The sequence below is a fragment of the Osmia bicornis genome, chromosome 15 (genome assembly GCF_907164935.1).
Source record: "Osmia bicornis bicornis chromosome 15, iOsmBic2.1, whole genome shotgun sequence".
Taxonomy (NCBI): domain Eukaryota; kingdom Metazoa; phylum Arthropoda; class Insecta; order Hymenoptera; family Megachilidae; genus Osmia; species Osmia bicornis.
The window spans coordinates 3,577,981-3,782,067 of NC_060230.1; the positions used below are offsets into that span (position 1 = coordinate 3,577,981).

Below are 204,087 nucleotides of genomic sequence, written 5' to 3' on the forward strand. Positions count from 1 at the left end.
GGTTAAACCTGAAAATCCTGATCTACAAACATGATTAGTACATAAACATCTAACGGGCTAATATTTCAATATTTTAATAAAAGTGACTCGACTTTGTAAATATAAATCTTTAAGAACAAATACTAAAAATTAAAATAGAGCAACTATGACGCAAACATGGTGCACTGCTAATATCAGCTGGCAACGAAGGGTTTCACGCCCCCTAGTCTTACGCCAGACGCTACATACCACCCACCCCGCCTGGACGTCGTAACGCCAGGACAGAGTGCACCCCTTCGCTAAGAGCGCTACCCGCCCGTCCAACACGTTGCATCCAACGGTGTCAGATTGACGGACGCCCATAGTATAGACAAAAGGACTACAATCTAGAATATGGTAACATATTTTCATATGTTCCGTATTCTAAAACTGCGCCTGCAAAGGCCTAGTAATGCATGGGTATATCTCCCAGAGATGGTGTTCACGGTCTCAGGCCGCGGAATCCTTGTAACTAATTTGATTAATTAAATAATACATTGGATTGAGTTTAAAAACCAAAAGGATTCCCACCGAATACTAGTCAGTGCATAGTCATATTTACTCCCGCGCTGGAAATTTTTCGCAACACTAATTTAAGAAATGCAAAACTCTAATAAAAAGGAATTTAATGTCAAAATTGAATTTGATATTTTATTAAAAGCAAAATGACTAATTAAAAATTCTTCACAATGAAAAAAGAATATATTGTGAAAATTAATAAGAAGTTAAAACATCCTCGGGCGATTCCCTCCTCAGAGTAAAATTTCAAGAATACGCAAAGTGTGTTGAAATAGATCACTCTGACTTGGAAATCTACCCGTCTCGAATTGTCTTCTTGCACATAAATTGTTCATTTTTTCATGAACGTTTAAATAAGTTAAACTTCTCTATTGAATGAATGAAATTTTACAAAATTCTCAAATTATATTTGAATTTATAATGTACAAAATGTAATTAAATTAATGTAATAGCATCATTAATATGTATATCCAGTATACATATTACATAATACTATCAATATTATATTACTTTGAACCATCGCAATAATTAAGTCAGACAGTATTTGAATTCTCTATTACAGACAAACTAAATAAAATTATTTCGGTATTAAAATATTCTAATTCCACATTTGAGAACATTTAAGAACATTTAAGAGCATACATATATTTCATAAATATCTATTAGAATATGTGGAATTGAAATGATATTAAAACGCGGAGTGCAAGAAGACCTAGCCTGAACTAAATGAAATGAAACAATAAAAATGTTACTACACATGGGTATAATCATACCCATGGTCACTATGCTTGCCAAGCATGTATACAACTAGTAGCCCGTGTCGATTCGGACCATTCGTCCTACGACATGATTGGGCACCAGAGGAACCATAAAACATGCGACTCACCGTTCGCAGATATACTCTTCTTCCGACAGTCAAGTAGGAGGATGGACAACACCAGGTAGGAGGCTGCCTTGTAGGAGAAGATTCATCTGTAACAAAAAAAGAAGAATTACGGTTAATTTTGAAAATTATCAATTTTTATTCTAATAAAATTATATATGAAATTGAATTTTATAAAATATTAGCAATTAAAAAGAAATCTCAATTATCAAGTGTTGAAATTGTAAATTATTCTATTTTAATAAAAAGCAATTAAGTGACGTACCAAGATGGAAGTCGTGAAGAAAGCCATCATCAGGATATCCAGGAACTCGGCAAAATCAACAAATTCATCTGTAACAAAACAAAAAAGAATTACGATTAATTTTGCAAATTATCAACTTTTATTCTAATAAAATTATATATGAAATTGAATTTTATAAAATATTAGCAATAGCAATTAAGAAGAACTCTCAATTATCAAGTATTGAAATTGTAAATTATTCTATTTCAATTAAAATTAATTAAATAAAGTAATAAGATACTTACACTCTTTCCTTATGGAGCAACGCCCAAGACTCCTCTTCAGTGGTGCTTTGACTCTAATTCCGGATATATCGAGCAATTAAAGAAAAAAATTAAAAATAAAAATAAAGATATGAAATACTAGTAACGCGACCGTGAATAATTTTCGGCGAACAATTGTAGTGACTCTACTTTCACGATGAAAAAGGAAAAAGCAGAGTCGCGATACTCTAGAAAATATTTTATAATACGCAGCAAACACTGACTCTACTTTCGCGTAATTCCTAATTGTACAAACGCAACTCTATTCAGGGCCAGTTCACCCTTGAAAATATCAAAACATTGGAAATATGTTCGTACAAACACTGACTCTACCGACCGCCTTGCGCGCGGCCACAACAATTCCTGGAAGAAAAGATTAGTGAGGTGGTTGGGGATGGGTGGAAATATACAAAACAAAACCAACATTCTTCTTATTGAGCATTCGTCAAGGAAATACTGTTATGTGTAGATGGAAATATCACAGAACACGAATATTATTGAAGTTGAATATTGATCCTAGATTATCTCGTAATAACGAAATGTATTAAATAATTGTTGATAATTATTCCAATGAATATTACAAGGATAAAACATCATTGTTAAATACATATAATAAACTATTTTATTAAAGCAGTGGATTTTTGTTGTTAAGATTGTAAGCATATTAAAAATTGTTGGAAATTCTATTACGTAGTAATTTATAAATTATCTAATTCTTTTCAATAAGCAAAATCCAATAATTAATCATGCTTAAACAGCATGTGATTTAAAAACGTGATTCTATTTTAATTTAAACTTGCATCGAAAACTGGATATTATAATATAATTACTACGATTTAACAAAAATAGATTGTTTAAAATAATTTATAATTGTAGAAGAGAAGCAATCATTTGCAGTAGAATACGAATTATTTCAATTTTGTTCTAGTTTAAAACAAATGTATTAAAATACTGGACGAAATTATTTAATAAAATGAAAAATTAATTATTCTTTTTCTATGAATTGGTTAAAGAAAAAAAATGTCTTTAATCTTTTCTTTCTTGACTTTGGTAGCAAGTGGTTATCAAATATGCTTACAATTAACAACGACTCAATAAAAAACAAGTAATAATAAATGTTAACAATTGATTAGAATAAATTAAAACAATAAATTTTTACGTCATGGCGTCCTTTCAATATCCATCAAATATCTGTAACAAATAAGAAATACGAATTTATGTAAATAAAATTTAATCAACAATAATAAAATTATTACTAATAAACGATCGAACTATAATTTATGCAAAATATTTTAATAGGTAGAATGCGCACCTACTACTTATACGGAAGGATGCTCTCAACACGTCTTGTCACTTTGACGTTCGCGAGAGAAATGACGAGACCTTCCTTCCTGCCGAAGACCGATCAGCACCGTTCGGTATTATTCGGTAATGTTCGTCCCCAGCCGAACCGAAGCCGGTAGACGAACAGATCTCATAATATTACGATGCTCAAGAAAGAACGTTATTAAATATCAAACAGTAAATTGTGTGAAAGAATATTAAAAACGATCAATATTGGTTAGGAAATTAACGATATAAAAGGAAAAGTAATTCAAATTCTGCTGTTCCAACCTCATTGTACAATCGCGACAAGAGCAAAAATTTTCAACTCTTGTATTTTTGAAGAAAATGCCGAATTAATGTCAAAGATCAAGAATCTAGACTTCTCTTCGATGGCTTTTTCTGTTTTTTGTACTTTTAACACCAGATCGGCAATTTAATTTAATATTTGAAGATAATTTAATCTTACCTGTTGCAGACACGTGCCAAACGGACGAAGCTTCGAAGAGGACTGTTGCACTCCACCTCACTCCGCGGATCGCACCCTACAACGATGAATCTGATTGGCCTAAATGGGAAGACGCCATAATGGAATGACCAATCACAGACGTTGGTAGAAACTTCGAATTACTTCGAAACTTTAACATTAAAAGAACGGAAAGATTCGTTGAAGATTATCAACGCCATATTGAAATAAGATCAAGATTACTTTTTTCAATTTATAGCAGCGAAATATAGGAAAAAAGATAGAAAAATACATAAGATATTAATGGTATTTAATAAATTATCATCATAAAAACATCATAAATGAGAAATATGTTATTTTAATTCGTATCTGTATGGTCAAAATAGAGTATAAATTTTCAGCTTACGCATTTCTGAAGACAATGTGGAAATGATGTCAGAAATTATGACTCCAGTCTTCTCTTCAACTTTGTCTTTTGTTTTTTGTATTTTTGATACCTAATACACAGTTTAATATAATATTTTAATACTATTTAAGGCGATGCCAGCGTCGAGGTCGCTTCACACACACGAGCTGCTAATACTCGTACGGTCGAGCGCATAGAACGAATGAACTGCGCCCTACAGAAAAAATGTAGAACTAAATTTGTGGTCTGTTTTACCTTTTTGACATCTTTCGCGAGCAAATAATGAACGAAATCGTAGTTCTATTTTTCTAAACGGAGGCTTGTACATTATCACCAGAGTACTCGTTTTGTTTTATCCGACCCAAAGAATGTTGGTCTGGTGTCTATTTAGACATATGATTCGTAAAAATGTTTATATTACGAATAAATTAACGCAGATGAGTCCGATCCGCCATTTTCCTGACCGTCGACAGACATCAATTTCAATATTTTATAACTTTTTGACGATTTGGGTAATATAAAGACCAGGCTAACATTTTTTAGGGCCTTCTGAACACGTCCCTCAAATTTCTTTGCAATCTGTTCAATCGGAACGACATAATTTGAGAACTCGTTTCTAGGGATTTTTCTAAAAACTGTCGGTAAAGTTTTCAACGCTTACATCTTTTCTATTGTAATCCAATTATTTATCTTTATGGAAAATATAGATTTATGCAAAATATAAATTTTGGAATAAAGTATTATTCTTTTTTGTATATAATATTATTACATATGAATATATAAATGTTCATGTCAAGATAGAAAACTAAGGAAAATGAAAAAGCATGTTTTTAGACAGAGTATTACTATTTGCCAATAAATTAAATAATATTATGACATGTACTTACCGGTATTTGAATCCATTAATGCTTCCAGGAAGGTAATCACTATTCGAAACACCGGAACAAACTAATGCAAGTTCCCCCATCACGAAGAACACGTGACTGTAACGATAAATTATCGTGTTGCATTTACTTAACTTTTTAATTACAATTTCTCTTATTTTAATCTTTACAAATCAAGATCACAAATTATTTAGAGATATACAGTAAACACCTACATGCATTTTTAAAAATTATACTTATATACTAATGAAAAATTGCCTGTTTATTATATTAAATCTGAAATTACCTTCCATTACCGGCTAATAGGTTTATTATCAATATAACACGAAACAGTGAATGACAACTCAATAAATGTCTTTAATAATGTGGATCATAGAGAAAAGCAGGATGTAAAAAAAAGTAGGCAAAATTAATTAACCCTTTGCTCGGTTGTTTACAAAATATCCGGTTCCTGACAGGTCGTCAGAGCCAACGAGTTCAGGCGAACAGGCGATGCTGCGCGCGCAGTAATAACACGGCGCCGACAGTGCCGTGTATTCATTTTATTTTTTATTTATTTTATTTTATTGACTTTGTAATAAATTACAAAAGATCAACATTACAATATTTTAAGGAATCGTATATATTTGAACATCACATAATTATAAAATTATAAATTAATTGTCCTCACGCTATGTTATACCATCAATTTAGAAATTATTTTACACAGTATTACTTTAATAATAATGACAGAAACTTTTGAAAAAATAAAATTGTGTAAATTGATATATCATGCATGTATCTTGACTGATATGTATTAGAAGACACTTTTTCTTCCTAGTTGTATGTCCCGAAAGATAGGATCTATAAAATAATAAATATTACAAATTATACGTATTACGTACTTGTATAAAAAACATCATTTTCCGTTTTGCATCATTCCGCACGTTTTATAGACAGTAAAAAATATCAAGAGAGAGAGCAGTGGGGACAAAGTTATTCCATACGAGGTTGAGAGTGCGAGCTGCGGGTCGTAAATGCACAGGCAGTTTCGATATAGAACTTGAGGCGCCCCTAGCAGTGGTTACGTGTAGAACCGGTAAGCAGTGATTATTTGGAAGTTTTTTAAAACAAGGAACTGCCAGGTCGATGTTTGACAGCTTTCTAAAGTTCCTGGGCAAGAGATTGTTGACGGACGTGTAAAAAGGCAGAAGTTAACGAAGCTTCTTTTCGTGTCTGATGAGCTCCTCCGTCGCACCGCTGGTGGTAAGATGGCTGTGCAGTTGGATGGAGGAGGGAAGGAGGACTTGAAAACACAGTTTGTCACGCGGGAAGGAACTTACAAACTGATGACTTTGTCCGAGTATTCAAGGCCAAATAGGGTCGGGTACACGAACAGTCAAGGAAGCGCATCCGTTAGGGTGTCCTTCGTAACTTTACCGGACCCAGCGGATCCTACGGGTACGCAAGGTCTCGGTGACCGAATGTGTTTCAATTTTGGCAAGGAACTCTATGTTTACGTGTATCGAGGAGTTAAGAAGGTAAAATGAATTTTTCCAAGATCTAATATATTTGTTACTGTATCTGTGCTTAATTGAGCATGGATTCATTCAAACCTAACCTCGAAAACGCATACGGAGACTCCATCTTTGCACTATCACCACACCTAACGTAGAGAATTCTTTTACTTTGTACGTTATTGCATATACAATTGCATTTGCTAAATTTATTTATAGCTAAATGTTCATTACTTATTTTCCGCGCATTAATAATTCGTTCTTTTGATATTATTTAAATTGTAATATGTATTGTCTTATTAGTGGTTAGACTTTTGCTTTTGAAAATAGCCTATGTTTTAAGTATATCATTTATTCATCAATAACATATTTGAAACATTTGTGTGACATTAAATGATATAAATATATATATATTTATTAATTATATTAAATACATACATAAATATTTTTTAATTTATACATATTCAATACATGTAAATATAATATTGTTTTATATTATCCAAATTTGTTTAACTTTTAATTGAAATCTATAATTAATTGATATAGCATTAACATATTTCAGGCTGTGGACTTAAATAAACCAGTGGACAAGAAATTATATAAAGGAACTAATCCAACTTGCCATAATTTTAATCAAACAACAGCAACTGCAGACAGTGCACCATTATTAGTGGGCTTTTCTACAGGGCAAATTCAATTAATAGATCCTATAAAAAAGGAACTTAGCAAATTATATAATGAAGATGTAGGTAACTTATTTAATAACTTTTATTGTTCTTTAATATGTAGAAAATATTGTTCAAAAGTGTGTTCTTTTTGCTTCTATGATAAATTATTTATTTGTTTTTCTAGAGGTTGATAGATAAAAGTAAAGTGACATGTATAAAGTGGGTTCCTGGATCAAACAACCTCTTTTTGGTATCGCACAGCTCTGGACAATTGTATTTATACAATGAAGAACTTCTTTGTGGTACAACAGCTCCTCATTATCAATCTTTTAAATCAGGAGATGGCTATGCCATATATACTTGTAAAACAAAATCTACAAGAAACCCTTTATATAGATGGGTAATAGGTGCAGAAGGATGTTGTATAAATGAATTTGCCTTTAGCCCATGTGGCTCCAACTTAGCAGTTGTCTCCCAAGATGGTTTCCTAAGAGTATTTCAATACAACACAATGGAGCTGGTGGGTTCAGCTAGAAGTTATTTTGGTGGATTTCTGTGTGTATGTTGGTCACCAGATGGAAGATATGTTGTTGTGGGGGGTGAAGATGATCTTGTGACAATTTGGAGCTTTCATGAAAAAAGAGTGGTAGCAAGGGGTCAGGGTCACCATAGTTGGGTAAGCGTTGTAGCGTTTGATCCTTATACAACGTCCTATGGAGATCATGATCCTGACTTCAGTGGTTCAGATGATGAAACATTACCACATAATAATCATAATCACTTCCACGAGAAGTCTAATCGTCTGTCGACGACTTCGCAAGGAGTTCATTCAAATAGAAACTCTTGTAGTTCAGAGTTGAGGGTATCGGGTGGTACATGCTACAGGCTAGGCAGTGTATCGCAAGATACTCAATTGTGTTTGTGGGATATCACAGAGGATGTGTTGAGACAACCAATGTGTGCAAAGCAAAGGCCGTCCGCGGCAGGTTCTAGTACTCTTTCTACATCAGGAACGGTCAACAGTGGAAATGGCTCAACGACGAATCATCACTTGAACAATTCTAAACATAATAATTTGAATAATGTTAATTACAAAGAAAACGCGAGTGGTAATAATGAAAGTAGTAATAATAGCACGAGTACAAATACAGCAGTATCAACTGTAAATTCATTGACACAAAGGTTAGCAGGCCTCGGTTTCGGTGAGCGTAAAGGTGATAACCATAAACGAAACTTTAGCCTCACTATGAGAGGTGCATCTAATAGCACAATAATGCAGAATAGTGGAGGCGAAAAGACTTCTACTACTAATTCAAATACAAGTAGTAATATGAACAGTGTCAGTGGAAGTTTAGTAGGTGCAAATAAAAAGGTTAGTTCCGTGATGGACGATCCTATGAGATTGATAGGAACTGCCTGGTGCCCTAGGTTCGATGAGTGTCCTGTGCTAGAACCATTGGTGTGCAAGAAGTTGGCGCATGAAAGATTGACTGAATTAGTGTTTAGGGAAGATTGCTTCGTAACAGCGTGTCAAGATGGATACGTCTATACGTGGGCAAGGCCTGGTCACATGGTAGGTCCTCTCACCATCAGCAGCACTCTGCACAGGCCACACCATCATAGCAATCCTTACACCAATATTAATTCCTTGCGATCTAACGATCTATGATGTAACCCATCTATAATCGTTATTGAAGTAGGGGTTTCTAGAGATGAATTCCAATTTGTACATAAATAGAAATAGAATTTAAAATCATTATTATTGAACGAGAAAATAGGAAATATGATAATGCTTTGGACAATTTTCCTATTGTCATTGTTAAATTGTATTAGATGGAAAATGCTGTTTTAGACAGATAACTTTATTAAACGTGAAGGACACAGAGGGGTAGTTTTATTATCTTTTGTCTTCTGTATTCTAATATATACGGTCCTTACGGCATCATATATGTTATACATATGCTGATTTTGAAGATTTTTATTTCAGAATAAATGTATTTTTCTCATATTTACAAATTTAAGCCTAGTTTACATCTTATCCAAAGCAGTATACATTATATTAAAAGGTGCCATTGGAATGCATTAAAGATCTAGCAATATCATTTAGTCTGTATTGTATATCAATTACAGAAATGTACGGACGGATAATACTATGAATGGATCAATATTTAAGGCATCAATTTATGCTATAAATTTTTTAAGAAACATATAAAATTAATACAATTTAGATCACTTATGTTGCATGCAATGTATAATATGTAATATAACATTATTTCGGTTCTAATTATGAAACAAAAGTTAAAAAATTTAAGCATAAGAAAAATATAAATTTCTCTAGTTATAATTTTTCGATTTAATCGCATAAAAGTACAAATAAATTAATTTAATAATAAACAATAATTCATTCATGGTATAAGCCTCCATTTATATTTGTGCCTAACGATCATCTGGTCAAAATATATTCAGTATGAAGAATATTGAAGGGATACATTAGTATGATTATAAATAGAATATATTTATGTTTGGTTTGCATCATTGAGAATAATGTTGTTTGCGCCCCATAAGATTTTGTAACAGGGCAGGCCCCTTAAACCCTTCTTTCTTTCCTGTAAAGTGTTACTAGCTTAGCTTAGCAAATGATAGAAAGTCAATGAATTACTTAGTCAAACTATTGCCCCAAATTATAATGTTGTGACATTTAATCCTTTGTTGAAGACAATGAATTGCCTTGTTGTACAATAAAGCAAAAATTTGAATGAAATATTGCTGCTTGCTTCCTGCTTGAATTTTATACAGAATGTAATGCATAAACTCCTGAGGAAACTTTGAATCATTCTTCTGTACATGTATACACATTGTATGTATATGTATTATTTTTGTTATAATTTACTGCAGTTTTATTAGTTGCAACTTTTAGCATGATTTTATAGTTACATATATATATATATATATATATCATACGATGTTGTTAGATTTAAAATATCAGATTCAGTTTCCTGGTGTTTTGCATAACGCATTTCTCTTATCAATATACCCTATGCTCCCTTATCTGTTATAGCGGTTTAACCAGTTACGATTTTTGTGATAATTTTCATATATAGTGTGCATTGCTTCTTTTATAGTGACAGTCTTATAATTTTATCGGAAGATGCTTGTGCTTGTTTCTTAAGCCGGTGGGGCATTAATTTTTTACTTTGATTGGAAAGATTAATGTCTTGTACCATGCTTTGGCTGATGCGAGAGAATCATGGATGAGACATCCCAGAGTGTATCGCATGGTACGTATAATTCATTGTTTCCTTGACTTGTTTATTGCTTCATTGAAACAAGTAGTACAGTATGTTATTATGTGCTCGTTTTAGTAGTAAATGCCTTGCTGAGGCATTTTTGAATATCAATGATATTTCTATTCTGCAATTGCACCATCTTTTAATGCACTTTGTAATTGAATCTGTGTTTAAAATGCTTTCAACATTTGCAGAATTTTTATAAAATCAAATAATATCTTTGGTAATGAATTTTCGCGCGTCTTTTAATTACAGCCAGGAATAGGACAAGTTGGAAATGCTCTACATGTTGTCAGTCCAGCAGAAAGTGGAGGTACCATAGTATAGCCAGAAGCAGATAATCTATCTTCAAAGCACGAAGAAGAATACGTCCCGTTAATGCGTACATTTCAATCTCCGGAAATGCGGTTTCAATCATATACTCATTATCGTCACTTGTATTATGTATGGCCAAGTGAAAATTATTCCAATATCATTTGAGGAAAGATAAACAAAGAATTGTCCCAAAGGCATCTAACAGCTTATTGCTTAAAGACACTTTTTTTTTTGTAAATTAATTTCGATGGGTATCAATTGCTATTGCTTTCTATTTTATTTTTATTTAAGTCAGAAAAGCGTTTAAATTTCATAGTATTATATAAATTTTGTAAAAAACCAGCGAAAGTAACAATTGTGTGTACATGTATATATGTATACATATGTATGGCTGATCTTACATACTGTACTAAATCATTCCAATAAGATCTTGTTAAGTAAAACAAATTAAGAATTGAATGATGTTAATACTAATACTTATACATATATATATATATAGTGAAAAACTTTCGTATCATTAATATTTGTTTAGAGAAATGATTTTAAATGATTTGCTTTTTGTGACATATATTAACAAGCAATGCAACTATTGTAATCAGTCAGAGCAATATGTAAATATGAAATATTTTACGCAGCATTATCATTTGCATACTTGTTACCGAGGGCTAATTGTTTTTATCTTGAAACATGTTGCGCACGAAAAAAAAAATCGAATTAGATAATTTTGTAGAATAGAAATTAATTGTAACAAAATATTATTTTTTTACGTTGTTAACTTTAAGAAATATATTGAAAGCGTACATGTGTTGCAACGTTCCTTCTTTGTGTATCAGTTTCTGTTAAGGTAATTCAAGTATATAGTCTGATCGTCGCTAACTAAATTGCCTTAATAAGATGTGTAAGTTAAACCAAGACAGATTTTTGTTTCATATTATAGTTACACGAATATGGTTCCGAGAAACTTGTTCGCTTTATTGAGAATCTATAACGAGTACATCATTGATGTACGATCAGTTGAGAACTTTTAATAATGAAAGATGACTTTATATCTGAGAACTACCAGAAATTGTTACATATTTTAATTAAAATTTTACACAAAAGGAGAAAACTTATAAGACACGATTGCTTTTTACAACCGTTTCATTTTAATTCTATTGTATATGGAACAATTAAATTGTATCTGTAACAAATTCAGTGTATTATCACGACATAACAATGAATGATTTCTACAACGAATGAGATGTATTTTTATACATAGTTCTCAGATACAAAAGTCTAATACAATGGGTATATGAATAACTATTGAATATTCTAACGATAGACAGTATTTAATATTGTATATTCCACACGGCGATGCTATTTATTACTTTATAAAAATAAATAAATGATTAATTATATATATATATATATATATATACGCGTTAAAATATTAACGTAAAAATGTAAAAACGGTTCGTATTGTTGTAATTTTTGAACAGTTTGAAAATGATGATACATTTTTTTATTCTTCATTATGGGCATTCTTTTCTTTTCTTTTTATCAAAATAGAATCATGAGATCGTAATAAAATGAGTTTATTTATTGCAATGAAACATGGTAATTAGTGAATTGTAAACCAGTGTTTCTTGGACAATAATACATTTGTATTTATATTTGTCATAGCATAAATATACTTTACAGTTATTAAACGCATAATAGGCTTAATTTATATTTGAATCATCGAGAATCACTGGTCATAACGATAATATAATTTTTTCGTAGAAATATTTAAATACGCAACAAAAAATATTTTTGCGTACATTTGTATTTTGTTTATAAATATCTTATAAGATATATATATATATATATACATGTTGTATATGTATTATCAAGTTCAGTTTTGATATATCACAAAATTAATAGACAAAAGAGAAGCAATTTTGTTAAAATTACGTTTTTATACGGTGTTTAGGAAGAAATCATAGTAGCTCCAACTTTATGTTCAGTTAGAAAATTGATAAATGTTACTTAGAAAAAGTAACAATAAATGAACTGATCACGCATTTTAATCATGGAGCTTTCGTTTTGAACATTATTTTACATATGGCATAATCTAGTTTTTGATAAACCAGTAAAAGTGTAACATTACTCTTTTCCGTGTAAACTCCTTGAAGTATACTGTGATATGTGTGTATGCTAACATTAACTAATTAACTAATTGTAAGTGATGAAAGTGAGAATTATGCTAACGCCGTCATGTTTATCGTGTGCTGAGACGAGTGGTTAACTTTCGCGCTGTATTTGTTGATTGGGCGTTTCCCATATCGAAACTTGAATTATTAAACCGATAGTAACTTAAAAAGCTGGCCTGTTAGATATCAAATCATATTTAATTTATCAAACTTGAGATTTATCATGTTCCTACATTGTAAGTCAAATCTACGAATCTATAATAAACGATGCGTTTTGTTTCATGATTGAATGCGACTGAGCCTTTATAAGTTGTAAAATCATAATTAATTTGTTATTTCAATTGAAACGTACTTCGTAAATTCAACAGGTGCATATTGAAACGTTTTTCTTTTCTATTTTGATCGAAAACCTTAATCCGTCGAAACATTAAACGTTTATTATTATCTTTTTCGTTCTGTAAAGCGAACAAGATTCCCTTAAGTCAAAATTTAAAGCAATAATTCCATTCGTATTAACACGTTATATTCTTTTATAGTTATATATTTATAATCGCGATTCATGTAACGCTATGAATAATTACAACGATATGAAGGGATATTTTGTTGCGAATTAGTAGACCAATCTGGCTGATTACATCAATGGAAATAAACGTAAAAATAATTCATCAATTTCCTACTTGGCGACTTTTTTACAAAACATTTTCAGATATACACACATACACATTCACAGAACGCTTTACGATATCGCATCAAGTTTCTACTTCTCTTCGCATTTCACTTCATTTGTTTATAAACTTGTACATTCTTTGTAATTGTAAATGAAAAACATTTAATTGTTGTTCTTGTGCACTTTTCTTTATAATACAATTACCTTTTTAAATCTTTTTACCGCTTCGGACATATGGATGAGGAGGGCCTGGTTGGTTTCCGTCGTTTTAATCGGAGCATGCGCAAAACTGCCACTGTAGAAAGTAGTGTCATGTTCCAGGAAATGGTTCAAAATCTTTTCGCATTGCATCAAACGTTTCCGAAAATCTAGAATTAACAATATCTGTAAATACTGTGCAAAACCATTTGCAGGAAATCGGTACATGCGTGATTTACTATTCTATTAAACGGCCCTTTTCAGGACTAAAACAACCTTCAAAGGCATCAAGTGGGCCACAAATATTTATACCGGAACAACTCTCATCATTGAACCAGTACTAGCTATTGCAATTAAAGAAGAAACACTTTTATTTATATATTTTCCCCATATCCCAATCTTCTCTTTCTTACTAGATATTTATTTACGTTATCTATTTCTCTATTACCTATTTTGTTTTATTAATAACGTACAATTAAGATATTTAACTATTAAATATTATAAAACAAATCAGAAGCAATTTTTTAACAAAAATCGAAATCCTGCGCCACAATCGTTTGAGTTGTGTGGCTGAGTGTATGTTTTCATACATACGTATGTACAGAATTCTGTATATATCAGTATATATAGTCAAAAATATTTTCGTTCCAAATATTAAAGTCATTCAACATTTATTGGACAGTTTTTCAGTTTTTAAAGAACCATGAAAAATATGTATCAACTGTAAATTACGTTGCAAATAGTTATTGTATCCGGAAATATTTTAAAGACGATACAAAAAAACCTAAATGACTTAATGTAATTATATACATAAAGCATACAGAAACAGTGATGTAAATAGATTATAAATTGTAAATATTGAGATATACAATCAAGATAAGTCATGCATGATTCTGAAGAAATTCGAGATCGCGCAAAAAGCGATCGAAATGATATCTTTTAAGCATCTTTCGCGTTAGCTGTCAAATAGACAGATATAACCTACAACGTGTGAATTTGAAAAATTTATCGAATCTATAAAAATGGACGTTGTAACAACAAGTCTCGAAGCTTTGATACGTAAGTTAAGATTTCATGTATTTGTCATAATCATAAAATAAAACCGGAACAACATATCCATTAAGCTCTAGTTAGTTCATTAATATTTGTGAACATCAATCAAACAATATGTTACTGTTTTTTCCTTTCTTTTTCTTTTACATAGAAAGGGTAACGAATCCGCAAAATCAGAAACCCGATATAGCGGCGACTGAAGCATTCTGTGTGATGGTTACTAAAGAACCAGAAGGCATTCAAATTGGTGCTAAATTGCTAGCACTGCACATCCAGTCGTCTAATGAGTTTGAAGCTCTTCAAGCCCTTAGTGTAAGTTTCTTATCAAGTTTTTAATAGATATTTAATGTTGAGTTTATCTAGTATAAAGAATAAATCCATAATTTATAATGTTAAAAAATTATTTTATTTGTAACAGTTATTGGATACATGTATGAAAAGATGCGGGCCATCTTTTCATGCTGAAATTGGTAAATTTCGTTTTTTAAACGAAATGATTCGTCTAGTTTCGCCAAAGTATCTAGGTGGTAAGACACCAGTTTTGGTACGTCAGAAAGTATTACAGTTGTTACACGTATGGACAAAAGAATATCCTCGAGAAATAAAAATTAAAGAAGCTTATGAAATGTTAAAAAAGCAGGGTGTTATTGAGGTCAGTTCTGCATACATTTAATTGAAATTCGTTCTGCCGATTTCAACACATAGTTAAACATATTTTCACATATATTTCTATTGTAATTAAAACATCCAAAGTAATATTACACTCCTTTAGGATGATACGATATTGTCAGCAAACGGTCAAGAAGATGCGTTAAAAATATCGAAAGCTAAGAATACAATATTCGACGACGAAGAAAAATCTAAACTACTGCAAAAATTACTTCAAAGTAAAAATCCTGATGATTTACAGGCTGCAAACAGATTAATTAAAACTATGGTGAAAGAGGTGAGTGAAGAATCTTTGATACAATGAAGAACTTTGTGGAATAAATTATTACTTTATAGGATGAAAGAAGGGTGCAACTAAATTCACGTAGAATAATGGAATTAGAATCTGTTCACAATAATGCAAAGTTATTATCCGAAATGTTAGACTCGTACAATTGCAGTGAGACTAGTAAAGAAGATCTTGAATTAATGAAAGAATTGCATCAAGCTTGCGAACGATTAAAACCAATTGTACTAAGATTAGCGAACGAAACCCATGATAACGAAGGGATGTTAGGTAAATACTTTTAAACAAACTCATCAAATACGCGACGTAACTCGTCAAATACAGGAGAATAATCTGTTTTAGGTGATGTGCTTGCCGCAAGTGACGAATTAGAACAAGTATTTGAGAAATATGCTGCAATTATTGTTCGCGGTGAATGCGTCAAATTTAAGACAGATACCAACATCAGTCCGTACTTATTAGATTTATCTTCTCCAATAGACAATATTTCTCATGAAAGCGGTGGTACGAATACAAATTGCGATGCTACCAGAATAAATAATCAATCAGATATGGAAGTCTTAGGAGATATCTTCAGTTCACTAGGAAAATCTGAAAACCCAGAAATCTCATCGATTTCTAATCCAAACTTATTAATGACCGATTCGATTATGCTGCCAATCAACGTTTTGGTCACGAGTAAGAAAGGTTTGTAAGTGTAAGATTTTTTTAACGTACATACTCTTACCAATTAAGTAACGCTGATACTTTGAAACGTTATTATTTCCAACAAATCTGATCGTATAGAACAAGGCGGTCAATGATTTCGTTTCATTTTCAGACGAATCGATCAACATCCCTGAAAAGAAAATAGACAGTAAAGCTAGGGCATTAGAAGAATTGAACGAATTGGGAGAATCTTTGCTTAAACAAAGTTTATCGGGCACGGCGTTAAACGTACGTTCAAATTCAGGAAGGTTGGTGAAACGCTTGTTAGACATAGTAAATTTCTAATCACATGTAACAGTTTTCCTGTTTATGATACTACTATATTTCGTTTTTCTTTGTTTTCTGTAGTATGCAAACTACAACTCGTACATCAAATACTGAACCTTCAACAAAACACGATTCGATAACTTTTTCACGCGGCAGTTCTTCGCGTTCGTCTGATTTATTGGAATCTACAAATGTAAAAAACAACAAAACGTCTAATATTCATTTGGAATCACTCAATAATCTATTATCTCATGATGTTGAAAATTCTCCAAATGTCATTGATTCTGACGTGAACGAAAAAATTAATACAAACGCATCCAATAATCGATTAATCGCGTGGAACAGAGTTTCGGCATCGTCGACAACAGAAAATACAGTCAGTACAACAGAACCTGAGATCAAATCATTAGCAGACATTAATATTAATCTTCAAGATATCAAACCAGGTAATCGTTACTCTTGTATTTATGATTTTATTAAAATTTAAAGAATACAATCTATTTACACCAACTGTACGTTTTATTATTATTTCAATAGGTATTAATCCACCTATGACCGTAATCGAAGAAAAGAACGGTATATCTGTCGTGCTTCATTTTGCTCAAGATAATCCAAGACCAGACGTATTTGTAATAGTAATTACAACAATGAGCAAAAATTCGAAACCACTTAGTAATTATTTATTTCAAGCAGTGGTGCCAAAAGTGAGTTGGAATTATGTATTATAATTGTTGCTCTGTCGTTTATTTTTAACCTTACATTCTGTACATTTTAATTTATAGAGATGTAAATGTAGACTTCAACCACCATCTGGAACTGAATTGCCCGGTCATAATCCATTTCTTCCTCCATCAGCAATTACTCAGATTATGCTAATTGCTAATCCTAATAAGGTAAAATAATACTTTTGTTTTAAATTTTAAACTTTATCCGATTCTTTGATTTAATATAAATTCAGTGTCGAATTGTCTTTGGCAGGAAACGGTATCGTTAAAGTTCATGTTAAGTTACACAATGGACGATGAAACCTTTACAGAAATGGGAGAAGTAGAAAAATTGCCTTTCTTTTAAAATGCTTTTGTCATCGAGTAGGTACTTAAAGAAAAAAAAAAGAAGTAAATAAATAAGAAAACAAATATCGCAGTTTAGTAGTTAAAAATGGAATACAATCAAATGAGTGAACGTACATGTCGATAGATAAAATTATTTTTCTTTTTGTTCATAACATAATTTTGAATGATCTGATATATATTGACTTGTTCAACGACAAAAATAACGTTATGTGAATATTTATAAATATACTATCCGATCTACACACACGCTTGAAAATGTGTGGAACTATTTTGAGACTGGAACTTAAACTTAATAGTATAGAAGAGAACACGTAATAAAATTGAAATAAAAATAACTTAAAAAATAGAAAAATCATATTTACAGAACAATATTTTACACTTGAATTGAAATATATGTACGTACAATTCGTCTAGGAAACGGAAAGTACTTCATCGCGAAATGCAAGAGCAGTAACTGCTTTTTGATGACCTTGATATTCTCGTTCCACAGTTCCTGTCGATACATTCCACAGTCTTGCTACGCCATCGGAAGAGGCTAAATTAAAAAAAGCACTTAAATAAACTATATATGGAATAACGCGAGGTACACGAAAGTACGTTATTATTACCAGTAAATATATATTGAGAATCTGCACTGAATGCAGCATCCCAGACCCATCGCTTCGCTTCATGCTGAAGCACCTGTATTTCAGAAAAATCTGTAGTTTTCCAAACTCGCGCGGTCTGATCAGCCGACGTGGTTACCAAGAGCCTGCACAAAATATATTATACAACTTTTAGACAATGGTTCGTATAATAATATTCGTTTGACAAAATTGATTACGTTTTGCTTACGTGGAGTCAGGACTAAATTTGCATCGAAGCGCATAACGTTTATGCGCTGAAAGCTTACGACGAGGATTAAGACGCGTAGGTTCCTCACCGACACCACCAGTAAGGGTCCATATGTAACAATGGCCTTTGTTACTCACTGCTGCCATATATGTACCATCTTGATCGATCGCAATGTCTTGCACGGATACTTCAGCGTCTGGTATCTGTTGAAAAATCAATTATCCATGTAAGTTCAATTGAGATTGAAACTGAATTATTCGCCGTGTTACCATTATAGATGAAACTAAATATTTTAGCTGCATTTGATAAGTTTACTTTTTATTATAAATTTTCTACCAGCTGTTCATTATGATCCGACCGTAGATCCCATAAGTGTATTACGCCGCTTTGATCACCCACAATAAGTTCAGCTTGATTAGGGTGTAAACATACACAATTTACAGGAGCTGATACTTGAAATATCCTTTGACATTGGAAACTATTCGTCCTAAAATATTACTCTGGTTATTGTAATACATAAACATATTTAACCACCAATTAGTTAATTCAATTCTAATCATCTATTTTAACCTCATGTCCCAAATACGGGCAGAACAGTCTTCACCTCCAGTATACATCCATTTACCCTCTTCCTAAACATAACAGGATGCAACATCTATTATAATAATAAATTTGATCATAAAGTTGATGGCAAACAGTAGATTGGTAAATTATAATAGCACCTGAAAACCCAAGCCTGTAATGTTCTTTGATACTCCTTCATAATTGGTAATTGGATTTGGATTGTTTGAAACTAGATCATACATTCTTATGTGTTGATATCCAGCAGCAGCTATCCGGTATTTGTCTGGAGTAATATCTAAAGCATTAACTTGCTAAAAATAAAAAAGTTTCAAACATCTTAGCAGTTGATACACATTCTAGTATTGGATATTGAAATAATACCGAATCTGTGTGCTCTGCAGTACGTTGACAAACCCCTGTATGAGGTTGCCATATTTTAATAGTATGATCATAGCCACCTGTTACAAGGATAACTTGTTCGGTACTATTTGTACCGTCCCCAGTCATCGTTGAAACCTAATGTTCAGAAACTAATTTTGTTTCTCCGTTTTTTTTTATAGCAATTTTCGCTTTTGTCTATCGCGTTATACCCTTTTATTTTGTTCCCTCTCGTTTTTATCGTTGTAATCTTGATACATTTATCCTTGAAATCTTTTAGGCAAAATTAATTACAAACGAGTTATTTTGTATAAAAGGTTATATTCTAATAAACAATTTCTACTACAGATCCAACAAGACTGGACATGCCTTTATTTTCGAGAAAACGAACGCCATCTGCTCTATTCTAAAATAAGATAATTCTCCCATGTGACTCGAGAACCCTAGGGAAAAAGAAACCCAGCCGGTAAGTTGCTGAGTAGTTTCCACCATTTTTGCATAGATGGTGCTAAGGTCGAATTTTAAAAATATTTTCTGGCGAGATTTTTAAAATACAGTCTCTACAAACATGCGATTCCAAGTTGACTGTTTGCTAAGAAAATAAAGGTTTTATATAAAAGTATTTCTAGCGATCGTTTATTTAAATTTAAAGGAAATAAACAAGCCCTAATTCGGAATCGATAAATATCAACATTTTTTTGTAAATTTACAATTACAAATGATATTAACTTTTTTTTCTCTTTTTGTTTTACTTTAACGATAATCAAACCCGAAAGAATTCCGATCGATTTTTTTTCGAAATGTTTGCAATGGCAGCACATATTACAACAGTATACATTATATTACAATATTTTAATGTTCATTACAACTAACTTATAGAAATATCTCGAGCGTATTGTTCATCAGCGAGCGTACAATGTATCTATCGATACCATGTAATATATATATATATATACTTACATAAAGAACCGAAGTAATTTCCTTCATGTTCGACCAACTATTTTCATTTTCTGTTTTTCCAATTTATCGAAACCAAAACCTATTATTAACTCAGAAAAACTATAATTAACGAAGGAAAAACATAAAAGATTGAATATAAGTTTTGAATTTAACGTGGTAAAAAAGCATGAAGGAAATCAAGATAATAATAGTTAGCTGATCTTGTTTTAAAACCCTGTTTTTCCATTTCACGAATTCCATTATCGTTCGTTCTGTTACTGAACCTTCTGTACTCTCTTTAATTGGCAATTACTGATTTATCCTGTTGTTGTAGGTACATAACTCTCGTAATTATATTAGCAACATATTTTTACAATACTTTGTTACAAACGTAAGATTAGAAACCAAATGAAAGTTCAGTAATTTCAGTGATCAGTAATTATGATAAACGGAGTTTACAAATGATGTATAATGTATAGCATGTACGTATGAACATACAATCAGATGTTGGCGCATGAGTGTATACATATTTATATGATAAAAAACGTTAAATGAAGAATGAAATGTTGCTTTTCCGAAAGGAGTAATATTTACAAATGATATACAAAGTATGTTACAGTCTTTTCTTTGGTAAAGATCCAAAAGCAGATATTACCGTTGCTTTGGTGCCAGTCGCAGACGAGGTCAAAGTGGTAAGAGTCGGCTGAGACAATAAAACGGTAGGCTTTACCGAAACAGTGGCTCCAGTTGCCACTTGATCCCATTTACTTTTCCTTTTCTTAGCGTCATCTTCACTCGTACTAGAACTATTTGGTCGCTTAGCTGTACCAGAAACAATTTCAATTTTTGTCTTCTCCTTCCTAGCTTTTTCAAGTTTATCCATTTCCGCTTTTTGTACCTTGGCCAGTTCCTCGTAATAAGAATCTTTACCCCATTTAAACGGATCAAACCTATCTGGTGGATAATTGGTGCCCAGCTCGTTGATGCTACAAAACTGAATAAGTTTTTCATAAATAGACGGATTTCTAAAATCCTTTCTTTGTTGTATAACTTTGTTCATGTCCAAACCGCCGCTCTCCATTTTCCTAAAAAGTTTTGTTATCTTCTCTTGTAATTCTGCAGGACACTGCCCCGGTGGCTCGGGTGGTATAGTGACGCCATATGGATCAACCTCATTATCTGAAACTAACTGTTCTCCTTGACAAGAGGGAGAGCGTTCCGTAATCGAGGAGGACCTTCCGTTTTCAAAAGGTTGTCCGTCGACCGGTATTTGCACCACTCCCTCCTCATCGGAGACTATTGTGTCATCAAAGTATGAAACCAATCTTTGCACCTTAGATGTTACATCTGTTACTAAGGTGGGCGCGTTCGACAAATCGTTACTAGACTTGCCACCGACGCTGGGAGCAACGACGGGACTATTTGAGGCTGATCTGCCAGATTTGGGACTGGTGAAAGCCTGGGGCTGACCGACTTGGGCATTATGCGGGGCGGCCCCCTGGGGAGTGTTCGAATTCTCCTGAAGGTCGTCTTCCACCCCGTCTTCGCCCTCCGAGTCGGTATAGGTGGCCGTGAGAGATGCCAGAGCAACACTTTGTACAGACATGGTTAGTTGGCTTTGAGTGTCCGCCGTACTACCAAGCAATATTTTGTGTTGGAACTCACCGGTCTAGCGTAGAGTCGTATGCCTTTTAGTTGTATGGCTTTTATGTTAATTGTGCCTTATAAATCAATGCTAACTATGTCCCAATGTTTGTGGAATGTCTTACTATACCGTATCTGAAATAATAACAATTAAAAAATGTACAATTTACCAACCAATTCTAATTGCACACTCTTAATTAGAATGTATTAAAAATACGTTCCGCAAACTTCTTCTCGTCTTATTTAACTTTCGTGAACAATTTATGTTTATGAACGTATATATCTTTTTAATCTCAAAAATACTAACTTTCTATGATATCCTCTTAAGACTGTCATAATAATTATGCCGACAGCAAATCTTTTTCTTTAAAAGATATATTACAAGATTTATGACCAACTGACAAGTATAGTAGGTTATGTCGGTAGTGTTCAAAACTTTGCGTCACAACCACTACTAACCTGTTTATTCGAACCTGCAATCCTTTCGATTACACTATACCTGATTTCCCGTTCATTGCGATTAACTTACAACATTATATTCATCGATCAATAACTGATTTCTAAATCAAAAATGTCGAACGCTATTAACGCGTTTCGTGGCGTATTCTAAGTTCCTGAATCTTTTAGGAAAATTACGCTAATACGCGTGCGCCACAGTAATGGAATGTATATGTGTGTTACTATTGAAATGTTTAAAAAAAAATTATTAAATCTTGAATGTAACTTGCATTCTTTTTTTGTTTTCTCGATTTCCTTTTACTATTCTTTTGTTTGCTATTGATAGCTTCTTGACTTCATACATTGAATGAAAATGTCAGTCGTATCGTGAAGTTACGATAATCGCATGTCGTATTACAATTGTGCACTCTGTTGATCAACAGTCGAATTAAATCACCTCAAAAAGGAGTTCTGTATTGTATACTTATGTTATATTTAACGTATGTAGGTACATACATATACCGCAGTTCACCAGAGTCCATAACTGCGAAAAGACCAGTTTTCGTTCTTCGCGCATCTCTAGTACGCATCTTCGCTCTGATTGGCGATACTCTCAAACGAAGTGGAAAGCGATTAGCAGAGAGCTCGCTGCGTTCCCCCACCATCTTCCAATCTGCGCGTCGCAGTTATGGACTCTGGTGAACTGCGGAGGTATATGTATATATTTTTATATATGTATATATACATATAGACCTTTCGTGTTTAATTGTATATAATCTCTTGCCTTAAATAAACAAATAAAATGTTTAATTTATAAACATGATAACTGAAAATTTTGTGGTTTGCGCGCGCGAACGTATGTATATACATACGTCACTCGTAAGTAGTATAGGTAACAGCCACTCAATAGCAGTGACTATAGATAATAGTAAGCGAACATAAGCGATGAGTTGGAGGATACATCTGCTGTTTTACTGATCTTTAAGAAGCCGAGAAATCCACGTGTACTTTGACGTAACTTTAAAAAAATTGTTTCGTGATTTTCACGTTGTTTTAATCATGGTATTAGACTTAGATCTTTTCCGAAAAGACAAAGGTTTCGATCCAGATAAAATACGAGAAAATCAAAAGAATCGTTTCAAGGAAGTTAGTTTAGTAGATACGGTGATTGAGAAAGATAAAAGCTGGCGGCAGCTGCGACACAAAGCTGATAATTTAAATAAGTTAAAAAATGTATGCAGTAAAGAAATTGGAGAAAAAATGAAAAAGAAGGAGGCAGTGAATGGCGATGATAACGTCCCAAAAGATGTTTTTGAAAATTTGGAAAATTTAGTTGCTAGCGATTTAAAATCATTAACAGTTCCACAAATCAAAACTATTCGGAGTTTTATCGACGATGTTATTCGAACAAACGATAAAAATTTAATCTCAACCGAGTTAGAGAGGAATCTTGCTCTCAAAGAAATAGGAAATATTTTACACGAGTCTGTACCAATTAGCAATGATGAAGAAGAGAATAAGGTATATAAGAAAGTACAATGGCCTTTTTGTGTTCAAATTATATAGGTTTATCCCTATTGATTCCAGGTTGAGAAAACTTATGGAGATTGCACTCAGAAGAAAAAATACTCTCATGTTGACTTAATACATATGATTGATGGTATAGATGGAGAACGTGGCACCAATATTTCTGGTGGACGTGGTTATTTTCTGATAGGTCCAGCAGTTTTCTTACAACATGCACTGATACAATTTGCTCTTCAGCGACTGTTTACAAAAGGTTACAAACCACTTTACACACCTTTCTTTATGCGTAAAGATGTTATGCAGGAAGTAGCACAGCTATCTCAATTTGACGAAGAATTATATAAGGTATAAAATTGATAATTATAAAATATAAATGTGTCAGTATTAAATGCCTTTATTCAATGGTTTTGTTAAATTAGGTAATCGGTAAAGGCAGTGAACAAAGCGACGATAAAGAAATTGAAGAGAAATATTTAATAGCTACGTCGGAACAGCCGATAGCTGCATTTCATAGAAACGAGTGGATTCCTGAAAATGCATTGCCAATTAAATACGCAGGATTATCTACATGTTTTAGGCAAGAAGTTGGATCTCATGGACGTGATACTAGAGGCATTTTTAGAGTTCATCAATTTGAAAAAGTAATTCTATATAACTCTACATTTTCGATTATTTTAAAGAATGTAACGTGAATTTATGCATAGATTAATTACAAACACGTATTAATCATAGGTAGAGCAATTTTGTTTGACATCGCCGTTCGATAATAAATCTTGGCAGATGATGGAAGAAATGATTTCAAATGCAGAAGAATTCTACAAAGCTTTGGAAATTCCTTATCGTATCGTGAACATCGTGTCAGGTGCGTTGAACAATGCTGCTTCAAAGAAATTAGACTTGGAAGCATGGTTCCCAGGATCAGGGGCTTTTCGTGAACTTGTGTCGTGCAGCAATTGCTTAGATTATCAAGCCAGACGTTTATTAGTCAGGTAAGAAATTATATAATCAATCTCAGTTTGAGATTTTAATTTTAATTTATTCCCGCTGTTAGGATAAAACACTATTATTTTAACATTTTGTAGATACGGTCAAACCAAAAAAATGAATGCCAGTACGGATTATGTTCACATGCTAAATGCCACAATGTGTGCAGTCACTCGTGTTATATGCGCGATCTTAGAAGTACATCAAACCGATACCGGTATCAAAATACCAGATGTTCTTACACAATTCATGCCAACAGAGTATAAAAATGATATTCCGTTTGTCAAACCAGCTCCAATCGATGAGACCGAAACGAAAAAACAAAAGAAACAAAAGGATATTATTCCTCATTAACAAAGTTGGATCATAAAATTAACATACATTCTACAGCAGACGAATCGTCAAATAAAATAAATGCTTCTCATATTTGACATTTATAATGTCATTATAATATTGTTTTTATTGACTGTAAAAAACATAGATTCGTAATTTATTGCTTGATCTGATGTCACAGATACAATACATGTACTTTAATACTTTCTATCTTCTGTTTGTACAATTACACATTTTAGACATTCGAATATCTAAAGGTGCATTCACGATGACGCAATAAATAAAGCTTGGAGAGAAATTGTTTATAATCAAGTACCTTCGCCCAAGTTCGATTTAACGAACGACCTTTTCTTTTCTTCGGCTCTTCTTAAATTATTTAATACGGTATGTTCGAATTCCGCATCAGACATACTTTGATTTACCTATTATGCAATATTCATATGTTAACAATCTAATTTAAAAAGTGGAATGAAAAATTACATCGTTTCGGACATACCTCGCTCTTCGTGAGATTAGCGATATTATTAACTGTTCGTTTGGGTGAGAAATTTGTTTGTTCCGATGTGTCCCATAACTTCTGAAGTTTCAATGGATTCTGTGTCAACCCAATTTCCATATTTAAAGCCATTTCCTGGTTAAAAAGAAAAAAGTAACAATTTCGTCGTATTTAAAAATGGTGCATTTTTAATAAGATGAAAACTAATACATACTGCATCATTTTTGTTTTGATACTCTACTAATGCTCTCCCTTTTTTAGTAGAGGAAATAACAAGAGCTGCTATATCTCCGTACTGAAAATAAACATATATTTATAAATAAATAGAACTGAATATGAATTATATAATATAGCAGTGATTCGTCATCACGATGACTGAATTTCGTGCCTTTGATAAAATTCGGTACAGCGTATCGTAGCTGTATTCATCGTTTTGATCGGTCTTCCATTTTATTTTTATTTTGTAGGAACCATTGACCTCACATTCTCTGCATAATCCTTTCGCTCGTTCCGCAATTTGTTTTTTCATGAGCGCTATCTCTTCCTCTACTTGTTTTGATCCTTCTTTCTGTAGGCGTTCTATTTCAGCCTACAACATGTAAAACTCTTGCGATTACAATGATAGTTTAAAAAATTATTGATAGTGGTAAAATTCTATGATGTAAGGTATAACCTGTAATTTAGCTTTATCATTTTTAATGTTGTAATCTGAATTTAAAGATCTTTTGTAAGCATCTTCTCGCGCTTCCAAGTCTTCCTTTAATTTTTTACGTTTTGCATCGAGCTCCTTAACGCGTAATTTTGCTTGATATTTGGCATTAATAACCTTGTCATATGCTGCCTTATGTTAAAAAAATAACACATTAATAAAAATGAATGGCAATAAAGCAAAAAAAGCGACAAGTGTTTAGTTCTATTTACCCGAGCAGATGTGTCGGTAAGAATTTCCAATGCCCGTGACAATTCATGAAATAATTCAGCTGCTTTTGGATTATTTGGATTTTTGTCAGGATGACAAGATAAAGCCTTTTTACGATATGCTTTTTTGATCTGAAATAACGTTTTAAATTAGAGAAATAATGCAAATATTTTTATTACATACACATTTTTCTCGTTAACCTGTATTGTGTAATATTTTAATTAATCCAATGTAAATATTCTATACCTCATGTGTCGAAGCTTTATTTGATGCACCGATTAATTCATATAAATCTGTTTCCATCCACGAATCCATTTTTAATCAGTATAATTTATTTTAAAGAAGTAAAAGCCAAAAAGAAATCCTTAGACGTTATTCTCTCAAAAATGTTAACTCTTTATCTCATGCCCGAAGAGCTCTATTTATTTGGCCAATCTATACAAAAACGGTAAAACTATTTGACAACTTACCGACCAATTTGACTAATGGCTGTATTAATTAAAAGCATTGTATGAAATGTTTGAATACTAATGAAGTCTTTATCATTTTTGTATAGTATATAAATATATTACATATAAAATTTTTTTTGATTTATTACACATCCTTCAACCAATTTAATAGTAAAGATATTCCCTCCATTAAATAATTTGTAATATAAACCTCTTTGGTTTTTGTACTTCCGTTTAAAAGAAATCATTCATTTTATATTGTTTTAAATAATAACAATATTTCAGAGGTGTATCGTCACAGTACAATATCAATAATTATGTGTTCCAGGTTGTTAGTTTTGTTATCATTATTATTGTTACCAAATATTTTCACCGGCGTAAAAAGCTGTTAAACATAATGGGAGGGTGGCATCATCAAATCTTGTAACACATTTAATTGCTCTTCTGTAAATGCTGTGTATGTTCTTTCATACGTCTCCATCCATCATGAGTTCTTTAAAATCGTCAAGAGTTTTTTTAATTGTCATCTGTAATTTAATAATATTTTGTACATTAATTTTATGAACCATAGTTATTTCAAATTTGTATATACTAACCGGTATAGGTTGTGGGTCAGCCATATGAGGACTAAGATGTTCAAAAATTGGAGGTATATATTTAGGTATGTCGTATGGGTGAGCTTGAATGAATGCACACATTCCTATTACAGCTGCATGGCGGATACGTATGGCATCAGTTTTAACATTATTTTTTGTACCTTCTTTATTAGAACCCAAATGTTCTTTTTTGCATAATTTAGTTTTTGCGTTCTTTTTAAATTCATTCTAAAAACACATAAAATTTACATCCATGGTCTTTAATTTATAAAGAATTTTAAAAATATTTCACTGTTAAACACTTACCAACAGACATTCTTGTTCTGGTATAAATGTACAATGCAACAGTCCCACTAAGGACTTTACCAGCAGTTTTTCTAACTTCTACTCGTTCATCTTCCAACAAATGTAGAACATGTCTTTGATACAATTAATCCATGTTGAATTACTTAACAGTGTACCCATATTATAAAATACCCATGCTTGAAGAAGTTCTAAGGCAAGCAGATCTTGTCCACCAAGATGTATGTTTCGACATTTTTTCTATGCTTCCAAACTATTGGTATATCACGTGGTAAGGTAAATATCTGAGCATATATCGCTAAAGCAGATTTACATGATTTTCTTAGTTCTTCATCTGTCGCACAATTTTCTAGTTGATATATAATTGGAAATATTGGTAAAACATCCGGTGGGCAGATAAAACCGCGAAAAAAATCCATATTTGTAATCCAATTACAAACTGTTTTAAGTAATCGAATTGTTCTTTGCTTCTCTTCTCACTTATTTTTGACTTGTTCGAATATTCGTTCAATTTAACGGTAGCTATTTGTACAGATAAGTCTCTACTTCCTTATTTGATTTCATTACATCATCGTTAAGAAGAAGTTGTAATTTTGGAATTATTTTATCTAAGAATCTTGTATTTTGTGGTAATTGATTACTTGAAGCATTTAAAAGACCTCAACCTTGCACTAAATACTGTTACTAGAACAGAACTTAGTCTTTCTCTCACATTTTCAAACGGATTTGCTAATAATCTATCTTCTATTGTGCTTTAATAATCGATGTAATAATTCCAAACACGCCACGGCTGTTTGATAAGAACTGCTTGTAAAGTATAGAGGACGTCCACATTCGATGAAAGACGACTCCGATTGGCCGAAACAAGCTTCTTCCATCAAACATTCCAATAACCAATGTTGTCTGTTCGGATCTCTACATTGCTGGGCTTTCGAAAAGCATAAAACCCAATCCATAATAGTTTCCGGAGTCAAATTAATTAAAGCATGCCTTATTATTGGTAACAGAGAATCCCACATTTCACAAACCATACTAAACGGCCAAGTTTTGAACCTTTTAATAATTCCAGCGATAATTTCGCTGCACATCTTGACTTACTTCTTGCTTATCTACCACTAATTCTTGTAAATGTGGTAGAAAGTGTTTTTAAAAACACTATTCCATGATTACGAAAAAGACCTTTGCAAAGAAGGTACTTGGAACATTAATTTGTCTTTGTCTTTTTTCGTTTCAAGGCTGTAGAATTTGATGAGTTTTTTAATATTTTCTGGATCGTTAAAAAAGAAATTGATTTCTTTCTCGTGATCCTTAATGTCGTAATCTGGATCTAAGCGATGGTTGTTTATTCGATGGTGCATAAACTTGTATTTCTTTTGGCCAGGTATAATACCCAATATAAGCTGATGAATAAATCTAGGTTCATCCCATTGTTCTGTAGTTAAAGGACGAGTTCATAATTATACTGAAGCCAAACATTATCTTGTCTTTGTCCTAATATAAACTTCTTAGATTGATTATTTTGTGATTCAATCCTTTTTCGACGACACTGGTAGATCAATAGTTATCTTAAAATTCAAAAATTTGTTTTTTAAGTTATATCAAAGTCCATTTGCAAAATAAACGTTTTACTAAAGTGCTTTACCTTTGGATGTTCTCTTTTTTGTTGTTGCAACATGCATGTAACTACTCGAAAAGCAATATTTCTTTCGCTTAACGAATCGTGTATTAATGTCCGACAAAGTAACGAACTACATCTGGTGGATATATTTGTGCTGGATGTACCAAATGTCGAATAAACTTAATGGCCATTAAACGATGTCTCCAGTGCAAATTTGTTTCCACAAGAGCACTTAACAGATCCGTTACTAAACCTTTGTAAGACGCCAAATTAGATTCGTTGAACGTTTGCATTATTTTTAAACCTTCGATGATTTCATCCTCGGTAGGTTGAGATAAGTTAGGTCGTGGATAAGTTTTCCATAAATCAGGCGCAATTTGTAAACATGTATTCGGCATTTCATATGTAATAGCAATCGTTGAAAACTGATTGTTTATAAATGTTACTAAGTCTTTCTTTAAGCGTATTATAGATAATTCTTCGGATGGTTTAGAAAGAACCAGTGCCGACCACGAAGGCTCTCAATGTATTCCAATCGTGTTTCATTAAGATAGGGGTTTCTTGTGAAATAAGTAAAATGTGTTAAAACACCCTATTAAAAAGAAAAGTATAAAGTATTAATGAATGTTATCGGTAAAAATTAGTTATCGTCATTGACATTGTTATTACTGTTGTTACCTTATACGCATCCTGATCTGTTTCGGATCCTCTTCCTCATATATCAGCAATTTTGGAGTAACAATTTTCCAGGAAAATGAGAAATATTGAAAGCACGAGAAAGAATGTATTGAGCTTGCCATTGTACACTAGCGTACCTACTAGTGGCCAGTGTAAAAAGTTGTAACATTATTTGCTTATGAGTTTCTGTTAAATTAACAATTTGTAGATATGAACGTGTTACATGCTGAGTTTCTGCACGCAACAATACACAAGCCCCTATCACTCCCTTTCTTTTTACTACTTATCCTCCATTACTCTACATTACTTTTGAGATCTTTGTACTTGACCTAGTCATATTAAACAAAGACCCTGTTCCAAATAACAGGCTAGCCCAAATCTAAATGAAAATTCTTAATTTGTAGAACTTATTTATTAATTGTTACCTAAAATGTTATATTAAAATAAATACCTTTATCAAACACGTAAACATTTCGTAATACCCTCTGGATTCTTAAGTATTACACTTTGTAATTTACTCATGAGCGTTGCAATATAACGTTTTACATTACTATTATCTGGCATTAATATTCTTCCTTTATGCCAAGCGTTGGTATAAAAGGTCGCCACTTTGAAGATGCCTTTACCAAACTCAATGGTTCTTCTTTCCATACAGGTAAAACAGAATCACAGCCTTGGATAATGTTGCACACGATATTTAAAACTGATCAGTAATTCTTCTCTAGAATTGTATATTTATTTATTGTTTGATCATAATTTCATTTTGCCTATCTTTAATAAATTTATAGAACATCATGAACGTTTCTAAAAACTCACCTTGTTAATTTACTGCAATCATTACAGTATTCCTCTAATTTATTTACTTCAGGCAATAAATATTTTAAGAATATTCGATTATTACAGTCATTTCTCTTTGCCAGGAACATACCACTTAACACTTAAACTATTAATGTCCAAAATTTGTCCCCAGTATCGAATTCTATCGGTAGATTTCGAACTGATACGGCGTCATGGTAGATAATGAGCGAAGAATAGTATTTAACAACATACAAGCTAAATCTCTTCCGTCCTTTGATTTTAAAATTAGTACATGATCAAGAACGGCCGTCATGTATCTATATATGTAGTAAATTGTTCCTGTGTATTAACAGTTGCAGATAACAGCAACATTGCGTGTAAAAGACGTTCGTCCCAAATTGTCTTCTGTAACAATATCTTTATTTTCTCTGTGATACTTAAAATGTTTCTGAAGTACAGGTAACAATACGCGCAAGGTTTCTTTGCCATTAACTCCGAGCGAATAATCGACATAAGCCACCAGCCAGCGTCCAGCAACGTTAATTTCAAGTATACGCTCAGTGATAAATTCACGTAATTTATATAAAGAACGTTCAAATATTGTATCCTTATCTGCATTAATAAAACCACGCACACATCGTAAAGTACATTTTCTGTGACTTCTCTAATTCTTTTTTTACTACCAGAGAATTTTCCAGTCTAACTGATTCTAAAGAACTGTAGTCTAAAAAGAGAATATTTGTCAAGAAACTGCAAAATAAATATTCAAATCCAGAGGCTACTCATAACTGAGTGTTTCTTCTTCGTCTGTTATGGTGGTCGCCTTAGAGGAATCCACAATAGGTATAAAGAAGCATAAACTAAAATAAGACGAAAAGTAAGAAAACACTTTTTGGATCATTTGGATCAATGTTATGTAATAATAAAGAAAGCAATGGCAATATGTGTGTTGGTCCTTCTAAGTACGTATAAATCTAAAACAAGGAAAGAAATTTATACGAATTTGCAAAGATTATATTAGGTAATTAATATAATGGAAATATAATTCACACCTTTGTTTACATTTTGAGAGCCTTCTGCCATTGGTCTTAGCTATAGCTTCATAAAATCAATGTTAGCAATCATCTTATATGATTCTGTTGTAGGGGAGTCTAGTGTAGAAGATATTCTATCCAGAACATGTGGAATAACCAAACCGGGCCTCATACTAGCAAGGTATTTGCAACGCTTTGACAAAGCCTCGTTAATACTTAACTTATTAAACATTAGCTGTCATTGTTACTGGCAATATACTTTTGACAATGCATCAATATCACTGTTCAATTAATTTGTATTTTCAGGAACAGGTGCTTTCCCCACGTTAGTTTTGCGTACTCGCTCTCTACAATACAAGTAACATACATTTAATACTTAAAAAGAAAAGATCTTAAAATACATCTAGAAATTGCATTGATTTTACCTGTTTAAACGTGTAATAAAATAAAATGAAAGTTTTAAAAAGAATTTCTTTAATGTTCCTAACCAACAACCATTATTTGCAGGATGAAAATATGTTTTCTATAGTTTTCAAGAACTTTTTCGAGATACGTTTGAGCACTTGAAATTATTCCCCTAAAATATTAGCTAGGACAAACAAAATAACTGATCAATTCTTTTGAGTACTTTTTCATTCATTATAAATCTTTACCAAAACTGCTATCTATCCATTTTGCTATAGAAGTTGACATCTATTTCAGTAATTATTGATATTTCTGTAATTTATTATACGATACCTGGGAAATTTTAAGCCTTTGCATCAATCTGGTGAAACATCATGGACTATATGGCTCCCACGAATATATCCAATGTTACAACTAGCTAATGATGCCATTTAAATCTATTATTCTAGTTTCCCATTCTGGGATAGTATGATAAACTTCCCATAATGTCATGAATTCATCAAACCCAACTGATATCCCATTGAATGGTATTTAGGTGGTAATTGTACTGGTAAAAAACCATTGTAATATTTGCAAACTTTTAGACATTGTTGAAACATCAAGAGGTGCATAGAGTTGGCCTTAACTCATCTAATATTTCCTGTGTTGCACGTTAACTATCATAGACAATTAATTTTAGATCCTTCATTAATTTATTTGAAGAGAAGTATTTACTTACAGGGAAAATAAACCTTTGCACAGTCTATAAGAGCTATTATTGCATACTTTATGAACAGAGCTAAAGCAATACAGTTCTGGACGACTTTCCTCCTGTTTCCATCATGTGAAGACTTATTTATAAAGTGGTTGCCATGGAAGTTCTAATTCACTGGGAGATATTAATTTCTTTCTCCTACAAATATTAAAAATAATAAACTTAGCTTTCACAATTTTAAATATAATTATATAAATTTATATATAGAAGTTGAATTATACTTACACTAATAATAAAATTAATGTATTAAGACATTTTAAAGTAGAAACTGATGGTATTTCTGGTACTGTAACCAGTTCAAACAGTAATTTTATGAACAAGATGTGATCTTCTTTACTAAATTTTAATCCATATAACTTTATGTAACTATAACAAACATAGAAATTCAAATTAATGATATACAGGATAATATCATTTTTTATAAGAAGTATTTTAATTCAAAATCCCTCATAAAATATTGATTTTTTTTACACTGTAACCAAATACTTTTTTACACAGAATATTTCAAAGAATCAATCTTTGCAAAACAACAGTATCACTCATTTGTTAAAGATTTGTTTTTTAATAATAATTAAGTAATATAAAGATTTATACTCACTGCCATAACTTATTAACCCATACGTAACAACCTGGCCATACTTCATGACACATAACAGCTCGTCCTAAATTTGCTTTAATCTCGGCTAATAAAGTTTCTGATTCTGTTTCTAAATCTTCTACATACGGCAGCAATTTATTGTATATAAATTTTTGAAAGTGAATACTTCCTAAATTTTTATAATTACAGATGTGGAAAAGATCTTGAACTTCGTCCATGGTTACTTAATGATTTATTATCAAAAGCACAGCGGATACAAGTAAATGTATGCTACGAAAGAGCGCACAGTACAATGCAAAATCATGTATGACAATGTATATTATTGAATCAACAACAACTTGCTTATTCTGCTTCTTCGTTTTTATTAAGTCATGTTTGGCATTTCACGAAGCCATATTTGACGTACCAATTTTACAAAGATGAAGCAAAAAGTTACTACTTTCTTATTTTTATCGCTATATATTTATAAAAAAAGGTCTTGTATCGATATAATAATTGTAGCAGGTAAAGTTAATGGTAATTAAATTTAACATCTTCTGTTTATTCTTTGATGTTTTAGAAACTATGTACATATATCATCACATATCATTATAACAAAATAAACGAAGCAGTAATGGAAACACTAATACTATAAATTACTAGCAATATAACAACACATTATCACATGTGTGTCTGAATGTACCACAGTACATCAGTCCATAACTACGAAAGACCAATTTTTGTTCTTTGCGCATCTCCAGTACGCATCTTCGCCCTGATTGGCGATACTCCCTGCGACGCGCAGGTTGGAAAATGGTGGGGGAACGCAGCGAGCTCTCTGCTAATCGCTTTCCACTTCGTTTGGGAGTATCGCCAATCAGGGCGAAGATGCGTACTGGAGATGCGTAAAGAACAAAAACTGGTCTTTTCGCAGTTATGGACTCTGGTGAACTGCGGTATATGTAATATATACATATGTATTTCATACAACAGTATTATTACTAGGAATATATATGTCATATATAAACATATGGCGGTAGTCGTAAAAGCTCGGTTACAGTTTTTAACAACTTAAAGACAATGAAATGGTTAATTCGTTATCTTTTATGAATCTATTTTATATGAATTAATATTATATTTCCTTAACTCATATTATTTAATTGTAAATAATGAAGTTTTTTAATGAAAGATTAGTGTATAATCTGTAAATTTGTATTTTATTCCAAAACTAAATATATTTTAGGTTTTTCATTTATCTTAAGTGTTATTAAACATTTTGTTTAATACTAAATAACGCTACGTTTTAACGTAGTAAATGTACAAACATGAGAACTAGGAAGACATTAGCAATTCTTGGTGCAGGTTTAATTCTTATCTGCTGCATTATGATGTATTTAATGATGGATCTAGCACTTTTTCCAACTGGGCAAGGATCTAAACTTTCAGTTAATGATGTAAGTTCATATATATATTCGTATATATATGTATATAATAAATAATGAAGGATGAACAAGTAAAATTATTGATAATCTGTTATTATATACTTTCAGAATCAGTGGTTACATTTTGAAAACAGACTTGCAAAGTTAGAAAAAGACATTAATAAACATCATGAAGTTATCAATGCTTTACAAGAAGTGCGGAAGCAAAAATTTTGTTCCTGTAGTTCACTCTATAAATCGTCGTAATCAATCTATATCCTCTAGTTCCTCTCATTTTGGAAAGGTACTTAAATGTAATTTTAATATACAAAAAGTACCAGAAGTAGATATACAAATGTTGGAGATGTACAGACAATTAGAATTTGACAATGTAGATGGTGGAGTTTGGAAACAAGGATGGGATATTACGTACGATGAAAAGCAGTGGCATCCAAATAGAAAATTAAAAGTTTTTGTAGTTCCACATTCTCATAATGATCCTGGTTGGCTCAGTACTTTTGAGAAATATTATACATTTCAAACTCGTAACATATTAAATAATATGGTAACAAAATTGGCAGAAGATAGAAGACGTAAATTTATTTGGGCTGAAATATCATTTTTCCAACTCTGGTGGGAAGATCAATCTAAAACAATTCAAAATTTGGTTCGACGTTTAATTCACGACGGTCAACTGGAAATTGTGACAGGAGGATGGGTTATGCCAGATGAATCTGTTTCTCATTGGTTTTCTCAACTTACACAACTTACAGAAGGTCATCAGTGGTTAAAATACAATATAGATTATACACCGAATTCAGGATGGGCTATTGACCCGTTTGGTCTTTCCCCGACTATGCCGTATCTTTTAAAAAATGCAGGATTGGAAAATGTACTGATACAAAGGGTTCATTATTCAGTTAAAAAAAAACTAGCCAGGCATAAGCAATTAGAATTTCGATGGAGACAGTTATGGGATAATGACGGATCAACAGAAATATTTACGCATGTAATGCCATTTTATAGTTACGACGTGCCGCATACTTGTGGGCCAGATCCAAAAATATGTTGTCAATTTGACTTTTATCGACTCCAAAGTTTTGGCTTAAGTTGCCCGTGGAAAATAGCTCCACGAGCTATAACTAAAGCTAATGTTGCAGAAAGAGCAACTCTTTTACTAGATCAATATCGTAAAAAAGCTCAACTTTTTAAGACAAATGTAGTGTTGGCACCGCTAGGAGATGATTTTAGATACACTCATTTTACTGAGTGGGATGCTCAGTATAATAATTATCAAAAACTGTTTGATTATATGAATCAAAATCAACAAATGAATGTACAAATTAAATTTGGAACATTAAGAGATTATTTTGATGCAATTAGAGAGAAACATAATTTAAACGAGTTTCCTACATTGTCAGGAGATTTTTTCACCTATTCTGATAGAGATGATCATTATTGGAGTGGATACTATACTTCAAGGTACATTTGAAAACAATCTAATAAAAGTGCATTACTTACAGATATTTATTAAGTATATTTTAGGCCTTTTCATAAACGATTAGATCGTGTATTGCTGAGTTTATTAAGAGCATCGGAAGTACTAACAACTATAGCTTGGACCAAGGGTAATGATAACTTAGTGGAAGGAACTCTCGCACAGCGTCTGAGTAAAGCAAGAATGTGGCATTCTTTATTCCAACATCACGATGGTATTACTGGAACTGCCAGAGATGAAGTGGTTATTGACTATGCTAAGAAAATGATAATGGCCTTAAATAATTCTGCTCATGTGCTTCAGCAGTCTGTGGTACATTTATTAAAAACCCCACAAGAATCTCCTATTGACACGGATGCTGTTTATATTTCACTGGATGAATCTAGGTGGAAGAGAAATTTTTCGTAAATTTCTAAAATCTGAAATTGTTATATGTATTGAAGCTAACAAATTTTCCTTTTGTCTTTTAGATTACGTCATACCAGTGCAGGAGATAAATACGTACTTACCTTAGGAGATGAAACTCCCATGAAAAAAGTTATTCTATATAATTCTATTCCAAGACAAAGAACGAAAGTACAAACATTAGTTGTATCTACTCCGTTTGTTAGAGTTACGGATCGCATGGGACAACCGGTACAATGTCAGATTTCTCCAATTTGGATCGGCCCAGCAGCATTAACTGTTGCCAGATATGAATTATCGTTTTTAGTTACCGTACCTGGATTTGGTATTACAACGTACATAATACATGCTCTGCCCACATCATCATTTCCACGGTACAATATTTTTCAATCTAAATATCGTTATATTTTGTGTTAGTTATTCAACATTTTATTCTCTGCTATACACAGGGAGGTTCATCTTGCAAATGTGACTGTTTTCAATACCGATATAATCCTTCCAAAAATACTAGGTTTCAATCAAATTCAAGTAATACCTAATGCACAAGAATTTTCGATCACGCAACGTCCAGAATTGTCTGCATCTTTTGGAAAATCAGGACTTTTAAAAGCTTTAAGAGTCAGTAATACGACTGTTCCTGTTCATTTAGAGTTTGTTAAATATAGTACCAGAGGTTCTGGTAAAGATAAAAGTGGAGCCTATTTATTTTTACCTGACAAACCAGAACCAGATTTGGTGTTTATGGACAACAAGTGTATCATACACTTAATAAGTGGACCTATCGTGTCCAAAGTATTTGTAGAATTAGCATATGTACGTCACACTTGTACATTATACAATTCACCTGGTAGCGATGGTCTTGGGTTACATATATTTAACGAAATTAATATATCGGAAACGCAAAATTATGAACTTGCTATGAGATTAAGTACAGATATAGCTTCAGGAGATCAATTTTATACAGATTTAAATGGGCTTAATGTAAGTAGCAACATGTGAAACATTATATGATCAATACTTTAAATAATAATTACTCCCTAGACAATTAAGCGCCAAAGATTTCCGAAACTTCCTACTCAAGGAAATTATTATCCAATGGCAGCAAGTGCTTACCATAAAGATGAAAAACTAGATTAATATACAGTAGTAACAGCACAACCATTAGGTGTAAGTTCCATGGCATCTGGACAAATTGAAGTATGTATTAGTATTTATTATAATTTCCCTGAAAATTAAATATACAAAAATTGTAATATTGAATATAGATTATGCAAGATCGGAGGTTACTTCAAGATGATAATAGAGGTTGGGTCAAGGTATAACCGACAACTTATTAACAAATCATTTATTCAACATTATTCTTGAAGAGAAAAACCTTTTGTACATCTTCGTTACCATCCAACAAATCACCAGCAGGATTATTATCGCTACATGGCCATTAGCATCAGAAGAACTATTACACCCAATAATTGCAATGCATCCACATAATTCTTTACCATTTCGACTTAAATGCTTATTTTTCGCCGCTCCGCTAATGATTTTCCTGCAGATTTAAACGTTGTCAGCTCCGAGTATTCCCCATTCCTGAAGGAGCAGGTAAGGTATTGGGATGGTATTACATCACGCAGCTGTTGATATGTGTTGGAATAACAACTTTTATTCACGCCATTTCAATATTTCTGAATCAGTAGAAGTTGATTTAACAAAGTTTCTCAATTATATAGATGACTGGATCATTAGTAAAGCTCCTCTCACATTTCATAATGTAGGACCATCTTTGAAATCTCCTATTGTCAATTTATGTCCACACCAAATATTACCAGTTTTATTCCATAAAACACAGTCTTAGGTTAAATAATCTAATATTTTGTTGAATTCATTTGGCTTCATTTTACAAATTTACTTAAAATAATGTAATGTGCTTCATCAGATATTGGTAGACTGGTCTTATCCAATTTGTAACTGTAACAGTATTAATTAATTGAAAAAAAAGAAACAATACATGTGATGTTGTGGACAACATAAGCATTTTATAAAATTAACAATATAAAACTATTTTTATTTATACAAACTACATTTAAGTCTAATTCACGATATGGCTATATACATATGCACTCTATACATTATACAGTAAACTAGCCTAGTCTTTTCATAATTTTTACTGCTTTATATTTTAATGGTACATATTTATAATCATAATTCTAAGTAGCTACATGATTCTCTTATAAGGATTAATCAAACATATTCTACATATTCTATTATAAATATTAAAAGTCCTGTACTAATGTTAAAAGTGTAAATAAGTTTCTTGTATGTTTCTATTATCTGTTAATTATGATTTATGTACATAGTCATTAACTTATAATTTTCTTATCATAGCTGCAAGGTAAATGTTATTACCCAAGAGAATAAAAAAACTGTACAGCCGATGGATTATGTTTAAATACAGTTAAAACTACTTTACGCATTTTGTTTTCCAATGCCATAGATTCAAGAGCTGACATCATGAAATGACCAAGCCCTTTTCTTCTTATTACAGATTCCAACTGTATCTCATAGCTGTATTAAAAAAAGAAATGTATATTTATTTTTTTATAAATTCTTAGACACATGTACATAAAATTCACATACCAATATAATACTTCTTCTCTATTGTCTGTATCAAATCGAAAATGAGAAAATCCAAGATATACATTATTAGAAGAAGCTATTAAATACCAAGCTGCTGGCTCTGTTAATTCTTTTTGTTTAGCAATTGGATCCCACCCCCAATCACACTGCTCATACAGAGATTTCATATTACGTTCCATAATATCAAATATCCAAGATTTGCATTCCGGAAGCGCATCTTTGGCTCTCATACAAGATAGTTCAATAATTTGATTATCTTTGGTTGTATATTTATGAAAATCATTTAAAGGGTCTAAAGGATTTGTCACTGAATTTGCTTTATCAACCAATTGTTTAGCAATAGCTTTTTTCTCTGACAAAAGTTGACGTCTCGTTTTTCTTTTCTACATAAAAATGAATAAATTATAATTTAAACATCCTAAAATAAGTACTACAGTAATAGTAATAATAAATTGCCTGATCATTTTCTATTACGATATAATATTTTCATCGCATAATAAATAAAGATAATACCTTCATGATAATTATAACGTTTCCGAAGATGCTCGTCTTTCAAGTTGTTTCAAGTCCCACAACCAATACACCGCTATGCAAGTTTACGCCAGTTTAGTTTATACTAAAATTACAGGAATAGTATATTTCCCGCGCAATTTAAGTAGTATGATTTTATAGAAGTTATCAATCAAATTGAATCATTTCAATATTTATAATAAATAATAACAAGTTAAAGTTTATATAATTAATCTTATATATTTACATATGTATATACACAGTAAACTATAATATTACAACAAATATAAAAATTTATCTACTACTATTTATATAATAAGTATGTATATAAATATATATAAAATACATACACATAAATAACATAAATTATAAAATAATATTTTGTAGAATCCTAAAATATAGGATATAACTTTGTGCAGTAAATGTTTGTGTGATTCTATACCCTGAAGGGCCAATGTGTTTCACATTGAGTCAATTTATTAACAGAATTAATCATATATATGCCGAAGACAACACTATAGATTGTGTGTATCGTTGCATGATTAAACATTATGTATGTATTAATATTTCGATTCTAAATACCTGAAAAAAAGAAAATTACGATTTAATTGATAAAATATCTTTATGTATATAAATACATATAATATATATATACATATCTCAAGTGTTCTTACAAATCACTTTCAAGAATCCAGACTTTGACATCACGGATTAATTTGAGACTATTTCGACGAGCTGTGGCAACAGATGTATTTTGAATTTTATTGTTAGTGTCTAAAATATGTTTTTACTACATGTATTACGTATTGATAATTATGTATAAGTTGTTTTCTTTTATTTCTGTTAATATAGGTTAAGTTCCATTATTATATATTGCGTATTTTTATTGCTGTTTATAAGCAGAATATTTTTAGTAAATGAATACACAACATGTACTGGATGAAGATTCATTTTGTAATGAACAACTGTTATAAATATTTTTGCTTGTTTAGTAAATGTTGCATAACTTATTTTATTACTTGACGTTTCAAACTGTTATATTCTGCTGTATTACACCAGTATATGTTTTACAATGAAAATAATATGTTTTAATAATTATTATCTTCATCTTATTTCAGATATTGTAATTAAACGTTGAGGAATGGCTGAAAATGTTACTGCATCAAATGCAGAGGAAAAAGCTATTTCCTCAGCTATGACACAATGTTATGAAAATTATATTATAGTTGATGTTGGTGCCAATCTAACGAATAAAAAATATAGCAGAGATTTAGATAGCGTAATTCAAAGAGCAAAGGATGCAGGGGTACAAAAGATTATGGTAACAGGTGCAAGTATTCGTTCTAGTAAAGAAGCATTACGGTTAACTAGGATATATCCTGGTACTCTGTATTCTACTGCTGGAGTACATCCTCATGATGCAAAATCATGGGAAAATCCTGATACTTTGCAAGAACTTGAAAGCATAGCTAACAATCCAGAATGCGTAGCAATAGGAGAATGTGGTTTAGACTATAGTCGTGATTTCTCTGATCCTGAGACACAGCGTGCTGTATTTCATAAACAAGTAGAACTTGCATGTCAGTTAACTAAGCCGCTTATAATACATGAAAGAGGTGCTCAAACAGATGTCTTAGAAGTATTGAATCATTATAAAAGTTGTTTACCACCAGTTTTAATCCATTCGTTTATTGGAACTGCAAAAGAAGCACAAATTTATTTAGATCATGGATTTTATTTAGGAATTACAGGATATTTATGTAAAGATAAATCTGATAGTGGAATAAGACAACTATTGGAAAGAAGACTTGCACCCTTAGAGAGAATATTAGTAGAAACAGACGCCCCATTTATGTATCCAAATACTAGAGCCAGTAAATTACCTGTACACGTTAAAGATGCTCTTACTGAACGATCCATGACGTTTCTTCACCGTTACTGTACTTTTCAACGTAACGAACCATGTGCCTTACCAGCAATAGTGGAAATGGTAGCAGCATTTATGCAAATTTCTCCAGAAGAAGTTGCCTTGGCTACTGCTTTTAATGCTTTAAAATTGTTTGGTTTAAATCAGTAATATTATAATCATTTGTTATTATAAAAATGGTGCTACTTGGTGCTATTTAATATTTTCATTATTTTGTTATTGATACATTATCTCCTGCCATATTCAAAAATTTACGTTATTTGTGAGTTTATTGAAATAGGTATACCTTTTATAATAATCATAACATCAATATATTTTACTGTCAAGGAAGAAAATGTGGAAAGAAAATGTAAAACTTGATTTATATATTAATAGATATTACCTATATGTGTTACTTATATACTATGTTTATAAAAATACTCACTGATATATTCAAATTAGTATATAAGGGATTTTACTTCTTATTATGTAATAAAAATTTTGTAGAAGTATGTATAAAATACATATAGTCCAGAATCATACAATTTTATTGTTGATGTTAAAAATATTTTCATATAAATAAATTGTTACGTGAACAATTCACTACAAATTTTTTAATATTGAAAATCCTAATTTTAGCGATATCAGTAATATTTTGGAATACCTGAAATATTACATTTTGATTTGATAGTTTGTTGTAGATATGATACTTTTTCATTGTTAGGCAAAACTTTCCATAAGTATGGATTTATAACAATAGTGTAAAATCCTTTTAATGTTTCAATTGCTTTCAATTCCATCTTTACTGTGCTTAACATATTTTGTTTATTAAAAGAATATGCTTTTTCCGGAAATGCCAAAAAAAGAATTCTGTAAAAAATTAATATATTACATACACATTACTATTATTATTATAATCATCATTACAGTAAAATATTCTTAAATTATATAAAAATGTCTTACTTGTAACATTCTGATAGTGATTCCAACTCTTCAACAAATCTGATATTAACATTGTAATTGCTAACATCCATAGGAAAACCATTTGGTTGTATGACAACAACACAATCTAAAATAACAAAAGTAACAAATCTAGGTTCAGATTTCTTGATATCAATGTTATATTATAATCGTTTTTTACTTATTTACTTCTCACCAATAAATTCACCAAATTTTGTTGTTAAACCACTCATTATGCAGTCAGCACCTCCTAATGCTTCTTTCAAATTTTCTAATAAGGAAGGAACTTCATCTCTCTTGTAGTTTATATTAATTTGGTCTAATACATTTTCATTTAGTGTAACTCCATTATATTCAGGGCAAAGTAGTTTAACACACCAATGTAATTTTAAAATAGTTAGTATAATTTGTTCATTCCTTAATGTCATTAAATGGGGTTGACATAAAGTAAAAGCTTTTTCAACCAATTCAGGGCAATAACAATTCAATGAAAGCAAACGAAAAGCAACAGATACTGAATTCTGTGCTGTATAATCGACATTTGTAACAAAATCGAGTAACATTGTTTGTATAATTTCCCAACTAGATGGTTTATAATCAGCTATGATAAGGCTTTTTATAAAATGATCTATGTCGAAAATGGTACACTGTTTTAAAAAATTTCTGCTCTCCACAAGTTTTGTTGCTAAATGGTCCAATAAAGAAATATTGCTATGCCGCATTTTATTTAAACACCTCAGAATAAGTATATTCTGGTGAAAAGTAACATCATGTTTTATTACGGCATTACATAATCCATCTACCATTTCTTCACAATAAAACTTCATTTCTCTGTAAAAAAGATTAAAAAATAGTAATGAAAAAGAATCAAATTAACTTGATCAAAGTACTTGCTACTTACTCATTTGCAACTTTTGTAGAAATATAATTGAGTAATAGCTGTATCTCATTGAATGTGAAAGATTGACAATTGATTCTTATTTTATATTTGATTTTAAACAGAAGATTCATAGAAGCTGAATTCATTTCAGGTAAAGTATACAATGCATAGAAAATATCTACAATATCTTCTAATGCTATATTCTTTTTACTTTTGTGCAAAATATTAATAATGTATAGTTTTGTTTTTAGATCGTTTATAGCGAAAGAAAATTTGAGAGCTTTAAATAAATTATTACTTTCTTCATCAAGTTCAAGCAGTGCTCTTTGTTTAAAAACATGTGGCAAAGCGATAAGTAATGATTTAATCAAAGGCAATTTTTCTAATCTATTTAATGTATTATATAAAATTATTATTTCCCTAATAGATAAATTATTCAAGGAGGCGGATATTAATTGAAGTAACGTTTGAATTAATACACTTTTAGGACTAACATTAAAAAATAATAGAATTCGTAAAATTCGTATCATATCATACATGTGTAAGGATCTTACATTTTTATGTATCACTTTACATACATGTACAAATTCTTCAGAATCTTTTATATTTATACAAGATAATTCTTTATCATTGTTAAATGTATTTTTTAAAATATCCAAAACTTTAATAGCTTCTTTTACATCCATATTTTTATCATTTTTTTGGATGTTTTTAATAATAGTTTTAAGACCATCATCTAAACTTAAAGGATTCAATTTCTTTATATCTTCCTTATGCTTTTCTAAACCTTTACATTCCAAAGTATCTACAAGAAACATAGTATTAAAAAGTTTAAATGAAAATTAAGAACATAATAAAATGTTTATTACCTTGTGAAGAATTTACATAGTTTTGTAATGTACTATAATTTGATAAAGTTGATAAATTACGTAGTTTTATTGAATCTATTAATAATTTTTGAATGATCTTTTTCATTGTACAATAAATTTATCACATTAATTCATTACAAAGATACGTCGAATATTATTCAATGCTTTGGTACAAAGCAAAAGCTATATAACTCGTGTATTATGGTGTATTTACATATATACTAATACATTTGTAGTCACTGCTACCATCGAATTTGTATAGAACTGAATAACCTACAATGCTATTCTTTTATAATTGATGAAAGTAACTGCATGATAGTTATTTAACACAAAAATTAAGTGGTAATTATTAATAATTAAAAGAGAATAACTGTTTGTATATATATATGCATATGCGTATATACGATGAATTAAATTTTATCAATCAACGACCAGTTTGTTATTCATCAAAATGTTGACGTATGGTTGAAACTTTATATATCGCTTTTTTTACGTTAAATAATACGTTTAAAAATGTCAGATGAAATAGAAATGTTAGAAATAAATAAATGTATCTTGTCGAAATTGTGGTATACATCTCTTGCTATTTACCAAGAAAATATTAAATGTAAATATCTCTTGCCTCAGTGTAATAATGATACTGTAGATTTTATTGAACCCAGAACCTTAATTACAAATTTAATGTAAGTATTTTAAAATTGTACATGCATTAAAGTAGATTACTGAATATAATTTATATGATAATTGAAATTGGTGTTGTTTAAAATTGTTTTTTATATGTACTATTACATATAGATATGATTTATTAAATGTTTTTTTAGTCATTCGCAGAGTGAAAATGAACATCAATGGATTATTTATACATTATTACAGAAACTTATTGATAATGCAACTTTAGATATTAAATATATAGAAAAACAGCAAAATTATATACAATGGTTACATGCTTTGTCTTTGTGTAAAAACTTGACAACACATTTGAAACAGGTATTTAATTTAATTTGATTATTACTCATATATTTCTTTTATTGTACAATGTATTGTACAAAGTATATTCATAGTTAATTTTGTTTTATATATTTCATAGGGGTTATTAATGTTATTAAAGAATGATTCAGAACAACAATGTTTAGAAGTCTTTGAGAAAATGCATCATGAATATTTTATATTTTTGAAGCAGAATATTCATAAAAATCCAACTATTACATGTTGGATTCTCAATGAATTATTATTACTCTATTGTAACGCATCAACCAACATTGTTTATTCTTTACAAGATTTATATTTTTCTCTTATGAAAGAATTATTAGAATTAAAATTATCTAAACAACAATTGATAAGTGAAAATTCTTTTGGATATGTGTTATGCATAATATCAAAAATGAACATAATTGAATTTGATACAGATACATTATCAAGATCACTCTTTCCCATGTTGTTGAAAACTTGTGAAATTCAAGATGTTGAATCTGCATTATATTCAAGAACAAGTAGAACATTTTTTAACAAATGGTGTATCTTCCTTAATGAAATTTATGCACATTCTGAAGCTGTTAACAATTTGAATGATGCATTGAAAATTCAAGAAGTATTGTTTCATTCTACTTCTTCTTTTTCTACTTCATTTGTAAATAAAAATAAACTGATAGAAAGAGTAGCTAATATGAAAATACATTGGGTCATAGATATTTTGGTAGGTATATACAAATTAATAAGTTAATATTAAGATTATATGTAAACCAATGCTTATACTTAATTTTTTTTCATTTAGGATATTTGCTACACTTTAATAACAAATGGGAAATATGATAATGTTTCATCAGTGCTATCCTGTAAATTATTGAAAACTTGTTGGCCTGTTTTATTGTTCAAAGTTCTAAATGAATATTCTCAAAAAGAAATCCCTTTTAATGAGGTTGAAGAAAATTACGACTGTATATTTAACTCAATTAATTTTTTAATATCGAAATACGATTTTGATGAATTATATGACCCCATGTTACACGAATTGAAAGTTACATTGAAAAAAGATATAACAATTTTAGAATATATTTTAAAGTGGACGAAAGAAAACAGTAAAATAAAAGATTATAATCAGCTTGAGGAAGTAACAAAATCAGTTGATTTTCAACAAAAGGGTTCTGTAAAGTGGGTATTCAACCTTTTACAGTATTTTAGTAGCCTTTCGGTGTTGAAGATGACAATAAATATACACGAAGATGATCACAATAAAATAAAGAATTTGTTGGAATATCTTTGTGAACCAAAAAATATCTTTTATGCATATTGCAGTATACTAAATGCTTTAAAAGCTATTCTGTTATGTGACAGTTATAATACAAAACATTATGCCATTGCAAAACACTTTTCTAATATGAGACATTATGTACAAACGTTATATCCACTCAGTTTGCGTATACAAGTTATAGAAAATATATTTTGTTTGCTGTTTTTACAACACGAAGATTTTGATCATATTCAAAAAACTTGTGATAAGAACAATATAAACACTTTTGCTGAGCAATCAAAATTTGAAAATAAATGGATAAGACAGCCTTCAATGGGCTTTGTTTGTAATAAATATGCAGTAAGAGATATACTATTTCATTTGGAGGATGTTATATCAGTTACAGAAATGGAATATACAAACTTGAAAAGTGAAAATGAATGTACAGAGGAAGTAGATCAAATTCAGAAACATATTTCTTTTATTAAGGAAGCAATAACTGATGCAAAGTGGAGATTAGCACTTTACACGAATTCACAGTTCACTGAAAATATTGATATTAAAGAGGCAGAGAACAGTTGTCTAGCTAAATCTAAAATTAAAATTCTAACAGATAGAAAATTAATTTCCAACCGTTCCAAAGAAAATATACTTTTCTATCAAGAAAACAGTATCCCGGATGAAATAAAAGTTAAATCTAATAGTAGTTCCGAGTCAGAAGCAGTACATAATAATACTAGATGGCGAAAACGCTCTAGACATATACCAGCAGCAAAAGAAGCTACAACAATAAAGGATATCACCCATAAGCCATCGTTTGTAAATTGTTTATTGGCATCTAAAGAAAGCCTGATTATACGATGTTTGTGGAAAAACGATTATGCAAGAGCTCAAGATATTATAGAGGTAGTTCCATTGATAGAGAAAACATTTTTATATATTTCTTATTGCAGCTTCAAATGTATTATATGCATCTTCTTCAAATTCAGTAGGTTCATACGTAATAAATTGTTTTTCTTCTTCTTTATTTAATGTACCTGGAGAATTAAGTGCATAATATTCCTTTGCAAAATGTATTCTTTTTCTTGGAAAACAAACGCCACAACGAAAACAGCAACAACACCACCCTACAGAGTAATACATTGCTCTTGTAAATTATGTCTGTCTGACAGTATGTTTGTATTATACATATATTTTACCTTTATGACACCAACAGGGAATTGCAAGACATATATAAATTAACAGCCACACTTTAATGATCAACCATATTTTTGATACTGTTTTTTTTACTATAGGTTTATCTTTTTCAAGTTCATAATTGTGAATGAAACAATCTATTGCCTTAATACCAAGTTTCTTTGATGTTTCTGTACAATTTGTAAAATTAAATAAGTTCTTTAGCGTTTCTTCAGCTAATTCATCTATTTTTTCTTTAGTATCATTGAATGTATTATTTTTATTATTTATATCTTCTACTATTTGTTCTTCATATTCTTTTTTGAACTTTTCATAATCATAGATTTCTTCATCTGGTTCTGTATTTTCGGTTAAACCATTTTCACCGCTAATTATATATCTTTTGAGAATGTTCTTAGGAAAGATTGATTCTTCTTCACCTTCATTAGTATTATCATTACTTATTTTCCAAGAGGAGGAATCATATTGCTCATTATTATATCTTACTCTATGGATATTTTTATCAATGTTTTGATTGCTCATCTTTTATAATCTGAAAGTAGATATTACCTGAGACTACATTTTTATTTGTGGATACAGTTTATTAATTAATTATTAGATACTTTATCTAAATCTTCTTTAAAACCTGCAATAAATGGTTTATCATTTTCTTCCATGTTAGAATTTTCCCATATATGTGGTTTTAACTGAATAAGTTCATTTATATGTTGCATTTTATTCACTATTTCATGTTTATTATAATTGTCCACATACGAATGTAAAGGTTTATATCTACTTTCATCTTCTACATAAAATTTCAAATCTGCTAAATCTACAGGTTGTATCATTTCATTTTCGTCCTGTTCATCATAATCTTTATTGTCAGATGAAATTTCAAATATTTTGTCATTCTGTAAATTAATTTTATATGAAATTGAAGAGTTGATAGTAATTGTAATGGTAATTAAGAAATTATGTCATTTGTAATACCCAACTTTATATAGTGGTAATGAAATAACAGAAGCACTTAATAATAACAACCATGTAAATGATATTTTTTGTAGAAACATATTTGACTTCATCTTTCTTTATTTTCTAGACATCCAATATTAAAAATACTCAATTAAATGGAGAAGTGGAGTTTTCAAAAGCATTACACATGTTTAAAAAGAACTTGTATAAACAGGACAATACATTGAACGATAAGAATCAATCCAGGGAAAACTTACAGTCATCTACATTAGAGGTATGCCACAAATATGATCTTATTTTCCCTATAAGAAAAATATTTCACTTGACAATTAATAATATGTTTATAGAATCTAAGATTAGTTACAAAAGAAGGTATACAGTCTTTTAGACAAACTAGCCAACTTGAAACTTTTTTGGCATCCCAGGAAATTAATTTACGAATGTTAACTATGGAAGTTCTTAACAGCAATGAAGTATTAACGATATGTGCATTAGATGTGGCTTTAACTATGAGCCAGATTTATCCTATTTCATACAATCTCTGTGAAGTTGCAATGAAATATTTAAAATTATGTAAAACATTTGACAATACAGAATATGCACATTTCTTTTTTACATTTTATCAATTACTATATGAAAACAAAGAAGTCTCTGTAGAAAATATATTGTGCGATGCAAAAATTGCATTGTCCAAAAAGGACTGCAAAGAGAAAGATGATTTCTGGAATGAAATTATGGTTAAACATCAGGAATTTAAAGAATCACAGGGAAACAAAAATATAATTAATAAAATTTTGAAAGATAGTAATTATTTACCAGGTTTAAAGGTACTTGGTAAAGTAGCTACTGTTTCTTGTGGAATTAAGAAATACATACAAAATGTAAGCTCCCATTTGCAACTTCTCCACTCAATCATTCCAGCAGAACATGCAATACTTACAATTTCTGATTTATTAAAAATTCCATTACATTATTACTTCGGTTATCAAATATTTGAACTGAAGGTTGAACCACATAAACTTGAACCAATTACTCATAGTTTACAAGTTAATTTAACTCACAGTATTCTTACAAATATTTATCCTAAATTCTTTTACGAAAAAGATATAAATTATGCTACCATTAGCAAAGAAAGTGGATGTATCATTTTAAATAAAGCTTTATTTAAATCGGTATGTATCACTTTTATAAATAATTTTATGCTGTGTTAGAAACATTATACAGAATATTTATAAAATAATCATTTTATTACAGGATATAAGTTATAGAATTCAAGGACCAAATCAATGTGTTTCAGAAATATTAATGGAATTGCTACAAATTTTGCATAATTTAAACATAGGTCACTCTCACTTGAGTCACGATATATGTAGGTCTATTTCTAAACATCCTGACGTTCAAGATGTATTAAAAAAAACATCTCGTCTCGTAAACTTAGACCTAAGTGAATTATCTGTGGGAGATGATACACTAACTTTCCTTTTAAATACATGGAATCTGATGTATTTACATGCTACTTTAACTATCTGGGCAAATTATCCTCCTTTCAATAGTTTGCAACATATTATCTCATTAATGTCTATTGGCTACTTAATTGGTGACTTAGGCCTAGTTACCCTTGCTGTACTTAGGTCAAAGTTATTAGATAATATGATGTTAGATAATACATTTTTTGTACAAGTTGAAGAGCTTAATGAACCAGCATGGCAAGATTTGGATATCACTTACAATCCAGCAGTGGTTTTTATGATGGCTAATGAGTTTTATGGAACCCCTTGCATCAGAGTAAGTTTTTTCTTTGTTCATTAGTATCTGTCTTACTACCAATAATTAATTTCACAGGTATGCAACGCAGAATCATTAAATAAAGATCTAATTATTGCTTTTCACGAATATCTTGATTATTATTCATTAAGATCTGAGAAATCTATCCAAAACATGGAAACTCAAACAATAATGTTATTACCTGAAATTATGGAACGATATCAAAAATCCATTTCTAAAAGTCAAAGAAGTGATTCACATAATGGTAGTAATAATGATAACTTGTTCTCAATAAATGACTATTACAGATCATTTGATAAACACATAGTTGTTCAATATATGCCATCTTCCTACTTGTATAGTATATTATTGAAATATTCAAATTGTCCTATTGTACATCATCAAAAGCAAACTAATCAGTATAAGACCGTTTGGAAAACTCATATTATAAGGTCAAGTTTATTACAATACCTAGAAAGTCAGAGTTGGGTTATTTCCTACCTTTTACAAAGGATACAAAATGAAAATCCAACTATCTTGGAAAATAATTGTGATCATTTGAAACGTATTGCGTGTCTTGAAAATCTCTTGAGTTCATCTTGGATTGAAGAAATGAAAACCTTATTTGAAAATAATCAAACTCTCGCCGCTATTTTTGAGATAATATCAATAAAAAGATTATGGTCACATTTTGAATCCATGTTGAATGAAAACGAATGGAACGCTTGTTTGAAACTTATAAATGCTTTGCCAAGTCATTTGGCTCTAAGCACAGAAGTGCAATATTTTAAAGATAAAGTTATCAGTTATATTGTTTCTAAAAAAGATAGCCTGTTAAATGTAGAAACTTTACAATGTTTATATCAAATTAAAGATGTGTATACATTAAATCAGACAGTACTGTATAATATCAATAAGTGGCACATATATGTCTGTGAACAGGCTTTACTCCATGCAGTGTATCATGTAGATAATGATAAATTACCTGTACACTGTAAATTTCAACTAAATGAAATTTTAAATAGAGTACTTATTTTTCACAAAATGCTTCCATATTGTGAAACTAAATCTAATGACAGTTGGTATGATATTGTTTACTGTACAGAAAAAATTGATCCATTGCAAATCATTAAGTCACTGATAGATGCAGATAAATTTGAATTATGCTTAGAATGGATGGAATGTCAAGCATTCTCTTTAGAAATACATCCTTCTATAAGAGAAGAGTTTCTAATTGGACTTTTAAAAAGTGAATCTCAAAATTTTAAGCAAACTTTGAAGGTAATTTAGAAAATATTACAAAATGAATGTATTATAAGATATAATATTAATTTATTTATTACTAATTTATATATATTCTTTTTTTTACAGTTTCTTCAAACATTACCTTTGGATCAATCAGTTAAACTGTGCAAGATTGTACTAAAGAAGTTAGAATCAATTGACTCGCTACAATTTATTTGTAATTATTTATTACAATATTGCAAAGCAACAGAAACTATAAAATATCGAAGAACCTTATTAGGAATTGATATTTTAAGTGCATTAGAAGTTCAAGAAAGGCCACTATATATTCATCTTATAAAGAAACCATTATTAATGTTAGAACAATTACTCATGAACTGTAAATTCGAAAATATTCAGAAAATATTAAATAAAATTCAAGATAAATTAGAACAAGTGGATATTTCAAGAAATAACTTTGATAAAATCATAAGATTTTATGCTAAAAAGTCATTGGATTGTCGCGTGTCTTTACAGTGTGACACAAGTGAAAACAAATCAAGAAATGTACAATATTCTGCTTCAGAATCTGAAAATGCTGAATTTGTTATGCCTCTGTTAGTTCCTACTAAAGAAGAATGGGTACCTAATGATAAGGTATGTATCATTGATATTGTAATATGTAAATATTTAAATATGTAAATAATTTAACTTTGTTTCTTTTTATGTAATAGGCTAGGAAATGCAGTTGTTGCAAAAACGTTATATTTTCGATGTTTAACAGAAGACACCACTGCCGTAGATGTGGTCGTGTTATTTGCGCAACATGCTCCCAACATCGTATGCAAGTTTCTGGATATCCACCCTCTGTACTTGTACGTGTTTGTGACGATTGTAAACGGCAAACTGTTCTACAAGCACATGTCCTCCAAGGAACATCATCCACTCCAAGTAGCGAAGTATTTGATTATTGGCGATTGACAAGAGATGAAAAACATAATGAAACTATCCGAGAAGAATTTTCATTTGAATATGCGCCAAATATTTCTTTGTGTTTGGCTATTCTTAACTTACATTCTGATCACAAAACGTACACTAGGTAATAATTTTACTTAAATATAATGTTTTTTAATAAGGTACTTTTTTAAAAGACTTAATAAAACATATTGTTACAGCTTTTTATTAGATTGTTGCGATGAGATGAGGCGTCTTTTACAACCCGTTAGTAATGGAAAAGTAAATCCTGAAGTGGATCATGTTGTAATTATTAAAATGATACGTTCCCTGTTGATTGCTGCAAAAGTTAAATGTGCCAAACTTGGTCTTAATACCGGATTAACACATTGTGATAGATTTTTGTCACAAGTAGATCTTATTGCAAATCTTGTCCAGTCCGATTGTTTGCATCTTATACCTTCTGATAATTTAGACGAAGATGAATTTAGATGTACATTAAGAAAATTAAGAGATGTTCTAATTGAAAAAGAACAATGGACTCTTGCTCTAGATATAAGTACTAAAGCAGGACTGGACACGCAAGGTGTTTGGGCAACGTGGGGTAAAGCGTGTTTGAAAATGGGATATTTTGATCAGGCACGAGACAAATTTTTCCACTGTTTGGATAAAGTCCAATTCGAAAATTTTGACGATTGGGTAATTTTATCATATCCGAAAGATTCTGAAACTACGACAAAAGGAGAAACCCAAAAATCAATAACTAAAACAAATAAAACTGACAAGGATGGAAATATTAAAATGGATGAGTCGAGCTTAAAGAAAACAGAATTCTCAAAAAATCGACCATTGAAAGATCCACCATTACTTACAGAAATTTTACAAATAATAGATAATTTAAATGTATACAAGCAATACGTGCACTATCCTCATCAGTATAAATCCAGTGCCTGTCAAGAAATATTAAATAATTTTGGAAACTATACAATGCCGAGTCATAGGCAATCAAATCTTAAAAATATATTCACAATTATGCAGAACGTTTATTATCATGAAAGCCTTTATTATTTATTAACTTATGGAAGTTATAATTCAATTTTAGAATTTTTTTTGAAACACGAAGAATTTAACAAGTGTCTTTCTTTTACTTTACAAAATAATTTAGAAGCTGATTTATTTTTCAATGCAGTTTATTTATATTGTTTAAGAAATGGAAGTGTTGAGAAACTCCAAGAAGCTATGATAAATAAAGATTCAAGTCTATTAATCTGGAAAAAGTATTTAATACATGTCTGTCACAGTTTAGAAAAGAAACAGTATTTAAATATCTTGTATCAGTTACAACTCTTTATGAAAGACTCTATAAGAGCTGCAATGACGTGTATTCGTTTTTACCTTAGCGAAATAAGTAGTTACACCGATTTATGTAGTAGAGCACATTTTTTACTCGATGCCCAAAGACATTTAGAATCTGAATTACAACTTGACAGCTTGAATCGGAAAAGAAAAAAAAGCACAAGTTCCATGCATAGCAATCAAGGAATCTTAACAATGGAAATGGATCCTTCAGAAGTAGATAAGCATATAAATACAATCTGTAGACAAATGGAAATCACGAAATTTTTAGGAAATTGTGAAAAAGAAGAAAGAGCTCCTCTTCAGTTTTTACACTTGTTCCCAGGCAAGGATCCTAACAGTTCTCAAGTTCTCGAATTACCGACATTATTTGGTAGTCAACAGCAGAAAATTGATTTAGCAGTTCTAGCCATTCTATGTGGACACAATATCGATGAAGGATTTGGGATAGCATTTAGAATAATGCAAGGTTTTTCAGTAATTTAAATATAACATAAATATTCGTTGGTATCGTTTATCTATTTATCTAAATGATACATATTATTTTAGATTATAATTTACCACAGCTAAAAGTATATTCTTTAGCCGGACACATCTTGACAGTGAAAAACAATGTTTCGGCGATCGAACAATTAATTAAATGCTGTTACACCTCTGGAATACCAAATTCACACATTATATCAGACTATGTATTGACACATTGTGTAAAACTGTTACTGAATCATTTACACAATGAACCAGAATCGGTTTTAAAAAATGATATTCATAATCTTATCAGATTAATAACTGACATAGAATTGAAAGTAAGATTTAATTTTATATAACAAGTTTTTCATTTGTACAATTGTTTTTTTAATTTTTTTGTTTTTAGATAAATGCATATATTGAATGCAAACAATTGAAGGCAGCATATCTATTAGCTGTTAAACATTCAAGAGCACAAGATGTAAGAAAAATTTTAAAAGAATCTGATAGACTTGGTCAAACTGCTATTAAAGCAATATGTATCAAGTGGCTTCAACAAGAACCAAAATTGTAATTTTAGAGAAAACTATAAATGTAAGTAAAAGTGCAATATATATACATTCCTCTCATCTCTTTTCCAGTGAAATTAAATGCTAACTTGTGTCGTACTAAATTTGAAGAATGTAATTAATGAAATTGAAATTTTTATAATTTTATAAGTGTTAAATGAAAATGTTGAAAAGTTAAGATTTCTATTTTTATTTTTATTTTTATTATTTATAAGCAGCTATTTACCTTAGTTTTAAGTGATATGAAATTAATAATATATTCTCAGAATCTACTGAAGTATGCTGCAATAAAAAATAGATACAATATTGGTCAAAAAGTTTATTTAAATCATTGATATGTATAATAATAAATAACAAGTAAATAATTTTAAAAAATATCTAATCTTATAACTTAAGATTCTACATCTTTTATACATGTATAATTACGTATTTGTTATTTTAATATAATTGTCAACAATATTACTTGTAATCTAAATACAGAAAAAAACTTGAAAATAAATGTTTGGTAATGTATGCATAAATCTTCATAAATCAATGTTATTAAGTATCAACAAAACATTTAAATACAAACCCTGAGTACAATATACTACTTTGAGCACACTTTTTAGACTTTTATATAGCTTATTTTGACATTATACGTTTTCACGCTCAAAATTTTGCCTTTTTATTGAAACATTTTCATATCAAATAAAAGTATCATTTTTTTTGTTTTTGTATTAATCTTATACAACATTAATTGTAATTAGGATATTTATTTATCATTTTTTTCTTCGTTTACTAAAGCTGACAATCTTCTTCATATTTTCTGCAAATAGAGGATCAATATTTTTAATTGATGAAAGCAAGGAATCCCTTTTCTTGCTGAATCCAATTATTGCCTCCATTACTCTAAAGAGTTTTACACGACATTGAAATAGACTTGGAGGTCTATACAGATTCATTTGTGTGACCTAATTTTCCATTTTGAAAACTAATCCATAAAACATCAGAGGTCCGCATTGTTCCCAAAAGGCACATCCAGCAAATCATTCCTTTGCATTTTGACCCTTCTTGAAACCATTACTCTTATATAACGTAATTGGACTTCATTTGACAGCCATTGTAGATCATGTTATATCTTCAATAAAAATGTACAACACCATTCATTATAATATATAAGTTCCAATAGTTTGTTAACAAGAGTAGACAGTAAGATAACAACAAATATATATAGATATTATACACCATAATGAATTAATATACCAAAAAATTTATATTTACCGGTCTGCTGTGTTTTTTATTAATATAATAGTTCATAATGATATTTCATTTATTTCGATGCTTTTAACCATCACAATTGTTCGAATACAGTTGTCAATAGTTCTCAATACAAGTAAATTTACTACATTATAAAATAATGGTACAACTATACATATAAAGTTGAAAATATAGTATTTAAATTATTAATTGGTCAATTTAGACTTCTTAGAGTTAATTTCAATCTCCTCTTCAAAATCCGACTCGTTTTCTGACGTTAGCCGATCTAAAATTTAAAAAAATCTATTACTTCTTATGGAATTTCCAATTAAACAGTTTTTACGTTTCTCATATAATATGTTGGATTTACTTTTAATATTCACCGAGCTATTTGTTTTTCCACAAGACTAGTTAAAAAATCATTAATTTCAATTTGTGTTCCTTCAAGCAAGAGAGATGAAGCCATTCAAATATTTGTATTTGTTGCAATGTTATTAATGTTAAGTGTATAAATACACTTGTCACTTTCACAAATTTTTATATGCAAACTCGTATTATTCATTATGATATTGTATTATTTTTCTTTCACGTAACAAAATATTTTCGTAAGCACATGTTTTGACTTTTATTTATATAAGTTTCATACTTTTTACAAACCGCAAATGTATTACATCCCTAAAATTTTAAGAAGGAAAATTATTTTGTAATACGTGGTGCTAGGGTTCCCTTTTTTTAAAATTACGAATAAAAATACATATTATGTTAAATAATTAATGAAATTTCATTAAATTGAATTGTATATACACCCATACAGCTTAAAAGCATTCGGTCGTTACATGTAGGTTCTCCATAAGGATTAGCTCGCACGTCATGGTGATTGTCATTTAGAATGATGATCAAGTACTGTTTGTATGATAGTACATCGACAAATTTTAAAACATATGTGTACTTAGCAAAATGGTTCTACTCGAAAATGATGCGGTATTTCTTATCTAACGAAAATATTGTTTCCAGGACTTATATTAATCTAAATTTTTAGTTTTAGTGGAGCTAACACGACTTTTCGACAAATCTCGAATTTCTGGTTCTGTTGTATTAACTATTAAAAGGTGTAAGTATTTGCAATGTTATAAATAGTATTCAAACAGAATATTTTATTGATAATTCACTTTTTTTAGTTAATGGACATAATAAACCAGTACCTAGAGAAGGAAAGTCTCCGTTACCAACACCAAGTGAATTTCTCTGTTTAGTGAGAGCCACCTTACGATCTAAGAAAATTTCTACTGTTGTATGTTGTTAATATATCTGCATATTATTTTATTTTTTATATTTTTACAATCGAATCTAACACAGATATTTTATATTTCAGATTCATTCTAAAGATGTAAATAAATTTCAACAAGCCTATTGGAATCTATTAAAATCAAATATTAATGGTCTTAAAAAGTTAAAAAAAGTTAAATCTGCAAAGCCTAAAGTTCATTGATATACCATTGACTGTTTAACATTTATATATTATATATTATTATTGAAGCTTTTGCATATATCTTTGTATAACACAAAACATAATTCCCTTAATGTCTATTACAATACTGCCTAAGAAATAAATCACATTTTATGTAAATAATGCCAACACAAATAAGTTGTTTAATTTTGTAAATTATGAATTCCATTAATTTACATGAAAAAAATATATGTATCAAATGTTTTATGTTATTTATAATTTCATTCATAACTTTAACAGAAGTTTTACTACGTAACTGTGGTTTTTGATCATATGATTTTTGTATACTCTATATAGAATAATTTTTTCAGTTAAAAAGCTGAATTAAATAAACTTGTATATGTTACCAAAACATATACACGCATTATGTAGATTCCATTTTATTCAAAGCGTATTTTAAAACAATTTACAAAGTATTACACACTAATAATTATTTACAATTAAATTATTCGTTTACCAAGTGATTAAATCTTTGTTTTTTATTAAAATAATGTACATAAATCAATGTAAAGTAACAATACTTGATTTATACGTTAGAATCATCTTTAACCTAAATTTACAAACATGTTGGGGAAACACGTTTAATTAAAAATATGGAAGGCGTACCCCTTGACGTAGGCCATTTGTTGTACGTTCAGGTTTACAGGGATTATTTCTTCAGGGGCACGTAGAAGTGACTAAGAAGTTAACAGATCGACAGTCACCGCAAGATTATCAATAATTTTCATTATATTCTTTTTCACTTTGAATATACTTTTTAATTACTATGATTAATTATTAAGTAATGAATATAGACGTTACCACAGTATTGTGATCTGTCGTGTCTATCTTTCTACCGCGAACTACGATCGTAAAAGTACATTTAATTTTTGAAAAACCCCAAGCATATTATACTGTGCTAATTTAAGAAACAAAAATAATGGAGGAAATAATGGGTCTTTACATTTTGATATTGAAAATATTATATTTTGTACGGTGTGTTTGTTATGTACGCATATGATACGCGTCATTTCTGTTTTAGAAAATTGTGAAAGTTGAGGATACAGTGTTAATGAAAATACACATTGGAAATTTATTTGGTAATCATAGTGTATCATCATGATGTACCTAAGCTTTTAATAACAGTTTTAATATCTCTGCTTGATTATTACAGATCCGGATAATTCACAAGAAACTATTATAATGTCTACAGAACATGATTCAAGTGATATGAAAGGTATCTACAGTCAACATAGCCTTCTACTTTGTGATCAAATTTCATTGTTTATGTTTACATACCTTTTCAAATTATCTTACAGTGATTATATTATTTCACACTATTTGCTTCTCTTTTTTGATTTATTATAGCACCTTTTAATATAATTTTTCAGTTATTGCTCAAGGTGGTCAAATTATACAAATTGTAACAGATTAGAATGTGTAACGTGTCATCGTGTTTTTCAGTCACAAGATGTAAGAATGTAACAAATTATTTAAGTTGTATTATTCTATAATTTATAGTAAATCAATGTTCATTATAATATATTTTAACAAAATCATTAATTGTAACAGATGCTAAAAGAACATTTAGATATGTGCAGAGAAGAAGATGATTCTGTGAATATATTGCAATTAAGTAATCTAGAGAGTTATGATTCAGAGGATGAAGAAACAAGATGATAATTCAGATTACATTATTAATTCTAATGCAGAAGGTATTTAATACATCATGTGTAAAGATTTTTTGTAATGTATCGTTATAGATTTAAAGATACAAACTACAAATTTTAGATTTGTTCCAGTGGTCAGAAAAACTAATAATGATAAACCAGTAATTATGCCTGTACCTGATACTCAATGCCATTGTTGTGCTGAAGATTTAAGCACAGCACACAATGGTGGTCAATATAAATGTCAAAATTGTGACCTTTCGTTCAAAAGAAATCGTCTTTAGAAAGACATACCTTCGTAATTCATTGGCCAATGCGATTCTTGTACTTGTAAGGAATGTGGAGAATCGTTTTCGTGATAAAAAATCGTTTGAACAAACATCGGTATACCACTCATTGTGGCCGAAAGGTTTATAGGTAAGTACATATATAATTATTTTTTATGCAAGAATTGTATTGAAAACTGTAGAAAAGATATAACTCAACGAATTTCAGGTGTGAGCCTGTGTGATACTTATTTCTCTCGAAGTTATCATTTAAATCGTCACATAATGCAATCAGTTGTCATGGGAACATCATGGAATACATTCAATTGTCAAGTGAGATTCTTTTTCGAAACATTTAAATTTGTTCTATTTTAAAATTAATTCAAAGTAATTCACTTTGCATTTTGATAGGTTTGTAAAAAGGTATTTACCCGTAAAGATAATTTACGGGAACATTTGCGCACTCATGCTGAACACCCCAAAGACAGAAAAAGCCTTGTAAATACTGTCCAAGGAATTCTTTACTAGCCAACAGCTAGTAATTCATGAACGCGTACCACACAGGAGAACGACCAGTTCAATGTGATTATGTCCTAAAACATTTTTATCATCTCTTGCCATTAAAAAAAACATAGACGAGTACACACAGGAGAAAAACCGTTTGAATGTAAATTTGTAAGTATTGATTTTCTAAATAAATAGTTGAACAATTTTGTACTTAGGAATGACTGCAGTAAAGAAAATGGAAAATAAATATACAGACTTGTAAATTTTCTTTTTCAAGTATATGATTTCGATTAGCATGTTTTAAATATAACGATTAATTTCATAATTAATTATTGCAAAGCTCCTACACAAACGATATAATCTAATTTTCATACTTAAATTGTCGCATTTTGCAATACTAATTTGTTTATATATTTTTATTACATGCAAGCATTATATACAGGAAAATTTATGTAAGTTTTTACTGGAATAAATAATATTTTAAACTTCATATTCAATTTATATCACAAATAATACGAGCTCAATTTAATATTTCATAAAATATACGTGTTTTATTAATTACTTTTTAAATTATTTTAGTGCCACAAGAAGTTTGCTGCCCGAGAAACTTTAAATCGACATCAGAGAACTCATACTGGTGAAAAACTTCACGTTTGTCAATACTGTGGAAAATCATTTATTCAGGCCGCTCACTAAGAGCACATATATTTCACCATACTGGTGAAAATGGTTTCTATTGTGATGTGTGTGGAACAAGCATTTAATCGAAAAGCCCGTTTAAATGTACACAAAAAAATTCGTCCACGAAGGAGCAACACCGTTCACGTGTGAAATTTTGTGAAAAAAGATTTATTAGAAGAGAGGGATCTTGTTAAACACGCATTGCTTCATACAGGAGTTAAACGTAAGATGAAATCACTTCAGTTTTAATATTTAAATTTTAACGAATTAAACTTTGAAATTGATTCGAAATTTTACTTTCATTTCAGCATTTAAATGTGATAAATGTGTAAAAGCTTTTTCTACAAAGTCATCTTTGCAAGCTCATTTAAATACTCATAGACGAGAACCACCGCAATCGTGCGTTGAATGTAATAAAGTTTTCATTCGACAAGATTGTTTAATGAGACATATCAAAGCAAAACATCGGGAACTATTAGAGGATGTAATGAACGAAGTTGAGAAAAAGCATTTGCAAACACAGTTATATAACATTGCCACAATTGCTGCAGAAAAACAACAAGAATGGAAAATCCAGAAGACTTTCCACCGATGAACTATTAAAGCTATTTCGGATCTTTTAAAGATATTAATCGATGATGAAACACTTCAGGTATGATATAATGATAATATTAAATTCTAACAACTACACAAGGTGGAATAATATTCAGTATATTTTATATCTTGTAGCTGTTTGGTTGGCCTGATGCTTCTATTCAAGATATTCTAGAAGCTGTAATTAGAAGATGCGGCCATCAGCCATTGACGTCTGAAAGTGAATTACTTTTTACCGAACGATTAAGAGAAAACATCAAACTTTTGTTCACAGTTGTCATAGAAGATGATACGGTAAAATCACTCTTAACAACAAAAACAGTGGATGATGTTATTATACACGTTTTAGAACTTTCTAAGGAATGTACATCAAATTCGTAGTTGTACAACAAAAAAAAAAGTTAAATAATTTTCTATTTATACATATACATAGTGTTCAGTTTCTTTTTCTTTATTGATATTAAGGATTTTAAGTTGAATTGCGCAGACAATGAATATTTAAACTAATTACAATTAGCATGCGCAGAACAAACGAAAACTCGTCGTATGAAAGGTCTTTCGTTGAACGAATAATATACATGAATGTATTTGATTCGTAAGACATTGTGAAGCGCCATCTTTTGGGCTGTTTTAATTATAAATTGAGGTTACAGAACCTAACCTAATGTAACTACTGTGACTAAATATGTTGTATACGCATAATAACTGAAATATTATATTAAATATACGTTTTTCGTTCGACAGAGAGATGAAAAGTTATTTTTGAAAAACGTCAACTTCATATTATGTATTTAGTTTCGTATGTATGTACAGGTTATGTTTTATTTACATCTATTATTATTATATTATTGGTTTTTTCACACTTATTTAAACAAGTTTTTAATATTATACACACTGTGCGATATTTTTCAGATTTTTCAACATTGTACAGAAACTACTTTATGAACGTGATTATCCGTTTTGCAACAGAGTTATTTATCTTTTTACATAATTTCTAACTGCTTAAAAATGGTTGAATTAAATAGTTCAATAAATATTGGAAAACTACAAAAAAAGTCACAAGGTGATTATTACAATATATGGTTTAGTATTATAAACTTTTCTATATGAAAATTTTTGTTTTACTTAACAAATATTATTGCAGTAAGTTTTAAAGAAGAAAGCAGCGATGATAATGAATCTGATACCATTGCATATAAAACCGAGGGAAATCCTGGTTGGGCAGATGCTATGCACAAGATTTTGCAAACAAGAAAGCCAAAACGTAAAAAAACAATAGTTTTGTCTAAGGCAAAAAAGTTATTCGACGTGAAGAAAAAAGAAAATGAAGAAAATGTGTCATTTGAAATTGAAAAAGTAAAGGAAGAAGTAGAAACGTTTAAAGAAGAAGTTGAAAATAAGGATGAAAAATCAGTTACACAATCAAAAGAAAGAAGAAAAAATAATTTGGGTATTAGGGTAAAACCAAGTATAATAGATAGAGAACGGGAAAGAATGTTACAAAAAATAGCTACAAAGTAATTGAATTATTTCAAGAACATAAATGATATTTTTCTTATATAATCAAAATATTGAAACATATATTATTACAGAGGTGTAGTACAATTATTCAACGCGGTAAAACAACAACAAGGTGAAATTAATCAAAAACTATCAAAAGCTGGCCCGTTAGAACGAAAACGGGAACGGGTATTAAAGAACATTGATAAATGTGCATTCTTAGATGTTCTTATGGGTGGAAGTAAAAGCATTCCAATAGATAACAATGTTAAGGACGAAACGGAAGAAAATAAAAGTCGTAAACAAAAGGTACAATATGTTGTTTCAAATAAGCAATATTCTTTCCTACCAGAAAATACTAGTATTAAGAAATAAAATATTTTTAATAAAAGGACAAGGAAACTTGGAGCGTGCTGAGAGAAGATTTTGTTATGGGAACAAAGTTGAAAGATTGGGATCGAAAAAGTAAAGAAGATGAAGATGATTCTTCAGCCCCCAGAAGATATGGATAGCGACGATTAAATTACAGAAAGGTGTAAAATAGTTTTACGCTTTTAAAAATTGATTGAAAGGTATGTTGTCAACATTTGTTAGTAATGTAATGTTACAATTTTTCAGTTATTTAGTCTGTATCTTTACTACTTTTGTCTTTCTAAAGCATACAGAAAAGCACAAAATATTACTTTCTTAGTAAATATCTTATTTTATTAATAATTTATATTTTGATATTTTTTTATCTATGCAACAACAATGATAATGCATACAACGTATCATTTCTTTATATAATTTATCGTACGTTTATAACACGAACATGATTCTGTCTAAAATTCATTTTTGTTTTTATTGTATTTAAATCGCATAAATATGCCATAATATTTTATTATAAAATGATACTATACTTTTGTTTGTATATTTAAGCCGCAATTTGTTTTAGGGACGAATTACACATAATTGATGAACTGTATTAATAACATAATCTTCGCATAGAATTTTGATGCATTCAACAGTTACCCTATGCACATTTTATTTGTATATACTTCGTTTTCATCATTTTTTCATGGTACGTACAAATATTAAGCCTTTTCTACTAAACTTGCATATCGGAAATCGTTAAGTATTTTACAGTAAAACAATGTAAAAAGCAAATGCATAATAAATAGTCTGTACCATGGATTGCTAACAACAGGTAAAAAATGTTTAAATCGATTTATAGCAATTATTTTCTTAACATTTACCGAACCTAATACGTAATTAACTCTTGGACGGACTGAACTAACTTTGTTTTATCTTTTTTCTTCTATTATTATTTACCACAATTAAATTGATTGTTCCTTCTGTTTATATCAAATTATATTTCGAACTTTAATTTTTATTAATTCTTCCTCTTGGTTTTGGATAGTATAACTTTTAAATTGTCTATACACGTTTATTTTATTGTTCTTTATTATTCTGTGTACAAACAAATCTGAAGTCTATTGTAATATCTGTTAGAAGAAAGAGAAAAAAGAAAAAACAAATAAACCCGACTGTCAATTTTCAGTATAAACTTCTGTTGTATTATAAAATTAATTACAAAAAAGAAAAAAAAAATTAAGATTATAATAAAAACTAATTCAGTTCGCGAGATAATAGTATGTTTCTATTTGAGTGATAACTTTTCTTTTTACAGGATGCAAGTATCAACATTCGTTTGGTCAAAAAGTTTTCCGGTAATCATTTGCTCGTAACATATTTTCAAAGTATTTTTGAGGACCAAATGTGCTTTGTGAACGTAGAGGTTTAATGTTATACTCGGCTTTCACGAATATCAGCAAGAGCCCCGAAATTACTGGTCTCTTCGTCCGAGTAATTAGATTCAGTTTCCAATCGTTGGGATCTTCCAACATTTTCGTCGATACTTTGGCTTCTAATATAATATTCTATCGGATTTGATTCCGTGTTGCGATTAGTTTCATCCGCTCGAGGATTTTCCGAATGTACATTTCTCAAATTCGATTGATCATCTTGATTGATTTGCGTTCTCGATCTATCGTTCTCGTTTGCAACGGAATACCAATTATGAGAACCGTGACCATTATTGCGATCCTCGGAACGAGATAATCGAACAAAGATTACTCCATTCTCTTGATTTTCTTTTTGAGAATTCTCCAGGTTGTTTCTGCTTTCTTGGCTGATCCTCGACAAGCTACGAACAAGATTCCTCGTGTTCATCAGATCATTTCCCGTCGTTATATTTCGTGATATCTCATCGGTATTATTCCCTTGCATTCTTTCGTTGTTTCGAACGGTATTATCCGAAACACAATGATTTCCATTCTCCGACACTAATTCGTTCCGCATTTGATGTTCGTTACTGTTCTCTGTGTGAAACGAAGTTTCGTCCTGATAAGTTCTAAGGGCTTCAAAATTCGCATTGCTAAACACTCGAGGTACGATGCCCTGGCTCATCCTGTACAATTCTAATTCATTATCCACGAAATAACTGTCGAGAGGATTGCTGATGATCGATGGATTTCTCGAGACGTTTCTTCGTGGAAAACTTTGACTCGAAAAATTTGCTATCGTCGCGTAAGGGTACGGTATTGTATTCATAGGATTACCTAGTATATGCGGATAACCATCTAGGCTCTGCATCTCAATCTCCTCTTTACCGTCGTGACAAAAACCGTGCATGTCTATCTCGTGAGGAAGATTGGCGAACCTAGGAAATTGGTCAATGTTTTAAAGAATCAAAACGATTAGACGAGAATAATTTCCATTTCGTTAAATTTTACCTATGCAATAAAATATCAGAATACGACGGTGGCATGTCTGACTCTTCTTTTCCGTAGATACTTTCGTAAGTTGGAGGTGGGAAACACCCAACGGATCCTAAGCTGTCTTTACTGGGCGTTTCAGCGTCCATCTCTAAGATGCTACCTTGGCTATTCTGTAGCTGATGTCGATTTATGCTTCGTGGATTTCTTTGAGCTCGTAACACGCTATCGCCGAGTTCCACCAAGTCTAAACCTGTTTCGAAGGGAGCATCTATTAGTGAAACCATCATCTATCAATCATAGACAAGCTAATAAATTCGTTTCTCGTTAGGGATATTTTCAACAACAATGGAATCGTACCGGTCGGATCGGTTTGGAACTGGGTGAAGATTGTACCGTCGACAACAAGCATTCTACCGTGTGGTAAGAGAATGATGGTCGGTGTTGCTACCATCGCTTGATCGTTATTGCTAAACCGTGAATCTGGTTCAGGATCTTCTAACCGGCAGCAACAATGTCTTCTACATAGAGACCTGCAGAACGGTGCACCCCAACAGCAATAGGCGAAAATAAAGCATAAGACGGCAAGCATCACTAGGAGAGCAGCTACCCCTTGGCTTTGCTGAGCGGCTGCGAGGGTTGGACCACCGGCGACGCCGACGCCAAATCCTAACCCACCGCTGCTGCTCATCTCGCCTAAAACATTCAGTTCTTTTATTGTAAAATAATAATAATAATTAGAATACCATTTCGTAGGACACGTTACGAAATAACAATTCGATGTGTTACTCGTAAACACAAGAAACGTATTTAAATCCGCAATGCGGAGCAAAGAGCGATACTAATATACGCGTTCTTGGCAAAATTCCAGTCTTACCCGACAAATTTTCATATAATTTCAATTTCAAGTGGCTACTTGCGATCAAATCGTAGCGACATGGATATTACTTATCGATCCTTCGATGCTTTCATCTTATTGTCAGATTAACTCGTTACTTTTCTTTTTCATTCACATCCTGTGGATGGGCGTTCAAGAATAATCGCAAGATTTATCATTGAAAAGCTTATTTCGTTGGTTATCATACGAGCAGAAGCGTAATTTTGGGCATCGGAATCGCTCTCTCTTATGCTAACAGAATAAATTACGTTATCTTGGAGGGAAGTATAGCAAGGTGAAAGTGAGAAGAGTGCGGTAATCCTGGACGTATAGCAGCCGGCGCCAGTAGGTCGATCGTGTTCTAACGTTTGGAAAAGTTTATAGTGTCCGCTCGTTTCGTAAGCAAAACTTCGAATAAGGGGCAATAAAATTATCGTAAAATTGTCAAGTTACGTATAACTTGAATTTCAAAATTATGTAACGAAGATCTCCTTCAATTTTCAAAATTATAATTACCTTGGGTAGTGATGTTATACAGCCAAGTCGTCCCCGTGGTGGTTGTTGATTCCGTGATTTTCCACGATCTGTCCACCATGAAAAAGATTTTTTATATCTCACCAGAAAATATCCTCTCTTTTTTTCCCTTCAGTAATATTTAAACGTAAGACAGCCAGGTACACGGTTGTTGTTGCTCGTAACACGTTGCATCGTGCGATTCAAATTAGAGTTTATTTCACTCGAACTAACTGAACAGAGTTAATTAAGTAATCGTACTAACAAGTAGTGCGCTTAATAATTGTAACAGTCGACGATCTCATTTCTCTTTGTTCAACGGATTTTGAATTCTCCCGCGTAGTGACGTCACGACTGCACGATTATTGTGTATCGAATAAGCTTCGATCCAATCGCATCGTTAACGAGATTGCAAACGAGAACGATATTTGTATCGCGATATTAACGATTCATGTGACAAGTTCGCGGGATAATCTCTTCACAAAGGCATCGAGCGTGATGTCGAACAACGTACACTGTCATCGAGGAGATACTCTTGACCCATTTTAATATCTCCCCACTTAATATCAACCTGCTGCTTTTCGCCTCTGATACTTCTGTTTCCCAATCAGGGAACGTCCTCGTCAGCTAGTTCGGTAGATTCCTTTTTTATCACTTATAACGTATCATTTCATCTTCGTATTAAGAAAATAAATTTGGTAAGTTCTCTTTAAAATTCTATTGTCAAATTATGAACTTTCACATCGATGAAATATTCATTTTAATCATAATCTTGTACATTAATATATGTTTATGTATTCGTAATTGCCGTGCTTGTTTTTCACTAATAGGTTAGGCTTACATTTAAATTGTGTTGCAATCGAACTGTACCTGCGATCGAAAATTCAAATTTCCCGCGAACAGTGTACTGATCGATTTGATTAGACGCAGTGCGGTTTTCAAACAATCAAAATCAAAATATTGATTCGGATTATTAATTATTATTCAATTGTCGCACGATGATAAACTTTGCGAAACGCATGACATTAACATTTTAATTATTGTTATAATATATAGGATATTTCGTTATGGTTCACCATATTATATATGACGATAATTTTTATTCGTCACTTTTTTAACGAAAACTTTTCTTTCAAATTTCAATCCAGCACACACATCCTGTTCAATTGTGAAATTGCATTGTTAATGTCCCCTTCGTTTTGTGACTTTGACGTCATTGACTGCAGATGAAGGCGCGCCATATTATTTACTTTCGATGCATTGTGCATTTATGCGATATTTTCTAAATTATTATCCTCTTCTTCATGGTATTCAATTCTCTTGCAATAATTGGATATATCGTTTTCATTTTTTCAAATGAAAATTATCTACAGCAGAATAATTTGGTTTAACGTTGTTGTAATGTAATCTTTTCAACACCGAAACCGATTAATCTGATTAGCGTATCTCAATAATTCCATATGCATAATTCACACGCATGATTGTCACACACGGAAACCGAATTCACAAGAGTATGTGTTTATTAAGAAAAATTAAGTTACCGGGGTAGATTACACCTTTGTCGTGTTTCGTTTTAAATAGTAGTTTCATTTAATCAGAATTTGTAAATATTGATTTACAAGAAGCAGTATGTACACTGTTAACTTCAACTTTTCTTCCGTTTTCAAATCCTTGTTCCGTTACAAAAATAATGCTGACAAGAGACCGAAACGTCTATTCGTTGTACGTTCGTTAATATGTGGGTTAGATTGAGTATACGAGGCCAGTGTGTCGGATACGTTACTACCCTCGAATTTCTTCGTAGCTTGTGGGGCGCAGCACCTTCTTACAGCCCCTCGAGACACTGGCCAACGATTCGTCGGTGGTCTCCTCGGTGGCGCTTGTTTGCTTTCCCACCCCTTGTCTGTAGGGTAGGAGCAATTATCATTCTACTTATTTCACTTTATAGATTATACTTTCTTCATTTATTTATATTTTACTATATGTTATTGAAAAGAAAATAACATAAAATTTTATTTACATATATATGTCGGGTTATTAAATATTACACGAAAAAGATGTTCATGTATGCTTGATTAAAATTCATTTATTTAACAAAAATATTTATTACAATATTTTACATCTATTACCAGAAATTTTCAATTTTCTGGTAAAATGTTTAACAGCCATTCCTTAAAGGATTTTATTTCAGTCGCATCTAATTCGTGATCTACATTATTTAATGGCACAAATTGAACATTTACTCCAAATTCTTTTAAATTGTTGGAAGTTTCTTCTCCCCATTTTATTGGAATGAATGCATCAGCATTGCCATGGAATTGTAGAAGCGGTGTATGTATTTTTGGACTCTCTTTCAAATGCTACATTATATATACAAATGAACATAAGTATTAAATATCTTAATTTTAAATAAAAGGATTATCATCGCGTGTTTACCTTGTATACCATGGAATTTTTATTAATGAAACTAGACATGGCACAACAACCAGCCAAAGATGATATGTATTTATATGATAAATATAATGATAGTCCTCCACCCATTGAAAAACCAGCAACAGCAATTCTATCATGTGGAATTCCATTAGAAACTTCTTTATTAATTAACTCCTGTATAGTTTTACACATAGAATCCACTGATTCTACCATTTCAGGAGCATTGATAGATATATTTGCACGATCATACCATACATTGCTAAGCTGAAATGGTAATTACTTTACATAAATTACTGTTAATCTATACTTTTTGTATTGTTTCAAATTAACAGATGGAAGTAATACCGTTCCATTATTAGGTGTATAAGGTTGAGCAGGTGCAGTAGGATAAATAATTTTGATGTGTGGAAAATTTAGTTCTCCCTTGTTCAATGTATCAATCCATTTTTTTATATCATCCCCAGAAGATCCTGTAACAGATATATAAAAATTACATGACAAGAAGTTATTTCAATCATATTAAATAATTTACCTGAACCATGAAAAAAAAATAATGTGCCACTATGTCTTCTAGTAGCTTTTACTACATTTATTGCAGTAATATGATTCATTGCTTCCCCGTAAACTATTAAATAAAAGCAAATAAAAGTATGGATATAATTTTTATACATATTGTTCTTATCGATAAGCAGTGACTACAGATAAGCAAAATGTGGCAAAATCGTCGTCATTGCGATAAGCAAAATGTCCAACCTTTACAAATTACAGGTTCCTATATGAATATCGTCTCCCGGCTGTTATCTAAAGATGATTCCGAAGCATTAATATTCTTATGAAGAATAAAAGGTATATAAATATCTAGAGCTATTATAATTATTTATATCATTGTCAAAAGTCATAGCGCAACTGGGTAACATAACCACATTTCTGCGCACGCATGTCTCGATTTTCATTCGACTTTCTTCGAGATGATTTGAAAACGCATGCCAGAGAGACAGTACGGCTGGGTTAAGTCACTAATGCTTGGTCGTGTTGACAGGGTATTGGTGTCGGCGTCAATGGATACGCCGGTGGTATTCTGCTAAAATTCTTATCGTGCTGTTCGACTAGTCGAGTTATGTTTAATGAATCGTAACGACCTGGCGGAACAATGCAGAGAAGTGGTAAGTCAGAAAATTTTATTCGGTATAGAAGAAAGATGGAAATTCGATGGTTCGTACGGACAACCATTTTGAGGGCGCCAAATTTTTGCGTCAATACACAGCGCCGTAACTGCCCGGTCAATACGGCAGCCGACCTAACCTACCAACTATTCTATGAAACAGTCTCGTTCGTTTTAATTTAATAAGTTAAATCGTTTGAACTCCATTTTTGATTTACCTATATGCCCTTGAATAATCAGACTTACACGAGTCTTGTCATCTTTCAATATATGTATTATTCATGGAAAATTTCTGTCACTTTTTGTTTGGTCGTACGCTTTGTATTATTCACCCACGACCTGTCAAGCATGATTTCATGAAAACATTCTACGAAATTCGATACACCGTAACGTTTATCTACAAATCGTACGACAGCAAATGATTTCATGTTACTGCAAATAGTTAGATAAGGATATTGTGACAATGATTTAATCCTGATTTCGAGCATATATGTATACATATAAGTAAGTACATAAGTAGATATTACGTTATCTGTTAAAGTTCAAACTACTTCCGGACTTTTTATTTTCTTAGGGAGGTCGACGATTTTCCATAATTTTACTATGACTTTTGTTGTACGATATCGTATACATGCCACTCGTACGGCGCAGCTTGAAAAGTTATGTTTCCTCTCGCTTAGCACCACCACTTATTCAGACGTATACAAGTGGCCTAAATAGCACGGTGTAAATTGTCATTACGAGTTAAACCGGAAAAAATCAGAACAAACATTTTTCGAGGGTTGATGTAGATACTTTATTTCCATCCGTGCATACATTCAGTGCAAACATGAACATACATATGTATATATTATTCATCATTTTAATAACACGATGTTCTCAACCGGCTCGTTTTCTTTACTCGTGTAATAGTAAACTATTATTCTACACGGGTCGGTGAAATCATATCTGTCACGTATACACTGATCTTACGAGTAACGCAATAACGAGTACCATCATCCCAGATTGTCTTCTTTCCTACCAAAGAGGTGTGATCGTTTATTTTCTAACATCGTACAATTTAAAGATAGGAAAGATTTAAATATTTATCTCGATTCGCGTAAGTAGGTAAAACGATCGCGGAACTAGCGAAAAAGAAGAGAAAAGAAAGAAAATAATGGCCACTTGTTCGCTCGTGGCGCATTCCAAACTTGCTTTATCGTGCAATCATTTAACCTCCGAGCTAAACGTACAATTAAACGAACAGTTACATTGTACAATTTAAAAGTGTCTCAACTTTTCTTTGTCTCCGAATCGAATAATCGAACGCGTGTCTCTGTAGATAAAAACAATCGATAAGTTCGAGCAATTTGAATCGAAACGATCGATAGCTCGATAGTACTGCATCGTCGAGTCACGAGTGCGATGAAACGAGATTTCATTCGATTTGAATTTTGAAAATTAGTACAGTTTCGCCTCGATTGGGTAGCGATCGACTAGCAAAAAGGAATAATCATCGAGTAGAATCGAATTTCAGTGCGCGTTGCGTGTCGTACTGAAAGTTCGATGACTGATTGACGGGGCAAGAGCCAGGGCATCTTAGAAACGGTGCACAGGCCATAAAATAGAAAGAAGGAAAGAAAGGAAAAAAAGAAAGAAAGAAAGAAAGGAAGAAAGAAAGAAAGGGGGGAGCAGAGGCCGTAGTGTTTAACATTATAATTGTCTCGCGCTCGGAACAGTCGAGCACTTCTTCGTCGGCATGTGAAACACGCGGCAGGCTCGAGAGTCGATCGTGAACCGTGAGCGAGTCTCGTCAACATTTTAGTACACTTTCTGTATTCGACGTGTAAACCACGCCAAGTTATCGACCGATCGCCGATCGTTTCCCCGCACCAAAAATTTATCGCATTCCTCTCTTTCCTGCGATTCGTTCAGTTTTCTTCGTACGGTGGATACTCGAGTGCATTGTGCAGTTCTTCGGAGACGAGTGCGTCTGGAACTGACGTGGCAAACGAATGCAGGGTCGTTTTAACCCGTAACTGAAACGTTATTACGTGTATACGTACTGATTCGAAGGGTGAATCGGAGGATTTAATGAGTCGCGGATCGTTGATCTTGTAAAAGTTTAACCCGATCACTTTCTTCAAACTCGGACCTTCAAATTGGTGTAACACCCGTGCTATTTCGTGATACCTTTATGTCATGTTTTCACGTTGAAAATCGGTTAAGCGACATGCAACAACCTAACGAATCGATCGCGTATTCGATACGAACTCTGCTCGTTCTCTGATTCGGCGAACGATCGAATAAATTGATAGGTCGAAAGGAAAAATAAAAACTCTTTTCCAAGGTATTCCTCATGGAACTCGTCATTTGATCGGCAAAGCTGGAATTTCCAGAGGTTTTCATTCCAGCCGGCTGGCCAGAAAACGCGATCAACGAACAGCCAGCCTCTTCTTCGTAATCCAATTTCAAGTTTTCCGCCGCTTTTGTTGCACTGAGAAACCTTAGGAATCTTGGTTCTCTATCGCGGTCATCTCACCGCTACTCGATCTGTCGATTAAGGTGAAAAACATCCGATATACCGATACCTCTGCGGCTTATTATAATAACACCGATCGATCCGATCAATCACGATTTTACCTCTTTTTCAAAATAATGCGAAAACTTGTTGCAGATACACAGTATTTCATTTCGAATTTCAGTTTGTTGCTTTTAATCGATTTTAATTGTAATTAACACCTTATAATTAACAATAACTAAAGATTCAAAGGTGCAACCTTTCTTTTCAATTTCCTCTTAATTGAAGTATATCCAGCTTTCACTATTTCAACTGGGTTATCCGTGAATTTATAATAATCGAAAGATTATCGATTGGTTTCTCTTCAACAGCCAATACTGTCGAAAAGCTTATTAATAGGCCTCCGGTAGATAAAGTGTTAATTGTTTTCGATTAATCGAATAATTCTTTGGTATCCCAACGAGTACGAAGGGAATTCAACGATACCTAAGATCCGACAGAGGAATTTTCGCGGTTCTCTACTTTTTGCGATATCTATTTTCGGTCCTGGCTTTGCTCTCGTCTCGCGGTTCTCGCGATTCCAACGAACGTTCGACCAACCGAAGAAAAAGTTTGATAGCGATACCTAGTGTTCATGATCGAAATGGAAACGTCCACCGTGGTATTTATCCCACAGAATGCACGTAAGCGACCTCCTTAACATTTATTTATGAATACTCTTTCTCATCGTCTTTGATTCCGTTCATTCGATTCATACATAATTTAATTTTTTTTTCGTTTGAGACGCGTTTTTTAATTGGTTCGTTAACGTTTCATTATAATCAGATGGAACAATTGTGCTAACGTTCCAATTTGCCGAGGCGTTGATTAACATAATTAGAGAATCAACCTAATCGAATGACCTCGTTACCCAATAAGCTGTCCGTACGTAATATAATAGTTTCCTCGCTATACCAATGGCTATGCTGTGTAATTATAATTTTCGGTGATTTTTTAACATCTTGGTTTAACACTAGAACCACCGACGTTGGTTTCTAAATAAGTAAAGGATGAAACATAATTTAATAATTCATTCGTTAGCTCGATAACAGCCAGCAAACGTTTGAACAAAAATACCTCGATAAAATGTATAATTTAAAATGAGAAACTGGAAACCAGTGATTTTGATCAGTTCGGTAGTTTTAGTGTTAAATAAACTAAAACGAAATGTCTGATAGTGAAGTAACAAAAATGATCCCCTATCTTCCATCTGTATCCTTGCTCCTTTTTCTTATCTCCTTTAACCGTGTCCCAACCTTCTCTCGCCTCTCGTTCTTCTGTTTCCGGTTTTACGCGGATGTTGGACGACCGCATGTTCCACGATAAACGTTACTACCATAACGATGACGATGTCCGTTGCAACAACGCTGTCGGTGACTACGACGACGACTACGACGACGACGACGACGACGACGACGACGACGAGAACGTCACAACCACCACGGTCACTTCGGGCATCACGGCAGCGGTAAGTTTTCTGATAAGGCTAGTCACATTCCGATTGTCGTGTGACACGCGTGGAAGCGCGGACCGTGTTCGCAATACTTAAATATATCGTGAACGTGCGTTGATTCGTCGCTTCGAAGGCATGTGGATCAGCTTACACACAACCGAGGCTTATTTTCTCATTTTCATTCCCTTCGTTGTGCCGTGATTTCGTTCGATCGGTAATTTCGACGGTAATTTCAACAGGAAATACGACGAAAACTCGTACCATCCTCCGGTGGGCGTACCACGGCTCCGCGACACCGGAACTACCGTTCTCTTCCGTTATCCTAAACGATATTTTTTACGTGATTTATTATATATCATAAGTTCGTTAGAAATAACGCGCACGGAACTATCCACTTTTTTAAACAATTTATTATAACCACGAGTCTTTTCCAACACAAGTGGAGGTGCTTCCGAGTATACTTTCTTTGATATCTCGGAGACGCCGCTACTTAAATAATATATTTGTACACCTACGCGATACACGACATTTTTCTCCTGTCTAATAGCGTTCGAAGAAAAATTGCGATACTTGGATTAACGTTGAATGATACACGATGATTCATTTCGCATCGTGATCGATATTGTTGTCCGACTGAAGTGTAAGAAACACACGAGGTGTACGGTTTAATAACACAATCGATGCGATAAGATCCTTAGAATCAAGAGATTCGCGATAACGACCGATAACCGAGCGTAGTAAAAATTTTCGCACGATAAAGATCCACCCGTGTATCTGAAAGTTTAACTATCTTTGCAATGAAAACAAATAACGTACTGATTATTCGAAGAAGATAGTTTTCGTGATGGTCCCGTTGGACGATTAAACGTGATCCGATTAAATATCGATTGGAATTAGCGAGTGGAACGTGTACCGGTCTGTTTAAACGTCGATATCAATACTTTACGAAGCGGTAGCCGAAAACGTAACTGACGTCAAACAAGGTGGCGGGACTTGATCGATGATCGAGGATCGTGTCGCGAGTGCGAGTTCTGAACACTGGTGTGATTAATAAAATAAACGTAGGATCGTTAAAATGTCAACCCCGGCAGCGTCGCGACGTCGCCTGAACCCAGCGGTTCTTGCCAGATATAATAGCCAGCTGGCCAATTCCTCTCAACAGGTAGTTATGTTATCTAAATATATTTTTCTGCGTTCACTTTAATTCTCTAATAGAGAATATCTACTTGCTTCTGTTCAACTATGGGGTTAAATGTTGTACCGTCTCGCGTTGATTAATTAAGATAAAAAGAAAAGTTCCGTCTAGTGTTATGTGGCAAGAATGATCTACATCTTGTTGTGCAACTTGATTTTTTTTACGGTGTCAATGATCGCGTTCTCTTCCCCCTGGTGTCGTGCTTGGTATTCTATCGCGACACTAGGAAGTACGTAGCAGAATACTTGGAGTATCATTGTGGCCTTAATTGGACTCCGAGCTAATAAGAGCATCGAACTATTAAGCTTACGTGTATCGTTGCATTTGCAAACGCCACCTGCATTAACGCACATTCCATTTTGCCTGGAAAATCGCATCTTCTTGTCAAGAATATTTCTGTTATTTTTTCATACAAAATTGATCGTGTACCTAATGTTGAAATTATGAAAGAAAGTAACGCGTAATTTAATTCGTGAAAAGTAAAATATTCATTGAAACGCGTATCTATTGTTCTTTTAATTTCAAAATATATTTCCGCGCATTTTTCGAGGGATAATTTTATATTAAACACGTAGCGCCACCACGGCTGAAAATCATCTCTCGGTAGGTAAATAAGAGTAGTGACACTTAGCGGTTGTTTCAATTATTGTTAAAAAAAAAGGACATTTTTAATGTTTTCCTTATCATGAAATTTATTTATTATACCAAAGTGCTCGAAGAGAATTAAAAATCGTCCATATTATTTTACGTTTATTTCAAAAAGTTATTCCAGGACAAAATTAACGATCAAATATAATAACAAAGCAGTTGCATTCGTGCGTGCAGCACGCTGTACATGTTCGTTTGAAATGTAGAGAAAAGTAGTTTTGAACAATACGATTCGTCGGCTTCGTTGAAACACTGACCGAACTGTATACCGAGAACAATATGTTCGCTCATCCGCCAAGATGCTCGTACGGCGGCTTCCGATTGGTCGACGCTATTCCGTGAAACACATGCGCAGATAAGAGAGGCAACCTCGTTGGTTATCCGTCGAGCACGAGCGGTAGCGTAGTAGATTTTCCCCCCACTCCTGGCGGTAGCTGCGCCAGGCGTGGTCGTTGGTTCGGGCACCGCAGTATATCCGAGTCGTCCGTAGGGTTCGCGTCGGTCCGTCGTCGCTCGTCAACCTTTGTTAGCGAAGCTTGTGTGTGCGTAGAAGTCGCGCGTGCGGGCGTGGGTGCATAGTGTGCGTGTTTGGCCAGAGGTCGTTTAACTTTTTTCCCCTCTCATTGTTTTCTTTTCTGTTAACTCGGCGATCGGCGGAACGAAGAATAACGTCGTGTTCAGTTTTTTTTCCTCCAGTTTCGTACAGAGGTCCAGTCGATAATGAAACAATGCAGAGAAAAGTGAGAGTGAACGTGGCCACGTTCGGCCGGTTTGCCGACAGCGTGAATCACCAACAGAACCGGCGTTCATGAGCCCACGCAGTGCTAACCGATGCACGATTTCTCTCTTTCTCTTCCCTCTTTTGCTCATTTTTCTTACCCTCTCTTCGTGATATATATCCCCTTCTTACACGAAAGTGCTGTTATACACACGGATACGGAAATTTTTTCCACGGACTCTGACAGATATATCGCGTAAAGCGTAGTGAGTACTCATTGTTTTCTTCCGAGCAATTAATCCTTTAACGCGTGCATGTGCTTTTGCGCGAACGAATTGTGCGTTCATTCGTAAACCCTATCATCGGTGTCTATGACCGTGATATGGTTTCTGTTGATCCTGTGTAACGAAGGCGTTTCCAAGGGCAAATCATGGCTTTCGCGTACAAACCAAACAACACCGTTGCGTCTCAAGAGATTTTAGTTTACGTGCTAAATCCATTGTTTTCGTATGCTTTCTTTTTTTTTTTTGTATAGCTGTGATTGTTTCGTTCAAACAATCTGGTCCTTGGTAATTAAATAGCATTTAATTCTTCGAGTTTATTAACACAGTTCACCGTTACTTTCTGTAAAGTCGTAGCCGCATAAAGCTTTGTTCTTTCTTCGATGCGTCTCGAGTTAATATCTCAAAGTTCGAATACAGAGCAACAGTTTCCTCGGGGTCGCAGAAACCGATAATCGAACCATAAAGGTAACTGCATGACATATTTTTGTCTGTTACAAACGAAAGAACGCCTTGTACGGTAGACACGCCCGTTCTTTTTTCTTACATCGAACCTCTTGTTTGCTTTCGCGTATTAATTACAACTGTTACGTTTACATGAATTATTCACGATGTACCGAAGAAAAGCGCGTTGCATCGCTTTCGTTTACTCCATTCGTTAAACCTAACAACTACTTGTTTGAAAAAATAAAAATAAAAAAGGAAGAAAACATGATATCAATTTACTTGACGATAGACAGGATCAAGATACGTAGAAGCTGAAGGGAAGGGAAGAGAGGAGAAGAGAATTGGTGGCAAGGAAGAATCAGGCGACATCGTGGAAATGTCGACTGAAAACCAAAACGGTTCCGCCGGCACACAGAGTAACGGCATAAAGACTTCGATCAGCGTCTCCTCGTCCGCTAGGACCGTATCGAACAATTCGTCGTTTTTGTACAGCAGTAATTCGATGTTGAACCGTGAGAAACCGCGTCAAGTGCCACCACCAACGTTGCCGAAATACACGTCCAGCTTTAACGCCGGCTCCAATGGCAGCGGCACGACCGACCGATTGAATAGAGATCGCGAAGTCGGAGGTAGTTACAGACTGGCGAGCCTCGATAGAATTGCCCTCAGGCAGAGGATACTGGACGGGGAAAAGGCGAACGGCGATGCTACGTCGGTAAGCCTGTGAATTTTTCCTTTTTCGCCGAGTGATGATTCATTAGGTTACCGTAAATATTCTGGTACGAATTAGCAGGCAATTTCAATTTCTATGGGATACATTCAAAAATTATTTCTATCGATCTACTTAACCCGATACGTTTAACGAGCCCGGTCGTAGAACTTCTAACCTCAGGTGTCGTCGAGGAGCTTCCCGGTAAATCTAAAATCGATAACTCTATAAAAGCGACAAACGAATAAGGTTTAATTACGGGAAGATCGATGAACCGTAAACTCGGAAACTGTAACAACGAGAGGATTTATTATTTTATATTGATCGAAGTAACATGATTTTTATTCCATGTAACCATCTTCCTATTTTCACCTTCCCTGTATCTCGTGACTCGGTAATTCAATCCTTACTCTCGAAGAATCAAATTTTATACTCGTGACACACTGGAGGTCGCTCGTCTCGACACTCGAGGAGCCCGCATAAAGAACCACGTGATCGTTCCGTTTACTTCGTTCTCGTGGCTCCGTGAGAAAGCTGCCGATGACTCACGAGGGGGATCGAGTCTGCTCCAATCATGGCGGTCCAGAAAAACAACAAATTCTAATCGGACCGATATCGTCTACTAATTACTCTTACGAAACGTACTCTTACAAAAAACTATACTATTAGGTGTACAAATTAATTCGTTGCCTTTTCTTTATTTTAATTAAAGATTTATTTTTAAAGAGCTATAATAATTCCAATTATTGAAATAATTTTTATTGTTACTATGTTGTCTTGTCACTTTTCAAATGTTCAAAACCGCGAGAAAATATTCAAATTAAAAATATTAATTAAGAATTAATTTGTACATCTAATAATTTACAAATTTTATTCGGTATAGATAACTTTTAAAAAAATCTATACGGGTAAAGTTTTATTTACCCAAGTATTGTCACATTAAACGCGTTGATTCAGTAATTGTACACATTTACTAGTGAATTTATATGGGCATTTATTAGCGAAAGTGTCCATTTAAATCTATGTTTTCGCGGATGAGAATCTCTGTCGTAAACACATGGTGAGTTCACCCTCTGTCAGTCTCTCTGTCAGTGCGTATGAAAGAATGAGAGGATTTGTTAGCGAGATGCACAGCAGAGAGCGATGGAGGAACATATGGCAGGGTTCTTATCTTCGTTTCCATGGGCTTTCGCGCGAGACTCAGCTTTTAATTCTCTCGTCAGCTCTCTTTTACGTTGAGTATACGCGGCTTTCAATTCTTCAAACCACCACAACCTTACGTTATTTTAGTTCTCAACAGTTGTTGTTTTCTGTTTTGAAGAATTCAATTTTCTGCCCGGAACGAAGGGAACCGATGATCGTACGAATTTGAGAATCACTGAGAGTGCACATGGTCACCCCCCGTATATATAGTATGTTTCGTCGAAAAGCTTGCCTCGTGTAACTACGGGGTGGTTCCGTTCGAGGGTCCTACCCTCGTTATAGATAGAAAAATACACAGCAATCCGTGACTCACCGAATAACCAAGAGATACATATTCGAACAGGGTTTTAATCGAACGCGTCACCCTTATCGTTCGACTTTAAACGATCGAGCGTACGGTTTTTAGATACTCGTCGCTTACGTTTCGATGTTATCAAATAGATAATCTTTTTTCTTTTAATTCAACTCATTATGATGATAATTTTCGATATACTTCTCATTCGTCGGTCAAATACAAAGAATTCGACTCTGGTTCCAAGAAAAACGAACGAGTTACTCCGGCTGCGTTCGATAAAATTGAAATTTATGACTTCCGTGAGCACGACCGATCTTAAATGAGATCACTGTTCTGTCTTTGATCAATGCGACCCGTTAAAGAAGTTTTATCGAACTTGTTATTTTCTACCTCAGAATATGAACCGAATCGCGAGTTGCTTATTTCGAGGCAATACTGTAATATTTGATAACGAACACTGAAGTTTAAAATTCTTGTATTTCAGCTGACCAAGATGTAGATGTTGGCTAGGTTCGTTGAAAGAATGAAACTGGTAGAGATCGAGCATGGTCATTACTCGATTTTTATTCAATGAACACCTGGTGGAACGGGTTTAGGTTTCGTTAAAGAAACACGAGGACGAACCTTAGCGTGTAAATGCATACGAATGACCCTGGTGCGATTCCGTGGAACTGAAGGGGAAACCCGCCCACCCAACGCAACAAAGTACCCTTTCAGAAAAGCAGGCCGCGTCCCACTTTTTTCACCCTGTTTTTTTCCAAACAACATTCGCGTTCCACCGTTCTGTGGTGTTTTCTACCCCTTCAGCCAAATACGTGGTATGTGTGTACATAACTGCTTAAAAAGCGTTTCAACCTACTCGTATGCCGTTTTACAATAGCAACGAGCGGCAACTTGAATGAAACGAACGAAAGGGGAAAGATGGAGATACGGGGGGGAGAAAAACTCCGGAAAAATATGATCGGTTATAACCGTTCAATTTTTTCCTCGAATCGTCAGGATACTCGATTTCGCTGCTTGACTCGTTTAGAGCGTTCGACTCTTGGGTAGTCGGCGTTAATTGAAGATAATTAACCGAGACGTTGTGCTGGCACGTGCGAGACACAGCGTCTTGATGGTAGAATTTCACTAAGGCGTTTCGCCCTTACGAAACAACCTTAATTACGGAGATGTGTCCGGGTCGAGGACACGCGAACACGATCCTCTGCAAGATGCAGCCTTTACCGAGGCGAGTTTCGCGCGAATTGGGTTACGCGTCGAGTCGCTGTTCGAGGAACAACGATATTTTCACATTTGTTTCAAGCAATATAACGATATTTTTCATTTTCTTTCAAGTAACTGCTGAAACCATCTGAACAATCGAAGAGAATTAACGTTTCATATTTAACCCTTTCGTGCACGAATTTTTGTATAAGGGATTTTTGGAGTAAAAATTCAAAATGGCAGATTAAAGATATAGAAAATATCGCTAATGCTGTGAAATTTTGAGTATAAAAATATTTCAGAGCTAAAAAGCGGAAGAGCGAAAGGTGATACGTATATGTGTCTCCGTGGAGGAAAGGGTTAATACGAATAAATGGGAATATTCCACGAAAACATACATTTTATAAGTTGGATCGAAACGCATGGGAGTTGAAGGAACTCCCGAAGGATTCATTAGAACTACCGTACAGGGGAAAAGATCAATAGATGGAAGTGCCAGGGTCATTTCCACTTCAGCTTCGTATTTTTATTCGATAGAATAATCCTGTTACTATTAGACACGAGTAAAAATGTGAACCTTACCATTGAAATCGGCGATGCGTGTAATTAGCGAGTGTTCTTTATCAGTAAGACGCGAATTGTCCAAGTTGTTAAGAGTTGATGCTCGTAAATCTTAATGTCACGCGTATGTACAGAGTGTCGCGTGTAATTACCACTTTTATTGTTACCACTTTTACCTTGCCTTACCTTCAGTGCCCCAGATTTATAGCGTTATGCGCCGACTCTATGGTATAGAGTATACGGCGGCTGCCGTTTAATTCGCGGTGAATTCTTACCGTACGATGAATTCTGAATTACCTCTGCCTCGGTATTGAAGTTCACGCGAAACCAGTTGCGACAGCTGTGGAACGGCTGTCGTTGCCACAGATACATAAATTCCCGTCGGTCGCTTTTAAATTTCCTAGTTGAATCGATCCTACCCTTTTGGCGAGTTCTTGATGCACGTTTATCGTGGCGTCGAATAAATTTCCATGCCTCCCGTCGTCGTGGAAACGTCAAGTATTTCTTCCCCTCCACCTATTACACGACTTTCAATTAGTTCGTTATTTTCCCTTGGTTGTTAATTAAATTTCGCCCTCTACACTACCGGACGTTATCTCTTTCGATGAAATTACTATTGGATTTCATTGCTGCCAGTTGTATCTTCGTTCGGTAAAGAATACTTTCTTTCGTGGATTGTTAACAAAACAGCAGCTTTAAAATAGATCAAAGTCGAGTCTGCCACGTGGTAGACGGTTTAAGTAGTTATTTATGTTCTTTTCGCGTACAATGTACACACCTTAAAAGTTTCATTCCCTGGAGAAGTATATTTCGTTTTCGCCAACCCCTTTTTCCCGGTCTTTAATTATTTTTTAAGCTTACGTGATTTTCATTTATGTTTGTGTCATTTTAAATGACATCATTTATAAATAGGCTGAAATTAATCGCGGTTACACGGAAGGATGATGACAAATTTATAACGTATCTAATCTGTCTTATGCATAATATGTACGCGTTACAACACTCGTTGTTGCATACCAACGACGCTAATGGAATCGTTGAGTCGATCATAAGGCCGGGATTTTTTCACGCGAACGCATTATCGAATACGTTACGCATAGAGTTCTAGCACGGAGAGTGCTAGTGTCTCTTTTGTCTCGTTTACGAATGCGTGACGTGCATGAAGCTTTTAGAATACAATGCCGTATCGGTATAATAGAAACATTCTTCTCTTCTTGTGACTTAAGACTCGAGACTTGAGTGAACGATGCTACGTTGTCCATGCTCCGTGAAACGGCTCGGAAAGAGACGTAAAATTATTTATCTTTTCGCTAATTTTCGTTCCGGGGCAATCCTAACGCAGACGCACTTAAAAAATAAAAATAACAAAATAGAAATTAAATACAAGAAATCGGCAACCATAGAGATAACAATGTAATAATATTCTGCTGGAGTAAATTATTTTATGATCGATATAAATATTAATAATCCCAGATTGATTAGAATAAAAAATAGATGAAAATCTATTGGGTGATTACAGTCACCGTTAGTAACGAGAAGGTTAAGCAGCTGATAACTTGTTACACATGTTTTGGAGCTTGTTGCAGAAGCGACATGCTGCATGAATTTTATCAACAAATTATGCAGCTGTTTCTGATAACCGGCAATCGACTATCTCTCTGTTTAAACAAGCATCGGCGCAAGGTCCTTTGCCCCGCTCACCTGTGCCGAATAATCAGGAAAGAACTAGGCGATCGATATCGCGCACTCGAATTCCGAGTTCTTTTCTATGAACCAGCGGTTTTTTTTCATTCCAGGGGAAAAATAACGCCAGTTTTCCCCCAGGGAAATCAACGGAATAGTTGGAATATTATCATGTTCCGGGATACGATCCCTCTTTGCTCCTTTTAATAACGTTCGAACTCTAGCGATATTAATCTCGTTATCGAAATTAATGATAATTCGAATAAATTATCTGTAATGCTTCTAACCATTCTAAATGGTTAGTTAACATGTGTCTTAACACGGTGAACATCTGTTTCAGAGAAAAAATCGTTAGCGTCGGTTGATTTAATGCCGTTCTTCTGCTATCTGCACCTTTGTAAAAGAATACGACAGGTGTTCTGTGATCACGGAAGCCATCTGCACTCCCATTCAGACGGCCTTTAAGGTTTCATTGCGTCTACGATATCAGTTCTCGGCTTTGCATTTTCAATGGAATCTCAGGAGAGGAAAGAACGAAATGGAAATGGTCGCTGTGCGCGCGTACAATTAATTCGAGCAACGCTTAATTATCGTTTTAACACGATGATTATTATGTTTGTATCTCTTTCTTTTTTTAATTTAACTCGGGTTTGTTCTTCGGTTTTAGTTCGTTCTTTCTCTCATTTTTGTACCGTATTTTTCTCCGCTGTTACGTGTCGCGGTAACTTCTTCCATATACACGCGAAGATCTGTATTACAAATTACGAGATTCGAAAAAATGCGTTTCAACCGCAGCAACCGCTAAAAATAACGTCGACGGATATTCGAAACTTCTGCGGAGGATCGTTCTGGCGTCTCGCGTTTACTACAGGCGTACAGGATAAATAATTGTCGTCTTGTGCAACGAGCACCAGATCTTTTCCGCCCTCTCTCATACTCCGTACTTGTATTTAAAGCTGAAAAGCTATGAAAGTTGCGTTTAAAAAGTTTCACGGCGTTTACCCTCTTTGTTGTTACAATATATTCCGGGGATAAATCAAAAGGTTGTATGTAAAACTAAGGGATAAATCTGATAAAATGCAATTCCCCTCGAGGCTAAGCTGCTTTCAGCTGACGATGCATGCTAGTTAGAAATTTAAGTGCAAAAGACAACTCACTCGAGGTGATCTCGTCTCAGCGATGCTGCTCGCTCATTATAAAGCGCTTTTTTTCCGCTCGAAAATTTCTTTCATAGGTATATATGTATACTCAAGTAAAAATCAGGGCATTAGTAGTATTGTGAAATTTTAACCCTTTCGCTACTAACAACGTTTTTAGCTTTGGTAGAGCAGAATATTGTTACATTGTTATTTCTATAGTTGCCAATTTCTATTTTATTTTATATTACGAGATTATTATTTTGTTATTTTTATTTTTTAACCATGCGTTAGACAGCGCATTCGCGAGCAAGTCCGCCTAAGCGAAAGGGTTAATAACATATTAACAACGCGCACGATCCGAAGTCGAATTGGAGCATGCTTCAATAGTTTTCACAATAATCATGGAATAATCGATTCGGTCGATTCCCCTAGAAAGGAGTACAAACCGTTTCTTTCTCCCCTTCCGAGTCCTTTTGTTCCGAACCTCTTCAGTACGAGTGGCTTCTGGCTTTTATACAGCCTCTGAAATTCTCGCATAAAAGGCAGTTGGTAAACTCTTAATTAATGGCAAACTTATGTACAAACTTCTCAACGTTGTCCTGGAACCCAGGATATTATTAGTCCTTTCGTACAATACTATTTAACTGCCCCCCTAAAGTTGCAAAATTTCATCCTCGGGTTTGCCAGATTTTCGATTTCGGTTCACTCGAAAGTTCATCATCCTCGTTAATGGACATAACAGAGAAAAGAGGCAGAGTAGCATGTTGGAAGATTCTTACATGCCGAGAGGCTTCTTTGATTTTCCATTGTTCCGTGTTTCTAGCCAAGGAGTCTGGAGATTTTATGAGAGGAAGTCAGTCGCACGGGTAAATTGTCACGATGCGTCCACCGTATATACCTCTTCCTTTTTAGATCTCTCAAGGGACTTCGAAACGAGGCTGTGTCTCGCTATGCAATCTTACGTGCACTGGACCGGTTTCTGTTCCACGATGGTGAACTCGGTTCGACCGAGTCTCTTTGCTTCTCGGATTCGCCCGATGCAATGTATGCGCTGTTGGATTGTACCGTAAATAAAAGACGGTTTCCATAATCAACGTTCCCACGAAATTTTTATTCCTTCAAAATCATTCTCTCGGATATATCCAACATCCACTCTTCGCTCAACGTATACCAAACTAGTTTGACCATGCTGTATATTTTTAGCTTCCACCAAATACCCGTGTCTGATATTTTCTTGTTTGCTTTGTGGATTTTATAGAATAACCCTACAAAGCTTGCAAGGTTTCTGCTTTCATTTTATCGAGTCGAGAAACGTAGCGTTAACTTCTAACGAATTTTCTCTCTCTCTTTCACTCGTGTACCTTTTCCCTCGTACTTTCCAAAAAAGTACATTTCAAACTACGGATAATATATAGGTTAGTTCATTTTTAGCAGGATACGGTTGCGTACAGTTTCACGTTGTCGTTGACACCGGGTACGTGTAAAACACCTTTAAAGTGCAATCGTTCGTTCGTTGACTCTGCGCCGCTTCTGTAAGCAAAGCATTTCAACCGAAACTGTTTCCGCGCGACACTTTCGAGGTTAGAAAGCTTCTCTCCCGACGCGCTTGGTAAATCGAGAAACTGCGAGCTCCTTTAACGAGCAACCAATGTTACGCGATATTACGCGACGCGTGTAAACGACACGAACGTGTAAATATGTAAGCGCATATTATCGATCGATTGGTAATAGGAAATGAAACTCGATATAGAAAATCTCTGGCCTGTTGTACGTTTCCGCCTTGACCTTACGCGCGTATCATCGCTCCCTAATGAGATCGAACCAGCTATTCAATTTATATTCAACGCCACAATGACCACGATACCATTGGATTGTAACGGAATACCGTAGCGCATTATGATTCTCTGTACGTGTTCTTTCACTATATTCAGACATTAAACCGTGGACTAGAAAATTTTTTCTTCCCCCTTTAATTTTTTTTCCTTTTTTTTTTTTTAAGTCGTCTAGCTACCAGAGTGCCTCTCTTTGACGCCGCGGAATACGGCAAGATCGTAAAAAGCTTCGCGCTTCAAACGAAAACTGTTACGAACGAGTTCTTTTCAGTACCGTTCGCGAAACTCCGCTAGACGAAATGTAACAATTCTTTTTTTTTTCGTAAGCGAGTGTTTTTTACATGATTTAACGTGATATTGAGATTAATAGGCTGAAAATAGGGATAAAATCTTGTGCTTCAAACTACAAAAGGAAGCGTAGGGAAAGAAATGCCACTACGCTCTCCCAAGTATCTCCCTAGATCTCTGTAAGTTCCCCCAGGGTTCTTCGAAGAGCAAAGGCAAATGGCGGGTAACTCCTCCTTTGGTCCATCTGTTGCTAATCCCGTATTTCATGTAGGTTATGTTCTTCGAGTTGTCAACGATACCGTGATCTGTATTTACTAGTTTGGACAGCGACCACTTCCGGCCGGAAGTTCGTAAGACACTGCGCCATTCGAAGCTGACCATAGCCCGTTGCCGGTGTTATATGTAAAACCATATCGATCGTAAGGAAAGCAAACCGTTGCTCCGCGATGCGGCGTTATCTTTTACCTTCCTTGTGTTTCTGTACGTATTTATTCACCTCTTCAGGCTACACGTTTCTCTTAGGTACAAAATAAAAAGAAAAAAAAAGTACATGACAATCACTGCAGTTGCGTTAAAACGGGTAGCTTTTCCTATTTACGATTCAATTAAAAACAAAAGGAGGCCAATGGGGTAAAGAAAGAGAAGATCGGATCGATTGCATTTACATATCTCCAGCACAGATCTAGGGATATTTTTGCACGCTAAACGGTTAGTTATTGACATGGATTGAATATTTCTCGTTGGTTAGAGAATTTTCTCGTTCCCGAACCAGAGGATATTTTCCGACACGTACTTATCCATAACGGCATTCAGGTGGAAATTTCTGATGTTGCAAATTATAATCATCTCAGTGATTTAACCGTAATTGCGCGGCGACGATATCGGTTCTTTTTCTTTTTCTTTCTTTTTTTTTCGACATTACGTTGACAAAAATTATACAACATGTATACATATACGTGTGTTATTTTCAGATACAGGCGAAGCGCGAGCTGTTCTTCAAAGGCGACAATACTGGAATAATATCATCGCCGTCTGTACCGTCGGTACCACCGCCTCAACCACCGTCACAGGTTCCACCGTCGGTGAGCACGTCATCAACGACAGCCACGACGACCACGACTCTCGCCTCGCCTAATACAGCACCGCCAGCCTCTTCGACCGTGTACACCAGTGTCACATCGACGGCGCCTACCTCGAAGCCACGATTATATCCGTCCACGGGGATTTTGAATCAAAACGATGCATCGGAGGACAGCAATAAACGGGAGTCGAACAGGAGCGATAACAACAAAGAGGCTACTGTCCTCCATCATCCACGATCAACGCCATTGACTAAACCAAAAGAACTCGATGGATACGTAGGATTCGCGAATCTACCAAATCAAGTCTATAGAAAGGCCGTTAAGAAGGGCTTTGATTTTACTCTAATGGTCGTCGGTTAGTTAGTTTCATCGCTATTCGCTACTCTATTCCAACTGCTTTACCGTTCAAATTCGTGTTCACTTTACCGTTCTTTGTTCAAAATCAATTGACCGCTCAGGGCTACTTCTCCCCCGCTATAAAGATAACAGATAAACTGACATAGTAGTTAAACGGTTTATGGCAGAGGGTTTTGTTCCTCGTTGGCCTCGAGCGATCAATTGATTTAGAACAGGTTACATTCAATTTATCTAGTTTCTATTCCCTCTAAATATTTGATAGTTGCTTCCTAGTGGTATTTTTTCTGATTTTCCCTAAATACACAAAAGTAGATTTAATGTCCGTTATAATAATCAGAGAAACGGTACTCTATTCACCCTGAAACGAATTTATTTTCGCAAATGGGGCATAAAAAATGCATGCCACGACCTTTTATGTCTCCCTTTATTAACGTCCATTGTACAAATGAACGTACAATAGCCGTTTGTCCTGTTCTCCAGATAGAGAGACAAAGAGATTCGTTTCTTTGCTTGATATTTCAATTTCGTCAAGGATATTGCCTTATGAACCTCCATCTGCTTAACACGTGCACAACGCTCTTTCACCCGACTGGATCAGGGTTGTTTTCAAGTAGCAGCGGTTGTCATTTTTCCTTTGCTCTCGATAAACTTAATATTACTCAGTTTTTAACATTAACGTATTGTATAATCGTTTATCGATGATTATTCTGTAATAAGAAAATTTCAATCGGTATGGAAAACTGTCGGCGACATAACTGCATGGTCGAAACGAAAGCTTGAAATTCAAAAGTACAGAAGGGGTGATACTATTATTAGTACTGGTATAAACAGAGTCATTTGTCCGTAAATAGAGCAATTGAAACGCTTGTCCTTGAGAGTGAAAAGGCGCGGCACTTTAGCCAGTTCAAGGTACGCGAACCAAAAGGTCAGGGTACTGTTTGGTATTTGGTAGTTCCTCGGCAAAGACGCGCAGCTAAGCCTGAAAATCTTCTATTAATCTTCTTTAACTGTTCGCTTCTTAATTATCAGTGTATTTATTCTCTTCTATTTTATATGTTTGTTTAGGTGAGTCAGGATTAGGAAAATCAACTTTAATCAATTCAATGTTCCTCTCCGATATATACAGTGCCGAGTATCCTGGTCCTAGTCTTAGGGTTAAAAAAACCGTAGCCGTAGAGACTAGCAAAGTATTATTGAAAGAGAACGGCGTCAATCTGACGTTGACGGTCGTTGATACACCTGGATTTGGTGATGCAGTCGACAACAGCAATTGGTAATTTATTCGTTATACTTTCTCAGGATTATTATAATCTATTATACACCGTATACATATTTTAATTAGACGAGTGTCTTTATTTTAGCTGGGTACCAGTGATCGAGTATATCGAATCAAAATACGAGGAGTTCCTTAACGCCGAGTCTCGTGTAGTGAGACGGCAGATCTCAGACAGTCGAGTACACTGTTGTCTCTACTTCGTTGCACCCTCGGGTCATGGTTTGAAGCCGTTGGACGTCGAGTTCATGCAACGTCTTCATGACAAAGTAAACATCATACCCGTAATCGCGAAGGCTGACACAATGACGCCAGACGAATGTGCTCATTTTAAAAAACAGGTACATGTTCATAAGTTAAAACGCAAGAAATGATCGATAAGAAGCATACAATATGATGCTACATGTCTCTGGACTATTTTCTTTATAGATACTGAATGAGATAGCGCAACATAAGATTGAAATTTACAAATTCCCAGAAGCGAAAGATGAAGAGGAAAATAATTTGCATAAAGTTCTTAGAGATAGAGTACCGTTTGCGGTGGTGGGCGCAAATACCGTGGTCGAACAAGATGGAAGGAAAGTACGTGGAAGAAAATATCCATGGGGCATCGCTGAAGGTGCGGATTTCTTATAATTCGATAATCTGATATCACTTTAGGTATTGATTTTTGTGTCAAATTTTGGAGGAAATCAATGCTTCTTTTTATTTTCAATTGTTTAGTGGAGAATTTGGAACATTGCGATTTCATAGCCCTACGAAATATGGTGATTAGAACGCATTTGCAAGATTTGAAAGACGTTACAAATAATGTACATTATGAGAATTTCCGATGTCGCACATTGGCGGGCGTTGGAGTAGATGGAAAGCCAACAAAAGTTTCCAATAAGTAAGTGTATTTTGTTAGTTAAATACAAAAAAAAACATATACCTTAATTGTCTTTATGTAAGACTATTAAAAAATGAGTATTTTATTAATTTCAAGTTAGGAATCAAAAGAGAATAAGAGACAAAACGATCTAACGTACTACAATACATAAACGTCCCATAAAGCAGGAAAATTATATCGATTTTCTTTTCCATTTTTCTTTTTTTCTTCAATGCAAATATAAATGCTTGTAGATTACTGATTTATTTTCATTATAAAAAATGTTAAAAAAGCTTGTGCATGCAAACTATTAAAGGTAAAGATTACCTTTTATAGGTCATATTTTAAAATTAAATAAAATCAGCAAAGTTGTTAAGACGTGTTATAGTTTAAATTAATACTAGTATAGAAGCAAAAGTGATTCTGAAAATACAATTTTTTAATAGTACATTCTTAACTTGAATTTTAATGCTAATTTCTTATTGGTTAGTTTGTGCCCCCCAGGAGTGATGAACAGTTTCATGACGGTGTGGTAAGTCTTTTAATAAGGCCGGGATCGTGTAAATATAGTTTTGTGTGCACAAGCCTTGTTCAGTTTCTATTTACTGAGCATTAGTTTTAGATGCATTTCTTGTTTTCTTTTTTTAGTTAAAAGGGGGGTTCACTTCGCTAATAAATCAAACATACTTAAACTATTCAAATTCAGTAGGATACACAAAGACAACATTATAGTAATTTAATTTGCGTAGGAAAAGCATTACACTGTATAATCTAAGTATATTAATCGCATAACATTTGTTTAAGTATTAATAGTGAACCCTCTGATAATCTTCTAATTGAATATTTCGTTTGTGTAAGTAGATTGCATTACATTTTTTGAAAAATATTTTTGCTAATTGTTTTAGTATTATTAGATACGTTATATAAATCTGCTTGCTTTTAGTATACACTTCATACTAATGTCTCTCTCATTGAATATTTCTCCCACTGTTAGCCTCAACAATATATTATTTCCCTATTAAATCCACAGTCAGAACAAAAATTGTATTTTCATTTTAGAATTATCCATATATGTAAATAGAGCATCCCTCCAAAAACGCAGTGTAAAATGTAGTAACAAAAATTTGTACAAGGTGTTTATCTTTGCGTATTGTGATTATTTAGATTCTGAACAATTTTTACGTATTTTATAGGAATCCGCTGGCTCAGTTAGAAGAAGAGAAGAGAGAACATGATAATAAAATGAAGAAAATGGAAATCGATATGGAACAAGTATTTGAAATGAAAGTCAGAGAAAAGAAACAAAAGCTTAAAGATTCGGAAGCAGACGTGAGCACTATTGCTATGCGTAGATATGAATTTACTTAAGTGTAGAAATTATTTTAATAGAAAATAAACTTTGTTTATAGTTGCAAAGAAGGCATGAACAGATGCGGCGTTCTTTGGAGCAGCAGGTGCGTGAATTAGAAGACAAGAGGCGAGCGTTTGAAGCTGAAAAGTTGGCATGGGAACAACAGACTGGACACAGTATCGAAGAATTACGTAGGCGCAGTCTAGAAGCGAATTCAAAAGAGTAAGTATCATTTAAGTAATAAAAGATCTGTTTTTCATTGTTTATATCTTATAATTATGGTTTTATACATTTCTCTTTATGTAAAAGGATATACACATATATATATATACATATATATCAAAAAATAAAACTGCTTCTTGCACGATTAGAAAGGTATTTTAAAAATTTAAGGATTTAAGGAAATAGACGTATTGCTTCAATAAACTGTATATAGATTAATTTGTTATTTATTTGTTACAAATAATTTCAAAATGCTTAAATCCTTGCTTTAAAAAATCGTTTTAGCTAAAGAAGCGCGATAAAGGCGTTTGTACTTCAGCTTATAACATAATTGTATTTTATTACAATTTAATGCTACTAATATTTTGATGATCATTAAGTAGTACAAGTTTTGAAAAATGAAACAAAATTGCGTAGAAGCTGTTTCATGTAGTTTAGTCTAATAGCAGGAAATTACTAATAATTATTAATAAGCATGTTCAGCGTAATTATTCTTCTGAACTTAATTGACGTTAATTCAACATTTATTCGTTGAATATTAATTCAGTGTGATTCAGTAAACAATATGATAATTTCATCTTATTTAAAGTTAATTAATTAACAGTTTTATTTTTTTTTTTCCAAAAATACGAACCCCGAGTCTGTATACAAATGTAATGTTCTAAAATATTCCTGCTGTATCCTTTGAGTTCTCGTTACGAATGTATTTCCATATCTCTCGTTTCATTTTAAATGATCATTCGGAGCATTTAAGTACTTTAAATGTTATGTCATTTTTGTTAAATGTGCACCACATTTACGTAAAGCTAAAATCATAAAACATCTCACAAAAATGTTTTTTTTTTCTTTTTCGAACGTTTAGCTAAAATTAGCACCGAATGTTATGCAATGTGAGAAGTGCACAAGTATTATTATTATTTAAGAAAGCTTTACGGACGAATGTAATGTCATGCTTGCGCTTGTTTGTTTGTTGTGTGTATACCATATCGGGGTGTCCTTAATTTAGGACGGGATCAGTGTCTTCCGAGGGATCTGGCGGTGGCGGGGGTACATTGAGGGGGTCCCGAGGGATAGGAAGTCTCCTACGCCGTCACACCAGTTTCAAATCACCTCAAGACAGCCCTACACAGATACAGCTTGTCATACAACATCCCGAGCATCCTTAGTAGATTGTAGAATCTATCTACATTTACTTACAAATGTTTCTACGTCGCTGTGTCCAAGGACTAAATTTTCCAATCTTAACATCGATCTCATTTTTATTCATTTGATGCGTGATTTTTTTTTTTTTTTTTATCACCGATTTAACATACGACTATGCTACGTACTCGTTAACTGAAAAAGATATTATTACACATCGTTTTGTGTATCTTTACTGTTAGTTTTTTCTTTTTGTTTCTCTCTTTTTTGATTACTTATGTTCAACAATTACAAACGCCTATTAAGATAGTAGCTACACCATTTTCGATTGTTTGTGAAAAGTATTAGATATTTCGGTTATTGTGTAAGTAGCAGATATTCTCGTTACATACTTATATTTCATTTCGTTTCCGTGGTTCGCCGATGAAAAAGATGAATAATTCTTAAACAGTAGTTAAGATCATACGTCGTCAGTGATGAAGTAAAGAGCTACCGTTAGTTCGAAACCGATTATTAATATTCACAATTATCATTATTGCAATTACTGCTTATTCATTTATTGAACAAAACAAAAAGTTGCATATCAAACCGACTATCGTTTAATAGGCAATGATTCCTAATTTAAAAATGAAAAAAAAGAGTAGAGTGTATGTTGTAAGAGAATCTATGCTTTAGATTAAAGAATAAAAAGAGAGATATTGATATCAAAAAAAAGAATTTCAATAGTGACGTTACATTAGCCCTATATAAATGTATTTTAGAGGGGCATATTTTTGGCACAAAATTTGATAAACTTTATGTAAAGATAGAAAACGCAAGAACTCTTTATATTCCTATATCACTGTTTTTTATATTTACTAGAACATATGTTACACTCACATATTTACTGCAACAAGCGTTACACTCATACATAATCCCTTGTATGAACTCAAGTAACAATCACACTTGGTAAAGTATTATGGAAAGCTATTGTAAACTCTGAGCAAGCTGTCCGTTTCTTTTTCCTTTTTATTTCATTGAAACATTCCAGTTCGTACGTCTTGACATTCCCTTTACATTGTAAATTTAGCATCTCTTTTCTAGACATGATTCTTGGGAACAAGTTGAGTTGAGAGTTTGTGAGACAGCTTGATAAGGGGTAATATTATACACGACCAGTAATAATTATTCACAAATAATATTGTTAATTTCATCATTAAATTTTGTTCGCAAATAAATGTAATGCTTTTCTACAACATTTACTAACCATTTTCGTCGCCTTCATTTTTTAGCCTGTTTACGAATATATGCGTGTTAAGAAATATCGATAAATGTTAGAAAAATACCGTTCGTTTATTTTAATATACATATAGGAAGCTTTAAACCATACAACGCAACACGAACGTAATTTTTCATTAGCATTTTTTCAACGTTACGCTTTTTCTTTGTATATTATACGTCATTACACTTATTTTTATAAATTTTGTATATATATATATCTAACATGGTCATCAGAATTGTATGTACATCATAATAGAAATTACTGTTTTTTTGTATCAAATGTTTCAGTACTAAAAATATACAATATCGCTTTAATTTACTTTCTGCAACAAATAGTTATTACAGATATAACAATTGTGTATAGATATTTGTCAAAAACAAAGAGAAAATCTTAAGATATTCTGAAATTCTGTACAACAAATATAGAACACATTAACACCGAAAAAGCATGCGGCTTGATGGTCGTGGCTCATGAAAGTATATTTCTGAAAGCATGAATTCTGGCATGACTTGATTTTTTACATAGTTATATTTATTCAACAGTTACAAATGGATGTACACATTATTCTTCATGTTTTACATAGTAAAATTGATAAAATCTTAAACGTTATATAATAACATTTAATGCATACATATGATTAACAAAGAAATAAGTGTATTTAATGAAATTGTATAGTTAGTTGTAATGCATTTGTACTTTGAATAACCAGATGGTAGCGTATGGGATATCATCAATAATTCTTTATTAAAAGGTTGCAAAATCTAAGGCAATAAATAATTACAACTTGTAAATCATTCACACTGTAAGTTATGCTGCCATCTAATAATTGTAATACAGCGATTTTTTCTACTGACACTATCATTCTTTTCAGGACCGTTGATGGTAAGGATAAGAAGAATAAGAAGAAAGGACTCTTCTAACTCGACTCCAGAACGACGACATGAAGAGTAAACATTTCTTGATGCAGTAAGCAACGATTCTTCTTAAAAATGATCATATCAGACGTGTGATCGTTTTAAGAAAAATTGAAAAGAAATTAATGAAAAGTATTTGCATTTAATAAATTTACTAGTAATCTCCTGAACTACTCCAAATCTAATTTTTCTACTTTAATAATTTAACATTGATTTATATCGATATCATTATGACTGATATGTACAGTACTCGATGAAATATATTTTATGATTTTTGAATTTCATAATAATACGCTTTTGTAATCATTTAAAGATTAAGAGTGTAGTTCAGGCGATCGGTTAATGAATCAAAAGACAAGAAATGAATATGTGTTGCTTAAATTACGCGGTTGATGTGTATACTGTGTATATCGCTCCACGTTTGTACGACTTCCTCATTTGACAATGCATAAACCTCACAGTTTCATGAGTGAGGTGAAAGAGTGTTTCTTCAATCGTGTTCTCGCCTGTGCTTCTTTGCGCTTCCTATTATTAATATACAAGAAAATTATACTAGCATAATTTGACTTAATCTTGTAAAATTATGTGTGCTGTAAATTTGAGCACTGTTGCGGGATCGCATTATAAAGAATAAGAACCTCTTTCTACGAAAATTGTACACATAAAAATGAAACATGCGATACATTTATCGACCTAATTAGGCGAGAAGAATCTCTGTGTCTAGAGATAGCAATAAATTTTATCAATGTTTAAATATTCTTTCGTATCGCGTTCGAGGCGTCGTTAAATAAGCGATTAAAGATTAGTGCACTTAATTATAAAATTATGTCTGAAAACAAAAAAAAATTGTACAAAAATTTTTTTTTTACATCAATCATGTTTTCTTTTCGTTATTCGCTTAACGCGGGTAACGTAATAATGAATCAATTAGAAGACACGAGGAAAAACAATACCGAAAATATATTATTTGTAATTGATTTTTCGTTCAACAACTCAATACGTCATTTTATGAGGGGTGGTTGGATGTGATTTTAAATGAAGCAGTGGCCATATATATATATACATATAAATATATATTTATGTATAAATAAAATCGAGGAGATTTTAAGGATAAGTCCAATTCGTGTAAATTTAAGTTGTACCGATAGTAACGCAAATTCGACTACGAGTAAGAATAATTTGTATAAATAAATGTGTTGGATCGTTGTGATTCGAGACAGTGCGCCACAATGTCGTTTCCTTCGCTATGAAATCGTAATCTATAAATCTTCTATTAACAATAGGTTAATTATTAGTGAAATCATGCGTGAACTCAAGAATAACGTAACTTGAATAATGCATAATTATAAAAAAGAAAGAAAAAAAAAATGCTAAACGCATCGTCTCGAATCCGCCCAAGTATACGTTGTTATTAGCAAACAAGAATGGGCAAGCGCTCCAAATAATCGGTTCCTTGAACTTTATTTGTTTTCCTTTTCCGGCTGCCTATTTTAATACCGAATCCCACGCACGAGGATTTTTCTGTTAGATTTAAGATCTTTGGAAGGGAGATACGTTTGCCCAGTCTTGGAACCCTTATTTCTAAGGTAATTGTGTGCCAAGTCCAGAGAAATAAGCATTTTATATAATACGCTAATACGTGATTCTCGATTACTGTAAAATAAGAAAATTCGTACGGTTTCTTTGAAACACGAGTCGAGGGAAAGGAACTTGGTGTTAAGTTGTCGAGAAGAACCACGTGTTACATTCCTATTTTATACGCATTTTTCTAGGTGAAACCATCGGCGTAGTTAGGCGGGGGCCATGGTGGCTCCTAATTACGCCAATGGGTAAACGCATCAGCACGATCTTTGCCATCACCGATAATTCATTGTAAAGCTCAAGCTAATCCCGTCAGTGATTCGGAAAGTGTGCTTAAAAAAAAATAAGAAAAAAGCTATGATATACATATAGAACAATTTATACTCGAAAATCAATGAAAAAAAGCAGCAAACTTTTCGAAGTATCGACGCGTTTGAGTAAATCGTTCGAATTGGAACATTTCGAACTCGAGCTTTCGATGCCGGACAGTAACGAGTACCTTTCAGGGACCGGACAACTATAGCGAGGATCGAACGTTTCGCATTTCTCTGCACTGATACTATTAAGCTCAATTATTAAAGGTGGTATAACATTCATCTGGGCTACGATATTTTAGTCTAAAGAACAGCAAGGAGACAGAATGCTACTCGCATATTTTAAAACAAGTTTCTCCCCGTATAAATTGAGTTCACAGAAGAAAGTCTTAGGTTAACTGATCCAAGGCTCTCGGTTTTTTTTATAAATATCCTATTGGAAGATGTCGAGACGCATACATCTGAAGTACAAAGGTATTATAGCAAAGATCATCTTCGAGGAATAAATATGCATTCAAAGTCATATTAACGCGGGAATCTTTGCAACGGTATGCAAAGACAAAGGAAATCGATGTGGTCGTTGACGTTCGTGTACTTAAATTCAATATTTGGTCTCACGATCAATATTAGCCAGTTACGAATGGGATTGAAATGAACGCGATTAAACGGATGAAACGTTCAAGAACAGGTTAGTCAGAAAGCTGAAGATTTTTACAGGAATCCGAATACTAAGATTGTAACGAGTTGAAACGTTTGAAGGCACTTCGTAAGATTGTGTCATAGAAGGAATCACATTCACGATTTCTCAACTTAAATATCTTTCAGTGACGACAAAAAAGAGAAGGAAAGGAATAGTTTATCTCTGATTGTTGTAACAATTTTATCTGATTGTGAATGTAAAGAGAAGAAGAAAAAGAATGAGAAACCCATATACGAATTATGCTTAGTTTACAGAATGAAACTGTTTGTACGTTTCAGTGTTATATCGTGTAGCTGTGTAAGATATGGAAAATCGTCGAAACAGAAGTGTATCGATTACTGTATGTATGTATGTGTACTTTAACCAGCGATGCTTACGATATTACAATAGTTATTAATTGTCATAGATTGCGTGAAATGAGATGTATCAGTGTGTCAAAGAAGGAAAACAAGAACAAAAAAAAAAGAAAGAAAAAGGTAAGGCGAGAATAGAATAAAAATAAAAATAAAAAACAGACGAAAACAAAAAATTATATTTTGCCGTGCCAGACGAAAACAAAGCTGCCGCCGCTAACTTGTAGAACACATTGTAATAATAATAATAATATTCACGAAATCACAATTAGTACATTATTATTATTCTTATTATTATACTTTAAAATGATGTATTCAGTAAATTATATACAAAACGAACATAACTTTTACTCCGTTTTGACCCCCAGTCTTTTATATTTAAATTTTTGAATAAGCGCGCCGCGGCATGAACCGCATGACATACAAAAAGAAACTTTGAACTACTTTGAATTTAACGGTTTGAAAAGTGAACAAGAAATAGACGTAAAAATTATTTTATCGTGTTGCAAAGTCGACAAAAATTTATCATCTTAATGTCAGTTTAAATAAAAATGAAAACGTGAATAATTAGAGATATCGTACGTTCTTCATATTTTACTTATTGGGTAGATAACAAATTTCGTAGCAACACGTGATTTCATATTCAAAAAGCATTTAAATCCGAGATAATATACAATTCACACAGTGGTATATCGACATATTTAAATTTGTTTTCGACGATTTAAATGTAAAAACGAAACGTCAAAGGGTCACCTTGCTGTATTTTACATTTTACATTTTTACTTGAAATGTCTCAATCAGTACTTTACTAATAACTTCTCTTAAATTTTGTTAAACCAACGTAAAATTCAACTGGTAAGCTTACCGTATATTATTATAAATAAAAAAGAAACCCCGAACTTATTCAAAACATGCATAGGTATGTGTATGTTTAAGATCATTATAAAAATTTTAATGCAGGTTAGTAGAAAGGTCTTAGTCGTAAGAATTTATTAACTACAGAGGAGAATTGTGTCATTCCTTTTTTATTTATTTTTTTTAAGTTACATAAGTATTCGCGTTCGTATAGAACTAATTAGAATGTACCAGAGAAAAGTAAAATTTCTTGAAATCATTTAACAATAGATTTTATCCAAGTGGTATACATTCACTTCTTTCGAAGGTACCGTTCGCTTTCACGAAAATTCATTCCACACGTTGCTTATTTTCATTTGTACCGTTATATTACGTCAAACGTGAGCGGTCTAACTTAGCTATACGATATGTAATGATTTCAAAGTTATCCTTGAAATAGTATAACCATAGATCAAAATTTCTTTTTTCTAACAATAATATGGATTCTAATAATAATTAGATTAGGTAAAAAATGTTACCAAAATGTGGAAGGCATTTAAAAAAAGAAAAAAATGAATATCTTCAAAATATTTTTAAATGCCTCGTTAATTCTTTTTTATATTAATGTAAAATCTTTAAGTCTATAATAAGCATTTAAAAAAGATATATTTGTAAAATGAAACATTGAATTAATTGGCGGACATATGTTATACATTTATTCATAAAGAGAATCAAATGAATCTGTTATCCCCACCAAATGGTGGTCACAACCAGTTGAATAAGCGGCGGCAGCTCGACGAGCAGCATTTGCTCGTGGAATGTTAGTTTGTAAGTTTGATTTCTTTGAGAAGACTGATTAGTTAGACAACTCAGCAAGTGTAAAGAACGATCAAGCAAGCTTGAAAGCACGTGATAGGAAGTTATTCGCTGACCGTAATTTTCACTCGATGAGTTTCACTTCTAACCTGAATTAGTCGTCCAGCTAGCTTCTAGCAGTAGCAACGTATTCGTCTTCGAAGTACACATTTTCTTCGCTTAAAGACACATATTCGAGGAAGGAAAAATCGTAAAGTATTGAAAATTAAAAAGATACCAGTCATATCTTTATAAAATTGTCATCAGCATCAATTGTCAAGAAAATATATTACACGAATGGCATAATATTTGAGGGGCACTGTTTGATACAGAATCAGTGATCGACCGGTATCCACGTGTGTTTTCAAGTATAATAGAAGTATTTTTTTTTATCCTTACATTTATGTAACAACGAAAAAATAATTACGATACACGACGAAATCGTTTTAAATTTGAACATCATGTGGCCAAAAGATGTTGGTATCAAAGCAATGGAAGTGTATTTTCCTGCTCAGTATGTTGAGCAAACTGAGCTTGAACGATTTGATGGTGTATCTGAAGGAAAATATACCGTTGGTCTAGGTCAATGTAGAATGGGATTTTGCAATGACCGTGAAGATATTAATTCTTTGTGTTTAACAGTGGTACATCGATTAATGGATAGGTATGACATAAAACCACAAGACATAGGGAGATTAGAAGTTGGAACAGAAACTGTAATAGACAAAAGTAAATCAGTGAAATCTGTTCTTATGCAACTGTTTGAACCTGATGGTTGTACGGATATAGAAGGTGCTGATACAACCAATGCATGCTATGGAGGTACTGCTGCTGTATTGAACGCCGTATCTTGGGTAGAAAGCAGTGCTTGGGATGGTAGATTAGCTTTAGTTGTGGCTGCTGATAATGCCGTATATTCTACTGGAGCTGCTAGACCAACTGGTGGTGCTGGAGCCATTGCAATGATAATTGGATCAAATGCACCTATAGTAATTGATCGTGGAATAAGATCATCGTGCATGAAACATGCATATGATTTTTACAAACCAAATTTAAAATCAGAATATCCGGTTGTAGATGGACAATTATCAATTGAATGTTATCTCAGTGCATTGGATAATTGTTATCAGACATATTGTAAGAAGGTAAAAAATAAGTTTAACGAATTTGTAACTTTAAATAATTTTCATTCATTTTTGTTCCATTCTCCGTACTGTAAATTAGTACAAAAGTCTTATGCTAGATTAGCTTTTAACGATTTCTTAAATGCATCCAAAGAAGAAGTACTTAAAAAGTATCCAGAACTAGAAAAATTTCACGATGTTAAACTTGAAAATAGTTATTTTGATAGAGATATTGAAAAGGCATTTATGAATTTGAGCAAAGCAGATTTTAATCGAAAAACGAAACCTTCTTTGTTAATAGCAAGTCAAGTAGGAAATATGTACACTCCGTCTGTATATTCTGGATTAGCTTCTTTACTTATTAGTAAACCTATAGAAGAATTAGCAGGTGCCAAAATTGGCGTATTTTCCTATGGTTCAGGATTTTGTTCCACTATGTATTCATTAACGATAACGAAATATTCGAAGGATGGGTCGGATTTAATGAAAATTATTACGGCCTTGTCGTACATTAATCATGAATTAGAGTCTCGCAAAAAAGTTTCCCCATCAGATTATACAAAGATATTGGAATGGCGTGAACAAAATTGTCACACTGTACCATTTACTCCTCAAAGTAGCATTGCTAATATGTTTCCTGGAACATATTATCTTGTACAAGTGGATGAAAAATATAGAAGGATCTATAAGCGGGTATGAAACTTACGATAGTTTTATACGCTTAGTCTTTTTTATCTAGTTATTCTGTTTGGTACTATAACAAAGAAATAATTGGGAGTTTTATTAATTACCGAATAAAAATTTTCATAATGCACAAACATCTGTGTAATTTAAAAATTAACTGCTTAACGATTAGAACTTAAACATTTAACACTAAACCTTAGTGCCAATAAAATTTCATTAATATGCACTAAGCTTAATGTATAAAAAGTGTGCCTTATACATACATTAGAATGCAAACCAAAAGATAAGTCAGCTCAGTATTTTTATTTCACGTCCTGAGTACGTAAACTAACTTATATTTTAACTGTAATCAAATATTTAAATAGTTTTAATTGTTTTGTTAAAATAAATAAAGTATATATAAAGTACAAGATGTGATTTGCAAGCAAATTATTTTTGTTTTGCAAAACTTGTACGATGTTAATAAATGATTATTTTCTCAAACAGATATAATAAATTTATACGAAATATTAAAGTATAGAAAAATATATAATTGTATTTATATTTTATTTGAATCATTTCAATGTTACAACATTACAAAATAGTATAGTACTAAAATATTCTTCTAAAAAAATATATTAATATATTATTTCTGTATTCTGAGATTCTCTTCATTATAAATAAATATGAGCATTCACAACTACTACGTTTCTGAACCGCTGAAGTACATAATTGTCACGAAATACGTAAAGACTAAGAGTTTATATTTACAACTGTATAAATTACAAAACCCGACTACCAGTCGTAAGTCTCCGATAAAATTGTAAATACAATTGCAAGTTTTCTAATTAATGTAAAACGAGTAGTAAACTCTTATTTTGATATTAATTGGACAGTGATAGAAAATACTGGCTCAATACCATGAATATCAACAATATAGTGATTCAATTTTGTCTTAATATCACATGATTTGAATCATTATAAAAATATAAGACACTGTTTCTTCGTTTTGTATAAAAATTTCAATTTGAACAAGATATGTATACGCAGTTTACTAGAGTCCATAACTGCGACGCGCAGGTTGGAAGATGGTGGGGAAACGCAGCGAGCTCTCTGCTAATCGCTTGCCACTTCGTTTGAGAGTATCGCCAATCAGGGCGAAGGTGCGCACTGGAGATGCGCGAAGAACGAAAATTGGTCTTTTCGCAGTTATGGACTCTTGTGAACTGCGGTATGTACTATTTGTTTACCCTTTCCCTCGCCATTTAAAATATTTTATATGAACAATTTGAGCAGGAAGACAATTTTCGTCCTGCGCCAAGTCTAACAACTTCATCCTGATTAGCATTAATTTGGCGATTTTCGTGTCGCCTCTAAAAACAAATTAACGTATTTGTTTTTAGGATATTTTATCAAGTATTTTTCTATATAAATCATATGCTTACTTTGAGCTCTGATGCCAGGTAAAAAAATATAGAATCTATATTGGTATTTTCTTTGGCTGATGTTTCTACTACTTGTAACACTTCAGGAAGATATTGACAAAGAGCTTCTGCTTCTTCTTTTTCAACTTCTCTTAAATCTTGTAGATCACATTTATTACCTGCAGATGTTAAATTTGATAATATATAATATTTATGTTAAGATTTAATAGGATGTATAAATGTATCTTACCAACTAAAACTAACAAAACATGTGAAGAAGTGTATTTTCGTACTTCTTCAACCCAATGTTGTAAACTTAAGAATGTAGATCTCTTTGTAATATCATAAACTGAAACATGCTTGAGTTATTACAATGGTAAATAATTAAGTAAAAAATTGTTTAATTTTACACACCAACAATAACACCATTAGCTGATCTGTAATAACTCTGTGTTATTGTACGAAATCTTTCTTGACCAGCTGTATCCCATATTTGTAACTGTAAAAATAATAAAACACTTTGTATCTGGGCAAAATCGTTATAGTAGGTCGCTGGTGACATACTTTATACATACAATATAAAAATCTTTTCAACATAAAACGTCTCATATCGAACATTTATGGTTACAACGAAATTTATAATTTTTCTCAAAAAAATCTTATTATAAAAAGTTTAGGGATTAGTAAAAAGTTTCTACGCAGATAACTTGTAGGTTAATCTGTAATAAAATTGAAAAAAATTAATTAGCTCAATAAGCGAAGACCAAATAAACGTACCTTAATTTTTTTGTCATCAATTAATACAGTTTTCATAGAAAAATCTACACCAATTGTATTTCCATGTCTTTCGATAAATGTACCAGATCGAAATCTTTGAACAACACAGGTCTTTCCTGTACCACAATCTCCGATAAGCACGATCTTGAACAAGTAGTCGAAATTCTCGTCGTTTGTCGCCATCAAATTGTCCGGGTCCCGGTTCGACATTTCTTTTTTTGATGGTCGAAATAGTTAATTAAATCGACGAGAATTTTTGCAACCCGTTCATTCAGACTTGCTGGTTACCTACGCCATTGTTTCATCACTTTTTAGCACAGTTGGCAAATATGAAGTACTTATTTACATATCAGAATTTTTAACAAACAATATACATTATAAAAAAGAGGTGATTAAGGAACATTCGAAGGGTAATTAAGAATTTAAAAAGATTCAAGTATAATATTTTATTAACAAATACTAACAGCACTAACAATAGGGATGTTACAAGTTGTGTTTATTTTTTAATAGAACTGCTTAACAAAATGCATGCAACGAATTGTTACATATATTTATTATAAAGATATTCTTACACAAATAATCTATACCTAAATGATTATAAATACAGTAGGAATTAAAATTAAGGAATAACTAATTTTTAGATGTGAATTTTGAAAGACCTTCCAGCAAACTAACATACGCGGTATGCTCGTAGCTCGTACTAAGTTCAATTAATTTTTCCGCAAACTCGTTCGAAACACCTTTTTCTTCGAGGTAATTCATAAGCAAGTCATAGAGATACTGAAAACGAGATATTATGTAAATGTACGCATATTTAATTTGCAAACTACGAGTGTTTATAGAAAATAATGTTTCATTCTCTTGTTATAATGATTTCATATATCAAATCATCCTATAAGAGAATGTTTTGCTTTTCCAAAGATTAATGTTCAGAATGGCTAATTAATAGACCGATCTGTACTCAACTCTTTGGTTAGTGTAAAATTCATGATATTTTTTATTAAAAATTTAAGCATCACGGCTAGTATTACTTACACCATCAATGATTTCACCCTCTGCAACGTATATATTATCAGTACCTTCTCCTTCGTACAAACTAATTTCGTCTATGCAAAAGATATCGTCTGAAATTAAAATATATACATACATATATAAGAAACATATCCATTTAACTAAATTGAGTTCAATTAAATCAATTTAATAAAGTTTAATTTAATAGTTACTGTAATTGTCATTAGCACCTGATGCGCCAGGTTCGCTATTAAAATTGCAGGAAAATTCAAGAGTTTGATTTCCTCTTACTATATCTATCGTAAACTGTGGTTTACTCTTTATATCTCCAATATCTGGATTATCACTCGACATTTCGATGTCAGGTTGAGGATCGGTACTAACCGAATGATTTATATCGAACGAAATTTTAATTCTGTAAAAAAAAAGAAACAATTACTTAAGTGAAATATATGTTTTAATCGTAATTTATACTTATAGTCGAAAATAATCTATAGTTGAGCAGTTTCTTACGTTTCGTCGCTTTTTTTTTTCTCTAAAGTAACGAACGATCCGTTAAGTGATACTTTGAATCCATCTAATTCGGTGGGAATAGTTTTTAATTTCTGAGCTTTCTTTTCCGCTATAATCTCTTCCGCTAGAAATTCTACTAGCTCCTTCTCGGCTATCAGAAAAGTTGAAAGATGGAAAATTATTTACTTTAACAAAGATTTTTCGATTACCATTTTATTAAGTATCGAAGATAGATATGCTTGACAATAAATGTTATTAACTATATGTTGCATGTTTTGACGACTGTACATTGTAATATATAGATATGTATGTATTTAAAAATGTAGTCGGTGAAATCAATGAAATATTTATATCATACATTTTATTAATATCAAATTAATTTTAGGTGGGTGAATTGTTAAGAAAACAAAGAATCTACGATGCGACAAATCTACCTTTTGTGTGGGCACCTCTACAACAACCGCATTTACAGAGATTATTTCCGTGTTGAAACGATTTTACCGAAAGGAGAGGTACAGCTTGGATTTGTCGAGAAACATTCCATAATGATCTTAACTGATTATTTGTAATTCCTATGCTCGAAGTCGAGGAAAACAAATTTCTGATCACTGACGAACGCAAAGTATTTCTTATTATTCCGTTCATTTTAATTTTTACAATGAATAAACCTCCAAACTTTCCAACCGGTATGCTTCCAAAATGGCTTTACACAGAAGAGACAAGCACGAGGTAAATCGTAATATCATAGAGTAACAATGTACTTAGTTCATCGTTTGCTTGCTTTTAGGGAAACAGCTTCGCAGTTATTTCTAGTAATTTCTGTTCGAGACGATGATTGGAGCCGACAATTGAACGTTTTTTCAGTTCTTATCGTTTTACCGACTCTCTTGGTTACGCTCCGTATGATGGAGCAAGTATCGGAAAGATGACGTTTTACTGCTCTACTGTTTTCACGCTATAAGGTTGCATAGTATTTTTCACGAGAGAATAGTATCATTTCGCGCAGCTCGATTGATTGTGAGCTTAGAAAGTTTCCCCACCATGATTTACTTCCCATTGCATGCGCCATATACACGGTGGACAGAATATACTAATATAGGAACGGCTTATTATAGGACAGAGGTAGTGAATCGTAATTCATAAGCTTATGACCACCAGATATACTTTCTGCCCAGCGCGGCTTACGCATATAGCCGTACGGCGCATGCGCGTGGCAGAACCAATCAGAGCCAAGATGCGCAAACAAAACCAAAATTCGTTCATCCGATGGTACTATTCTCTCGTGAAAAATACTATACATATGTTGTATACACGTGGGTTTGTATCTTAACCTTTTTATATATATTGCTGTCAATTGTTGTTTAAAGAAAAAGAAGGATTGCGGCAACAAACTTAAAAGATCAGAGAAAAGAAGAAGAAATGTTATACGTAATTGGCTTGGGTCTTGGCGATGCCACTGACATTACTGTGAAAGGTCTTGAAATTATTCGAAAATGCAATCGCGTGTATTTGGAATCGTACACGTCGATACTTGCCGTTGGTTTGAAAAATTTGGTACGTATATAAATTAAAATGATAGACAACGATTATTGGAATATGGATAAAACATAGAATAATTTGACGAAGCGTTAGCCGTGTGTCAAGTCTTTCGAAACTCATACGATGACAGAAAACCAATGATGGGATGTTTCATTGAAATAGGAAGAATTTTATGGACGTTCAATATTAGAAGCCGATAGGGAATTGGTTGAGAGCAATTCGGATGAAATGCTGCCGGAAAACGAGGAAGAAGATGTTGCTTTTCTGGTGATCGGCGATCCGTTTGGCGCTACGACGCATTCAGATTTGATATTGCGAGCTCGAGAAAAAAATATCAAGGTAAACGTAGAAAGATAAGAAAGGAAAACAAGAGAAACAGTTTGATGTTTGTTAACAAAAGTTATTGTTATTTTATGCAGGTAAAAGTTATTCACAATTCTTCCATTTTAACTGCAGTAGGATGCTGTGGTTTGCAGTTGTATCGTTTTGGAGAAACTGTTTCCATTCCTTATTGGAGCAAGGATTGGAGACCTAATAGTTTCTATGAAAAAATTGTATCCAACAGGCAAAGAGACTTACATACTCTTTGTTTATTGGACATCAAAGTGAAAGAGCCTACTCTAGAAAGCATAGTTAAGAAGAAAAAGGAATATATGCCGCCACGATTTATGACCGTTTCAGAGGCCGCTACTCAGCTGATCGAAATAGTGGAGGAAAAGAACGATAAAATCGAGGAGGAGGGAGGTAAAGAACGAACAGGATATTAATCGTTTGCTAATTTTTATAACGTATGTACGAGGTTTATTGTTTTTTTAGCCGTTTATAAATCGAGCATTGTAGTGGGTTTAGCTCGAGTGGGCTGGGACGACCAACGGATAATTGCTTGTTCCCTTGAAAAAATGACTTCCATCGATCTGGGATCGCCTCTTCATTGTTTAATTATTCCCGGGCCAACGTTGCATCCTCTCGAATTGGAGTTTATGGCGTTGTACACTTTAAACTCCAATAACGGATGACCGAATGTGTGAAAATAAAAACATTTTATAGTAAAAATATCGTTTTGTTTTGTATAAAATTTTATCGCATTTTGTAAATCATTTGAAACCATTATCGTAAGCCTTAGAAAATTTAAACGCTAATGTTACAATGATACACGAGGGAAATGTATAGCAAGCAGGTGAAGCACGACGGAATAACGTGGCTGCGATCGATTAAAGGAAGTTGAGTGGCGGCAGCGGCGGTGGCAGGGGTGCAGCTATGTTTCCCGTTCAGGTTACCAGGGTATTTCGTCTGCTCGTAGCCGAGAATTCAGAAACAAAGAATAGTAGTAAGTTAATTTCGAGGATACGTGACGATCGAGTAACTTTATTTGTAATAAAATGACGACGATGTTGATGAAAACATAGATGCGTGGCATACGACAGAAATATATTGTAAAACGTTCGATCGATTTTACGCATCTGTAATAAGCAGGTAGTAAGGACGATCCGGTGGTAAATAATGAATGTAACTGGTGACAGGTAGTAGAAAGAAGTGTACGAAGAAACAGTAAAAGAGAAGAAGAACGAGTTTGACAATGTCGGTGTCAGGATATGTAATTGGTCCACAAATACCTCAAGGTTTAGCCGTGGTGGTTGAAGGTCTTGCACGGGAAATCTTACGTAACCAGCCCGCGGATATTTACGCGTTCGCGGCTCATCATTTCGAAGAATTGCTGAAATTAAGAGAAAAAGGACGTCTGGTCGAGATCGTTCCACAGGTATTCAATGACAAATCATCTAACAAACTCGATCGCGATGACAGATTTAAATATCCTCGTTTATCGATTACTGCTGATTCTTTTCTTTTCCTTTCGTTCGTTCTCAAGGTTTCTGCTTTGCTCGATGAAACGGCAACGGTAAGGAAGTTAACGGCACCGTGTCTGACAAGAAAATTAGCGAGAAAACAGAGGGAGACAACGAATGGGTGCGGATGGTCCATAAATCGAACCGTTAAGGTATTTAAGAAGCATGGATATAAAAGGGACGATAAAAACAAGGAAGCGGAGAGAAAGATTTCCGATGACTATCCGGAGATCCGTTCAGCAGGATTTTCAAAGAAAACGATTCGCGGTCGATTTGTTCGATCGTCCTCGGTCGGAGATCTGCTTGGAAAACACGTTAGAGCCGAGGTTGGTGAAGCGTCGGATAACATTCGCGATAGGTTTGCCTCGAAGCAACGCGAGTACCAGAAACGCTTGAAACGGCAAAAGAGTGCTGGTCAGATCGAAAGAAGCGAAGAGTTTGGAAGGACGGAGAAAGATAACGGGTACGCGATCGATCGAGAAAGGAGTAAGTCGGTCGCGAACGATAGAGGGAAATGGAACGAGTCCGATGTGGAGGAGAGAACGCGATGGTACCGTGCAAGAACCGGAAGCGAAGAGGGCACGTTTGGAAGGTGCCGAAGCGAACGAGAGCAACGAAAAAGCAAGTCGGCTGGTAGTCAACGAAGAGAGAGAAAGAAATTGGAGGAAAAGTTTCGAGACGCGGAAGAAACGAAAGTGAAAATATTAAAGTTGCGCTCCGAAAAGAACCGAGAAGAATCGAATGACAATCGCGTAACAGAAAAAGAAGTAGAAGAAGGTGGAGGTGAAGGTAAAAATCTATTATCGCGAATCGATGCTTCGGAGAGTCTGGTTACCCTTCCATCAGTCGTCACGAGACAATGTTCTAGCAGATGTTCAACGATCGAGATACAGGAGTCCGACGAACCAGCCGATCAAAGCAGTTTAGTTCTACCGCCGATTTCGAACGATTCCGCGAAACTGCTTAAAAGAGAAAGCAGTTTAACGTTACCGTCTCTATCGAACGGACGAACTACGAATACGTCCGTTTCCGGTGATCGTCGGGATTCGAACATTCGCAACGGAGAGGAAATACGAGTCGCAGACGATCGCAAAGACGAACACGTAAACGACATCGTCTCTAGGAAGAATTCCTGGTTTAATGAAAATAATGAAAATAATGAAAATCAGGAGGAAGACGAGGCGACGAGGGTTTTGAAAGAAATAGAAAATATTGAATACTCGAATTCCCGAGAAACAGACGTCGAGGAAGTCTTCAAAGATAGTTTAAACGTCACCCCCGATTCGATTGAATTATCTCCGAGGCCAGATTCGTTGGAACATCTGCAAGAGGAGGACGCATCGAAGGTAGTCGAGGGGGATGAGGAAACAGATAGGCAGGAAAGGGAGAACGATGAGGAAGGTGAGAAAGGAGAGAATCAAGAGCAACAGAATCAATCGAACGAACTGAAACAAAAGTTGCTCGAGATAGAAATGGTGGAGAAAAGTATCGAGAACACCCTTTCCTCCGAGACAGCCGTTACTTCTGATAATTTACTCGAAAAAGGATTCTTAATTGAATCTCAGGCTGACTCAAATAGAGAAACGTGCGAAAATGGTACGCGCGAAAACGATACGATTTCCATAACCGAGACGAGGAAGGAGGAGGAAGAGGAGGAGGAGAAGGAGGTAAACTCGAAGAAAGAATCGACAGGGGATGACAAAGACAATGGTAAGGATGATCACGAAATTGATACGTGCAAAGGTGAAACTGTAACCGGAAAAAACTCGAATGCTTCTTCGAATATTTCCTCCGCCAAAGGTATCGATACCGATCGGTCAGACGTCTCGGAGCCAGTTCCGGTCCCGCTGTCGCTTTCGCTCTCGGAAAACTCTTTGATAAAGATCGACCCTTCTTGTTACATTCTTACGGAGGGCTCTCCTTGCGAAATACCGGAATCGGTAACGACCGTCATTATACCGGAGAAAAATTTTCCAAACGACGAGATCATCGAGTTAGCCAGCGATCCCTGTTTCGAGAGTACAGATTCACCTTGGAATCCTGATGAAGAAAAATTTCAATCCGACAAAGATCCGTTTGGAGATCGCGTATGTCCAGAAGCCTTTCAATGCTCGACGAGTATCAACGGTGATTTTCTACTCGGAATAAATAATGCTGTTGATCGAACCGCTGCTTGCCAAGACCTTGGAAAGATTAAGGAGGAGGAGGAGGAAAGCGAACGCGATCACGGTCAACGCGATGTGTCGTGTGTAAAATTATCCGAAGATGTTACGAGCAGCACTTCCGATAATTTAGAAAAGCGTTTCGAAACGATCGAAGACAAGAACGATAGCGATTGTGCCGTCGAGGGGGTGAACGGCGGCGTTAAGAGTGAAAACGAGAAATGTTTGAAGGAAGACGACGAAAGTAGACCGTACGTACCAGAACTGAATTTAGATTCTCTTCGAGATGTAACGATCTCTTCTTTCGCAACATCTGGATCGAAAGATGTCGAAGATCCGTGGATAAAGGAAAAGATAAACGAAGAGAAAAACGAGGATGTTAGTTTCTGCGAAGGAGAAAACACTTTGTCTTCCTTCGATACTTTGCCCTCGGAAGAGAAAACGATGCTAGACGAAGGGATTCTCCCTTCGAAAAACGAACTTCTTCGGGAAGAAATTTCTGTCGATCGTAAAAATGAACAGATTAACCCTGCCGATCGAATGGACAATTGTACCGATTCGCGAGATGATCTACTCGTTCCCCCGAAACGCGGAGACGATTCGTCCGACACAGAGGAGGAAATTGCAAGAGAGTTGATAAAGAATTTGATTTTGGAAATGCCTATCGTTCAAGAGAGTACCGGAATAGATACCAACGATTCATCAGCTTCGCTCGATAGAAAGCGAGAAGAAACGGACGTCGACGAAGTTAAGAAGGAAGAAACGGAGGGAGAAGAAGAAAGGGAGGAAAACGAGGATGAAAAGAATATTGTTAAATGTTATTCGACACCGACAGCGACGATAGGTAAGTAAATGTTCTAAATAAGTATGTACTACTCAACTGACAATGAGTCGCTGGCTCTTTCTAATCCTTTTCAGGATCCCTTATCTTGAGGTGTAGAAACGTAGAGGGATACATTTAACTTTACTATATAAACATGCAACTTTTTCTGGGCAGTAATGGATTTTTTATAATACTTGTACTTGACAATAATTTTTATTATGCAAAATTTATGGAAAACTTTATCTCATTCCGTTTCAATGTTTGTCCTTTACCCCTCTGCCGTCCCGCTGGTCATGTTTCTGTCTCTCCACAGTAGTAATTATAGCACTAATCGTACATGTATCTTTTCAGGGACGGCGCTGTGTTTGCCGCAGCAAGGATTTCAAAGCGGAAGCGGTTTATGGCACACCGGTGAATTTCACGATTCCTTACCGTTACCAATACTCGAAGCTCCGAACATCGTTTCTAGTAAGAATTTTAAGACTGCGAACGTTACACAGAAAACAACGAGGACGACGGATCCGTGGCTTGCCGTCGAGCCCGATCGTATCGGACATCAGGGATTCACCGTCGATCCTGATACGGGGATCCGTTTCGTAGCCGAATCGTCAACACAGCGACCGACTGTTGTTTATGCGATCGAAACTAAATTACCGTTCATTACTCCCTCTTTTAGTTTCCTACCTTGCCTCGTTCGAGTTGGATCAGTGGTGGACGATCCGAGGAACGCGAATATCACCCTCGTTTCACCTACAGAAAATACCCGCGATCTCGATAACGATGATCTCGTTCGCGAACCATTGGCGCTCGACGATGACGAACCAAAGCCATCGATCGTTATAGAAGAAATTTTAGTTGACGACGAGAAGGAGGAGCAAACATCTCATTGTCAAACGCCAATTGATGAAAGAAACGATCGATCGTCCATCGACGATAATCAACCATCGATAAATTCGTCGGTAAAATTAATTGATCGTGATGACATCGCGAATGGCGGGAGAAAAGAAGAAGAAGAAGAAGAAAAAAGAGAAGATAATAACGAAGGTATTTCGCATAGCGACTAAAACAGCGACAAATAGATCTTACAAGAGCGTCTATTTGAACAAGGTATCACTGTGTATCGTGTGTAAGAAAAGAAAGAAGGAAGAGACGAAGCAGGATACGGTCGTAGATAGATCGTTGTTCGATCAGTGGGAGAGTTGTCGAAGGAGACGCATGCGCGAACGAGAGTAACCGAGTAACCAGAGGGTTACGTATTTTCGATGAACGAGTTACGCGATTGCTATGCGCGCTACTGAACGCACGTTTGTGTTTGCGTTTCCATTTGCGTTTACGTTTATATTTGCGTTTTCCTCTGCGACTGCGTTGGCGTTCACATTTCGCATTTCCACTCGGATTCGCGTTCGCGCACGTTCCAAGTTTGAACGCCAGCTTCCGCGGTACTTTGGTCAGTCTATCTTTCGTTATACGATGCGTTAGGTGTAAGTTTTTTTTTTTTTTTTAATTACGGAGGAACAAACATTTTATCGTTTTGTTATAATATTATCGTCTCGCTGCACTTGGAATCACGGTAAAATGTATGAAACATTTGCAAGTTTAGAATACGTTTATTCATTCGTGTGATTTGTGTTCCGTTTCCGATCGTTCACCGCTAAGAAAAGCGAACCGTCATCTTCGAAGAATGACATCGAATCGATCGGGATAGCAGCGTCGAAGAATACCGAGCCGTCCAGTTAAATGTATTTTTGAATTCATTATGCTGCAAGCTTCTACGAAGGAAGACGCAACGAAAGCGTCCATAGCGGCGACGAAAATTCAAGCCAACTTTCGAGGCTACCGCGTACGAAAGCGATTGAAAGAATCGCGTAACGGAGAATCCGAAACGCGCAATGGAGAGGACGAACGATACCGAGAAGAAAGTTCGGAAGGGAAACTAGAAGGAGGATCGTCGAGCTTGAAGAAATCGAACGGTGGACAAGAATCATTGGAAGAGAAGTCGGCGATTAAAATTCAAGCCCGAGTGCGTGGATTCTTAGTACGAAAGAAGCAGCAAACAGCTCGATTGGCTGCGACTAAAATCCAAGCGGGCTTTCGGGGCTTTCAAATCAGAAAGCTGTTGAAGCAAACCGAACAATAATCTCTTTCGCCTTTCCTTCTTTCCATTTACCTTCTCACAATTATTTCTACGCATCGCTCTTCTCTAAAAGAAGTACATCTGTTTCGAATCGCTTTCGTGAGACTATGATTTCGAAATTAGAAGACGTTTTTCTTTCAAATTCCTTCGAGTTTTAAGTAAACGATCTTGCTTGGCTGACGCGACGCTTTTTACCGACGTAAAACCATCCCACCACGTTCCTCGACATCGTATTGTTGGCATCGACGTCGGCATCTCTCTCCGTAACGAATGAATCCATAATTATCGAGAAACAATCGAAATAGCATATGTGACTGGCGACGACCGTTGGCAGTAAGATTGCCAGCCGCTATTACGAGCCATCAGGATATTCGTCGTGCGACCAACCAGTTGATCGTTAATCGTCCAACAGTGATGTTTTAATGAAAACTCGATTTCGAGATACAACTCTGTAATGACAATTTACCACGACCGAACTACCGTCTCCTTCGGTGTGCCTCGGCCATCGACTTCGATCTTGAAGGTATGCAAAATTAGTGAGACGCGTTCAAAAATCGTGCAAACGCGTCTGCTTTTTTCTATTAAGAAATTTTGGATACATTATACGATATGCATACATATGTAGAGCTTTCGAAACTTTCGTCTGGTTCGGTGTTATCAGACGCGAGGCAACGCGACGAGACGGTAAGAAGAATGGAGATAGTAAGAAATGTTGGTAGATTGTAAATAAAATGAAAGGTTTAGTAAGTAGACGGAATTTTTAGGATTCGGTATTTATTTACAAAATAAGGGAAATAATTACATTATTTTCTAGAACGTCTATATTGTGATCGGGCATGCGTTAACGACGCGCCGCGGCGCGCCGCCAAATTCGCTTTACCAACGATCAGACGTGTATACGATAGAAACGAACGCATTCTCGTTATTTCTTGATTTCTATTTCCTTTCTCCTCGCAAATTGTAGAAACAGCAAGTAACGCGAATCGTTTCTCTCGTATTCTTGCTCGGTTCAAGAAAAATTTCGATCGGAAGAGATCGAATAACGCGTAATCGAACGCATCGGTTGTTAAGAAAAAATTCGATAATTGAGAGAAAGCATTCGAAAACGTTTAATCGTGTCCATTTCGTGCCGCTTTTATTCGCGCCCATCGACGTCTTCCCTCTTCGCTTTCTTTCGCTTTTCCTAGTCTCGTTAATTGCACACGGTAGACAGCAGAAAATAGGAATAACAGTAAGTCCGTTTTAAGCTATTTGGCGGATTAATTTGTTGGGGAAGAAAAATTGCTGAAAAAAAATCGCTCGATCGGCGTGCGACGACCGATTTACGCGTGTTAGTCAAATAGAAATTGAGGCGAAACCTTCGATTCTCATCCGGTCCCCCGTATATTTTCATACTCGAAGAATGTCCCAATCTTTTGCTTCGGTGGTCAGGTATATTCGTCGCCTGGTTTACGATAAATATACATACATACATACATCTATTTATCTATCTATCTATCTATCCGTCTTTTCGGTTTTACACGACAGTGGGCAATCTTCCAAATCTATCGAAATGAGAATATTCTAAATATTTCTGTGGCAAACAAGGATCCTTCTTCGAACATTCGAACCCCTCGGAACTGCAACCGATGCATTTGTTGCAATTGCAATACATTCCTTCGCCGCAGATGCCTAAAATGTCCCTAAGTCCTCCGCACAGTTGATCGGGACCCTGGTAGGACAAATCTATGGTTAGCATGATCGTTACAATCTCGTTAAGGCAAGTTGCGGCAATCGAATTTGACTCGCCTTTGCGCATTGTGGTACACCGCATGCAACAGACATTACAACACCGAATTCACATTTGTCGCAAGAATCGGCGCAACTCTCGCAAACGTGTCCTGAACTTTGACGTTGCCTGATCGAGGGATATCCAAAACATCTATCGTACCTGATCAAATAAAACCCGTATATCGTTACATCTTTTATCGACCTTGATCAGATCGGTAACAAGGAAATTTTTAAATATTAGAAATTCTTACAGAAGGACGACAGCTAGTAATATAGCTATGCAGACGGTATGGATGCCAGGCATTTCACTTGGTGGATCTGAAACAAAGTTTGTGCACGATTAATCGATTCTTACAGGTATCTCGATGTCATCCTCGCTCTTCTCCATAGTTAAGTAAATTGTATCTTTTTATAGAGATACGTATGTATCTCTAACTATTTTATACGACGCGCGTGTTGCAAAGCAACCTGTAAAAATACCAATTTATGTAATTTTCCGATTCTCTGTGTAAAATGGTACTCGCGAATGACGAAAGCATAGCGCGCGTATAGCGTGATATCTAGATAAACCTGGCTACCGAAGCATCGGTGTATGTTCTATATATTGGCGCGTTTTAGACATCAGAGGGTACTCGAACGTTTGCGAAGGAAAAACCGTAGGCTGAGCTTCACGGACAAGCCAGGTAGAAGCAGGACAATCCCCCTCCGTTTCGTGTACCAACAAGCGTTTTGCTAAGAATAGCAAAAGGATTTCTGCGTTGCTCGTGACCGATGCCAGATTCTCTCTTTCTGCATTCCTTTCTCTTATAATCTCTTTTTCCTTTCTAATTATCAATTACACGTTCGTAAGAAACACGCGGTTATACAATTTTCCTCCGACAATCGGTTACCAAACGATAACATATTTTCTTTTCTTATATTTTCAGGACAATGAACGTAGCGAGACGGCGCGTAAAGTGCCGTGCGAAGGCTGATTTCCTGATAATCGGTCAATTCGGAACGAACGTACAAAGTGTCTGTACTTTAAGCGTGGTGCTTCTTTTGCCTCCTTAGTATATTTCTAAACCGATGAAAAGAGTTTTCATCGGTTAAGTTGCTATTCTCTGTTCCCTTAGTTTTATCGATAGCGTTGAAAACTAGTTATATATAAAATAAATAATATTCGATATCTAGCGCATCTAGGAATTTCATCGAATTCGTCAAAGGTACGTAACAGGTACAGTATTGCCTCGAAATAAGCAACTCCCTATCCCCCCTTCTCTATTTGAAATCACCCGCAAAGTGAGAGATCCGTGAAAGCGAGAAGTCGATGTTTTGGGTAATAAATTGACACTTTCTCCTTCTGATATATTTGCCTCGAAATAAGCGAAATATTGCGAGAATGAGAGAGCATGCCATATTCTATTCTTGTTCAAAAAATAACATTGCTGCTCGGCCAATCACTTTATGGTTTACCGTTACCTCGGATCTCTTACTCGTTTCTCGTGTTCTCTGAATAATAATAATAATAATAAGCAACTGTTCGGTCCTGGGCAAGTTGCTTATTTCGAGGCAATACTGTATTTCTTTACAATTACGATCGATTTTGAAATTTCCCCTCCCACCCTTTTTCCCCTCTTTTGGCTTTTATTCTCCGTTTGTTCCTTGCCGCGTCGGAAAAGATTGATTAGACCGCGAAGGTTCATCCACCTTCTCGTTACGTATGCGTTGCTCAGCGATTGGACAATCGGTATGAAAGCATACCGATCGCAATCGATTTCTCGATGCTCACCCAAACGATAGATAGATTCCAATATAGTATTTAGTAGATTCTTTTCTTTCCTTTTCTGTTTCTTTTTGCGTTCCCTTGTACTCTGTACTGGAAGTGTACGAATAGTACCGGAGAACGGAAGGACGAAAGGACGAAAGCGCGAAAACACGAATCTGCGAAGACGGAAAGACGTTGAATGTGCCATTGAAGCCGAGTTCGCTTTGTTTTATAGGGTCGTGAAGAAAGGGCACGATGAAAAGCGGCGAAAGGGTGGGGAAAACGGGGGGGTCGAACAAACCATCCTCGGTGTACCAGTTAACGGTTTTCCCTGAGAGAGAGATGATCTTGGTTGCCATGCAAAATCCTTGCTTCCCGTCCTAATTAACCCCCGTGTGTCGTAAGTGTCTGTTCTCCTTTTAGACACGTCTTTTCCTGTTTGCATGAATTCTCTTGAAAGACATCTATTAATATGTAAATTTTCTTGATGGGGAGTTACGAGAATCGACGATGATCATTCATTGACGCATTATTTACGCTTGTTATACCCCATTAAGAAGCTTGCTAAATCGGATGATCGGGTACATGTTGTCAATCTTGTATACTTGTGCGCATCTACCCTATCGAAGCTAACTGACCAACTGACATTGTTACCGATACTTACATATTTTCTTTTTTAAATGTATACATACGTACCTACTGTTGCATACCTGTACGGTAGAACAGGAAAGAGCGAGAGTCGAAATAAGGGTAGAAAGGAAGGGATGAAAATGAATTTCGATCGAAATGTTCTATTTTCCATTGGTACGATGTGTATGTTTCTTTTTTTTTTCAAAGGTATTAACGAGATGATTTGGCAACGATTCAGCAGATTTTTCGTACGATTTTATCAGCGGATCGATCGAGCGGAAATTTTTTTCCTCGAGATGAACAACATATCTACGATAACGAATCAAATTATATTTCTAATGCTGGCCGATCGTATTTTCATGCCGGAACATAAACTGACGTGCCTTTACACGTTGATGTTTTACAACGTAATCGCTTACTGTATCAGCTACGTTAAGGAATTAATCGAAAAGGAAGATTGGTCGCCGTACGTGACTCTCACCGAAAGATCCAAAATTAGGCATTTAGCTATGTCCGCGACGAAAATAGTACTCGAATGGACGAAAGCCGTCACCTTTGTCGTAACCCTTACATTTCTGCTTCTCGTTTTTGCTTTGGAACAGGGTCTTCAACATTACAAGTAAGTAACGATTAATCAAACACGGTTACAACCTTTAAGGGTAAAAAGATCGAAAGGGGAAGAAATTAGATTAATTATTCGATCGATCGTTCGTATGTGGAATAGCGTGGACGTAGGAACACACTTGCTCGGAGCAATATACAGTGGTACCTCGGTATACGAACTTAATCCGTTCCTAATATTTGGACTTATACCGAATAGGATATATACCAAATGGGGTTGTAAAATAATTTAAACACTGTTTATGTCATGAACAGCATTTAAACGATTTACTAGAAGTTTATTAAAAATATTCACTAGTTTATTTAACATAATTAATTTGTAAAATATAAATGTAACCTAATGATAGATTTTAAATTAACAAACCAAATGGAATAAACTTTATTGCCTCCTGTTTTGCGGTTATATCTTGTTATATGATATCCTTACTTGTATGATCAGTCAGTTAATAATATATCAACTCCGAATATAATTGATAATTAATTTAATTTTTTCTCTGAGATAATTATTTAAAAATGACGCAAAATTCATAGAAAAAATTTATGTCGTATACCGAGCAAAATTTGTCACGTTCAAACAAGACGTATTCGAGGTACCACTGTACCTACATATCATACGTATAAAATGATAATTCTTGTTTAACGTATTTTTATAGACCAACAACGGTTTACACGGTAATCACGTGGATCTATTATGCGACAACGGAAAAGATTTTCGTTGAAATGTTTCCATCGATTTTGAAATTTCTTCGGCTGGATGTTTTCGAAAACCTCGAAGAACTTTATGCACCGGTGATATTAGCATCGTTTACCATTGCCACCTCGATTATATTCGTTTTGATACTCGTACCGAATACATCTTGGAACATTTTATTGATCGCCATCTATATCAACGTTTATTTAAGAACGAAGGATTTCGCGCGAAGATCCGGTGCCGCGTTAAAACGCGAGTGGCAGATGTTGAAACGGTACAGAAAGGCAACGCTTCAAGAAATTCAACGATTTGATGACGTTTGCGCTGTATGCCTTTGCAATATGACCAAAGCAAGAATAACACCTTGTTCTCATCTTTTCCATGCCGATTGTTTACGTCGATGTTTAAAAACCGTCGACACTTGTCCTATATGTAAAAGACAATTAAAATGTGATACATCCTAAATAAATATGAAAAAAAACGAATAATCGATTATTTGCAGGCTGACAACCGTGGGATATGCTAATCATTGTTAAACTTTTTAATGTAGATATCTTTATTCGAGTCGTTATACAAATTGAACATTGGTGAAAAGTAAACTTGTTACATTCGCATTGTTTGAAATCACTTTTTATTCTAGTCGAGCAGAAATACTTTTATTGTACAAACTTTGATGTGTAATTTATACAATACTGTACAATACATGTATGTACATTGATAACATAAAATGTGTAAACAACAAATTAATCATAAATCGCTCTTACGTTTCATTTTTTGGCTAAACAGTATCAAAGGAAATAATATCCTTGTAAGCTATTTCGATTACCTTTAATTATAATTTTATGTCCAATGAAAATATTCCACTTTGCGATACTCTGAATAGGAAGAAACAAAATTAATTAAGTATTCTGCTTAAAAGTGTATTATTATTAGATGAAATTTTACCTTTATGATATCTTCTTGTAACTGTTTATTTATTGCTTAATTACTTGTATCGTTTTATGTTTCTCCTACATATTTCACCGTAGTTTCTGCATATTCGCCATCAGGACTATCGTAATCGATTATCGGTGGTGTGTATAACGGTCCAACGGCGTTATAAGGCAAATACTGATCGTTAAACTACAACAATTATACAAGAAGAAATCTGAATATCTATAGATAATTAATTCAGCTTATTTTTTAGTTCTTAATCTATATGTGTATGTCTGTACTTCTACAGCTTTGTTGTAAAGATCCTTTGATGCAGCTTTTAATTCCTTTAGTGCTTTTTCTTGTGATAGCATAATGGACTTTATAATCTGCAAGTCCTTTTGCAATTCGTCTTTTCTATATTTGCCCCATTCTCTTTCTAGCAATGTTCTGTTCCTTACTTCTTCTGCTGACAGGGGTGTAAAATGACGCAATCTTTCACTATAAAGTATTCAATGTTACAGATAAAAAACATATCACGTTTAAAAAATTGTCTACATACATATATGTTAAGCATTACATTTGTGTGCTATATTCAAACATACTTTTTTTCATTAGCCAGTTCAGCTAAACCTTCTATTTCGTAGAGTGGTTTTAACTGACCAGATCGTTTTTCTAAACGGCGGATTCTTTTTGCCAGTTTCCTTTTCTTCCTATCTTCTCTAGCTCTGATAATAGCAGGATCTAATCGCCTCCTCTTTTTAAGTGGTTCTGCTCTACAAGAAACACGTTTATTATAAAATTTCTATTATAATATCATGGTGTACCATTCTAACAAAATCGTATTGTAATATTACAATAAATCAATTTTAAATAATACAAAATTCAAAACTACTTACAGAAGAATCTCTGTTGCTCGGAAACACAATGGATATATACAGGTAGAAATATTACGTACATTATTAAAGGAATACAGAGGTAACCTGCGTGTGGAAATAATACATGTAAGTGCTGTATCGAAAACGTTGAAAGAACAATGTTTTTTTCTCATTTTCTTTAATAACAATTACCTGAACATGATATTTGTCACATTCAATACATTAATCATGCTTACAAGTCCAAAAAATTTGTACTTTTATAGTTTATTTGAATATTTTTACTAATATATTATGTTTGCTTCTTTAACCTCTTAAGGCGATGCTAGCGTCGAAAACTTTACCGAGAATCCCTAGAAAAATCCCTAGACGCGAGTTCTCAAATTTCGTCCTTATTTCTAAATAGAATGCAAAAAATTTTGAGGGACATGTCCAGAAGGCCCTAAAGAATGATAGTCTGGTCCTTATATTATCCAATTCATAAATTATTCCCATACCGCAGTTCACAGAGTCTATAACTGCGAAAAGACCAGTTTTCGTTCTTCGCGCATCTCCAGTACGCATCTTCGCCCTGATTGGCGACACTCTCAAACGAAGTGGAAAGCGATTGGCGGAGAGCTCGCTGCGTTCCCCCACCATCTTCCAACCTGCGCGTCGCAGTTATGAACTCTGGTGAACTGCGGTATAGATAGGCCCATTTTTGCCGGTAATGTCACCTCGCTGCATTACCTGTAAACTAGGCCACTAAGCCAGCGGAGAGAAAGGTGATTCCAACAACAGTAGTTGGCTGCGACACTGAGGTCAACCGTTCGACCTAAAGAGAAGTGCAACCTCATCAGTCTAATAGCGACCGCCGAGGGGTACAGATCTACCTGCTAAACATACAAATACCCTTATTTTATTTTTTGCGTTTATTTAATTTGCTGTATTTATCTTCTTAGCTTATTGAATAAACTCATTAGGAGGAAGAACGTGTTGATTCTATTACTCCTGTGTGTATCCTTTACATCCCTGATTCCTTTACATCTCTGCACCCCTTACAACCTTCAATCCTTTACATCTCTACCAGCCTTACACCCTTCAATCCTTTACATCTCTGCAACCCCTACACCCTTCAATCCTTTACATCTCTGCAACCCTTACACCCTTCAATCCTTTACATCTCCCTATCCCTTAACTGTCTGTCCTCTTACAAATTTGTTTCCCTTATATTATTCCCTTATAATTTTTACCGAAAAGCGCCCCCTAGCGGCAAAAATGCGAACTAAAATCTCGATCTCGAATCAGCGCCATCTGGTTTTTGAAAAAGGAACTAAATCATGCAGAAATTTTGGCCCTCTTGCGGCAAAAATGTGAACTAAAATCTCGACCTCGAATCAGCGCCATCTGGTTTTTGAAAAAGGAACTAAATCATGCAGAAATTTTGGCCCTCTTGCGGCAAAAATGTGAACTAAAATCTCGACCTCGAATCAGCGCCATCTGGTTTTTGAAAAAGGAACTAAATCTTGCAGCAATTTTGGCCCTCTTGCGGCAAAAATGCGAACTAAAATCTCGACCTCGAATCAGCGCCATCTGGTTTTTGAAAAAGGAACTAAATCTTGCAGCAATTTTGGCCCTCTTGCGGCAAAAATGCGAACTAAAATTTCAACGTTGAATCAGCGCCCTCTGGTGGCGAAAAAAGGTACTAAATTTTCCAGAAATGTTAGCCGTTTACTTACCTTTACTTACCTTTACTTACCTTTGCCCGAACCAGTGTTTATATATATTTATTATAAGATTTGCGGACATACAAGAGATGAAGGGATATAAGGGTTGCAGGGATGAAAGAGATGCAGGGATGTGAGGAATGCAGAGATGTAAGGGATGCAGGAATATGAAGAAAGTAGGGATGTAAGGGATGCAGGAATATGAAGAAAGTAGGGATGTAAGGGATGCAGGAATATGAAGAAAGTAGGTATGTAATGGATGCTGAGATGTAAAGAAAGCAGGGATGTAAAGAATTCGGTGTTGTAAGAAATGCTGGAATGTAAATAATGTTGGGATGTAAGGGGTGCAGAGATGTAAAGGAATCAGGAATGTAAAGGATGCACACAGGAGTAATAAGATCAACACGTTCTTCCTCCTAATGAGTTTATTCCATAAGCTAAGAAGATAAATAAAGTAAATTAAATAAACTGCAGGAAGAAATTAGAGGATTATTATACTAGTTGTGCCCTCTTCATACGGACCTGAAATCTTCCAGGGGTGTTAGGAACCCTGCCGTGCCAATGGTGCCCTCTGGATACCGATCTCATATCATCGTGGGGTGTTAGGAACCCCGAAGCGCGGTTGACTCATTCTACATACCGACATATCATCTTGGGGTGTTAGGGACCGCAAGCACAGATGACACTCTTTACATACCGACATTACAGCATCCGGGGTGCCCGAGACCCCAAGCTAAAATGTGCGACCCATTATGTTCAGTTTTTGGCATCTATAGTCACTGCATGACCATTCAGGATTATGTGTTTATGTATAAATATAATTCATAGCAATAAAGATTAAATTTTATATACATAGATGATTCCTGCAGTATATAATGCTATATATTTAATATAAATTTTTCAATTTTTTCCATCTAGGTAAATGGAAAAGAAAGTATAACCTATAAAAATCGATATCGATATTGTTTCAAGTAAAAATTTATTTTTTTTGATAGGAAGGAAACAAATTTACAGCATCGGTTACTGATCGGGAATAGGAAAGATACATAAAATGTGCTCATTAAACGAATTCGAACATGATGATTTTGAAACAGATGTAATGCCAAGAGACAGGTGAGTGTTCACTACTAATTATCATATTTTGCATTTTGTAAGATCTCTTAATTTTATGATGTTTATGATTTTTTATAGAATCATAATTTCGTGTCCTTACTGATTGATTTTTTATAGAATTACCTCTGTTAATAACGTTGCTGAATCAGCTGATGTTAAATCTGTTTGTAAAGTATGTGGATCAAAAGAAATTCAAGTTTCATTGAGGAACAAAAATGAATATTGTAAAGTATGTTTTCTACCAATATTAACACATAAATTTAAAGCAACACTGGGTAAATCCAAGGTGGTGCGTTCAACCGATTCTGTACTTATTGCTCATTCAGGAAAAGTAAATTCAACTGTACTTGTGCATCTTATCAAAGCTAATGTCAATGAAACATCTTGCAAAAAGATTCCTTTCCAATGTAAAGTTCTTTACATAGACGGTAAGCTTATATAATTCTTGTTTTTTAATTCCATTTTAAAAATTTATAATAACAATAATGATTATATTCCTGTTTATGATATCTACTCAGATGGCTTGGTGAAAAAACGCACGATCGAAGAAAGACAGTTTATTCGAAACGCATTAGTCAAAGAAGCGGAAAGTACACAATTGCTGACATATATTGTACCTCTGTCAAAATATACCAGTGATAATATTTTTGAGGAAATACAACCGGTAAATGTACCGGGAATAAATATAACTCGAGATGATGTAGCTATACAAGAAATTTTTAATGGATTAGAAAGCGATACCGCAAGAGACGAATTATTAAGACAATTAAGACGCAGATTACTTGTGTCAGCGGCTCGCAGTTTAAATTGCAACAAAGTATTTCTCGCTGATACATCTGTTGATCTTGCAGTAAAGGTACTTGGAAACATATCGACTGGTAGAGGATCTCAGTTACCTTTTGATGTTGCGTTTTCTGATACAAGATGCGCGGACGTGACGTTGCTTAGACCGCTAAAAGATTTTACAGTGGACGATGTTAGTGGATATTTAGATTGCTGTAAACTCTGTCCTATTATTACTTCTCAAAAAGATGATCATTCGTTTTCCGCTTCCATTCGGACTGTTGCAAGAAGTTTTGTTTGTCAATTAGATTCGGAATTTTATGGTACTGTACCTACGATATATCGTACTAGTGAAAAATTAACCGCAAGATTAGGTAAACTTAATAATCCAAAGATTAACATCGATATTGAGTCCAATATTGATGACAATACTTGCATCCTCTGTGAAACAGTTTTAAACTCGTGTTGTTCACAAGATGGACAGCTATCTGTTGTACGAGCAAAATTATTTTCCAAATTAGTTTCAACAACTTTCGTAGAATCTTCGTCAAGTGTTACAGACAACGAAGAAACTAAAAGTAAATATAACGTGAAGCAAGAAAAATGTTATTGTCTTGGTAATCCTCTTCAGAAACAATCTTTACAGTCGTACATCATTAAAAAATATCTTTGTTATAGTTGCAGCTTAATTTTTTTACATTCAAATCAAACGCATATTACTTTACCCAACTTTATGCTAAACACGATTCAACAGAAATTACACAGTATGCGTTTGCGGGACGAAATATCAGACTTTTTATTATAGTTTGAGTTAACGTGTACTATTATTAATGATAAAATAATAGTATGTAAGAAATATGTATAGCATATATTTAATGTATAAGTTATAAGGTTTCTATGTAAACAAATAAAACAAGTTATGTTACAAATAAAAATACAATTAATTGGTGAAATATTGCATTTTGAATATATCAATACCTCTATCCTCAATACCTCTATCAAAAAAGGTATATAAATACTTATGTGTACTTACACATAATTATTTCTCTCAACCAATAACAGAAAAGCATTATTGTGGATTAATATAGATGACGATAGTAATAAGAACTGACAGTAAATACATATCAGGTACTTATGTATATACAAGACCAAAAAATTATTAGAATGATTATTTGACAAACTTATATTTTGAGAAGACCGCCTATTTTTAAAGTTCGACCGCTGCGCCATCTATACAAAAGCGGCGGAAACTACTCAATAAATTACCGACTTATCGACTGAACGTCCGACAGTCGGTAATCGACCCTTCGGCAGTCGGTAAGTTAACGAATAGTTTGCGCCGCTTTTATATAGATGGCGCAAGGCCGATGGCTTGGGGTGTTAAGGACCCCGAAGCACAGGTGACTCTGCATACCGACAGGATATCCTGGGGTGTTAGGGACCCCGAAGCACCGGTGACGCTCTTTGCATACCGACATTATGGCATCGGGGTGTCAGGGACCCCATCGCTAAAATGTGCGACCTATAGACTTTCTATGGAGAAATTGAAACCTCTGAAAGTTTTGACTCCGCTTTATATATATAAGATTGTGTTGGGTTATATAAACGTTTGAGAGAAGAATTTGATTGCGTCTTCCTTAAAACTGAATCGTTTCCTTTAATCAAGGACTCTTTTAGTGAGTTATGTAATATATTAATTTAAAATTTAATTTGTACAATAGATATTCGCATTAAAATGTAAAAAATCATAAAACATTTGTAAAACAAAAGCTGTATGGAGGTTATGATGATAGTATCACAATTAATGTTTATATTTATATTTTATATTTACAATTTTCAGAAGTGTCATGAACCCTAGTCCGGACCCTTTTTTGGTATCCTGGCTGAATAGAATATCAGGTCACTTCCAACCTGTTCAATGGACTACAAGATGTAGCAATGTCGAGTTAGAGACTGCTAATTGTGTCGAAGCTTACGGATTTGTTCGCGGGAAAGAAAAATGTAAAGAGTTAATAAGTGATCTGTATGAATGTGTTTACAGCATGAAACAAAATAAAAGGTTGGAACTAATGCATGTAGAATATCTACATCAGATAAAAAAAGGACAAAAGGAATATATACCAGTTCCTCCTGTCACCTATTTTAACGTTTAAAATATGCGCTAGAAAATTGTAAGTTTATCTTTTGATGTACACTGTGTAGTATTGTACATGGTTAATGCTGTGAGAAAAATGCAAAAGCAGGTTAAATACGTTGTTTGTATCAAAGAAATTTAACGTTGCAATCGTATCAATATCAATATGAAAAATGTTATGAAAAGGTGTGTAATATGTAGTAGAGAAAATAAATAAAAAGAACGTATATTATCCACTCATTACAATGATCTTATAATATTCATACGGCGTATATAGTAGACTAATGAAATGAAATTATCGGATAGTTGCCTAAATACGGTTATTTTTTTGTTTATTTCTAATAATTGATTGAAAGAAATTCATAATAGTCGTAAAACTGACAGCAATTTGAAAAGAGATTTGACAGAGAAAAATATAGAAGGGGAGAGAGAAATTTATTGGTGGATGGGGTAGACATGTTTCACCTACAACGTCACTAGATGGCAGGAAAATGTTAAAAAGAGTACGAATAGTGTAACGTGCAAAGGCAGTTGGCGGGCAGGCGGGCAAGCGGATACGCTAACGAACAGAAAAAGATAGGCAAGCACGACGGTAGGTTGCCGACTTGTTAGGCCGGAAGGCGGGCGCACCTGTCTGTCATCAGCGCCGACTGTCAATCGTAGTGACGCTGGCGCACACGGTACGAGAACCCGCCGCATTCGTAGTGTTTATCTGTCAGAGAGAACGAGAGATTAGTCGTAACGGGAAGTAATTCAGACGGAAAACGAGAGTGCGAGTGAAAAAAGTGTAGGGAAACTACGCAGAGATACGCCGGTGAATTGTCGAACAACGAATCAGTTAGTCTGAGAAGAAAACGCGAGGAGGAAAGAAGCCGCTGATACACGCCGCGTGCTGTTTCACGGTATGGATGCAGGGTATCTATGTTTTAGTGGTGTGGCTGTCATTGACGAACCGTATATTCGAATCCGATAGTTAACAGATAATCGAGTTTATCAATGTATTTCGCGCGATCGTGCAACTTTTTAATCGTGTTAGTGCATGCCTCTCCATAAATTGATGGTCAGATTTCGTGGATTTTTTTTTTCTCTATAGTTTGTTAAATTTTCGTAGCCAATGCACACGTGCAGCGTGACTTTTCCTTCTGATCGAATAATCGAATCGGTCAATGATATTTATTTTTCCTTACAAGTACCTCTTTCTGTTTGACAGTCGATTGATTAACGAATAAAGATTTTTTGGCCCACGAGGACATTACTGGATCGCGTGTACGTAACGTCTACCTCATTTTCTTCATGATGGACCATCGTATCAGTAAGTATAGAAATCAATTGATTTAATCGTCATTGTTGCGAGACAGTGAGCCGACAAAAAAATCATCCTTTCATTGAAAGAATTAGTTTAGATAGGATAAAATCTTCTTTTCGTAAAACATTGAAAATTGTATCGCAAGACGCCATCATCTACGATGCTACAGCGCGTGGCTACCGAGCTAGCATGCAGCCAGCGAACCAGCTAGCTAGTCGGGCACGTGGTGGCGCGCTACAGCGCGGACTTCGTTACTTCCACGGGGCTCACCAGTCTTGCCCCACGGAATCCGCTCTTCGTTATAATTACCAACTGTCATTCTGCTTTTTCCGTCGTTCCTTCCATGCTTGCCTGCCTGCCTGCTTGCTTACCTGCCTGTCTACTCGTTCGGTTAGCGTACACGACACGTGTCGTACGTGTATTGCTCTTTTCGATTAGTTAACAAATGCTACGTGTATCTATTTCTTCACACTTTTGTATTTTTGTATTTTTCAAAATACAAACCATTTTAATTTACCCAATATTACGCGGGAAAATGAAATTTATAATACATAGTAACGATATCACTGTAAAACAATATTAGCTCTCAGATGGTAAAAGAATTAAAATCTTTAATTGGAATTAAAATTTAAAGATGGGTTAGAATTTTTTCAAAGAATACCTAAGTTTATACAGAGCAAAGAGAATGATCGCAAGTACGTACAAGTAAAAGCTGAATATTTTCGTATCATGTCACTCGTATAACGTTAGTCTTGCGTAACATACGTTTGAGATAAAGATATAGAACAAAGTTGATGGAAACATACAAATTTTTGTGTGCTTTCTTCACTGATATCTTTATTTCCACATCTTAAAGAGGAAGGTATATAGATGTTCGTACAATGAAATGGACAGAGAAGTTGTATATTTTTTTTTTGAATGAGAAACGAGGATGAATCGATGTTAAAACCTTTACGTTGAAAACAAACCGAAAATTTGGTCAAATGTGATACTATGGAGGCGCACAGCCACACGTGTACTTACGCACGCGTCAAAAGTAATTCCATTGAAGGTTGCATGAATGGAGAAAAAGTATTTGAACGATAGAAAAAAAAAAAACAGGGGAAGAGAATCAAGTACGAATTAGAGTTCGAGATTGGCAACTCGGTAAATGGGTCGCGATACTAAACGTTATCTAGCGTTGGTCATTGGCCAGTGAAACACGTTTAAGAAGACCCGAGAGTATTTTGTAACACGCCTAATAATAGTAATAATGGTACTGGTAGTAACAGTACAAATAGTAAAAAGAATATCAATTTATTTTTCAATTTTTTTCATTTCACACGGAAAGAATTATAACAATAGAATTAATGATTGATTTAACATTTTTCAAAATTTATTTCGTTAAATCGATTCTTGCACTTAAATTTGTTGTTTTCGAAATCGATACGTGCCGGCCTTGATCGACATAGTAATCGGTATTGTGCACCGAACAAGTTACTTCTTTTACTGCTTGTATCGCGTACGTTACGTTATATTACCGATGAATACGACCTATGAACGCAAGAACACGGGTGCATCGGGATTAGCGAAAGTACAAGGGAAAGTGATAACAGTAAAAAGGCGGAAAGAGGGGGAGGTGGTGTGGGGGGCAACTATAAACGGCAGAGAAGAATATGGAGGACTGGAAAAGACGACAGGAAACGCGTATTCCGTAAAACGATCGTAGCGTGCGTCGAGTCGCGTCACATCGTTTCGTGCGATCGTCGTATCTTTGGCTTGTTACGTAACCGATAATACATACAATATACATAGTATGTAGTCATAGTCGATGGTGCCACTCGTCGTCTCTCGGCTGCTCTCGATAATTTCCGAGAATTTTTGGATACCTCTTTATCGACCGATCGACGGAGATCGATCTATCGAAACAGAACGTTTCCCCCAAAAGATTAATAAAATCGAACAAAATTTTATAAACGTTCTAAAAATGAGCCTAAAATTATTAGAAATTGAGGTTATATATCGATCAATTAAAAAATGAGTAAACAAATGAACTATGATTTTTCTTTCTTGCTTTCTCTCTTTCTCTCTCTTAATAAGTTTTGTATCGAATGATTTTACAATCAACGATGTTACGTACAACTTTTTACGCACACACACGGTACACAGTAGCTTCGGTAGCGAGTAGTTCATTAATAACACGAGTAGAGTACATTATCGTAATCTTTAGCCCTTTCTTTGGGTTACTTATTTAACGTTTGAGGTTATCGTGCGAAACGTCGTAAGAGGCTATCGCAGAGGCTATCGTAGGTGGAATGCATCGTAAAGTTTCACCGACACCGGTAGCGATGTAATTATCGATACAGTTCAGATAAATTGTAATCCGTGTGGTTCGTCGATGTTCGATCGTAAAGATCGTCAGTTTGAACTAAGCTATTTTCACCTCTTATCTTTTATCTAGGATAGATTTTTTTATCTCCAAAAAATGTTGATTAAAAATGAACGGTGAAGTATGTACAGGTGTTGAAGTATGAAATGGTTAGATAGCTGGAAATGAAATGCAAAGATCGTTGAGTAGCCGAAGTAAAGCAGTGAAAATCGAAGTCACAGCCGTCAAGCGAGAACCGTGCGGCTCAAAGGCCGCGGCTAAAATCGTTCTATACACTGACCTACGAGGAATGTTCCTCTCCTCTTAAATCGACGTTTCATTGCGTGTCAGAGATTCGGAGCTTGATCGAAACTTCGAAAGTTCGAAAGATCGTTGAATAAAGTTCCATGGATGAAAATGCGAGTCCGGTGTCAACGCTCGTCCGTTCGGTTATCGTCGATCTGAGGGGATAGCCGATCGATTTCCAGTTTTTCTTCCGATCAGCTTCCGAATTTCGCGCGTCGATGTACAAATTTTATCTGCCGTACGATTATTCGTAATTCGATCACCATCGTAGAAGCGACAAGCAAGTACTCGACTTTGCCTCAATGTTTTCGCGGGTTTTTGCGAGTTCTCTTTGTACCCGAGTGAATTTTTTACAGCGAGCAAAAAGAATCGACGGTCGGTTTCTACGTGGTTTCGGTTAGCAGTGGATAGCTAACGAGAGGTACAAATTCGTTTCGTAGTTGCACGCACAATCTGGCATTCGCTTAAACCGTTTAAGGAAACTAACAAATGCTCGCAAAGTATTTAGAAACGAGATACTAAACGATTTCTATGTGTTATTGCTATGGTCAAAGAAAAATTTCGTACCGATAAAGAGAAAATTTGTCGGATATTTAGGCGGATTTCTCTTTCTGAATGTAAATATTCGAAAAAGCTGTTTGTCTTTTTACGATAGATACCTTACCTTGCATACCAAAGAGAAAGAGAGAGAATATAGATATGTACATAGTAAAAGTGAACGATGATAAGGAAAAGAAATGTTACGAACCGAAGGAAAGGACGAATCGTTAGAACTGAATGAGAGTAAATTTAATACTGATCGGATAAAATTGTAGGAAAAGCCAAGGAACAGGACGATAAGCGTGTTATCGTGTTGGAAGTGTATCGTCAATCGAAACGAAGGTACACGAGGGTTGAACCGATAAGATAAAAATACCACCGTTATACCTTATCTAAGACAAGACGTTGGATCTGGAAAAGATAGCGAATACTGAAAACCGACAAGATGAATTTCCTCCGCGTTTCATCTTATTTCGTTTTCCTTTTCATTTTTCAAATTGAAAAATGAAATATTGTTTAATTAAACATGCCAGCAATCTTACGATGCTCGAAGTTGAATCGATTACACAGGAATTTTCTGTTTTCAGATTATCCTCCACCTCGTAACTTTATCTCGTATCTTGTATCTCTTAGTTTTTACTTAGTCGCGTGGGGAAACGAGTGTCATTTTTTCTACACTCAAGATACGATAAACTCGTAAAATTTCCTTTCTGTTTCTTTTTATCAGGTTCGCATGTACGCGATAACGATCGATCCGATTTATATCATAAGAGTATTATAAATAACCTGTTCTCTTTCTAAACAAGAAACGCGTGAAGAAAATTGCGAGATAATTGATATTGTATAATACCTAATAGGAGAAATTTGGGAAAGATCGTCGGCCGGAAAGTAGATCCTATTTACAAAATGAAAAGCGTGTTAAGACACTAAAATTATATTGAAGATTCGAAGGAATATTCGACATGGTACACTCGAAGCTTGTCAAAGACTGGATTAAATAAAGTACATAGTCGAATTGACGGAGGGAACGCGTTTCCCGCCAACGGGTAAGAGGGAATGAACGGTGGGAGAATGGTGCGCGTGTGCGCTTTGCTTTAGTGGGACACCCGGCCAACGGATCTGGTTGTAAGACCCGACGCGACGCGAGCGTCTAGATGGCGGGAAAGTGGCGCGTATGTATGCTGAATGGTGGAGCTACGATCGAGAGAGCGTAATGGCTGGCTGTCGAGATCCAAGTATACTTGACGTCTCGAGAGTCCGTAACTGCGAAAAGACCAGTTTTCGTTCTTCGCGCATCTCCAGTGCGCATCTTCGCCCTGATTGGCGGTACTTCCAGAGGAAGTGGAAAGCGATTGGCGGAGAGCTCGCTGCGTTCCCCCACCATCTTCCAAGCTGCGCGTCAGTTACGGACTCTGGTGACACGAAGTATAGCTACCTACGGCAAGTGGAGAGATGTACGAAGTACGAAATACGGAATAGGGTATTCACGCCAATTCACGCACGCAGGCGCGCGCGCGCGCAAATCTGTCTCTTTCTCTCATGTTGCATACGCGCGCACATGCCATCGCTCTCGCATTCTCGCGTTTGACTTGTCTCTTGTCAGACCTCTCTGTCAAGCCGGCTTCCGAACACGATTGGCCCAGTCGCGTTTCGGATGTCGCGCAGCCGGGTTTCAACGGTTTTCGAAATTTAGTGCCGATATCGAGACGTTTGTCGAATCGATTAATCAACTTCGTCCATCGATCGTAATCTCGTTAACAGCGGAAAGTGTGCATTCGATTCTAAAGTAACGGAACGATCATTTTCGTTGCCCGATTCGATTTCGGGGCACGGTTTTACATGCCCAGAGAACGTATCGGCGCGACGATGCTAAACGTTTGCCGATCGTTAGAAGAATGAGCGAGCAGAAACTCGGTACGATAAAACGATTAAAGAGGAACGGTGGTAAAATCGATCCGATCGGTATCGTTGATCTAACCGATTTCCAACGAAATATTTAACCGAGCACGGACGCGGCCGATTTCGTTGGCGATGATCGACGATGGTCGGAAAGGGGCGGGGGGAAGAAGATCAACGGAGGGAAACTGTTTCTTTGCAAGCTCGTGAAATGCGTGCAGCTGCGTTGGAAAAATGATTGGTACAACGCGACGATACTACTATTGCCAGTGTTGTTTTCGTTAAGAAATCGTATCGTTCGGTAATCGAACGGAGAGAAATGGCGGAGAGATATTTCATTCTTAAACGTGACACTTGATAAAACGAGGAAAACGAGGTAAACCGAGATTTCCAAATCTTTTGTATTTGCGGAAAAACGAAGATGCCTAACGAACGGAGAGTAAACGTAAATGAATTGTAACGAATAACGTACCGACGTCTGATGATAGGAAGGAGAGAAAAAGACACGTGCAACGATCGAACGAGATCCGAGCCGTTTTAATAAAATTATCCTTCAAATTGCCAATCGCAAAGTTTCGTCGAGTTTCCTATTCGGTTCTTGCTACTACAAGAACGCTATGTTACCGCCGGCCGCCCTGAATTTGGAACAAAAAGACAGTACCGATAAAATAACAGGTACACAACAGCAATATCTTCGTCAGTATCGTAACCACTATTATCACGATCATCCGCATCAACGTCATCGACATTCACAGAAGCAGCAAGAATGTCACCGTCGACGTCGACGTCGTCGTCGTAACAACGATCATCACCACCACCATCGTCACCACCATCATCATCATCATCGACGCAAGCATCAACATAATCATCAAAACGAACAGGAGGAGCAACAACGTAAAAATACGACGTCGACGATACCGTGTAACGACAATTCGTCGTCCTCGTCTCAACGTTTAAGTATGTTCGTGACAGGTAAGAAGGACGATGATCGGTTCGAAACGAACTTGTTAAAGAAAAAAAAGAGAATCTTTCAAAGGTGACCTTTTTTTAATTGACACTCGAGAAAATGTAAAAATAGACGAAGGATACTTTTCAGTATATTCGAAGAAGATAGTAAAAATGATGAAAAATGATGATGGTAGGAGGAAAAAAAGTAGTAATCGATTTCGAGATCGATCGTTCATCATCCGTATAAGTTTGGCACGAAAAATGGTGCCTGTTGCGCAACTGGCGTCTCTTCCCCCCCCTCCCGCCCCGTGGTTACAGTTTCGCGCGCGTTCTTGCCCGCTCGCCCTGCTCCGCTCCTAGACGCGCGTGTTTTCTTCACTCGTTGCGCTGCGCCTGCGAAATGTAATAGAGACAAACGCGAACGCGTATCTCCAATTACTTGCTTGCTGCTTCTCATTGCTTTTTAAATCATGACGTTTCTCATCGGGGAATGCTTTTGATATTAATTCGCTCGATTGCCGTATACCGGGAGCAACGGTTCGCGTTCGAACGTGTCTTACGTGGAAACGTTACGCGGAAAAGAAACGGAAGAACAAGTTTGTCTGGAAAATGAAAGGAAACCGCGCCAAGTACAGAACGAACAGTGGGTATGGATTGTTTTAAAAATTACCACGTGTTGCACGCGCCCGACTTGTTCCTCTTTTTCGTGTCTCTTCGCTTTTCTTTTTCCTAATACGCTAATTATTACTGACCATACGTTTTACCATACGGTAAAAGATCGAACCGAAGGGGGTGATCGTACACGATACGAGGATATTTCCGTAGACTCCTTGCGAGCTTCTTTGTAAACCCCGTACGCACGCACTGCGAGCGCGAAACGTTCCACGTGTTTTCAAAAATCCAACCACGATTCTTCCTCATCGATCGATCGTTAATGAGTTATCGATCACGCGAGAAGAGAAGGAGCGGAGTAGACGATGAACGAGAAGGCAGTAGGAAGGGCGACCTCTTAATCAAATTTACCGCGCGATTATCTGACAAGCGGTGAAAAATATGGGGTTCGTTTAAAAAGAAATTCCGCGTTCGATAAATCCTTTTCTCGATTCTGTCGAGAAACTAAGTCGAAACACGATATAAACACAACGTGGCGCGATATTCGTTGACCAAACGAATGTCGATCGCTTACGTGTTTGCGTCGAACGCGTTTAATTAATCGTTGCATTCAATGCAAATATATATATTCCGGACATTGCGTACGTAAACTTAGGAGTACATGTCACGAAGGTTACGAGATTTTCTTTCTTTTTCTTTTTTAAATTTCATTTCGACGAAGAAAAATAAAAATGAAAGAACGATTCGTAAAGGTGAAAGATTAAAATGTAGGGGAACAGGAGGTGAAAGGTCGTATCGCTAGCAGTCGTATATTTCCAAAGTTAGCGACGAGGGCAGTAATAATTAACGTTTCGTTGCGACGATCTCTTGGAAAATATCCAACCACGTTACGGGTCACCGACTGTCGCTATTGCGATGAATGCACCTATGCAGACAACGCATAATCGCCACTTATTCTATCCATATTTTCTTAATATTATTCCGATGTTAATGCGATCGTTCGATATTGTACCGGTTAGGTGTTTGAAAAGTGCTGGGACGATCGTCGCTCGTAAAAGTCGCATCCGTTGCATCGTTGATCGCAACGTGTCGAAATCGGGCCGTTGAAAAGCGAACAGATCGCGTTCCACCGTAGCCTGCTCTTCTTTAGCTATACATTACATATATTTATCTACAGACAATCGACCCTTCCGAAATTTAGTTTATCTCAAAAATCGATCCGGTTTTACGCAACGCGTTACGCATTCTCTTCCTATTTTTCCCCGCACCTGTATGAATTTCGCGTTTCATATTTCCCATTTACCATCGACGAGTCGAAAATAAATTTCCTTCGATAAATCGTAAGAATGTTTAACGATCGAATCGCGCCCGGAAAGGTGAGAAGCGGAAAAAGTCTCGTCTCGTCTGGTCTCGTCTGGTTGCATCGCGTCGCGTCGCGTCGGGGATAATGCACGTTGACTCTATTAGTGCGCACGGTGCATCGGTGAACTCGCTGGCAACTCGTAGTATATTTAGCTCGATGGAGGAAGAAGAAGAAGAAGAAGCCGTTTCGTGTACCGACTAAACTAAGGTCGTCGCGTGGTCGTTTTCTTTTCGACCAACTAAGTTGTCCTACCGTTCCATCGGGAGCCGATAATGACGGCGGTATAAGTTTTCTTACCCCACGGCCGTACGGTTATTTCTACTCCACCCTCGTCCTCGGTTGCCATCGTTATCGCGACACTCGACGCCGTCATACTTTTCGTCTAAGTCTAGTCGTAAGAGAGGAGCTTGGATCCTAATTTTGTGCCGTCGGGTTACTGGACCTTACGTAACTACCAATTCGAATGCTAAGATTAGTCGACGGTGCAAACTAACCAGGAGCGCAGATTTAGTTTCCGGCCATATCTATGTATACATAGAGATATTCACGAGTCAACGCTCACAACTTGCCATCGTGCACGTTAGCGGTTTTGCAAAAAGAAAAGAAAAAAAAGAAAAGCGATTACAGGGGAAATCATGAAACGAACGTATATTTATTTATTCGTTCATTTGATGTATTTACCTATTAACTTCGTTCGACGTTTATTGTATTTGAAATTTGAGGAACCGGGTTACATTAAGAGACCACCTTTTCCTTGTTTCAATGAAAATTCTACGTCTATCCTCTCTTGACGAATACCAGCACGGTCACGATTAAGAGAAACTTACTAAAGAAAGATCCTTCTATCGTTTACAGCAAGGGAACGTTTTCCTTCATCGAGTAGCACCGACGACGACCAAAGCGGTTCCGACACGGAACACGACTCGAACGCGTTACGCGGCAAAGTTCACTCTGGAATACTTCATCACTCTGGTACCCACTCCGTACGAAAGCGTCGAGGAAACTTACCAAAGCACTCGGTGAAAATTCTGAAGCGATGGCTTTACGAGCACAGATACAACGCGTATCCGAGCGACAGCGAAAAATTGACGCTCAGTCAAGAAGCGAATCTCACGGTACTCCAGGTTAGCGCTTAATTTTCTTACCTCGAATTCCATTCATCGTACTTGTCTTTCTATAATTTCATTCATATATCTTTTCTTCACGTAGGTCTGCAATTGGTTCATAAACGCCAGACGACGAATTTTACCTGAAATGATTCGAAGAGAGGGTCACGATCCTTTGCAGTACACGATATCGCGTCGTGGTAAGAAGATGCCTGCGGGAAGCCATCAACAGTCGTCCGGTGGTCTTGGTTCGAGGTCCAATCAAAATTGGGATTCGTTGGCTGGTATGAGTGCACCTAAACGTAGCAGGGATCACGATTACGAAGATCCTGCAGGATTGATGTATCGGTACGTTAAAGGCATTTGTTTGTTAAACCCTTGAAATCGCATGTGTAAAACTTTATTCTATTTTTCTTTACCTGTACAGAAGCGAAGAGGACAGTCCGAACGATTACGAGAGCAGTTCTCACAGCGAGGAAGAACGTCCTTCTACTCAGTGGCCGAGCGTGATAGTTTATCCTTACTCGGAGACAAAAATTGAGCAAAACGTTGGACAACAGCTTGGCGTTTACGAAGAAACGATTGCAGCTCATCCTGCGCGACGAGGGTACGCGTATCTCCGCTTTTCTTTTTCACCTTCTCTCCTTTTCCACTGCAATCAAACATTGCTTTTATGTAATTGCGTTCTACACGCGTTTATTAGATATAAAGGAGTGAATTGAATTTTAATGGAATTTCATGTTTTCTATTCGTATTTTCCAGCAACGACGAGGACGAATCGTCGGTAGGAAACAACGAGGCTGCTTATTGGAGCGCACCTAGACAGCATCTAATTCAAACTGCTAACATACAGCACGAAACAGAAACGTATGGTACGCGTAATGGTCACAACCCTCGTACGGACGAAACGCCACCACCAACGCCACCCGAAGAAGATAAAGACAAATTCAAGTGTCTTTACTTACTGGTCGAAGCAGCTGTTGCCGTGCGACAACAGGAAAAGGAGCGCGAGGGGGCTGTACCGGTTTAACGAGTGCTGTTTCACCTAGCTTACATCGATCTTTCTTAGCTTCCGGTTTCGTTACTCTCCTTCGTGTACACCGAAAAAGTTATTTCGCTTTGCTACCGTTCTTGGGTCTACACACGACCTTTTTTCATGCCTCGCCCGATAATATTCTTTTCGCAGTTTATAAATACGCGATAGATCAACAGACAAGAGCGAAAATACTTCTCGAGAAATGTTTTTCTTTGCATTGCTTTAGTCATTTAGTCTTTTACCTAATTTCTTCTTGCAACGGGAACAAAAGAACAAAAAGTAGACAGAAACAGAAAAGAAGAAGAAAGAGAATTTTAAAGGCTGTCAATGCTCTAAAAAGAAAAGGAGAAAGAAGAAGAAGAAGAACCGACGATGCATCGATTAAATTGCTGAATATATTTCCACATATAATGCGATGCTCTCGATATAGTGTGACTTTTTCTTCGACGTACACACGTAATTTTTCACGCGAAATGCCGTCATTTTAAGATCGCACAACGAACATTTTTAAAGGTACATGTACAAAAGTGTGTTGGAATGCAGCAATCTCAGTATTTGTTGTGTGTTCTCTGAAGCGATCGATAAACTTATAAACGAAGAACGAATTTAACGGGCTGAAAAATAATGTCCCTATTATTTTCTAAAGATAACGAAACGTCCTCGTAAATGAGAACAGGCTTCCAATAGATATCGATCGATCTCGAATCCTGCATGTATGTCGTGTCGCGTGAAAATTGTTTGCATATCACGGATTTGTTACGATCAAGAAAACGCGTTTTCTTTTGTTTTATTTTTTTTCTTTTTTCAAGGGACGTTTCCGTCGATACGTACTTTAACGTGAGATTATCGGCCAAATAAGTGCCAAAATATGTATATACATATTATACTTGCACGTATAATATTGAAAAGAAACGATTTAACAATTACGACGAGCGAAAAGTTGACAAATTTGACGAATCAAATATCGAACGATATTCTCTGGTAATTGTTAGGACGCGACGGACATGTTCCTGTTCTAACACTCGTGAGGGGAAAGGGAGAATTAACGGAAAGAATTGAGTAAATTACATATTACTTGTTATTTATACCGATACGTGCAAAGCATTTGAGCGTTGTACTCTTTGAAAAATCATACGCGCGTTTCCCTCTTCCTTCGGAAATCAGAAGAAAACGTATTGAAAACGGCGATGTTTTCAACAGCGTAAACTGTTCGCAAACGTTTGTTAGGAATACGTGCTTTGAAACGATTTTCATGCAGATTCAAGCTCAATAATGTTTCTTCTGCCAAGACGAGATAAAAATTAACCAAAGAACAACGTCTAAAGCATTTTTGTTGCGCGTTCTCTTTTACATTTATTTTGTCCGTTTGTTGGTTTAGCACCGATATTAACGACCGATCGACAGAATGCGATCTTTTCCTTTCATGTTTCGACTGGTTATTTTAAAACAGTACTTATAGACTAACTAGTACGTTACTTTACGCGTACAGTTGAAGAATGCTGTTTTAATTGTTCATTTTTTATTTCTTTTTTCAAAGGGTCGTTAACGTTACAGCATCGCACGTTAATTTGTAGCAATTACGATTGCGTTTACATTCGCATTTATACATTAGACGAATAAGACTGGTCGAATAGAGATTTACAGATCTTTCGACGCGTTTGCCGATGACCGATACACACGTATATCTCCCTTTCCTCCGTTAAGCGGTTGAACAATAATATGTAATCAATACCGCCGATTAAATCAATCGTTTGTGTTAATTGCGAGCGATCGTGTTATCCCATTAAAGGATACATAAAAGGAATATTTTTCAGGATGTGCGAGACGCCGAGACTCGCCGAAGCAGCGCTGCTCATTTTATATTATTGGTAGTTGGATTCGATATACAATATTATAGAGAACAAAGTATAAGTTCGCGTGCTTATTAACAGAGATATACAATTAATAGATGATAAGTATACATATATATATATTATATATATACACACACGTAGATTTATGTTACAGCCACATCCGTTCGTTGAGCATGTGTGACGCAAAGCCTCGAATTGTGAAAGATTCGTTAATTGAAGATTCGTGTCGCAAATTCGTGTCACGAATCGCGTACAGAAGAATCATTGGTACAAACGCCAAAGACTTAACCGTTAGTTATATCGATAATTAAGCTCTTTAAACAGTTCACATAGACGAGTCGAGCCCGTTTTGCCGAACACGTAGTTAGTAATAAAAATATGTTTTGTTGTGTGCCCGAGACGTTTGAGAAAAAGAAAAAACGAAAAAGAAGTTAACTAAAGGAGAAAGTAGAAGAGTAAAGAAGACGATAACGGTGTAACGATGATAATTACGAGGATGATGAAAGAAAAGGGAGATGTTAGAAAATTGTGCCTAATCAAACGTGGTGTATTACAGCGTTCTCTGTTTTTGCGTATACCGTATATATTATATACCGTAAGAGTGTGTGAATGTAGACGCGAGCGTGGATCGATGCAGTTCTGTGTACTATTAAATACGTTCGTAAAACGTGGAATTGGTGCATGTGGTAAGCATCGATACGCGAGCTAGATCCAAAACCGTGTTCAAATGAAACAAAGTTCATCGATGTACAAAATATCATTGAAATTTATTTTTAAATCGCGATAATCTTTACGGTCGAGATGACCTACTCGTTGAAAACTGTTAGGGAAGTAATTTGCATTAGATTAAGAATGGATCTCTCTCCGATAAAAAAGAAAGAAGATAAAAAAAAAAGAGCACCTACGAAAGTGATATTTTTCGATCGCGTGAACAACGACCTGAAGTAACAACGAAAACGACGACTACACTGTCGATAACAACGACGACGACGATACCGACGGAGACGAAAAATGAAACTAGTTACGCGATCGAGTCGTCGTCGTTGTTTTACGATTCCATCCCTTTCCGATACGTCTAACGATAAGTCTCGCCTATTTTACAAAGGGATGCCACGGGATTTGACATTAAGATTCACCTTTATACCGTGTCCTGCTTGCCTTCCGATAAACGTGGAAAGAGGATAAAGGCCGAAATCCTGCATACGAATCGAAATGATTGTTAACAAAACCTACCGAATCTTCATAGTTCCTAACTGTTTCGAAGCTTAACGATAATACATCAGGGAGGGACACGTTGAAATGAAAAATGAAAGCGGATGAAAGAGAGAGGGAGTCCATGTACGACTAGCGTCAATCGTTTATCGAGACGCATTAATTGTATAATAAAAGCAATACGTGTGCCTTGTTCAAGAACGTTCTTAATGCATACCGATAATAATAGTAATAATAATAATGATAATGATATTTAACGAAAATTAACGTCGTTCGCCGAATTCATCGAATCACTTTCTAACGTACATATTTTTACAATTTTTCGATAACTTTAATACAAGCGTACGCTTTGGCCCCCTCGTTTTGATAAATGATCACTGTTTAAGATACAATGGGCAGGGTATACATATATCGTATAATGCTCTGAACAAAAATGGCAAATACCTAGCATCGTGGATAAAGTTAATCAAAAGATGAACATTCGTTACAAGTTGGGATCATGTTTTTATTTAAGAAGAAAGGAAAACAAGATTAATAAAAAAAAGAAATAACGCTCCTGAATTTCATTAAAATCAGCACTTGTTATAAAGGGAGAAGATGGGAGTGGGAGAGGGAGAGGTATCTCGTACAAAATTATAAATTTTAACAAAATATTTACTCAATTTAAGCATTGTTACTTAAAAAATGAAAGATAAAAATATATGGGCGTGAGTGTGTGTATGTGTGTGTGTCTGTATAACACAAAGAACATTAAAGAATAGGATTAAGCATTATTTAGATTAATATAACGTTTCGTTCGAACGATTTCTTTTTCTCGAAGCTCTTAAACGCTTCTTTTCTAATGTTCTACGTGTGTACATACTCGCATCTAGGAAGATCCAAATTACTTCTGTTGCATTAACATATCTGGAGAAAGAGAGAGAGAGAGAACGTAACGTAATTGGATAACAAATGTTTAAGCTTCCAATGTTAGTTGAGATTTTTATAAGTAGAATATATACGTATGGGAATGAAAATAAATGCAATCGAGTTGGTGTAATCATGCCTATATTTTACGATTTTATTGAAAAATTTACCATAGATTTTAACGACAATAGTAAAAATTTCAGACTAGATCACCTGTAGATCTGAAAAATGATGTGTAAATAATCGATTCTCTCTCTTTTTCTCTGGTTGAGAGTGGCACGTGCTTACACATTTCACCAATCCTCTCATATACCTTTTCCATACCTTATACATTTTTCTATCAAACGAAATAATTTTTCAATAAAATCGTGAAATGTATCGTACGATTAAACTGATCTTGCTCCCTTTCCCATTTACATCGGAAGACGATAGAGATTTCATTTGAACGAAGAGACACGAACAAGGTTGAAATTTTGAAAGATTCTTACCAGGAGTAAAAGAAAAGTTGTTGTATCGTTATCAAATATTTTATACACGATTAAAAAATACAAAACCGAAGTAACATTTTAAGTTTTAATCTTAGACGATTCGTCATTTATACGTTACAGCAGAATGGAGGTTCTCGTTTATTTTTTATCGTTTAAGTAGAAGAGAAAAAGCTCAAACCAGCGCAACAAATTTTAATTGTTAATAATTTTTTTTTCCCCCTTATATTCAAACAGGCGATACAGTGTTAAAGTTTAAGTACCTTTAAGTTGAATCGCACGTGTGTATCTCGAGTGCCATAGAAGGACGCTAAAAAAATGTTACATCGATGTAATCAGGTCATAACTTAACAGTTAGCTAAACGATCATTTTATTTTAAAGTTATACTATTATTAATTATTATGATTACGATTATTATTATTATTCTTGATGATAACGATTGCGCGTACCGTTTTTGTTTCTTTCGTTTTTCCATACACAATCTGCCGTGTATAGCCTGGTGTGCGTACAAACGTTACAATGTTCTCCTTACTATAAGTAAAGACTCGTCTTAATTGCGATACATTATCCAGCGATATTTAACGATTAGAAAAAGAATTCCGTTTAAATCGCCGGATAGAATTCTGCTTTTACGTTTGTAGAGTCAGAATTACGCGTCCCTTTCCCTCATACACACACACACACACACCCTTCGACTACGCGAATTCTCGAAATACTTTAGAATTAACAATATTGTATTGTTCGATTCGCAAATTTATAATAAAGTATGTTGTGAATTTTATTATTATCACTGGTAACAATTCATTGTACCTTGTTCCCTTTTTTTCCCCCATGAAGAAACGAAAGGTGGATGCAGTCCGAAGGGGTTGAATGGAAAATGGAGGGCGAAGGATATCTGTATAACGGTATGAAAAGTTTTGGAAACGAAAGCCGAACCGACGTAAGGTGCAAGTAGTAGTCGGTTAGAGGCACGAGTGGGAAATAACGTAACGTAGGAAAGGTAAGGTAACGTAATGTAATGTAACGTAAGGTAACGGAGGATATAAGGGGGCTCGTAAAAAGGAGGAACGCCGAGTGGGCTACCGGTCAGTTTTAGATCGAGAGTCAACCACCTCCTCCTCCTAGTTGTTCGGTGTGATCGCGAACGTGCGGGCTGTGTCGAAAAGATACGAAGTGCACCCAGGGAAATCAATACAGTTTGTGATTCGATGACCGTACGTTCATTATCTTAACGTTATAATGTGAATTAACTACACGAATGATGGTTATTCGCGCCACGTAAATATCAAGATTTTCATCGTCGTTATTTCTAGGTAATCATAAACGAGAGAAGATATAGAGGAGAAATGATAAAAGTAGAGAGATAGAAATAAAAGGAGCGTAAAAAGTATAATTCTATCGGTTTTTCTTTGTTTCTAGCAACAACGAAGAAACTATGGTGGTTGCAATTATGCCGTAGCCCTGTTAATCAACGCGCATCAAAATTAACCCAGTTATAGTACAACGACCGTTCTCTGATGGGTAACGCTTCTAACAGGCGAACAACGCGTCTACCATAAGTCTGAGGTATTATATTTATGTACTTACATAATGTATGTATACAAGTAATGATCGGTTCTCCATCTTCTTAATTACATCTCTACTTTTACTCTCGAGAATTTTCTTACAACGCTATTTTTCCTATTTTCCCTTTCTGTTGTCTCTTTTCTTTTTACCCACGTGATCTACGTATTTGCGTATCGAAAAAATGGAATTTTAATTCTGATTTCTTTGGACTTTAATCGTACGAGTGATACGGATTTTTGCAAAAATCCGCGACGCGATCGAGCTTCTTCGGTTTTACGTCACAATGCATTATGCAGAGTAACTCTGTCATTTAATTTTACATTTCTGTTAATTATCCAATTATTTGCATTCTAAGATCGTGTAACATTAACAGCCTATTGCCATTACCGTGAAACGTACCGACAGTTGGGTCCATCGAGCCGATTCCGTGGCATATTTTGACATGGAACAAGCGAAGCGCGATCTGCGTGCCACTAAAACGGTTAAGCAAACAGGTGAAAAGTATCAACATCGTTTACCTATAGATATTAAAAAAATCTATCGGTAACCCAAATTTAATACCAGTCGGTGTACCTCTTAGAATATTTGCAAGTGGAAACGAGTTGTAACCGCGACTAGTTTTTAAAATCTGGTCCTGGATTTAATCTTGCTCACCTGCCGAGCTATCCGACCCGATGACACTCTCCTTGACCGTAGCTCGTTTTCAAACTTTTATGCGCAACCTAACGCGACACTTTGTTCTAAAAATCTCGTTCCCAGAAAAATCCTTTATGATGGAAGTGATAAATGACGAAGAAGAATGAAACGGAAAGGGGAACGCGTTGTAGGATCTTTCCACCTCGACCCAAATTTACAACAGGGTTTAACGGTTCGAACAAAACGTGCGAGTACGCGAGCTGACCACATGCCCGATTCGGTTCGATTCGATTCGATTCAATTCAACATCCAATTTGTTAAGCAGCTCTGCTGATTTCGATTCACGGGTCGTCGTTGATCGAGGAATGTCGACAGGACGATACGTATATACATACGAGTACGTGAAAATTTGTATTCCCCCCTGGCATCGTTTCGATGACCTACACACCTATTCTCTGTTTTTCCTCCTTTTTCTTCCTTTTTATTAACATAGATGAAACACATGTTCTGATCGCAAGGGGGTAAGTTGACACGACGCGATAGCTGGGTCGAAGTCGTGTCTCGGAAATCATTAGCCCTTTTGGCCGATGTAGGTGCGAGAAATCTCCTGCGAGAAGCCCTCGAATGCAACTGGCATGCAAGCTCGAATCGTGTAACTACATGTTTCACATGCGTCCACGCATGTTAGCACGCACGAGCTCGAATCGGTTTCCAACATGTTGGAAATTTGTCGAGTTCTCATGCGTGACTCGCACGAAAATGAATTCGGAAGGAACGAACAGACTCAATTTTAAGGACCGAGCTCGAATGAAATGCGTTGGTACATCCGATTTATATCTCTAACCGTGTCAACACCTTCACGCATGGAAGTTTCAAGATGCGAGCCACGAGATTTCTCGCACCGTGTACATCGGCCATTACGCTCTAACCGTAACGATTTTCGGCCGATTCCCTCAGGAACGTTTATATAGGCTGATCACGTCTCGCGACTAAATAAGGAACGCCCTACATCCGTCGTTTCGATACGTACCGTGCATACGAAGTCATCTCTCGAGTTTGTACGTTCGTAAGCCGGTACACGCCTAACGGGAATCACCTTAATTCGCGATCCTTTCCGTGCTATACTACCTCTAACCCGCTTTCATTTTGTCCCGCATTTTCCCGGGTATCGATAGAGCCGCGTGCCTTAACCCAAGCCCATCGTGCCATCACCGTCATCGTCGCCTTCCTCTTCTCTTTCATCTCGCTCCTCCGCGAACCGCGTTAACCAAACGGATCTGCGATATAAATCTTTTTATTTTCCAGTAGGCATACACCGATAAATCGGTGTAGAAAATAAAGGATAGCGTACACGTACATAAAACATGGAAAAGAGACACAGAGTGGTGGCGTTAATCGGGCTGATTCTATTCCTTAAGTCTTCGGACGCGGAAAGCGGCAGCAAGGAACATTCTTATTCTCACCACCGACAAAAGAGACTATTCTGGATAACGAACGATGGTCGAATAGCTTTGCCGCCAGGCACGGTAATGACGATAACCCCAACCTTAGCTTTGCCGTTTGTCAGATATCCACCCTATGGTTTCCTCAGCAATATGACCATCAGCCTACCTTTTACCAGTGAGTAAATCCCTCTCGTTTACGGTTACTCGTATTTTTGCTTCGATCTTGACCATCGAAACATGATAGTTTTTTAATTGCCATAGTCGATTTCGACAAGCTCGGTTTAACCGATAACGAGAATCCTTATGGCGCTCTACCATCGGCGTTCGACGCTACCGCGAGGGATCAAGGATCGTCCACGGCGGAATTTATAGCGACATTCGTCAAAGGTGGACTGAATAAGAGAGAGGCTACCGAAAATCTGCCAAAGAATGCGTTTTACGGGGGCGAAAGAGCTTTGTTGTACGGTACCGCCGAGGATATGCTTGGAAATTTCGGTTTGAACGGCAAGGCTTGTTTGCTTAGAGCAATATGCGAGGTGCAGGGTCACCCGTTGAGCAATTTCGGTCTGGTTGGGGAAATGCTCAAGCTTTTCTTCACGTAAGCACCACAATTTTTCCTTTTATTTTCTACTTCTCGTATACTAATAATTTGTATTCATTTCTTTTCGCACTTTCAGTGCTAGCAAATCACCGTTTGCGAACCTTCTGACAGAGTACATCGAAGCTGAGAATAGAGGAAAATTTCACGGAGAATGTTGGCCTTACTTTAAAGACTGTCCAAAATCTTTGTTTCACCCTTCGGAGAATAAGTATACGTAAGTATACGAATTGTTTCGTGATGCACCTAAACTTATACCGTAGTTCACCAGAGTCCATAACTGCGAAAAGACCAGTTTTCGTTCTTCGCGCATCTCCAGTGCGCATCTTCGCCCTGATTGGCGATAGTCCCAAACGAAGTGGAAAGCGATTGGCGGAGAGCTCGCTGCGTTCCCCCACCATCTACCAACCTGCGCGTCGCAGTTATGGACTCTGGTGAACTGCGCACGCGTTTATCGATACACGCTATTGATTGCATCGCTTTACAGGAATGATGCATTTAACGACAGTGCGGCGGCAACCGAATCGGTTGAGATTCGGCAAAAAAAGGATCCATATTCCCCTTCGATCGAATCAACGGATCGTGCAACGAGAAACCCTCCGTTCCCTCGAAATGTAAAATCAATGCCGCATCCCTCTATGTAGCTTTCGAAACAAGCCAAATTCTATTTTCACAAGTCGAAGAAAACCTATAAACTGCGCGCGCCCTTCTTTCTTTCAAAATTCTTTTTTAGAATAACAATTTAAATAACGGACGGTGAAAATGTCGCGCTTTCGACTTGATCACTTGTAAAAGAAAAAACAACCAAATACATACTAGCATTTTACGCTTCGTTGGCCTATTTTGGCCTTTGTCGCGTGTCGTATACACGCGGCTTTTATCGCCATATTATGTCTAGTAATTTATTCTCCGATGATGTTTTACATTATAATAATATCAAATTAGTTTCTTGTGAAAGCAACTCTACGTAAATTGATTTATGTAATTAGATCAGTGGTTCTTAACCGATGCTCCGTGAACTTAGAGAAAGTGTTTTGCCAAAATATCCCATTAAAAAGATTGTCATAATTTGTTTTACTATTGACCGATATGTTACGTACACGATTTTTATTTAATATGCAATATAAAAAATATATATACTGTTTTATTTTATGACTATGTTCCGCAAAAATCTTGTAAAATTGTAAATGTTCCGTAATTTTGAAAAGGTTAAGAACCACTGAATTAGATATAGCATAACTAAACAGATGCAAAAGACACCACTATTTTGAATAAATCGTGGATAATTTATACTGTATGATTATCATTGATCGATATGTGCCGTTTTCTTGTGAACTACAATAAGAATTTCGTATTATGTAATACGAAATGAACGAATCAACGAAGAAAACAGTAAAAAGATCGAAGAACAGAGAAACATTGAAAATAAAATAAATCGTGGTAAAATCGTAGTAAAATATAACTCTTGGAATTATTTTTATGTAATATTGGGAATTATCTGATTCGCTATCTAATCTAACTTGTTAAACCTAGATAATGATAAACATTCAATAAACTACAGTATGTTGAAAATACGTCGATTACTTCTGTAACGTGTATGTATTTAACATGCATACATGTGTAATATACATACGTATACATAGATACATAAGTACTCATTTATATACATCCGTGTATAGGTAACGTATACACTGCGTATTTTTATCTCTTCGTGGTAACCTAACCTTTAAATTTTTATTCAACCAAGAATTTAATTTGTATTATTGTATTACTCGTATGTACATACAAAACAACATGGCTTGCGAAGCTTGTCATGTAAAATTCAGCCTTTTTACCCGTAAGGTATGAACACTGATATTCTCTATGTGCCTTTCTTACAGACAATAATCTTTTGAAAATATATACGTTTTCTACTTGTATTGTGAAATTATTTCAGAGACAGTGTACAGATTGCTTGAGATATTTTTGTTCTGAATGTGTAATCAAACGGTTAGACAAAGTATTGAGTTGCGACAGTTGTAGTCTATTGTCGCGAAGGCCATTAATACGAAGTCAAATTGTACAAATATGTTCCAAAAACTTGCGTAAATATTTGTTGGCTAAAAAAATACCAATTAATGGATGTATAGGTACGTATTTTTACATATACATTATCATCAGAATATTAAGTAACTGAAAAACATTGACATTACAAAAATTGTGCAATAGCTTTTTAATTTTATTAACTTCTTATTTTGTTTTTTAGAGAAAGAAGATTTAATAAAGTTATTGATGGTATATGCTAATAACAGTAGTGATTATTCTGGTACAGAAAATACAGTTAACCCAAACACAGAAAATATGTATGTTTCATTTCATTTCATAGTAGATATGTATATACATAAGTATGCGTGTAATTTAAAAGAACGATTCAATAGAAGTTTTTTTTTCATTGATTATGAAAGTGATATTGTTATTATCGAATATCAAATGTAATTAGGGAAATTAGTGTTATAGGTTGATTATGCAGAGTTAATTCATGGATCAAGTATTAGATTTATTAAAGTAAATTCACACGTGTGGATTTGATGTTATAGCTGAAAAATGAAAAGTTGGCAAACAAATCATTTTCAGCTTACTTTAATTTGAATGATATTTTCTTTTTCAGTGGATCAACAACTGTAAATCGTGAACACACTGATCAATTTCAAAATGTAACATATGAAACTAATGCCAGGAGAAGCGATAATAGCGAAACCGATACAACCTCTAGAATTAATTTTCCTTTAAGCGACAGAAGAGAACCAGTCGATTCGGAAGAAGGAAATTCTGATTCATTCAAAGAAATTCTTACGGTACGTGATAATAATTACGTTATAAAATTATTATTGTTTCTTTGTTATTTTACTTCAACAGTAATTTTGCACACTGTGCTTATTCACTTGTTTCTTTCTATACAGAATCCTGTAAAATTATCTGATATAAATACGTTATCGGAATTGGAATATTTAAGCGTGAAGCAACTGAAAAATTTGTTGAGTACAAATCGAGTGAATTATAAAGGTTGTGTCGAAAAACACGAACTATTGGATAAAGCTTCTAGGCTGTGGAAAGAACATGAACGTTCAAGAATAAGTAAAATACAATTTTGCATTGAATTCTTTGGTCATTTCACCTGTTAAATATGTGAAAATCTTAAATACATTATTTTTCTTAATAGGTGTGGAAATCCCAGATGAAAATCTGTGTAAAATTTGTTGGGATGAACCAATAGAATGTGTGATTTTGGAATGTGGTCACATGGCTTGTTGCCTACAGTGTGGCAAACAAATGTCAGAATGTCCTATATGTAAACAATACATAGTACGAGTAGTACGATTTTTTAAAGCTTAATCCCCCACATAAGACTATCATATCGTTAACATTTAAGGTGAGAAATCAAAAAAAGAGATTAAAATAACTAATGAAATAGTGTGCATACATTAATATATGTTTCAGGTATATATATATTTCAACAGAAAAATGTCGATGAATTCACCTATTTTAACGTTGAAGCACGCTTTCAAATATGGAGATCAAAAACATTTTAATTTATTACATTTATAATATCAAATATCTGTACATATTGTACATTATGTACATGTACTGTTTCCGTTCTAAATTTACTGAAATTAAGTTAACACATTCGCATCAGGGAACGAGAATCCTTTTTTTACCCCGATTTATATGAAAATTTTGAAAAACATAGCCCGATGCAAATGTGTTAACTAAAATCGACGACCCAACTGTCATAACCTCCCTTTCTGAATAAAAATTTACCAAGTCACTATTTTGAATTAACTGTGATCATTATTCATCATCCATAAATGTAAAGTTACATATTACATGTATACCGAGAAATTATATGCTTTTTATTATTCGTATTATCTATTTCAATTCGTTATGAAACATCTTTATGGATTCAAAATATACAAATTATACGTTCGATGTGCATTTATATTGCATTTGTATATAGATAATTATAATAATAAATATATATTACTCTTTAATGGTTAATTAATTTATTACATTTTTGAATTTCAAATGTTTTTGTTATATACATAACATAGAAACATTTAAATAAACACTTTGGTGACAACTAACGCTTATTTAAATTGCTCTTACCTTTTCCCGCCCTTCCCCATGGACATCCAGGAGAGGAATGACAGTATAGGAAGAGGTTTCGTATGTACAAGATGTTCGGTTACAGGTGGGTATCCTTTGAGGGGATGATAGCTGGGGTGATATTAAACAACTTTTTAAAACTTAATTTTATATAATTAACGCAAAACAGCGAGCAATCAGTGCGCATGCTCGACCGCGGAAGTACCGGCTACGACAACCGCGCGTGCCCGTGGTCGCGAACAAACTACGCGGCGCGTCGGTTCGTAGCCGACACTTCCACGGCCGCGCATGCGCAGTGTACGCACTCGGATTGCTCGGTGTTTTTCATTAATAATTTAAAAAATAAGCCTTAACGAGCATTTTGGTAAAGGAAAAAGTTGTTCAGAATTACCCCAGCTACAACTCTCCCCCCCAAAAAATGCCCACCCGTAACCGAACACTCATTATCACAAATACATATACACAATAAGTTTTAAATGGCTTCCGAACTGTTACGAACTTCTTCAATAGTAAAACTCTAAAAGACGATTCTCTTGTCTTAATATTCTGTTCAGATAATTTAAATTCTGTAGTCGACAGAGATTTATTAAAAAGCGAAAACCTAAAGCGCAACAAACAAAATAGCAAACAGAAAAATGAATCAAGCAAATGTTGAAAAGTTGGTTTCTAAGTTAAACTATAAAGTTAGGCAAGATCCACGTAAATTAAAAACTGTACTTGGTCCAGAAGGTAGAATTAAGAAACTTCAGAAATCATTAACCGCTATAATTAAGTATGAAAGGCTCGAGATGAATTATGAAAGAGCCGATGAAACGAGAGGTTATGTTGAACGGGTACGAATCAGAAACTTTTTTATATTTACTTTTCGTTACATTGTATTTTATAAAACGTTACCTTTTGCAGCTGATATCAGAAGCAATACGTCATGGACCTGAGAACAAAGAAATAATGGATCTTGCAGATTTTTGGATTTTGGAAAAGCAACTTGTTCATAAACTTTTTAAAGTACTAGTACCAAGATATCAAAATCATACATCCCCGTTCACAAAGCTTCACAATGCACCATGTATATATCCAGGAAGTGGTTTCAAAAGAGCTGTATTAGAGCTAAAAGGTATATTTTATTAAAACAATAATTATGTATCTGCAAGTTCATATAAATGTTAATATGAAACTTTCATTGTAGGAAATGTATATCCTCCCATAGAGCAGATTGATCCACATCAGCCAAATTTACTTCATAATTTATTACTTGATGCAGCTAGAAAAGAATACAGAATGGAAAAATACAAAGAGATAGCTGAAAATATGAAATTTTAAATTATATGTAAATACTTTATTACCAAACAGTAGAAAAAAATACACAATATTAGTGTGGAACGGTAAATACAATTGGTCTAATCATTATTGTTATTTGGTATTATTGAGTTGATTTAAAAAGACTTAATGGATAATGTTCAGAAAATTCTGCAACATGATTTTCCATGGAACACATTTGTTTTCTAAAATTGAAAACACATATCAATAATTAAGGCACATTAAGGATAATAAAGAAAATATCAAATAATTTAAAAGTATAAAAATTAAAAAATCACCTTATGTGCTTTGGCATTGTATGATACACATCCGTGAATAACTCTTTCCAATAAGGTTTAAGTTCCTTCTCTGCATCCGCAAAAGCAATTAAAATGGATTTTTTTACAGATTCATTTAACTCCTGTTCTCGTTGTTCGCACCACAGATTAATTGACTCTAAATAATCACGATATCGATTTATAGGTGTACAATGATTCCAACTTTTTATTTCATCGGTCGAACGATATGCAGAGCTATCGTCAGAAGTACTATGATGACCAATTCTAAAATATATGTTAAATAAAAAAAAAGAATAATTTAAGAAAAAGAAAGAACTGCTGTTGTGTGCAAGTGTAGCAGGTAATTGTAGTATTATCTCGCAGTGTTGCGCACAAAAACGTTCTATTTTGATGACCCATTAATTAGTTTACTGATGATCGATACTGCATTTACAGAACATATTAGAGATGATGATGCTGATGCAACACAAAGAAATTGAATAGTTTTTACATACCGATAAGTCATGGCTTCTATTAAGATTGGTTTTCCTGTCTTTATACAATATTCGCGAGCAGCTTTTGTCGCATAATACATAGCGAGAACATCATTACCATCCACACGAATTGTACGTATACCGTAAGCTGGACCTCTCGCAGCAATTCCATCTCCTTTAAACTGTTCCGAGCAAGGAGTTGAAATAGCATAACCATTATTTCGACTGAAAGGAAAAAATATGATGCCTCTATTTTGTATATGCATGATGCTTTCCCATATTGTTCTGTCATACAACCTATAGTTATGCAAGAAACTTACCATACGAAAACAATGGGACATTCTAATGTTGCAGCAAAATTGAAAGCTGCATGAGCATCGCCTTCACTAGCAGCTCCTTCGCCGAAATAACACACTACGCATGTTTTTTTCTTGGATCGTTTAAGCGCATATGCCATACCTACAGCTAGAAACACGACAAAAATATGAACATAATTAGAATCAAATATTATGGAAAAATAATATAAACTGTCATGTTTAAGAATTGTTGTACCTTGAGGTAATTGCGTTGTTAGAGGAGAAGAAATAGTAACAAAGTTCAATCTTTTTGATCCATAATGAACAGGCATCTGTTTTCCTTTAGACGTATCTTTAAAATTGCCATAACATTGATGCATAAATTCTTGGATGGAATAACCACGCCACAATAGGACACCTACAAAAGACCTATATTATATTAAATACAATTATTGTTATTTGAAATAACAAGATACATTAAAGTTAATATTTTATACCAGCTTCGCGATATTGCGCATATATAACATCTTCTAATGTAAGAGCAGCTGCAGAACCAATTTGAGTTGCTTCTTCCCCTGTATTAGTCATGTAAAATGATATACGACCCTGTCTTTGAGATTCATAAAGAATCTTATCCATTATATTCAAAGTAATCATTTTATGATACATTGTAACCAAAGTTTGTTCGTCTAGCTTAGATATAAAAGTTAAATCAACTGTTAATTATTTTCATTTATTACTGATAAGATTGCTTGTTAATTGCAGTAAATTGTAAATAACCTTGAGGTCAATAGGTAATTGTAACTCATGTTTTGATGAGTCTAAAAGTCTAAATGTTGGTAAAGGATCATAACTTTCTTTGTCCATGAATTTTAATTCATTGGTAAAATTGGTGTGCACGCCTAAGAAGTAAGGTTCTTTCGCATCATTAACAATTCTACTTTTACTATTGGTAGATATATTGTTGTAGTATCTTTTTGTCTAAATCAATTCAGGAAAAATAAAGTGAAATAATAACATTGTTTTTTATTTTCTTCTTTTTATCCTTTTTACTTACGTGGCGTAATATATTGTTTAAATATAAACATTTTCCAAGTCTTAGAGAAATTTGTTTCATCATTATGTCGAGCAATTTTAATTGACAATTAAATTTCTATTTAATAATTGCCGTTTGTTTTCTCATCTGTTTGCACTGTACAACTTTACGTAACAACTTACGTTCGTATATTGTACAGAATATTGAACTATATAGTTTAGTGCATTTTACTTTCATGGAGTAAATTGTATATGCACATACATATTTACATACATGTATAAGTCAACTGATAAGTCACCAATCGTGTCGTAAACATTTTTGGAGCGATTATGTATAGAATATTTATGCGTGTGTGTATGTACATATATATATGCGCATAAATAATAGACCTATTTTACGTATCAAATACAAATTAAATAAGTCACGTATGCATACATAAGTTGCTTAGTAACTGAAAGGAAAACAACACCTTACGACTTGCGGCGTTATCATCAGTTTAAAACAAAGCGCAAATTTTTACCAGTTGTTCTGTCGGTTTTTTAAAATTTTTGGTGAAATCTTTTCCAATTTCGCGTAATAAATACAAAAGGAAAAATAAAATATAGATAAACAACATTATAAACTATAATAATAAAGTTTTCAGGAAATGACGAGATGTAACAGAAGCGAAGTTAATCTTAAAAGCACCGGTATGAAAAACTGCAACCTTTATTTGATAATTTGATATTATATCACACATAATGTATACCACATTTTAACGACCTATAAATTCTCAAATTTAGCCTACAATCAAAATGGACAAAATTATTTTGAACAATTAACAGCATACAATTCTATGAGTTCACATTTACGACGTATTTTATTAGCAAAATGTGTTGTCGATGCTAAAAATAAAAATTATATGCGCAAAAGAAAACAACTGTGTAAAGACATCGATTATAAATCAGAATGTACAAAAACAGAAATGACGAATGATATAATTGATAAATTAGCATATGATACTCTACATCATCCAGCGGTAGAGTACTCGTAGAGTTTGCGTAGAAAAATTTATTAAAATTTCTTATTTTATTGTTAATAAATATTGACATTTATAATATTTTTTTCATTAATGGATAGGACTTCTTGAAAATGAGTTACAATTCGAGATATTTATGTCAACGCGAAGATCAAAAATATTTTACCGATTGCTATAATTATGACATGATCTGTTCACGATCGAGACTGCAAAATCATGTTATTTGCTCCGATTCACCGATGTTCAAATCAAATAAGTTCGAACCGTTCATACCGAATAATCAGAATATAAAACGGCGATCTTTTAAAACATTTAAACCTGTAGATGTAAAATCTGCAATAAAGATACAAGATATTGCTCAACACAGGTGAGATAAATTTGACCAAAGAAGAATTTCTTTCCTGTTTTATGTTTAATTCTAGGTGCTTATTACTTGTACTTTGTTAAATGGACAATAAACACAGATACCGAGATAAGATAGTTTACGAATCCGCTTCTGATTTTATAACGCAAGAGGTCAATCGTTTTTCATCGACAGGAAGTACATCAAGAAGTTATGAAAATTACGAAAACACTCAAGAATTAACTAATATGAATAGTAAACAACGAAGGCCTAGAACAGATGAAGTAAAATACGCAAAGTTCGTTTACGAAATTACACGCGAAATAATGCGCAAAGGCCTTTATACCGACAAAGAATTACAAGCAGTATTCAAGGAACATTTAGAACGAAACGTAACAGTTCTGGATAAGGTCTGAATAACATTGTTTTTGTAATTTACATTTATCATGCGAACGTATAAAATAACGTATTGTATGTCCCTAAACAGAATACGATGTTATACGAAATTAATCAGTTAAAACTTGCTTTAAACGTGTCGGACAGTGATGATTCATTTGACGAAGAATTGGAAGATACTATTCGTACTCAACAATTACTAAATATCACTGAATTGCGACCACCGACACCGCCGAAAATTCTAGACGAAGATGGGTTAATGGAAAAATTAAGATCTTATGAGAAAAAAGATGAAGCTGAACAGGAATCAAAAGCAAATCGTAGAAGAACGGTCGAATTTATCGATCCTAATCCTGAATTAATTGTAACCGAAAGAGATATTCTTACATCGTTGATAGAAGCCGATATTGATCCTGAGCAAGCCCATAAGATCTTTTTAAAGATTTTTTCTAAAAGCAGAGACGCAACATCGCAGGTTTGTGGGATATATTTATTAAATTAAATAATTTATAATATCCATCTTTTAATTTATAAAATCCATATTTTTCTTTTTCAGCTTCAAATGAAGACAAGTCACTCAATAATTGATTGCGAACAATTATGTAAAGTGCACAATGTAGATGGACAAGAAAAATCTTGTACAACTAGCGATCTTATAACCCAAAAAAATAAAAGCATACAAGTAGAGTAAAAAGAATTTGTGTAGCATTAAATCATGAAAGATATTTAACAAATTTCAAATTTTCTTTTTTTAAGTCAGTAATTATCAGAATAATTTGTTCATTTTATGTTACGTTTTGTTTATTAATAGAAATAAGTATTATATCATTTTTTCACACTATTAATTTTTTTCTCTACATTCACATTTGTGTATACTACGTTTCAACAACAACAATAAAATATACGGTGAAAAAATATATATATATATGTTACAATGTACAAAGATAGTTATATGTGTCTAAAAATTATAATATTATTTATATATTAAACATACATTCTATAACCTATGAACGTATGTATACACATTTTTACAATACAGTTACCTTTTCCAAATTATACATAGACTATTATATTTTATGCATACAGCATATATTATACATGAGCTATAAAACTAAAACAGTTATTTTTCATTAATAATATTAAAAACTCTCTACTTATTACTATGCAGATATAAATTTGTTTACACGCTTCGCGTACGAAGTGCGTTTTTCTTGTTTAAAAATTCACATATATATATATATATAATAATATAATGTACATTGTTACAAACTGACTATAAAAACGAAAATTTATTACAAAATTTGGTTAAATAGTGAAAAAAAAAATAAATTAAAAAAAGTGCTTAATATTCCATTAAATCTCTTCCTAAAAAGATATAATTGTAATCTTGTACAAATTATAAAAGAACAGAAACATTAGTACTCAATCTAGAAACGTATAATTAAAACAAAAAAAATCTGTAAAACAGGCACGAAGATCGTCCTTTTAGATTGAAATGCAATGTAACTAATTATTTACTATCTCCTAGTTAATAATTTTACCTCTTACTATTTAATACCAGAATAATCAGAAACTTGATAAAAATTGTTTCCGAGTTATTTTTAAAATATCTAAATTAATTAAGTTATATGCTATGATAGTAGTAGTTATAGTAAATGTACGTCTCGAGACAGAAATTTCATCCTGAGCAACTATGACATTTTATAAAAGCTTAGTCTGTTCTTTTATCAACTACCATCAGAAGCATTTGAAGAAGAATCTTCAAGTTCTGGGGCATCAGGCCCTCTATTTAAAATTGTTAAAACATCCGTTACATGCCTTGCAGTAAAATCTGGTTGTGGATCTTCTCTTAACAAACGTGATTTATCCACTGTTGGAATCCAAACAGTACCTCTTAGACCAGCTTCTATCCCACCTAGATAAAAAGGATAATCTTTCAAATTACATAAAACGTTTCACGATATAGATATTTTGTAACACAAGTTACTGAGACCAAGAAACTTATAAATAAATTATCATATGATAAAAATATAATACCCAAAATGTCGGTTTCCAGCTTGTCACCAACCATGATACAACTATCGGGCTTAACATTTAAAAATCGACACGCTTTCCGAAATATTTCTCTTTCTGGTTTTTCCCATGGTAAATCTCCAGATACTAGGATGATATCAAAATATTGTTCAAGCGAAAGCTTGTGTATTTTCTCCCATTGAGCATTGGAAGGACCATTTGTAATCAAACCAACGAGGTACTTTATCCTCAATTTACGAAGCATGGAAATTACGTCTGTAGTCATCATCAGATAATAGTATCGTAGATGTAACCATCGTTCGTAAACTCGTTTTGCTAGGTACGAGTATTTTTCTCCAAGCGCTTTGGTCCATAACGATGTGCGCCAAACGTCCAGAGTATTAATTACATTGTCAGGACATTTTCTAAATAGTTTCAAGTATGTTGTTGTAATCTTGACAGATACGTCTTCAGGAATACCATATTCTTGTGTTAGTTCCTCGGTCAACTGTAGATAAAGGTAGAAGATACTAGCTGTTAAAAGCATTTTACATAATAGCATACAAGTCAAGCGATGTTACAAAATAATCAACAAAATACAAAGTACATACTAAAGGAGAATGAAACTGATTTCCACATTCAACATAATGCATAATAGTATGTTATATCCTGTTTGAGGAAAAACATCAGTGCCAATAAAATCAATTGAAAGGATCAGCTGACGTATCAAAGATGACAAAACATTTATTGAATGTGGATTGTAATATATGTGGATTATAATGTAACCAAATTTTAAGGAGATAGGATACAAACGATCAGTTAGGAGTTTAGGTCACTTAATTCAGTGTTTAATGATTACCTAGAAAATGCATTGATTCATTGAAATACTCGAGCCGATTAGTGGACACTCGAAGTGGCACCCGCGGTCGTTGCTGTAATCACAACAAAATCAGTTGTGCCAACAACAAATTTATATGTATTAGTCCAATCCTAGAAGCCTTAGTTAAATGATTTATGGATGTTAACATTTACATTTATCATTTCAGATTCAATGTCACAGATATAATTTAAATTTTGACACAATTTAGTAATCCATCTGCTGCAATATTTTACTTTTTAGTGCTTGACAAGGAGGTAATAATTTGTAAAACCAAATACTTTAAAAAACGATTTAATAGAAAGACCACGTTATTTTACAAAATCATTCATTATACATAGACATTTTTAAAAGTATATACACTTTGAAATTATATTAATTATAAGTATTCTCTAACATATATACTTTCAATAGTCTACAGTTTATTATAAAATGTAAAAATATTTAGTTCTAACACGTATTTCAATATTTAAGTTTCAGAAACTACTTAATCCACAGAAATATTCGGTAGTTCCTTGGCTTGCCAAAAAACTATTTCCAGTCATGATTGCTACCTAAATTTATGTCTGAACTATGATTGTATATAGTTTTACATACATGTGGGTAGAACATGTTATTGGAATATGTGTTATTTTAGTAACTAAAATATTTTGAAAAATATTGTATAGTAAATGAAAATATATAATAAAAGTGCCCTTTTGAGTAAAAATTCAAATTATTTTTTCTTACAGTGCAATTTTTCGAATACTTCCTACCAAACATAAAAAGCATGCATAATATTCTTATGTCTTCGCATAAGAATCTACTGTTTAATAACATAAAAATACAATAAACCCCTTTAGTATACAAATTAATATATTATACTATCAGTATATGATTCTTTTATTCCAAATCATTTAAATTCTGTATATTGTTTTTAATCTCCAAAAAGATGTTTTCCAAGCTCCATCATACGATGATTTCTGCATACAGTTAAAGCTCCACATTTCTTTAAAACAGAGGGAACATTCTCGTCTGCTTTCACTAAATGACATAATAAATCTTCAAAAGCAGACTTTACATTTGGTTGAAGGCTTCCTATTTTTACTTTTTTAAGGGTTTCAATAATTTCTGCTGCCCATCCTGATTCAAGAGTAAATTGTGAGAGCCAAGGTATAACTTGTAGAACACCAGCCATTGTTTGCATTCCAAGAAACCATAATTCCATAATTTCCATCCACCGTTCTTTGTACGACATTGCGACAACAAGTTCAGTTGGATCGTTACTTTCATCAATTATATATGCATCCCACAAAAATCTTATAGTAGCTTGAATATACCGACATATAGAGAAATCATTTTTCTTAATACGTTTCGCTTGTTGTTTTAATAACAATAACCCCAGAACTGCAAGATGACCATGAAGTACTAAATTCTCTGGGATTTGTTTAAGTTCTGGGAGATTATTGAAAATAAATTTTAATAAGGAAATGAATGTTGGTGATTCTTCCACTAATTTTGCTTCTAGGACAGTAATATTCATTAAAACATTGCATACAGAAACCATAGCTGTTCTTGAATCTTTCATTGCTTCAGACACGTGAAGTTCTAAATCTTCTTCCTTTTCTGGTTCTTTCAATGCTTTCAATCTTTCTGATCTAGGAACTGGTGGTTTTTTGTGATGAACAATTGTCCAGTGATAAGATAAACATTCAAACAAGACTTCTTCTTGCTTATGTTTGATTAAGATCTTTCTAGCATCTTCTTCTACAGCCAAATAACATAAAGCTGGTAATAAAAGTCTTAATAAATCGATCTCGCTTAAAGGATCATTAGTAACTGGTTCAGATGATGGTCCTTCGTCATTTTTCGTTTTAGCATTTGCTTTGGCTTTCTCTGCTAATTTTCTATTTCGGTACGCGTAAAAAGTATCATTGGCTACTGTTAAAATGTAAGGTAGCACCGCATAAACTTGCGGACGCATGGCGGTTGTTTCTTGGGCAAGCCATGCAGCTAATACCCTTACTACAGCACAGATAAATACTCGTTCTTTGATATCTGTTAGTTCTTTCATCTTGGAAACTGCTGAAACTAAACTTATAATTGCAGCAAAAGCTCCTTTTAAAGCTGTATAAAGCGACTGCTTTTCTTTCTGTTCTAAATCCAACTGATCATTTGTAATGTATGCAAGAGAAATTTCAAGAATAACAAAACATGCTGTGATTAAATCTGCATTTGTCATAACAGCTTTAAGTTGTTTTCCTTCTATTTGCATTCTAACTTCTATTGATGCTAATTGAATCAACAACAAGAAAAATACTTTCGGTTTATCTTTATCCAATAAAGTCCATTCTGCTCCCAGTAAATCCAACATTACAGATGCAAGTTTTAATGCTGGGTCACGTTGATTTTTACCTATTTTTGATCCAAGAATGTCGCATAAAGCTTTATGGATGCTGAGGGGCCAAGATTCATCCTTAACAGTTGCATTAATAATGTCTTTTCTACAAGACATTAATAAAGCTTGTAAAATTGTACATAGTTGAAATTTTCTTTCTGTATGATCTGTTTCAAAGTCTAATGCAATTTTGTTCATAATAGCATGAAATGGCGCTGTATCTGTTGCATCCCATGCTTCTGGACCTAATCTTCCCACTAATGTGACTAAAATATTTAATGCTTTGTCTGTTTCAAAACTTTTTTCTGAATAGATATCACACATTTTTGAGATTGCTTTCTGTTCAATTAAAGCTTTCTGTCCTGGAGGATACTGTGCTATATTTTGCAAGCATGTATAGGCTTCGCTAACAATAATTAACATATCATCAGCTGCATCTTCATCAGCTTGGGAGATAATTTCAAGCAATGCAGGTACATGAGCAATCATATCAGGATGAGAAGCCAGTTCTGGTTCTCCACAAAATGCAGAAAGTATAGACAGTGCTACAGATTTATACACTTGTGGAGGACAATCTACAGGAACTACTTGAGGAGATAATAGCTTTTTCAAGAATTTTGTTCCAATTGCTTCAAATAACATTTTTTTAATTGCTGCTGTGCAATCTTTACTGTCCACTAATTTTGTGACCATGAACAGTGCAGCAAATTTTTCTGAGTCAGTTTCAACAGATTTTAAAACTGCTAAGCACTTTTTCACACCCTCCGGAATACTCATTGTTGCAATTTATTCTGTTACTATTTAAAAATTAAATTTTCCTTTTATTTATGTTTCAAAACTATCTGCACAATCTTAATATTATTTTTTTTTTGTGTTTATTTCAGATGAAACTCACAAATAATTAACCAGCATCAGATACTTCTTAAAAAGTGTTTAACTTTCACATGTCACAGCTAAAAGCCAACTGGCAGTACTCCCAGAGCAAACCTCTTAAAACTAGCCTTGCCCTTTGACACACTCACTTGGTGCGACCAAAATAAAGTTGTACCATCACAAACGTTTTCCACAAACATGTGTACATTACCACTGATGTACAGATTATCATCAATGTGAGGTTAACTAAGTTTTGTAATTACTTTTATTTGTCTCATGAAAAACATTACGTATACTATCAGTTACTTGTTTATGGTAGTTCTTGTATTAAAAGATACGACAATGAAAACTATTTATGATAACTTTATTCTACAGAATTTTATCGAATAAGACTTTCAGCGTATACGTTTTTTCGTCAAATTCAGCATAACCTTATTTACGTGATGCACTATGAAGTATAAATGCACTGTACGCTTTACTGGTATCTTAAGAACGTGAAAACCTTCAGTAACGTGCTTACAAGCTTTTTCTGTTATGTCGGGCGTCTGGACAGTACAAGTAGGATCGGTCAAAAATAACCCGCCGAGAGAAAGCTCTATATCAGGGAGTCGGCTCGTATTACACAGAGGTTTCTATTTTCGTACGATCTCGTATTCAAACGAAAATCAGAAAATAAATGAAAAATCAACGAGATTTTTAGGGAAATATTAAAATAAGTATAAAATATGAAGCAATAAACAAATTAATTATTAACCGAGTGACCTTTTAAGTTTTTCGGATTTTCGAAATGAAGATTCAGCCATTTTCCGCGCACACTCCAGGAACTGACACGCGCATATACAACATCCAAGCATGTATACATATGCATGTATATACTTTTTTAGTATTCCGATTAATACTGACCATTTATATATACACATATGTTTTCTAACATCAATATTACTTTAAATATCTTAGCGTACCTTTCGACATGTTTGATTATCGCCCTTTCTAGTCTCGATGAGAGTGTTGTCCAAATCAAAAAACACGGCGTTTATAGCTAGGTTTGATGAACAAAGATGCTTCTTATGCAATGTCGCCATTGTTATTGGAAGACTATAAGTTCGTCCAACGGTGTTCCAATGAAGAATCGCGCATAAAGCATGTGATGTTCATATAATGGCTCTCTTTTAAGAACACTTTAGGGAGGGATGTATAATTATCTTAGTGGTCAGGCGTCACAACGGATTGCATCCGTCTTGTCTCGACCTAATACCCTTCGCTCCTGACCTTTTTCTCTTCCTTGATTTTGTTCTCTAACCCTCGAATGAAGAGACATCTTTGATAGAAATGATGTAACATATAATAATGTTAGTAGTCGATAAATAGGCAATCTAAATTTTATTTTTTACATTATGAATATTATCAACCGAGTTAAAAAGAAATTTTATTGTTCATTTATATATCAATTAATAATGTTATTAAATACAAAATGTATCAAACGCAGTCAGTAATTCTGATATAATATTCAGGAATTAAATTGATAAGTAATCGCTGAAGTAAAAAAAAAATAATTTAATGAAAACATTTATGTTATATATTTAGCAATTTTTTGAAATTTGAGTATTATTTTACAAGATTTTTATTAAAATTTAACCAACACTGTTGACAACGGTTATTTTACTGACAATGGTGTCATAATATTTTGGCGCAAAGTTAATGCTTACTTTGAATTCGTGATTCTGTTTTCTTATGTAAAATATCTTTTATTCAGGATTGACCATATAATATTTAAAAATGTCAGCTACAGCAACCACAGCTCCTCTTCAAGGAGATGAAGAATTTGAAGAATATAATCCACAAGCAAAGTTAATAAAAACTCTCGAAGTGAGTTTGTTCTCTAACCTGTATTACATGTTTTGATTATGATTTTTAGATAGTTTCAGAAAAACGGTTCACGTAATTTATAACAATAAATTAAAAATATATTGCTATATAGTTTGTAAATGTACTTTCTTTTGTTTAGGGAAATGGGATAACAGCAGGAGATATAAAAAAATTAGAGGAAGCCGGTTACTATACTGTAGAAGCTGTAGCCTATGCACCCAAAAAGCACTTACTTTCCATTAAAGGCATTAGTGAAGTTAAAGCAGATAAGATTTTGCAAGAAGCTTCAAAGCTGGTTGTAATGGGTTTTAAAAGTGCCACTGAAATTCATCAGACAAGATCAAATATTGTCTTTGTGACTACTGGTTCCAGTGAATTAGATAGATTATTAGGAGGCGGTATAGAGACTGGTTCTATTACAGAAATTTTTGGAGAATTTAGATCAGGAAAAACACAGTTGTGTCATACCCTTGCTGTCAATTGTCAGTTACCTATAGATATGGGTGGTGCAGAAGGAAAATGTCTTTATATAGATACAGAAGGAACTTTCAGACCTGAAAGATTAATTGCTGTTGCAGAAAGATATAAAATTGCAGGAGATTCTGTATTGGACAATGTAGCTTGTGCTAGAGCTTATAATACCGATCATCAAACTAAATTATTAATTCAGGCTAGTGCTATGATGACAGAATCCAGATATGCCTTGTTGATAGTAGATAGTGCAACTAGTTTATATCGAACTGATTACTCTGGAAGAGGAGAATTATCCGCTAGGCAAACACATTTAGCTAGGTTTCTTAGAATGCTATTGAGAATAGCTGATGAACATGGTGTTGCTGTTGTTATAACTAATCAAGTTGTGGCACAAGTTGATGGTGCAGCTAGTATGTTTGGTGGGGATCAAAAAAAACCAATTGGTGGTAATATTATAGCACATTCAAGTACAACAAGATTATATTTACGAAAAGGAAGGGGGGAAACTAGAATATGCAAAATTTATGATTCACCCTGTCTGCCTGAAAGTGAAGCAATGTTTGCTATAAATGCAGATGGAATTGGAGATGTTAAAGAATAACATTATATTTTTTATTTATAAGTATGTATTTATATCTGTAAGAAAAGTTGTTTTTTTAAATGTGCTTTCCTTAAAGCATACAAGTATTTTTGTAATTTCAGAAAAAGAATAAAAGATCGAACGTACAATAAATGCAAAGTTTCTTGCTATTGAAACAATAGCAAAAACCTAACCTAACCTAACCCTAACCCTAACCTAACACATAAAAATATACTACTAGTTAAGAACTAGATTATCTAGGAAATTTTGATAATTGTTCTTATATTTTAAAATTTTTTTATACACGACAAAAATGTTTTTCTAATTGTAAACAATAGTTTAATTATCTATTTAAACGTTCAGATATAATATTATTTGTTTCTTTTTGTAAATTAAAATGTTCAATTTGCATACGTGGCAACTTTATCGACAACCGATTATTTCTACAAAAATACTGTACTGTGCGTTACGACCTTTTTCATTTAATGTTAATTTTAAGAAAAGAAATATTAACAAACTTTGTAGTGCAAGTAGACAAATTAAATACACGAAAACAAATTTTGTTTTGAGGTGGGTTATGTACCGCGTGACATGTAACTATACAATGTATAGACAATAGATATATAAAACATAAGCACAAAAGGAATTTTAATCTTGCTTATTTACTGATATTTCGTATAGAACGCATTAGTCTTAAATCCATTTTGTAAATTTATTAACCAAATAATAGTGCATTTATTTATATAAAGACTTATTATTTTAATAAAGTACATTGAGTTATAATTGTAATTTTATATTCTAGTGTAAGACTTTTAAGTACAAAAATGGGTGAAGATATTTCATTATTTACTTTGCCAAATAATCAACCAGTAATTTCTTTAGAATGTGAAACTGCATTTAATGCTTTAACAAAAAATGAAAAACTGTATGCACATTATTTAAGTCAAGCTGCATGGCATGGTGGTTTGATTGTATTTGTACAAACTTCTCCAGAATCATCATTAATATTTGCACTTTTACATAAGATTTTTATAACTGAAACAATAGATGAATTGAAAAAATCTGCACTTGATGCTGGTATCAACGAAGATGAATTTACTGTAAGTTAAATATGATAAATATTTTATTTTTATCTTTTAAAACATATATTTGAAATTCTAATAGTAATAAACTATGTTTTTCAGGCTTTCTTGGTATATACTTGTGGCATTTTTGCAAATGCTGGTAACTATAAATCATTTGGTGACAGTAAAATAATTCCTAACTTACCTAAAGATAAATTTGAAACTTTAATAAAAAGTTCAAAGGCATATAAAGATAATTCTAAAGATATTGAAAAAATTTGGAATAAAATTCAAAATATAATATATAATATAAATGGAAAATTAAAATCATTGGGGCTTGGTGAAAAAGGTGTTACCACTTATTTTTCTGCCAATTGTACAGACAAAGATGCTGAATTAGTTAATGAGTTTATGCAGAAAAAAGGATTGGAATCTTACAATGCAAGGTGTTTTAAAACAACTGAAAAAAATATAGACACCTATGAAATCAGATTAGCCTGTGTAAAGACAGACAATGATCCTCATATTACATTGCCAGAAGAAACTTTTCAAAATGCTAAATTTAAAATTACAAGAGGAGATTACAGCAAACTTTTGGTTTCAGTTGTTGAAAACCTTAGAAAAGCAAAGGAATATGCTGCAAATGAAATTGAAAAAAATATGCTGGACAAATACATAGAACATTTTGAAACAGGATCTTTGCAAGCTCATAAAGATGGTTCTCGTTTTTGGATTAAGAATAGAGGACCAGTTGTAGAAACTTACATTGGTTTTATTGAAACTTATAGAGATCCTGCAGGACAGAGGGGAGAATTCGAAGGATTTGTAGCTATGGTAAACAAAGAAATGTCTAAGAAATTTGCTACATTGGTGGATAATGCTGAAAAATTTATACCCAAACTTCCTTGGGGTAAAGAATTTGAAAAGGATGAATTTTTAAGACCTGATTTTACTTCTTTAGATGTCTTAACATTCTCAGGATCAGGTATTCCTGCAGGTATAAATATTCCAAATTATGATGAAATTAGACAATCAGAAGGATTTAAGAATGTTTCGTTGGGTAACGTAATTCCAGCGAATATGAAGTTAGATATAATACCATTTTTATCTGAACATGATCAAACTCTGATGAATACTTATAGAGTCGCTAGCTTTGAAGTACAAGTTGGGTTACATGAACTTCTTGGTCATGGGACAGGTAAATTATTGCGACAATTAGAGGATGGTTCATATAATTTTGATAATGGAAAAGTAAAAAACCCTTTAACTGGCGAGTTAATAAATAAATTTTTTTTACCGGGTGAAACATACGATTCAAAGTTCGGTTCACTGGGATCTTCTTATGAAGAATGTAGAGCTGAAGCAGTCGGACTGTACTTATCTTTAGAGAAAGATATACTAAGTATATTTGGACACGAAGGTCCTGTGGCAGATGACATAATATATGTGAATTGGTTATCTCTATTGTGGACTGGTTGTGCAAAAGCCTTAGAAATGTATCAACCATCTACAAAAAAATGGTTGCAAGCTCATTCTCAAGCACGATATGTTTTACTCAGAGTTTGTTTAGAAGCTGGCAATGATTTTGTTAATGTTATAGAATCTGAGCCTGGGAAAAATTTATTATTAACTGTTGATAGATCAAAAATCCTAACAGTTGGTAAAAGAGCAATTGGAGAGTTCTTAACTAAATTACAAATTTACAAAAGTACAGGGGATATTGAAGCTGCCAAAGAAATGTATGAAAAATATAGTGAAGTACCTGAAACAGGACCTCATCCATGGGCACGTTGGAGAGATATAATATTAGCTCATAAAGAGCCACGAAAAATATTTGTGCAGTCTAATACATTTGTAAAAGGTGGTATTTCAATAACTACGTTTACAGTAAAATTTTATGTGTTCAATTATATTATTATATTATTTACGCTAATTGGATTATAATATCAACAGGTACAAGTGAAGTACAACTAAAAAATTATGAACCCAATTTCGCTGGATTAATTCAATCTTGGATGGAGAGATTTTCTTCTACAAACACCTCAGAAATTCTTACCGAAGTTTGGAAAAAAGATGAACAGCATTTTGCATTTGAAAATAATTAATTACTCAGTGTCTACACTGGTAAAGCTATACTTACATTCTTGTGTGATTTTTTTAAATTTTGTATACATTTTGTGTGTGCGTGTGTATATGTATGAATGTACGTATGTATATATGTATGAAAAACATACATATCTTACCAAAAGTTATTAATACATTGTTTCTTTAATCATTTCAAACGAATAAAAAATTTTGTAAAAATAAATATACTGTTTTGCGTATTTCAACATATTCTTTATATTTGTTATTCAACGAAAGAACATACCTAATTTGCGCAGCTCAGGGAGGCCCTCTATCTTGCTTTCAACTTCGTGGCACTTCATCATCATATACACGGTGGACAAAAATATACGAATAAAAGAAACAATCACGTCCGACATGTCGAAAGTTGACTAGTGTACTAAATATAAGACCACCGGATATGCTGCTAAGTGATACAATGTGCTTGCCTAAAGGAAATATGCTTCAGCCAATCAGAGTTAACATGCGCAGAACGAATGAAAACACGTCGTATCGGAACAACATACAGAAGCGAACAATAGTGGATGCATTGCGCATGTTCTTTTACTTGTTGGATTGGCGGGAAAAACCTGAGAACGTAGTTGACGTAGCAAAATGGTGTCAGAAGAGTCGTTAATTTCGTGTTTCTGTAATTTGGGTTGTAATGTTCCACATAAATCTGTTATTGAAAGATGTAAGTTATTTGTTAACCTATAATGTAAAATAGGAATGATCATATTTCTAATGTTTATGTATTTATTGAGTCATATTATTGATTAGAAGTTGTTATAACTCAATTTTCTGAACATATACCTTGTATTTGATGATTTTTTTTAAACTATTTACACTAATATGTGTACAGCTACAGATATAGTGTATCTTAGAAAATATTACTAATATTTATGTTTTATTTTATTCTAAAATGTTACTTCTTTATTATTCAATTTTTATTTATAAAAAATGTTTTCAATTAGGTCTTCAACTTTGTCGTGCTCACAACATGGATGAAGAAACATTTGTGGAATTATGGGTAGCATATGCGGTTCCACATTCTTTAGATATTGATCCAACAATAGACAATCTTAATAAAATGGAAGAAGAAGAATTAAAAATAAAAACCAAAGAAGATATGTGTAATGCAACAACATCCACAATATCGTGCCCACAAGTTGATGATAAAACTAGTCAAGAAATAAGGTATCCTTTGATGTGCTGTTATAGAAATTAAATGTAGTAAAATTTTATTTATCTTGTGTCTACATATTATCCTTATATATACTTGGTATATATTATGGGAATAGTGACAACATTTTGGATATGTATATCATTGGAGAATCTTCTACATTAAAGGTAAGTTTTTATTTTATTTTTCTGCATTCAGAATCATTAAATATCTTTCTTTAAACAAAATCGTTTTAATTAAAAATATGATTACATAAGGTATATTAATTTTAAATGATGAATTTTTACATATAAATTTCATAAATTTAAATCGCATAAAAGCTGCGTATTTTTCGTCTAATCGTACACGTTGCCGAAGTTGGTGCCAAGCTATTTTGATGATTTCAAAAGCTGTTCCTTCCCCTTATTCCATCCTTCTTTCTTTCTTTCTTTCTTTCTTTCCTTCTTTCTTTCTTTCTTTCAAGAGGGGAGGTCTCCACCCCTGTAATCGTCTTTCGACATTGTTGCCAGATTTATAAAACTACTCGTTATAAGAATTACAACTGAAATTCACGTATAACTGTTCTTATATAATACTATTTTTTACAATCTACAATATCCTTCCAACGTAATTACAATTTAAAGTTTTATATAAACAATATTTTCAGGTCAATAATGATGTTTATTTCCATAATGTAATAAGCTTATGCGTATGAATAATTTGTTTCACGTATGTTTCGTATATAACCATAAAAATAAATAAGCGATAAAAATGATACAGATATTTCTTCAAATTTTGTTGGAAAGATACCTTTTATGTCGAACCTCAACCTTGGCATTGCAATGATTTACATCGCTTTGGCAACACTGTCTCACATTCTTTATGGTCGATTTATGGTCTATAGTAGCAATGACGTAAGGTTTCTACCTGTAGATTTATTCTTAATAGAATATTTATTTCCTTACTTAACAAAATTATACGAAAAATAAAAAACAATACTTCATATCGTAATTTTTTCTGAAATTTTTATCTTTAAATAACAATTTTTCTTTTACTATTCAAATTTAGTATCTTCAAGATATTTGAAATTTGAATCTAAAGAGAAACGAACCTTGTAAAACCTAGGTATAATGTTTTGAATTGTATTTTAACGATAAAATTATATCGAAGTTATATTTTGTATCTCTTATTGATTATTAGTTTTTATGATTAATTTGAGAAGAGAAAAATATTTTTCCAAACAAATAAAAGCTTTAATATGATTACAATATTATTATTAACAAATTCTGTCACAAAGCAAAATATTATGTTATCTGTTACACTTGCTATTGATGTCGAACAGTTACGGTACCAGTGAAATTTCTGATGCTATTTCCCGACAGGTGGTTTCTGATCCTGAGGTAAAGCGTTGTTGTGTATAGGATCTTGTCGAGGCACCGTAATTCCCGCCACAAAAATCGTCCAGGTAGATCGCCGCCATTATCCCCTCTTCATTCTTTCCCACTCTCACACAAAGGACACTTTCGTGGAGGGGAATTCATTCCTATTGGTAGAAAAAGGATAGTATACCCGTTCCGTATCGTGTAGAGAGGGATTCTTCCATCTAAAGAGAGCTGACCAGATTTCTTCAAAGGGTACGATTTCAGTTTTCAAGGACCCAGACTCCATTATCATCCTGATGCGCGCGTGCTTACAGATCTTTTCGGACAAAGCGTTGTTTCTTCCGTGTATTTTTACAGACAATTTCCGCATTATATTAAAATTCATTCCGATAATCGTTCGTTAGAATAGCTGTATCGTTTGTGTGAATGTAATTATTAATTGTATCTTTGAAAAATAACTAAATATACGAATATCTTGATGGCGTCGAGTCGACGACGCCACCGACTGTCAGCGCGTCACGCGGATTCGGAGTGTATTATTCAGTGATTTGCCGGCCTGTTGTGTGGATTTTACATTCTGTACTCGTAAGCTGAAAACTGTGGATATTTTATTGTTGTGAAGTAAGCAAATAATATTTGCATAATGGTATTTATATCAGGGAGTGAACGATGTGCATTCAATCTTTGAAACGGTCGAGTCAAAGCGTCGGCCATTATGGAATTTGGTTTCAGTGAATTTCATACTCCAAAGTTATTCCGCCAATCGTAATAGCGCTTTGCATCACAACGACCTGTTGCTATTTCTACTGCTATACTACTGTTTCTAGTATTGTTTGTTTAAATTTTCTCTACTTTTTTCTAGCATTTTTCATGATATTTCTCTATTCTTTTCTTTTTGCGACGTAACATTAGATTAATTTCATAAGAAACAAAATATATTTGGTTTCAAATAAAATGTTCGTTTCTTCAATCTTTCACATTGAAGTTATCATCAGATATTATTACAAGGAACGCGTGATAAATGTATTTGCTAACATTAGGAAAGTTCACGGATAACCTTGTTCTCGCGTTGATACACACTCTTATATATATATATATGTATATATGTATGTGTGTATAATGAGAGAATAGTATTGTATATACGAGAAAGAGAAGAAAAAAAAGATCGCTTGTATAGCTGTGTGCGCGCACGCGAATGTCGTCGACCGTTCGTTGAGTCCTGAGCGTCGCGTCGCTACAACCTGTTGCTTCGACTACGTCGCATGCTTCTTTGGATACCGCTCGTTGCTTCGAGTTTTTCAATATCATATATAAATCTGTTGCAAAAATTAGTCTCTTTGTCTACTGAATAAATTTAAGGTATCTTTACTTTATTCTGATATTTTTACTTATGATCAGTTTATTAAATTTCCAAAAAAAACAGTCGTATATTACTCTAATATAGAACGTAAGTAAATTATAAAATTTTAGCTTTCTTAAGTTGTTCATGGTTGAAAGATCGGTTCCTTAGGGAGTTGCTCGCATCTATCAATTAAGTACAATTGACCAACAACTGACAGTCCGATCTCCTTCCTCACTTTGCTCTAATTTTTTACTTGCTTATGTTCTTTCTTCCACGCAGTAAATTGAAAATTTGAAATATATACAAATAAATAAAAAATGAAGGGAAAAACGGGTATGTAAGTACTTGTATTTAAAAGTGAATAGAATAGCAACGGATTTCGTGGCGTGCTACAACTGTATCTGGTAAAAGGTCCACGTTATTTCCCACGGTATCTTTGTGAACAGTGGGGCGAAAGATTGCCAGGGGCGGATAGTTTGTGGAGAGAGGGATAGAAGGAGAAATAGTCTCCTGACTCTGTGTGTATACACCAGAAAAGAGGGGGAAAGAGGACAGCTCTCGGTGATCGACCTAAAGTTTTACACAATCTGGTACAGCAAGTATCGTTCAAATAAGTTTCACGTTTGTACCTCTTAATGTTTAAGAACATCTTACTTGTACAATCTGTAAATAAAATATAAATAATTTATATATTATTAAATACTTCAATACAAGTTAATTAACAATTCTTCTCGTTAACAATGGCATGATGTTTTCAAAAGAATTTGAAACGTACCAAAGAAAAAACTGATCGACGAATTAAAAAGCCAAGAAAGTTGGTTTTTAATTCAATGTAAGAGCATCGAACGCAAACTATAAGAAATAGCCTGAACTTGATTGAAATAATACGTAATAAAGCAAGTGCCAAGAATGGTCAGGTTAACAACAATTAACCCTTCTCGTTATCTTGACTCTTGAACGCGAGCCTGCTATGTAACTACTTACTTTTCTTTACTGCGTAATGTTATGAGTTTCAAATCGATTGTTTATCGTGGCGTTTAATTGAAAAACTATCGATAATCGAAGCCTTACGACGATACAAAAGTGACGGATAAGAAGAAAAGGAGAATTTATCCTGGATTTGCCAAATGAGTGAAGGTCTAGTGCACAGATGATCAAATTGTGACTAGATCCCCACTCATTAAGCACGTTTGGGTTTAAACATCGGAATCCCGTTGCTGGGTTTATGAAAATGAAATTTTCTTTACTGGCGCGAAAATATAAATGTCGTTTGGAAATGATAGCCGACCGGGAACGATGTAAAACAGATAATTCCATAGACGAGTATGAATGTGGTGCACGTTTTACTTTGTTTCGTGACTAGATACATACTCGTCTACGGTGGTCTGTTCTTCTCTCGGAATACACCCTGAATAATCTATGAATTATCTCGGTATATCCAGGAAAATTCATTTCATTAATAATGTATTTTATTTATTTCTTTTTAAGCAAAATAAACGTATAAGGAGTCCAACGGCAGTAAATGAAAATGATAATAAAATCCGAGCAGTGGATCAAATATTTACTCCATCAACTTATACTACAAATGTGTAAGCAATTTCTTTATTTAAAATTATATTTACAGTATCCTATTACTCCGTTATGAGCATCTAATATTTTCTATGAATTTCAATTTTAAAAGCTTATTTGTATTTTTCATAGAACCGTACCAAATCGTGCACCGAGTTCGACAGTCAGTGGCAAAGTTCTCTTGTATTTTGGCCCGAGGGTAAAGTCTTGGCGGAAACAAATCGAACAGGATGTATCGATCGTTAAAGCAGATAATCCCCATGTACCCAAAGATGTGGTGTACATGTACGAAATGCTCTCCAAACAAGGGTCTGCTCTTACTAGTAACTGTGAGAGTTTTGGTGAGCGACTGTGCCATGTATGGGACGCGAAGATGGGACCCACTAAGCCCAATGTGCGTTACGTGAGAAATGTTTCGTCGATAAGTCAAGCACCGTTTAGAACATGGGGTAGAATATTCATCGTGTTTGATAAATCGATTGGCAGTAAAATCGTCATGTTGGAAGGATGTAAAAGATCCAAAGGTAATAACAACGCACCTATTGTACGTTTGGATCTCAGTGGTATTAAACACTATTCAGTTTTCCCGGGTCAAATACTTGCCGTGGAAGGTATTAATATAGGGGGAAACGCTTTAGTAGCGAAAGAATTATTCGTCAAGGGTCATGCAGTGATAGCGGATGTACCAAAATTATTAAAAGATTTAAGGATATACGTTGCGGTTGGCCCGTTTACGCCATCTGACAATTTAAATTATCAACCATTATGGGATCTTATGGAACACGTTGTAGAAGAAGAACCCGATATATTGATACTGGTTGGCCCTTTTATAGAATACACCCATCCTGAAATTAAAAAGTGTACTTTGAGAGATACTTATCAAGACTTTTTTGACAAAATCTTAGGAAAAATCGTACGGTATTTGCAAGGGTAAGTTGCGTTCAGTTTTTATATTACATTAAGTTTTCTCGAATCGTTGATAGTAACTTTGCCTTTAACGTAGGAAAAGTACTCGCGTTATATTGGTATCTTCTAATCGTGATGCGCATCATGATACGGTTTATCCAACACCAGAATTTACCATAAACACAAACAAAATTGGATCTAATGTGACGAATATTTATTCTATGCCAGATCCTTGTATAATAAGCGTAGAAGGTTTAGAAATCGGAATCACTTCCGTGGATGTTCTTAGACAACTTGGACAACAGGAAGTATCGTAAGTACAGGAATAATTAAATACAATATAATATCAATTTTAACGTAACAAATTTTATTAGGAACACATCGGGAATGGATAGAGTCGGTCGTTTAGCCGATCATGTATTATCCCAAGCTTCCTTTTATCCTTTGTATCCACCTTCTATAGGGTTGAATCTCGATACGACACTTTGGAAAAAATATGCTTGCTTTGAACGTCAACCGCACATCATGATTTTACCTTCTGATATTAAGTACTATTGTAAACCACTGAATGAATCTGTCGTTTTAAATCCGGAACGACTGCAAAAATATACTTATGCCAAATTGTATGTACGAGCAGTGAATAATGGCAAGTGGAATCCGAACAATGTATCTTGTGAGATTGTGAAAGTTTGATAATTTATTAATGTCCCTCGTTTTATATGATTCTTTTATAAAAGAAAATTTATTTTGTTGCAAATACTAGAATGTTAAAACAACAATAAATAGAATATGAGTTTGCACGCATTATTTTATTTCAACATTTTGTTAAAACATCTGTGCTATGGTTTTTAGAGCTTTTCGATGTTATTTCATGCAATATTTAGCGCCACTGTAAAAAAGACGCCCCCTGGTGTTAAAGATAACTAAAAAACAATGTAAAAAAGCTCGTTTTTGTACCCAACGCTAGATGACGCCATATGTTTTTCCGCTATGGCGGTCTTTTTAAAATATAGAAATCTCGATGGATTTTCCGCAGCCATTTATTCACAAATAAAGGCTCGTACGAAAAAGTGTCACTGTACATTTTTAACTTAGTTTATTATGTAGATTCATTCCATTTTCAGTTGTGTTATTAGGTCGGCAATACCCTGTATAATTCTTGTCTATATAACAAACGTTCGATGGCGCCACGCGCACAACAATCGAAGTCATCGAGTTTTCTGCTCCTAGTGAGTTGTGGAATCGGCCATTGCTCCAATATTTTTCTTGTGATTGAAAATGTTGATTTTCCGATGGAGATAAAAAGGTGTTTACGAGTTTTATGGTAAGCTGTTTCATCTTGCTTCATACTTATTAATATTTTTTATGAGTGCTGCGAATACAGTGAAAATAATTGAGTACCAACGATCTGCCAAATTTTACTCCGCCATCTTTGTTACAAATTCGTTTACATCTTACTGTACGTTATGCTCTTTGCAATTATTTAATGTTCCGTATGTAATTGTTGAATTTACAACAGTTATCGATTTATATTTACAATATAAATTACAATTCTTTAAGTTTCTTTCGAAAGTTGCTGTCTGCTATTGAAATTAGCTTCGCGGGTTTCACAACTGCTGTTATGGCCTTGATTTTTTTCGTCCAAAAAAACGAGAGTTATGAAATCAAGCATGTGACGATAAATAAGAATGTGATGTTCAGTTCCGTACTATGCTTTTCATCTAATATTAACTAAAGTTTTATTGTTTAATGGTACAATATTCTTTTATTTGTACATCATATTTAAATTGTTCATTTTATGATTCAACGTTTATTCTGATTATATTTACAAAAATATACATTGCATGTTGCGTGTAAGAGGCTCTGTTTGAAGAGAAAACTAATGTGCTCTTGAAATAAAGGAGTATTATATTGTCAAAAAATACATGGAAGATCCCAAACAATTTCATTACTTTTGTTTGATTATAGAAATTATATACAAGTACAATTTGGTATTGCAGCATTATAATGAAAAGCACATGTTAATTATTTAAATGTTTAGAATAATACCGACGGATGAAATTATACATTTCTATATTACCGACGGTTTATGTTTGCTTTTTTAGAAACTAACAATGAGTAGTAAATTAAATTTATTATAACATATAGTTTCCTTGAATATATTTTATGCATTTATATATCAATTCTGTTTGAATCACACATTAGGTGTGAGAAAAAGGAAAAGAGTTACATATTTCTTAAAAATATTTTTGATGAAAAGTGTTTCTGAATGTATAACAAGCCTGTTACATCTCGCTCAGAAATTGATTCTTTATAATTATTTAATATCGTTCAATAATCCATTCGCTTTTACTCTTTCCTAATGATTTGCTGTAATTTTACATTTACATAATTAATCTGTAAGTAATCTTATAATATCAATGTAGTGACATTTAAATGCCACCACAGTTGCACAAAGTAATTCATTTAAAGTGAAAGGTTTCGAAATGTACGCAGAGCACCATAGATACGACACAGATAAACGTATCGAGAATATGAGAAAGTGAGAGTGCCATATCGATCCGGTTAGTTTGTAGACTACCTACCTCAACCCTGGTTATACATATACTTTTACCGGCTGGTTCCATTGGCACCGGTCCCATTATTATTTTTTTATTTGCTGACAACATTTTCGAATATTCGTTCCTTTCATCTTTTATCAGTGTCATTTTCTCGATTTCTCGCGTTTTCAATGTATCCCCTAAAACTATATGTTCTTATTCGAAGTATTTTTTTGTAATGCACAAACATTAAGTTTTGTTAACAAAAATCTAAAATAGGTTGTTAGATATTTTACGCAATTGGTATGATATCTCATTCATAATTCTTTGATTATCTCAATAATTTTTAGTATCGAGGGCAAGGACAAAATATCGATAATACAGGCGCATACCGTACGATTGCGTCATATATCCGTTGTGAATAATTAGTCCAAAAACCAGCCCGTGGACAATATATGCAGTATTTAATGTTCGCTATCGTGAATAATAATATATTTTCAACGTCTGGGAATTAATGGGTTAAGGGAGGTGGTATCACCGGAATGAAAACTCCGGAGTCTACGCTGGTGGGCTGTTTTGGGCGGGCGAGACGGGTGTGCGCAAAAACGGCGGCAGTCAAGTTCAAGGCCACTGGCTGCCTTCCTCTCCCCCCTCCTTAGCCGGTCGCGGAGCCGCCGCCTCCAGTGCCGCCGCCACCGCCGCGACACCATTACCATCACAACCGCCGCGCCGCCACCGTTGCTGCCACCGCTCTGCCGTCGCAGCCAAAGCCACACATTTACCCACCTCCGTCTCCCACCCACTCACCCTTCCATCGCGATATACACGTAGCACGCATAACGCCAGTAGCGTATCAACTTAGGACCAGCCGTTGGACCGGTCCAATTATGGGGGTAAAAGGGAGAGTTTTGGAGCTCGATCGATCTACCTACGTCTGAAAATTCAATTGTCCCGTACGTACGCGTACGCAATGCCCTCGCGTTTCTCTTTCGTTTACGTTTCTATACAACGGATACAGGAATTTCTAAAGAGATCTTTGAAACGTAATTTAATATTAAGGTTATTAATTTTCACTATATTTACTATATTTCGACTCGAATTAAATCCGACTGTACAAGAGACCTTGGTTTGTTTCAAATTGATTCGAGGCCAGAAGTTAATGACCGATTGGTCATGACTGTGATAATATTCATAGCGATATCGTGTACTTGAACGACGTGGTAACAGTTGCAATTTAGATTAGACTGGTAGATTGTTTTATCAAATGTAATTTTCCAAATTTAAGAATGCTATAATTTGTTATGGAACACGCTTATACGTCTTAGAAATTGAGTTATAAAATTGGAAACATTTTCCCTTTGATAAATTAATAACAGTATGGAATTTAATAGCAAAAATTAGCCTCTGTAACATTACTGATTCCATGTATCATTGGAGAATTCGACTATAAAATAAATGATAAGGTAATTAAGCGTAAGAAATGTGTTTCGCGGATTCGTGGCGCCCGGTGTTAGGATCGGCTGGCTTCGTGTATTACCGTATCCTCTATATTCCCGTCAGTCGCGTACGGCTCGTCGCGCCGTCAACGTCGTGGTACGGGGTGGTGCGTACATATACGCGTGTGTCTTGTTCATGTGTGATCGGATCTTCGACTTCGTGGTCGTTCTCGCTTTTTCTTCGTGGAAAAGTGTAAAGAATAGAAGCACGGTGGTTTCGTGCTGTTGAAAAGGGAAACAACTGACAGCCATGGAGGCCTGGATGTACGATGTGGTAGGTGCCGTAGACACATAACCTCTCTTCTTTCTCTCGTGGCTTTGTTTACGTTGCTGCGCGCGCGTATCTTGCTCCTTTCCGTTGGTCTCTCGATCGAACACCGGTAAGAATTTTGATCGATGGCGAAATGGAAACCATTTTGATGCGTAACGTTTTGTTTATAAGAATTATTAAACAAAATTTATTTTTCTACGTTCGTAGAAAGGTTACCAACGCAATTGCTCGTTGCTTTTGCGTGTGGAATTTGTCTAATTCCTGGAAATAGGAAACGTTTGTGTACAAATGGTTTCGATTCTATCTGTAGCAAGTTCACACCCGCCTGTTTTCCGATACAAAAAGAATACGTATTATCTTCGTTCGCGTACCGTCAGTCAGCTTTAGCGACAACTCGGTTATTACGTTACGACGTGTCTGTTAGGTAATCTAGCCTGTAACTCACCGATCATTTTTCTACGCCTGCCGGTTTTTAACGTAACTGGCAATTCGCGATTGTTTTGCATTTTTCTTTTCGTCCTTTCTAACCGTCTTGCAGGAAATTTTTTAAAAATCAAAACTTAACTTACGTTTCAAATGTAAGACGCCAAGTATTCGCTGAAATATTTTACTTGTTCCACGTATACCTATATAGAGAATATCGATATGAAAAAGTTGTTTGTTTTGATGACGATGTGGTATGCCTAAACCGACGACCGGAGTCGAAAAACTTTCTCCAAATATTTCCATTTCTTCTATGATACTCGACTAAATCATCTAATTTTTGTCATTTTCATTATAATAAGAATTTATTTCATTAGAAATAATGCCGATTGATATTAACACACTCATTGGGAAAATTTGTTTAAATAATTTAATTTTAGAAGATCATTATCCTGTACTGAATTCTACTATGTTTATTCGAAAATGTTTTGCCAAAAGTAGAATTACAAGGTTTCCTAATTAGAGTGACGATATGATAATCACGTAATGACATATTTCGTGGCTTGCACGCATGGTGTCTATCTGATTGAACGCATTAAAGTGTTCTCATGCACACCTACACCCACGCGGCCCTAGTCTTACGCAATTCCACGTGCATAAAATGCAGACGATCATGGAATCTCGCGTTACTTTCGATTTTACTCGACACATCGATCATCGTTAAGGTAAGATCAAACGTAGAAATCATTTAATCGCGATACTTTGACCCTGGACCGGAAATAAAATCGTCTGGATTCCGAGCAGACAATTGGCAAATCAGAAATCGTAGGATACCTAGTTAATAAAAAGAACACATTCGTCGCGTGGATGCGTCAGTCGATATTTCCAGGCTCCTCGACTGTTGTTACCTTGAATTAGAAAAAGTTTTCGAATCGTTTTCATTTTTTTTTTCAAGTACTTACGATGTTTACGTATCTCTAGCATGGTCTGGATTAGGTTGCGGTTGAACGCGTATCTTTTCCAAGTTGTTTTTTGGTAGCCTGCGAAATTGAAAAAATGTTTAGAAGAAACGGATGGAAGATTCGAAGGAATCGTTCTTTATATGATATTTTTGAAAAAGGAAATGGAGTAGTAGAGCAGCTCTGCGATTGAGTAGCATCGCGAAGGTCGTGTTCGCAGGTAGAATCGCGTTTGTGGTACATATGTGTGCACTCGTATTGAAGACCTTGCTTCGCCTTAATTCTCTCTCTCTCTCTCTCATACACACATATGCTCTCTCTCTCTTAGCATCTTAGTACACGCTGTGAAATTGCGCGAGATATCTGCTGTACACGCGCGCATTCATCCGTGTTTAACTTGCGCATACATATGCACGGATGGATAAACAGGAGTTCGTAGTGTCAGTAAGCTTTTGCGGTGAAACATGCATCTTTTTGTGGTTAAGAAACTTGAATATGTGTGTTTCCGCTATTCGATCTCTTATACAGATTTTCCTTCTTCTTCGAATTACAATTTGTCTTCTTTCTTTTTTTTTACTTCATTTTTCGCGCCAACAAAGCACCACCGGTCAGCTATCGAAGAACCATACATTTATTCATATTCAGAAATATAGAAACTAGTAGCATAAGTTACACGAACATATTATCTCGTAATTAAAATTACTGATCGATAACAGCGAACGTGCAAACGATTTGAAAATGATTATCGTTAGAAAGTGATGTATGCAGAAATCGAGAGTGTCGATAGGGAGTAAGGGTGGAGGCGGTCGAGGTAGCAATGCCAATGTAATTATCCGCGAAGAGCATCGGTCGGTTTTTTATCGAACGAAGAGGACGGTGGGGTGCCTGTCGGCTGCATTGATCGACGATTGGTCGCCGCGAGCCGCGGTGATGCGTTGTCTGCTTTGATAAGGAGCACGCTTGGTAATCATCGGCTTTCGTAGCACCCACAGCGTGGGTGGGGTGGGGAGCGTTGAAGTTTGAGACTACGAGACACGTCGGTGACGTCATCTTCGGAGCCGGGCCAGCCCTAACCTTGGACAATATGCGAACAGACGAAATTTTTATACCCGCGATATTTGCTTCGTAAGAATAAGAAGTTAGATTCGTTTTATTTGAACAACGAACGAGAAATCCACCGAAACAATTCTTTGTCTTGAATTAACGATTCTAATTTTCGGAACATTTCAGTTTTTCGGTAGTTGACAAAGGTGTTAAAGTATGGATTAGAAAAAGTGATTTTCGAATTAACTAGGCGATAGTTCGCAATGTTACGCTGACTCGGTAACATCGCCACTTTTATTGGATAAACTTGTCACAAAATCGGAACATAGTGGTTACCGAAGCTTTTGGCCTTGACCGCGACCCAGGGTCTTCATCCTCGGGAAATCGATTTGTTCTCTGAACTTCTAATTTAGTATCCACCTACATACGTACACACTCGTATAATATCGCAAGTTTCCGACTATTGTAATAATTCAGGGTCATCGCGATCGACTTGTTGCGAAATCACGGTCACGGCAAACGTACCGCGATGTTTCATTTTTCTTTTTATCGGAAGCTTATTCGAAGGAAGTAAACATCCGTCGAAACGGAAGAAAACAAGATCGTGTCTTTGATTCTTCTCCCTTGTTTTTAACCGACTTCGAAAAGGAGGAGGTTACTCAATGTATATTTTTCAATCTAGCTAAATTTCCATTAAAAAAAAAGAAATGATCAACGGGTGTTACAGTAAACGTATACACTTATTAATCAATGTATCTGAAATTGAAAGCATATATTATAAGAGGCACAACAAGATGTTGTTTATACACAACTTTATGTTACATTTTTCATTGATTCGTTTATCAATAATTTCAGTCGAAATAATTCATTTGTTATCAGCTCGGTACGAGGTCCAGATGTCGCTTATAACGGTGCTCCTATTTCGACATGTGTGCATTTACATCCAAAAATATGCATCAATAATGTAATCGTGAAAGTATTAACGGTGAATTAATTAGCTGTTTCGATCGAATCGTGAGTCATTCGCGTTTGATAATTAATAATGAAGTTGATTCGATAGTTGCGGGCAACACACGCAAGTGTTAGTTTCTTTTTTCTTTTCACGCGTCGGTACTTACATATGTACTCGACGGTTCCGTCGAAAAAGAACGAACGTTTCCCGATTTTACACGAAACTCAACGATCGATGTCGGTTTTTCACGGTCGACGCAGCTCTAATTTATGACAAGGACTCGCGATTGAGGAAGCATCGGTTAAAATAAAACGCTACCGAAACTGTAACCGTTGATTTTTGTTAAACTTATTTTCGCGCGTCAGCCATTTGTCACGCTTACATAATCGATCCGTTTAAAAAGAGGTTAGAGTTACAAACTTATAGATCGTACGGTGATCGAAGATCGGAAGAGAAAACCCCTTCGCATTGGGAACGGCCGGTAGCGTTAGAAGAATTATTATTAGACCGAGCATAATGAAAATGGAATCGTAACGAAGAGATCCTTAATCGTAATTAAGCCCGCGTTATCGTGATCGAAATAAGATCACAGGTAACAATCTGTGCAATCGATATTTAGGTCACGGTCTCTTCTAAAAACGGACGCTTGATTGGCGCGCTATATCGCTTGTTTTTTATCTTTTCTCGTGTGTCGCGTACGTGAAAAACTACGAAAACTGATTCAAAACGAAACGGCCTTGATTTCGCGCTACAGGCAGAGGTCGCTCGCGCAAAAATGCAGTAATACAGTGAACGATTTCGTGTCAATTTTCAAAGCATGCGGGTCTTAACGATTCAGCGAGAAAAATCATTTGATCGCATGGAAAAACACGCAGACTCCTTTGTCAGTATCGTTTCTTTCCTTTTTTTTGGTTAGGATTTACGGTAGAGTTCCTCGTTCGAACTGTCAGAAGTTTATGGACAGTGGGAACGGGGGGACCGACGGTGAAACATCGGAACACGAGGAAACTGAAACGATGATAAAAGAAGATAGAAAGAGTGTCAGCTAGCGAGGTCGTAACGAGGGGAAACGGAGACAGAACGAGACAGACGGAGTGACTCAAGGTCGCGTAGAGTCGGCCGTTTCCGTCGGAGTTCGGCGGCTAAAATTGTGTGTTGGCGCGGTTTTGCGGCCTTCGCGAACGTGGCCGCTTCTCCGACAGAAAAGTCAAGTTCAAGGCGAACCAGATACCGCGATACGTTTCTCTTTCTTTTTCCATTCTCCGTTCCTTCCTTCCGTCTGCGTTTCGGTAACCGCTTAATCGAATAAAGGTTAGAGACGAGAGAACGTAAGAAAAAAGAAAGAAAAAAAAGAAAATGAGAATCCCCGCACCGTTGGTTGCAAGTCGCCGGATAGTGGCGTGCTTACGCAATCTCTCTTCTTTATCGTTTCAAACTTTCTTTTTTTAACCTTGTTTATTTCTCTTCTTTTCCCCTATTGTTCTACTCTGCCGTTTGCCTGCTCGTTCCCTCTAACGAATGCCAGATGATTTTTATTCCTTATCCTTTCGTTGTTGTGTCACACTGCAATCCGACTCTGTACACCGATGCTGTCGGTTTTCATTTCATTAATCTAAACGTGGGAGACGCACGCGTGATGCGATTCGCACGACTAGTCAAGTTCGAGGTTAACCAGATGCTTCGATGCTTCGTTTTTTTTTTTTCTTTTTCTCTTCCTCGCCATACAGTTCTTCCTTCTTTTCATCTGTCCTTCGGTTGCTGCTCGATTAAAGGTCGATTTATATTATCCGTTCAGACACGGGCCGTTTCCGATCAGTTAGGTACCGACAAATATTGTTCTGTGTTATTGAATACGAGTGTTTATATATGTATACCGTGATGGATCGGTTCAGACGCGTTCCGTTTCAGACATAAGACGACCGACATTCTCGAAAAGAATAATTTGACTGAAACAATCGAAATGCGACCGAACGGACGCTGTCGTATGATGTGCATTTGGTTCAGACAAAATCTGACGATAGAACAGACGTGGTGTGAGGAATATATTATAATAATGCAGAACGAAAAGTTAATAGAGTTAGTGAGAGTTACTTTTTTGTATAATCAAAAAGATAAAAATTATAGTGACAACTATAAAAAGGATGTCCATTAATTGTCTGAATAACGTCCATTATTTTCCACTAATCTTTCTTATTTTTAACATTTTATGGATGCCAAAACGTCGCTTTCTTTTCTTATTTTCTTCCTCTTCATCTAATAGTAAGGCTATGCAACAGAAATCTTTTAAAGATAAATGCGAAAACATTTTCGAACGATGGCGATTAACGTTCGCTGCCTGTCGTTGTCGAACGTGAACTGATGATATAAATATTACATCGTTTTTGTCGGAACCTAACTGATCAGAAACGGCCCGTGTCTGAACGGATAATATAAATCGACATTAATAAGTTTCGCTCTTTTCGATTTCATATTTGATATACACTGGACCGCAAAAGTATTCGTCCACCTTTTAAAACAGAATACCTCGCTTAAAACTGGACCAAATAACTTAAGGTTTCTCGAGAAGCTAGAAAAATTAATTTACTAAGATATATGCCTTTGTCGTTTTAAAAAATTTAAATTTCCTGAAATCGGGAAAGAAATAATAGAAGACAATTTATTAATTATTTTATTTCAACCTGTAACGAAAATTTAAAATATGACATTTGTAAATTTAAATATGTTACGTGTATCCTGAAAAATTGATTAAGATCGGTCAACGCATTTAAAAGTTATAAGTAATTGAAATCTCCGAAAATCGCGACTTTTCGTGATTAAGTCCGTTCTTACATGAAAAGTCGCGATTTACGGAGATTTCAATAATAACTTTTAAACACGTTGACCGATCTTAATCAATTTTTCAGGATACACATAACATATTTAAATTTACAAATGCCATATTTCAAATTTTCGTTACAGGTTCAGATAGAAAAGTTAAAAAGTTGCCTTTTACTATTTCTTTCCCGATTTCGGCACATTTTTATTTTTTAAAACGACAAACGCACGTATCTTAGTAAATTAATTTTTATAGCTTCTCGAGAAACCTGAAATTTTGTTTTAAAAGGTGGACGAATACTTTGGCAGTGCACTGTAGTTACCACGTTGCGAATGGCGGAATAACGATTCTGGCATTTTTATCCGACTTCGAAAAGGAGGAAGATACTCAATTCGATCAGTATATATATATATTTTTTTCCTTCGATAACATTATAATTAATATTTATTACACGTCCGCTTCGAAAGATAATATACCAAGGAAACTGTTAATTGACAATAAAAATAATGAACAGAATCGATTTCTCGTTAATGTACCTCGTATTTTAAATATGGCTCAATTCTCTCCGCGAGAAACTGGCCGCAATGATAAGGGTTTGCTCTTGATAGATCGTATCTGGCCAGCGCCATAAATCTCGAAACGCGTTCCAAGTTCTTCGGTGTTACTCGCAAACGGTCGCAACTGCATCTCACAGAAAAGTCAAGTTCAAGGCTAACCAGATATTCTGCGCTCCTTCCTCTTCCCCCTCGCCCTTCTTCAGCGTGCATTTAATGCACGACACCGAGAAGAGGAAGGCGGTAGAGGGACAGACTTACGCAATCCTTTCACCGTTACTTTGTTCACCATCCTCCTACCCGAGGTCTTTCCTCAGGACTTGCCCATGCAATTTTTCCCTCTTATCCCTTCTTTTTTTTCGCGATGAAAATTATCCTCATTATACTCATTAATGGTGCCTGGAACGCGAAGCGTAAAATTTAGTAAACGTAGATGGTAGTCCACGGTGATGGTTCAACCAACATTCGATGCGTACCGCGAATTTTCTGAAGTCAATTCTAAAAATGCTTGAGGCGTTGGTCGCGTTTAAAAATAGCATCGAAAAGAAAAAGTGCAGCCGACTGCAAAGCAGAACTCTTGTCTCTTCGGTTTTCGGCGCTAGCGAACGAGAACGACGAGTGTCGTCGCTCGTAAATTCGCCAAAAATTCTCGATTCCAATTGGTATTATTTCTATGTCACTGTAGGATGAAAAAAAAAAATAAGTTACCGCGTTAATGATTCCAGGTGTGTATGATGTCCGGTGCCGGCATAGAAAATATGATCGGGAACAATAGAACTATGGCAAATATCAAGCAAGAAGTCGAGAATCCTACGACACCTACGCAAAACTATCAAGTTTGTTCACCGACCACCACTCTTCAACATCAAGAGGTATATATATATATACATATACACATGTATAACGTAGGTTTTCCTTAGTTAAAAGGAAGCGGTAGACGAAGAAGCGTTCTACCACCCGCCGTCTTTGTCCATGTTCTATATTTGCGAGGCTTCTCTTTAGAGGCTCTTTTTAACGTTTCGATTTATGATATTCCTTAGGTGATCTGCGGTAAAATGGAGGTGCCACCCGATTACGGCGGGGGTGGAGGTAGTCCCGGTAGCCCGGAAATGCATCACTGTTCGTCCACTACGCAGCCCTTAGGAACACCCGAGGTAAACGCAACTTGGTGTTACGATACGTTTTCGACTTATCTTTACAAACGAATACGAACGATATAAATTAAGCTATCTTTTATTTAGGAAGGTGTTAAAGAAGAGGACATGATACCAAGAAGGCTGTGCCTTGTTTGCGGGGACGTTGCGAGTGGGTTTCATTATGGGGTTGCGTCTTGCGAAGCGTGTAAGGCTTTCTTTAAAAGAACCATACAAGGTAATAAGTGTTCCTTCGTGCTTATTAATATTTCCTTGTACAGAGTTTTCCAGGTAGCACCATCGGGCTTGATCGAAACCGCTTAACCGCATTAACATAAGAATTTCCTTGATGCCTGTTTTTATTTTTATTTTTTACCTATGAATATCTTTGGTCACACTTGAAGTATTTAACGTTTTCACCGTTTGAAAGTAATTCTTAGCAATTTTAAGATTCAAAGATCCATACATCCAGAAAGACTAACTACTAAATTGGTGCTACCTGGGACAGGACCATGTATATTACAATAAAATAGCGAGTAATTTCACAGGTAACATCGAGTACACGTGTCCGGCAAACGGTGAGTGCGAGATAAACAAGCGCAGAAGGAAAGCGTGTCAAGCTTGTAGGTTCCAAAAGTGCCTTCGACAAGGCATGTTGAAAGAGGGAGTCCGATTGGATCGTGTACGAGGAGGTAGACAAAAGTACAGAAGATCCACCGATCCTTACACACCGGTGAAGACAGCACCGTTGGAAGGTGATTGTTCGTTTAAAAATAATCCGTTTCGTCTGTAAAACACCTTGTTTCAATCGTGATCGAATGGAATATAGAACACGAACAACATAAAAATCTTTCAATCGACAAGTACGATTAAATTTCTGATATATTTTATTGTTTCTAGCAAACGTAGGAACAGGAGCTTCTAACGAAATAATAAGTAAGCCATCAGCTCCTATGACATTTTTATTATCTTTCATCTTTTTCAAATGTGTCGATTTTGTCAGTAGATTTGTGTTCATTCGTGATTCGAAATCATCATTTGTTAATAACAATAACAGTTACGTTCTAATCGGTATACGGTTTTATTTTATTGATAGATAATAAAATGCTGGAGGCACTGGCTGCCTGTGAGCCCGATATGCTGCAAGTGTCCAATCTCTCTCAGACTCTTGATACGGATCAGAGAGTGCTCGGACAATTGTCCGATTTGTACGATCGGGAATTAGTTGGAATAATCGGTAACATGCCGGACGAATTGTTTCAAGTACAAATACCAAATAGTAAATGGATTATTTGTTAATTTTCTATTATCAATTCGTAGGTTGGGCAAAGCAGATCCCTGGATTCAGCGGTTTAGCGTTGAACGATCAGATGCGACTTTTGCAAAGCACGTGGGCCGAGATCTTGACGTTTAGTTTAGCGTGGAGAAGTATGCCTAATAATGGTAGATTAAGGTTTGCCCAAGACTTCACCCTGGACGAGAGACTCGCACGCGAATGTCATTGTACGGAGCTATACACGCACGTAAGTATCTAAATTGTTTCAATACCTTTACCGATCGTTTTCGTCTAACTTCAATGCTATTTTCTGGTACTTTCATATGGTCAAGACTTTTCTCCTACATTTATATGTTTGTCGAATTTCAAACTAGATGTAATTACATTAACGTTTTACCGACAGATGATACAACGTGTTATTTGATTTTGAACAGTGTATTCAAATCGTTGAGAGGCTACAACGGTTAGGTTTGACCAGGGAAGAATATTACATGTTGAAAGCGTTGATACTGGCGAACAGTGATGCAAGATCGGACGAGCCGCAAACGCTTTATCGCTTTCGCGATACTATCTTGAACTCCCTTTCGGATTGCGTGGCAGCAATAAGACCCGGACAAGCGTTACGCGCCACACAAAACATGTTCCTAGTGTTGCCAAGTCTCAGGCAGGTCGATGGAATTGTTAGGAGATTTTGGTCGAGTGTCTATCGAACGGGTAAAGTACCGATGAACAAGTTATTTGTAGAAATGCTGGAAGCCGCTTATTATCGATGAAACATCGAATCGAACTTAATTTACAATGATACGTGTACCGAAGGACACCGATGGAATTCGTTGTTACCGGTTCGAGGTAACCAACAGCATCGTTTTATGCTCTGTAAACACGTTGGCAGTGAGAAAATAAGAGTACAGGAGAGATACGTTTTTCCTTCTCGACAGTTCTTAGACGTGTAAGCGAGAGACCGAGTGAGTGTCAAGTGAAACGAGAACGGATACGTTGTGCAGTTCTATTCGTTTTCTTTAAAGGAACAGCAGACTCGAAAATACAAAGTAGCAAATGAAAAAAAAGAAGGGCTTTATTTTTTCGTATGTGCGAAAGTGTGTTGGAGCGTGGATCTTAATGGCCAGTGATTCCAGCAATCGTCGAAACTCGCAAATACAACACCATATACGATAGCAAGCACACCGTTTCGTCGACACAACTAAACTTTCCTTTTCGAGTACCCCTTTTACAGGTACAGAGAAAACAAAAAACGGGAAAAAAAAAAGAAATCATGTTATATGTCAGGATAGGAGGGTACGTAGTACAAGATACGAGATGCTTTCTTTCCGGAGCTCTCACTTTAGGATAGTTTATGAGAAGAAAACAAAATAAATAAATAAATCTGTCGACCAGACAGAAGCATCTACCAAATACACGAAACGATTTCATTTACGTACTGTTCGGGTTAAGATGACGATACATCACCGAACCGGTGATACATCGTAGACACTACTAAACAAAAATTTGCAAATGTACTAACTGTGGGTGTTTGACGTTTTAGTGTTTAGCATTGTGTTACCAAAAACGAGAAAAGAAAAAAGATACCAGTTCAATCAAAATCACACTCGTAGCTCCAGGTTCGATCGTTATTTTAGTTACCGTCTTCTCTCTGAGAAAACAAGACAAAAGTAAGAAGAAAAAAAAAAGAGAAAGAATAAAAATGATACAGTCAATTCGAGACTAGAAGGAACACGAAACTCTATATTTTTTAATATAGTATCGATAAAAGGGTACGTCGTTTTATATATATACATAGAATAACTGCACATTTTAAGGGAAAAAAAAGAAAAAAAGAATACTGTTAGACGTGCGATAAGAAAAGAAAAAAAAAAACTGATAAATGTAAAACGTATCGATGTGTGTAACTGCATTGAACATCCATAGTTGAATTAGTTGAGCGAAGTTAAATCTTAGTATGCGCCGTTGTACAAATCGAACCAATTAACGCGAACAGAGCTGTGAACCAGTGAACAAGAAGAATAAAGAATGGCTGGATCGTTCTCTGAATTAAGGCCATCCTATTTCTTTTTTTTTTCTTTCTTTACTTACGAGCCATAGTACGAAGGAAAAAAGAAATAATGAAAATATTATGATATGCTTCGAGAACGAACCTTTTGGCCAGGTTGCCAGGTTCTTAGAAGAGACGAGCGTAGGAGGGGGAGAAAAAAGAAATTTAATGGATTGTTGAAATGATTGCGAAATGTTGTTCGCGTATGCCACACGGAAACCGTAGGAGAATATATATATTATATTATTATTATATTATTATTATTATTATTATATTATATTATATATGTATTCAGGGATCTTTATTATCTAGTTACTATTGTTACGTGATCCGCGGTGATAAACACCGCGATCATTGTGCATAATATCGCTTTCTTTTCGAAGCGACAGATCGTGTAATATCATTAGGAGCTATTAATTCGTACGCAAAGACGTTCAATTTCTTTTTTTCCTAGGAAAAAAAAATGGAAAAACAGTTAGCGCGACAAATTGATGGAATTTTATTTTTTTCATTTTTTTTTTGTCGATTATACACACGACAAGCGACAAGATTTCTTTTTAACCCTTTCGTGTAGATGCTGTGGATCGAATTAAAAATACTTTATAATTATTATTAGGTCAACTCGTAGGGATAAAGTATCGTTTAATTTGAATTTCGACTTATAGTACCGAAAGGGTTAGTCAATCTTTTTAAATCAGCCTGTTTGTTGTTAATGATCGCTTCATACGAAAGAAAACGAAAGAAGTTATTTAATAAATGAAATATTATAGAATAAATATTATAGTAAATTAGATGCGTTAAGCATTTGGCTGATGTTAAAACGTTTGACTTGGAAACCTTGTGTGATCTTGAAGCGGTAGAGTGCAATATTCAGGACGATTATTTATACATTTTTTCTCGTTCTTTTAATTTTCTATTTCTTTAAAAGAAACAACAGGGTCGTCCTTTTCAGTTTCTTTTATTTTCTCTACTTTCGTTTACGGGTTCTTTCTGAAGCCTAGTCCAGATATACATACTTTTGTCTATAAATACGGAAGAAATTGTATAAAAACTGTGTAAAAAACAGTATAAAAACTGTTTTCCATCAAGGTGTTTTTATTTTTCATTTTTTTCTATTGATCCTTCACCTTACACGCTGCTTTCAAATTTCAAGACTGAATGTTTTTTGCCACTCTTCTGATTCTTAAACTAGAATAACTTATTTTAATCAGCTAAAACAATTCTTTTTTACAATACACATTTGATTTGTTTTTCTTTCTCGTTTTTCCTTTCGTTAACAATTGTATGTAAATCTGGACTGTGTTTAACTTGAAATTTTCGTTTAATCCTCCTGGCATTTACGTACAAAAAAAAGAAAAAAAAAATAGTTGACCAATGATGTAATTTCTTTACGATGGTTCGTTCATCATTGCGAAGTAGGCGACGAATCTAATGAGAAACGAATGAAAGAAAGAACGAAGAAAACGGTTTAGAAATCCATGGCGAATTTCTTTTTCTTTTCCTTTTCGGAATGTACATTGGTTTTTTTTTTTTCTTCACAATTTCTACACAGAATCGTGTTTATTACACTGCCTCCCTGGGTTGTAAACTTCGAAAGAAGAAATCGATAGGTTCGATGCGTTTGTCGATAGTATCGAGATATCGAAGAATGTTACTCGATGGTGTACCATGTTCAGTTTTCTAGTTTGAGACGGTGACGCTACAAATATCGGATAGGAGGTAATTAAAATCTTGTGTTATAAACAAAATACAAGCAGGCTCTGATAGTTTGCAAACTATTTTCCTTTTCTGTAGCAAACTTCAGCTGCATAACCTTTTCTATTTTTCATCGAACTGTGATATACACGTTATTCGGACAAACCGGTCCGCGTCCTGTTTTCGAATCATTCGCCTTATACGTTTTAGATTTCGCGTAAACGTTCGTCTCTATGTGTTCCATCGACGCGTTATCGATCTATCGAATGCTTTTCCCTATATTTCGATTGAAATGTGATTTTCGCGCTACTTCGCGGTGATTTGTTCGAGGATGGGCCTAAGAACACCGGTGGCAGATATACATATTTAAACGAAACGTAGATCGTACTGTACGTGTTATCGCGTTTGAAACGCTTAGATATCATTTTTGTTCTCAGCGATTTTACACCCTTCGACTGTTAACCTCTACGTCACAGTCAAAGGGTCGAACGCCATTCGTCGTGTTAATTAACACGGCATATCGATAACGATGCGATTCGATTTGTTTTTTTTTTTCTTTCTATTTTGTTTATTGTGGTACGTTGCGCGAAGAAAGGAGAAAGAAGAAGGGTGGGCCAGATAAAATATTTTTACGAGTCCGAGGGAACGCGTTGCTTGGACGTTGAATTTTCACGACTTTTACAAGCATTTTCCTCGCGTGTACACGTGTATCTCGATTCACCGTTGCGGTAGAATCGTAGTCTCAGGGTTACAAACAAAACAAAATAAAACAAAACCAACAATTAAATACAAAACGAACGATACAAATTTAGACAGATATTAAATAGATAAGCGAGTATAATTGTGGAGCAAAATATTATATAATAGTAATGATAGTAATAACGACGAGAATGATGAAGATATTGATAATAATAATAATGATAATGATAAAGAATATTAATATTGATATTAATGATGATGATGATCGTGATGGTAATAAAGATTAACGATAACAAGAAATACTGTAAATATACAGTGAATCTTTACGTTGTAAATCAAATAGTGTGTCTTTTCTTGCATTTACCTGCAATTTCTTCTTTGTATTCACCTGTTCTGTTTCGTAACTTTTATCAATTTTTCTTTCTTTTTTTTTTTGATTGCATCAACCGATTTAATCGCATTCTCTATTTTTCTTCCATTATGTCGTCGCGTACCGTGAGAATGGCTCTCTGTTACGGAACGAACGAGTGCGTGTTAAGGAAGATGACAAATGAATCGTCCCGCGAGATGTTCCATATATCATAGTGGATACTGTTTACAACAATGTGGATTTGAGAGGGTAGAGAAACGAGTATTCACCCGAGACACTTTGTTTTCGTGAAAGAGAAAGAAAGAAATATCGTAAAGACTGTTTTCTCTAACAAATACGTTAGAGAGAAAAAAAAAGGATTGCCAGAGATACGTCTCTGGAAAATTCAATCGTTTCGTTTTCAATCGTCGCGAAGGCAGAAAAAATTTGCGAGCATTCGCGTTTGAAATGTGCCGATTCGAACGAAATAGAATATACTCGGTGCTCGCAATCAGTTGGCGTGGCAATCATGTCGCGAGAGGTGGTTTCGAGTTTATTTCTCTATTTAGTAACCTTCTTTCTTTTTACCGTCTCCAGTAAGTGGTATTTCCTTTTCATTTTCTTTTATAACAAGATTTCATTATTCGATATTTCTTCCGAAATTTTTCTCATTAAATAAGTTGTAGACGTGTTTTTATTCGCAGAAACAAGTGCTAACGATCTGTCCGACGAGTGCTTGAAGTTCGACATCGCCGAATTGGAGGATTATTTGTCGAAGCTCGATTCGAAGAATCTACCTACGATTCGTATGATGGTAGGTGAGTTCAAATGTCCATTGAACGCATTGCCATTCGGTGCTCTAAAGTCTGACTGGGCAAGATTGTTGCTACTGCAAAAAGCGCAACCGAACGATTCCATCTTCGAGGAGAAACTGTCTCGTCTCTTCAGGATCTTGCTGGTTGCTTATTTTCGAACGGAGGAACGTTTCGACGTTGTCGAGCAAGATTTACGTACTACGAAAAGATTTTCCCAATTTAATGTTGGTACCTCAACGGAGGTGACGTTAACGAAAGAATTTGTTACGTCGAACGAGTTAACTTCATCGACAACAGAATCTTCGATCTCAAAATCAAACACGCCGAACGAGTCCAGGACGAAGAATAACGTTTCAATCCCAACATTTGCTATCACTAACGCTACAGGCAGAACGACTTTTACGAGCCATAAAAAATCAATCGCAGAAAATGTCGAAGATCAGCAGACTACTGAATCAATATTTGCTACCGAGGTTAGCATAACGTCCACTGATATGAAACGGGATTTTGCGAGGACCAAAGGTAGAGGAGATTTTCCCGTATTTCACGATTCCTCGAATGTCCTACCTTCCGACGAGAATACCTTGAGCGAAGAAGACGATTTGAAGTTCATCACGATGCAATATCATAACGCGACGAATAGAAATTTCGTAGAATTTGAAAAGACTGCGAGTCAAATGATTTCTAATATAAAGGAAACCACTCAAGTAAATTACGATTACAGCAGTAGCAGGAATAGTATCTTTCAAGTTCTTAAAAATACCACCCTCAGTTGGAATAAAATAAAGGAATCAGCAATTTTAAGAACACCTCCACCGAGTAACGATTTTTGGAAACACGTTGTAAATTCTCGAAACATCACTTTGGCTCCTCCTACAAATATGATACCAGCGTCGGAAGATACAAAGATGAGATCTAAGAAGCGTGCGAGTTTGAACACCAGTATGGAGAAAAATTTCAGGTGGTTTTATAATTTGGGACAGGAGGAGAAACGAACCAGGTAGATATTAGATGTTCCTTTCATAATGCATATATCTATCGCCTTGCACTTTCAATGGAATAAAAGTTTATGTATTCCTTTTGATAGCAACGTTTCTGCCGAGCAACGAGGAATTAATATCGAGTGCAGCAGGCAGGCGAATGAAAAATAAAGTAGGTGTATAAGAGCGAGCATAGAGGGAATTAGAATCGGTCGAATTCCCAGAATGGAAACGCAGCAGTAAGTTAGGCGAGTGGTGAGAGGTGAGCCTTCATTATACAGGGTGATTCTCTCGCTAATTTGCTCAAAGGAAATGCTTTTACTCTGGTATGAATGGGCCGAAGCCCTTTTCTGTCATCGACGTGGGTGCATATTGCAGCTGTGTGCACCCCTCGAGATACCGATGACAGAAAAATGTCCATTCATACTGGCATGTTTCCCCTTAGCGAGGGAAGCGATCGTTTCACGCGAGTGTACGAGAGAACATTTACCCAATCTTATAAACGATACTTCGAACCAGTCCATAAATTTATGATCCAGGACACTGCTGACTGATATTTACGAGGTTTGCAGCTGGTTACGTTCGTCATGTTTTACGAGTAGCCATAAACGAAGTCCTCTTATTATCTCGATTCTTCGTGTAGGATTTTTCGAATCGTCACCAATTTTCGGGCATAACTCTGGATAAAATTTACACGAGCAACGGATCGTCGAACGATATCGCGTTACCAACGTGATTACGATCCAGTTAAAATTACACGAAACCTTGATAAAGATAGCCGAGCATGCGGTGTTTTTTAAATATTTTTTTTTTTATTTTCCCGCTGTTCGTCGAACAGACCGAACCGGCGAACGAAACTGGGTAGATTTTATAATTGGCTTTACGCAAACTATCACGATTCCCGAATGGTTTAATAACAATTTTTCGAGGTACCACGGTTGATCAGTTTAATTTGCACGGATAGCATATCAGCGGCTCTGTTAATAACGGAATCGAATGAACAGAAGATATTTTTGTTTAATTCGATTCGAACGATCTACGGGCTGGTTCGAAAAACGTGTACACAGTGAAAATGATACATTTTTTATTCGCTAGGGTATGTAAAAGTAACTTGGATTTAAATCAGAAATTCGAGTTTCGGTTTCTTTTATTTTCGTTCAGTGATTTTGTCGTACTTCGACGTTGTTTCCTCAGCCTTCATCGTCGCGGTTCATAATAGAAATTAATTAAAGGACTCTCTGTAATTGAAATCCATGGAAACTTTGCCAGGTTGGATGTGCGGACCAACTGAAAACCTTATCTGACTTCCAGAGATCGGTCGTTAGCATATAATTAAGAGCGATTGTAGCCGGTGCTTGTTTGCATTCGTTTCGCGTTCGGATACGAACGGACTGATTACTAACTAGCGAGAAACTATCGAGGGTATTTCTAACGAGTCGACACTTCTCAGCTGTGGTGTCATTCGTTCTAAAGATTTACAATACATTCTTCGTTCCACTTAACTGAACATAATACGTTCAAGACTTGTATTTTCTCCGTGTTGTTCAGCTCTCTCAGGAGAGAAGTAGGTACACGAGAATTAAGCCAGGGAGAATCGTTCGTCTGGAGGCTCGAGGATTGACAAACGACTGCGATTAATCAGGAACAAACGCGAAATTCCCGAAAACAAATTTCCCCATTACTTATCATTTCTTCGCGATTACCCGCCAGTCGGATTAGTCGTACATTGTTTCTCTGAGGTAACAAATTAGCCACCGTGCCGGAAACCTCTCGACCTGGAGGAGCGGTCTCTCGTTCGACCTTCCTGCGCGTTTACAGTGAGCAGCAAAGCTGAATTAATAACACCATTTTTCTTGATAATTTCGTAACACAGCATTCGATTAATTGTTTCTCGCAAGTAAAATAGTTGTAAGATTATATCTCGAATTTTGTACGTTCGTTATATCCTAATTCCTGCGAGCAACGTCGAAGCACAGTCGACGGATAGCACCCGGGTCGTCGCATTCTACGTCGACAATGCTTCGAAGAGTCAAAGGTTTCGATAAAGGATCTTTATTCAATACTCCGGCGTCGTCTCTCCTCGTCGAGGGTCCGTGTCTACCCTTGTTACACGTTCTGCCCCCCGCTTTCGTCCTTTCCCGATTTTCTTAAAAGGGCCGTGTGCCCTTTTACCAACACTCTTTCTGGGGAGACCCGAGTTTATGACCGGAGGGTGATTCTAGCCATTGTCACTAAAACCTTTGAGAGTCCGCTCGTCGTAACACCTAAATTTTCTAGAAAAACAATTTTAGTAGATTAAGTCTGGCTGTACCTCCTCCTGTCAAGAATACGGGGAATACTCTGACAAAGTCAGGATTATTTTAGCTTTATCTGGAAGCAGAGTCAGGTTAAAATTGAGGTACCGATGTCGAAAGAGTGCTGACGAAAATCATTTAACCAGAGAAAGGGTAGCGCGAGCTAAGAGGCGAACAGGATGGAGTAGTGGGTAAAGAGATGGTTGGTAATTATTTCAGCGGGAACGAGGGAATGCAACGTTCCTTCCTTCTCGTCTTTTCACTCCCCTCTTTCGCCGACTTTCTTCCGTCGGCTTGATGCTAATTCTTACTAATTGGTTGCATTACTCTCGTTTCATTCACCTGCCGCGGTTGTTTCCTTCGTCTCGATCACCTCTTTGTTTTCAAACCCTTCTCGAAATGCTTCCTTCCATTAACCGTTCGCCGGTTTCGTTCGAAATATCCCAGCGATTTAATCACGATTCCTTCTTGTTTCTTCGAATTTGAAAATTTCACGTTTATATTTCGTTCTCCCCGTCCGTTGTTCGTAGAGAAATATGAAAGTCTGGTACAGGGTAGGTTCTTCACGCACTAGAAGAAGGCCGAGCTCTGTCAAACTAAAAAGTCAGAGGGGCAAGGATAATTCTTTTCTAATAGATCCCCCCCGTATCTCATTCCGTTAGCGTATTTCGTCACGCAGTGGAGCTATTAGAAAAGAATTGGGCGGTGCGAAGGCACTATTCCCTTTGCCTCTATGACTTTTTAGCTTGACGGAACTCGGCTTTCTTCTGGTGCACGAATGGTACTCGAAGGAAATGTCGCCGCACCAGTATAAATGGGCCCAAGCCCTTATCTGTCATGGGTACCTCGACGGATTGCACTCGCAGAGTACACTAGCGAGAGAGATCACCCTGTATATCGAGGTCATATATCGGTAGCAGGAGGACCTCTAGCGAAGAGGTTGGAGTGATGTGGTTGGGCTGCAATAGGTTTGAAGAAATACCGTGTAAAATTTGAGGGGATCGATGGCCGAGCCGTATCTCGAAAGAGCAGGCGCCTCGGTGAAGTAAGAAGGTAGTATCTGCGAGGAAAGGAAGGTCGGAAGTGCGTGAGAAAACGTCAGATCGTCGGACACCTTTCGCGAGGGTGTAATCATCTTTGCTCAGTGTCGTCCGCGAAAATCCATTCCCGTCACGTCGAGATAAACGGGCACAGTTGACTCTCCATCTAAATCTTCTTTTTCCTTTTCGTTCTCTCGAACCTTCACCCCCTTCTCCCCCTACTTTTTCGTCCGCACGGATAAGAAATGAAATTAAAATTCTCGAGCAGACTGAAACGTCACGTTCCGTGTCGACCCGTCTCGTCTCGATCCACAGGACGCGTCCGATCCGCGTCGAACTTTTATCCGGAAGATAAAAAGGAAGAGATCAAGATTCGTTCGTGTGTTCTTCCTAGATTCGTACGATTCTCTAAGCTGAACAAACTTGAGTCGAAACCGTCACAGTTGCGTGAAACGATGGCTTTCATTCGATAAAAGGAAAGCGTGGCGAAGAATTTCCTTTTATCTCTTCTTTTAATTGATTTATATTAACCCACGAGTGTTTGAATAAATGTAAGTTTCATGATAAAAAATTCAATGCCACATCGAAAGGTAGAAGCAATAAGCAAGAGAGGTTCGTTGCAACTCTGAGAACGTGATTTTCAAATGTGACTCGGATAAAGAGTAGATAATTTTCGAAATGAGTTCGAACACCGTGACACAGGATCAAAGCTCGTATCACGAACCTTTCCCATATTGCGATTTCCTTTCGTAGCCGGACCTGTTGGTGAAAACTCCCGCGGCAAAGTGTAAAACGTGCAAAATCAAAAAAGATTGAAAAAAAATAGAAATGAACGGAGGGACACGCGACATGCCAAGCGAATTACCTTGTTTCACGACAGGAAAGTTCGAGTTTTTCGCGCGAAATCGCGTTGACGCATTGCACCCTACGGAAAAACGCGAAAAAAAAGAAGGAAAGAGGTAAAGATAACAGAAGGATAAAAGTATAATAATAAAAGCGATTACGTAGGTCGACAATATTCGCTGGAGAGGGTATAAAATTGTTTAAATATTGTTTAAATATCCTCCAACCGACGGTTTCTGGTTCTGTTCCGTTGCTCGTTTCTTCGCGTTCCTTCGAACCAATCAGAATATTGTTTCGGTGCGGGGAAACGAGCCAACGAACGGAGGCAATTTAGCGAACAGCGGTGTAATTGAAAAATAATCAGAAACGAAGAGGCCGCGGCGCGGGTGCGATGCAATTTCGAAAATGTTCTCCAATGATTTTTCTCTTGTCAAGGAAAAAGCTCGCCGTTCCGCGAAATTTTTGTCGAGAATTATCCTCCCGTTGAACATTGAATAGAAATACTGTGGATGCTAAGAATTTCAATGAAAATATTTCGGATCTTTTCCAGCGAGAGGAGCTTTCCAAAAAGAAAATGTAACTTCACGTCTGCCGTTATTTGGCACGACCGAGAGACTCTGTGCTCCTTTTGCATTTAATTTCCACGGAAAACGTCACGTTCGCGTTCGCACGAAGATCTTATCCGCAAGTTGCACGGTAAAACTGTTCGAGGGAAAATGCATACGATGCCAAACATCTTGTTCGTGCGATTCCACGAGAACACCTGTTCATTATCCTGATTCGTCGTTAAATTTCCCCCGGAAATTAGTATTATCGAGGATGGGCGAAAAGTCAGGGAACAACGTTAGTCACATCGCGGTGGAAACGTTGCCTCGTAAATTAAGAAGCGTCGCGATTATGGTTGTCCGTTGGCAATTAGACGCGGCATAGCAGCCGGTCGTAGGATCGTTGTAACCCCCTGAAAATAAAACGGCAAAAGTATACAGTATTCGTCGGGCCGTTGGATAATCTAATCGTCCGATGTTACGGAACTACGAGAAAGACCAAGCAAATTGTTCCCGGAGAAAATCCTCTGGAATTCGCTGTTTTTTTGTCGTCGCCTTGCCGACTCATTACCTCTCTCATCGTAGGTGCATTTTAATTCAACGGAAATACCGTCTCGTGGAAGCTACGTTCCTCGAGCAGGAAGTCGATACGAATAAGAAAACGAATTACAAATATGGGCTTCCCGTTGTCTCGTTCGAGGAAACCATCTCGAGAACACGCGTTTCCTCTCCATTTTCCAATCGATAATATTTATCCAGGAATACGAAAAGTAACGCGTACCCGTTTTCTTTTTCTCTATTAAGAGCTACGTTTCTTTATCCGTTTCTCGTACGAAGGTTCACGATCGTTCCGTTTCCTCGTGAAAAAAGGAACGTAACGCACAGTCCGGTGCACTTCCGGAGAAAGAAAAAAGGGTGAAAGAATCTCTCGTATAAGCAAGAAATGATGCACGCGTGGAAAGCGACTTCTGCTCACACCTCGGTACGTGCGGCGATAGGACGTTTTGTAGGGAGTCACATGGTTGGCTCGAAAAGGGTGGTTCTGCCAGTGGCGAGACTATAATTCTGCGTTATCAGCGAGTTCACGGGCCAACGCATCCCTTCCTGGAAGAGTAGCTGATCCTACTCTGTCGTTACCAGCCCGTTTTGCCCTGTCACCTCGTCCACTCCACGGAATCGTATGCTTTCGATGTTACCAGCTTAGAACCCGAATAATAATAATAATAACAGATCTTGCGTATTTTTCAACGTCCCATTAGACGGCGAAACGTTTCCACGAATTTCATATTCCGGTCGAAATACGAAATAAAATCAGCAAAAAGAGTTAGTTAGTTGGAAAGTGTACTCGAAACGTATTTTCCCTCGTTTGCATGCCGATACGTGTGTCGGCGAACCAAGAAGCCGGAGTCAACCCTTAGATCCACACAGGTGGGCGAGCTGGCTGGGAGAAACTTTAGCAACGTCACTTTCTCGGATGCAAACTCCGATGGATCCAGCACGTACACCCACTGTTCCGACTGCAAACTGTGTGTAGATATAGGTGCGAGGTTGGTGTCTTTCCGGGTATGATGCCTTGCAATTTCACGCGATTACCCCTGGGCTCTTCCAATTTGCCGAGGAACTTTGTCGTTATCCTTGGTAGCATACTTCCTAGATCGATAAGTGGCTCTCCGATCTGGCTGACGATCCAAACGTCGCGACACGTAAAATTTGAACTCGTGCCGCCTCTTGGTAGATAAGGTTAAGAGAGACGATTAATTAGAAAATGAAAAGGTTCGGGCGTGTTACCGAACGAACGAAGGGGAAGCAGGGGAACGAAGGGACGGAATAACGATCGATGGGTCAGTCTAGCGAGAAACGCAACGGGGACGCGTTCACGAAGGACGGGCGCATCTTAATCATCGATTCGTCACTGGCCATTGCCCTTTCGAGGCAATCGCGCGTTAACCAGCTCTAATAGACGATACATCGACGATACCGACGATCGTCGCGTTCCCGCCTGTCCCGGATTCGTCCGACGGGCTCGCTCGACTAAATCGGCTCGACTAGAGCCAGCTAGACGGATAGCCATCCCTTCTGGTCGGAACGGGGTCGACGTTGGCCCGGCCAACGAGCTTGCCGAAGTTAAGGCTCGCCTGCTCGGGACACGAGGGTAGACCGAATTGATACGGACGTTCTCGCTGACGTGGACGCTCCGACCCGCAGCCCCGTTTCCCGATAACAACCCTTAAATCATTTCTAGCCGGGGGATCGTTCCTCCGCGTCGCGTCCTTCGAAATCACCGGTTTCCTCCTTCCGTTCGCCCTTGAAACGGAAACTCGTCCGGCATGTGCATTGATGTTCCAATTCCTGCGTCTTCCTATATTTTTTCTTCAGTCATATCTTTGCTTTCGTAATTGTAACAGAGTATAAAGAGAGAGAGAGAGAGAGGGGATAAAGGAAATTGGAATGGAGCATTGTTAAGATTACCCGGGTTTATACGATTCCTTTCTTAATTCGAACGTACCTCGTCGCTGTGGAACAACACGAAACGCTTCTTCAAAGAAGAAAAAAAAGCGTCTTCCACCCCCCGTCAGCGTTCCCTTTGTTTCGCGTCGCCAAGAACTACGCGGAGTATTTCTATTAACCGAAATAAAAGGACAAACACGAGACACTAGAAGGCAATATAACAAAAGATCCGGCGAAACCACAGTCGAACGAGCAGAAAACCTTTGGAATCCCTTTGCAGCGCAGTTCTCTTTGGTATTAAACTCCCTCTCTCTCTTCCTTTCTCCCTCCTCTTTGGAAATGAATAAAAATTACATACACCCGCGACTCTGTAAAATTCCTTTCTCGTTGAAAAGCAATCTCTTTTCAACGCTCGCGATATCGTTGGCAAGAAAGATTAACCGGATCGGCTAAATAACGACGTCTTCCGGGTTCGCTGTTTCGCGATGCAGCTACGACATAAAAGGATTCCCTTTAGGAAGACGCGTCCGTGCCGCGAGCGTGCCGCAACTATAAAGTCCGATGTCTCGTTTGGATCGGTTCAACGAGAACGTTTCAATTAATTAAGACGCCGGGATACGCGGTACAATGGACGGATCGAGGGAACGGAGGGAAGAAGATGGAAATCTTCTTTGGACGTAATCTTTTCAAGACGATCGTTAAGTAACATAGCGAACGAATGGAAATCGCGTTTCGCAGACCTCGAAATTGTTCAGGAACGTTGACGAGATGAAACGCGATCGCGTCTCGTTCTCGTTTAACTTTTCCCCTTTCTTTCGTTTCACTGGACAGGGAATTAAGTAGGATTAACATGTTTTCTTTCATCTGCGAGAAAATAAGGAT

The 204,087-nt window shown here is 34.9% G+C and overlaps 42 protein-coding genes, 2 long non-coding RNA genes and 1 other non-coding gene across 91 annotated transcripts; 26 read left to right on the forward strand and 19 right to left on the reverse strand.

Moving 5' to 3' along the window:
• The first annotated feature begins 6,048 nt into the window (after positions 1-6,048).
• On the forward strand, positions 6,049-13,820 carry LOC114880558 (WD repeat-containing protein 20). 4 transcript variants are annotated; one of them, XR_003790101.2, is made up of 5 exons: positions 6,049-6,565; positions 7,104-7,286; positions 7,394-8,782; positions 10,332-10,487; positions 10,752-13,820. XR_003790101.2 is itself a non-coding variant. In XM_029196681.2 (4 exons), the coding sequence occupies exons 1-4, from the start codon at positions 6,296-6,298 to the stop codon at positions 10,821-10,823; spliced, it is 1,914 nt and encodes a 637-aa protein (XP_029052514.1). In that variant the 5' UTR covers positions 6,049-6,295; the 3' UTR covers positions 10,824-13,820. The 4 variants fall into 4 exon arrangements, 3 of the variants coding, with proteins under 3 accessions (XP_029052514.1, XP_029052512.1, XP_029052513.1); XM_029196681.2 differs by lacking the exon at positions 10,332-10,487; XM_029196680.2 differs by lacking the exons at positions 10,332-10,487; positions 10,752-13,820 and having other exon boundaries at positions 6,054-6,123; positions 6,185-6,565; positions 7,394-9,970.
• Positions 13,821-14,483: 663 nt separating this feature from the next.
• On the forward strand, positions 14,484-18,532 carry LOC114880554 (ADP-ribosylation factor-binding protein GGA1). Of its 2 annotated transcripts, none has more exons than XM_029196674.2 (11): positions 14,484-14,906; positions 15,052-15,212; positions 15,319-15,552; positions 15,673-15,846; positions 15,906-16,125; positions 16,198-16,542; positions 16,676-16,811; positions 16,912-17,276; positions 17,368-17,534; positions 17,613-17,723; positions 18,394-18,532. In XM_029196674.2, the coding sequence occupies exons 1-11, from the start codon at positions 14,870-14,872 to the stop codon at positions 18,445-18,447; spliced, it is 2,004 nt and encodes a 667-aa protein (XP_029052507.1). In that variant the 5' UTR covers positions 14,484-14,869; the 3' UTR covers positions 18,448-18,532. The 2 variants fall into 2 exon arrangements, with proteins under 2 accessions (XP_029052507.1, XP_029052506.1); XM_029196673.2 differs by lacking the exon at positions 18,394-18,532 and adding an exon at positions 17,809-17,931 and having other exon boundaries at positions 14,485-14,906.
• On the reverse strand, positions 17,541-20,052 carry LOC114880557 (target of rapamycin complex subunit lst8). Its single transcript, XM_029196678.2, has 8 exons — positions 19,683-20,052; positions 19,460-19,612; positions 19,308-19,369; positions 19,074-19,224; positions 18,738-18,940; positions 18,512-18,654; positions 18,307-18,438; positions 17,541-17,715 (listed from the first exon to the last, which is right to left on the reverse strand). The coding sequence occupies exons 1-7, from the start codon at positions 19,806-19,808 to the stop codon at positions 18,314-18,316; spliced, it is 963 nt and encodes a 320-aa protein (XP_029052511.1). The 5' UTR covers positions 19,809-20,052; the 3' UTR covers positions 17,541-17,715; positions 18,307-18,313.
• Positions 20,053-20,301: 249 nt separating this feature from the next.
• Positions 20,302-22,983, reverse strand: LOC114880555 (SAP30-binding protein). Of its 4 annotated transcripts, none has more exons than XM_029196676.2 (3): positions 22,722-22,983; positions 22,570-22,626; positions 20,302-22,397 (listed from the first exon to the last, which is right to left on the reverse strand). In XM_029196676.2, exon 3 carries the CDS (start codon positions 22,222-22,224, stop codon positions 21,232-21,234), a length of 993 nt encoding a protein of 330 aa, XP_029052509.1. In that variant the 5' UTR covers positions 22,225-22,397; positions 22,570-22,626; positions 22,722-22,983; the 3' UTR covers positions 20,302-21,231. The 4 variants fall into 4 exon arrangements, 3 of the variants coding, with proteins under 3 accessions (XP_029052509.1, XP_029052508.1, XP_029052510.1); XR_003790100.2 differs by lacking the exon at positions 22,570-22,626 and having other exon boundaries at positions 22,118-22,210; positions 22,284-22,397; XM_029196675.2 differs by lacking the exon at positions 22,570-22,626.
• Positions 22,984-23,393: 410 nt separating this feature from the next.
• LOC114880566 (serine--tRNA ligase, cytoplasmic) lies at positions 23,394-25,842 on the forward strand. Its single transcript, XM_029196705.2, has 5 exons — positions 23,394-24,221; positions 24,288-24,572; positions 24,647-24,868; positions 24,960-25,216; positions 25,310-25,842. The coding sequence occupies exons 1-5, from the start codon at positions 23,760-23,762 to the stop codon at positions 25,563-25,565; spliced, it is 1,482 nt and encodes a 493-aa protein (XP_029052538.1). The 5' UTR covers positions 23,394-23,759; the 3' UTR covers positions 25,566-25,842.
• Positions 25,636-27,436, reverse strand: LOC114880569 (dnaJ homolog subfamily C member 17). The gene is made up of 7 exons (XM_029196712.2): positions 27,206-27,436; positions 26,962-27,090; positions 26,714-26,881; positions 26,429-26,629; positions 26,255-26,335; positions 26,041-26,175; positions 25,636-25,966 (listed from the first exon to the last, which is right to left on the reverse strand). The coding sequence occupies exons 1-7, from the start codon at positions 27,272-27,274 to the stop codon at positions 25,853-25,855; spliced, it is 897 nt and encodes a 298-aa protein (XP_029052545.1). The 5' UTR covers positions 27,275-27,436; the 3' UTR covers positions 25,636-25,852.
• A 300-nt stretch (positions 27,437-27,736) lies between these two features.
• On the reverse strand, positions 27,737-34,858 carry LOC114880561 (proteasome activator complex subunit 4A-like). The gene is given in 49 exon segments (XM_046288826.1): positions 27,737-27,858; positions 27,861-27,905; positions 27,908-27,935; positions 28,005-28,232; positions 28,311-28,355; positions 28,357-28,421; positions 28,424-28,502; positions 28,504-28,561; positions 28,563-28,807; positions 28,810-28,847; positions 28,850-28,958; positions 28,960-29,130; positions 29,132-29,396; positions 29,398-29,444; positions 29,446-29,506; positions 29,508-29,621; positions 29,623-29,710; positions 29,713-29,760; positions 29,763-29,823; positions 29,825-29,872; positions 29,950-30,041; positions 30,044-30,437; positions 30,439-30,517; positions 30,604-30,691; positions 30,694-30,982; positions 31,066-31,172; positions 31,175-31,304; positions 31,306-31,324; positions 31,420-31,509; positions 31,511-31,596; positions 31,598-31,713; positions 31,716-31,794; positions 31,796-32,010; positions 32,013-32,087; positions 32,090-32,182; positions 32,185-32,253; positions 32,256-32,294; positions 32,297-32,375; positions 32,452-32,782; positions 32,861-32,967; positions 32,970-33,012; positions 33,064-33,346; positions 33,349-33,397; positions 33,399-33,443; positions 33,445-33,496; positions 33,555-33,613; positions 33,615-33,732; positions 33,820-33,960; positions 34,193-34,858. Coding segments are annotated over 49 exon segments (5,490 nt in total). The 5' UTR covers positions 34,411-34,858; the 3' UTR covers positions 27,737-27,796.
• A 492-nt stretch (positions 34,859-35,350) lies between these two features.
• LOC114880562 (alpha-mannosidase 2) lies at positions 35,351-39,458 on the forward strand. Its single transcript, XM_029196688.2, is given in 13 exon segments — positions 35,351-35,625; positions 35,722-35,819; positions 35,821-37,074; positions 37,138-37,476; positions 37,561-37,869; positions 37,945-38,476; positions 38,537-38,692; positions 38,761-38,800; positions 38,803-38,857; positions 38,859-38,932; positions 38,935-38,993; positions 38,995-39,091; positions 39,094-39,458. Coding segments are annotated over 13 exon segments (3,393 nt in total). The 5' UTR covers positions 35,351-35,496; the 3' UTR covers positions 39,345-39,458.
• On the reverse strand, positions 39,133-41,078 carry LOC114880572 (N-alpha-acetyltransferase 40). 4 transcript variants are annotated; one of them, XR_006830164.1, is made up of 6 exons: positions 40,987-41,078; positions 40,640-40,742; positions 40,127-40,509; positions 39,896-40,054; positions 39,251-39,457; positions 39,133-39,174 (listed from the first exon to the last, which is right to left on the reverse strand). XR_006830164.1 is itself a non-coding variant. In XM_029196721.2 (5 exons), exons 2-5 carry the CDS (start codon positions 40,643-40,645, stop codon positions 39,399-39,401), a joined length of 543 nt encoding a protein of 180 aa, XP_029052554.1. In that variant the 5' UTR covers positions 40,646-40,742; positions 40,987-41,078; the 3' UTR covers positions 39,133-39,398. The 4 variants fall into 4 exon arrangements, 3 of the variants coding, with proteins under 3 accessions (XP_029052554.1, XP_029052551.1, XP_029052552.1); XM_029196721.2 differs by having other exon boundaries at positions 39,133-39,457; positions 39,960-40,054; XM_029196718.2 differs by having other exon boundaries at positions 39,133-39,457.
• Positions 41,079-41,095: 17 nt separating this feature from the next.
• LOC114880568 (3'-5' ssDNA/RNA exonuclease TatD) lies at positions 41,096-43,141 on the forward strand. Of its 4 annotated transcripts, none has more exons than XM_029196708.2 (2): positions 41,096-41,189; positions 41,755-43,141. In XM_029196708.2, the coding sequence occupies exon 2, from the start codon at positions 41,778-41,780 to the stop codon at positions 42,711-42,713; it is 936 nt and encodes a 311-aa protein (XP_029052541.1). In that variant the 5' UTR covers positions 41,096-41,189; positions 41,755-41,777; the 3' UTR covers positions 42,714-43,141. The 4 variants fall into 4 exon arrangements, with proteins under 4 accessions (XP_029052541.1, XP_029052540.1, XP_029052542.1 ...); XM_029196707.2 differs by lacking the exon at positions 41,096-41,189 and adding an exon at positions 41,311-41,402; XM_029196709.2 differs by lacking the exon at positions 41,096-41,189 and adding an exon at positions 41,396-41,488.
• Positions 43,070-45,372, reverse strand: LOC114880564. The gene is made up of 5 exons (XM_029196702.2): positions 45,252-45,372; positions 44,404-45,187; positions 43,699-44,333; positions 43,506-43,611; positions 43,070-43,412 (listed from the first exon to the last, which is right to left on the reverse strand). The coding sequence occupies exons 1-5, from the start codon at positions 45,355-45,357 to the stop codon at positions 43,187-43,189; spliced, it is 1,857 nt and encodes a 618-aa protein (XP_029052535.1). The 5' UTR covers positions 45,358-45,372; the 3' UTR covers positions 43,070-43,186.
• A 392-nt stretch (positions 45,373-45,764) lies between these two features.
• On the forward strand, positions 45,765-56,348 carry LOC114880560. 2 transcript variants are annotated; one of them, XM_029196685.2, is made up of 13 exons: positions 45,765-45,934; positions 46,073-46,238; positions 46,339-46,944; positions 47,023-48,384; positions 49,754-49,900; positions 49,974-50,798; positions 50,881-51,411; positions 51,469-52,671; positions 52,762-53,271; positions 53,349-53,713; positions 53,790-55,393; positions 55,474-55,727; positions 55,796-56,348. In XM_029196685.2, the coding sequence occupies exons 1-13, from the start codon at positions 45,765-45,767 to the stop codon at positions 55,961-55,963; spliced, it is 7,911 nt and encodes a 2,636-aa protein (XP_029052518.1). In that variant the 3' UTR covers positions 55,964-56,348. The 2 variants fall into 2 exon arrangements, with proteins under 2 accessions (XP_029052518.1, XP_029052519.1); XM_029196686.2 differs by lacking the exon at positions 55,796-56,348 and having other exon boundaries at positions 53,790-55,388; positions 55,474-55,565.
• LOC114880574 lies at positions 48,326-50,652 on the reverse strand. 4 transcript variants are annotated; one of them, XM_046289036.1, is made up of 5 exons: positions 50,567-50,652; positions 49,884-49,928; positions 49,650-49,749; positions 49,278-49,565; positions 49,082-49,207 (listed from the first exon to the last, which is right to left on the reverse strand). In XM_046289036.1, exons 3-5 carry the CDS (start codon positions 49,734-49,736, stop codon positions 49,178-49,180), a joined length of 405 nt encoding a protein of 134 aa, XP_046144992.1. In that variant the 5' UTR covers positions 49,737-49,749; positions 49,884-49,928; positions 50,567-50,652; the 3' UTR covers positions 49,082-49,177. The 4 variants fall into 4 exon arrangements, with proteins under 4 accessions (XP_029052548.1, XP_029052550.1, XP_046144992.1 ...); XM_046289037.1 differs by lacking the exon at positions 49,884-49,928 and having other exon boundaries at positions 50,567-50,651; XM_029196715.2 differs by lacking the exons at positions 49,650-49,749; positions 49,884-49,928; positions 50,567-50,652 and adding an exon at positions 48,326-48,605 and having other exon boundaries at positions 48,678-49,207; positions 49,278-49,370.
• Positions 56,349-57,249: 901 nt separating the features above from the next.
• On the reverse strand, positions 57,250-58,173 carry LOC114880575. The gene is made up of 2 exons (XR_006830122.1): positions 57,565-58,173; positions 57,250-57,480 (listed from the first exon to the last, which is right to left on the reverse strand). It is a non-coding gene; the product is annotated as an uncharacterized LOC114880575 (transcript).
• Positions 58,174-58,229: 56 nt separating this feature from the next.
• On the forward strand, positions 58,230-58,836 carry LOC114880576 (signal recognition particle 14 kDa protein; the record flags this gene model as incomplete). Its single annotated transcript, XM_046288958.1, has 3 exons — positions 58,230-58,305; positions 58,373-58,485; positions 58,567-58,836. Coding segments are annotated over 3 exons (306 nt in total), but the record flags the coding sequence as incomplete, so codon positions are not given.
• A 649-nt stretch (positions 58,837-59,485) lies between these two features.
• On the forward strand, positions 59,486-62,826 carry LOC114880577 (zinc finger protein 2 homolog). The gene is given in 27 exon segments (XM_046288959.1): positions 59,486-59,506; positions 59,723-59,780; positions 59,855-59,917; positions 60,072-60,110; positions 60,113-60,153; positions 60,253-60,351; positions 60,353-60,395; positions 60,444-60,614; positions 60,617-60,660; positions 60,662-60,706; positions 60,709-60,767; positions 60,846-60,855; positions 60,857-60,949; positions 61,028-61,085; positions 61,088-61,126; positions 61,129-61,172; positions 61,174-61,201; positions 61,204-61,238; positions 61,241-61,291; positions 61,703-61,811; positions 61,814-61,875; positions 61,877-61,912; positions 61,914-61,958; positions 61,960-61,986; positions 61,988-62,027; positions 62,113-62,456; positions 62,534-62,826. Coding segments are annotated over 27 exon segments (1,950 nt in total). The 3' UTR covers positions 62,780-62,826.
• Positions 62,827-62,832: 6 nt separating this feature from the next.
• Positions 62,833-64,887, forward strand: LOC123988519 (RRP15-like protein). Its single transcript, XM_046288847.1, is given in 6 exon segments — positions 62,833-63,201; positions 63,311-63,461; positions 63,543-63,915; positions 63,991-64,207; positions 64,291-64,392; positions 64,394-64,887. Coding segments are annotated over 5 exon segments (774 nt in total). The 5' UTR covers positions 62,833-63,201; positions 63,311-63,406; the 3' UTR covers positions 64,421-64,887.
• Positions 64,888-64,951: 64 nt separating this feature from the next.
• LOC114880565 lies at positions 64,952-68,677 on the reverse strand. The gene is made up of 4 exons (XM_029196703.2): positions 68,048-68,677; positions 67,015-67,350; positions 66,673-66,907; positions 64,952-66,599 (listed from the first exon to the last, which is right to left on the reverse strand). The coding sequence occupies exons 1-4, from the start codon at positions 68,124-68,126 to the stop codon at positions 65,684-65,686; spliced, it is 1,566 nt and encodes a 521-aa protein (XP_029052536.1). The 5' UTR covers positions 68,127-68,677; the 3' UTR covers positions 64,952-65,683.
• A 1,438-nt stretch (positions 68,678-70,115) lies between these two features.
• On the reverse strand, positions 70,116-71,485 carry LOC114880570 (lysophospholipase-like protein 1). Of its 2 annotated transcripts, XM_029196714.2 has the most exons (5): positions 71,231-71,485; positions 71,010-71,102; positions 70,823-70,947; positions 70,481-70,741; positions 70,116-70,404 (listed from the first exon to the last, which is right to left on the reverse strand). In XM_029196714.2, the coding sequence occupies exons 2-5, from the start codon at positions 71,086-71,088 to the stop codon at positions 70,183-70,185; spliced, it is 687 nt and encodes a 228-aa protein (XP_029052547.1). In that variant the 5' UTR covers positions 71,089-71,102; positions 71,231-71,485; the 3' UTR covers positions 70,116-70,182. The 2 variants fall into 2 exon arrangements, with proteins under 2 accessions (XP_029052547.1, XP_029052546.1); XM_029196713.2 differs by lacking the exon at positions 71,231-71,485 and having other exon boundaries at positions 71,010-71,223.
• Positions 71,246-96,802, forward strand: LOC114880563 (septin-7). 10 transcript variants are annotated; one of them, XM_029196692.2, is made up of 13 exons: positions 71,246-71,323; positions 71,517-71,640; positions 75,645-75,646; positions 79,210-79,635; positions 88,805-89,270; positions 90,338-90,545; positions 90,634-90,886; positions 90,975-91,164; positions 91,269-91,434; positions 91,904-91,945; positions 92,607-92,742; positions 92,823-92,986; positions 93,993-95,371. In XM_029196692.2, the coding sequence occupies exons 2-13, from the start codon at positions 71,628-71,630 to the stop codon at positions 94,150-94,152; spliced, it is 2,226 nt and encodes a 741-aa protein (XP_029052525.2). In that variant the 5' UTR covers positions 71,246-71,323; positions 71,517-71,627; the 3' UTR covers positions 94,153-95,371. The 10 variants fall into 10 exon arrangements, with proteins under 10 accessions (XP_029052525.2, XP_029052529.1, XP_029052522.2 ...); XM_029196696.2 differs by having other exon boundaries at positions 79,214-79,635; XM_029196689.2 differs by lacking the exons at positions 71,246-71,323; positions 71,517-71,640; positions 75,645-75,646 and adding an exon at positions 75,667-76,793.
• Positions 96,803-100,871: 4,069 nt separating this feature from the next.
• Positions 100,872-103,762, forward strand: LOC114880567 (hydroxymethylglutaryl-CoA synthase 1). The gene has a single exon (XM_029196706.2). It carries the CDS (start codon positions 101,400-101,402, stop codon positions 102,759-102,761), a length of 1,362 nt encoding a protein of 453 aa, XP_029052539.1. The 5' UTR covers positions 100,872-101,399; the 3' UTR covers positions 102,762-103,762.
• Positions 103,274-105,235, reverse strand: LOC114880582 (ras-related protein Rab-43). The gene is made up of 5 exons (XM_029196739.2): positions 104,927-105,235; positions 104,564-104,648; positions 104,400-104,498; positions 104,171-104,328; positions 103,274-104,098 (listed from the first exon to the last, which is right to left on the reverse strand). The coding sequence occupies exons 1-5, from the start codon at positions 105,134-105,136 to the stop codon at positions 103,991-103,993; spliced, it is 660 nt and encodes a 219-aa protein (XP_029052572.1). The 5' UTR covers positions 105,137-105,235; the 3' UTR covers positions 103,274-103,990.
• Positions 105,236-105,357: 122 nt separating this feature from the next.
• LOC114880581 (complement component 1 Q subcomponent-binding protein, mitochondrial) lies at positions 105,358-107,179 on the reverse strand. 2 transcript variants are annotated; one of them, XM_029196738.2, is made up of 5 exons: positions 106,885-107,179; positions 106,451-106,601; positions 106,168-106,352; positions 105,962-106,050; positions 105,358-105,706 (listed from the first exon to the last, which is right to left on the reverse strand). In XM_029196738.2, the coding sequence occupies exons 1-5, from the start codon at positions 107,093-107,095 to the stop codon at positions 105,557-105,559; spliced, it is 786 nt and encodes a 261-aa protein (XP_029052571.1). In that variant the 5' UTR covers positions 107,096-107,179; the 3' UTR covers positions 105,358-105,556. The 2 variants fall into 2 exon arrangements, with proteins under 2 accessions (XP_029052571.1, XP_029052570.1); XM_029196737.2 differs by having other exon boundaries at positions 106,150-106,352.
• Positions 107,090-109,042, forward strand: LOC114880580 (diphthine methyl ester synthase). Of its 3 annotated transcripts, XM_029196735.2 has the most exons (6): positions 107,090-107,179; positions 107,238-107,412; positions 107,818-108,004; positions 108,152-108,328; positions 108,409-108,733; positions 108,806-109,042. In XM_029196735.2, the coding sequence occupies exons 3-6, from the start codon at positions 107,870-107,872 to the stop codon at positions 109,003-109,005; spliced, it is 837 nt and encodes a 278-aa protein (XP_029052568.2). In that variant the 5' UTR covers positions 107,090-107,179; positions 107,238-107,412; positions 107,818-107,869; the 3' UTR covers positions 109,006-109,042. The 3 variants fall into 3 exon arrangements, with proteins under 3 accessions (XP_029052568.2, XP_029052569.2, XP_046144802.1); XM_029196736.2 differs by lacking the exons at positions 107,090-107,179; positions 107,238-107,412 and adding an exon at positions 107,419-107,719; XM_046288846.1 differs by lacking the exons at positions 107,090-107,179; positions 107,238-107,412 and having other exon boundaries at positions 107,419-108,004.
• A 183-nt stretch (positions 109,043-109,225) lies between these two features.
• Positions 109,226-114,572, forward strand: LOC114880578. The gene is made up of 4 exons (XM_029196729.2): positions 109,226-109,316; positions 109,510-109,748; positions 109,857-112,839; positions 113,170-114,572. The coding sequence occupies exons 2-4, from the start codon at positions 109,566-109,568 to the stop codon at positions 113,880-113,882; spliced, it is 3,879 nt and encodes a 1,292-aa protein (XP_029052562.2). The 5' UTR covers positions 109,226-109,316; positions 109,510-109,565; the 3' UTR covers positions 113,883-114,572.
• Positions 114,573-114,574: 2 nt separating this feature from the next.
• LOC114880559 (neuromodulin) lies at positions 114,575-114,955 on the forward strand. Its single transcript, XM_029196684.1, has one exon. The coding sequence runs from the start codon at positions 114,575-114,577 to the stop codon at positions 114,953-114,955; it is 381 nt and encodes a 126-aa protein (XP_029052517.1).
• Positions 114,955-121,165, forward strand: LOC114880579 (E3 ubiquitin-protein ligase RNF139-like). Of its 4 annotated transcripts, none has more exons than XM_029196731.2 (5): positions 114,955-115,475; positions 116,976-117,111; positions 117,649-117,927; positions 119,307-119,718; positions 120,374-121,165. In XM_029196731.2, the coding sequence occupies exons 4-5, from the start codon at positions 119,318-119,320 to the stop codon at positions 120,873-120,875; spliced, it is 903 nt and encodes a 300-aa protein (XP_029052564.1). In that variant the 5' UTR covers positions 114,955-115,475; positions 116,976-117,111; positions 117,649-117,927; positions 119,307-119,317; the 3' UTR covers positions 120,876-121,165. The 4 variants fall into 4 exon arrangements, with proteins under 4 accessions (XP_029052564.1, XP_029052566.1, XP_029052563.1 ...); XM_029196733.2 differs by having other exon boundaries at positions 116,976-117,079; XM_029196730.2 differs by lacking the exon at positions 116,976-117,111.
• Positions 115,484-119,300, reverse strand: LOC114880584. Its single transcript, XM_029196742.2, has 4 exons — positions 118,494-119,300; positions 116,974-117,040; positions 116,741-116,882; positions 115,484-116,663 (listed from the first exon to the last, which is right to left on the reverse strand). The coding sequence occupies exons 1-4, from the start codon at positions 118,675-118,677 to the stop codon at positions 116,469-116,471; spliced, it is 588 nt and encodes a 195-aa protein (XP_029052575.1). The 5' UTR covers positions 118,678-119,300; the 3' UTR covers positions 115,484-116,468.
• LOC114880583 (39S ribosomal protein L40, mitochondrial) lies at positions 121,026-122,712 on the reverse strand. Its single transcript, XM_029196740.2, has 6 exons — positions 122,394-122,712; positions 122,223-122,306; positions 121,929-122,099; positions 121,626-121,824; positions 121,357-121,533; positions 121,026-121,286 (listed from the first exon to the last, which is right to left on the reverse strand). Exons 1-5 carry the CDS (start codon positions 122,429-122,431, stop codon positions 121,411-121,413), a joined length of 615 nt encoding a protein of 204 aa, XP_029052573.1. The 5' UTR covers positions 122,432-122,712; the 3' UTR covers positions 121,026-121,286; positions 121,357-121,410.
• A 1,897-nt stretch (positions 122,713-124,609) lies between these two features.
• On the forward strand, positions 124,610-126,692 carry LOC114877372 (cytoplasmic tRNA 2-thiolation protein 2-A). Its single transcript, XM_029189880.2, has 4 exons — positions 124,610-124,822; positions 124,900-125,017; positions 125,135-125,445; positions 125,536-126,692. The coding sequence occupies exons 2-4, from the start codon at positions 124,956-124,958 to the stop codon at positions 126,603-126,605; spliced, it is 1,443 nt and encodes a 480-aa protein (XP_029045713.1). The 5' UTR covers positions 124,610-124,822; positions 124,900-124,955; the 3' UTR covers positions 126,606-126,692.
• Positions 126,693-127,954: 1,262 nt separating this feature from the next.
• On the forward strand, positions 127,955-144,638 carry LOC114877385 (homeobox protein TGIF2LX-like). Of its 4 annotated transcripts, XM_029189906.2 has the most exons (6): positions 127,955-128,836; positions 129,145-129,246; positions 138,108-138,376; positions 138,462-138,706; positions 138,786-138,965; positions 139,121-144,638. In XM_029189906.2, the coding sequence occupies exons 2-6, from the start codon at positions 129,228-129,230 to the stop codon at positions 139,386-139,388; spliced, it is 981 nt and encodes a 326-aa protein (XP_029045739.1). In that variant the 5' UTR covers positions 127,955-128,836; positions 129,145-129,227; the 3' UTR covers positions 139,389-144,638. The 4 variants fall into 4 exon arrangements, with proteins under 4 accessions (XP_029045739.1, XP_029045737.1, XP_029045736.2 ...); XM_029189904.2 differs by lacking the exons at positions 127,955-128,836; positions 129,145-129,246 and adding an exon at positions 134,089-135,004; XM_029189903.2 differs by lacking the exons at positions 127,955-128,836; positions 129,145-129,246 and adding an exon at positions 135,011-135,301.
• Positions 144,639-144,945: 307 nt separating this feature from the next.
• On the forward strand, positions 144,946-149,305 carry LOC123988523. The gene is made up of 6 exons (XM_046288876.1): positions 144,946-145,164; positions 145,271-145,417; positions 147,359-147,673; positions 147,760-148,096; positions 148,176-148,313; positions 148,584-149,305. The coding sequence occupies exons 3-6, from the start codon at positions 147,418-147,420 to the stop codon at positions 148,738-148,740; spliced, it is 888 nt and encodes a 295-aa protein (XP_046144832.1). The 5' UTR covers positions 144,946-145,164; positions 145,271-145,417; positions 147,359-147,417; the 3' UTR covers positions 148,741-149,305.
• Positions 149,306-149,779: 474 nt separating this feature from the next.
• LOC114877386 (E3 ubiquitin-protein ligase RNF34) lies at positions 149,780-151,911 on the forward strand. The gene is made up of 7 exons (XM_029189907.2): positions 149,780-149,938; positions 150,033-150,225; positions 150,342-150,438; positions 150,744-150,930; positions 151,036-151,210; positions 151,296-151,505; positions 151,574-151,911. The coding sequence occupies exons 1-6, from the start codon at positions 149,873-149,875 to the stop codon at positions 151,466-151,468; spliced, it is 891 nt and encodes a 296-aa protein (XP_029045740.1). The 5' UTR covers positions 149,780-149,872; the 3' UTR covers positions 151,469-151,505; positions 151,574-151,911.
• A 795-nt stretch (positions 151,912-152,706) lies between these two features.
• LOC114877388 (39S ribosomal protein L17, mitochondrial) lies at positions 152,707-153,806 on the forward strand. The gene is made up of 3 exons (XM_029189909.2): positions 152,707-153,072; positions 153,143-153,353; positions 153,426-153,806. Exons 1-3 carry the CDS (start codon positions 152,875-152,877, stop codon positions 153,557-153,559), a joined length of 543 nt encoding a protein of 180 aa, XP_029045742.1. The 5' UTR covers positions 152,707-152,874; the 3' UTR covers positions 153,560-153,806.
• LOC114877384 (2-oxoisovalerate dehydrogenase subunit alpha, mitochondrial) lies at positions 153,341-155,743 on the reverse strand. Of its 2 annotated transcripts, XR_003789565.2 has the most exons (9): positions 155,661-155,743; positions 155,384-155,584; positions 155,101-155,296; positions 154,860-155,021; positions 154,628-154,772; positions 154,329-154,532; positions 153,835-154,098; positions 153,583-153,741; positions 153,341-153,500 (listed from the first exon to the last, which is right to left on the reverse strand). XR_003789565.2 is itself a non-coding variant. In XM_029189902.2 (8 exons), the coding sequence occupies exons 1-8, from the start codon at positions 155,721-155,723 to the stop codon at positions 153,660-153,662; spliced, it is 1,317 nt and encodes a 438-aa protein (XP_029045735.2). In that variant the 5' UTR covers positions 155,724-155,743; the 3' UTR covers positions 153,549-153,659. The 2 variants fall into 2 exon arrangements, 1 of the variants encoding a protein (XP_029045735.2); XM_029189902.2 differs by lacking the exon at positions 153,341-153,500 and having other exon boundaries at positions 153,549-153,741.
• A 494-nt stretch (positions 155,744-156,237) lies between these two features.
• Positions 156,238-158,315, forward strand: LOC114877390. Its single transcript, XM_029189910.2, has 6 exons — positions 156,238-156,328; positions 156,422-156,657; positions 156,759-157,024; positions 157,122-157,410; positions 157,488-157,871; positions 157,953-158,315. The coding sequence occupies exons 1-6, from the start codon at positions 156,286-156,288 to the stop codon at positions 158,085-158,087; spliced, it is 1,353 nt and encodes a 450-aa protein (XP_029045743.2). The 5' UTR covers positions 156,238-156,285; the 3' UTR covers positions 158,088-158,315.
• A 502-nt stretch (positions 158,316-158,817) lies between these two features.
• Positions 158,818-164,836, reverse strand: LOC114877387 (N-acylneuraminate-9-phosphatase). The gene is made up of 3 exons (XM_029189908.2): positions 164,499-164,836; positions 159,434-159,917; positions 158,818-159,311 (listed from the first exon to the last, which is right to left on the reverse strand). Exons 1-3 carry the CDS (start codon positions 164,616-164,618, stop codon positions 159,124-159,126), a joined length of 792 nt encoding a protein of 263 aa, XP_029045741.1. The 5' UTR covers positions 164,619-164,836; the 3' UTR covers positions 158,818-159,123.
• On the reverse strand, positions 160,565-164,268 carry LOC114877383 (neurochondrin homolog). Its single transcript, XM_029189901.2, has 2 exons — positions 163,559-164,268; positions 160,565-163,460 (listed from the first exon to the last, which is right to left on the reverse strand). The coding sequence occupies exon 2, from the start codon at positions 163,438-163,440 to the stop codon at positions 161,203-161,205; it is 2,238 nt and encodes a 745-aa protein (XP_029045734.2). The 5' UTR covers positions 163,441-163,460; positions 163,559-164,268; the 3' UTR covers positions 160,565-161,202.
• A 156-nt stretch (positions 164,837-164,992) lies between the features above and the next one.
• Positions 164,993-166,609, forward strand: LOC123988522 (DNA repair protein RAD51 homolog A-like). The gene is made up of 2 exons (XM_046288874.1): positions 164,993-165,402; positions 165,542-166,609. Exons 1-2 carry the CDS (start codon positions 165,313-165,315, stop codon positions 166,475-166,477), a joined length of 1,026 nt encoding a protein of 341 aa, XP_046144830.1. The 5' UTR covers positions 164,993-165,312; the 3' UTR covers positions 166,478-166,609.
• Positions 166,610-166,688: 79 nt separating this feature from the next.
• LOC114877382 (dipeptidyl peptidase 3) lies at positions 166,689-169,828 on the forward strand. Its single transcript, XM_029189899.2, has 4 exons — positions 166,689-167,026; positions 167,259-167,556; positions 167,641-169,381; positions 169,474-169,828. Exons 1-4 carry the CDS (start codon positions 166,854-166,856, stop codon positions 169,623-169,625), a joined length of 2,364 nt encoding a protein of 787 aa, XP_029045732.2. The 5' UTR covers positions 166,689-166,853; the 3' UTR covers positions 169,626-169,828.
• Positions 169,829-170,186: 358 nt separating this feature from the next.
• LOC114877379 (DNA polymerase alpha subunit B) lies at positions 170,187-176,784 on the forward strand. Its single transcript, XM_029189896.2, has 7 exons — positions 170,187-170,317; positions 170,598-170,820; positions 170,925-170,973; positions 174,998-175,098; positions 175,211-176,008; positions 176,082-176,297; positions 176,359-176,784. Exons 1-7 carry the CDS (start codon positions 170,239-170,241, stop codon positions 176,675-176,677), a joined length of 1,785 nt encoding a protein of 594 aa, XP_029045729.2. The 5' UTR covers positions 170,187-170,238; the 3' UTR covers positions 176,678-176,784.
• On the reverse strand, positions 172,015-172,729 carry LOC114877380. Its single transcript, XR_003789564.2, has 2 exons — positions 172,404-172,729; positions 172,015-172,328 (listed from the first exon to the last, which is right to left on the reverse strand). It is a non-coding gene; the product is annotated as an uncharacterized LOC114877380 (long non-coding RNA).
• A 391-nt stretch (positions 176,785-177,175) lies between the features above and the next one.
• Positions 177,176-194,231, forward strand: LOC114877376 (steroid hormone receptor ERR2). Of its 8 annotated transcripts, none has more exons than XM_029189891.2 (9): positions 177,176-177,308; positions 187,764-187,910; positions 188,079-188,192; positions 188,280-188,409; positions 188,705-188,926; positions 189,072-189,107; positions 189,268-189,408; positions 189,492-189,694; positions 189,882-194,231. In XM_029189891.2, exons 1-9 carry the CDS (start codon positions 177,306-177,308, stop codon positions 190,218-190,220), a joined length of 1,335 nt encoding a protein of 444 aa, XP_029045724.1. In that variant the 5' UTR covers positions 177,176-177,305; the 3' UTR covers positions 190,221-194,231. The 8 variants fall into 8 exon arrangements, with proteins under 8 accessions (XP_029045724.1, XP_029045723.1, XP_029045725.1 ...); XM_029189890.2 differs by lacking the exon at positions 177,176-177,308 and adding an exon at positions 180,059-180,294; XM_029189885.2 differs by lacking the exon at positions 177,176-177,308 and adding an exon at positions 181,308-181,439.
• Positions 180,302-184,520, reverse strand: LOC114877377. Of its 2 annotated transcripts, none has more exons than XR_003789563.2 (4): positions 183,836-184,520; positions 181,677-181,754; positions 180,861-180,917; positions 180,302-180,552 (listed from the first exon to the last, which is right to left on the reverse strand). It is a non-coding gene; the product is annotated as an uncharacterized LOC114877377 (long non-coding RNA). The 2 variants fall into 2 exon arrangements; XR_003789562.2 differs by having other exon boundaries at positions 181,677-182,747.
• A 414-nt stretch (positions 194,232-194,645) lies between the features above and the next one.
• LOC114877378 lies at positions 194,646-197,539 on the forward strand. 2 transcript variants are annotated; one of them, XM_029189894.2, is made up of 3 exons: positions 194,646-194,836; positions 194,927-196,055; positions 196,143-197,539. In XM_029189894.2, the coding sequence occupies exons 1-3, from the start codon at positions 194,770-194,772 to the stop codon at positions 196,204-196,206; spliced, it is 1,260 nt and encodes a 419-aa protein (XP_029045727.2). In that variant the 5' UTR covers positions 194,646-194,769; the 3' UTR covers positions 196,207-197,539. The 2 variants fall into 2 exon arrangements, with proteins under 2 accessions (XP_029045727.2, XP_029045728.2); XM_029189895.2 differs by having other exon boundaries at positions 194,945-196,055.
• Positions 197,540-204,087: the final 6,548 nt, after the last annotated feature.

Excerpts from the sequence above, each read along its gene's own strand:
- LOC114880558 (XM_029196679.1), top strand. The coding sequence starts at position 6,296 with ATGGCTGTGCAGTTGGATGGAGGAGGGAAGGAGGACTTGAAAACACAG. Across the intron at positions 6,566-7,103 it reads TGTATCGAGGAGTTAAGAAG|GCTGTGGACTTAAATAAACC; the intron begins GTAAAATGAATT and ends AACATATTTCAG. Across the intron at positions 7,287-7,393 it reads GCAAATTATATAATGAAGAT|AGGTTGATAGATAAAAGTAA; the intron begins GTAGGTAACTTA and ends TTGTTTTTCTAG.
- LOC114880554 (XM_029196673.2), top strand. The coding sequence starts at position 14,870 with ATGGACGTTGTAACAACAAGTCTCGAAGCTTTGATAC. Across the intron at positions 15,213-15,318 it reads AAGCTCTTCAAGCCCTTAGT|TTATTGGATACATGTATGAA; the intron begins GTAAGTTTCTTA and ends TATTTGTAACAG. Across the intron at positions 15,553-15,672 it reads AAAAGCAGGGTGTTATTGAG|GATGATACGATATTGTCAGC; the intron begins GTCAGTTCTGCA and ends ACACTCCTTTAG.
- LOC114880557 (XM_029196678.2), bottom strand. The coding sequence starts at position 19,808 with ATGACTGGGGACGGTACAAATAGTACCGAACAAGTTATCCTTGTAACA. Across the intron at positions 19,613-19,682 it reads CTGCAGAGCACACAGATTCG|CAAGTTAATGCTTTAGATAT; the intron begins GTATTATTTCAA and ends TTTTATTTTTAG. Across the intron at positions 18,941-19,073 it reads CGGATCATAATGAACAGCTG|ATACCAGACGCTGAAGTATC; the intron begins GTAGAAAATTTA and ends ATTTTTCAACAG.
- LOC114880555 (XM_029196675.2), bottom strand. The coding sequence starts at position 22,224 with ATGTCTGTACAAAGTGTTGCTCTGGCATCTCTCACGGCCACCTATACC.
- LOC114880566 (XM_029196705.2), top strand. The coding sequence starts at position 23,760 with ATGGTATTAGACTTAGATCTTTTCCGAAAAGACAAAGGTTTCGATCCA. Across the intron at positions 24,222-24,287 it reads ATGATGAAGAAGAGAATAAG|GTTGAGAAAACTTATGGAGA; the intron begins GTATATAAGAAA and ends TATTGATTCCAG. Across the intron at positions 24,573-24,646 it reads TTGACGAAGAATTATATAAG|GTAATCGGTAAAGGCAGTGA; the intron begins GTATAAAATTGA and ends TTGTTAAATTAG.
- LOC114880569 (XM_029196712.2), bottom strand. The coding sequence starts at position 27,274 with ATGGATTCGTGGATGGAAACAGATTTATATGAATTAATCGGTGCATCA. Across the intron at positions 26,336-26,428 it reads TGTACCGAATTTTATCAAAG|TACGGAGATATAGCAGCTCT; the intron begins GCACGAAATTCA and ends GTTTATTTTCAG. Across the intron at positions 25,967-26,040 it reads CTAATCTCACGAAGAGCGAG|GTAAATCAAAGTATGTCTGA; the intron begins GTATGTCCGAAA and ends ATTGCATAATAG.
- LOC114880572 (XM_029196718.2), bottom strand. Across the intron at positions 40,055-40,126 it reads AGAGAAGAAGTATTATATTG|CTATGAGATACAGTTGGAAT; the intron begins GTATGTGAATTT and ends TTTTTAATACAG. Across the intron at positions 39,458-39,895 it reads CAGTTTTTTTATTCTCTTGG|TTACAAATTGGATAAGACCA; the intron begins GTAATAACATTT and ends ATACTGTTACAG.
- LOC114880568 (XM_029196708.2), top strand. The coding sequence starts at position 41,778 with ATGGCTGAAAATGTTACTGCATCAAATGCAGAGGAAAAAGCTATTTCC.
- LOC114880564 (XM_029196702.2), bottom strand. The coding sequence starts at position 45,357 with ATGAAAAAGATCATTCAAAAATTATTAATAGATTCAATAAAACTACGT. Across the intron at positions 45,188-45,251 it reads CTATGTAAATTCTTCACAAG|ATACTTTGGAATGTAAAGGT; the intron begins GTAATAAACATT and ends TGTTTCTTGTAG. Across the intron at positions 43,612-43,698 it reads AAAATTTGGTGAATTTATTG|ATTGTGTTGTTGTCATACAA; the intron begins GTGAGAAGTAAA and ends TTGTTATTTTAG.
- LOC114880560 (XM_029196685.2), top strand. The coding sequence starts at position 45,765 with ATGTCAGATGAAATAGAAATGTTAGAAATAAATAAATGTATCTTGTCG. Across the intron at positions 49,901-49,973 it reads TACAGTCATCTACATTAGAG|AATCTAAGATTAGTTACAAA; the intron begins GTATGCCACAAA and ends ATATGTTTATAG. Across the intron at positions 53,272-53,348 it reads AATGGGTACCTAATGATAAG|GCTAGGAAATGCAGTTGTTG; the intron begins GTATGTATCATT and ends TTTATGTAATAG.
- LOC114880574 (XM_029196715.2), bottom strand. The coding sequence starts at position 49,197 with ATGAGCAATCAAAACATTGATAAAAATATCCATAGAGTAAGATATAAT. Across the intron at positions 48,606-48,677 it reads TCCCTGTTGGTGTCATAAAG|GGTGGTGTTGTTGCTGTTTT; the intron begins GTAAAATATATG and ends ATTACTCTGTAG.
- LOC114880565 (XM_029196703.2), bottom strand. The coding sequence starts at position 68,126 with ATGGTGGACAGATCGTGGAAAATCACGGAATCAACAACCACCACGGGG. Across the intron at positions 66,908-67,014 it reads GTTCCAAACCGATCCGACCG|GTTTAGACTTGGTGGAACTC; the intron begins GTACGATTCCAT and ends CCTTCGAAACAG. Across the intron at positions 66,600-66,672 it reads TCTGATATTTTATTGCATAG|GTTCGCCAATCTTCCTCACG; the intron begins GTAAAATTTAAC and ends CCAATTTCCTAG.
- LOC114880570 (XM_029196713.2), bottom strand. The coding sequence starts at position 71,148 with ATGTATAAAAATTATATCCATACTTTTATTTGCTTTTATTTAATAGTT. Across the intron at positions 70,948-71,009 it reads ATTTTTTTTTCATGGTTCAG|GATCTTCTGGGGATGATATA; the intron begins GTAAATTATTTA and ends TATCTGTTACAG. Across the intron at positions 70,742-70,822 it reads ATACACCTAATAATGGAACG|CTTAGCAATGTATGGTATGA; the intron begins GTATTACTTCCA and ends TTACCATTTCAG.
- LOC114880563 (XM_029196689.2), top strand. The coding sequence starts at position 76,707 with ATGTCAACCCCGGCAGCGTCGCGACGTCGCCTGAACCCAGCGGTTCTT. Across the intron at positions 76,794-79,209 it reads TGGCCAATTCCTCTCAACAG|ACAGGATCAAGATACGTAGA; the intron begins GTAGTTATGTTA and ends ACTTGACGATAG. Across the intron at positions 91,435-91,903 it reads CCAACAAAAGTTTCCAATAA|TTTGTGCCCCCCAGGAGTGA; the intron begins GTAAGTGTATTT and ends CTTATTGGTTAG.
- LOC114880567 (XM_029196706.2), top strand. The coding sequence starts at position 101,400 with ATGTGGCCAAAAGATGTTGGTATCAAAGCAATGGAAGTGTATTTTCCT.
- LOC114880582 (XM_029196739.2), bottom strand. The coding sequence starts at position 105,136 with ATGTCGAACCGGGACCCGGACAATTTGATGGCGACAAACGACGAGAAT. Across the intron at positions 104,649-104,926 it reads TTGATGACAAAAAAATTAAG|TTACAAATATGGGATACAGC; the intron begins GTACGTTTATTT and ends TTATTTTTACAG. Across the intron at positions 104,499-104,563 it reads AGCTAATGGTGTTATTGTTG|TTTATGATATTACAAAGAGA; the intron begins GTGTGTAAAATT and ends AGCATGTTTCAG.
- LOC114880581 (XM_029196737.2), bottom strand. The coding sequence starts at position 107,095 with ATGAACGGAATAATAAGAAATACTTTGCGTTCGTCAGTGATCAGAAAT. Across the intron at positions 106,051-106,149 it reads AGGTGCTAATGACAATTACA|ACGATATCTTTTGCATAGAC; the intron begins GTAACTATTAAA and ends TTTTAATTTCAG. Across the intron at positions 105,707-105,961 it reads AGGGTGAAATCATTGATGGT|TATCTCTATGACTTGCTTAT; the intron begins GTAAGTAATACT and ends TCTCGTTTTCAG.
- LOC114880580 (XM_029196735.2), top strand. The coding sequence starts at position 107,870 with ATGTTATACGTAATTGGCTTGGGTCTTGGCGATGCCACTGACATTACT. Across the intron at positions 108,329-108,408 it reads CTCGAGAAAAAAATATCAAG|GTAAAAGTTATTCACAATTC; the intron begins GTAAACGTAGAA and ends TATTTTATGCAG. Across the intron at positions 108,734-108,805 it reads TAAAATCGAGGAGGAGGGAG|CCGTTTATAAATCGAGCATT; the intron begins GTAAAGAACGAA and ends TTGTTTTTTTAG.
- LOC114880578 (XM_029196729.2), top strand. The coding sequence starts at position 109,566 with ATGTCGGTGTCAGGATATGTAATTGGTCCACAAATACCTCAAGGTTTA. Across the intron at positions 109,749-109,856 it reads TGGTCGAGATCGTTCCACAG|GTTTCTGCTTTGCTCGATGA; the intron begins GTATTCAATGAC and ends TTCGTTCTCAAG. Across the intron at positions 112,840-113,169 it reads GACACCGACAGCGACGATAG|GGACGGCGCTGTGTTTGCCG; the intron begins GTAAGTAAATGT and ends GTATCTTTTCAG.
- LOC114880559 (XM_029196684.1), top strand. The coding sequence starts at position 114,575 with ATGCTGCAAGCTTCTACGAAGGAAGACGCAACGAAAGCGTCCATAGCG.
- LOC114880584 (XM_029196742.2), bottom strand. The coding sequence starts at position 118,677 with ATGGCACATTCAACGTCTTTCCGTCTTCGCAGATTCGTGTTTTCGCGC. Across the intron at positions 117,041-118,493 it reads GGAATCTATCTATCGTTTGG|ATCCACCAAGTGAAATGCCT; the intron begins GTGAGCATCGAG and ends ACTTTGTTTCAG. Across the intron at positions 116,664-116,740 it reads GTGTACCACAATGCGCAAAG|GGTCCCGATCAACTGTGCGG; the intron begins GCGAGTCAAATT and ends TTGTCCTACCAG.
- LOC114880579 (XM_029196731.2), top strand. The coding sequence starts at position 119,318 with ATGATTTGGCAACGATTCAGCAGATTTTTCGTACGATTTTATCAGCGG. Across the intron at positions 119,719-120,373 it reads CAGGGTCTTCAACATTACAA|ACCAACAACGGTTTACACGG; the intron begins GTAAGTAACGAT and ends GTATTTTTATAG.
- LOC114880583 (XM_029196740.2), bottom strand. The coding sequence starts at position 122,431 with ATGATTAATGTATTGAATGTGACAAATATCATGTTCAG. Across the intron at positions 122,307-122,393 it reads GTGACAAATATCATGTTCAG|GTTACCTCTGTATTCCTTTA; the intron begins GTAATTGTTATT and ends TTCCACACGCAG. Across the intron at positions 121,534-121,625 it reads TTTACAACAAAGCTGTAGAA|TTTAACGATCAGTATTTGCC; the intron begins GTACAGACATAC and ends TAATTGTTGTAG.
- LOC114877372 (XM_029189880.2), top strand. The coding sequence starts at position 124,956 with ATGTGCTCATTAAACGAATTCGAACATGATGATTTTGAAACAGATGTA. Across the intron at positions 125,018-125,134 it reads GATGTAATGCCAAGAGACAG|AATTACCTCTGTTAATAACG; the intron begins GTGAGTGTTCAC and ends GATTTTTTATAG. Across the intron at positions 125,446-125,535 it reads TAAAGTTCTTTACATAGACG|ATGGCTTGGTGAAAAAACGC; the intron begins GTAAGCTTATAT and ends ATATCTACTCAG.
- LOC114877385 (XM_029189904.2), top strand. The coding sequence starts at position 134,947 with ATGTTACCGCCGGCCGCCCTGAATTTGGAACAAAAAGACAGTACCGAT. Across the intron at positions 135,005-138,107 it reads CAGTACCGATAAAATAACAG|CAAGGGAACGTTTTCCTTCA; the intron begins GTACACAACAGC and ends TATCGTTTACAG. Across the intron at positions 138,966-139,120 it reads GCTCATCCTGCGCGACGAGG|CAACGACGAGGACGAATCGT; the intron begins GTACGCGTATCT and ends CGTATTTTCCAG.
- LOC123988523 (XM_046288876.1), top strand. The coding sequence starts at position 147,418 with ATGGAAAAGAGACACAGAGTGGTGGCGTTAATCGGGCTGATTCTATTC. Across the intron at positions 147,674-147,759 it reads CATCAGCCTACCTTTTACCA|TCGATTTCGACAAGCTCGGT; the intron begins GTGAGTAAATCC and ends TAATTGCCATAG. Across the intron at positions 148,314-148,583 it reads CCTTCGGAGAATAAGTATAC|GAATGATGCATTTAACGACA; the intron begins GTAAGTATACGA and ends ATCGCTTTACAG.
- LOC114877386 (XM_029189907.2), top strand. The coding sequence starts at position 149,873 with ATGTACATACAAAACAACATGGCTTGCGAAGCTTGTCATGTAAAATTC. Across the intron at positions 150,226-150,341 it reads ACCAATTAATGGATGTATAG|AGAAAGAAGATTTAATAAAG; the intron begins GTACGTATTTTT and ends TTTGTTTTTTAG. Across the intron at positions 150,439-150,743 it reads AACCCAAACACAGAAAATAT|TGGATCAACAACTGTAAATC; the intron begins GTATGTTTCATT and ends TTTCTTTTTCAG.
- LOC114877388 (XM_029189909.2), top strand. The coding sequence starts at position 152,875 with ATGAATCAAGCAAATGTTGAAAAGTTGGTTTCTAAGTTAAACTATAAA. Across the intron at positions 153,073-153,142 it reads CGAGAGGTTATGTTGAACGG|CTGATATCAGAAGCAATACG; the intron begins GTACGAATCAGA and ends TACCTTTTGCAG. Across the intron at positions 153,354-153,425 it reads AGCTGTATTAGAGCTAAAAG|GAAATGTATATCCTCCCATA; the intron begins GTATATTTTATT and ends CTTTCATTGTAG.
- LOC114877384 (XM_029189902.2), bottom strand. The coding sequence starts at position 155,723 with ATGATGAAACAAATTTCTCTAAGACTTGGAAAATGTTTATATTTAAAC. Across the intron at positions 155,585-155,660 it reads TAAACAATATATTACGCCAC|ACAAAAAGATACTACAACAA; the intron begins GTAAGTAAAAAG and ends GAATTGATTTAG. Across the intron at positions 154,773-154,859 it reads AACAACGCAATTACCTCAAG|CTGTAGGTATGGCATATGCG; the intron begins GTACAACAATTC and ends TCGTGTTTCTAG.
- LOC114877390 (XM_029189910.2), top strand. The coding sequence starts at position 156,286 with ATGACGAGATGTAACAGAAGCGAAGTTAATCTTAAAAGCACCG. Across the intron at positions 156,329-156,421 it reads AGTTAATCTTAAAAGCACCG|CCTACAATCAAAATGGACAA; the intron begins GTATGAAAAACT and ends TCTCAAATTTAG. Across the intron at positions 157,025-157,121 it reads CAAGATATTGCTCAACACAG|ATACCGAGATAAGATAGTTT; the intron begins GTGAGATAAATT and ends CAATAAACACAG.
- LOC114877383 (XM_029189901.2), bottom strand. The coding sequence starts at position 163,440 with ATGAGTATTCCGGAGGGTGTGAAAAAGTGCTTAGCAGTTTTAAAATCT.
- LOC114877387 (XM_029189908.2), bottom strand. The coding sequence starts at position 164,618 with ATGGCGACATTGCATAAGAAGCATCTTTGTTCATCAAACCTAGCTATA. Across the intron at positions 159,918-164,498 it reads ATAATCAAACATGTCGAAAG|TTGACCGAGGAACTAACACA; the intron begins GTACGCTAAGAT and ends CTTTATCTACAG. Across the intron at positions 159,312-159,433 it reads GCTGGAAACCGACATTTTGG|GTGGGATAGAAGCTGGTCTA; the intron begins GTATTATATTTT and ends CTTTTTATCTAG.
- LOC123988522 (XM_046288874.1), top strand. The coding sequence starts at position 165,313 with ATGTCAGCTACAGCAACCACAGCTCCTCTTCAAGGAGATGAAGAATTT. Across the intron at positions 165,403-165,541 it reads AGTTAATAAAAACTCTCGAA|GGAAATGGGATAACAGCAGG; the intron begins GTGAGTTTGTTC and ends TCTTTTGTTTAG.
- LOC114877382 (XM_029189899.2), top strand. The coding sequence starts at position 166,854 with ATGTTCAATTTGCATACGTGGCAACTTTATCGACAACCGATTATTTCT. Across the intron at positions 167,027-167,258 it reads AAAACAAATTTTGTTTTGAG|TGTAAGACTTTTAAGTACAA; the intron begins GTGGGTTATGTA and ends TTTATATTCTAG. Across the intron at positions 167,557-167,640 it reads TCAACGAAGATGAATTTACT|GCTTTCTTGGTATATACTTG; the intron begins GTAAGTTAAATA and ends TATGTTTTTCAG.
- LOC114877379 (XM_029189896.2), top strand. The coding sequence starts at position 170,239 with ATGGTGTCAGAAGAGTCGTTAATTTCGTGTTTCTGTAATTTGGGTTGT. Across the intron at positions 170,974-174,997 it reads GAGAATCTTCTACATTAAAG|CAAAATAAACGTATAAGGAG; the intron begins GTAAGTTTTTAT and ends TTTCTTTTTAAG. Across the intron at positions 175,099-175,210 it reads TCAACTTATACTACAAATGT|AACCGTACCAAATCGTGCAC; the intron begins GTAAGCAATTTC and ends TATTTTTCATAG.
- LOC114877376 (XM_029189885.2), top strand. The coding sequence starts at position 181,323 with ATGCACACCTACACCCACGCGGCCCTAGTCTTACGCAATTCCACGTGC. Across the intron at positions 187,911-188,078 it reads CCACTCTTCAACATCAAGAG|GTGATCTGCGGTAAAATGGA; the intron begins GTATATATATAT and ends GATATTCCTTAG. Across the intron at positions 189,108-189,267 it reads AGCTTCTAACGAAATAATAA|ATAATAAAATGCTGGAGGCA; the intron begins GTAAGCCATCAG and ends TTTTATTGATAG.
- LOC114877378 (XM_029189894.2), top strand. The coding sequence starts at position 194,770 with ATGTCGCGAGAGGTGGTTTCGAGTTTATTTCTCTATTTAGTAACCTTC. Across the intron at positions 194,837-194,926 it reads CTTTCTTTTTACCGTCTCCA|ACGTGTTTTTATTCGCAGAA; the intron begins GTAAGTGGTATT and ends AATAAGTTGTAG. Across the intron at positions 196,056-196,142 it reads CAGGAGGAGAAACGAACCAG|CAACGTTTCTGCCGAGCAAC; the intron begins GTAGATATTAGA and ends TCCTTTTGATAG.